Consider the following 288,358-nt stretch of genomic DNA (forward strand, 5'->3'; position numbering starts at 1 on the left):
TGAAGCTCAAGGCTGTCACAAAATGTCATTTTCTGCTGTGGCAGCATGCACTTTACAGCAAAGCTTAGCCTTTTCCCATTAACCCGACTGATCTGGGAGCGGATTTGTCTGCCCTTTAAAATCGCTGTCTCCAGGGTAACTAAAGCAGTTACTCTTGCACCTGTTAAGAACTGAAAAGGAAGAGCAGATGATTCACCTGAAGCCAGACTGCAATCACCTCTATTCATAGATTAATAACCTCCTATGGTTCTAGACCGGCAGCATTTCAGTGGGTGTTCTGCATTGTTGACGGGGAATGCTCAAACAGCATTGCACTTGCTCAGCAATTAGCTGAAAATGATTTGCTAATTTTGATGGGGAATTTGATGTTTTGCTGTTTTCAAATTTGTGTTTGGTTATATCTTTGTTGTATCAATGCTAAAAATCTTATACCATTGGAAAACCTGTTTATTTCCCATTAAATGAGGTCACATTTATAAGATCTCTGGGTTGATCAGCAGAATTGAGCATGTGGGTAACAAGCATAAAAAACATGCCAAATCTTCTCTGCCAATGCCAAACAGCTTATTACGCTATTGACTCTTGTTTTCAGGTTCTGGGACCCCAGGTGCTGACAACTAGGTGCCTGACTGGCACCTGATTATCAACACCAGTAAGAAATGGACCGCACTACAGTGGTCAGTTGAAATCTGCTGCCATGTTTGACTAATCTGGATGGGGCCCATGCCATAGAGGTACTTCTACTTGGTGTCCTGCAAAACCACATTACAGAATTATTTGAAGTGAGCCCTTGTACCATCACCAACTCAAAGGTCAAGTTCCTTCCAGCAGGGGATGTCAGAGACAGGCTGTAAAGTCCCAAGAAGACGACACAACAAGAAGACAATTTCTCCACCCTGTGAGTTCTCAGGAACTGTAGGCAGTCCTCTACAGATTTGTAGTCAAGGTTTGCAAAATATTATGGCAGGTCCAGCAGACCTGTCATGTGTCCTCTACCATCAGGCCTTTTTGAGCTGATGTCAGCAACATGTGCACTGAAAACTGAACATTTGGAGGAATGTTATGATCAAATTCTGCCTACAGTTGGATTGTAGTGTCAAAGTGAGGAGTGAAGACATGGAGAAGGCTCTGCTGATTGTTGCACTGATAGGGTAACAGCTTTTTGGTGGGGGTAATGTGATTGTGTGGGGCAGAATCTCCCTGACTGCAAATACAAGGCTTGTCATCACTGGGGGCAATCTACGTATAGAGAGTATCAAGATGAGATTCTGCAACCAGTGACAATCCCATATGAGTCTGGGACTGAACTCGCCCCCACAGAGCAGGGAGTTCTTCCAGAATTTGGGAGTAGGGATCAACTTGGGCATGCTCTTCATGCCAAAGTAACCAACACAACCACATTGGCTGACTTACAACAAATGGGATGCAATCCCACAGCAGTGTGCAAACAAACTGATGACCAGCATGTAGAGGGCGTGCAATGCTGTTTGATTGTTGATGACTGTTTCCGGCCTGCAGCTGCATAGGGCCCCATTTATTTTGGACTATCTCCCAAGTTTAAACTATTAAATAGCAAGTCCATAGAATTTGAGTTTTGCCTAATTAGTATGTTTTTGATATGACTTTTCAGGAATGTATTGACAGGTGTCCTGCTTCTGTAGTTGAAACAGAAAGCGTACTGACATCTCATTATATAAAACATCAGCTACATGTTTAGTTATCTGTCTCCTTGTACTCCTCTGAAACATCCTTTTTTTTCTTTTTTTTAGGGGTGTGACCACCAGACCTCTTTGAAGATTTCAGTTAGCTAGTAATATTGTTTTCTGTCTGAGAGAGCAAAACTTACGTCACTGAAACACAAGAAAACAAAACAGACAAGGACGAACAAAAATTGTATATTGTATTTATTGATTTTTTTCGGATAGGACTTTTTTGAGGTTGTTCCTGCAACTTTATATTAATGTTGCACAATACTGTAATTGCAACTGACCAATAACCTTTGATTTCACAGCTCTGTGATTCAGAGAAAAAGAGCATAAAAATACAATATGGTAGTAGTAAAAGTACGAACAAAATTGGAGACCGGGTGGAAAAACTTTCACCCAGAAAATTGGGGTCAAAAGTTATAGAAAAGTTGATTTACTGTTTTTGGATGTTGTTGACTTGGTGTTTTCACTGATTTTCAGATTTCAGGAGTAATTTTAGACCCTGTTACAATGTTTCACAACTATATGTTGGAAAACCATTTATCCAGAAAGCCCTAAAAAACACACTTTTCCCATGTTTGTTGTTTTTCCCCTCAAGTCACAATATTAGTCAGCTGATCAATTGATTGTACTAATGGATCTGAATTAACTGTGATGTTGCAGAAACACCAACAGGGTGATATCAGGTCACGCCGTTCAATATTCAGTGAATTTGTCATGAGAAGAAGACAGTTGTTGGGCGTTACAGTAATGCCAGTGGGGTTGCTGAGGGTCACTGATCTGCAGCCCCGCAGTCCCAGAGATGGTGGCTGTTGTGTGACTGGAGCAAGACAACGCTACCCAACTCTGCAGGGTCAAGGCACAAGGGACTACGGGGTGCTCTCCCTTCAAATGTGACAAATACGATGTGACATGTCAGTGCATGCTCAAGAACATCGCCCTCTTTCACTCATATTGGTGTATTATTTTTTTTGCTTCTGTTCCTTTCCTTGGTACACAAACACTCCCACACACTGGAACAGACACATACATCCCCAAAAAAAAGGAGTTCACTCTGTCTTCCTCACAAAAGCAGACACAGAAACACAAATACACTCAAACAGGGAAATATAGTTACTCACTCTTGCATGAATACACATACACACACATGGAGGTACACACACTCTACTCCCCCTGTCGCTGTCATCAAAAGCAGCCACTCTGCCCTACACTGTGTAAAAGTAACAGCTTGCTTTTATTTTTCCTTTCCACTGTCTTCTCTTTTCCTGATGTTCACTCCTCCTCTCCACTGCGGTGCCTTCCAGTCATTCCATGTCATCCCATCTCTCCGACACCTCTCCTACCAGCCGAACGTTAAGTGCATTTGCAGACCCTCTCAGATAGGCTGTCATATATATTTCAAAACCATTTCCAAAACCGATTTAGATGGACAGAATGCACATTCACCAAGAGGCTGTGCGTGGCTTATATTCGCACAGTGGCTATTCGGAGTCGTTTTTCTCTCCTTTAATAAGACATTTTTGAATGTCATGCTCTCATTGTCAGCGTAGCGTGTAAGTGTACTCATGATTTTGTGACTTTCAAAGTGGGCAAATAAAATATTTCACTTTTTTTCCCCCATTAGCTCTAAGAAGACATATTCACTTATCCAAAAGGTAACTTTTTTATTCCTTTAATTAAAGGGATCTCTTCAGTGTCCTCGGCAATATTTGCTGCCTTCTCTAGATAACAAATTACTCTTAACATAAATAATGATGCACAGATTAAACATGTGAAAATAGGAACGCTGGTGGTTGTGAAAGAAAAAGCATCAAAGCAAGTGGTGACACTTGGAAAATAACCCCAATTTGTATTTTCTCCTTTGATGCTGGTAGATTAATTGTGCTCATTTCACCTGCATGTTTGCTTGTCCTCATAACCCCCACACCCAGTGCCGTGAATTCTGGGAAGTGTTAATAATATTTAAAGTTAAACGCCATCTGTTCCCAGGGTCTAACCTGAATACCAATACGGCTGCAAATGTTGCAATTAACAGAGCCAAGATGTCAGAAACACCAGAGAGGAAGGCTTTAAGCCTCCTGCTCCAGGAAAAGAGAGGCAGATGCGATGTGAGCAGAGACGACTTTTCCAGTTCTCTCGGGGGGGACACACACTCCTCTTGTCCCCTTTTCACTACCTCCATCTGCCCTTATTTGATGAGATTCTCAGTATCATCTTTACTTAGGGGAATCTGCTTTTTAAAAATACAGGCCTTATAAAATGCTTGTCTCTCTCCATTTGAATGTTTTAAACAGCGAGCACAGGCAGATCAGTCAGGTGAACGAGAAGGCTGCTGTTATTTTTTTCCGGAATTAAACCAAATTGCATTTGCTCCGCCGTACGCAGTTCGTCGCCACGGGGATGTTCTGTATGCACATGTGCTGTTGTGAATGACGAAGAGCAGGATCCATATGAATAGTTTGATTAAAACAAAATGTAGACTATCAAACTGTGTGCAATGTGTTAGACTTACGCTAACGCGGATAAATCTGAAAATGTAATTTATGGGCGGAAAAGTTTTATCAACCTCAATCCTGTTTTTAGATCATTATCGAACTGTTTGCTGTCAATATTTACATTTCCTCTTCTTCTTTCACAAACAAAATGGTGCATTAAAGTCAGGATCTGCTAAAGCTGATTTGGCCATGTCACATCACACTTTCACTGTGATTATGTTGTTTTTCAGTTGGCAGACTGCATAATGAGTGACATATCGTTCTGTTTGCTACCAGCACTTGCACACACATGCAGGCTGAGACTGCGAGAGCCTCAGACCCACAGGAAGAGCAGGTGATTGAACATTTAGTTGACTTACGATGATCTACAGAAATAGCCGTCTTCTAAGTAAGCTTTGACCACTGATTTTTCCTTTTTACCCAAATTTGGGTTGAACATCTTTACATTTTTAACTTAATGTAGAGCTTAACACACTTATAAGACCATCTAACATAAAAAAATAAAATAAAACACAAATATTTTAGAACTTCTAGAAATCTTACCATTAAAAATATCTTTTTAGTTAAAGAGCTTGCACATACTCATTACAAAAACACTAGAAATAATTTTTATATTATTTCGTGGTGGTCTAATGTAAAATAACCCCAAATTCGTATGTATAGATGGTAGAAAAAAATAAATAAATGCAATGAAATAAATAATAACAATCAATGACAGAAACAAGCTTTCATACACTTCTGAAAGAGATTAAAAAAAAGCTTTCAGTAACAAGACGACACAATTTCCACTTCCCAAACATGTTTTTATGCTACAAATTAGACTAAACTCAACATATTTTCTAAAAACACAACGCCTGCCTGCATTCGACTACATTCAATTACATCTGATTACATTCAACATCCAGTAGTTAACCAAAACAAAGCGGAAGAAAAATAGAAAACTGCAATGCATGTCAGGCATGATCCTTGAAATTTCATCATCTGACAGTTAGTGGCAAGGCTTTTAGTATTGACAAAAAAAAAAGCTCCCCTTTCCTCACCCACACATTCACACGCCAGCATAAAGCAAGAATTTCAAAAGTGAAAATACATTTGAAATCACTCACCCTGGCCTTCTATTCACATTAAGCTGGTGGTTTTGACCCTTAAAGATGAGCTCTCAAAAGCAGATTCTGTCAATATCAAACTTCCTTTATCCCTTTTCCTCGCTCTCTTTCACTCCCCGCACTTCACTGAGTCCACAGTGGAGTGGTGGGGAGAAGAAGCCGGCTGTCCCGGTGGGATCATTGGTGTCACTGTTCACACATTCAGGTTCGTGTGACATTGACCTGTGGGCGACAGTGAAGCTGCTTTCTCTGGAGATTTAGGTGTTGCCGAGGCTGCTGAAAGCGCCACCAGCGAGGTCACACTGTGAGGCATGTGTCATTCGATGCATTTACTTTAATGATTCAGGCAGAAAAAGTCTAACAGTCCCGCTGCGACCCAGTGACCCGGAATCTGTTTAGATTAAAGTCTGTCGATGTTTGACAGTATCAAAGAGAAACATGCCACATGTGAATCAAAAATCTGTATTACCAACGAGAAAAATAATCAGGAGAACACTTATCAACCAGAGTGCTTTGATACTATAAAGAATTTATTACCCATATGTTTATAATCTGGGCATGTGTACGATTATTGCTGGGATGGTCCAGTGGGCATGTTAGATTGTATGCTCTTTGGGGGTGCAAGCCATGACTTCCAATATCAGCTGGCCTCAAAGCTGCTTCTATAATGCATGAAGATCAATACACTGTGGCTTTGTCACTGAGGCCTTGCAACTCTGTGCCCATATCAAGTATTCTCGGCAACTGCCCCGCCGTTTGAAGAGATCTATGCCTTTGGATTTATCAGGGCTCTGGGGATAACAGACTACAGGCTGGATACCCAAACTGCTATTGTTTGGTACAAAAACAAAGCTGGCAGTGCTGTGTTTAGGGTATTTCTGACATTTGCAGTTTTACGACAGTATTTGATGATGGCTTTCAGAGAGGCATTTTCAAGAGATCAGAACAAAAGGGGCATTACACCAGTAATCCATTGCTTCTCCAAACTTTGTGCTCTAAAGCTTCCCCATTAAAGAATATGGTTGGTGTTTTTATTGGATTATTTATCTATTTTTTTTATAAATTGTTTTTGCGTCACGGTCATAATGGAAGCTTGGGCAGTATCAGCACATCACTGGAGGGATATCTGAAGCTACAGTTTCAAGAAAAAGACTAGTAAAAAAGTGTGGTCTGATCTTCATAGTTCACAGTAATAGTCAAACACGACCCGACTACAATGATGACACACAAACTCGCTTGTGTGCTTTTAATGTCTTTACTGAATAAAGTGACCAAACAGTCCCGGTGCCGGCTGAAAAATTTGTCCACATAAATGGAAAAAAAAATGTTTGTTTTGGAGAGCACTCATTTTATTTGGCATGTCCTTCCATTAACATCATTTTTATTCTGTGTTTTTCTTATACTGGGCACATGAACACAGATTTTAGCATCTCTGTGCAAGAAGAATAATTTCTTTGCTGTTTTTGTTTTTTTCTTTTGCCAATGGGGTTATTTTTTACTTCTTTCATGGTCTTTGCAGGACACCAGCTCCTAGGGAGAGTCATAAGATCCTGAAGTTTCCCACTCATTGCTCTTTTGTCTTATTCTGGATTGATGAACAAAAATGGCTTTAAACATGCTTTTTAGGGTCATTTCCATCTTTCTGTTTCGGTATAACACTTTTTCTAAGATCATATAAAAGACTGGTTGTTCACCCCAAAGAATCTTTTTTAAAAGCAGACTTCAATAACCATTCTTTGTAAGCCATTAGTCATAGGGAGGGACACTTTGACGACCCACACCCCTAATTCCTAATCGCAACACATGACTCTAAGCAGACATTGGAAGAGACATTAGCATAGAGGTTACTTTTTCCAGCCTGCACTGTGTGATTACTCTGTGTGTTCAATAAAAACAGGAAAAGTACAGCTAATTCAGTGTTATTTGTTTTGTCCGATTGTGTTTGTAATCGCGACTTAGTTCAAGACTCCGTTTTACAGGCAATGAAAATGATCAGGATTTTTGTGCATGCAAAACTGAAGAAAAATATTCATCAGCAAGCACTGGGAACAGTCAAAGCTGGTCAAATCTGCTTCTCTCACATTCTCCAAAAGCAGTTCACCCCCCCCCCCCCCCCCCCCCCCGGTGTGGTGACAGTTTTGTATTACACTGAAGACACTCCACGCTCAGCATAGATTAGTTAAAGATTCCCTGAAGATTTTTATTTTTTATTTTCAAGAAATGAAACCCATTTATGTTCAGCTATTTTCAGTGGAATACATTTTGTTCATCTCCTACCTCTCAAAATTGGTGTAATGCATAAGTACATTTATTGTGAAGCCTTATGTCCAGAAGAACACATTACATTATGCAAGTGATTTTTCTTACACATATACATGTCGTTAAAAACTCCTCTGGAGTGAGAGAATGGATGTTTATTAAGTCAGTCAGTCGTCCTATTTCATTTCATATCTAAACTTTTCAAGGTCAGGGTCATGGGCTGGAGCCTATTCCAGGATACACTGGGCACCTGGCGAGTAAACACAGTGGCCCTCCATATTGAGAGAAACCAGGTAATGGACTTGCCCATTTGGCATCATGCAAACTCCAAACAGAAGCACCTGGCTTCAGACTGGGGTTTCAGTGGCCATTAGGACACTGTTCTGCCAAAGAAGTTATCAGTGTTTGTTTTCACATACAGCTCATAACACTATTAAAGCAGAGGAATATAAAAGCAGGACTTCTGGTGCTTAAAACTGTACCCCAGTCCACCTAAACTATATCTACTGATGTTTACTTTTCAGTGCACTTGTTCTGAACCTTCTGGGCTTGTGATTCTTAGACTTATTAAAAGCTGAAAATCTCTACTTGTGATCAATTTCAATAGGACTGCACTATTTTAATAGCACTCTTAAGTCCAATAGATAATTTAGTCCTCCCAGCAGGAATGTTATTAAAATATTGCAGTGATTTGTGTCCTGCTCTCTGCCATGTCCTTACTACACAGACTCACACAGACACACACAGTTTGTGGGAGAGATACACACATGGCCATGCTGGAAACAAAGGTAAAAACACCAGGAACATGAGGGGGAAGAAGTAAGGATGTGGCAGAGATCAGGACACAAATCACTGCAATATTTTAATGATGTTCCTACTGGGAGGACTAAATTATCTATTGGACTTAACCGAGCTATTAAAATAGTGCAGTTCTATTGAACTTCGCTTTTTTTTTTTTAGGTCTTAATATCTAATATATCTCTTCTATAGTATTTCCAAGTATAGCTTGGGTTGTATTTTTCATGTCTAGTTAATAGTCATAAAAATGTAACACAGTGGGAAATAGAACATGCAACTATCCAGATTCACTCCTACAGTGGAAGGCATTTATCTCAGCCACATACCTTGTATGCTTTGTGTGACTTTCACAACCTGATGAAGTGCTATACCCAACAAGGCCCTGGGCGCTCTCCCCTACTGCCTAATGGCCTACTCTAATGGCTGTTTGTCTTGTTTCATTGTAATTGGGGGGCAACTGACAATGCAGCAAAGTCTCTGCTGTCGCTTTTTACTACTAAGATTCGTCTGCTGGCCCCCTCTGGGTCCTGTGCTTTGTAGGTACCAGTTTCTTCTCTAATGATATCATAATTGCTGTTTTCCCACACAGTGGACAATGGTTGCCAAGCCTGAAGGTGGCCTAGAAAATGAGCTGGAGATCAAACCGGGGACACCACGATGATGAAGATAGTGCAGATGCATAAAAAATAAAGACATACTCATCAAAGGAGAATGTATTGCGGTCCCTTTTTAATACTGATGTGTCTCCCTCATTCTTTCCCTACCAGCCAAACCATATGGTTATCCACAATGCATCATTAGTGTAAAAAAGAAATGCAAATGTGTTTTCTCTGTGTCAGTCAATGTCACTGCAGTCAGTGTGTGTGTCCTTGAACAGGGTGTAAGAAGCTGAGATATTAACTTGACCCGTGTATTGATCCACACTGTTAGCCTGACATCCAGATGCACATTTACATACATGTACCAAGATGAACTAGCAATATTTTTCTTTTTCTTTTTTATGCTCCTTTCTTGAAAGGTCTGTTTCTACAATTTAAAAAAAAGACCCGCTCCAGTCCTCTCAGCACACTCAGAAAAGTGAGATAGCGCAACTAGCGCTGTTTGAACAATCATTTCTCAGTCCAGCTGAATTCATGCTGACGCTCCAGTTTGCTCAGTTTGCTTTCTGAAAACTCCCTTCTTCCTCTTTTTAATCCTCTGGGTGGTGAGGTAGTGAGATGGTGAGGGGGGTGTGGAGAAAGAAGGAGAGACCAGCATTGAATGCTGACAGGGACATAACTTGCCTACCCTGCATACCTTGTTTACAGTCTCCCTCCCTGCTGCTATACCCTCCTCTCTCAATGGAGCCATAAAAAACAAATAGGGGCTTTTAGAGAAATTGCCTGTGCACTGAAGATTAATAACAGTTGCACAAGTTCACCCAAGAAAGTCTCCAGAAGCAAAAACGATATTGGAAGATTAAAAGTGCCACATCCCTAAATTGGAATGATTCAGTGCTCAGGCCGCTCTCTAACCAGCTTATTGGGAGTCAGGGCTTTGGTCTACCTGCCAGACAAAGAGCATCATTAAGTATTTACTTCTGGATGAGCGTCTACTGCATGATGAGCTGAGGGTGTTATCGATCCCGCGTGTCTGAGATTGAAGTGGCCTGGGAGTTGTGGCAGGAGCACAGAAAAGACAGGTCATCCTGTTTGAGTGCAGGTCAGCTTTTTGACATTTGCAGCAGAGTAGTTTAAAAAGAAGTGATGAGAACACCAATTTGACTTACTGACATCAACAACATTGTAGATCTTTTGGCGGGTTGTTTGACCCATTCAATGCACATTTACTATGCATTATCCCTTTATATTGAAGACTGTGGATTAACCCACCAACCAGAAAGAGCGGTAAGAGTTTGTCAAATCAGTAACTTTTGATGAACTTACTGCTTGTCATCAGCAAAACTGAGAGGCTGGTTGATGAACTAAGAAGAAAGGAGGACAAGATACACACCCCTGCTTGCATCAGTATGGCTGAGATGGAACAGGTGAGGCTCAGAATAGTAAAGAACCAGTCATGCTGCCATCCCATCTACACACTGGTGAAGAAAGCTCAGACATGACCCCACCTCTTAAGGAAAGCAAGGCTGATTATTTTAGTTGTTTTTAACATAGATGAGGAATAAAAGTCATGGCAATTGTAGACATCACAAGCCCATACAACCGAAGGCTCTGCAACAGGTCCAGAACATCACAGATAAAAGCATTAATGAGGATGAGAGATGTCTGAGCCTGAAGGACTTTAAAATTATCGAGCAGTATCTTTTATAAGAATGTTTCAAAAGGACTGAATTCATCCTCAACACTTCACCATGAAAAACTCTGTTTTATTAAAAAAAAAAAAGCATGTTTTCTAATCATGGAAGAAATATATCTGCATGCTCTTGAAATGAGCCATCTAATGTCCATCATGAAAAAAAAAACCCACACTAAAAATAAGTAATTTAAGAATAGCTCATTTTTATTTTATTTTTGAGTTTCCAGTAAGGTCAAGTAGCCTCGTTTCCTTTGTCGCTGTAACAGTATTATCTTAATAACATCATATATTACTAAGGGAAAAAAACCTAAAGCTATTATTGTGAATATTCAGCCCCTGGTTAACCACGACACTTTGATCTGCATATTTTCAGCGGCGCCCCATAGTTTCTATGGTAACAAGGAGGCGCACACGTCTCCGGGGCAACCGGGTCTAAGCGTCTCAGAAGTTGATAGCAACCACTACAGAACGCAACAGGCGTCAAGTTTTTAGAGCCGCGTAGAATAATTAGTAATTGAAGCAACATTACCCTTCGTTAATTTGGACTTCCGCCAATAAAAGCTGTGGGAATGTCGATGAGGAGGAAGACGGAGCTAAACGCAGAGGGCTTCACCGTAAAGGCCACTTTGAAGAACGCAGTGGTGAGTGTAGTTGTTTCAGTTAACACTAGCTATATTAGCAGTGGGGAGCGTTCGTATACACTTTCTTTTCCTGAAAGAAATGACTGACATCTTGCGTGCATCCTGGAAGCCCAGGGCTGGAGAATTTACGGTTTGGATTTTATAAGCAATTTTGTGAGAGAAGTGCTAAGCCCATTACGGAAGAATTTATAGAGCTGGTTACATACAGTTAGTCACATTGAATGTCATTATCATTGTAACTTTACCTGCTACAGCTGGAGAGAACTGGCATATAGTCTTATATTCAGGAAGTAACTGAATCTAATTCACCTCATTGGCTAGTTGAATCTCCTCTCTTCGTGATTGGCTTGTAACTGTCATGTTTCTTTACATTAAATGGTAAATGGACTTGTACTTAAATAACACTTTTCTGCTATAACTGAGCACCCAGAGCACTTCTTTGACACGCTGCTTTTATTCTATCCTTTTAAGCGCTATGCCTAACATTAAACATAACACACACACACACACACACACACACACACACACACACACTCTCTCTCTCTCTCTCTCTCTCTCTCTCTCTCTCTCTCTCTCTCTCTCTCTCTGATGGCTGCATCCAGAGCAACTTGGGGTTCAGTATCTTGTCCGGGGATACTTCAAAATGCCGAATGGAGGAGCCAGGGTAAAACCACCAACTTTCTGATTAGTGGACAATCTGCACTACCTCCTGACAAATGTTTGTCTGTCTGGGACAAATGCTTAAATATGACTATAGGGATCTGCTAGAAATGGTGTTAGACACATTTTAACCAATTTAAAGTTATTTATAAACGCTATGGGAAAAGAAAACAAATGTTTTCAAGCTATTGATCTAATTCCAGCTGAGATCATACTGCAGTTTTAGACTATTTAAGCTGTCATTCACAATTCAAAGAGCCTCCTGTCTGCTTCTTTCCCACACACATACTGATGGACAACTAGCAGTAAGGAACCTGGCAGTGACTAACAGCAGGGAACAGGTGGCTGTCAAATTTTCAGAATAAAAGAACACAGTTGATCAAAAGAAGACCATTTTATCCATCCATGTTCTTCCACTTAGCCATTTAAGTGTTGCGGAGGGACTGGAGCCTATCTCATCTGTCATAGGGTGAGAGGTAGGGGTACCCTCTAAACAGGTCGCCAACCTATTGCAGCCCTTAATGAATAGCCAATATGCTTTAAAATTTTGTAATCTACTAAAAAAACACAGTTTCACACAGGAAGCGTTGCTGTTGATTACAGCCAGGATAAGTATAAGAGTTGAACAGGAGTCTCACCTTTTCTAAATAAATGTCTTCAGTTATTTAGTGGATGTTATCATGATGCGTTCTTGCTGTAAAATTTAAAAAAATAAAATAAAGCAGCCACAGTTAACTTCAGACAATGAACACAATACTCAGATAATTTTGAAAACAGCAGACCTCAGTTATACACATTTATCCGCTTTAGGGGGTACAGATTTTCAAAATAAACACCCCCTATTGATTTATGTTTTTAATATCAAGTGCTATCTCTCTTCAGCTTTTCAGTCTACCAACTTTTTTGCAGCAAGCCACAGAGTCAAGCCTGGCGGTAGCAGCAATCCTACCGCCATTTTTCCAGAAATTGCATGGTCTGTTATTTTTTGCTCTGTGGCAAAATCTCCAACCCAGAGAGTTGAGGTAGCAATAGGAAAAATCAGAATGCCTGAACAAACTCTTCAACCATTATTCTACTGTATCTGTCTTCTATGTATGTGTGTGTGTGTGTGTGTGCCTAACCCTTTTGGTCAGACAAGCCTGAGTGGGTTTCACACAAACATGGACATTTGGGAACTCTAAAATTATCCAATAACATTTATGGACTAAAATGACACTTATAAAGCCCATTCAGAAGCTATATGGCAATGATTAGATGCTATGAAACGCAGAAACCGTGTGCTAAGAAAAATGCAAATGCTGTTTTTTTATAACAGCATTTTCCTTTTATAGACTAACGGGCTTGTGGGGTGGTGGAGTTGTGTGTAGCACGTGGTTTGAGCTTAAAAGCTTATAGTTTTGTTTTTGATTGCCTTGCTACAAATAGAAAAGGAACTGCATTTATTTTTGTACTGCCTCTTGTCTTACACTGAGAAAAACAAGAAACCTCCTGAATCTTGATTTCCTTGTCGAGAAGTCCCTATTTGACCTCAAGTGTAGTTAAACTGTTGAAGGGCTTGACTAATTTCCAAAGAAAGACTTTCTTCTTCTTATTTACTGCAAATGAAGATGGATCAGGAACATGTAATAGGTTGTATGGCAGTGGACATTAGTCTCTATTGACTTCATGGACTTTATTGATTGGTCAGTAAAACTAGTTTTTGTCTGGCCAGAAATAGATTATTATTTAAAATCCACACTAATTGTATTTGGGCTTGACTGCTGTCTTGTGCAGAACTCCATATCATTTTACTTAAATAGCTTATAGTTTACTGGAGTCTTTTTAATGAGTTTTTCAAAAACTACTGTGTCTGAGGAGTAAAGTTATGCTGTGCTTTGCTATTCTGGGATGTCTCACATTGAACATTTAAATGTCTTTCCTTTTATTTCAGGGACATATACAGGGGTTTTACTGAATCACAAACAATTTCAGTGCCCGGCAAAGGAAAAAAACAGTGTATTAAAATATTTTTAAATATTTTTAAATGACTTTTCTTTATCAGTTCCCTGAAATAACAGTGAAATGCATAGACTTCTGTTAAGCAGATAAAGCAGATAGACTCATTGCTTTAACTATATGCAGAACAGTGTGCCTAATCAGATGAATAATAATGACCCAAATGTATGTGGTATACATATAGCCATGCATATGCACTTATGCTTGTTTAATTAAAACATGGTCAAACTTTCAAAGAATGAGGCCAGAATTATCACTTTACAGTTTTTTTTTACTCTTGGGTCCATATTATGTCAAAAAAAGAAGAAATCCCAAAAAGAATGATCTTATTGGCCTTCTGTTTACAAATGGAAGCAAATCTAAAGGAAGTTGATAAAAGGCTGAATGTGTGTTTCACACAAAGGATAAACTGCACCAACGACCAGCACAACATAAGTAATGATTTATTTTGAATGCTGAGTGCAAAGCTACTCTAGTCCAACAATAAAAATTCAGAGCTAAAATGAGCATAATAGGTCTTCTTTAAACACAAGCAGTGGTGTCATAGTCACACATTGTCAGATTACTTAAATGTAGCTTTAATAAAAGTTGCTCCAGTTCACCCACGAAAAGTCTCCAGAGTCAAGCAAGGCTGGAAGATTAACAGGAATGATTCAGTGCTCAGGCAGCACTTTAACCAGCTTGTTAAAAGTCAGGGTCTTGGCCTACCTGCCAGACAAAAAGGATCATTAAAGGTAGGGTGTACGTTTGTAGAAGCCAACAAGAGTAAACTATATTTTTTGAAAGCAAACAGCCAAATGATCCCACAACCTTCCCCTGCCTCCTGACCTCCTGACTTCAGGAGCTTCTGCTCTGTCACTGTAAATACAGGGTGTACCAAAAAAAAAAAAAAAAAAACCTGTCCCTTTTCAAAGGGCTATTGTTGCCTTTACAGTCGTTCTCGGTTGGCACAAAGGCAGTGGCAGCTGGTTAGAGGCAAAGCATGTCAGAGGCAACCACAATGTTTATATTTTGCTTAAATCTGACTGTTTTTTCCCCCAAACGCTCTGACAATTAGCCCTATTTCCTAGAGAACACAAAGCTCTTCTTTAGAGCTTATATCTTAAAGGGTGCATACTAAAAAAACATGACAATATGCTGAATGACATGCTGAATTAGTAAAAAAATTAAAACTTTTCTTTCATCTGTAAGTTCAAAGAAGTCCTTACATTTAGATTTATTGTTGTAAAGCTGTTACGTTGACAGCTTTGAGTTGATTCATGGCCGTTTATGGTACTGTATTGGAAAGTGTGGCATTCTTGAATGAATATGAGCATCAGTTTAAAAAAATTTGTCAGAAGGTTTTTGGTTCTCAGGTCTGAGACATCTTGCCTATATGTGATGAATATTTGCAGAAGGGCCGCACGGTTCTGATGACAACGACAAATACTTGAACCTGAAGCCACAACTGCCTTTTATTTTTTGTAGCCGCGGCCGCCTTGAGATGCAAAAGAGGTTGTGTAGAGCTATCATTGACTTGCTCTTCCTTTCTTGAAGGTCATAAACAAATCTGTTGTCAAGAGCTTTCATGAGGAAGGCTCCTGCAAAGCCCTTTAATATTCACCATCTCCCCAGAGGATCTGCTGTGTCTGGAACATGAATGATACGCGCACACCGGCATACCACTGGCTAAATCTTCAACAAAAACCATTACATTTTTCAGGGGCTTGCTTGTGTCTCTTGCTCCCTGTTTTTTTTTTTTTGTCCCCCGTGGTCATGGACATTTCACTCCAGAGAGGGCAGCTTTGCGGAGAGCTGTGATTTGTAGGTAACGACAAGGCCATTTCAAGCCTTGAAAGGGTATGGGGACTTGAAGCATAGGCTTATTATGCTTTAAAGTATTTGTGGTTATAGAAATTGAATCAATAGCACAGGCCCCTGAAACCCTTCCACCTTTTTTTTTCTTTTTTCCAGTGATTCATCCTCAAGCATTTAAAGAGAAACAAGATGCACTTTACATTCTGGTGGGAGGTCGTCACTGTACGCTTCATACAGAGAGGGCAACAAAGCTGTTATTTTCTGTGTCAGAGGCTTATTCTGGCTTGATGACAAAAAGAAAAACCCAAAACAAACAAAAAAAAAAAAACAAGAAAAAAATAACAGGTTGGAGAGAGACTGCAAACAGCTGCGCAGTGCAGAAAAATGAATGGATATGACTACACACACTTTACATGGAAAGAAATGCCCCCAAAAATGGTGTGAGTGAATGATAAACATCACAAATTATTTTATATGGAAATATTTTTGTCATAATATTGTCATAAAAGATAAATAAAGCATGAAAACAATAATTAATATACTCTTCCACCACAATATTTACATATATCTTTATATATATCTGGCACAGGTGTAATCAGTCCTTAACAGTTAGATCTTAGTTTTTCGTTCAACCGTTTCAAAACACAGTTAGCATCTGGCTCGTTAGCGCTAATGCTTTGCACAGTGGAGCTGTGAACTGTATTTGGGATTATGATTCCAAACTTTGTGGCACATGTAGTTCTGAGTGGCAGAGTGTCCCGTTATCTTTGCCTCACCTTCTTCCCTGTCATAAGGAGAAGCTGCTTGAGCCCGGAGGACAGTCAATTCCTCCTCTCAGGTGTTTTTGGTTCAACTTTGAGCTCCTGTTCATCACCTATGCTGTGGCTGAAGGGAATGACAGAGCAAGTATTGCAGTGAAATTTTGGAGATTCACAAAACTAAGTATCTATGTATATGCTTGGTAGAAGCAGATTTCTGTAGTCAACCTTGTTTGAATTGTCAGAGTCAGAGATGTGGGCAACCAGTCAAAGGTGTTTAATCAGGGCATGTTATTACATCTCGCTGCATGAATATCATTCTGAAAATAAAAACATTGGTCAATAACTATTGAGCTCACAGATCTGTCTTCTGGGTTGGGTATTGATTTATCGAATACTGAAGATTAAATTAGAGTAGAATATATGACCTCTGATGATTGTCATGCCCTGAGATTGATTTATGTAGTCTGTAATTTGTTGGATTTTTGCCATCACACATCCTGCAATGTTTCCTCTCTGTGTGTGCTGCTTTTATGCTTAAACAACCTCAGCTCTGAGGTCTTTCAAGGTCTTAGATGTCACAAAGTCCTTTATCTAGAGAAATCCTCCTTTTTTCATACACTCTACATATAATAGTCTGCAATAGTCTTAGTAAAAATAATATGCTATACCTTTAAAGTAATGATTCTTTTATGAGCAATAAAGTTTTTTAAAAAGCACCAGGCAACTTTTGGAGGTACTTTTTTTTATTTTTTTCCACATTTGCACAAAATCAAGATCTAAATCTGGAGATTCGTGTGCCAAGGGACATGCCCAAGGATGTGCAACTAGGGCAGGACAATATGGCCAAAAATATTTATCATGATATATATTTGAAAATTTGCGATAATGATATAATTGAACGATATAATTGATGTGAGACAAAATACCGTACTCCACAACTTTATTAGTGCAACCCCCCGGGCCATATCATACCATGAACGGTATGATTTGGCCCAGCCCTAGGTGCAACCACTCTTTCTCAGATTAACTAATACTTAATACTTCATAAACTTAAAGAAATAACAGCGCAATAACCAGCTGCATCTTCAGTGAGTCCCTACAGTTCCGCCTAGTTTTAAAAAGTTTTAATTTTGGGCTAACATATGAAACACAAAATGATGGCATGTCTTTTGGAAACAATGTGTTGCATCCTTGCAAGTAGAAGAAGAATCAAGGGGCTCAAATCCATGTGGTCATCCAACACCTTACAGCGACAGTTAATGTTGGTTTTTCCTGTAATATGTCACCTGTCTGAATCTCTGCAACGTAATACATGCTCAAGTACATGAACACGACCCTCTCATGCTCTGCTGCACAGTTCACCTTAGAGGGCAAATTGATACAATCTACACTAGAGCCCAACCTCAACTTTTGTGTAACAAGGCTCTGCAGATTGCTGAGATGATAGATTTTGGAAAATCACAACTCATTTACTGTTTACTTGGTCTCTGTGGTAAAACCAAGGCCAGCAAACAGTGTCCCCAAGACTCATACAAGGCTCCCCACTATCCGCTAACTCCAATCCCCAAGTCCTGCCGTCATCCTGCCTTTTTACCCCACTAACCTCAGGGGGCAGATGCGATACTCCATGCCAGCGAACGTGACCTCCATATCTTATCCTTCCCCCGCAGCATAATCATTATATACCTGAGCAGATGTCTCAGCCCCTTATACAGTCTCCCCTGCTATTCTCTTGCTCTCCCTTGTTCTCTCTTTCTTTCATTTCAGAACCTTTATTCAACCAGCCAGCACTCTGGAGATGAAAACATTTATGCAGAGAAACAATGGGCTATCAGACTATTACTTCATATGCACTCTAAATCGTAAACTAAATCAATTAAATAATAATGACAGTAAATTAAAAAGCAACAGAGCATAGATGCATTTTGATTTAATTGTATTGTATCATAGTAATTTGCTTTAGTGGATCGTTTGGAAGGATGCTTTGTAGAGAGTGTGTCAGAGATGTGTATATGCACATCTTAGCTATTTGTTTTCGATGCTCTAGCCCCAGAGTGTCATCGTAATAAATGAATCCATCTGAACAAATTAAACAAGTGACAGCTTCGAATTGATCCTTGATTAGGGCTTTAAATGAATGTAGAATTTCAGTACAACTCGATTAAATGTAATCTCACTTTGTAATGTAAACTTGGTTAAAATGCTGTCTCAAATTTGATTTGTTTAGAAGATTTCAAAGTTTTTCTAATAGCTTTATGTGCATTAGTTAAAGCTTGATTTAAAATGATTAAACCCGATTCACTGAAAAACACCATAGGGTGGAATAATCATAGCAAACACAATAAGACAACAATAAGAGTCTGAAATAAAAATGAGGCTATTTCAGATAAACGATAGCAGCAGTTTTTTTTTCCTTTTTGACCAAGATTGAATCCTTGAAATTTTTTATGAAGATGAATCTGCCTATTTACTACTCTCACTTGCCATCAAAATCATTCTTCCCCATCACTCTGAACACGTTTACTGACACAGAGACTCATAACGTGCCCAGCATGAGCCATAAATTGCCCATGAAGCACACTCAGGTATTTTGTGTCTGTGTTGTGTCTTGCCTATGCAAGGCAAGGCATACTGAGCAAAGTTGGATGTGCTCACCCATCTGCTTGGCCGCCACACTTGAACTGCCTCCCGGAAATGTTTTCTAAACCAGCAGTACTTGTAGGGACACACGCACTATTTTTCCGTATCCGTCTTTCCCTTCCCTCGCTCCCGTGTGTTCATCTTATCAGCACCACAAGCCTGCAGTCCATCCCAGCAAACAGCTGGGTTATTTGAGGAAGAATTGAGTCATGGTACAAAAAAGGTTAAATTGGCAACGGACTCTGGAGGCCTGCTGGCATTTCCATTACTATCGATCAACCACGGAGCCTAAAGGTCTTAAGCGCATAAAACATTGGCTGACTTGAACATCTTACAGTCCTCATAACTTCGTATGTTGTTCTTTGCATGAAATACTGCATAGAAATGACAATACATTTTAAGCATTATATAAAGATATGGGTTTTTTTTTTTAAATCCATGAAATGCCGCTAATTTAAAGTCACCTTAAAAGAGAAAATAAGTTTGCTTCTGCAATGCCATTTTGAAACTTTGCTTTGATCCTGGATTTTAGATCACATTGAAGATCTACATTTCTGCTCAGGGTAAATTTGGCAGAACTTACAAAAAGCAGTTTCTCTGATTCATGTTCTGTCGCCAGGTATCAACAAATAGATTAGGTTATAATTGATAGCATGGCGTCTGAAGTGCACGTCTGCTGAAATATCTGTGACCTTTTCCGCGATTGAGGAAAAACACCGTCAGTAAACTTCAGTCAGATATGTGGAAGTATTTCCACAACATTCTATCATGACCTTACAGGAAGTGCTCAGCTGATTATATCTATTATGTTTGCCTTCCTCTGAGCTTGGTTGACAATTATACTGGCCTCTGTGTTTGTTATGTTCTCCTTCATGCCCTTGTAGCTTGAATTCTAATTAGATAGCGTTTAATAGCGAATGTTTATTGCTCCTTGCAGGGCCTCTATTTTCGAGTTAATTAGCCCTATGTCATGTGATAACCATCACTGAGGGCATCTAGACCTACGCCATTTCTATGAGCAGTGTCCTTGTATAAAAACAGCCATTTTTTTTCTTTTTGTTTGTTAGGTACAAAATTGCTAGAAATGATCAGGAATTACCATAAAATGTGTTTTCTTAACATATCTTGCTTAATATGTTGCCAGTGAAGTCTGTTCTAAGCTGTAAAACAGGGTATTTTACAGCTTTCACATTGATTTTCTACCAAATGATTGTGAGTGGAAGTTGCTGGAAATCACTGTAAAACTGATTAATAAAACCCCAATCAAACAGGCCTAGAAATCAGTCAGTGACCCAGTGATAACCACTGGTCGCTAGGGCGAAGAACCAGTTCTGTTTACATGGTACATGCTCAGCTTAGGTAGCATTATTAGATGACATAGGCATGGCACGGGTGTGGTCTCTGGCTCTGCGGCAGTGGAGGGGTGGTACAGTAGGCTCATGAGGCTGTGCCGGGAAGACGGTGGGGACAGGTGAGAGGGATTACAACTAATGAACTCTGCCCCTTTTTAGTGCCTGGACTCAGGAAGGAGCAGTGTGTGGTGTTTAAAGGAACTGGAAAGGTGGTTACTTGTGCTTCCTAGGATAAACTAAAGTGTTTTTAGAAGTCCTTGTCACTTAACAATCATCTTTAAGACCTTGCTCACACTTAATTGTGGAAAACTGTTTTAGCCATCCCCAAAACGTATATATAAAATCTGATAAAAACAATTTTGCAGACTTTACCATAAAATAAAATCCCTTTTCCTTATAGTTATAACACAGTCTTTGTTGTTTGCATAGTACCATGTCCCTGGCCCATTTTGGCAGGTTTTCGCTGAGTCTACCACATGTTCGTTGTGCTTCAGGAACAATAAACAATAACAGTTTTCACTCCAGATATCCGTCCTGAGCCAGCCTTCCCATTTATCAAGGCCTGGGACCAGCACTAGGGTTTTTTTTCCAAGTATCAAACCAAGGATCTTCCACATGTGAAGCAAATGGATAAACCGCACTAAGTAGCCACTTCCAGAACCTTTCATGCTACTGCCTAAAGTTGCAAGGTTGCTTGATTACATAAGCAAGTCAGATTTACAGGTTTGTCTGAGGGAAAATCAGTGATTTGAATTCTATTTTGCAATGAGTAGGCTTGCGTGTGGTGGTTCAGAGTGAAGGTGGCTGACTGTGAAACTTTAACATATCGTGTAATGCTAGCTTTTGCTCACGTAATGTGTTTTTCTGTTTGAGTTGCTGTTTGGTTTATGCAATAAACCTTCTTGATTGGGCTTATACTGTGCTTTGAGCAGCTTTCAAAATGTTTACCTCATGATAGACATCTGAAAATGACTGACAGTAAGGAAGCAAGAAATAAATCCCTTTAAATAAACTTTTTAAATCGCAGTGCTCTGTTCACTTTCTTTTTTTTGCTACATTCCTTTGCACAAAGCCATCCAAAATGTTATACTGACAGTATTTCAGAAGCTGCACGCTCTCTTCGGCATTAGTGTGTTATCTTTAAGTCCGGTGTCCTCTTTTGGACAAGGTTGTATTGTCGCACCACAGTCCCTGCTCACTCCTTTAAGTCCTTCATCTTTGGTGTCATGAGGAATGGCATGGTCAGAGCATTTCCAGGCATATACCGGTGCTATTCATAAACCATAATAATCTATTTCATGTGACTTATATGACCTAAATACCAGTCCTTAAAATCAATTAGAAATGCTCCAAATAGTTAATTTCCATTCAGCATGATTTGAGTGGTGTACATTGTGTGCCCATTAAACTACTATTAGTTTCAGTCTGTGACCACTTTTTTTTAATCCAGCTTGTCTGCATTTTTCCATATTTTTCCAAGCGTGTGCTTTGGCTCATTACCAGTTAAGAACTCTTTCATAGCTGAAAACAGTATTCATAATTTTACCTCAACATTAAGTCATACTGTTATGTGTGTGTGCATTTAGAATATACCTGCTAGTGACAGGGACAAACTTTAATATAAATGAGGATGCGATCAAGTGTGGTACACTGATGAGATATTAGATGACATACACACATCCTCCATCATTATCACCCGTCGCACTGACTTGTCCTTGCCAGAGGAGAATGGCCTCTTCTGAGTCTTCTAATTGTCCGATGTTAAGTGTGCGTTATGAACTTGACTACAGGGTCAGATGTGACAGCTCGCATACTGCCTACATCAACATAATGGGGACCAGTGGCAAAAAAAATCAATGTATCTGACAAACGCAGTTGTTCCAATCCAATAATACCAAGTGGTGGCCTTTGTTTCGCCACCCCCTACTTTGAAAATCTTTTAAAATCGCCATCACGCTAAAACATTGGCCTGACATTTTGAATTTTGCTGACCAGCACAGAGACCAAAAAGGCCTTTTTTATCTGTAACCCCTCAAGGACAATAACAAAATTTGCTATCCATTAGTGGAACACAGCAATTGAAACCGTTTTATGATTTTTAGAAAACAAATGTGTTTAAATGTAAAAGAATGTGTCTGTCACAATGCTTAATAACTAGATGCTTTCTGTAAAGAGAAAAGGGATGGTAGGGCAGAGCAAAGCACCACCAGCAGCGCAATGGATGCAGTTTAAAAAGCACAGCAGCCAACATCATAGATGGTGCTCCAGGGCTGTGGTGTTCTTCACCCGGTGCCAAGAAAGTAAACCTGCAAACCCTTTGAGATTAGAAGCAGTGTGTATGTTCCCTTCGAAATTCCACTGAGGATTACTCTGCTATTTAGCTCATGCCTTACATCCAGCTGAGCTGAAGTGCTCCCAGTTGAAGGTGTGCTGGAGGCAACAGCTCTGCTGCAGCAAGCTGGAGAAGGCAGGGAAAGGGAAGAGCTGGAAGGGAAAAGTACTCTGATACTGTCAGAAGTGATCCACATCACGGCCCAGCAACCCCCCTCTGCTCCAGCCACTTCTGCTCATTACGATCGTCGTCCGGAAACACCAAGCAAATTCCACTAACGAGTGTTTGATCAACACGCCAAGCTGTAGCAGAAGAAGACAGGCAACCTGTTCATGACTCATTCCCCCCCCCCCCCCCCTCTCTCTCTCTCCTTCTCTGTCTTTCTCTACCTTTCTCTCTCTTCTACTTCTGTCTGTATTTTTCCCTCTATCCCTCCCACTCCCTTAAGACAGAGGAGAACAAAGGGAGAGGCAGAAGAAAAGCAATATAACCTCTTGGCCCTTATCTTCGGAGCACACCAGAGCATGTCTGGCCTCAGACAAGGCTTTGCCTGTCCTTTGAAGGAGCTCATCTCCCTTTGATTTCAGCCAAATGGTTCAGCACAGTGACAGATGCTCAACTTTCCATCTGCCACTCTGACACCCATCTCTTTAGTGTTGTTGAATCTAACTGACTTTGTTTGGACTGTCTGTCTGGCTGTCTGAATAAGGTTGTGACATGGATGCTGATGTGGGTGTTAATGTAAAATATTGTGGCTAAGACCTTCGGTTATAAAAGATAAAAGAAATTCCCTGCCGCCTTTTTTCTTTTTGAGGTCGTCTGGACTGTCTTGGTTGTACTTTTATGATAACACTTTAGACTTTTAGTTGATGCTCTGATACTGAGTGATTTAATGAGGAGTCTTAAGGGTCATCATCATATTACCTTGACAATATTCCTCTGAGATGGGCCAGAGAAAAACATAAAAATTCAAGCCAAGGAGAGTCAGGCAGCCTTTTTATGAGAGGAAACTCAAGGCAGTTGAGGGGAAAGATATAGAAGAGTGATAAAATTCAAGAGGGAGAGGATGACGTAGCACATCCCGTAATGGGTAAGCGTTTTATGAGTGAAGGAGAATGTGCTGCTCAGATTGAACTTCTGTTGCTAAATGAACAGGAAAATAATCTCTTCAATGATTGCGCTGGTGTGGTCTGTTTCTGACATCTTTTACGCTGACTGTAAGCTAAATCACTGGTGTTTGAGAACAAGACTGGAGGCACACAGTTTGCTATTGTAGCAAACCCGTTATTTACTATTCCTCATTCACACAGCCTTGATTTATGCCTGTCATCAAAGGTGTGAGATAGAGGAGGTGGCGCAGCAAGACTCATACTAATAGCCTAGACACCTGTTTCACTGTCAGAGCATCAGCAACCTGCAATGCAGAGCAAGAGGTGGAGAAGTAGGAGGAGTGATTGAATAGAAGGTGGGTAGCTAGATGAATGGATCGCACTGTAAGAGAATGATACTGAAGTAAATCTCTATGACTTTAGTAGAAATCGTGTTTTTTGAATAAATCAGCTCAAAAGCCAGGTGTTGCTGGCACAGCAGGCTTTGAGGTATGGCTTTGCTTTAGTTTCTTTTTATTTGTTTGTTTGTTTGACTGTCTGCATGTGTTATTGCCTCCCTGTAGCTCAGCTAAAAGTGCCGCCTCTCTCTCTGAGAGAGCTGCTGAAGCAACAAGCTCAGTGTGTGATTTGAGAAGATGGAGAAGTGCCTGTTTTTAAGGCACTTGGGCACAGCAAAATGTTTTTTTTTTTTCTTTTTTATTGGAGGGACTGTCATTCAAAGAAGTATCTTTGCAGGAGGTCACAATAGTAGCCCTCTGGTTTTTTATTTTTCACTGTCTATAACCCAAACAAAACTTTTTTTACCTAACATGCATTTGTGTGACTTGATGAGTTCAGCTGATTTTGGCTAGCTGTCCGTGTAGGGTGTTTGGTCGCAGTGATGTAGCCTTCAGTGTGCTTTCCTCCCTTTAATTTGTATAAAGGTCAAATTTCAGACCTCTGGTCTCTGTGAGCAAACTTCCAGCTTCGTTTCTAACAGACGGCCTTACAGGCAGCAAGACTGATTTCCAGGAATAGAAAGTCACACTGGGCTTGCGATAAGACCAAGGGCCTGGGGTTCGTTTTGCAATACATACTAATCACCTAGATAATGTTCTTCAGTGTTAAACAATATTCCCATATCAGAGGTAGAACCTGTATCGCTTACCATGTGCAGCCTGCTTATCTCCTCACGCCTCCCAATGCTCCTCAGGGATCTGTCAGTGCTGGGCTACCTGTGACACCTGGGAATGTGTGTGTATGTGGCTGTGGTGTGTTGTGGATGAAGCTGCAGACTGACCTGCGCTCTCCCGTCTCATCTTTATGGCTGTCTGTCTGCAGCTCTGTGGTGAAATCGATGGCCTCCTGTTGCTCTGGGTCTGTTCTTTTCCTGTCCCTGCTCCCGGAGGCTTGTTGATAACCCTTCCACAGCTCCCATGTTGCTCCCTTTCTAAAGTATGTGGTCATACCTGTGTTTACCTGTTGGCTGGTCTCACCATTAATCGCCTCATCTCCTAGCTTAGACTTCTTCTAGCCTTCTTGCACATCTCAGCATTTCCCTGGTTGGCTATTTAATTTCCACTAATGCGTCCTTATCTGCTGAAGTGGCTGTCTTCTTTCTGCCTGCAAATAAGACACGCGGTTAGGTTTAAACTTCTGGATGAGTCATGCAGATGTTTCTGAGCTTTGGCCACAACTAACAAAGTGTGTTGTTATGCTGAGTTCATGAACATTAAGTTTCTGTGAGGTGGTTTTCAGTTAGTCCTCTTTTAAATGCAGTTATGAGGATGGTTATTGACAAGAAGCTATTATTCAGTGAGTAAAACTGGGAGGAGAGTCAAATTCCTGATTCCCGGCAGCAGAAGTGGCAATGGAAGGGATCTATAGGTCCTCTTGTGTGTGTCATTAATTTCACGGCCTTGAGCTGTGTTTTAATACCTTCAGGTGTCGTTACTGATTGGAGCTGTAAACTCACAGCATTGGATCAGCGCATGTCCTGCTCTTTTAACAGTCAGAAATAAAAAAAAAAAAAGTCAGCTTGTCTTACAGAGATGTTTATATGCTTGTTTCCATGTATGTGTGTGTAATGATGTGGTCACAGTGACTCAGTTACGTAAAAGTCGATGCAGTCATGTGAATTACGGTAAACTGTTTGTGAGGGAATGGCTGATTTCCAACTGCATGATCCAGCCTGATGACCGGCTGGGATGCCTCATATATTTCTGTTTATGAGTTTCATACATTTAAAACACATACACAACTCAGAGCCAGCCACAAGCCAGCAGCCTTGGTATGAGCAAAGGATCTAAACATTTATAAAGTGGCACACAGGCATAAATAAATAGCTAGAAAATGTCAGGATTAAGCTGGAGTGGACCTACATGCAGGAGACGGATGCAAACAAAGTGAACAAAACGTAAGCCCTTCATTTTGATGTTGCAAAAATCAAAACTTTAACAAAGTCCACAACTGAACGTGAAACAGGAGTTCAAAACATACAAAAGGAGCTTAAGATTCACCGAGGGGATGCACAAACAGAAGCAGAAACAAAGGAGCTCAGCAGACTGCAAACAAAGAACAAACGGGAAGACATTTCTATATATACACACACAGGAGTGACAGATCATTAGACACAGGTGGGAAATGGGAAGTAGTCAAAAGGGCATTAATACTGAAACATGAACACATGAAACATGAAAAGGAATACTAAACATTAAGACCCTGAATTGGATAAGTGGATAGGAAAATAGACGAAAGGATGATACAGATATTGGCCAATTTTGTTTGTTTGCATTCCATTTTAAAACACTTGTATTATTAAATGTTCAGAAAATCATCTGCATCAGTCTGATCAGCATTGCACCCCTGATCTTTATCATTCTGTATTTTGCTAAACAAAGGAAACAAACACTAAAGTACAAAAATGAGAACTAGCACTAAAAGATCTATTTAAATAAAAGTTGTTTGAGTCCATCTGCATGACGGTTTATGTGGGTTCAACACCTCTTGTGCATATGTGTTGCACCATAAGTATTCGCGTGGTCTTTCCTTTCTAAAGTTTAACCTCCCAGGCTCAGTGCATTTGGTTTTCCATTCACTTAACAAGGAGCAGGAGCTAACATTTTCTGCCTTTTCCATGCAGGCTTATTCACTGTGTGCCATCATCTCAACTGTGGTTTGGTGATACGAATCATCCAATAGGGCTCTGTAAGCACAAGGCTGCCCTGCTGCCTGGCTGATAAGTGGGCCACACAGAGAAGATGGAAAATACTCAGGGCATTCTCCCTCCCTCTCTCTCTCTCCCTTGCTCTGTCTCGCTCGCTCTCTTTTCTCTCCCTCGCAGAGCTCCTCTTTCATTTACACTCCTCCTCTCGCACTCCTACCTCAAACTCTTTCTTTCACATCCCCTTAACGTCTCCCCGTGTCTGTGCTGTTCTTTTAAGTGATGGGGTTAAACTAGAGGAGACAGAAAACAGTGGGGCGCTCTTCAATGCTTGACGATGCTTTTTGAAGTTCTTCTTTAAAGTGGTCCCTCTCGAGCACAGTTCAATAGTAGGTGGCTGTCACCTGTTTCATCCTCGTGTCTTTGTAGTGACATGCGGCGTGTAGTGCCGTCTTTACCTTGCCGTGTCGTCATTTTTCATTACTAACATCCCTGCCCTTGTGCCTGTGTGCACGATATCGTTGACGCAAACACCTGTGACACAATGACAATAAAGCAGCACCTCTATGTACCTGTGACTCAGAACAAAAGAGTCTGTTACCTTTCATCAGTCTGTGGTTTTCCCGTCCAGTGAGACCGCTTTACCCATTTGTTCTCATCCGACCTTGTCTCTCGCAACGCGGCTAATTTCTGCACATAATGAAACTCACTGCACTTGCTGTTTGGTCATGAGAAATTAATGAAGTGTTGCACAAATATTGTGCATTTATTCTTCTGAAAGGAATCTGCCTCCCACCAGTCTGTGCTTTGCCCTGCAGAGTGAATGAGTTAGCAGAAATATTGTGTTGAATGATTGCTTGGACATGGCTGTGTAACACTGGCTCCCTAACAGCCTAAATACCTCCATTATTTTGTCTTCTTGCTCATTTAAATTTTCAGACTAAAGTATGCATGTGTAACCCAGCTTTGCATCCCTTGTGACCAGCGGGCAGGCAGTCGGCTGGGCTATATGGCGGCGAAAAATGCTCTGTAAAAAAAACAAGCTAATTTTGTTGCCAGTGGCAGCGATGTGCAAGCTGACCTTATCAGGAGAGCCTCTGCCTTTCTGTTCCATCCTCCGTGACTCACTTACCCCGCAACCTCCATCGGGAATAGCGGCCTTGTGCATGGAAGTAGGTTTCAATAACTTCTCACTCAGGAAATTCAGAGAGAGAGAAAGAGCAAGTGAGAAAGCTAGCAACTACCTAACTCCCTTCAGTGAACAGGTGATGCAAGTTGCAGTAGCACCTTTTTTCCCGTACAAATGCAAGGCAGCAAAATGCCTTTCTCCCCCCAGCAAATTGCAGAAAGGTGATGGGAGATGAGCCACATTTCAGGAATTCCAAGAAGTGCAATAGCAAAGGCAATCTTGAGCTGTCAATAATTGACAGGCCTTCACCAGACATCTATCAGAAGAATTCAAGGGAGTTTTAAGGTGGTGCTGGAGATGGAGAGATGTGAGAGAGCGATGGAGCTGAAGGCCCAGGCAAAATGATGGATCACCTACACGCTGCGGCAGCCCCGCCATGCTGAACTCACCCTCAGAATTGATGAGCCACACCTATTGTCTCCCTGTCTCCCTCTTCCTATCATATCCACAAGTCTTCCATCTCCTTCCCCTGCTTCCTGCTTCTATCCCTTATATTCTTCTCTGTCTTTCTGGTTTTTCTTATTCCAGTTCTTTCCAGCATTTTCAGTAGCTGTCTCATGCGTCACCTTTATCTCTCATTTTTGCGATTTTTCTCGGCTCAGAACGGCCCTTTGAGAGGCGATGCAACAGTAAGCACGATTGCTTCGCGTACAATAAAGCCCATGAGTGCGTCAGCTTATTTGACAGGCATCCATGCATTTTCCTGTTTTTTCTGATTATTTGATAAGGAAAAATGCTAATACCCCTGAACCAAAATAACCTCCATTTGAGAAATGTCTTGGGAAATAATTTTTATACGATATACAATATCGCATATATTGCTATATTGCCTGTTTTTGGGTGCTCGACTTCACTCTGTATGTCAACATTATGAGAACCATACTAATAAGGTTAGAGGGAGCATCTCTGTTTCTCATGATGACACCTTTATAAATGACAGGAGCACAAGGCCCTGCTGCTGTTCAATCACACCTCTGCTCGGCTTGCCCGTGGGGAACTCAGCATGTGTGGTGTGCGAGCGTGTGTTTGTGCTTTACTGCCTCGGTGGTTCTAACGGCAGCCAGGTTTACGGTGAATGTAGTTGGAGCGGACAACAGCATTAGGGAGGAAACAGATCTGGAGGCAGAGTGAAGACGAAGGAGAGAAATGACAGCCTGGAGCTCATCTGACCAGCACTGCCTTGTTATGACTCTCTGATATGTGCTCCAGGGGCACACAAAACAGACACTTATTGCCTTACACCACCTCTCTCTGTTCTGTAGTCTGTTGTCTTGCAGACTCTCTTTATGGCCTCTACAGAGGGGCGGGAGGTTATCTTTTTGTGCAGGTCTGTGTATAGGCTCCTGTTGTGTGCCTTTTCTTTTTCTTTTTCTCTGTTTATGCCAGTGTTTTAGAACAGGGATGATTTTAGGTTTGCAAAGAAGGTTTCTCACATTTTTTATAACATCAAATCCTGTTCTTATATGACAATTTTTACTTTGATTGCAGGATAAACCTAAATCACAGAATGAAGAAAAGACCAGGCTAATATTTACAATTTATCAACACATTTTCGCAGATATACAGAGTTTCTCACACATAGACGTCGCTTAAGTGAGGATTGTATAGCTTTCCTCATAGAGTATATGTCAGGAGTCAAATTGAGATAAACAAAGTTAGTGGCTAGTTATTTGTTGTGGGTTTCCTCACAGCATACAAAAGCTTTAGAAACACTTCTGAAAAATGGCAGAAAAGCAGCAGGCAAATAACAGGAATGACATCTGGAAGACAGCAGGTGGTAATCTCCCCACAACACTATTCCTCTTATAGTTCTCTGTAAGCTGCTGGGAATGGTGGCCTATATCAGTAACAAAGGGGAAGGGGCTTCTGTGTTTGGCAACATTCATATGCACACATGCATATGAATGTTGACGTGAACTGTCTGCCGGTGATGATAATTGAAGAGAAAACAGGGAGGTGACTGTGAAGCTTGCAACGCAGGCCACTGAATTGACTGCAGCGTCATCATTCCTGACCATAAAAGCTGCTCAGCCAGTCAATGCAGTCTGGCTTCATTCTCTCCTCGCTGGACAGTCTGAGCTATTTTTAGCCTCCCCGTGCAGCGTGGCTCAACCACCGCCGTAGCTACCTGGATATGAGGGCTTTGTCACTCCTGCAGGCTGGAGCAGCAGTGATCTTGCAAGCCTTACAGCTTCCTATTTCCTCAGTTATTTCCTCAGCTGGAAAAAAGGGAAAAAAAACTCCAACAGTGAAGAGAATGAGAAAACACACAAAAAAGAGAGAGAGAAGGCAAACAGATAATAGTGGTGTGGGCTTCAGAGTCTAAATGAAACAACAATTCCAGTGTTGTATTAACTTATATGATGTGACAAGGCAGAAATAAAATTCTAATGAGGCAAGCTGACACTTTCTATTCATGAAAATGCTAAGTTAAAGCAATCCAAGCAATTATAGACTAATTGGTTTTGAGTCTAATAAAAAGGAAAAGTCTCTTTATAAGGGCACTGTTGATGGGATTATTCGAAACAATAGGTAACATTTATGGTAATGTAACTGAGTTTAAACTCAAAATAACAGCCTGATAATAGGTATACGTGTTTGCTGGGATTCCTTAAGACTAGTAGAGCAGCGGTACTGCAGAGTGCCTTTTCTTGTGTTTTACATGCATTGTTAGTCACAGACATTTTGTTTGGGTTGTCTTTTTCCTGCAGTTATACAAACCTGTGCCTATTAATCAGCATAATATTATTCAGTATTCCCTGGCATGGTAAACAAATGCTCCAAACGGATTCATTTGAAATGACTGTGCTGCAATCCCACGGTGCATTAGGGCTGTTTAAATGCACTGAGCGCTCGACGACACTCACCTGGGGTCCCTCACGGTAGTTTCTCTTTTTTGTTTCTCCATAGTCTATTGATCCTGGCACCCACTACACCGTATTGCACGCGCAGCTTAAAGTTGATCCACGTTGCATCATTCCTTGGTGGCAGTTTTACTGAGATACATTTGGAGTTGTAATTTTTTATACAACTACATACCTCTGCCTGCTCCGAAGTGAGAGCCTGGCAGAGGTATGTTTTCAGTGCAGTTTGGTAAATGGTCTGTATTTGTATAGCGCTTTTCTAGTCCCTAAGGACTCCAAAGCGCTTTGCACAACCTGTCATCCACCCATTCACACACACATTCACACACTGGTGATGGCAAGCTACATTGTAGCCACAGCTGCCCTGGGGCGCACTGACAGAGGCGAGGCTGCCGGACACTGGCGCCATCGGGCCCTCTGACCACCACCAGTAGGCAACAGGTGAAGTGTCTTGCCCAAGGACACAACTCGAGGAGGAGCTCGAACCGGCAACCTTCCGATTACAAGGCAAACTCCCAACTCTTGAGCCACGATCGCGATGATTGTCTGTCAGCAAGATTATGCAAAACCTACCAGGCTGAAATTCACGAAGCTTGGTGAACTCATTGGCCTTGGTGAAGGATACGCTCTCCTAGTGCCCTTCTAGTATTTAAATTGAACTCAAGTCACCAACAGGCAACACTAGTGAGTGATGTAACATGAAAACTTTGAGTAGCATGTAATAACTCAGATCCTCTTTAAAATCTGTCAAATTGGACAGCCATCTGAGGATGTCCTGCCAAAGATAACGCATCCCAGACCCACTTTTCTGTGTGTGGGTCTCTGTGGCATAATTCAGCTCCTCCAAGAGTGGTAATCTGAGGATTAATGACATCCACACATCTGACAGTCATGTGGCAGTGTGACACAGATGGCAAGGAATGCACACAAGGGACACAGATGGGGAAAATAGTGACTCTGGCTTTCTGCCATTCATCCACTACACTGTGTCGTTGCAAAGGTGTACTATTTTAGTCTTAATTATAAACAAACAAATGCAATCAAAAAATGAACCATTCACAGGGGAGGTAATGAGATTAACATAATATATATGAAAATCAAAAAATCTGGAATCGTAACACATTTTTTAGAACCCTACAGATGTTGTTTAACAGTGTTTGTGCAAAGTTTTGTTCAGATTTGCCCATCCAATAAAAGAAAGACAGGATACATACAAACACATACATATACGGCGATCATTATTGTACGATTTAACAAATCCAGCTGCTTCAGCTTAAATAGTCTCTCCACTCATATCACTGAGAGGATATTTTGAAGTCCCCAAAATATGTGTCACCTATGAAAACAATAATAGGCTATAAAAAAGTTCAATTTCTTGTGTCCCAGTAGTACTGTAACATGGGACTAGGGCTGGGGCGATCTCCTTCATAGCCTTATCGCCCCCCTGTGTGATCACCAGTACCCAGTGCTAGTGTTGCCAGGAAGGGGGATGTTTTTAATCTCTACCCATTATGGTAGCACTACCCACCCTCTATAATACACACTGTGTAGCCCAAACACAAGAAAACCCACACACAGCCTGTGTTTGTGTGTGCGTGTGTGTGTGTGTGCGTGTGTGTGTGTGAGAGAGAGAGAGACAGAGAGAGAGAAATAGAGAAAGAAAGAGAGAGACCGTGGGGAGATTATTTGCCACTTTCCGCGTGATGAGAAACACGTGAGGATATACCAGCAGGAGAGCCCCATTCACATAAATTATTCAGCAATTCAGTCTATTGTAATTAGTGACCATAAACAGATGAATATCGAAAGACCATGTAAAGTCATAATATTAAACATGGCTTTTTTATGCTTATTTGTCTTTAGGACTATAGTACCGCTAAGTCATTCAGCCTGTTTTTATATAGGTGTGATAAAACTCTTTACTATTCTTTCCCCACACAGCGTGTCACAGACAAACACACACATTCGGTGGAACAAACTTTAGTAGTTGGGCTAAACTAGCATCTCTGTAAAGACACAGGACAGAAAGGCTGTTGTCTCTCATTTTTTGAGATGAGGGGAACACATCAAAGATCGCAGAGGTGTGAGCGTGTTACCGTGTGTGTCCACGCCGTTGTCACAAATGACTACAGTCAGGCATATTAAATTTCATATTAATCTGATGATCTTAACTGAATGGATTAATGGAAAAGTTGCTGTGATTGGCCAGCTATCTGCAATCACACCAAGCATGGTCAGTCCCCAGAGATCATCATCCACCGGCACAGCTCCACATGGAAATTGTTAAAAAATAATTTTCTCTACTTGCTCTATTTTGTAGGGGTGTTGCATTTACTTACATATCTTATGTGGCGCCACCATCAATGGATCCCATAGCAATAGTGGCAGACACTGTGGCTGATGTGTTAGGAGTCCCATTGGCTTTCAGTGGCACAGTAATAGCACATATCCAATATGGAGGCAGAGAAAAGATGATCCTAACAATGCCTCTGGCAGTGCCTCTGGCTACATGGCCAGTGCAGACACACACAAACGCACACACTCGCTCAGTGTTTTGCCTTCCTTGGAGGAGCAGAAGAGCAGGCACATGTGTCTCCCCGAATTACTTTAAAGAAAATGCAGTGGGAGTGATTCTATTCTTGTAGGAGAAAACACAGTCAATTCTGATTTCATAAAACAACACTCTTACTCACTGTGCATGTCTCCTTCTGTTTAAATCTTTATTTTGCTCCTTTCTCTTAATTACCATTTTCTCTTTTCTGCCTGACCAGGTGGTGGGTCCCAGAGCTTCCAGGGTTTTTCATGAGTGCCCTGCCAAACCAAGCACATTCCGCAAATACTACGAGCGTGGAGAGCTTCCGATTGCAGTGAAACATGAAAACCGAGGGAACAGTATTGCATGGAAGGTAGGGACGCTACACTCTGATAAGAGATGACTTATCCTTGTGGTTTTCACAATCTAATGTATTGAAGCAAAGGCTGTAACACTGTATGTCAGGAAAAAAAAGATACTTTAAATAACCTTTGGGAGCAATACAAAGCTAATAGCAGCAAATTAAAGTCTTGACAACCTCAGCAAGGCCATCCTTTGATAATAACCCCAACAATCTCAATTCTGGAATGAAATACAACTAAAGTCTTTTTTCTTTTTTTTTTTGCACTATCTAATGTTTCAAACCATCTTTGCTGTCAAATACATGTGACGGTTGAATCTGAAGACTTGATAAGTGCTGTGCAAACACCATTTATTGTCATCATTATCGACTCGGCTGAGGTGAAGATGACAGTTTCTCACATATTCACGGGCCCAGTGTGGGCTGTTATCCTGTAGGAGGCAGTGTAGATTAGCTCACTCGAAAGGCTTCACCTGTCCCACAGCACCAGTCAGAGAATCCATCAATCACAAACTCCATAGGAACTCAGGGCAGTCGCAGCGAAAACTCAGGGAGTGACTGCGTATGCATTTGCAAGTTTATTGTATATGTGTGTTTCAACACTCCGCTCTGAACCGTTGCAGCGTGGGTAGGATTGATGCGTTTTGGGTTTTTTTTTCTAATCACCATGTTGCTTTATTTCTGCTCCCACTATGCTGCCAGCTATTCCATAACTTCACAACTGCATGCAGCCGCTATGCTTAATGGCATTTATTCATAGTAAGCAATGATAAATGAATCAAGCAAATTATGCCCCCTTTCTCTTTCTTTTTTTCCTACTTCAAAGGGAGAAGGAGAGGTGGGTGGGTGAGTGAGTGAGCTTTCTTGCTAGTTAGCTGTCTTCAGGTGAAAACACTGTAAAAGCATCTCCCTTTGAATGAATTATTTATGTAAAGTGTTCAAATGAATCTATGTGTTTGGAAAAAAGGTAATGGATTTCTTTTGTGTTTTGCCGATGAAAAAAACACTCAGTAAATGGGATGTGGTGTATGTAATTGTTGCTGTCATACTCAGTGCTGCTGTTATGCTTATTGATCCTCCCTCCCAGCACTTACACACAGCCTCATCATTTTTTAAATCCTCAGTAAGAGAAGGGTTTTCCTGGGTGCTCGTTCACACTTAGGGCTTGCACTTTGAAGCATCTTTGGCGGTTATGTTCGTTTTGGCTTTCCTGAAGTGATCTTTTAGTCCAGGACTAGCTTTAATCCATGTCTGGGAAACCTGCTGAATATGACTCATTTTAGCCAGCCTCTTGTTTACTGGAGGCAGCCCATGTTGCACTGTATGTGTGGGTATACTATAACAAAAAGTGTAGCTATGATCGGAGTAAGTGGAGAGGGGTTGCTGCGTGTTTGCACTGAGCTGCCCTCGGGGCACGGGTTCAAGACGGCAGCTCAGGATCAATCCCAGTCTGAAAACACAGCCCCCTAGCAAATAAAAAGTCTGGGGAAGGTAAGAAACAGAGAGAGCCTTTCGCAAAGAAAAATGACTGCTATGTTTATTTAGCTTGTGTGCCCATGTATACAGACTGTGAGCATATATGTGTATGCTGTACATATCAGCTTCTACTATCAGCTGATTAGTCTGTGCATTCAGGTCAGCAGTTCAAGCCCCCTACAAAGATTTTTTATGCTTATTTACCTCTGCAAAGCAGCAAACATCAACGCCACACACTTCTCAAATTGACCACAAAATAGACAAACAGGCTTCATGCACAGCCAAACAAATCTTTGCCATCAATATCAGCATTTCGCTTGTAAAGGTGCAGACAGGTAGTTCCTTTTTTCCCTATTTCCACTTACAGTACATAGTCATAGTCTTTCTGAGCAGCAGGGTGAGCAGCATGTGTTACTGGCCTCTCAATGAATCACCAGCTACACGTTATTAACATTTCTCCTCTTACAGTGTAGTAGCCCGGCGCTGGGGCTGTAGGCAGTTGCACGAGTTAATATTCTGGTGGAAAATCAGATATGTCATAACTTACTGGCAACACATTTTGTTTCCCAAACATTGCTACGTGGCAGCGAAGAAGGCGCTATTCCCACTACTGGTTTTCCTACATGTATAAATCCAGAATAAAACAATAACTACTCCCAGTTGCTCCTGTGATCAGACATTTTTGTGCGATTGTTCATCATGAACATGAAGCTTATTTGAAAAAAATATTTTAGATTTTGCCTTTAACCTCTTCTTCTTTGTTGTTGTTTTTACATTTTTATTAGTACTTGGATTTTCCCTATTTAACCAGCTAATTAGAGTACTTTTATGCTACAACATTGCATGTGACTCCTTTGACAGTTAGAAATCAGAGAGGAGACTCTAACTTACTTTTTACACACTGTTGTGAAATAAAGCAGGTTGGTGTTTTTGACTTTTGGAAACTTCTTTACTGTTAACTGTGAAATGTCAGACCAGAATTCACTCGTGCTTTCCTTTTAGTCGGTTCAAGTACCGCTAAAAGAATGTCTCTTTCACTCACTAAATGCTTTCTTCAAGAGTGACTCAATAGATAAAACTCTCCTCCACATCTCGCTGGGCGGGCAGTGTGGAATTGTGAGCACCGCTGTGCATAACTGCAGATTATAGCATTCACTCACAGGGGAATGGGCTCCAAACCAACCAAATAATTTAACAGGTCTTCATATAAATTAATGTTCATATTTTAAAAAGTGTGTAGTTGGGTTTTTAAGGAGTAGTTGGTTAACTGAAGAACAAAACTTCTTATAAATGCGTGGGAATTATTAGGCGCGGGTGATCCATTATGATCACAGAGACGTGCGGCTTTGTGACTGTATGTGTAGCTTGCCGGTGTATGTGTGGCTTTATAATGTGTGGTTGAGTCTATATGTTCAGGGGGAAAGCAAGTGAACCAAATGTCAAGGGCAAGTTGAAAAAGGGAAGGTTGTATCTGAAAGGTAATTTGGCTCTCCAGAGGTAAAAGCCTCAGCTGTAATGGGGCGCTCAGGTAAAAGCTTTACACGTATGGGGAACATGTGCGGCAGGTAGATAAGAGAGTGTCGAGCGAGTTCCTATCCCTGTCTATGTGTTTTTGTGTGCCTGTGTGTTTGTGTGCCGTGTTGTGTGTGTGTGTGTGTGCATGAGTGCTTGTATGGTTTGTGCTTGTATTTGGCCACTGCCATAACGTAGCAGCCAAAGGCCTGGAACAGCAGTGTAATCTACAGCGATCCCTGGTGCCAAAAAGAGAGCGACAGAGAAAGAGAGGGAACAGAGAGAGGGAGACAAAGAGAGAGAGAGAGAGCTCCACAGGGACTCAGCAATCAGGAGACATGGCAGCCGTTTGGCTCTCAGTTATAATGGATGAGTTGAGGTCTTCCTGCGTTCCCTGCGGGGCTTGGTTTGACTCCCCATCTCTACCCTCCGCTGTGCTCTGCAGGCTTACAGCCAGACATCGTGGCACTCAGATACATGCACACACATTCACCTCACATGTACTATAAACCCCCTAAACAGTCTTGTATATTTCATTTCATTGATCGCTTATCTGTTTTATCTTGTCCCTTGATCTTATGTTCAGCTCTGTGTTTCTCTTGTATGCTTCCGGGTTGTTGTTTTATTCTCCTTTTTTTTTTTTTAATCATGCTTGTCTGCCCCCTCCCCTCTCCCAGCCCATCTACTTTATCTATTCCCTTTTGTCCAAGGCCTGCTTAGGGGCAGCAGGAAAAAGCCATTTTATAAAAATATCAATGCAAACCTGATTTCTGGTCGTCCTCCGCCACCACACTGACTTCGGCCAGTATAAGGGGTGCGCAGAGATGCTGGTGGTGGGTATGGGAAGGGGACAATCAATTAATCTGATCAAGCGCTTTAGGAAATGGAGAGCGTAAGCGCTCCTAGGGGACGGATATCCATCTCCTTGGGATGATTGAATTACGCACAGAGTGAGAGTTGGAGAAGAGGGAGGGCTGGAGAAATGAGGTGGTTAGGGTGACCGAGGATGAGGGTGCATGTGCTTGAGAGATGCAGTGGGAGTGCACGCTTGATACAAATGAAAGATAGACAGAGAATGAAAAAAGAGCACGGGAAAAAGAGTGGGGTGCACGAGAGATGAGGTCATTGCAGATACAGCAGTGGAAAGGAGCCTTCCTCCCTGCATATCCTCTTTTTATACCATCTAACTATTTGCATTTTTATGTGTCATATCTTATAGTTGATGACCCCCTCTTTTTGACAGCTGTATTACATATTATTGGTGTATTCTTATTCTTGGGAGTCAATTTAGTAAACTGCTACTTTCGAGTGATTTTTCACTTATTTAATAGCAAAGTGAAACACAGTCTGCGTGTGCACCAGCAGTATATAAGGCTATGGCATTTGTTCCACTGTCTCGCACCTAAATTAGCTATTACATGATTCATAGTTTTCATGTCTCAGATTATCATTGACAGAAGGTTAACGTAGCATGATGCTAAAATTATCCACTGAAGTTTTATTCAGACATTAGAAACCTTAAAGTAACCCATCTAAGAGCAAATACTTTTCTCAGCCAGAAGTACGGCAGCAAAGGACTTCCCCAACAGCTGTTTCATAAATAAGCTTCAGCAAGTGGGCTTTTCCATTGTTTTTTAAGATGCACATTATGGTGCAACATCTTGCTTGGAAATACTGCTCCTGTTGCAGAAAATGACCTTCTCTTTAATTTTGGTGAATGCATACCATACCTCCCTTTCTGCTCCTTGGCAATGATGTCTTATCTGCTGTGGGCACTAGAGCTTTGTCAGGGAACCTTTGAATAGACAGAATAAAATGGGGTTAACCATGCGTTTTCTACAGCTCCCTGGCTGAAAGCTGGATACTCTGGGGGGATAGTTCTGTGTCATAAGGAAAGAGATGAAACACAATAAGAGGAGAGAATATGAACAAGCCCCCCTGGGCTTTCACTGAGAGGAGAGAGAAGAGAGAAAGAGGGAGTTTAGATTAGAGAAGTGGAAAAAGCAGCATGCATTCTCGCTGATAAATGAGAGACGAGAAGAGAAAGGAGGAGTAGATGAAGGAGGTGGAAGGAAAAGGCCTCCAACCAACAACACTGGCTAACCATCAAGATGTGCATGGGCTGCCTCCCTGGAGGGAAAGAATTGCCGAATGACTGCTGGGAAGAAGCCCGACGAGCTGCACCACTTCCATGCTGCTGGTGTGACTGCAGGAATGAGGGGGACTGTTGGAATGGAGGCATCCAGTAGAGAGAGAGCTTGTCTGTGGATCTTGAACTGCTACACCGCCTGCCGCCCTGAGCCATTACTCATAGCAGACGAACGCCGCGTGAAGCTGATGATGGTTGTTTAGCCTGTGGGCCTTCCACTCTTGCTGTGATACGAGACAATAGGAAAAATGGATTTTGGGAGAAAATGGTGGATCATTGGAGATACTTTTATTTCAGAAGATGACTTACAATATGACTCAGTATAAAGCTGTTTAGCTCTTTGGTCCTTCCTCTGGGTCCTATACAGGACTCAGAGTTATGGCCATGCAATTGTAAGCCAAAATATTAAGGAGAAAAACATTGTTTTTAGATGCACTGTTTAATTTTGGGCTATAAAATGAAAGAAATCCAAAATTCACACGTGTATTATATTTTACTGGGCTTTGTCTGTTGAGCTTTTTCAGTTCACAAATGTCAGTGCATAATTTGCCTACAGTTGACTGGTGACCTGTTAGCTGGGAAGAGCTCCAGGTCTCCTGAGACCCTAAATTAAGTAGTTAAGAAAATTGCTGGATTGTACATATTTAATAAGTTACTATTTGCATAGTTAGACATAAATATTTAGAAATCATGCAATGCAAGAAATTATCTGGAGATGTTTCATAGTGATGTCAGTTATTCATTTTTTTTAGTTTTCAGTGAAATGATGCATTTTAACAATGCATATCTCTAAAGGATCTCATCTCAAAATGTATTTTTTCTCAGACTCTGAGCCACAAATGTCCACTTCAGCACCACTTACTCTAAACTCTCCAGTTTTATACCCATTTATATTCCCACAGTTTTTACAGAGAGGCTTGTTGCATACTGTTCATCACCTTATTTATAACACGTTTGATTCCTAAGTGATAAACGTTATTTCCAAAATCCCCTCTGTAAAAGCATTCAGCTTAATGTGTCAACAAAACTGAACAGTGTTTTTTAACCTGGTTTTATGTAATTTTCTGGTTTCTATTCCTGAGATGTATGCACTTTTGGACAAATTTATGTGGATAATGTCACAATTGCAAATACTGCAAACACTTTGCAAATATTTTTACAAATACTTTCAAAAATCCTTTCTGAAAGTTTTTCTTTTTTGACATGTGCAATAAGCTGGTGAAGTTACATGATGATCGGTATTGTCTCGCCTTACCTTCCTGATCCAGCAATGATCTTTATCTTGGAAAACTTCCAAACATGCTGTGGCAGGCAACCGACCAATCAGAGCATCTCTTCTCATCCCACATGCCACAGCCTAAATTAAGTCTTAGAGTGGCTCAATCAACTTCTAATTCATTTTTGTGATCTTTGGAGTCACTGAGAATCTCTTCCCCTTTGGCCCTCTGCTCGTTTCCTCGTCTCCAAGCTAACATCATCCCTGTGGACACCCTGTTGATCCAGGCCCTGCTACTGTCTTCCCCCCTAGCCTCCCATGCCTCCAGCACCAGATGCAACCCCACACAGCTGGCTTCCCTGTGCAGATGGTGACTAAAACAAATGCCCACGCACTCTCTTAGGGAAACATAGGATTGTGGTTCCTTCTAGACAGATGGGAAGAGCCATGGATAGCTTGGGGTAAAGACGGGAGAGGGAGGTGATAGATGACATCACAGTGAAGTGAGGGAAGGAGATTGTGGAACGGGCAGGGTGGCTACCAAATTAGACAGAGACAGAGGACAAGACAGAGAGGGACATGGTGTGTCTGCCAAGGCTACAAATCATGTCCCCGAATGCAGCACCGGCACCGTTACCCCTCCCTCCCACAAAATAAGCCAGAGATCTATTGATTGGCACTCGTATTTGCTAGCGGGCTCCAGCTCAAAATGGAGCCTTTAATTAACTTAATGGACCGGCTGCAGCTGTGTGCGAGCCAGTAAGGGAGGAATAGAAATAGATAGATTGGGGTAGAGAGGGAGTGTGAGCCAGCATAAAGAATAAGTGGGGTTAACTGCAGACCCCTTCTATAATCAGTCAGGCGGGCCAGGACAGAGAAGAAGGTAAGACTGAAGGGACCAATGTCCTCCCCGTTCCTCAGTGTCCACCTTTCCTTTTTGGTGCTGATTTTCTTCGCCATTCTTCCAGTAGCGATGTCTACGACAATATGACATTTCCCCATTCAGACTGACCGCCAACAGTACTGGCATGTCTGTGTTAGTCAGATATAGCCTTTACACTCAGACCCTTCACAGCCTGCTTGAAGTCAGGAGTGACCTCGAAATGTTAGCCCCCTTTCCTGCCAAGCCCATATTTCTGCACACACGCTGCCCACTCTGTTCAACCCACCCCTCTCTTCCTCCCGCTCTCCGCTGCACCATTCTTATTCCTGTCCACTCATCCATTCTGTCAAAGGTTAATTGGTTTGGAAATGATTCGATTCATTCTCAACGTTAATGCTGTTATCATGCTTTTGTTTGAAAAAAAAAGAAAAGAGAAAGAAAAACTACCCCCCACATGCACTTAAGCCTAATTTAAAATAAAGGGGGAAAAGGAAAAAAAAAAATCCAATTTAATTTTTTTTCTTACTCTAGCTCTGGCTTGTCCCCACAAGTCTTTTCCTTTAAATTATGGCAGAATTTCATTACCTTGAAAGCTTTTCTGCCTCCTCCCTCTCCTCCCCTCCCTGTCTCCAATACTTTGAATGGATCAGGACTAATGTCTTTCTTGTAACCTCAAGGTCGGAATATTTGGATCCATGGAAGCGCTCAAGGGTCTCTGTGATTAATGCACTGTACAAAGTACCTTGGAATAATGCGGTGGCTGATGACTGCGCAGAGTGATCCGTATACACACACGCCTACATCTGCTGGAGGTAGTTGTAGATAGAGGTGCCCCTGTCAGTGCCCTTGATGTGGATCACAGGAGGCATTGATATTCAAATAGGGTTACCTAGAGGCCTTCTCTCAGTTCCCCTGAACAGTGCCATATAGTACTTGCTCCCCCAAAGAGCGTCCTGCTTTTCTCTCTGTATTGTTGGAGCTTTTCTTACATGGGCTTTGTTGGGCATAACCAGGATCTCTTCCCTCAGAGCTGCTTATAAGAATGACAGATTTTTACTGGGGCCACCTCATTCTCAGTGTAGTCCCTGTATACGAAAGTCACTTTGGGGCCTCCACAGCAGTGATTTCAAAATTCATTTAACTATTACCTATCAGAAAATTAATTAGACATCTAAATGTCAAGAAGATAATGTTTTTCATACACTTGTATTTACAATAAAACAGCCAGGGCCTGATTACTGCTTTGGTGTTGATGGGTTTTTTCTTCATTTTTTTTTTTGCTGACGCAGCTCTGATGTCTGATAAAAATGTGATTTTCTCTGTTTCCATGGCCACCTTGCAGAGGTCTTCACGGTGGCTGCTGTGCATGCTGTCCACGCCCTATTGATCAGAGAAACAGAGGCCTGTGTATTGAAGTTGTTTACAGGGCTGCAGATGCTATCTCCACTTCTGTTAATTATTTACATTCGGTTCCACAAATCTGATCAATAGTTAATTGAGCCAGCGGGAGCTGTCTGGGAGAAAAACAGAAACTTTGCGGAACCGAGGGACACAATCGCCAGTGCTGTAATGTAAAGGCCCTTTGTTTTCCCTTATAGTTTTAAGGACAGTATTACACAAGATTTGGATTTATTATATGCTTCTGTATGCTCTGATCTAGCCTTCACCGCCTTAAAGCAGAAATAATTCTAAATGGCTGCGTTTTAAGGGAGTAGTTAAATCTCTTGATTTAACTGCCATTTAAATTGGCAAGTGCAAGAAGATGGCTTTACCCTTTCTCTTTTGTGGACTTTTTTCTGGAAGTGACACCTGAAACCCACAAGCACACTTTAGTAAAGTGTGCATAAAACATAGTATATCCTACAAGTCTTCATACCTTAAAAAGCTTCTTTGCAAATACAATATATGGAGAAAAAAAAGCACTGGGCCACCTGCACATGACACCTACAGAAGCTGCTCCCCATGAAACTTTATGCACCATGCACCTCAGGACTCAGCGACCCTGCTCTGTTACTTTATGCAGTCTTCATGGCTGAGTTGCTGTGGTTCCAAGCCTCCTTCCACTTTGCATTAATGCCAGTTACAGTTGATTGTGGAATATATAGGAGGGCAAAGATTTCACAAATGGATTTATTCAAATGGTGGCCTCCTATTACAATACCGAGCTTGAATTAATTGAGCTCTTTAGAATGACCCATTCTGTCACACATGTGTGGAGACATAGGCTTAATTTTATACCCCTGTGCCAGTGGGACTGAAAGCAGGTTGCATAACACCCTGCATTTGGAACACATTTTGCGCTTTTATATGAAAAAAATATTATTTGTTGACTTCAACAGCGGTAAAGTCAATAACATGTTCATCAACTATTAATCAGAGACCAGAGCTTTTAATTCCTTAGATATTTCAGAGTTTGATAAATTTAAACTCTAGTCAGAATGCTCATTAGACAAAATTCATGTTCTTGCAATTTGTAGATCATGATTTGGAGATTCATATTCATACTCAAGTTCAACCAATATTGTGGGGATCACAAAATGGAAATTAGAGCATCTTGAGCTCTGACATGGTAAAAGACATACATTTGAAAACAGCATTATATGATTAGTTATGGTGAACTTCAACAAATGTTAGGCTTTTTATGTCAAACAGGAGCAATTTTCCTGTGAGCTTTGGGCAGTAATTTTATCTATGAAGATACCGCTTAGCAGCCAAAATGTAGGATTACTGTAGAAAAGTGGGGAAAGGCAGTGAATGTAAGCTAAATGGGGTTCAACAAGCCGTTGCACGCATTTCTGCAGAGGTGGTGCAGAACATTCCGGCTTTAATTGTAGAAGACAAAGTAGCAGCAGTTATTTGTATTTAAAACACGTGAGAATACATCTCTGTCAGTCTCAGAGGAGACTTAATTTAGGAATTTAGCACACAGCTTATCCAACATTATCCATCTGTCATGAAACTGTGGTGCCAAATCATAACAATTTTAAAATATTGTTTGCAGAATCATTAAAGTTGTGCTCCACACACATGTTCAAAAATTCAGAAATTCTCTAATGGGTATCTCACATGGTTTACGCAAACAATTAAAAGAAAGTCTAATTAGTATTTTTATATTTTCTAATTAGCAGATTTATTTTTATATTTGCTAATCTGAAAAACTTAATGCCCTACAATAATATAGGATACGTTTTTCATTTTATAAAGGCAGAAGGGGAGAAATGCCTTAGGTCTTTCGGAAGTTGTTATTGTCCACAAACATTGTTCGCACTCTTTTCTCCTTTTCTTTGTTGACAGGAAAGCTCTGAAGCCTAATATCACTTCTCTTGATTCCTGTGGACTGAAAATTGCAATCAAAGGCAGCATAGTGTGGCGTTCGTGGACTGTGGACTGAAATAATAGCTCTGGGGTGCTACCATTTCACATCATTGACCTGGAGTGCACGGTGCATGCAAAGACATTGCAAAATTCAAGGGTCAAAATATTTATTCAGTCTTGAGAATTTTTAATGCTACAATTTTTTTTACAATGTTCCCTAGTAGGAGAAAACATTTATAGTGTATTAAGACACAAAGCAAAAATAGTTTCTTTTAAAATCTTGATTTTTTTAAATGACCACAGAGAAATTTCACTTTTTATTCATGAAAAAGGCTCTGTACCTTAATCATACAGTAATACAAATAGAAGAAGACTTCTTTCAACAGGAGGATGAGGTGGGAGTGGGGGGAGGGGGGGGGGGGGGGGGGGTTAAAACTTAATGTCTTCTCCACGCTATTCGAACTATTGCCTCAAATTGGCATGCGATATTCCCAGCTGCATGTGCATTAACTTTCAAAGAGGCAGTCTGCATGAAATCATCATTCCTTGAAAATACCACTTACCTTTTTTCTCCGAAAATATTTTGGGCATGATGTTTAACTTGTGCTATATCCGTACAGCGTCGAGCACCGCAGCAGACAATCAGTAATACTGACATATTCAAAGGAAATAAGTGCACAAAGAACTGTTGGTTCACTTGACTGTTAAGGGCTCTGTTATTTAGATCAGAAGCAGATGCAGCTGAATTCATGTATGCGTGTAAATGTAACTTGTGTGTCTGTCTGAGTGAGTGACAGGAACTGATTAAGGTATGCAGTGGCAGCTCCGTTTTAGTAATCTGTCCCGCCATACCTCAGGGAACGAACAGTATGCGCCAGGATCTGGCTGTTAAAGCTGCGAGGCATATAATGCATTATGAGGAGAAATTCATCTCATTGTTTCTGTGTCCGTTTACCAGTTTGAGCTGCACGTATGCCATTGTTAACTGAGAAACATGTCAATGACTAATCTCCCCGGGTGTTCGACCACCGCACCTTGTATTGGCTTTGGCGTCTCCTTATCTCGCTTCTGTTTCCAGCCTGTCACTGATAAGAGGGAATGGAGGGAGCAGAAGCTGGGTAAAGAAGAAAAATGAGAAGAAAAAGAGAGGTGTAGTAAAAAAGGTAACCGAGAAAGGCAGAAATAGAGGAAGAAATAGGGCATGATTAAGGAGAAGGGTCTCTGTGGTGACACCCTCCCCACCCCCTCCTCTGTTTTGTGCTATATAGGTTGTTGTCATTGTCATTTTTTTCCTGGGAGCAGATAAACACCATTTCTGTTTTGTCCTCATCTACCTGGGCTACAATATTGTAAGCAAGAGTGAAAATACACACTGAGCATTCAGCCGTCCTCGGGCGTCTTTCGGGTAGTCAATTTTATTCTGATTATGTGTGTGTGTGTAACTAAAGTGCAACCGCACACCCTCACAAAACACACTCCAGTCTATATTTCTTAGCGAAAGTGGGAAGGTTCGGTAATTTGTGTTCAGATGGATGAGCAACAGAAGAGGACAGCAGCGCGGTGGCAGCCGTGACTCTTACTTCAGTCTGAGTCTGACCTGACCCAGCAGTATTGCTAAATCTGACTTGTTACATGACGAGTGCTCTGGCACACCTCACCTCGCTGAGACAACCTCTGGCCACAATCTGGGTGTCTTTGTCAGCTCGTAGCAGCTCGGCCCCCAGAATTGCTGAGGTGGTGGATTTTCCTCTCCTTCCTCACTCATTGTCAACCCCCCCCGCTCCCTCCCTTATTCCTTCACAGCATCCACAGGTCAGCATTTTTTTTCCTTTGCTGTCACCCATTCACACTTCCACGGACCAGATGCTTTCTCAGTATCAAGGGACTGCATAGTAGTAGAGAAGGAAACTCCCTAGATCATTTCCTTGCTGGCAATTAGCAGCACACAGACGTCTCACTGTTTGAGAGACCTGACAGAAACGAGGAAAGAAAAAAGGGAATGAACGAAAAGTATGACAAGAAAAAGAAGGGGAGTGCTGGGAAAGAAAGAGAATAAAACCATACACAGAAGGTCTTGATTAAGTGGTCTTTTAAATGCGCGAGTGGGTAGCAATTCAGCAGCTCTTTAGTCCCGGGAGGACCTGTCTCAATTACCCTAATGAGGCAGAGTGACTCTGGCTTTCCTGGAAGGGTATGGGAGGCAGGGAACCCAGCAAAGCCATGCAGGAGAGGCAGGGGGAGCAAGAGCCTCGACGCGTGTGTGTTTGTGTGAGGGGGAGCACGCACTATATGGATGCCCTGTGAAGTTAAATGGAGCGTGCCGGGTTCCCAATGAGCCAGTGTTAGCTGGCAGACTGACACACAGTAACCTCCCACTGTGCGCATCGCTTTTTCATCTGTGCTGTCGGGGAAGGGCAGTTAACCCCAGTCTGCCCTGAACTTTAGCCTTCACTAAACCAATACATATTTTCAATAAAGGCCAAGCACTAAGAATGCAGACATCCCAATGAGTAAGCTTACATCTGTTTCTACCCTGCCTCGTGAAGTAAGAATGCAATAATTTGCCTTTAAGACCAGGAAAGCCTCGCTGTTGTTATGAGCTGCAGGTAAAAATGTGTGTGTGTGTGTGTGTGGGGGTGGGGGGGGTGGGGGGGGGGGGGCGCAACTGTTCTTATATTCTTAAAGTATATTCTTTCCCCCTCAAGTTGTGCTCCTACTATTCTGGTTTCTGAAATGATTTTAAACTTCCTCTGCGTGCATGTCAGTGCAACAATATGATTGATGCATTTTATTGGATATTCTAAAGACAACTGAACACTGTTGTCACAGGAGTCTATGTAGGTGTGAAGGTGCTTTTGTAATTACCTGCTTAGGTATTATCGTGCCCTTTTCTCAGTGTTGGCCTATATGTTTTTCAGCCTGGCTCTCTGTCCTTCTGTCAGTTTGTTTGTATTGCATTTTTATTGCAGAGCAAGATATCTTGGCAACCACTGGCCATTTACAGTCATATGAACGTTTTGATAGGACCCTCTGCAGTCTGGTGAAAAACTGAATACTCCCCATGAATCAGTAGTCTAGAGAATCGCTTTTACCAGAAATAACATAAAGTAATTGTTTTCTTTATGACTTTATCGTGATTTCACATTGTGGAAGAATTGTGGCCCAATCTTCTTTAGAGCTTCGTTTCACTTCATTGAAGTTTGCAGACATTCATTTATGCACAGGTCTCTTAGGGTCCCAGATTGAGGTCTAGGCTTTGAAAAAGGGGCCATTGCAACAACTTGGTTCTTTTTTTCAGCCATTCTGCAGTAGATTTGCTGCTCGAGATCTTTGACCTGTATACAGAGGAGTTCATGGTCAACTCCATGACTACAAGGTGCCCAAGTTCTTTGGCTACAAAAGAGCTCCGGACAATCGCCCCTCCACCCACCTTTTTGACAGCTGGTGTGAGGTGTTTGTATGGAAATACTGTGTTTAGTTTCAAACATGGGAAGGGATGGGATGGGGTGTCCACTCCTGGGAAGATTGTGCAATTGTGTCAAGACACACATGAATGCTTCAGATGAGCAAGCTGCCAGAATTTCTGCTTTTACAGGAGCACTCACACTTGCTGATCTGTTAATTAAGTGCATTTAATTATCAGCACCTGGCTGCTACTTACCCTCTGAATTCCAATGGAAGCAGTAGTCTAAAGTGTATTTAGTTTTTTGTTTTGCAATTTGCTTTTGTGGGCCCTAAGGAACGTCGATCTAGCATCATTAACAAGTCAAGAATTTTGAATTATATTTTGGATTGTGAAAAAAATGTTACAAAGAATATGCTATATTTCTTTAAAGTTTTCAGTGGTTATATATGATTGTTACTGTAAAAGAGAACCTTGCACATTGTATTTAAGGATGCATGCTCTGGTCAGCAGTTAATTTTAAAATCTCCATGAAAAACTTTCCCCATCAGCTAATGCATGCAATAAATATTTGTAAAGTTAATATAACGTAAAGCCCCCAAAGTCTTTGAGGATAAACAGTACTGAGGAAATTGAAACTTTTAGGGTTTTTTTTTTCCTTTTGTTTTAAAGCACTTCTTTTCCTTTACCGAACATGGTGTTATTGTGAGGCTGGAGCCCACACTGATAGCCCTGTCACCTTTCACATTCAATCGGTGCAAAACAACTGGAATCATTTGTCATTCTTTCTGGGCCACTGAGTGAAATATGACTCATAGGTCTCAGAAATGTTGAATTTGAACAAGCACATTGCCTTGGTCTCAAATCTCCTCCTTCTTTCCTTTCTTTCCTCCGCACTCTCAGTCATACAGAAGAAATGGCTTCAATTTAGACACTCCTAACGGTCTCTCTTAATGGCTCCTTGTAATAGAAGTTATTTATGGGAAGATTCATTTTAATCTGTCAGTCTGGGGAGTAAAAAATCTGCCCGTGAAATGTTTGTCCCTACAGGCTGCACCCTGTTGCTGACCGGAACACTCCTCCTCTAATAAAAGAAGTAAGGAAAAGTTGTATGCCAAGGCCAGGGATGATTTAGCTCATTAAGTTGGGGTTTGAATTGCAGCAGAGCTCGCAGGGCTTGGCTTTAGGTGTGAAAATGTCAATAGCAAAGAGTGCCACGTCTCCCTTGTCAGCCCTGACGGAAGACCAACAACCGGCCAGCCTGCCATTTGTCTTCCTGAGTGAGTTTTCTAATAACCGTAATGGCTGTGGCAGTAAATTACCAACAGCCTGTCACAGAGAACATAGTGCAGCATTTAAATCTAACAAAGAGCACCCACCCTCCATCTCTGCTTTGCCCCGATTTTATTTTTAAAACTTAGGAACTCATTCCCTTAAGGAGCACTTCAAGCTAATAGAGAATAGCCAAACCCACTGCAGAGCTCAAGTATATCACATCCTAACCTGACAGAAAATCCTTGAGTCTCCTCTTTTTAAAAGCCTAGAATAAGATATTAAGCACTGCCATGACATGCTTCTTCTTTTATGTTAAGCAGACAGCACTATAATACCAGTTAACGATTTGAATTATGCAGCACTGTCCTAACTGCATACCTCACCTGTCTGATGGAGTCCCACTTTAGTGAAATAACACATTAATGCTGATGGCTGATTGGAATTATATGTCATCTTACCCTTGACCCCCATCATTGTGTGCCCTCACACAAGCCAGTGTTTTTCCATCCTCCTCCTATGGAGTTGACTGCAGTCCCTCTGTGAGATGAGCATGCTCGGTAATTGGAGCAGCGGGAGCCGATTTGTTCACGTCCTCTCCTTCAGTAGCAGCAGTTTGCCAGTGGGCAGCCTGTGGAGCGATGCCATCCTGCCATTTGTCAGACAGGGTGCAATTTCCCGGTCATCTGTTTCCATCCATAACTGAAGGTGAGGGCAAAAAAATGGTGAAGGATGGCGACTTTAATATGGATCCTGATGCTGTAGGAGCTTACTCCTAGTAAGCGGTGGCAAGCAAGACTCGCGCACTCTCAACTTTGTGGCAAATTCCTCAGCACAGTGTTCAGTTCTCAAATACTCACCATTTAAAAATGACGCATTTGTCAGTGATGTGGTGCTCGGCTGATTATTTTTGTTTGCAGAACTGTGGTATTCTACCAGCTGGAGGGAGGGTGCGTCATATTTCAGTCATTTTTGTCTTATGCATTAACCTCTTGTTATACCTCCCTGTAGACAATTGCTTTGATTCCCTGAAAGAAAGGCACAGAATGATTCGGTCCAAAGGTTAGATAACAGTATTAACTTTTGAAACAGACCTTCTTTGGTGTCAGTAATTCACAATATTGGATTTAGTCTATGTATTTGGAGCTGTTTTCCGCTGCCGCCGCCGGTTTAACACAAAATAATCTGTCTCACTAGCAATCAAGGCTCTTCTTTGCAAAGCGCCGTAAAACAAAGAAAGCATGCAGTGTGCAGCTGTGCAGCACGATAAGCGTGTAAACTCTGCTTCCAAAACTGAGCTGACACACACTTCTATCTATCCATTTACCAAAGCCAATTATTTTTTCAATCCAAAGGTGCCCATGATACCTCTCCTCATCTGACTGATGCAGCAGGGGCAGAAAACTTCTAAAGACGACCAACGGGTGGTATGGGACAGTGCCCTTCTGATTCCGGGGACAAGCTCTGTTGTTTGTAATTACAAATTGATGTCCTTTGTAGCTATGGGTTGGTGTGATCTGTGTGTTGGGGGAGGCAGGCATCTTGTGAGGCAAGGCAGCTGCTCTTCCTTTCTTCTCTCCCTGCAGTAAAGGGTTTTCTTTCAAAGGAGCCAAATGTATCCCCTTTCAGCTAGGCAAAATGGAGTCACTGTAGTTCATTTGAGCCTTCAGATAAGATTGAACAGGTGTTAGGATGACTTTCCCACAAATATCTTTTCTTCTCCTTTTCTCGGGAATTTGGAGCTGCATGAATATGTTTTTGTGTGTTTTCTGTGCCGTTTTGTGATTCATTTATGTGTCTCAGCTGAATCCAGGATTTTGCTGTTTGTTACTTTTTATGCAGTTATTTTTATCTTTATTTTACTAGGAAAATATGGCTCTGAGTAGAAATATGTGTATCCCGGTGCATTTTCCTGAAACTGTTTTTATTTTTTCTTAAACCAGCAGATCTGGAGACCTGAGTATAGCTGAAAAACACAATTACCGGTAAAGGAAACAGTACTTTAGATGTGTATCGCTTTTAACTGCCGTCATCAACAGAATTAGACTTACTTTGAGTTTTTACTTTGAGTTTTGGTGTTTTCTTGTTACCATGACATCTTAAAAAATAGGAAGTGGATTTGCACAGAACATGAAGTAACAGTTGCAGTGGTTTTTACTCTGTTTATTGAATGACCAATAACAGCAAGAAGTGCTTATTACTCTTTTGTAATGCTTCATCCGAAACATAGACAAATAAATGTACCCATTAAAAGCGCTTCCAGCAGGTGAACTTGTTTTTTGCTTATAGACATAAAACATGCAATGCAAATAGAATTAAACTGTCAATCCACAAAGAGAGCTGCTGCCTTGTTTATATACAGTGCTGTGAAAAAGTATTTGAAAAAAAATACTTTTCTTAGGGTTTTTTTTTCTGCATATTTCTTATAAGACAAACATAATCCAAGATGCAATCTTTAAATGAAGATTTCCTTTGTTAGGTGAATGCTATCCAAACCTTCCAAGCCCCTTTGTGAAAAAGTAATTACCCCCTAAACCTAATAACTGGTTGTGCCACCAGCTAGCTATATTCTTGGCAGCAAGAGCTGCAATCAAGCGATGGCAGTAGCTTGCAATGAATTGTTTGTGGAGGACTTTTGGCCCAGTCTTGTTTGCAGAATTGTTTTAAATTAGCCATGCTGGAGGGTTTTCAAGTATAAATAGTATGCTTAAGGTCATGCCAAAGAATCTCAGTGTGATTTAAGCATTACTTTGACTCCAAAATGTTCATTTTGTTCTTTGAGCCATTCAAAGGTGGACTTGCTCATGGGTTTAATTTTTTTGGTGGGGTAGGATATATAAAAAATACTCAAACCAATAAGAAATCAAGAAGGGGGCAAATACTTTTTCATGGCACTATAGTTTCATGCTGCTGTTGAATAGTATGAAATGGAATGAATGAATAAATAGTATGAATAGTGATGTTGCTACAAGGCCAAGGATCCTGGAGTCCTGAAGTAGACCGCCATTAAGAGTGAGCGCCTGTTCAAGAAAGGCAGTCTGTGCTACTACCAATGCAATAAGGATGCACTGTGTGCGACCCCCAGAAGAGATTGATCAATAAGTCACTGCAATGAAGTGGCACATCGATTACACCAATGACAGGGCATTTACAGGTTTAATCTGTATAATGAGCGTAACCTTTTTCTTTCAGCCACCTGCTTTCTGCCTGGCACGGACCTGTCCAAGGCCAGCAGGGAGCAAAGATGGGGTGAGAGCAAGATAAGATGAATGCCTCTGTGCAGGCGTGCTGTGTGGGGGCTGTTGTGGACAGGAGTAAGGGTGAGAAGAGGGAGATAACATGAGATAATGCAAGAAAAAAATATAGGAAAAAACAGGAAAGGGAGAGAGGAAAAGAAAGACGTTCATGTGACTCCTGGATCTGTGATTGTGTCACAGCTGTAGGTAAGATTGTGGTGCAGAGGGGAGGATCATCATCACCACCCATTCGTATGCAGCGTAGAGGCCACCAGTGATTAATGTGTGCCATGGGTAACTCCAGGCTCTGCAGTCTCTCTAGCATTTACAGTGTGAGGCTCTCTCCTCCTCTTGCCTTCACAAGCCTGAACAGCTTCTTTTGCTCTTTCCTTGTGTCTCGACACAGTAGATAACATCTGCTGGTCTACTTTTGTTTCTTAGACCCACAATGATAGATGTTACCAGTGTTAACAAATTTGTACGGGACCTGTCTCTTCTTGTTATAAAGCAACTAAAATACTCTGTCAATTCCTTCTTTATTTAACCATAGTATATGTTGTGGTTTTGGGGGTTTTTTGGTTTTGGAAATGACTTGTTCGCGTATGGACTGCATAGATGTTAAACCATCTAAAACAGCTGTCTTGGCAAAAAGATTCCACAACGAGCAAACCACAGAGAAATGATCGGGTTTCAAAAGCATTAACCAAACCGTTCTTGTAACCTTTTTTAGGTGTCTTTTCAGTGAAACATCTTTATTTTAAAAGTTTCTTACTCTGCGCTGTAAAAAAAAAAAAAAGGTGGTTGTTCACCACTGTGTTGTAATTTTTGTATTCGTACTGTAATCTTAGTTAGAGATTTAACTAAGAAGCAAGGTGGCGACCAAATCTGAAACATGAAAGACAGTGAAAGTGAACGCAACTTAATGCCGCTTTGGGTGAAATATCCATCGGCAACAGGAAGTGGGCGGGACCTGAAATAAAGTTTTCTTAACTTACAGTGAGAGTGAAAAATACTGTTAAATGACTTATGGTTACCTAAGCAACTGGAGCCTGGAGAGTCAAGCTGTAAAGCGATGTGCAACAAGTGACTCACTTCCATTGTGTGCACAGCTGAAGTTGTAGTTTATACTGAACATTTTTAACAACCAACTTGATGCAGATGGTTAATGGCTATATGAATTCCAGGCTGTACAGTGCTAGTTAAACCTTAATGCTATTCAGCTACACAGACAGTGGAAACCACGTCACACATCTGCAGCAGTCAGACTGTAAATGTCAAATAACTCAAAAAAACACAGCAAAAATACAAAATTGAGCACTTCGATAATTTACACACAACTTTTAATTTCGGTGTTTTGCTTTGTTTGCTATACATATACAAGTCAAGTAAAATCTGGCATCGCTGAAAAAGATGATGACTCTTCTATACTGAGATTGTACAGTAGCTGTCTGTTAGTGCGCTGAGATTTAAGCTATTCAGATGTACCTCACTGTACATCATTTCCTGTGTTTTTAAAGCTCATTGCAGTGGGCCATTGACTTTTTCTTCCAGTCTAATGGTGTGCATAAGCCTGACAAGATTTAATGACTCTACATATGAATTAAACCTATTAAACAGAACTATCAAATAATGCAAGAAATTTAAAAAAAAAAAGGTAAAATCAGAAATCATGGTGGCGTTATCATTTAAAAGATTAGGGCTCTAAAAGACTGTCTGCTAAAGAAATCACAGCATGGTAGACGTTCTTCCCTATGGATGATGGAAAAAATGTCTCCGGGGCACAAAGTGCTCTGAGCATGTTGTCAAGGGAATATTACTGCAGTGTTATGATGTGTTTTTATTCTGTCAGTCTCATCCCCAAGGGCAGGAACCCCACTCACAACTGTGCTGCCTGCTGGTTCACTTAGACAGAAATGCTTCGACATATGCAGCACACAGACATGCAGACACAAATGAGCACAGCCACAGACAGACGGTACACACAAGCACTGTACACGTCCCACACACCGAAAGTTGATTGCACGCAGCTGAAGCCAAGTTAAATGCTGCTTTGCCAGTCCATCTTCGCTTCTGCTCCCTCCCCTGCCCTCATCCCCTCCCCACTCCTCATCTTTTTGACTCCCAAGGACAAGGAGACCTGCCGTACAATGGGACACCATTTATCACTGCAGGAACAATTACTGGAGACATTTCATTGTCAGAAAATTTCAAACCATTCTTCCCCATCCCTCTCTCTTTATCTTACTCCTCCTTTGCTTTCTCACTGTCTTTCTTTCTTCTTTTGCCCTCCTGCCACCCCCTCTTTTTTCTCTTCTTCCTCTCCTCTGCCTCTTTGCATGGCTCCCAATGAGCTCCATTGCAGGTCAGACTCCCATTAGCCCAAGCACATCACTGTAGATTATAACACAGAGGCGGTGGTGCTCTGTATTATATCTCATCTAAAGGCCCTGACAGACTTTTCTCCCTCTGTTTCTAACAATGTGATCCTCTTTTTTTCTCAAGGAAAAGGCATGGAAAATTGCCTCTGATACTGTATCTTCAGCCCTGTGCTTTAATGAAGCCTTTCAGCATGGCACAGTGTGAAGGAGAAGGAAGAGAGTCAGTTGTCCAAATCTTTCTTTTTGATCATACATGCAGGCCTAGTCCCAGTAAAGCACAGCAGAGCAAAGCAGGGAAGGATTTTAAATGCCAGATACGAATCAGATATGTCATGTGCCGCTTGTGCTCGAGTGTTTTCCCCCCCTTTGTTTTGCTTTATTTTTCTGCTGTGTGCTGCACAGATCCACAGCATTTTAAAAGTGGGTTAAAGTAAGTTTTCTATATTGATGACTCACTTGATGCTCAAAGCCTTTGCAATGATAGTAAAGGGTGAATGAACCACACAGCCTTGGTGCGTCACCAACTAAAAGGTTAGCATGAGTCTCTGCCCCCTCTGTCTTAGCAATTTGAACAATCTGATAATTCAACTCTGAAATGACTACTTTGTGCTTTGCCTTTATTCCAATTAAACCTTTTAACAAATATTTCATAACCGTACCAGGCTTTAGGCCTGGAAACAATCTTGGGTTCAGGTCTTTCTCATGCTTTCTTTATTATTTTTCATCTGCATGATCTTTTTATTTCTATCAGTCAGTGTTTGGATTTTACGCAGGAGTGAAATACATTTTAGCAGATGAGCAAGTTCAGCCAAGCGTGGAAACGGCACCTCAGGTTGCCTGCGTAGCATCCTTGACTTCCATCGGTGCAGAATGGAAATGGGCCCTGAGTGTCAAATGTGCTGTGATTTATCTGCAAGTGCTGATATGATCACTAATAGATCGTTTTTAATGACTAATGACATTTGAAAAGTGCTTGGGTCTGTGCTGAGGCATAGAGGGCAAATTACCTTTTTACAGCACAGAGCATTGTTCTCCCTGTGGTGAAAGCAGCACTTCTAAGTCAGAGTGGATTCATGCTGAGTGTATGTATGTCCATTTGTGTCACTGAGCTGCTGGGAGACCCCAAGGCACTGCCCGAGGGCTGCTCAGTGGGTTCTAACATGTCCTTGACAGCCTCCAAATGTGTCTCAGTACTGGCCTTACAGCCACAGGTAAGCCCACAGGTTAAGCTTACAGCATAATGCATACATGCATGTGTCCAAGCACACAGGCAGACCAGTCCAGTGTGTGGCTTAATGATCCCTGCATGATCTCTACAAGGCTTCTCCTTTTTTCTTCAGTTTGCTTATTTTTTCTCTCTATATATTTCCTACTCAAGACAAAGACACAAAACAATTGTGAGATGTTTGTCTTTTTTCATTATCTTTTCTTTGCAGATAAGTTGAAATTAGCAATGCTGGTACTAATGTGCAGTTCATATATCAAGGAATGGCTAATGGGGACTGTCCAGCCTTTGTAAGCAGCTAGTTCTACTTGTGTCTGAAGTTAAACAGCTACAATTAAAGTTTAATTTAAGTATAATTGAGTCCATTGTTAGCTTTAATGTCGTGACACTTTGCGTTGGCCAGAGAAAATCTGGACACAGTCTGGCCAGAGAAAGTCTCTGTGGAGGTGTTGGTGCATTGATCTTCCAAAACTCACAGTTTCTAGTGCTATGTGCCAGTTTAATATTTATTTATTTTACAATTTAACATTTTAAGCCAGATCAGGATTGCTATTGGCATGCTTTACTCTTAATGAACAATATCATATTCAATAAAGTTTGCAGTGGATCTAAATGAAGTTTTTAAATTACAGGCAAGTAATTTAATCTGGCTTTTTTTTTTAAGTCATTGGTGTAATTCCTAAGACGCCTGTTGCTCTCTGTTTGGGGGACCAGATTTCACCTTTAGACTGGCCAACAAATTGTAAACTGTACCAGTATTTAGAAGAAGGCTGAAGTCTACTGTGCCTGAGCCACGTGACTTTTTGGTACTGTATGTGTGAGAGTGTGCCACGGAAGGAAGAGAAGAGGGAAAATGGGAGACGGAGACAGAAATATTGAGGTGGGGTGAGACTGAATGAAATGTGTGAAGCAGTTGGTGGAGAGTCAGTGAAACATTATTGCGTCTACAGCTATGAAGTGTCTGTTTTGTTTTGGGGGGTTTTGTAGAGGGCATTTTAGCTCTCAGAGCAGCAGCTGGTTTCAGCTGCGGCTCGACACCCCACGAAACTCGCAGACGTTCCTACAGGTCTGTTTTTACAATAATTTTGTGCTGACAGGGGTTAAAAAGTGTCAGATAGATAGAGCAACATAGATCCGGCTTGCCTAAACAAGCGAGAGGACAAAGAACTCGCCGTCTGCCTACGATCTTCACTGAATACTGAAATAAGACACCAAAAGATCAAAAATAAAATTGGGCACAGGCTGTTCAACACAGCCTGTTCTTTTGTTAGCATACGGCCCACAGTGTTTTAACCAAAGTAGAAATTTCCAGTAATATTCAGTAAAACTACTTTGACCTTTATGGAGCTTTAATACTGAAGTTGCCAGACAGTAAAGTATATGGACAGTGCTGCAGTACTGGTATTTTAATTTCCATCCCATCCTCTAAATCCAAGAATAGACACAAACCACAGACGATCTATACAGAGTTTAATATCACTGAGAGGTCTAGAACAATGATTTAGAGCAACTAAATAGATGCTCCACATAATCAACTTTGCATATTTGATGTGAGGCACTCTCCAAAGTGGGCAGGCTTTCAAATGTAAATTTTGCCTGCAAACTTAAATCACTTAGTGCATTTTACTTGAAGCATATCTTTGACAACAATAAATCACAAGGTTGCTGCATCCATTAGCAAATTGGCTCTGCGGTAGACGGAAGAATAAAGGGAGAGGGAGTCAGAGTGAGAGTGTGCGGCAGCGGTCTTTTATAATCAGCTGTAACAGTTTTAGAGCTAGCCAGACACTGCAGCACATGGACACCCATAAACCTATGGCCGCATACATCACAACAATAGGATCATTGATTGGCTAGCCTGGACAGTGGGTGGGATGCACTAGCTCTAAGTGATGCATGCCACAGTCAGCTCTGAAGAGTCCTCTGTTTTGTCTTGGACCCTGTCACGCTCACAGTCCTCTCTGTGAGATGCTCGCATCAGATCCCTCAATGGGCGTCCTTCATGGCTCACAGTTTGTAGCCAGCGCACATTCTCCCTGTGTCTCTGTCCGCCGTCTCATCCCCATTCTGTCAGACTCTCTCTCACAGATACATTTCAGGACACTGGCCTTGTCTTTTCTCTTTACTTTAATTCGCGCAGTTTTATTGTATTTGGATAAGAGCAGGGTACACTGTGTCTGTCCTTTCAGAAACATGCATCAGACAGAGTAGCTGGTGCATTCGCGAGCACAAAGGGAGAGAAAAGAGGAGGAGAAATGGGGCCAATTAGAAGCCTGGAGCTAGCACAGTCTTCTGATACTACTGGTCTAGGCCAGACCTCCGTGTGTGTGTGTGTGTGTGTGTTTGTTTCTCTTTGTGTAGGTGGATTGTTTGCAGGTACTGTATGAGAAGGGATAACTGAAAAAACAAAACAAAAGAAAGACCAGGAAATCCATTATTTCTATTTTGGTGTCCAACATTACTACATTCTGGCTGACATATGATTTATGGAAATGACTGTTGGGGGCTTTGAGCCCAGAAGCTTTGTGTAAAAAAAAAAAAATCCCTTGTTTTCTCTGGGGATCAGATATGATACCAAACAGTGGTTGCCAGGTTTTTGATATTATTTTTACTATATTTCAATGAGTATTTGTCTCCATGCTGCCGTGCCAAACAAAGTAGCATAAAATGAGTCCAGTGCCGTGGGAGCTGGGTGGATATTGTCTGCTTAGACCAGCTATGTAGTTAGAGCACAAATGCACCGGGAGCAGTATGGAAGCAGTATGGATCCATGGCATGGATTTAAAAGAAGTAAATGTAAAAATGCACAGGAGAAGGAGATGGAAGGAGAGAAGAAAACTATTAAAAAATCATACTGTGAGCATTTCCACACTCTGGTATGCAGTCAAATCAGACTGCCCAACTCTACATTCTGTATGATCAAAGTTAGCAGATCAAACAACCCAACTGGCAGACAACTCAGTTACCTATCCCAAGGCTTCAGGAAATATTGCTCACACCCAGCAATTACTCAGCTGTGATGCAGGGAAAATTTCCAGCCATTCACTGGAGGGTTGTTAAAGGGGCTGACCAACAATATTTGTCTTTATTATTTGAGGAGAGAAGCTTGTGTTTACATGCTATCATTGCTCACTGTTGATTTGTTCCTGCATCCTCCCTGACTTCATATACTATGTATCTTTACAGCCCTAACTGCATCCTTGTTAATTAACGGGACCACAAACAGACTTGTTCCTGTTAGCTGTGGCGATTGCTGCATATTTCCCCAGACGCCATCTGACTGGTAGATAGAGGCACTTTCTCCTTCACAATATGTTAATCAGCCTCCTTCATCTCAAGCTCTCCATCTTCTCTGTGTGTCTTCAAAGTCAAGAGGAGACCCTGTTCCCTCCTGTCCCCTGGCCCTGCTCAATCTCCATCTGCAGGTAGCTTAATCCGTCTTAACTTGAGAGCTTTGCTACTTTACTTGGGTACTCACCAACCAATTACTATCCATTTCAAGTGTAGGTCTCATCAGGGCGATCTCACTAAGGAAAAAAATGGACACGTTCTCTTGACCTTCTGATTGTCGTGATGCATCAAGTGCCAAGGCAAACAAGAGAAGCGGCGAGTGCTGACTAACTCATCGTCAGCCGAAAAAGTGCAACAGTGTAGTCATCCCTTAAATCTGTGCTGAAAGTGCAAAGGACTGTGTAACACTTTGGGCTTTATGTGGCATGGAACCTCTTTATTTTGGAGTGGAGCGTATGGCAGTAATCCGACCTACAGATAATAAGACGGCATGTCATAAATCCCCTTAGAAAACTAAGGCAGTTAGGCTCATATTTGCTCATTCCATCAGGGCACGCACTGTTTGCTGCTCAGAGGGGATTGTCTCCATCCGCCATCCTTTTCTTTTTTCCTTTTTTTTTGTTCTAAGACTGAAAACTCATGAAATAGTCAGACTCTCTAAATATCAGCTGGCCTCATATACGCAGAGCAGACACCCACCCAGTTTTCAACGTAGCTGAAGTGTGAACTCTGTAAACAGAGATTGTCCCTTAGAGAGTGAGAAGAAGGAACATTATCATAAGCAACTGTCAGATTTTGTCTTTGCATTGTTAAGTAGAGAGAGAAAAAATGCAGACCATGATTTAATTAAAGCTAGACAGAGGGCACAGGAGGAATGAAAATATGATGGGGAGGGGGGGCATATAAGTTAATAAAGAAGTGCGAGTGAGTGGGTGTGGGTGCAGTTATTGTCAGGCTCTTTTGTGGATTCTATATTTTTACCTTTGGGTAGGTAGAACAGCTGTGGGGTTATGTGTGTTCCCTGCAGCAGGTTGAATGCGAGCAGGAGTCGGTATGCCAATCTGGTGGCCTCTTTCGATCCTGCCAGTCCGCCCAGATCTTCAGGGCCCCCTCTGCTTTGCTTCTCTCTGGCACAAGGGCTAATTAAAACATGGCTAAATTAACAACACATTCACTGGCTGGCCTGCCTCGCTTATTTGAAACCCTCCTCCCCTGCTTTCTTTTCCCCCCTCTGCCTACTGCACACGCACAAACACACTCCCCCTCGCCTTTCCTCGTCCCGCTATCTCATTGAGGCTGCCGACTGCGGGAACATGTGTTTACCTTAAGGGGTTTTATACCAATTACACTCCTGTGCTCTCTTTGCCTGTTTTGTTTTCCATTTATGTGCTTATTTAATTGGCATTCAGTGTGCTGTAATTCTATTAGTTCCTGAAAAGGTCAGGGTCATACGAGAGCGGCTTCTGGCAGGCTTGCTCGTGAAATACCTAACACTGAGAATGCTGCGTACATACACAGAGATAATTTTTTAAAAAAGGAGGCTACGCTTGAAGTAACTGCAAATCCTCATGCAGTATTAAAAAGGAGCTCTGGATTGTTATCATATCTGTAAAGTGTAGTTCCTACTGATCTGAGGTAATTTTTTATATACTTGAATTAAAGATTATTAAACATTATTGTATGAGAGAGTGCTTGGGTTCTTTCCAAGTGTTTTGTTTTTCTCTATGAACACCTACCAGCCCTATTTATGGTTACACTTCTCTCCCTTTCCTTTTTTGGTAACAGTATTATGCTCAAATAACACTACATGTAATTCTTCAATGGTAATAACTGCTGAATGCATGCAGAGTGTGAGTCACTGATAAAAGCCTTAATACCGTCACTTCAATATTAGCTGCAAGTCCCTCTGAGATTGTACGCAGTAAGGCACATTTCTGCTGTCAGGTCATCATCCAAATTACCCAGGAATTTTGAAGTATTTAAATTTTAAACTCCCATAAAGTGGCCTACATGGCCCCGGCTGCATTTGGCTGTTAATATTGAATGAAGACGAACAGATCAGCATGTGTAATGGGAACTTGGCTGCAGACGTGGCGTGAGCTGACGGGGCATTTCAGATGATTCGTCAGAATGTCGGCTGACCCCGGCGACCAGTTATTACAATTATGCAAGATGAGCTGCAGACATTTGATGGAAACAAAACCTGACAACCTGCAGTGTGTGTGTGTGTCCGGGGGGGGGGGGGGGGGGGGGGGGGGGGGTTGTTCAGCTTTTAAATGCATTATAAACACATAGTAGATGATATCATTATAAGTGGTTGACTCTGAGGATGGATTAGACATTTTATTTTTCAGTTAGAAAAAAATCACAACATATAAATTGTTTTGTGAAGAGGATATTTTGTAATAGCAAGACCGTGATTGTCCCGCCCCAGCCCTCTCAAAAAGCCGTTCAGCAGCCTGAATGCAACACACTGATCAGGCACAACGTTATGACCACCTGTCTTATATTGTGTTGGTCCCCCTTTTGCTGACAAAATACCCCTGAACCATCAAGACATGGACTCCAATAGACCCCTGAAAGTATGCTGTGTTATTGGGAAATAAGATTTTAGCAACAGTTAGCAAGCTGCTAACTTGCGAGTTAGCAATTCCTGTAAGTTGCGAGATCCCTTCTTTCCTTCAATAGTTCTGGCGCCTGGTGTTCCCCATTTTAGTGGCACACACACACACCATCCACATGATGTAAAAGGAAACATGAGTCATCAGACCAGCCCACCTTCTTTTATTGCTCCGTGGTCCAGTTCTGATGCTCACGTGCCCGTTGTTGCGCCCATTGTTGCCGACTGACTGGGTTGTGGATATGCAACCGCATATACAACAAGCTGCAATGCTATGTGTATTCTGACACTTTTCTATTTGAACCTGCGTTAACTTTTTCAGCAATTTGAGCTACAGCAGTCTATCTGTTGGATTGGACTACACGGTCCAGCCTTTGCTCCCCACATGCATCAGTGAGCCTTGGCCTCCAAAAATCCTATTCCTGGTCCCTCTGTTCCTTTCTTGGACCACTGGTTCTTACGTAGTGCTTTTCTACTCTACCTGAGCAGTCAAAGCACTTTGTACAATATACCTCATTCATACATTCACACCCATTCATACAAGCCCTTTTTTTTCTATGTTTAAATGCTTTCTATCTAACAATCACAGACATTCACGTTCCAATCGTCAATGCGTCAGAGAGAAACTTGGTGTTAGTATCTTGCCCAAGGCCACGCCACACGAGCCGCAGTTTTGGAGATGCTCTGACCCAGTCAACTTTCCATCAACAATGGCCCTTGTCAAACTTTGAGGACATGGTGTTACCTGCTAATATCGGTGCTTTTCACTTTACCTGACAGTAGTTATAATGTTATCTCTGATCATTTGTTTTGCCCTTTTTCCCCCAGAGGGTGAAGAAAGATAGATAGATAGATAGATAGATAGATAGATAGATAGATAGATAGATAGATAGATAGATAGATAGATAGATAGATGGATGCAAGGACTTTGATGTAACAAGGAGTCAAATGGAGATCTTTAACACAGGTGAGTAATAAAAAGTTATGCATCAGTAATGGCTGGCCAGGTGTACTCTGATGGTATTTCACTCGCTCACACCCCATTACACTGATATTCAGCAGAAAAAAAGAGACACAATCAACCATAATCATTCCATGTACTTTTTTATGTGAAAGTATTTTTGTCTTGCTGCTCTGCCATGTTAAATACATTTTTACTAACAGCCTTCTCCCCCCCTCCATCATCCACCTCTCTCTGTCTCTCTCTCTCTCCCTCTCTGAGGATGGCGCTGATTATGGTTAATTATGTTGATAAATGGTAGTGCTGAGGGTACTCCATCAGCATTTCATAATCTGTCTTCACTCTCTTCTTTTATCATGGCTAAGCTGTGCCAGTGTGCAGGTTGATGCAAATGGTAATGGTGCTTAAATACTCATACACATCGTGCTTGAACTCTGACTTGTATAGGCTCTTAGAACTCAAGTCTCTCCACAGGCCACTAAAAGAATAAGAGGAGTCTTTGCCTACGTTAAATGATGTGGGCAGTTAAATTAAAATGTAAAAAAAAAAAAAAAGGTTGTGCAACTCAACATGTTTTTAGCCACAGTTATGCAAAAAATACTTTTTAGTGAGAAGGCTGTTTGACCAGTGTCAATGTGTCCACCTTTATTTGCCTAAAGCAGCAGGAACGGGGGCTAATTTTAGTCATGGCAAAAAATTTGCCTTCGTCATAATTCTGCTTTTTGTAGCGAAAAGTCTCCTTTTGTAAAGAGTAGTAAAGTGTTGGTTCAAAACAAGCCTGTTTGGAATGAGCTACATGTAATTATACATTGTCTTTACACGACTGCTGTAGTGGTAAAATAGATTGTAGGACTGCTGCATATTTTCTGCATGCAAGAAATGTTTTTCCTGCATATAAAAATGTCAGTGCCCAACAACAGGTTTTGTTTTTTCATCAAACAGAATTAATAAATCAATCAAACTGAATTTAATCTCAAAATTCTCACTTTGTTTATCAGATTTCAGATTTTTTTCTTACTTTTCCGAGATTTTGTTTTTCTGTTGAGAATTCAAGCATTTTCTGGAATTTTTCTAAGATTGCTGACATTTTCTATAAATTCATTTTTTTCCCTAAGGATTAAAGTAAAACAGACACTTTGCTTCGAATCAAGTCGTACTGGTTGTACTACTATGTAACTACTAGCTGCAAAGGCGAGAGCGTTACTCAAGTAATTGTTTTAACAGAATTTACAGAAATAAAAAAGAATGCAGCAGCTCCTGCAATCTGTAGGAACTACACTTCACTGATCATTCTGCAGTACCTTAAATGCAGGCTATTAGTAGACTATACAATTTATAGATGTTCCCTGAATGCCTGACATTGAGCTGTTATGAAAGGACACACGTAATGTTACTATTCTGAGGAAGACACACGCACACGCAGTGTGTGCTAATGCTAATTAACACTGCTGCTAATGAAGATAAAAAGCCTGAAGAAATCCTGAGGAACAGAATAAGCTAACTGAGGCAGACATTGGTAAATAGCTACTGTGGACTGTATGCGGTGAGATCTGTTCTTGGATCACTGTGCCGAGCAGTGTTTACCACAGAATGAAACTCTGCTTGTAGTGGTGCTGTGTGTGTGTGTGTGTGTAACCTCAATTTACTGAGGTTTCCTAAATGGATCATATGCAGGCACTTGGTGGTTATGAAAAGACTAAGAGAAAAGTTTCAATAGCAGTGTCTGCTTTTTGTTAGCAGTAGAGGCATTTTTCATGTTTTGTATTGTTAATGCAGAGGAAAAACATGGCACAAAGTACACATACATGCTGTAAACTGAGACTGACAGTCCTTTGTGAATGTAGATAAACAGAATAGCATATAACTTTAACTATTAATTCTTAATAATCCATTTCTCTTTCTGTGGTTTGTTAAAAAGTCTCTTGCAGAAAGTGTTTTTCTGTGGAGTGAAAATTTTTCCGGCAATCATGCACTTATTTTAGAGTTGGCTGGGTCTTCCTCTGACATTGCTCTTAAATGTGCACTCTTAACATTCGAACAAGGATTATGCCCCATCCCCAACCTGCCTCTCACTTAATTGGCTTAGATGAATATCTAAAGAGCTAAAGCTGGGTTTAAGCCATGCAATTAGCAGACCGCTGTTATTGAATTTGCATGAATGCCACAGATGCTGTTTGTGTGTCATAAACAATGTTTAAATCATAATGCATATGATGGATACTCTGCATACTGTAAAATGTTTATTTATAGAAAAGAAGGGGCAAGAAAGGGAGAGGTGGTGTGAGAAAATTGCCTAAAATTCAATATGCTGTGCAATTATCATGTGTAATAGCCTGTAAAATCCTAATATCTATTCAGCCACTTGGAAAGGCATGAAGAAATGGCCTGGCCACTTAGCCCACTTTCTCTGGCCCCTTCCCGGCCATGACAGACGGTCCTGTCTGGAGAGCAGAAAGAAATAATATAAGCCATATTTCATTCAAAGGCCCTACCATGTATTCTCATTCTTTCTGTTTAACAGACCCCCCCACTCCCCTTTTCCTTATCCTTCCGATTTCTCCAGTGCTATATTGGTGATTACCTCCGGTGAATCAGCAGAGGTAATGGGGACTGTATTCTGGAGGCAAAATGCACTGTGAGGAGGTTGTTCTTCAATTTTCTCACTGCTCCGTGCTATTTATTCCAGGGGTCCGGGACATGCTGAAAGTCAATTTTGGACCTGTTAATACTTCTGTGACATCGCCTGTTGTAAATGTATCTATGCATGTATCTCTAGTAGTGCACAATGCGTAGCATATATATTCTCCAAAAGACTATTTCTGAATATCTTAACCAAACATGAAAAAAACATCCTTGCTATTTGTGCTTTATTAAAGTTTAGGGCAGCATATGCAGGTTATTTGAGTTTAATTTCTAGCAAGAAAATAATGTGCCAAGAGTGACAACCAAATCGCAGTAAGAACAAGGATTGATGAGCAGAATTTAAACCAAAATTGATTGAATCTCTGCAAAATTGTTCTCATTATCTTCCCCTCTGCTGCATACCGAAGATTAGGATAAAGGTAGAAAGTAGCTGTGGGAGACCAAGTGTATGGATGGCATCTGCTTTTTGCATACAATTGGGAGCGTGTGCTTGTAGCTGCAGGGCACCATCCAGACCTAGCAGGTTGCACCTATGTGTTTTGGAGTTTTTTTGTTATTGTTTTGTTTTGTTTTTAACAATAAACCTGTCAGAAGCATACCAATCTTCATCTCCTACCTGTTTGTTTTGTCATCTGACAACTCCTGCAGAAATGATGCTCTGCAACACACACACAGATGTACCTCACACCACGAACAGCAGAACACAAGCAAGCACTAATCTTTTTTGCAGTACTATTAAAACTCAAAACTTGTCTAAACCTGTCTGTGCCTGATGTGATAGTTTGACCGGTGTTGTTTATCAGCTTTATATCACTTTTCTCAGAGCGAAATTGGCAAAAAATAGAGATTGTCTCCTATCAGGAATGAAAGGAGGGACCATTTCCTTATTTGCTATCCTCTCCACCACCACCACTACCATCATCTTCCCAATGTGTCACTTCTGAAAAGAGCAGAGAGCACTCACCCGCCCCTGCTAGGAGATTTCCTCATTCTGTGGCAAACTGATAAGCTCTGACTTACTTCCTCCATGTGGGTCAGAGAGACTTGGGGACGCACCGCTTGTATTGCCTTTTGTAATTACATCAGCTTCACTGCACTGTTTCTGCTCCCCACACTCTGTTCTTCTTCCAAATAACAAATACATTTGTGGTTGTATGTGCATGCATGCATGTAGGAGTGAGATGGGTGTGTGCGTGTGTGTGCCGGGGATGTTTGAACAAGCGTATTCCCTGTACACCATCTCCGGGCAACAGCTATTTTTCTTACATCCAAGCAAACATTAAATTGTAAAAAGGCTTTTGGCTTTTCAAGTACATATATCTTTATTCTATCCATCCGTTGTAGTGCCACCCTCCACTGGCTATAATGGTTCCCCTACTGTGACTCTTCACTGTCTTCTACAGACTGTAGAATATATTTGTCCACTGTTTCCTTCCGAGAAACAGACAATCTTCGCATTCTCCAGCTGTGCGTGTGCATGCCTGTATTTTTGAGCTTGCAGTGATGAAAAGAGATTTTATGACATTGCAAGTAGTTTATTTGTATTTTATTTTTTGGACAAGTGAGTGTGTTACGAAATAGCATGAAGAAGATCCACATGTTATGTCAGTCTACTTAGTTTTGTCTCCCAGGCCAGGAGTTGGAGTGTGAAATGAGAACCAGTACTTGTAGAGAACAGTTTCCCATTAGTTCAGTTCCTGGTTGCTTATCGATTCCGCATATCGGTTTGACTTGCACTTGTGCTACAATCAGCTAATTTCAGTTAGAGTGCCGGTCTGCAGTGTAGATGTGAACATTACTTCATTACTTTTATTTTTATTGCACCAAAGGACGAGAGTGCGTTGGTTAAGACCAAAACACATCCAGGACAGAAACAACCGTATTTTGCTGTTAACACAGCTTCAACTCTTTGTAAGCATCTCCACATGATAACGCTAAGGTAGCCAAGAACGCAGAGTGATGTTAAATCTGAGTGAATGCTGACCACAGCCCATTAGCCAGACCCTGAACTTCAACTGGTAGCAAATGGATGAGTAGTCTGGATGGGTGGTGCAGCTTCTGTTTCTACCTGTTCATGTTTCTAAAGTAGAATCACTGTGCCTGTTTGTGCTTTCATCGTTCCTTTGTGTTGTGTGGTGCTTTGTGTTTATACCTAAACAATAAGAGAAGGATCTTTGTGTTCTTGTTAGGTTAGGGATTTGTGTTGGTCTGTGGGACTGTAGCCTATAAGTTTAGAATGTTCTATGTAATATGTGTAATACATTACTTTTTATAGTAATGACTCTAATGTTGATCACAACAAAGAGGGGAAATACCTCCAACATGCACAACCATTTACCACACAGCATGCAATTAATTTGCACAAATGTAATGTCTCTGATATGCTGCTTAATGATGGTGGTGACTGTCAAAGCAAAGCCAACGAGAACCCACTGAGATAAGGAATTGAATCGATAAGTAATAATGATAAGGAATCGGAATTGCTAAATTTTCAGTCCCCATCTCTAGGTGTACTATAATGCTATAGTAATCCTTTGCTTTAAATTAAGAGGAATTTCGAGAGATCAGTGAAACTATTAGCAATTAGCCACATCAGTCGTCTGTTATCATCAAGGTAGCAGCTAGCAGCTGTAGTTAATAATAAAACAATAATGTTAATGTGGGAATCAAGGAAGCAAATAATATCAGTTCTGCCCATCTGTAATATTAATAGATGGTGTTAACGTCACAGGATAACAAAGTTATTTGTGTTTAAAAAGTTTTACATTAACTGGATGGAAACAGTAAAAGCCTCTCTTAGCAACTTGATTTGATTAGCAACAAAAATATAGATAAATGTAAGCAGAAGCACAGCACTACCTCAGACATCCTAAAAATATGTATTCATTGCATTACATCAGACAACTTAAAAAATGTTATTAATTAATGTTTTTGTTTATATTGTTTTAGTCTTTATATTATTTTATACGGATTTTTGTTGTTGTTGTTGTTCTTTTTTCCACCCTGTGGTATCATAAATGGTGCTGAGTATAAATTGTTTCCTTGGTATCAGTATCATCTTTGAAATACTCATAGTGTACAGAGTATTTTTGCCTGGCCTTGCTGAAATGAGCAAAGCTCTCCCTGAAAATAATGATTCTGCTAACAAGATTTAATCTTGTTTGAGATTTCCTCAATAAATAGATCTTAACTAAAATGTAACAGGTTAATGCTCTTTTATGTATTCTTGTAGTTGTGTCTCTGTGTGGGGATTTGGGTTGCTGTTCTTGATCAGAGTATCTTTTGCAGGTGTTATAGTTTCTTTGTCCTTTGTTATGAAAGGGTTTGCTTAGGTCTGAGTGGCCTGAATTTCATCATCAGATGGTACCTGGGTGTCTGAGGCTTTTTTGTGACCTCTGTGACATGTTTGCAGAGAAAGTTCATTTTGCATGTGAACCCTACAAGCAGACTTTAGGCATAAGTCTGATTGAAATAATTCATTCCATCTATACTTTAAATATTATAACAGCAATGGCTACTCATCAGCTATAATCTCTCGCTTAAACTGGGTGGGCAATATAGTTCTTTTTTCAGTGTATTTAGCTTCCAACTTCTTTGTCTTTGATATTTTCTTTTCTTATGAAAGCTTGCAAGAGTGGAAGAAAATTCTGTCCTTTCAGTAGTGCTGGGAATTGCTTTCCATTTATTGATATGATTATCAAAAGATAATGGTCCGGCTGTCCCAAAATATGAATCTTGCAGCAGTAGCAGCAGCAGCAATTCCATGTGTACTGGTGCATTGCTCTATTTCAAAAGCTTCCTTTCATCCCACTCGTAAAGCCCTGCATGTAGAGAGCATTAATCTCTCTGAAACAATCCTTTTCTTTGAATTCAGTCCTTCTGTCAAAGGTCTTGAGTGACTGTGTTGAACTGCAGGGCGCAAGATGCTATCATCAGCACAGGGGAAAGACATCTTTCTCCCCGCAGGTGGATGACGAACTGTGTGTTTGTGTCTGTGTGTGTGTTTCTTTCTGTGTGTAACGCTGTAAGTAGGGCTTTTTTCTCTTTTGCTGGCCGCCCATCACGGTGCCTTTTTTCCCCCGCTCTTGATTGTCACCGCACGCGACCATGTTCTGATTTCTGGACCATCACCTCTGCAGCTGGCTGCCACTCATAACTCAAAAGGCTGATTCTATGTCATCTGACAAAGAGCTTTGCGCTGACATCACCACTAACCCTTGACAAAAAGGGCAGTCATGTGCTCACATGGTAAAACCCTGGTCAGCTTTGAATGTGACGATGCCTCACTTCTCCATGTTAACGTTAACTGACCCAGCAAGTATGCCACATTTGTGGAGTCATGACTCTGTTTTGCAGGGCTGACTCTCGAAAAGAACCTCCAACCACACACACCCATATTTTGTTTTCAAACTCCATTGCGGTTTATTTCACACCTCAAACATTTAGTAAACAATTAAGCAAATACAAGTAAACTGCAATAAATTACAGGTAGTAATAAAATATACTACTAATTCTTTTACACTACGTCCGCACCTACTCAGGTATTTTTGAAAACGCAGCTGTTTCTATGCGTTTGGTCCTTTCGTCCACACGTAAACAGCGTTTTGAATCACTAGAAACAAAGATTTTTAAAAACTCTTTTTTTGCGTTTACGTGTGGACGAGGAATACAGAGTTTGTCACGCATTGTCAAAGGTATGTGCCTTTTATCATGTCACGCTGTGCGCCACGTTATTGTTTACTTGAGATGAATTGCAGAATGGCAGATAGAGACAAAATACTGTTACTGTTAATCTTCAGGTTTTATACACACACGCAGTTACTGTCCCTCTGTTTAGAAAGGCAGAGGCATCCCAGTGTCATTATTTTACGTGTAGTTGTTTTTTTCCTGTGTAATATTCAACATTGCTATCAATGCATTTTTCAAAAAATGCCTCTCTGTGCAAAAACATAAACAACTGTGGGATACTGTTTGTCTGTGATTTGAACCGGGGGAACAAATTGTGGCAGGATGAGCCTGATATTATTTGTATTCCGCTGTAACTTTACTGTATAAAGAGCTAACATCTCCAAAATGTCAGGAGTAGTTAGTCATTACAAGAAGTGTTTGTGAACTAAAAATCAAGAATGTGGGATACTGTTTGTCCGTGATTTGGAGAGCCCAGCGAGTGCTCCGGACGCAGGGAAAACCAATTCTGCAAGGGAGACCTACCTTGGCACTTGTGGAGGTGAAGCCAAAGGGTAGATATGCCTCACCATATTTTCTAGTCTTTGGCTTGGAAGGAATTTGGTTTGGAAACATATTTGGCGATGCTTCATCTCCTGCTTTGCGTTTGTGTGGAAGCCCCGTCAAAAACCTGTCCGTTATGCTAGCAGTGTCTTCTTTTTTTTTTCTTTTCATACTGCACCCCCGCTGCAATGGCTCTGCACCCCTCAGGGGGCGGGCCCCACACTTTGGGAACCTCTGCTCTAAGTGATGCTTTCTTGTGCAGTCCCAACATTGGGCTACTGCCCACAGCCTTATCAATCTCCCAGCTTTCCTGGATTAGGTTTAAATAAAACAACACAGTCCCACTTGACTTTTATAGCTGCCTTTCATCTTTTTTTCTTCCTCGTCTCTTTCCCCTCACCTTGATAGAAGCAAAAATATATATAAAAGAATGGGCTATAATCTGCCTGTGAGGGTGAACAAAGGGACACGATTTTCTTTTTTTTCTCTCTTTTTATTCATCGATTCTTTCTTCCTTGCTTTGGTCCTTACCTGTTTTTGTGCTTCGTTCCTTTCATTGTTTCTTGTTTTTTACCCTTTACTTACCCTTTTTACTCTGTCGTCTGTTCCTGTCTTCTCCATCCTTGCAGCCTCAAGAGCTCTGCAGAGTCCAGGCCCTCTTTGATCTCTAGTCCAGAACACAGGATGAGAGTTATCCGCTGGCAACAACAAGAACATCCCATTAGGAGCCGGACAGAGCCTTGACAGACACTCTCTGTCACTGCTGCTGTGACTGCTGCTGCTGCAGCAGCTCAGCTCGAAAAGCACACTGCCTGCTGCTACCGATGCTCCTTAGTAGCTCAGGGTGGGCATTACTGGCTCAGTACACTTGACGCACAAGCTCAGAGTGAGGTTCACTTGTTGAATCGAAAATTTTAAAATGCAGTCTTTTAATTATTTTTTGGGTTAGTCATGGATGTGACAGCCATTGGTGTTTGTGGCTTTGAAACTTTGACAGGTTCCCTGGTTCAAGGTGTCTTAGCAGAATTTAGAACTTTAAATTAGGCAAGCACTCCCCAGGATAATCTCTTGATCACGCAATTTCTCCCCAAGGTCCATTTAGATGACCTATTTTGCACTTTGGTGACTGTTTCAAAGATATTATTTAACATCCTTTAGCCAACAGTTCCATTTTACACGTGACACAGACAGAAATCGACCTCTGTGCCGATCTCTCTTTTGCCTGATTTAAGGCATTACACGTCATAATGTGCAGATCAGTCAGACAAGTCAAGTTTGAAATGATTTAAAGTCTATATATGTCTACACCCCAAGGCCATCACCCTCCACTGATATGATACATCTGAAAATGAAGAGTGATAAGTAATGGATGTTGTATTGGTAGAGGGCAGCTTCCTTCTGATTGGATGTGAGATGTTTTGCAGCTTAAATATGATGCATAATTGGGAAGATGTGTTCGGTACAGGTCATAAGGATAGTGAGGCATGTTAGATGTGTATCATGCCGTGCAGCTGAAGCTGCCAGCTGAAACTTGCTCACAGACTTTACTCCATGTAGTGCAGTCTAATGAACAGCTCAGGCCAATACTGAACACGAATCTATTCTCTCTGTAGAAAGACATTTATTCAACACCAAAATGTAAATGTGGTGGAAGTGAAAGCTGGGTTTTAAAAGGGATTGGTGGGCCTAGTTAGCCCTATATCGACCAAGCTATTTGGGTCATTTATAACTTCATGATTTTTTGTGCAGAAATATTTTTTTTCAAGGTTACTTTGTGTCTGTTATAACTGTACTGCTTCCTTTATCTATGAAAGATATTTTAAAGTGTTCTAATGCAGCTAATTATTATTTCAAATTAGTTTTATGGAAAAATACACAAAATAATCTATTCAGATAAAGGTGTTGGTATTATATTGGTATACTGGAACGGTGTATATATTGACTCTCTGTTAAGTCTATAACTGGATTTAAAATTCTTCTCTTCCCATACAAGCCTTGAATAATCAGGTCCCATTATATTTTATTATGATGGGTCCCATCGTAACATATTATTCTGTAGTGCACTTTGCTCTCAGACTGCAGGCTTAATTGTGGTTCATACAGTTTCCAAATTTTGAGTTTCCTATCTGCCACCTCACTTGTGGAACCAATTTCCAGTTTGGATTCAGAGTACAGACACTCTTCTCTTAAGATTAGACTTAAAATGTTAGGACTGTGGCTGCTATGGGCACTGAGCATGCACCTCTTTTTACTCCCCAGCTGTTCATACGGTATACCACTGCTGCATGTCATTAAATTGTTTTTTTTTTTTCATAGTGGCCAGTCTCCTTATGCTCTCTCTTTTCTTTTCTCCTACCACCAACCTCCCAAAAGGTTAGTGCAGATAGCTGTGTCTCTCTGAGCCTCGTCCTAATGGAGGTTTCTTCCTGTTAAAAGGGAGTTTTTCCTCCCACTGTCACCTAGTAGTGCTCGTAGGAGATCATCTCATTGTTGGTGTTTTCGCTTTAAACTGTAATAGATTTATTCCATTTCAAATCATCACACTTTTAAAACCATCCATTAGTCCTAACCCCAACCCAACCAAACCCTAAAGCCACACCTGCCACAGGCAAGCAGGGGCCAGGCGACTGGGATGATAGCCGCCAGAATGAAAGCTCCAAGAAATGTAACATATACAACCATAAAAGGAACCATAAAATCGCATGTGGTGATTTTCCACGATGATTTGAGATGGAATGACCCACGACTGTCTTTACTGTCTAGTAGTGATTTGATGCTATACAAATAAGCTTGAAACTTAAACATGAACAAAAGTTGTATGTTTCTTCTTGCTAAGCATGAGGTATTCTTGAGTAAATTATGTATTACATTATGCAAGCGCCATTTTAACACCAACTGGTGATCAGTAATATTTTGATCAACAACAAATTACACTGAATGCATCACAGTGTTTTTTCCGCCTTTGTTACTTCTCTAATTCTATTTAAAACTAAATCTAAACAAACATCTTGTAGATGTGTGATATTTTAAATACTTTTTACAGAATCACTAAAAAAAAAAAAAAACAGAAAAATGCAACAGGCAAAACTTTTTTCTTTCAGTGTTTCCCATTAGGGGTCTCCACAGTGGCTCATCTGCCTCCATCTCACCCTGTCCCTGACCCTAGCAGCCTCCTCTGTCACACTAACTCTCTACCTACCCTCCTTCACTACATCCACAAATCTTTGTGCCCATCCTGATGCAAACCTCCCCCATTTTTCTGTTTTTCCATCTGGCACTATTGCAACAGTTAAAAATATCACAACGGGACATTTAAATATACGGCTGAGGTCACAAATGACCCCTCTTGCTCACTTGAAGGTTAATAAAATGAAAGCCAAATCCATTATAAACCAGTATAAACATACAAATGATTATTTTTTTGATTATTTTTTCCTACTTCACTGTATGAGACAACTGACCATCTTGGCAACAGAGAGTCAAGGTCACATTCACATATGTAAACTACCCGTTTAGCTGTTTTTATCCAGTCTTTGTTGACTGTTTTTCTTGAAACGCGCTGAAAGACTGTCGCTCAACCTGGTAAAGCTCCCTTGTTATCTTAAACAGGCCAAGCATTCGTCTTGGTCTCTATTGTTTTGGCTTTGTGCACAAAATCAATGGAGCTCATTCATCACATGCTCATTGAAAATGAGCATATTTGTTTGAACATTTGTGAGGATTCGTCTGTGTAGTTTGAGGCAGAGGAGCGAGATTTATCAAAACTGCAGACAGTAGATGCTGCAGTCACGGTATTTGCTTGCAGAAAAAGTATGGTTCTGTCCTCATATCTTTCCAAGGCGTCTGACACGTACAAATCACAGACGCATACACTTATGCGTGAGCAATTAATGCATGCATACCCCACATGCACTTGCAAAGTCATACGCGCAGACGCGCACACAAGGAGAAATACTCGCTGTGGTTTCTGTTTCCGTCACAAACAGCCGGTGATGGATAGGCCTTTTCCATTTTAAACAGGGAGAAAACACATGCCCCCGGGGACCCTTGTGTGTGGAAGTACTTTGAAGTGTCCACATTTAATTCTTCTGTATGATAAATGAGAGGAGAACTGCAGTTGTAGCCTGTGAGGAAAAGCTCTGCTTGCTCAACAAGGGGAGCGGTAACAAATGTAGCGATAGCTGATAAGCTGACTGTGTCTCTTGCTTGTTGTTCTGCTCCCTGCAGACCCCCACAGCCAGATAACAAATCCATCCTATCAATCAAACCCATCAATGGCTGGCTGCAGATTAGAGACAGTGATTTTGGGGCTGATTGGAGGCGAAATGCTGATTGCACCTCGCTCTCTCCGACTTGATTACACTCTGCCCGTGTGTTGTCAAGCTCGGCTGCTGAGCTGTAATCACTGGAAGCTAAAAGCAGACGCTGTGGCTCTGGTAGACACGATGCAGGAACGGTCACACCGCTAGATTGTTTTAAATATCTGTACCTCACATGCAAGCGTACGTGTAGGTCTGGACTTTTATAACTCGAATGAAACCTTTGATCACATTTATTTTGTTCCATGACTCCTGTCACGGCCTCCTGAATCCCTCCAGCTTTTCTCCACTTTTCTGGCCTACTTCCATCACAGTGGCAGAGGGTCCCGCACACCGAGCGGAGTCCTAATCCGAGCTTTATTTAGCTGCCTCACCTTTAAAACTGGAGCAGCTTCCGCACCGTTTTCTCAGCTTCTTCTAACATTACCGCTCTCAATCCCCTCCACTCCTCCATCAGCGTCACTCTGTTTACATTTTGTCATCCGCTGCAGTCGTACAGTGCCTGATATATTTTGGCAGCTCGAGTGCAGCTAGCAGAGGCAGCAGTGTATGTTTTGTTCAACACAAACGGCGTGAGCTGATTGAAATTGGTAAACACATCCACCGGAGGATATTACCAGCTTTCTGCTGGCAAGTTTGAAATGTATGTGGCAAATTAATTGGTTTACTTCCTTTCTCGTTTGGAGAGGAATAATTGTGATGGGCTCTCAGTGGGAGAGCGAGAACAAGCCAAATTTATTCTTTGTTTCTTATGTAAACACACAAAAAAAACTGTTTTAGCACAAACTTTGTAATGATTTTCACAATGACAGTTTGTGCAAATATGCCTGTTTTAGAAAAGCCTGCAGCATTTCTTTCCTCCCTTTTTTTGCTACATATTCAAATGACACGTTGTGGAGATATCATCTGAATTTCAGGAGCGGGCCACTCCTCCTTCACGCCCCCTCCGGCCTGCAATACCTGCTGTTCTCATTTTCATGCCCCACCCTGCCCCCCCTTTTTCTTTCCTCTCTTCTCCTGTCCTCTCCTCTCTTCCTTTCCTCCCTCTATTTCTCGTTAGTACATGGGGTTCTGCCCGGCCCGAGAGCCGTCGCCAGTCCCCTTCAAGGCCTTCCCCAAACCGCAGCACTATTCACACTCCTCAACCCTCATCGCCCATCGTTACCAAGGATGTGGTCCCTGCTAGTGAAATGTGAGCTAAAACATTAATTTGAGTTTTCTCTCACCGTGCGATGAAGACTTTATCGGGAAAAATGGAAGCGCTCCAACAGTTTGCAGCTTGTAACATCTACCGTGAATATTCGTCACCTTTAACAACAGTGTTAATAGAAACAGATTCTCAATGGAAACACTGTCTTACAGGGTCGCTCCTTCGGCTCGCCTGGCTAATGTTTGTTACACTACTAACAACCTCCTGCTTTTAATCCTCAACACCCCATTTAAGACTGCCGGCAAGACTGCGTACCTAAATAAAGTTCTTTTCATCTCAGCATGTATTTGTATGCATGTTTTTATATGTGTATGTGTGTGTGTGTGTGTGTGTTTGTGTGTGTGTGTGAGAGAGAGAGAGAGAGAGAGCGGTTGGTTCACATAAAATTCAAAACTCACTATGTCCCGGTTTTGAACTATCTTTGAAGCCACGAAATTGTCTCATCCAGCCTGTGTTAGGTATCATTTCAATTGACACCATGCACTCGGCTACTAGTGCTATGAATTGAGCATACTTGCATGCTTGTTAGATGGAAACAGCTGTCAGGGGAGATAGCGAGAGTGACTCACTCCTCTTTCCCTTGCTTATCGTTTGCCTATTCCAGTCTTGCTCCTCTTATTGTGACCTCCAAGGAAGTCAAAATATTCTCATCCTTTTCCCTTTAATTTTTTCCCTCCTGTCTCGTATTCGCAGTGAGCTCACGCAGCATGCCGACTGATTTTTGGAAACATTGTGGCCACAGGTGTGCTGTGCACCTGTGGCACAGTTGGAAACAAGCTTGGATTAGTATGAATAAATTATTACCTGTCTGTGCTGTGCGCTCACGACAGTTTCTGAAATGTTGGAGAGGTGCTGCTATAACAGCTTATTTAAAAAAAAAAAAAAAAAAAAAAGCTGTGTGTAAGAGGTGCAGCATCCATCCAAACACAGTTTCGTTCAAAATAAAAGACAATATTTATGTCAAAGCCAGAACTTATGTTGCTGCTACTGTGTTAATTTAGTTAATGAGGAGACGTCAACATGTGTTAACACTTTCACAGAGAACAGGAAGCTGGATGTACAAAAGTGCTTCAGTGGTATTTTAAGAGACAAAGTTAGCAGCAACCTACAGTCAGGTGGGCACCAGCTGTTATTTCTCAGGATTTGGCTAACTCAGCAACCTCTACAGAAAAAAACGTTTGCACACATCTGTTCAGGCACGATTTTCCTATGTGCATTGTTATCTTTGTTCTCTGTGTGTGGAAAAAAATTGAAAGCTGAATTCATGTTTTTTTATATATATAAGATGAATCTCGAACTAAACATGCTGAGCATCTCTGGCCAACTATTGACGTTAGTATCGACTTTACAGTTTATGCATTTATAGCAGTAAGAGTGATTTTGCTATCCACACAGTATGTGTCATGTTGATGGTGAACTGACCTTTCCTACTTATTGACTTGTGTCATGGCGGATTCATCTGATCTTCATAAAAAAAACCTCGGCCTCCACACTCGGGGGGGGGGATTTAAACAATGACTGGGATTTCTGGGAAATGCTCCCCCTGAATAACAATTTAATGCAACGCTTTATGTACCTATTATTTGATCATCTAGGAAGCCAAACCCCTATGATGAGATAAAGGTCAAGGAATACCAGCTCTGTACCACTCTGGAGTTACAGAGAGATTAGCCTTAGTGACAATCCTAATTGTTGGAGAGCAGCAGACCTTCTTAGGTAGAGCAAGATGCTTTGAGTTGATTTCCATTGATAAAATAAACAAAATCATACAAAGATCATATTCTGTAATTAATAGATATTTAGTGGATGGACATGTTGAATGAATCGGTAAAACAGTGCTAAGTCACAAGATTTGTCTGGTTCTTTATTCCTTTTCTAAACTTCTTTATATTTTTATGAGCTGGTTTGATGCGTTAAAGCAGTGGCTGAAATTTTGGTCTAATAAAATGTACTCAGTGCCTCCGCTCAGCACGGCATCTGCTTGCTTACTAGAGAAAGCTCTGAATATATGTACTCTATTTTATGTATAATAATTACTATTATTTTGTTGGGTAAAAAAGGTGATTTTTTTTATTGTTATGTTATTAGTGTTAAATCGTGTTTTAAAAGGAAAAAGTAAGTGGTGGAGAATTTCTAGGGCTTCTGGTTAAAGAAATATCAGTGACAGGAAGCACTGATGTATTACTACAATCACATCGCATTAATGCCCGGAGTTAGTGTAACATTGTCATTATCCTGAGTTTTTTTACCCAAATATGCAGGAGACAGCAAAGACAGCACTGCAATCAATCTAAAAAAAAGTTCTAGTGATTATTAATCGTTTGCACTTTGATTCTTAGTTTGCCTATTGTGTTCTCAGTGCTTCTGTTCCACTTACTGTATTTCTTCTGTTGGTTTATAATGCTTCTCCTATGTTCCCCCTGTACAGTTAATCACCCTGTTAGTGTTTGCTGTTTATCAGAATGAGAAGCAGAATACTTTATTAATCCCTAAGGAAATTATATGGTTACAGTTGGTCCAAGACAATAAGATTAGTAACAGAGTTACAAAATATAAGAAATGGCTCTAACATATACAAATAGCTCAATAATAAATATCCCAAATATTACAGAGATTAAATATTTATGACTGACATTTTACTTTAATCTGTAAACTGTAAAACTTTGTTATTTGTTATTTTCACTGTAGAGGATGTGCAAACGGATGGAACTATTGCATTGTGTACTGTTCTGAATGTGCCATTCAGTGGTGCATTATGGGTAGTCTCAGTATCTCACTGAACCTGCTCCTGTGTTTGGCCAGCACGTCATAGAGTGGGTGGGAGGTGTCCTTATTTAGACAACATCCACCTCTCCGACACCACTTTAAGGGAGTCCATGTCATGGTTCTGGGTCGGTGACCCAGTGTATTTTAATGTTTTGGACTTTTTGTTTTTGGTTTCATTCTCACGCTGTATAGCTCCTTAGTCTTTTAGTATTTCTTGAGTTCTAGTTCTAGGTTTTGTTATGTGTTCCCCTGTGGTCTGTGTTTCCTGTTTTACTTTGTCAAATAGAATCAGCTGTGCCTCCCTCCTCTTTTGCATTCCTCGTTCCCCTCTGTATGTATATATAGTGTGTGTTTACCTATGCTCATTGTCGGTCCGTCTGTGTCACCTCCCTGTGTCACTCCGTGTCTCACCCTGGCGTCATCCTGTGTTTCGTCCCGTGAGCTTAGGTTTCATTTTCGTCTGCTAGTTTTTTCCCAGTCTAGGTTTGTCTTAGTTTTTGTCCTCGTCACCTTCGTTGCTGTCTGTATTTCCACCACATGCCAATAAAGCTCCCTCATCGCATCTCAGCCTGTGCCAGGGTTTGGGTCAGTTATTCTTCACTCCACACAGCTTGCCCCAGCAAACCATGACAGTCCATCTCCATCTCCACAACATTGCTAGTCTTGTGGATCAGTTTACTGACTCTGTTGTCATCTGCAACCCTCAACCTGCTGCTCCAGCGTGCAATGGCATAGAGCAGGGGCGTCCAGCTCCAGGCCTCAAGGGCCGGTGTCCTGCAGGTTTTAGAGGTGTCCTTGATCCAACACAGCTGATTTAAATGGCTAAATTACCTCCTCAACATGTCTTGAAGTTCTCCAGAGGCCTGGCAATAAACTAATCATTTGATTCAGGTGTGTTGACCCAGGGTGATATCTAAAAGCTGCAGGACACTGGCCCCCTGGCATAGAGGATGACACTGGCCATTAGTTACGTCCTGTGTTATTTTGATAGACATGTGTCTGTGCTTTTGCTTCCTGTGTCTCATTATTCAGATTTAGTTCAGCTGTATGTAGTTCCCAGGTGTCTCCCCTTTGTTCTAATTACCTCTTGTGCATTTATTTCCTCAGCTCGCCTTAATTTCATGTTGTGTACTGAGTTCTGTTTCTGCGTTTCTTGTGTTTTCCTGGCAGTCCTGCACTACATGACGTGTGCATGGATTTTGCTTTGCTTTCAATAAAAGGTTGTTTTCATCTGCCCAAGAGTTTGCATTTGGGATTGTTCACCACAAAAACTGACAAAACCTGACAAACAGCACGGTATCCTGAGCCGTCCTCAGTATGCTTAGCAAGGTTTGTAAATATGTGATATGTGTTATATTGCTGCAAAAAGACACGGAGGATATCAAATTTATTCACAGCTTACTATGATCATAGCAACAAGACTTCTTAACAAAATATCAATCAGTAGATAAATGTTTCTGCACCCACTCAGATACACTGAACTCTGCAACTAATTTAATTTCCTTTTTTAAATCTCATGTAAGAAAATTTCAGAAAATTTGCTCAGTCATGATGATGTGGCTGCAGACTGACTGTGCTGTAATCTGACATCTACCAAAGAAGAATGCATGCATATAAAAATGAAACAGAATCTGACTTTATTTGTGCTTTTTCTCTTATTTATTTTTTATCTTTTCTATCTTTTCCCCAGTTTGTCATCTCTTTCATCATCATCATCTTTTTCTTTTCTCTTGCTAATCTGACCCTCCCCGTCTGTCAACTTTGGCATTGGTACACTATCTGTTTATTAAAATGAATAAAAAAAAGAAATTGACTAAGAAGAGGCATCTATAGAGAGTTCATAGAGCAAGGCAAGAGTGTTTGGCTCAACAGATCATGATCCTGTTTGCTGAAGCTGCCGAACAACACAGGTTATAGAAAAAAAAACCTGACCAACACACAATGTACAGTCAGTGTTTGGTTAGTTAATTACATGGTGGAGCCCAGACTACACTGTTGTGCTGTGTGTGGTTATTTTTAGTGCCGGTTGGTTCACACCTGCCTCCTGTATCCCTCATAACTTATAGCTCTTCTAGGGTGTATTTCTCTCCTGGGCCTATCCTTTAGATGCACGCACAATGTTTTTTTTTCTGTCATGTGTGAGCTCTGTATTCTTTTTTGGTCTTGTGTAATACATTTACAGCAGAACTAATGGATGCTTGTTTGGCTACTCTGACTGTGCGGTGAATGACTCACAGTGTTAGCGGCTCCAATAGGAAACCTGTTCTCCTCTTAAAGCTGAAATAATTGACAGCAGCTCATCTGCCAGCTCATCTAAATACAGCAACCTGTACTTGTGTTAACAGGAGGCAGAATCCAGGTCAAGTCATTATGGCATCATCAATTAAAATAGCATCACTGTCAAACAGCTGCAGTGCAGCCTGTTTCGTGACTGTTCTATGAGGCAGGCTTCACTAAGACAGCAAGATAAGATGACAGTGTTTTTTTTGTTTCCGCGCAAACGTTCAGTTGAAAGTGCAGGTACAACACCAGTGCGTCACCAGGCCAGGATTTGATCAGCTACTTTAGTTTGATTAGATGTCTGCTGCTGCTCTTTTGGAAATGTAAGTTTACACACAGCGACTCCCGCCCCCTCCCACAAAACCTTGGACCCACAACCTAACAGTCGATATAATGGGAAGTGTCAGCGTGTTGTTTGTTACATCAGATCACATGTGACATAGTCCACGGCACTTACCTCAGGTTCAAACCCCCCAAAACAACCCCCCGCCATTTTCTGTGTCACTTTCACACTCCCTCTATAGCCTCCCCAGAGTGTGTACCAGAAATAATACACACTGCCACTGAAAAACTGCAGCTTATCACGTCTGTGCACACTCCCGGGCTTCATATGGAGTCGCACGTACATGTATTCACACACCTCACACCAAATGGCATCCAGGTATTATGTATTTAAAGTGGCAACCTGCTGTTTTCTGTTCCTCCTGGTCTCCTGTGGCTGTCAGGGGCCTCTGATACCGCTGTTTAATGAGCAGAGGCTGGCCTGCTTCTGTTGTTGTCTGTCTGCCGTTGCAGCGCTGACCAGAGGAGACACGCAGGTCTGAGTCCCAGGGCTAATTGCTGCTGCTGGGCTGATAGTCTTTCTGTGCTCCACTCTCATTGACTCCCCAGACTCCGGAGGGATTCCCTCAGGCACCGAAAGACAAACAAACCTGGGCGGACAATCAATAGCGGATGCAAGAGTTAGCGCTCAGCACAGTGTCTGATTAAGATTCCCCAGGAATGTATGTGTTTATGTGAAACAGTGCGAGCTTGCAGGAGTGTTTGGTGATTGTCCTCACTCTGCCGGTGCTAACTGGAATCTTCAGTCAGTCCCTAAGTGCTTGTTTATGTGATTTTGATTATGAGCATCAGAGTTCACAACAGCAGCAAATTAATGCTTCAGGTAATTATTCACGCAACATCGCAGGTTCACAACGTAGTCGTGTGAGAGGAGATAATGTGCTAACAGTGAAAAGTAAAACTGCGTGTGCCACTTTCTGTTAGCCCCAGGTATTACTTTGACTTTTTCCTCTCCTGTGTGTCATTTTTTTGTTTCTGCAAGTAAGAATTCATTTTAAAAAGTCGCATATTACGTTAAAGCATAATTTGAAGCTAGGGGGGAAAGATATCACATAGGTTTTCACATTTTGGTGTAGAGTTCACATCTTTTTACATTTAAACTAATTGCATTTTGTGGGTATTTTTTCTATAGGCTGTAGTTTTGTATTATTCTTTTCCATTTACTCAAATTAGGGTGTTTTTCCTCCCTTTTTATGTTATTTAATTCCATAATAATGATTCAATTTATCTCATTTACAGCTGAATGAAATATCCTACTTATGTGGTGCATTGTTTCTAATGTAGCAGTATTTAAATAATACATTGGGAAATTCACTGCCTGCTATGTCCAGTGTTAATAGTTAAGGATTTTAAAGTTGCTTCTACAAGGCCAAGTGTACTGGTTAAAAAGGGGTTTTGTGATAGTGTTTTATTGTGTCTGCTGTTTGTGTTATTTCTGTAGCCTCATCCAGAAAAGCTGCTTATGGCATGACGTGTCCCTGTGTACCACTGACTGCCACTGGCTAGTGAGCAGCACGGTGATGTAGTGTCATCTCGCCTCTCCTCACCCTCTCATCCCCTGTCCACCCCTGCTCTCTGGGCTCGTGTTTGCTTTTGTTCTTGTCTCCAGTCAGCCTGACTCACGGTGATCATCTTGACCAAGCGCGGGGAAAGGTCAAGGTTGCAAATTGCCTCAAAGCAATCAGCCTTGTCTCTCTCTGCGCTAACAGCGCAAGCTCTCCCTCTCTGTCGCCATCTTTGCCCTGTCTCCATCTTTAGTCTGTCCTCCTCCATCTCTGTGTTTACCCGGGGTGGGGGGGCAGTTAGCTGGGAGGATTGGCAGCTTGAGCGAGGTAAAGGCGGTCAGCCCTGCTTTGAAGTCTCGACTCTGACCGGCAGTGGGGTGAGGGACTTAAAAGCACATAGTGTCACTGCCTGGGTGACATTTCAGCACAGAGCAGCGTGACCCAGTAGGGTGCGCCTGTACACACCAATCATCAACAACATTAAAGCCACTGACAGGTAAAGTGAATAACATAGAGCACATTGTCACAAGAATTCATGTGAACATGCACGTGGTCACTTAAAAATTATTTCAGTACTTTGGAGTTGGGAGGGATATGTCATTTTAGGAAGGTGACTTTATTGTAATTCTTATAGCCTTTTTTGCCTGTGCACTAAAGCATATATTGATACACACTCGGTACCTCGGTATACATGCACATGCTGTGTGAGCCACGGCTAGATGTAAGATTTGCGTGCATTTCGTAACTCAAGGACAGCTTCCTTTGGATCACCTGTGCATTCGAGTTCATTGTGCCTGAGTGGCTCTAGCCCAATAGCTTCTCACACATGAAAGACACTTTCACGTGTCACGCAATAGACACGAACACATCTGAACAACATCAAAGTCTGCCAGCAGCCTGTAGCCGGACAAATATCTTCATCTACCACCTGATTGTTTCTGCACGTCTCTCTGTCTGTCCTGTAAATGGTGTAAACAGGTGTTAACATGTCAGCCCCCACAGGACGCCACATGCTGTGGTGTCATGATCTTCTGAACAGCTGTCCCCTAGCAGTGTGTGTGTGTGTGTGTGAGAGTGTGTAGGTGAGTGTATGTGTTCACTGCGAGGGTTATAAATGAGGGCAAGAGGAGATTTAGCCCTAGTTTTGTGCAGAGCCAAGGACAAACAAAGAGAAAGGGCAAAGAATGATAGGGGGCCTCATGGCTGTAAGCAACACATTCACCAGCTCACCGAATCCTGAAACTTAATCAGGACCTCTTTCACATTTAACACACACTACTCTTTTTTACGTTTAGGGGGGTAATCCAGAATATAACAATGCTGTGAGAAAGTATTTGTCCCCTTCCCGATTTTGTTTTTTTCCCATATTGATCACATTTAGCCCTGACAAGGATAAGCGGTTTTGGTCACACTTACATGTTTCAGATCATCAAACAATATCAAAGATTAGACGAAGATAAGACAAATAAATAAAAATACGTGTTAAATTCTGATTTGTTTATTAAGTGAAAAAAATGTAAATCTTCCTGATCTTATGTGAAAATAATTTCACTAGCCACATGCAGGCCTGACTACTGTGAGACCTGTTGAACTGCTTAAATATAACCTATCTGACAAAGTGAAGAAGACTAAAAGATCTCAAGAAGAAGCATCTAACCACCATCTAATGAAAGAACTGAGAAACAAAATCATTGGCATGATGAGTCTGGAAAGGGTTTCAAAGCCATTTCTAAGGCTTTGGGATTCCAGTAAATAATGGTGACAGCCATTGTCCCCAAATAGAGAAAACTTGGACAGTGCTGAACCTTCCCAGGAGTGGCCAGCCTACCAAAATTATTCCAAGAGTGTATCAGCAACACATCCAGGAGGTGACAAAAGAACCCAGAACAACATCTAAAGACATGCAAGGCTCACTCGCCTCAATTAGGTCAGAGTTTACAATTCAGCAATAAGAAAGACACTAGGAATAAATGGCATTGAGGCAGTTCCATCGCAAGCAGGATGCAGCAATTCAACATTTGTCTCATCAGTCCAAAGAACATTGGTGTGATAGTGTGGGTCCATGACAACCTGCTATAACTGATGGATCCCTGAATTCTGCTCTGTACCAGAAAATCCTGAAGGACAATGTCCATCCGTCAGTTTGTGCCCTGAAGTTCAGGCACACTTATGCAGCAGCACAATGATTAAAAACACATTAGCAAGTCCATCTCTGACTGGCTAAAAAACAAAACAAAATGAAGGTTTTGGAGTGGCTTAGTTTTTTTTATTTTTATTTTTATTTTTATTTTTTTTTTTTTTGCCTGTCCCATTTGGTTCTTTAGCCGTCAGAATTGTTGTCTGAAGACCAACAAGGATACCCAATGGATTTATTTTGCCAAATGGATCATCATGGCATTGCCGTATTGGTCCATTTAATCGACCTTTGTTTTTATTATTCATTTTATTTTATTTTCAGTTGTTACAGACGGGACAGACATGAGTGAGGGATAGGAAAGGGAGAAAGAAAGAGGAAGGAAAAGAAAAACAGAAGTCGAGAGGGACAGTGAGAAAGGGGGAAAAAAATATCTCCTGGATCACCTGTTGAGAGAAAAAGAATAGAAAACAAGCAAAAAAAACCAAAGCAACATACTAAACACAACACCATCGCATTAATCTAGCTAAGTGTAAACAGCAGTAAATACTAAATATTGAATGTTGTTGTGCAGCACGCAGGACAGACAGCGCACAATGTGCTTTGAAGTAGCAGCCAAGAAAGGTGTGATTTAAGTCTACGGACAGTGAACACCTGTGTGCACACCTGTGTGGATCTGCGCGCTTGTATTCAACTGGTTTCCCCATGTAATGGTCTACAAGAGGATGTAGAGAGCCATAGCCCTGTCCCCCAGGGCATGAAGCAGGCATGGAGTGGCTTATTTAAAGTCTTGACTTAAAATTGACTTAAATTTCAAAATCTGAGCTTTTACATTTATAACCTTCTGTTACACACCCAAAGCTTTAACGAGACAAGCTTAAGATTAAGTATTTTTAGTAAGATTAATAGTAAGATTAATAGGGAGCTAATGTTACCTGTGATATAAATGTGTGTTTCTGTCCTCAGGTGGACGTCGAGACACTGGACTACCACCACTACCTGCCACTGTTCTTTGATGGTTTAACTGAGACTGCTTTTCCGTATGAGCTCTTCGCCCGCCAGGGAATCCATGACATGCTGGACCGCGGAGGCCCCAAGATCCTGCCTGTCATCCCCCAGCTCATCATGCCCATCAGGAGTAAGTCTGGGAGGGTGTCCGCACTCACGGTTTACCAACCACACAAAACAGAGCTCCTCTCTCACATGACCCAGTTTGTCATGTCATTTTACCTTTGCTTCGCTCTCTCGTTTTCTCAGGGAAATGTATAGTCACCTGGAGACAAATCCAAGTCAGTTACAGTGTTAGTAGAAGCGAGGAGCTGGATTTAACATGAAAATCACATCTTTAAAGCTAATTAGGAGAGAGAAACCACAGATGAAGTTTCAAATATGTGTAACTTGACGGTTTTAATGATTACTTTTCAGGGCTAAAGTCTGCTTTGCAATCACACAGAGTTATTATCATGGCAATTTTCTGTGATGTTAAAATATAGCAGGCTTTCAATTAGCTTTGGCAGCAAACTGTCCTCATCATCATCATCATCATTTACATTACTTTTCCAAATCTTTGTATATGTAAATATTATTATTATTTTATCACTGATAGACAGCAGAGTAATCATCTCAGTCTTGAACTGCAGTCTTAATAAATATTTTTCCATGTCATTATTTCATTATTCACTATTTGGTGGCAGCCTCATTAGCTTATGATCTCTGACACTAAAAGGCATTCCTTTTAGTGGAATTACTGAACCCATAAACTGGCTAGGAAATTGTTCACTGAGGTCTCAGGAGGAGAGAGTCATTGTACTGCAGGCCTCTGCTTCTACGTGAGCAGAGGTCTTTTTGCAATCAAAGCCAATGTTGGCTTCACTATACGGGCATGGAGGCTATATCTGCCGTTACGCTGTGGGAAGCAGGCAGGAAAGGACCCAAAATGCAGGACTCTCGGAGACGGAACTGAACTCAAAACACAGCTTTATTGCTGGAATTACAGATTACAAAACTAAAACTGGGAATATACTACAAATCCAGACAACAAACAGAGGGAGATGCAGACATTATTTACACACACAAGGGCAAACGTGTGAGCGGACCACAGGTGGGAACACAGCTGAACATAATCTAACTGATGAGCTGAGATGGGCAGTAACGCGTTACAAGTAAGCGTTACGCATTACTTACTGTAATCCGATTACTTTTTTCAAGTAACAAGTAAAGTAAGGAATTACAATTGCGGAAAAGGTAATTAGATTACTTTTACTTTCCTGTAAGCACGCTGCGTTACTGAGTGTCTCATGACAATGACGTAAGCAAGTGCGACGTTTGTGGCAAAAGCTGTGTGCAGATCAAAAATGGATAATATAACGAGTGCGGGAGAGAGTATGAGCGTGCAGCGTTTAAAGCGTGGAAGTACTGACCTTACTTTGAGTTTGATTCTGTAAAAAGTGACAAAAACATTAGCGTCCGCTGTCACTGCGTGGGAAGAAAACTTCTTTTTACAGTGAAAAAAACCCTAAACCCTAAACCCGAGCAAGCACCGAGTGCGCTGCCACTGGAATGTGAAATTCACAGAGAAACTGCCGTATCCTTCCACTGACCGCTGCAACACACCTGCACCAGGGCAAACCTCCGCCTGCCCCACTCCTGCTATAAAGGTGAAAATAGAGCAACAGGACCGCTGAGTCTTTGATTTTATTTATTTTCTGCTGTGTTTCACTTGCATCTATTTGAAAGACTGAGTGTAAACACAAAAAACAATTTTATTTTATGTGCTTGAATGTGCAGAAAATAGGTTTAAATGTTAAACAAATTTCTTCCAGTCAGAGAATGTTGCATATAATTTAATTTTGCTTGATGCATAAAGTTAAAAGATTAAAACTAATAAAACAAGTTTTAAAAAGAGACTTTTTCATTTGGTTGCATTTTATATGATGGATTATGCAGAAAAAGTAGAATTGGGCTGAAAGATCTATGCTTTATCACCTATTTAGGGTGTAAATCATGTTTTAAAAAGCAACTAAGTAACTAAGTCACTAATTACTTTTGAAAATAAGTAATCAGTAAAGTAACAGGATTACTTTTTTCGGGAAGTAATCAGTAATCAGTTACTGATTACTTTTTTCAAGTAACTCGACCAACACTGCTGATGAGATAGGCAAAGCAAAACTGAACATTTTGCACACAAGACAAGTGACTATCAGAATAAAACAGGAAGTGACAAGAGCACTGAGACTTGGACAAGGACATTTGAGCTTTACACTACAGGGGATAAAAAGACATGGAAGCAAGCAACAGCCAAACTAGAACATAAGAATCACATGACAGACATGACCTAAAGACAGAGAGTGAGAGAGCAAGGGAAAAGAAAGAGAGAGAGACAAACATCACAGGGCGCTACAACAACACAGGAAACTAGACACAAGAGGACGGGGAACACAGAGAGGAATGATAACAGAAAACCTAAAGCCTAGATAACAAACTAAGACCTCAGGCTACAAGCAGAGATCACAACTATAATAATGAAATACTAGGAACAGAATATTAAATAAACCTGAATCAAAAGTCAAAACACGAAAGCTGGGTCATAGACTGGGACCATGAAAATGAATTTCCAACCGTGAATATCTAACTTTCATATCAAAAACACTCAAATAAAGGGCCTGGTAACGTTATAGTTAGGAGTAAGGGGCAAGAGTTAGAGGGTTAAGGAATCTGACCTTAATAAAAATGGATTTCTCACTTTGGTTTTATAGATAATATATATTTATTATATTTACATACATATCTTTCTTAGACCTTTCTCAGACTTTGCTTTGGAGATTCGATGCAACAAAAATAGAACAACATGCTTTACCAGGAAAAGAATCACCTGTCTTGCAGTCTGCTGCTACAGCCGCTTCTAATATTATACAACCAGTCCTGATGTGGCGTCCTAATTTGGTTTCGCTGTCATACAGTTCCTATTATTGCATTAACCCTCAGGGTGAAGCGTCCTTGTTTTTTTTCCTGTTTTTCTATTTTGCATTTGCCGGAAGACGCTGGCTCTAAAAGTATGCCTGATAATCTGCCATGAATGTGGTGACATGCTACATTTAACTGTGTCATCATGCTGTGCCTCCTTACCTTTCCAGGCTGACACGTTTACACGCGTGCGCACAGTCTCTCACACACACACACACACACAAATACACACACATGTTTAAGGAGGCCCGAAAGGTCGTGCCTGAGGGCGAAGTGGTTTACGACTTCAAAAATAGACTTCGGAATTCATAGGGACACGAACGGGAAAGGTTTCATGCGCGGCAAGAACAAGGAAGAACAAGGAAAGAAGAAGTTGGAGGAATGCAAAGTGTGGCTTTGTTGAAAAAATTTCAGCACATGCACAGGCACAAAGTCTCAAACACACACACACACACACACACACACACACACACACAGAAACTCTTTTGTTTGGCGCCACTGCCAAGTGGAGTGTCAGTTTCAAAGTGGGAGCCTTTAAGTGGCGCCCAGTGAGCCTGCGGTAGTGTTCATGTCATGGGCAGTTGGCTGGGGGTGTGTACGTGTGTGTGCTTCTTGTTTATGTGTGGGTGTTGGATGTCTGTGGAGGCAGAGGGGCATGACGGCCAACACCAGGCAGGGCTGTTGGAGACACAGAGACACGGTGACAGACTGACCCTGGCAGAAAGTCGCACTGAGCACAAGCTGCTCGGTCTTAACTGTTTCACATCATACAGTGTAACAACTCCGAAGTGTCGTGTGTGCGTACGCTTTACTGCTTTATAACAACCCAGATTCCCAAAAGTTGGGATGCTCTGTGGAATGTAAATAAAAGCAGAATGCAGTGATTTGCAAATTTCATAAAACAATATTTTATCAAATGATTATGTGAAAATCTACCATTTTAAGAAAATGTGTAGCATCTCCTTCTCATTTAACAACAATAAATGAACTCAGGAGACCAGACTTTTAGGAGAGCAGTGTTGTCCCAAATTTGGTCTGATGTAAGATTCTAGCTGGTCCGCTGGCCTTGATCTCTGTTGTCATAGTTTTCTTTTTATAATGTGACAAACATTTCACTTGTGCGAAGGTCTGGACTATAGGCTGGCCAGTTCAGCAACTTGTACTCTTCTACTACAAAGCCATGCTGTTATGATTAATGTGGTTTAGCATTGTCTTGCTGAAATACGCAAGCTCATTCCGGAAAAAGCCACCTGGGTATGAGCATGTTGCTGCTTTAAAACCTGTATTTACAGCTCAGGATTGACGGTAGCTTTCAGATGTACAGGCTTGTTTTTCCATCTGAGATGCAGCTTTCGTGGCTTCTTCTTTGCATGATAGAACTTCAACTTACATTTTTGGGTGGCACAGAAAACTGTGATTTCAGGCAGTGATTTCCATGTTTCTAATGCAGTGCCACCTAAGGGCCTAAAGATCACAGGCATCTGGTGTTGAATGTCAAGCTTGCCCTTTGTGCACAGAGTTTTCTCCAGATTCTCTGAATCTTTTGATTGATTTTTTTTTTCTCTTGTTCAAATCCACCTTCTCGTGTTGAAGCTGGTGAAGAGGGCCCTTCCTTTCCTATGCTGTGAGCTTGAGGGTTACTCCAACCAAAACCTGCAGAATTGGTTCATGAGCTGCCACTACACTAAGCAGAGCAAGGACTACCAGCTGCAGTTCAACCCCACTCAGCTGGAGTTTGTTGATAAATGAGATAACCAGTCAGTGCTTCAAAGTTTTTTGTCAATAAGTATTTATATTAATAATTAATTTAAGCACTGGTTTACCTTCTTTTGCTTGCACACGTGTGTTTGCAACCTCCTCTACCACCACAGATAGATTGTAAATCTCTATACAGGCACGTGAAAGCAAAATGTCTATTCTGCCCTCTGTAATGAAGCACTCACTTTACACACAACTAATCATTATACACAGTGGTACTTGGCTACTCAGTAACCCAGACAGCATTTTATAAGTTCAAACCGCTCAGCAGTTTTGGCCATTTGCCTTCTGGAGGCCAGACCAAAGGTGATGGTTATGCCCCTAATGAAAACACACACTTCGCCCTGATAATGGAATTTTAAATGGCTTGCTCCTTATTAACTTTTTCGTTTATTAAAAATCAGTCCCGTTTTGCCATCCACAAGGCAAAGCCGCCAGTCCGTGTCTCTGTTGCAGATTAATTACTTTTCTATGGCGTTGGAAAGAAGGAGGGATGGCAGAAAGAGGAAGAAAGCAAAAAGCCATCCACAGTTTAAAATGGCAAGATATATATTTTTCTCCTCTGACGTTAATACATCTTCAATGTGGCTGGCAGACTCTTATCTGCAGAGCGACTGAGCCACATCAGGCCCTGGTGAATTTTGATGATGACTGCAGGTCACCCAATGAGAATACACAATGAGGAAGGCTCTGGCTGACATTATACTCTGAGGCCCCGTCCTCAGTGACTTAAAGACTGAACTCTTTCCTACTGTACACCATGCTCCCTTTTTGCTTGCTTTAGAAAGAATACCTTACTGTGGGAAAAGAGGCGAGAGCAGATTTTCTAGCATTTAATATATTTTTGTGGCGTTGACGCATTTCAGAAGGCTTTTGTTTTTCCCGGTGTGTGTTTGAAATGACAAATGGTTTGCTATGAAACATCAATTTGTGTAAGTAAAGTCGTAAAAAATGGTTTTGTTCAGCCAAACAGATCCAAGGTGACTCAGGAGACAAGGCGGAATGTTTTTGAAACGCCGTTGTTTTGGGCTTTCTCTGGCGTCCTTAAACAAGGAGGAAGATTCTGAGCCATGCCTGCGTGCAGTTGATTGGCAGAGCATTTGTTCGGCTTTGAACTAAAATGAGACTTTCATTACAAGGAGATCCTCAGTTACGCCTCTGCACGAGAACATCTTCGTCTGATCTCAGAAGTGTATTTATACCCCGAGCGAGAACAATTCACTGCTAAACTCTCCGAGGTGTCGCCCCTTGCCTCTGACATTTCACAGGAAGCAGAATACAGGGTCAGTGTTGTTTTATTTCCACGCTGAATACGAAACAGGCCTTAGCATGAATAGATGATTATTCAGATTTGTCCCAACACAGGTTTTAAACCAGCATTAATATATCAGGCCCTCGGCTGCCTTCCACTCTGGCTCTTTTAATTTTTTTTCCTTTCTCTTTTTCTTTTTTTTTTCTTTTTTGCAGTGAGGCAAGAGTGCTGATGAATAATTGAACAGTCCCGCGGTCCAAATGTCACAGCAGGGAAAATTGTTTGCGCTGGCTGGTAATTAGAATTTCATTGTTTGTTATGTAGGTTTGAAATTCCTGTCATTCCACATTCCACCTTATCTCGGTGATGGCAGATATCACTGCGCTTGTCTGTCCGGGGGAGACACTAAGGCAACGATGGAGAGATGGCGTGAAGCACAATACATTTGCTCGTTCAGCACACACTCATTCACTCACTCGCTCACTCACACACTCGCACATTGTCGCCGACACAGACAAAGTCACGCTCCTTCTCATTCTCCTGCTCTCAGATGGACACAAAGCAGTGGCCCTGGTTCACATAGTCTTTTCTGAATGCAGTATGCAATATTCCTTGAACCTTTGAGCCTCATGTTGTTTATGTGACTCTTCTAACATTGCGTAACTTGGTTCGTGTTTTGTTACTGCCACATTCAGCACGGCCTGTGCTCGTGACTGAGGCTGACATTTTTGTCTCATTGCTTGTAAAATGCTTGCACTGGAATGTGCACTCGTGTACGCGCACACGTACGGGTGCGCTTGTGTGTGTGATGTGTGAGTGGTGTATGAGAGTGTGGCTCCGTGTGCTCGGGACTGCTCTATGTTTGCATATTAGCTGTTTTAACACTTGCACTGAGTGATGCAGTACGCTGTTCTCTTTGCTGCTCATACACAATCTTTTAGGGCTGGTGCTATTTTCCTCTCTCTCGGTTAGTCTTATGTGAGTTCGAATAAGGTGCTGCAGCTAGGTATGGGTAAATTACTATTTCTACTAATGACTTGAAATATATATTGATTCTAATGTACAAAAGACTTAAGTAGCAGTCAGAAAAACAGAGATCCATGAATGAATGAATAGAGATTCATGGAAGAATTCTGTCATGGCAGAGATCGCAAATGTCCCTCCAATTCCTCTGAAAGACAAAGGGTTTAACTCGGCTGCACACAAACATGTAATCCCACTGGTTGGGTTAGTTACTGTTACAGGTTAGTTAGAGGCAGGTAGAACCACTTTCAGGCTCCATTCATTTAGACAGGGGCTCACAGTAGCAGTTTCTGGAAGTTAATTAGTCATTATTCTCGCTTCTGGAAGCCTTTGATCTACATGCAGGGCTATTCATATAGTGTTGCTATCAATTTTGTACTCATCTTGAAGCATACACTGTAAAAAAAAATATTGTAATATAAAAGTATTTTACAGTGTATTTTACAGTTTTGTACTGTTTTTCTAGAATATCATTAAATTTACATAAATAGACTGTGATTTTACATTTCAAATGTAAAATAACATAAAATCACTGTAAATGTAATAAAACATAATTTTCTTGTTTTTTAAATATATTTGTCTGTACATATGCATATTCAGATTGTTAAAATACATTCACAAATGTATCATAATTTCACAAATATCTGTCCGTTATTTGAAAGATTGAACTGTTAAATTCAAATGTAATGCTATGGAAAAGTATATAAAATGATTCTTATAAACTTTTTTTTACATCAAGTAATGTTATTTAGGGCGATCGTGGCTCAAGAGTTGGCAGTTCGTCTTGTAATCAGAAGGTTGCCGGTTCGAGCCCCGGCTCGGACAGTCTCGGTCGTTGTGTCCTTGGGCAAGTCACTTCACCTACCACCTACTGGTGATGGCCAGACGGTCGCTTCTGTCAGTCTGCCCCAGGGCAGCTGTGGCGCTATTTTGGCGCCCCAGCTGCCGGAATATTACAGGTTTTTTTACAGTGTACAGTATATACACACGTGCTGCCGGTAGAAATTGTGTTCATGAGTTTGTGCTAAAAATACAAAACTCAGAGCTGCTTATGTTTATGATAATCTGCAGACTTTATCACGAAGGACAGCCTAAATAACTCCTCCACAAATATGCAATGCTGTTTCAACACTGTCCAATCAGTGTGTGTGTACATATATATATATGTGTGTGTGTGTGTGTGTGTGTGTGTGTGTGTGTGTGTGTGTGTGTGTGTGTGTGTGTACAAACCACTGATATGGGGGTAATAATCCAGAAACCTTTTTTATTTCGTTAGGTTTTGTGACTCGAGGGCAGTGAAAAGAAATTTCACCTTTATTTTTTATTTAAAACTTATTTTTAGCAAACTTTTTCCTTTGGTATGAAGCACTGTGCCAATCATTTTGTCATTTAGCCATGTTTCTGATGATCTTTATAAACAGGTTCAACATTTCAATAGAATTTTTGGAACCCCCAGCTTTCATGTTGTCTAAGTGCTAAGGACCATTCACATGTGGGTTTGCAGGTAAGCGGTCCATGTTGACAGGAAGAGAGGGATGCCATTTATTGCAGTAGTTTTGTAAGGATTGTCTATTACCTAGTTTTTAAATGTTTTTTTTAAATAGCATTTTTTCACTAAAAATCAGCACTTGATGGACTCCCAGAACGGCTTTCTGGCTTCTGGTGAATGTCAAGTATTTCCTGCCTTTTAGTTCTGTTTTTAGCCTCTACCACCCACGACAGGGAATGGTAGAGACCTGCTGTTAATAGAAAACTGCTACAACCAGTCCATGCTGAACAGATAATCAAGCTGAAATTCTAAAAAGATCTCCAAAGCAAAGTAGATTCAGAGTCAGTCATTAAGATGTGGCCTTTGTTCCCTGTAACAGAAACAAAAATCTCTTTAGTTGCAACATCAGCAGTTTATGAGGAGGAGGAACCAGATACCTCCAGTTGGCCAAGATGACGAAAGAGTGTTCCTGTGAATTTGTGTCACCTCACGTTAAACAAACAATTTATTGTGTTTGAATGTTGTCATCATCAACATGACTGAAAGGCAAACCTGTTTGTTTCCTATCTTGACTGACTTGCCTGTCCACTGACATTTGTTCTGTGGCATTTAATATTACGACAGCTTTACTAACCAAAGTCAGTAGCATAACCACGAAGCAAAACCTGTGGCTACAGTTTCTCTAAATTGGCGTGGAGCAGTTGATATCTTCATTCATTGCATCTTTAAAGTCAAATGGCTGGCTTTAATACTGCCGTGTCCTAGTATCTTTTACCAGATTGAAACTGTATAATAGCGGCATTTCTCTGCTATTCCTATTTTCCTCACCATCAACCACAGGCTCTCAGTGTTTTTGCACTCCGTAGCTGATTTCTTTGTTTTTGACTATTTCTTTTAAAAGGTTTTTCTTTCTCTATTTGTTTTTCTAAGTGCTTACAGGCAGAATAGTCAGTGTGATGGTATTGCAAACCCCTTTTTTGTGAAAGTAGGCATCAAATGACAGTTTAAGGTTTCATAAAGAGACCTGACTTTTTTTGGTGGGGATATACTGTTTTAGACTGCACACAGGGAATTACCAGTGCTCATTCAAAGGGCCACATAAAATCCAAAGCAGCTGAAATAAAACAACAAGTATAAATATGCCAGTCTTAGAGGCTAATAACAAGTTATTTTCTAGCCCTTTCCTTTTCTGCCTTTCTGTCCTTTCATCTATCTTAATCTCTGATTTGACATTTGTCCTATGTTGTTTTCTCCCCCTTTTTTTCCTCTCCATATTTGTCTCTCTGGATCACGAGCTCTCCAGTTCTCCCACCATCATTCTCTTTTGTTCTCTCTATCGGTGGGAGATGGAGTTAAGTGCAGCTGTAGGCCAAATAGCCTAGTGATTGGCTCTCACTTACTCCTGCCTCCCCAGTGCATTTGAAATCACTGATTGCAGACAAGCTAGTCTAAATCAAAGCTCTGCTTTAAGGAAAATTCTTTCAAGGAAAAGGGAGTCTGCTAAACCCATTCCCAAGGCAGATCATCGCCTTCACTTACATGAAGAAACAATGTGTAAATTGACTGTATTTAACTGATATTGCTAACTGATATCAAATTATGTTGCTGCCCTCCAGATGCCCTGAACACAAGGAACCATCAGGTGATGTGCACCACCATGAAAGTCCTGCAGCACCTGGTGATGTCTGCAGACAAGGTGGGAGAAGCTCTGGTGCCCTACTTCAGGCAGATCCTCACCGTTTTTAACCTCTTCAAGAACAAGAGAAGTGAGTTTCAGGCACCAAGCTCTGGAGTGTTTCAAGGACAGATGATGTGGGAGGTGTTTGTCTTTTGGAGCAGATATTGTGTAAGCTTGTTCTAATATTGGCATGACTGCAGAGCAGCAGTCACGGGGGGAGGGGCGTGAACCAGGTGATTCGATAGCCCTGAGAAATGCCACGTAGAGGTTAAGTGTCTCTTTTTATTTGAGTCCAACTAAAAAGGGATTCTGTTTTCTTCATTTTCTTTGCTGTAGACTCAAAGCTTCTGCCCTCGAGTCCTTTTTACTTTTCCTCCTTCCACTTAAGCATCCACTTGACAGAGAAGCTCAATTTTGTCTTTTCTGCTGTCAGTCAGGCGGCATTGTGCAGCGCTGTTGAGGAGGAGACTTTGTCCTTGCTCTCTCTGAAAGGCTGCACCTGGGTGACACCAGGACCTGGGGAGATTGGCATCAGATAGGCAGGGCTCTTTGTATGGCTGTGTCAAAGCACTTAGCATGGTGTGACATGATGTGGACCCATTGAAGGCTTAAAGGCACAACCAGCCCCAAACACCACAGCAGGGTGTGGAGACTGACATTGTGAATCAATCATCTAAACACAAGCTTTAACGGGAGAAAACACAAGGCTTTAGTCTCTTAATCAATATCCAATTTGAATCTGTTGTCTCTTTAATTCGCTTACATTTATCTGTTTGTTGAGATAGTGAGAAAAGACAAAGGACGGAACAGGAAAGCCCGCCTTATTAGCGCACGGCCTTATGCAAATCTCCTCCGTAAATTAGCTGTCAAATCAATCCCCTAAACCGCTTTGAAGCGCGAGTTTCTCCGCCACACCAAAAGCTCCGGAGTCAGCTGGTGAACCTCACCATAAATATATCTGCCTGGTAGTTACCGTGGCGTCCTGTCCACCTGCCTCGACTGCTCCTCTGTCCTCCTCTGGCAGGCATCGATTAAATCCAAGCCAACCTCTCACCTGGCAAGCGTCTCTGCTATCCACCTCTTGAGACCAGCCTCTGCCAGAGAGAGGTCCATACAGTTGCCAAAGCACAGGGCCCAATCTGCTAAACAAGGACAGATCTTCCTCTTCAGTAGTTTATAGGCATCCGGCAGAGTTTCTCTCCTGTAAAGTTTGACGAGAGTTGAGGCTGAAAATGTTACCAAAGTAAAGTATGTCGGTGCAAGCGAGCGTCTATATACTTTAAGTTCATAGATAGCTGGATAATTTCCTTGTGTTTTCCCCCCCGATCACCGTCTGAGGCCTTAGATGAGCTGTCACAATTCATGTTCTGTTCTACCCACTCCCCTCTAACAGAGAAATATATAACTTCAAATACAGAGAATAGATGCTTCCCTTTTGGGGAGGGGGGAACAAACACTGTGTGAACTAGAACTAGAGTTCTTTCTGCCTAATCCACAAATATTTCAGGGTTGTTGTTCTCTCACGGTCTTTCTCTGTGTGCCTTTGTCTTTGTTTCTCTCTTCTGTTTCATGGCTTGTTTATATCAATATCAAAGCTTTCATTCAAGTCCATCTATTATCTAATATTACTTATATACACCTCCAGGTCCATCCCACACTCAGTCGGCTGTCTCAGCACCTCAGACCGAGCCTCTAGCAGACAGGCACGATCATTGTGTTAATACAGTAGAAGACACAGAAGGCCGGCTAGTTGTGTGTGGTAACTCCCACACTGTAACTCACAAAGCTTGCATGGCATCCCTCTTATCTCCTGCGCCACAACGGGACCACTGTCCGTTTCATGCCAAATGTGTGTGTCTGTGTCCACATTTGTGTACGTCTGTCATGAATAGATCTGTTGTATCCCATATGCAGCTGTTGCCTTCAGTGCTTTCTGTCTCTCCCTGCTCACTGTCGTCTGTCTGCCAGCCTTGGGCACACAATGCTTTACTACACATCTATGACATGCCCCACATATACTTGCGCATATACCATTGCACGCCGGTCCAGATGAGGCTACACAACCTGACTCTGTTTCTGTCTGCCCAGTTGTTCGAGCTCCGAATCAATAGGCTGACAGCCACTGCTGCAGGGTCAGGGCCACAGTTAGATATCACCGACATCTCATCGCGGGACAGATCCCTTAGGCTGTGTTCCCACGCTTCCGCTGTGTCGCTCCCACTCCAAGACAGGGTTGTGACCTGTTAAATTGGTCTGTATACAGCCCTTATCTGAGCCATTTTTCCAAGGTCAGAGACGGAACTTAACAGCCATCTCCAAAATGGACCCTCGGGTGCCCTTTCACTCAGACAGAGCGCTGGCCCTCTGACCAGAAGAACAGCGTTACAACCCACCAACCCACATGTTCAGTCTTTTTGGGATCCAGGCCTCTGTCATTGTTCAAAGAGAGAAAAATATGCCTGTTTAACTCTGGGCTGCTGGCTGCCATTCTTCCCACTGTCACAGTAATGCGTCATTTTGAAGTGCACAATAATGAGCAATCACATAGTATCACCATCCTTGATGTACCCTTTTGTCTCCTGAATCAACGCTTTCAGCTTTTGTTTGCTTTGTGTCTTTTGTTTATCAACTGTTCTTTGTGTATTTGTCTACGTGTGCATGTGTGTGTTGTAGAGACAATGTTGAGGACAGTGTAGGAATTTCTCCAATACGATTTGCATGGCTCTCTTGTTTTCTTGATGTGATGAATCTTATCCCTAATGAAATGCAACAATGTTCCTTAAGAAGGAGAGATGTGCTCCGTCATCCAGCAAATTCCTCTTCTGAGCTCAAAGAATGGAAACTCATCTGCCGTACTGTACATCATATCAGGAAGGGACTCTGCAGCGGAGTAAACAACATCGAAAATATATTGTGGGGTTGTGAATGAAGATGAAATGTATGCCAGTACTGATTTTATTTAGTAGATTAGATGTTGGCTAGATCAGTGAATACAGATTCTTTATTACTAAATTCCACTTTTTCACACTCGGACACTCGGTTATGTTACCTTATGATAAATAGGACCTGGTGAGCTGAGCAGATGTAAAGAAAACTATGAACACTAACTGAAGTTTAAATTAAAAAAAAATCCTGCATACATGGTGTCTTTTCGACACAAATCACTTCCAGTGGGACTCAAAAATGGTCACTTCAGTGGCTCGAAGCATAGCTGGGATGTTAAAACAATTCAACAGACTGGTTATATAAATAATCACCCCACAGTATACTCCCTAAACATTTCTGCTGTTAAGTTGTGCATTTATAATTTAATTAAAATTAACATCGGTTTTCAGTTTACAGTAGCAGCCATCTCAAAGCACTTCTGATGATCCCCTATTAGCGAGCACTGGGGAGCGGTGGGAAGGAAGAACTCTGTTTTGGCAGGAAGACAAAGCCAGGTGCAGGGAGGGGCAGCCCTCTGTTATAACCGGTTGGTTATTAAGGGAAAAGATACAACTTAAAATAAGGACAAACTAAGAAGGACAGGCGAGAGCGAAGGATTTCAAACTGTGAGTTTATTGGGGATGGCTTATTTTCACAGCCAGCCTCAAGTGGCTATTTAAGTTGCTTTTTTTGGACTTTCATATTGGCTTCATTTTTCAGCCCCAGATGTTGGTGCTTGGCTTCAGATGAAGTCTTCAAGTTCAGTTTTTTGTTCTTCTTTATCCATCCAGCTCCTTTAATAGAGACAAAAGTGGATTTAACAGGGTGCTCCACATCAGTGGCAAGCATCTTGGTTGTGTGTTTATCGAAATTGCTCAATCATATAGCTTTTATATGCAGCTGTCGTATTAAAGCTGTTGTGTTTGGTGTAGCGGAGACTAAGCATTTAGAAATCTGTATGACCAGGAGGAGGGCCTGGCGTGCTCTGCCACAGCGAATGAAACATGAGCTCGCAGATTCGTCTGGTTCCCAGGGTAGCATTGTTGTTGTTGCCCTGATAATTTTCTTCGCTTATCTGTAAGGTGTAGGTCCTTAAACACCTATTCATCACTGACAAGCATGCTCTCGCTGTCTCTCTCTCTCTCTCACACACACACACACACACACACACACACACACACACACAGAGAGAAACACAGTTATTCACACTTATTGCTCACACACCAGTGATCTGGTTCATTTAGCCTCTTTTATCTTTCTGCTAGGAATGTGGCCAGCTATGATAGGGTCTCGCCCACATGCATTGCTGAGCCTACACACACAGACACACACACACACACTCTACAAGTTGTGATAGTGGCTCTCTGTCTTCTGTGTCTGGACAACTGGTGAGGTTTTTGTGTTGGTGACAGATGCAGCACTGTGGCTGTATCTTATCTCATGACCGCGCTCTATCTGAGTATCACATGACGTGGTCACAGGCACACTCACAGGTCACGTTGGGCCTTTTTTATTTATACGGCGGCTCAGTTACAGCCGATGTTTGGAATTGAATGGAAATAAACACGGGTAGGTGGTTCACCAGACAACCGCCACCCCCACCCCCTCCATCACACCCTGATACAAGGACATGGAGAGTCATGAGGAAGGAGACCTATTCCACTGTGTTCAACTATGATACTAAGAGAAAAGGCCATCTTGAGCAGAAACACAAGAAACACAAGAAAAAATTTTTTCCTCTGCTCATTTTAATAAGACAGAAGGCCAAGCGTATGCCTGTGTACTCAACCACCTGTGCTCCTGTCCACAATACAACATAATACTCCCATTTACTGCCACACCACTGCACTGTGGCGTGTATGATGTTGAAGCTAATTCCTGGGGATTCCCATTCACAAACATTTGCTTTATTTAATGACCTTTTCCAGCTGCTGTTGTGAAAAATTAATTCACTGCCACGCTTTTGTTGTGTACATAGCAACGCTGTGGAGGAGCCACGCTCGCACAAACACACAAAAACACACACATAAGCCCATGCCCCCACTATAATCCATCATCTTCCACAGGCACGGAGAGCTCCTTTTCCCCCAGTGGACATCAGAACACACACCTCATCTTCAGCCCCGGGCTCCTCTTTCCACATAGCCCCCCTCCAACTGGAGATATCTATCAAACCATCACATCCTGCCGAAACCCCTCCGCCATTACAATACGAGATGAATGGGAGAAACAGAGAGCCAAAAGAGAAATGGAAGAAGATGTAGCATGAGTGAGCAAGAGATGAAATCCAGGTATACCGAGTTGCCTGTCCTTACTTGCTGCACTGTTAGCATGCTTCACAGCACATAATGACTTTTTTTTCTTTCTCTGCTGAAGCTTAAGAAAAGACACAAAGTTGAGGAAAATAGTAGAAATATAGTTTTATATTAATGCCGCCCACTCCCCCCATTCCCCTCCCGCCTACCTCTTTCCATCTCCCTCCACTCCAATACTCCTTGCGCCTGCGGATATGCCCACCTGGCTCTGTTAATTTCTATTGTCAGCAGGTCTTAGGCGGAGCAGCCAATCAGTTGCGAGCGTCAGCCCTTGGGCCTGCAGTCACTCCGCGGCTCCAATTTAAAGGTCAGCTGATAAGCAGCCAGATTCATGCATAATCTGGGCTGCTCCGCAGTCAGACAGGCAGACTGCTCAATGAGCATGCACACACACACATATCCACACCCAGCATACACAACTCATTCTCTTGGTCTGATCGACCCTCAGAAAACAAAGAAGAAGACGTATTTCACGTGCCCTTTTCTCGCCGGAACAAATGCCTGCCTCTATTGTTCCATCAAGCCACATAATGTACTTTTACTAATTGTTTGAGAGGAGCGTCTCAGAAAGAGGCCGGCTTTATGTTTGTTGATTTGTTCATCATTTTGTACATAGTGCCTTTTTTGCGATGTGAAGCACTTAGGGGAATTACGGGATCTTTAACAAAGCACCAGAGCTGGCAGTGTGCTTAAAATGAAATAGAATTTGGTTATTTAGACCAAAATACTCAATTTTGCTCTATAAGGGCCTGATATCCACTTACGAGGACATTATACTGCTACTGTTCTATCAAAATTTTAAACGAATATTCTCATATGTGACTCTTATTTTTCTTCATCGGGCCCCAATATGCCCAAATATCAAAGAGAAATTAAAAATGCATGCCGTGGAAGTGTTCGGGTCTTAGGAGGTTAAGACTAATGTGTGACCCACCTGCCACTAGGACACAAACTTCAAATTTAGTCAGAGCAATGAGTAATGAATAATATTACAAACTACCACCAGGGGAACCTGGCCTACACTCTGGGAATCACTGCAACAGAAGATGCAGAAAATGTTTTTAAGCTGATGGATGAAGTAGAATGGGTGTTTTTCATTATAAAAATACATCCACAGTAATTCCCTTCCCTGTGGTTCCTTGGAGTAGCTAGTTCAGCAATCTTCACTAAAATTTAAATCTTGGATATTTTTTGGACAAGAATTTAGGCTCTAGATCAGTCTTCTAAAAGCTGAATGTTTAGCTTTTAGACAGCTAAGATCGGGTTACTGAACACAGTAACTTCTGCTTTGTAGATGAATATGTAGGTACCGTATCCTTAGTGATGAAACATAAGTCTTCACTTTCAGTGGAGCTGCTCCTTTCATTCCCTCTAAATCCAAGAAGCACCCAATTACTTAATTGGATGAGTTATGAGGGTCCTTTCCTCACCCGATTCCCTCCCATCTCAATGAGATTAACACACTCTGTAATTAATGAATTTGGGGCACTTTGAAACGATTTGCAGGATTGTCCTGGCTCCGGGGGCCTGACATGTGTAACACAATTATCGAGTTGTCGAAACCAGACAAAAGAGTGAGATGAATAGGCCAGCATTAGCTGTGTTTGCTAAAAACAGGTGATCGTTCCAGTCACAGCCTGGATTAGATTCGTGGGCCGCTTTGTTGTCATTCAGATTAGAGTGCATGTGTGACGATGGCTCCCGTGTATTCATACGTATGAATCCGCGTCCTCGCATGAGAATTTTTTGGGCTTCCTGACTTGGTAGTGGCAAGCAGAGAGCTTTCCTCCAGCTTCTTCCCACATCATCGTGTTTGACATCTCCGCGGGCAGGCAGCGACAGAGTGCTGGTGTGTGTGCAGACATTTGTCTGGCCCGCTTTGGATCAGCGTTCGCACCCTGCGTCAGGTTGGCTGTCGGCTTTCATAAGTGCACCTCCACGAATGGGTCCGCCGCTTGAACACGGAGAGAGAGAAAAAAGCACAGTTTTGCAAAATAAATTACAAATGGCATTTCTACAGGCTTCTGATTTTGTTGTCTCCGGCAAGGACACTCATAATAAACAATGAATAAAATGGATTTTATCACCTCTGTCTGGATTCGTGTGATACACCCGCATTTCAAACAGGTCACTGTTTGCAAAGCACTTGAGATTTTCAAGAGTCCCCGCTGTGGCAGTCTTATTACATCTGCGACTGTCATTTTTTGTCACCTCTGTCTTCTTTCAGTTCCACTTTAATGCTGCCAGGAAAACCACTCGGTCACCCATAGTCATTCTCACTGAACCAAACAAAGCCAGCGTAATGCTGCCACAGTGTGCCCCCCCAACCCTACCCCTTTAGAGACCCACACCCCATTACTGACCCTTCTGGGCACATTTCACTGACAGATATACCCCATTATCTCGTCATATGCCAGTCAGTCTCTGCACTGTCTCTAACTGATGTGTGAACAATAGGCAAGCAACCACACCCCACATATTTTGCTCATACAGTCAATAACACAGCTTTTTTTTGTCATGTTTCTATCATACAAGAGTGGTATGAACACTGGAATTTTATTTTCTTATACCATGTAGGTTCTATTTTATTCTGTTGTTTTTTAGTTTGTTTTTTCCTATTGTCAGTCTGTCTGATCTGTCTGTCCATCTTATCCTCATTTACAGCTCAAGGGAACTTTTTTCCATTATTTTTTTTCATCAGCTGATTGGATTTTGAGGGTGAAATTCTTGTAAATGGACGGTCTCAGAAAGAACTGGACTGTTACATGTAGACTGATCGCTGTCCTAGACTGAATCAATGAAATGGTGAATTTGATGTTCAGTCAAGATCACTCCAGAATTCATATTCCAATAATGCCATAATAATTGTCAAAAATCAGAATCAGCCTGATACAGACTCCAATAGATGGCTTTGGAAAATGTGAACAACAGCACGTTACTGACTTTTAACTGTTTAAATTTCATATATTTTCAAGTTTTACAGCTTTTCATCCTGATAAAAGCATCCCTGCATGGCCATTCATACTGCACCAAAGTAATAAAATAATACAATTTAACAATTAATTGACAGAAAAAGCCCTGTATGTTCCACTGTTTCTTTTAAAAGGCTGTTTTCTGTGAATTAACAGAAACCTTTTGATTTATAATTACAGTCCGAGCAATGTGCTATCAAAACCTTTTATGTTGTTTTACACAATAATTTCTCACAATTTAAACTCAAAGAGTCATGCTGACAGATGTTTTTTTTTAATACAGGAACATTTCTTTATCAGGTAGAAAAACCTGATTAAGAAATGCTGCTTTTTCTTGCAATCATATATTGCAGGGATCAAATTAGTAGCTAAACTTTGTTTTGTCTACAGAAAGGAGAGTTTCACTGGTTCTGCCCACTTAGAATCAAAGTGGGCTCTGTGTGGCCTGTCATGTAAAATAAGTTCCCTGACATAAACTGTCATCTGTAAGCTGATGAAGACGTACATGAAACAAATCTCTCAAATGTAGCACATGACTTCAGTATTCAGCTACGAGCTAACGGTGTGCTCAGAAATCAGTAGCGTCACTTGAAATGTTTATCTCCATGGAATACACTTCAAGCGCGTTGCCTTTTCAGTGCTGCAACATTGCTAATGGTTAAATTTCATTTAATAAAGGAAAGATTAATATTTAAATAGGCTGCTGGCGATGTACAGTATTATCATTTAGAATGCACATTGCACATTGTTTGCATAATTAATTCAGTGCAGCTTCATCTGTAAATAATATTGTTACCACACCAGTTGCACAGACACAGAAGACCATTATCAGGATATGTGTGTGTGCTTGCGTGCGAGTGCAATAGGGCACACTGTCACTGCTGCGCAAACACTGAGAAAATTCCCACTTTAGTGCCTTATTTACTTTCAGGATCTGTTCTGTCACACAAGCGTGAGTGCAGGATACACACACACACACACTTTCTGTGCCCTTCAAAGTCAATAGAGGGGATATAAACATCAACGTCTACGTCACACCGTCACGTGGAATGTAGAGTATGCCTGCTGCAGTCTGCTTGGGATCATATTTTATAGGCAGATTCTTGACCTCTGCGGTGAAAGCTTTGCACATGCTGTGCACTTTCTAACATCTTCGCTTTGGAAACGCAGGATCAAAAGATGTTGGGAGCATAAACAAAACACTGCTGTGGTGATTTATACAAATCCGGTACTCCTAGTTTTCTTTTCTATGTATGTGTTGGTGATAAGGATGCAAGGTGGACCCTTCATCTAACGCCTTGCAACAGTGGCCACATAATTAACTTTATCTGACTTTCAGTACCAGCCAAGGCTTTAACATTATCTTTTATGCTCCGTGTTTGCTCCCAGTCCTCCTTTTCATAACCGAGCTGATGCATAGTTTTCGCTTTTTCCTTCAGTGTAGCCCAAGTGCTAAAAGCCTTAGCTTCTTTGTTCTGCTCTACTGTTGACCCAAGATAGATGAATTATTCACCTTGAGGTTTGTGGCAGCTCTTGTAACGTGCTGACCCGCCAACCCCTCTGCATGCCTGGGACACTTTACATTACTCCCAAAGGAGATGCACCCATGGTTCTCCTCCTCTCCCCTCAGCTTCTGTCTTCTCCACCACCTCCTCCCATCAAATATTTAGTCTGCGTGGATGGAGAAGCAAATCCCCAGCCTCTCTCGCCTCATTTCTCTACAAGCCTCGATGTTCTCCGTTACTGTGAACCACATCTATACTACACAGATGTGGTTCACGGTGCTTTGATAGCAAACTGTTTCAGTATCTTCCTCTCACATTTTTCTTCAAAAAATTATTTTTTCTTTCATGGTTGTTGTTTTTTTTTAAAAAAACAACGAATATATGGAAATATGCTGCTACACCAGGGACATTTTATCTTAAAGTTCCAGGGAAACTTACTATTTCCTCATTCAAGGTAACCCAATGACCAATGACAAGTTAATAAGTTTCCATTTCAGCTAGTACTCTAAAGGTTTCACTTCAACAGAAGTGTACAAGGTTACTAAAAACACAGTATCTTTTAAGTAGTAGTACAATTCATCCCAAGGAGAATCTGTTTTTCTCAACAAAAAAAGTTCACAAAACAACAGTGACTCTGATGCAAGTGTAATATGTGGTGGAGCTGCTGCTTCTACACACACAGCTCACTGGAAAGAGGCAGCAGTAAAGAGGTGCAGACACAGGGTTGAATACATAAATCTACCCATAATCTTATGAATCATATGGAGTTAAATTTGAATTGTTTTTATTTTTTAAGCTAGGCTAAAATATGTATGTAATATGATATCTGCTGGCCTGGGGGCAGAAGGGGGCTTTATGTGAGAGGTGACTCTAAAATAACACAATTCTCTCTTAAAGTTTTGAACACTTTTTCTTTTCTTTCGTTGTTTTCTGTAGTCTGAACTGGGTAGGGCTCATGGTCATTTGTGAGCTCACTCATCTTGGAGTTGCCTGGCAACCGCACCATGACAACGAGAGTCCCGGACGTCACTATAGGCGGTCAAGAAGTAGACAGCCACGTGAACTTCAAAAGCAATGAAATACAGAAAAATGCTGCTACTGTTCTTTGATTTTTAGTCTTTCTGTTAAGTTTGGCTACCCGTGAGACGGTTGTGGCTTATTTACCAACGTATGTGTGTGGTGTTTTACTTCTTATGTGACTCATCTAACTCTTCTCACCTAATGCCAAAACTATTATAGCATAACATGGTCCACAAAGATATTCCTTCAACTATTTCAGCTCTGATTGTTATTCATTTTACCATTGAAATCCAATTTTGAAGAAATCACTGATTAGAAACAAAAGTTTTAAGGCTATAGCTTACACATATATATATATATATATATATATATATATATATATATATATATATATATATATATATATATATATATATATATATATATATATATATATATATTATATGTGTGTGTGTTGCACACAGGTGAGCAAGCTCTGGAGTTGAGCTTGTGTTCAGAGCATGTGTGTTGGCCCCTGCGGGGTCACAGTCACTCTCTTGTGTTTGTCACCATAGTCTTTGTTTCCCACAGGCCTGCTATTCTGGGAAGAGAAAGGTCATCTTCCCCTCGGATACTGGCATCTTAAGGATGCTCATAACTGCACACTGTCTACAGAAGAAGTCAGCAGGTTCTCTGCTGATGATTTTTAGCCTCTTTGGTTTGTATTGTTTTATATTTGTATTTAGAGTAGAGAGTAGTGGAGGCAAATTTCTTATTACAGTAGGTTTCCCTAATTATATATTGTTGTGTTTTCATTTAGGATGCTGTGTATTTGCATCCATATATATGTGTGTGGGTGGCCGATGGCAAGCTGAAACAGATGCTGTAGGGTAATTTAAGGTAGACTGAGAACATCTGTGCTTATTGAGTACTGACGTATGCAGTAGTAGAAGCAGGGTCACTTACTTCCTTCTCTATTTATGTCTCCCTGTGTTTCCTGGACATATGAAGGCAAAGTAATGGGAAACTGATCCATGCGGGACCCCTTCCCCTGACCCTCTATATATAACAAAGTGACCCAACTATAGATTAACATGAGGCCTCCCCTCATTAGAAAGTACAGAGATTTAAAAAAAACAACAACTTTGGTGTAGTATGAATTTCATCACCTGGCTCCATATGTGCGGAGAGATGGGACAGCTGCTTTTCAGCCATTGGAAAATAGCTACTAGGATACACACCTCCAGCTTTAGGGGCGAATAAGAGAGGAAACCATATGTTGCTGAAGGTTATGTGAGGCCATGCAAATTGAAGCTCAGCTCTCTTGGTCACAAGAACGATGCTTTCATCTTAAGAATTGTAGTCTGGCAGTTTAGTCGCTGATAAATGCAGGCAGCAGTGCATTGATTGGAGCATTAAAGCGGGTGCGCCACCTTTTTCTCGAGAGTCTCCTGGAAACTCTCATGACACAGCGCCCTATCAATTGGGTGATGTGCATATTGATTAAGTCAGAGATACTTTAGAAGTCCTCACCAACAGGATACGTAAGAATGGGCTAGATTTCTTAATGAGTAATGCTGTCGGAGCAGCTATAGATGATTTACATTAAACTGCCTGCTAGCAAGTATGATGTGCTCAATATTTGTTTGTGAGTTTTAGTCTTCCCTGTGCGTAAACAGAGACTTGGTTTCCCATGTGGCAGTATTCATACTGCTCAATGCAGCAGTCACCGCAGGGTGGGCTTTTATTAAAGAGTTGTAATGAGTGAGAGCCATCATAAGCCAGTTGCCTATTGATTACCTATAAAGAGCACTCAGTGGAGACGTGCTGTGATCCATAGATAATGCTTTGCACAGGGAGGCTCAACTTACTCTGGTTCCAAACCTCTGCATCGCCACCCACATCTCAAATTTTGTTGAGCAATTCAAATGGATCTGGCAAACAGGTGGAGAATGAGCCTTTGCAGGCAGGAGCACACAGCAGAGTGAGTGGTAGTGAGTCAGTTCAAGAGATTAAACGTACTTACAACCAGCTGTTAAATATTTTTAAAACACAATTGCTAATTATTTGGCAGTTTGTAGCTCATTTAACAGCCACATAGTCATAGACCGGATATGGACTTGCTTACCCTAAAAACAGCAGTATACCTGCTAATGCTGCCTCAGTACTGGAAAAAAAATGACGTCAAAGCAGCCAGACATGTTTTTCAGGGCAAAATCAAAACCTCCCACAGAAAGCAGCTAACAAGAAGGCAATCAGGCAGAATAATGGAGTGGTAACGAAATGGGCTTTCAATTTGAACATCAGTGCGGGCTCAGCTACCGTACCAATAAGACCTGAGCTTTGAAGTCACAACAATAAGACACACAGAGACTCGTGGGCATCCACATACACACAGAGCCGGGAACAACACACAGAATAAATACATTTATTCTTGTGTCGATAAAAAAATAAAAGCAATATTACATGTGAATGTTGCTATGCTAATGTATTCTGAGGCCTACTGCTAACAAACAGATGATTGATTGGTGAGTCTGTGACATTGTGCTTGTCTGTTTGTAAGACCACTGCAAGCTTTGCCTTTGTGACAAAATAGAACCGAGCAAAGGACGACATCAGTCTGGGAATGAATCTAAACAAAGTTTCCGTCTTGAATTTTTATTAGAGCCTAAATTTAATTCATCTTAGACAACGCACATAATGTCTTCCATATAATGTTGAGCAGAGAGGCAATTTCATTAATGACTTTTTATATTACCCTAGAAAATGTTTGCATAGGCCTAATGGTAAAAATGCTCCTCGGTTATTGGAATTGTCTATAATTGATTTGACTGTCTGTGATTTCCACATTATTTCTCCCCCTTTTTTATTTTCTTTTTTGTGTTTGTTTATCGCATTTGATAAATATTAGTTCTGTTAAAGGGTTTAATTAATGTATTACTAGCAATTACTACCAAAATATGCTTCTGAGTATTTTTTATAATTGTAGTCCACCAGAATTTAGAGGCAAATGTTGGAATATATTGTTTTTAGTGCTGTAGATCTTAATTGCTTTACATATTTTTGCTATCACACAATGACTAATAAAAATACAGTGCTGAAGATCATAGCTAAACTAACTTTTTTTAATGTTTTTGCTAGTTTACTCTTTTCTTTTCTTGTCTGCCTAACTACAGTATGGGTCAGACCGCTGTGTCACTGAGAAATTTCTCATTGTTTATCTGTTTCACAAGGTTAATGAACCATTTTTACAGAACAATCAGTGGAGTGAGAAATAAGTGGCAGTTTAATCAATTGATAATATTTTAAGTGGCTATATGCTGATTAAATCCTTTTTCCAAATGTGTCAGACCTAAGGTGAAGGGATGTGGCTTTCCCCAAACAATTTAGTTTTTGGGCCTCATTTACAATATAACTGTGTGGCAGATTGTGAAGCATATAAGTATACTGCATAATGCCCAGTTATGAGAGTTATAACCATCGCTATAATATCTTAACCACCCTCTTAAACATATAGCCCTCTAACTAAGAGCAGGGTCTCTGTGGGTTTGTGTGTGTGTGATTGCTGCATGATGCTGAAGCCTGTAAGAAAGACAGCTGCGGTCGTCCCTTGTACACAGACTCCAAGAAAGGGTTCTCTTTGCTGGAGAGGGAACAGTAAAAATGCATCATAATTTCTCAGTAATGACAGCGGAGCTGATAATGTCAGAGCTTATCAATATGAGCCTTAGTGTTTTAGCCCCAGTGCTTGTTTAATGCTGGGTTTCGGTACCCATCTCTAATCTGAGCTGATTGCTCTCAGTGGAGAAAAATATGGAGTATTCATTTTGTAGGGGGGGGGGGGGGGGGGGGGGGGAGCAAATGAGGAAAGAGGAGAGCGATGTTGTATTGAGACCAAGTGTAAACTGGCAAGATTCAATAGAAATTTTCTTAGAATAACAGCACTGTCAGTTGAAATCATAACACAATCTCTCTTGTTGTGAGTATTAAGTAAAACCATGCCCCGTAGCAGATTTGCTGCCAGACTCAATCAACTATTGTTTGATGTTCTCCAAACTAATGTTGTGGCAAACCCGGGGCTTAAAAGATTTAGGCTGGCTTGTGCAAAACTACATGTAAGGTACAGAAGGCTTACACTGCAGCATCCACGGTTTTGTCTCTTAGCTATAAGAGAGCCGGAGGTGAAATATGTGCTCTACATCCCCATGACCTCTCACATAAAATAGATCCCCAATCAAAAAAATAAATCGTCCAAACTTGCAAATGGTGTGTTAACTGTTTGGTAACCATGGTAATTAAGGTTAGGATCTGATTTAGAACAATTACAGATGAGTGAAGAATTAGCTATGATACCGTCATTTCAATGGCATTGACACTGCTATGTCTGCCAGTACTATAGGGGATTAATGGCAGTGGAGCTGGAATGGACAGAAAACACAGACTATGTGTAAGTACAGCTACATGCACACGTCCCCCTGGGGCTGGAGGCCGGGTGGTGAGATTGCAGAGTCACCCCCATCACTAGTGATCCATGCACACAAGCCAGCACCCTCTTGACAAAACACACAGAGAAAGTATTGTTGCCACACGCAGAGACATACACACACATGCCTCAGACAGTTCATTTCAATGCAAATAAGTGTTCACCCCTCTTCTGGGAGGAGTTCTTGGCAGACTGCATTTTCTCTTCTCTATCATATGGCAGATCTAGATTGTATAGTGAGCTCTCGGGCAGAACCAAACAGCTATGAGTACATATAGTGCATCGCCTGCTTGAACTGATTTGCTGAGTTTTATGTTAAGTAGAAAGGACTTTTTTATCCTACACTTTGTTCCTGGAGAAAGATGCAGCCATGCTCACGCAGTGAAGGATGTGTATTTACAATGTCTTAAATGCGCAGTGTAGCTTTTAATTGTTTGGCATCGCAGAGTTTCTGTATTGTTATGCTGATGTATGGTCCACTCTGCACTGTATGCCTGCAGCATTAAAGATGAAGCTACATTCTTCCGCCCTCCCAACGGGCCTTTGTCCTCAAAAGAATGGAAGCTCCTCGCTTCATCGGATAGATTACAGCCAATTAAATGTGTCCGTTATCACCCATTAATTACCGCCACCACTTCTGCTAGAAATAGGCCTGACCAAGCAACGGCTGCGGACGTGAAATTGACCCAAATACATCAAGATGAGTTTCCATTTTTTACCTCTTTAATCAGCTCTCATCAACAGAGACCTATCATTGAACCAAGTCATCTTTCACATTGATTTGCAGTTAAATGAGTTTTGCTGGGTTAGCATGCCTACAGTACATGTATGCGCTTATGTTAGCAAACAAACATGGACGTATGCATGTGTTTGGGCATATATGTGCATTTGTGTTTGCTCGCTACTACGTGTGCTTGTGTGTTTTTTGCATACACAGCACGTGCATGTGCTGCGTGTTGGGTATTTGAGGTCAAAGCTGATGGACTGGGCTTCCTGAGAGACATGCAGCGGCCCTGAAGGATTGACACTCTGTGACACCTCTCTCCGTCTGCCTGATTAGTCACCTCTTTGATGTAGCAGCCTATATTAAGGCTCTTAAGTAGAAGACAGCCCGACACTTGCTAGCTGAATAGGGCTCATAATACATAATACTGAAACACCATCTTCCATCATATGCCAAGCTTCAACACTTTTTTTTACTTCCGTATTGCTATTTTTGGGATGTGTTGCAGCTTGTTGGACTGTTGTCAGTCCTGCATGTGGATTCTTAGAAAATCTGTAAAATTTCAGGGAATCAAAGCAAAATGATTCCCTGTCCATCTACTTTTTTCATGTCTCCTCCTCCTCTCTCTCTCTCTCTCTCTCTCTCTCTCTCTCTCCCCCTGGTACTATCTTCTTTACAAGCTCAGGGGAGCCAACAGCTGCCCTCTAACCCTGAAATCAGGCATTAGAGGAACAGCCTGACAATTAGTCTGCTATTGCCTCACTGGGATGGGATCAGAATAACAAGACAAAGAGCAAAAGAGAGGAAGATAGACAGGTTTAAGATAAATTCCTGCCTTGGGAACATTTGAAGACACCTATTAAGGGTTTTCCTTTTTTCCCAAAGTGGTGCATTATCATGACCTTAGCAGTATGTGACATTTTATTTCACATGCTTCATTTTAACCTTCTGGCAAAATATGCAATGCTATACCATCCCTACAGCAAGCTAATGCAATTATTTCAGTTGTTTATGGAGCCATACATATTCCAGAAAAGCAGGGTAAGATAAAACAAGTTGATGGGAGACAGCTAGTGACAGCTTCTTCTCCAAGCTGGCATCAAATTGGTTTTCTTTTTGGCTAATGTTAGTTAATTATTGCTAGCTTTTCTGCTAACAGTACACAGTTTCAAGACATGTCTTGTAGCAAAACACCCTGTATAAGATCCAGTGCTGATGTGGCTAATAATCTAGCTTACCATTTCCAAATTACGTCATCAGTAACAAACGAATCCACATAAAACTATGTAGTAGTTAGCAATAATGCTGGCATGTAGATAACTCGAAAATATAAATTGAACGGCTTTACATCATGAGGTAAAGCCTAGAGATCTGTTGAGGACCACCTAGCAACCACCAGTCACTACAGAAAAGGAGTATTACCTGACCACAATTCTGATACATTGCTGAAAGCTGTTATCTAACGCAAGCTATCTAAGAGACGTATACGGTGCTACACCGAAAACATCCTTGCGACTGCTTTGTTCGTAAGCAGATTGCCACAGTCCCATGGTGTTTATACTCAAGATGGCAAGTATAAACAAATACTTGTTTACGTTTGCAAACACTTGCTAAGCGGTTATGAATAAAAACACAAGGTATAGAAAATACAAAATAAATACAAACTTAACTGTCCATTTCTTTAAAAAAAACATTAAATATGTATGCTGTACAATCATTCACCCCGGAGAAAGAGCGGTTCAAAGAATTCATTAAAAGCTCAAAATTACCATGACAGTCCTACCCTTGATGATGGGTATGGTGTGTGTAAACCTCGGACCACAAATGTATCTACGTTTGTTGAAACTGTGTGCAGTTTCAGTAGTATAATTCAGCTAAACGATTAAATGCTTTCTTCTTCTTCATAAACGCATACACTTTACTCTGAAAGTAACGTTTTTCAACATATGGACTGTTAAAAGAGCAACGTGAGAGATGAGATAAGTGATGGAGTGAAAAATGGCAGAAAGTTTCGACCCCCTGCTACACATGTGAAAAAAGTTACTTTATATGAATGTGTGTGTGTGTGTGTGTGTGTGTGCATGTGTTTAAGCGATCTTCCTTGCAGCTCCGTCAGCTCCACGGTTGTAGAAAACATTTTACAAGATCAAAGCATTTAACACTCCCGAGCCCTGGGCACCAGCCAGCTTCCTCCCAACCCATTTCTTCACACACACACACTTACATACACAAACACACACACAGACATACTAGGACATGTACTAGTTCATCCAGCCTTTACCCCTGCACGTCTCGGGGGATTTTAGAACACTGAAGTCACCCAAACATTCCACCTGGAAACGACCGCCACCAGGTTCTGAGATAAGCTGAACATAGTCGAAGCCCCTCAGCTCTCATCTCCTGAGCGGCAGCCACACCAGCAGCAGAGTGGTATCAGCTCGACCGCAGCAGTCACGCTCCCTCCCTCTCTCCCGTCTTCCCTATCTCCCCCCCCCCCCCCCCCCCTCCCCTCCAGGTGCTCTTTGACAGAAATAATTGAGGTGGGGAGGTGGTGGGAGGTTAATGAAGCACTCCCAACACACAGCTGACCTTTCCCCAGCCCCTGCGCAAATCATCGCAGCACAGTTTTTTGGACATTTTTAAATGAAAGCCTTTAAATAATTTATCTAACTATAGTTCCCGCAAGGCCCTTCATTAGAGGTTGGCCGTGACATTTTCCTCCTCCTCCTTCCTCCCTCCCTCCCCCCCAACCTCTCATACTTACCGCCTCACATCCAGTCCAAGAATATCACTGTTGATTTCTCTCGCCTTTGTCTCTCTTCTTCCGCTGTCATCTCTTTCTTGGTCTCGGTGTCTTTTCCTCCTTCCCTCTCTTCCCTTCCCTCTCCGTTTCTCCCTGTTTGACATTAGCCGCATTAAAGATTGAGATCTCTGGTATGCTCCACGCATGGCTGTGAAATGACAGCGTCAAGACATGAGATGTGATTTTTGCCATGGTGGAATGGAAATGGAGCACATTTAATCCTTAAATGTGTCGCGGGCCAACTGACAGTCAAATAGATTGCGAGGAGGAAACAACGGAAAACCTGAAAACTGATGAATCATTCGATCAAGTACTAAACTAAAAGTGCACATTAACAAGTTTGCTCCTGTTTTGTTACCTGTGTGAGTTTTCTTGTGTAATTGAGTAGCTGGCGTTACTTAAAGAGGACCGACTCTGCCATTAAGACAGACAGACGGGCAGACTTAACCTTTATGGCTTTACTTTACTTTGTCTCCACAAGAAACAGGATGGATGGCATTGATTTCTGCTTTATACTTGACTGTGCTGAAGTGTGAGAATACAGGTGCAGCTACCAGGGAGGGAACCAAAGATATTAATTAACAAACTCTCCTGGAAACAGATGGATGTATAAGTGCGCCTGAATCGAACACAACATAGGCATGAATCAAACACAACAATAACAAAGTCACCCTCTCTGTCTGGTGCATTGGTGTGAAAGACAAATATCCAGATCAAATATATATTAAGTGAAGAGCGCTGTCGTATTACAAGAAATACAATTCGTCAGGTCTGTTTTGCTGATGAAACTGAGAAAAATGAAATGTGACAAGCATTTGAGTTATACAATATTGATATTAGTGGAAATGTTATCAGATACAATGTGTGAGGCAGTGCAGAAACCCAGGCTTCCCAGGGGACGAGCAGTAGTAAGGCAATATCCTCAGACACTCACACAGCTTGAAAGGCTTCTGTATAGCTGTAGGCAGTTTTCAAAAAAAAAAAAAAAAAAAAAAGGAAAAGATCCCAGCAAGTCATTTAAGCAGACCTCAAAGAGTAAGTGTTATTTAACCTTTTTGGTAGCCAACACAACTATAACCAAAGCAGAACCCCAAGCAAATCAACAAAGCATTTGGCAACAGAGCATCAGGGTTTTCCTATTAAGAAAACATGTAAAATGTAATCATTTTCTTAAGTAGTGTTTATTTATTCAGAGTTAAGTAAGGTTGCACAGCTCCCACCCCCACCATGAAAAAAAACCTGAGCACATTCAGCAGTTTGACAGTCTTAAGGCTGCCTCTGCTCTGCACACAGAGAAAAATATTCCGATTAAAAACACATTTGTTAGTTTGACAAAATGCACATTGCGTCTTGAAATGCAAATACAGAAACGCTATCCTTCTTGGTTCAAGAGATGTGTTAGTCTGGCAGGAATAGACAAGTCCGGTGACTAATTTGTGCGTTCCTCCATCTGGCGCACCGGCATTACTGAGGTGGCAAGTCATAGCGACAGTGTCGACTGCTGCCGGTGACGGGCAGTCAGAATAATGATGTTAGCCAGTGGCCCGGTTACTGCTTGTGGTGCTGCCTCTGGGTTGCCTTGGTTAGAGCAGGTAATGTTTTAACTGAAAATAACACCACAGTAGGTTGATTGAGTTACTCTGTAGCACTTAAGAGCATCTTAGGTAAGGTAAGATGCTGGTAAAGGGTGGGCGACATGGCCTCAAAGTTATATAACGATATTTATTTACGATTATGATATTTGTGACAATATAGAAAGTAAAATACAGAGAGATACACAGTGATTGTAACTTGCAGGCAGCAGCGATTGTCGCTGATGGCAGACTGTCTAATTCAAAATGTGAATCAATTGAAACAAGGTGCCAGCAGCAGCTTTATAAGACAATAGCAGTGACTCACTATTATACACAGTGACAGTGACACAGCACATGACATGTTAGGCCTAGATAGTGTTTTCCATGGAAATTTAAAGTACAAGTATAAAATAACTGCCTAACACTTGAGTTTAATGATAACTAAAGTAATTTAACCTTGAAACTCTTCAGAAGCTGAACAGTATTTGCCACATAATAAGGATATTTTCTACCTGGGATACTTTATCTTGGGTCAAGCTTTTTAACCATCTTCTTCAAGCCCTGCTTAACCACAATGTAACTGCTCAGGTCTTTCCATTTCCTTATTGTGCTTTGAGTGCACTAATTGAGCACTCAAAGCTCTTTATAAAACATGTTTAAATTCACAGACACATTCATACAAGCACTTTTTTTCTATCTGTAATTGCTGTCTTTCTGACATTTGCACACATTCACTCTCTGATGAATGCATCACGAGCAACTCAGGGTTTAGTATCTTTCCCAAGGATGCTTTGAAGCACCACCCTGCTGATCATTAGATGATTTGCTCTACTTCCTAAGACACAATCATTTATATATCATGATACGACATTGTTATTACTATTGGTATTATCACGGGTTGGTATGATAGAGTTAGAGGTTACTTGTGGTACTCAGGTAAAAGAAAAAGAGAGTTTCCACTCCACTCCTACTATATAAATCCAGACTGATGCAGTGATGCTATCTTAAAATAAACGTGTGATTAGATTTGTGCTGTCAGTTTACCCGACAGAACAAACAGAGCACAGAGATCTGTTTTAACTGGTTCCTGATCAAAGACGGTTCTTTCAGCTTTGTTTTAACAGTTAAAAGCTAATCAGTGGAGTAACGTATCTGTCTTGCTGGTATCAGTCTTGAAACAAAAATCAGCCACACTTGAAAATGTTTGCATCTTTTCCATTGCTGTGTTTCATGGATGCAACTGGCTGTGAAGGAACATAGTATTTCAAACATATAAAACTTTGATTGTTTCATTTCTTACTGTTGTTGTGTTTATGCACTTAATATAAAACTATTGGCAATAAAAACGATTTCAGTTTCGCTTCAACTTAATGGCAAAATAACTTTCTGCTTATTTTCTGAACAACATTCCCCTAGAAAAACATTAGATTTTTGGTATTCGGTATTTTGTCCGACTATGCGATTGCATTAGACTCCCTAATTGTAATTCTCTCTCACCATGCTCATTAGATCATTTGACAACAACACCATGAATCTTTTACTCACGTCATTAGTCAGGATGCGTTTTCACTCCTATAATAAATCTGTTTCTTTGCCACTGCAGTTCCCTCTTTCTCACTCTTGCTCTCTTGCTATATCAGAAGTTCTTTATTACCTGGAAACAAGAGCAGATTTATGCCTTTGTCTGAGACAGAGGTAGGTATGGTTTACAGGGTGAGTGGTGAGGGATGAGTTGTGTGCAGGATTAGTTTTCAGGCCAGAGGAGAGGGTTATCTGCCAGTCTCTTACCTTGTGCTGTAGTGGATGCAGGCTGAGATATTAGGGAAGGACTTCTTCATTAACTCTCAGAGACTACGGCCATGTGGTCTCGCTGTGGCTAACTGTGTTGCTCACCTTGGAAGACTGCTGCTCTTGCTCTTTTTTTCCTCTTGCTCTCAGTTGTGTCTGGCCCTTTTTGGTCCCCCTTTAAGGCCAGGATTTGCATTAATAACAGGGGGCGCTAGGCGAGGTGTATTGGATAGATGTGTAAATTTCACTTACATAAAGATGGATGGCTTAATCTACCAACAGGAAGACATTTATAAGTAATAACTCGGGCAACTTTCCACATGACATTGTGGTTTTAAATGACACGATGACGTTTGGATGTGTGTATTACAGAGTAAAGGCAAGTGAGACGGTCCATTTCCTCTAATGCGCTTTAAATCCAGACTATAGCACCCAAGACTAAAGCATGAAAAGAAAGTTATTTGTATTTTACAAAAATAACAATGTCTCAGTGTTTTTATTGTTTTAACAGAGGTAGGTTAATGTTTTCACCTTGCAGACTTTAATATTTTCCCGTGGCTGCGTGATTGCATTTTGATGATCTCCTGTGTCGTGTGCCTTGCGATACGCTTTGCTTGTTTCAGCGGGTCGTGCTGTATTTCAGAGAGAGCAAAGGGTGAAATGCAGCGTTCGTTTCCGCCTCAAACGCATTGCTTCACCGATCTGCTTTCAAGATCTAAGCATTTTGAGTGTAGGAGTTTTTGCATCCCATTTTTCTCCTGGTACGGAAATGCAGGCACACAGACAGATACACACACCCAGGACTATCACAGTAAGTGATTGGATGTTAACCAGTCTGGAATAAAACAGATGGAAGGGCTGCGCTACACCACCAAACACAGGAAATGGATTTATTCATCCCACCCTCCTCCTTTTTCCCATAATCCTTTACTGTCTTCTGGCCTCCCACCATTACACACTGACATACAATGATACACTGATCATCCACAACATTAAAAGCGCTGACAGGTAAAGGGGATAACATTAATCATCTCATTACAATGCAACATTTGCTGTGAAACCTTTAGTCCCATCATTAAGGTGACACACACCACCCACGTAAATATTTTTGCTGACACCAGCAGAGGTCCCGTGTCTGTGCCCTGCTGGGTTGGAGCTGTTTTGGCGACATGAGCTGGATCTACACAATATCAAGCAAACGTTTTAGTAGTGTAGCTGATCTTTGTGCATTTAACCACTTCACCACTGTATCAAATGTACATTCATTATACTTTTTTTTACAGATTTCCCCACTATGAAGACATTGATACTGAAAGAGATTTGAAAGGGATTTGAAATAATCCTTTAATTCATGGGCCAACATCACTGTTTATGCAAGAATAATGTTTAATTAGCGCCATAACAATGTTTTCTGTCCCGCCTTTTCAATTTGAAACTGGGTGTAATGTAAATTAGGGGAAATACATTATAAGACATTACTCCGATTCTACATCACAGGAAGCCAGGCGATGATCAGTGAGTAGCAGTACGACTTCATGCCGAAAAAGAGCACTGCAGATGTGATGTTTGCTTTGAGAGTGTTGATGGAGAAGTATAGAGGAGGTCAGAACGAGTTGCACTGTGTCTTTGTAGCTCTAAAGAAAGCAAATAATAGAGTGCCAAGAGCTGTGGTACTGCATGAGGAGTATATGAGGATGGTTAAGGACATTTTAAAGCATATAGTTAGGGCTGGACCAGGTGACCCTGAATCCTCCCTTAGTTATGCTGCAATAGATGTAGGCTGCCGGGGGATTCCCATGATGCATTGAGTTTTTCCTTTCCAGTCACCTTTCTCACTCACTATGTGTTAACAGACTTCTCTGTATTGAATCATATCTGTTATTAATCTCTGTCTCTCTTCCACAGCATGTCTTTTACCCTGTCTTCCTTCTCTCACCCCAACCGGTCGCAGCAGATGGCCGCCCCTCCCTGAGCCTGGTTCTGCCGGAGGTTTCTTCCTGTTAAAAGGGAGTTTTTCCTTCCCACTGTCGCCAAAGTGCTTGCTCATAGGGGGTCATATGATTGTTGGGCTTTTCTCTGTATCTATGAAGCGCCTTGAGGCGACATTTGTTGTGATTTGGCGCTATATAAATAAAATTGAATTGAATTGAATTGAATGTATGAGGAAAGTAAGACAGTGGTAGGTGTGTTGGGTCCCTGGTCTCAAGGTGGGGGATCTGACCTGACCCCCTTCTTGTTTGCCGTGGTGATGCATAGTCTGACAGATGAGGTCAGAGGTCAGGCAGGATGTTGATATTTGCAGAGGACATTATGATCTGTAGTGAGACTACGTAGCAGGTTGAAGAGAGCGTGGAGAGGTGCAGGTATGCTCTGGAGAGTAGAGGACTGAAAGTCAGCATGTCAGTCAGTATGTATGTGGGCAAATCAGAGGGAGACAGGTGGAAAGGAAAACATGCAAGAAGAAGAAGGTAGATGAGTTTAAGTACCTGGGGTCAACCATCCAAAGCGATGGAAAGTGCACAAGAGAGGTGAAGAAGAGAGTGCAAGCAAGGTGGAGTGGGTGGAGATGAGCGTCAGGGGTGATTTGTGACTGAAGGACAGCAGCAAGAGTGAAACGGAAGGCTTTCAAGAGGGTAGTCAGACCTGCTATGATGTATGGTTTGGATGCAGTGGAACTGACCAAGAGATAGAAGACAGAGCTAAAGTTGTTAACGTTTTATTTATAGTGAGCAGAATGGACAGGATTAGAAAAGACGAGCTGAGTGGTTTGGAGACAAAGTTAAAGAGGCAGGCCTGAGATGGTTGGTTTGGAGATGTGCGGAGCAGGAATAGTGGATATTTTGTACAATGGATGTTGAAGAGCTGCCAGGCAGGAGGAAAAGAGGAAAACCTCAGAGAAAGTTCATGGATGTAGTGAAGGAGGACATGGAGGAAAATGAGCTGCTGTGAAAAGAAGAATACATCTTAGTCGTTGCTTATAGCCAGCAGCATTTATGACTTCTTTTAGTTCAATAAAATGCGAGAGAGAAGCACCAAAAACACAGCCATGTTTCTTTTTCTGAAGTTGTCTTTATCTGCAAATACTTTCTGGCTGTGAAGCCCACTTTGCTCACTAAAAACAAAAAGAAAAAAATGTTAATACTTCTTACCTCAGTCCACCAGAAATAACACCTATATCCTTAACCCAAAATGCATTTGGCATAGTTATGGCTGACTTTGTGGGTCAAACATTTGGGATTTATAAAACAATTCATCTGTTTTACAGAGTAATTTAGCAAGAGAACACATTTTAGGCTTATTAAGGCCCCCAAGTTGAAATAGAAATCTGAGGATGGCTGAAATGCGCAACTGAAATTCTTGAGTGTAATTCAGTTGGTGCAGCTGTTGCAGTGCTTAATCAACGTACCTCGCCTTTCCCCCTCTGCTTTCTGCATATCAGCGCAACTTCCACAGAACTAATTGTGGAGATACTTAATGGAGATGTCTGGCTGCAGCAGCAGACTGCTGACCATAAGAACGTGAGCTTTTATGTTAAAAGCCGCTGCTCCTTTCCACACCCTCACAAAGAAGTAAAGAAAAGGTTGCACTGCTTTTGTGTACATGCTGGCAATTACTGCGTGCATGCGCCTGTTTGAGCATCTGCTTGTTTATTTATCTGTGCCTACAATCCTGTCTTCAGATAACTTATTCACCCCTCCAGCTACTTGTTCCTTTTGCACAGTGACAGCCTTACACATCAGTGCTGTTGCCTTCTTTATTGTTGTTGCCACTCGCATTAATAATTCGCTTTTTTGTTAACCGGCTGATGTAAAGTGGGCTAATCCCTTTATGAGGGGAGAGAGTGAGGCTGAATTTGTCAGCGAGTGTTTGTTAATGAATCGAGCTTGTATCATCGGTATGCACAATGTGTTTTTGTGTAATGTGCAGGCGGGTGTGTGCGTTTTGTCTGGGAGGGGAGCAGGGCTAATTTCCACCCTGCTAGGGTCCTGGAGGACTAAGCTGCTTTTGACCTGATAAGCTCATTAGAATTCCACACTAATTACAACAGACCCTGTTTGGCTGTCACCAGATGAGAACAACAGGTCCCGACCATATCAGCCTACCTTAGAGTGAGAATAAAGTAGGGGAATAGAGGAAAGTGAGTACAGAGGCTTGTGAAGAGGAAGAGGAAGAAATGAGAGGTGCTAGAAAGACTAAGAGAAAGGGAAATTAATCGTTCAGTGGTCCAGGTAAAACCGATTAAGAAAATTTGTCAAGACTAGTACAAAGACCAGTAAGCATTCTTAGCAGAGAATCATATAACCTTGATGCAAACAAAGGAAGACAGCGGCAGGAGGAAGAGGGAGAGACAGGTGGGAAAGAACAAGAGAGAAAGATTGTAAATTAGCCGGGCCGCCGCAGAGTGTTTTCTCCGACTTGTCGAGGCTAAACTGAGGGCAGCAGGGAGTGGGGCCCGATATGTCAGAATCTCCCTGGCAACCAATCCTTCAGCCGCCCCCACCCCTACATGCATAAACACACATACACACTCTCTGTGCACGCAGCACTCTGTAGAGGCTGGGGTTTGGGTGTTGTTTGCATCCAGGCCCAGATTAAATCTGAAGCAGGGTTTCTTCTCTCGCTGCCTTTTACACATGCTGAAATGCAGACATGGCTTTCTTTTCACACTTTTACACTTTCTATTCCTCCTTCGTCACCTCCCTCCTGCCATTCAGTCTGCATCGCTCAGCCTTTCATACGCCCCCCACCACCACCATCACCACCAAAAAATCGTATTTCTCGCGCTGTCTTTCTCTTGTAACTCAGGACTCAGTGCCTGCAGTCAAAAGGATCACTTGTCTCTATTCAATGTGTGTCTCTTGTGTCTGTGTGCGCACTTGCATGTGTTCAGATGTGTGCATTAACGTATCTGTCTGTTTGAGCGTGGGATGTGCTGAGGAGGGGGAGCGGGGTGAAAGCACTCACAGGGGACCGTCAGCCTCGACCTCTATTATTCCTATCCATTTGCTGTTTCCTCTCACACCGCCGCAGAATGTGAAAGGGAATTATTAGAGTATGTCGATTTGTTCTCTGTGTCAATATGAAGCATCCCTCTAATCCCACTGTAGTGCCATAGTCAGTCATTCAGACACTCTGTCTGCTATAGTCCAAAGCCTGTAGAGCCGGAGGCCTCACTCATTAACTTGGCCTTTCTAAGAGACAGGAAGCCACCCCCGAGGCCATCGCCTGTTTATGTGTGAGACATGAGTTAGATTATTTGTATGAATCTGTGTGTGTGCGTCTGTGTGTGTGCTCACGTTCCCTTGTGTGTATGCGAGTGTATTCTTAACTTGTGTGTTTGTAATCGATTTGGCTTACTCTGGGGCAGCGTGTTTGCTACCCCTCAGCAGCAGCTGGTGGGTGGGCAGAGGAGAGATGAGTGGGTTAGCCCCTGGCACACATCTGCACCCTGGGAGCAGTAGCTGCTGGCGCCAGCCATCTTTGGCTCCTCTTCTTCCCCAGGTCTTCCAAAGGCTGTGTCCCTCAGGAGATGTGCACGATTGCACATTGGTGTGCGTGCGTGTGTGTAAATGTCTTTTCTGTGTGAACAATCCGTTAAGATATGTGTTTTCCAGCTGTGAGAAAATTGTGCAGCCGTGTACGTGTTAATAGTTGTAGTGGATGTGTCATGAGGTTTGTGTGCTGAGCCACGTGACCAGCAGTGTGTCCCTGGAAGCTGCTGTCGTGTAGCCCGGATGGAGGCGGATGGTGACACTCTTCCCCACTGGGATGATACTTAATTGGACTCAGCGTTTGGCTCTTTCTCTTTATTCACTTCCTTCAATCACTGCAACAGTACCTGCATCTACTGCTCTTCCTTTCTTTATGCTTTTTTGCACACGTGCTTCCCTTCTGCTCGTACGTTTTCAAATTAAAATGCTTTCTGCCACTGTCTACTTCAGTTCCCCTTCCCCTAGTCTTTCTGTTACTGTCTGACTTTTTCTTCTTCCTGTCTTCCTCTTCCTCCTGTCTCTCGCGCTCATCCCTCCTTCCTAATTTGAGAAACAGTGGTGGGATCGATTGGTGGTCCCAGCCTCTCTTCTCCTCGCCCTGCACAAATTTATTATTCTCTGAAAGACTCACACACTGATGGTCCCCTGGAGGGCCAGGTTGTACAGCTACCAACACACACGCGCGCACACACGCACACACACATACTCTTACACATACGCAACCAATGTCAGATGCTGATGCATTATCACATCACTGTAGAGAAACACACACAAACAATGGCATACATGCTCACGATAACATGCACAGAGTTGCCTCATACATTATAGATGCAGAGACTAAAAGCAAGACTCACACATGCGCATTAATTTAAGCAAACACAGACACCCTCTGACACAGAAACCAGAATAAGTTGGGGGATCCTGGTCTGAGTCAGCATTTCACGTCTACTGGTAACAGTGTAGCTTTATGCGGATCAGTGATGGCATAGTTTTGTCAGCCTTGTGGAGATGTAGGAGATTATATAATGACCATGATGAGAGATGTAACATTAATCTTAAGTGAAAATATTGTATTTTGATAGAAAAGGCAGTCCTTCAGGACATGTTGGTTATAGCAATAGAGAATTTTCAAAGGTGGCGTTCTTACACACAGACAAGCGAAAAGATGTGGGTGATTGCCATAGTACCAAATATTGTAAACATACGTGTGTGATGAAATTGAGTAAAATCTTCAGTTTGTTCCAATCTGTGGCTCTTCAGTGTCTGAAAGGCAGAAAGAAAAGCATGTGTGTAGGAGAGTTTTTGAACAGCGATGCAACATTCTTAACCACTGGTGTCATTTCCACTGTGAAACAAGAGAGCAGGACTTCTTCACTAATGTACTTTCAGTTAGATGTCCTCTCTAAAGTCTCTCTAACCTGCATAAGTTTACAGTCCTGACACCATGTATGCTGATACATAAACATAACCCACTTTCACCCAATTATGACCTGATTATCAATATGCTAATTAACTTAATAAAGAGCACGTGTTGTGTGAAGTTTATCACTTTTCAGGCAGGGTGTTAGACACTAATAGTCTCTTTCACTGGGCATGAATTCAGCCCAAAAGGAGCAGGAATGATATTGATGATATCTGTGTGTGTTGAGGCTCTTGGGTTGTCCCTGACTGGACTTCGTGAGGTCAATGAGAAAACAGAATTGCCAACTCATCATACAACTTTGTTGCTTTCATTTTGAAAGCATTGTGAAAATGTGTTGGAACAGCTCACACCACATCTTGCATTTGCTGTTGATGTGACTGCACTAATGAATGAGCTAGATACCAAACTGCAAGGCAAGGTGGAAGCTTTCACAAGAAGGTTGCAGTTTCTTTCAAGACAAAGTTTAACAAATCCAGATTCAGATCCTCTCTCAGTGGAGATCACCTGTCTGCTGTCCTTCATATTTTAACGTCAGACATTAAACCTGACTCTAATGCGCTTGTTTAAGCCCAAAACAGACCAGATTTCTCTCACTTAGCACATAGAATTAGCACCGATTTTGTAAAAACAGGCGCATTTTGTTCATAATTGATTTTAGGAATGTTCATTAAACAGTGATAATAAATGCTGGTGTTTTTACTAGGTTCATTTCACATTTCCAGTGCCTAATTGTGGCGTGTGCTCTTACCAGCTTATTGGTGGTCCATTGGGAAAATTAATTGCCCTCCCCGGGTCTAGAGCATTAGCCATACACAGTTTATATAAAAATGTAGATTGGTTTAAATCCTTGTGTTTATTGCTAGCTTGCAGTGTTTTCCGTTTAGACGCAGACGTTTGAAATCCTTCAGCCCTAAAAAAAAAAACAAAAAAAACAATAAGAGAAAATAACAAAAGTGAAGAAAAATTAATTAACTCTGCACTCGGTCTGAATACACTTCACAACCTCTGAAGCAGTGACCTTTCATACTCGTCACTTCACTGCACACCACATCAACCTGGATGAATAAGCTAAAAGCTGGGCTTCAAAAATAATTGAAGAACAATAGTTTTACCCTCCTTTTTTATGAATTCCCCACATCGCAGAGCCACACAGGTGAACTTGAGTAAAACAAACTGTAAGTGTAAAAGATTTTGAGAGAATTTGAGCAGAATTTGAATTGTGGGGTTTACTCTCAGCAGAGGGACAGAAATGCAGTTTGTAAGTCAGTCCTCCCTGTAGACACTCTGATTTGTTATTTTGTACACTTTGACCCGGGGTGTGAGCAGAGGGTTGTGTTTTGACGAGATGGTTATTAAGAATGCGCTTCTGATCTACAGGAGGCTGATGGCCTTCATCAGTTCCCTCTCTGAATCTGAGTGCTGTCGTCTTCTTCTCCCTCCCGTTTACGACTCATCTTTGACTCAGGCTGCGACTTCCAATTTCCACAGAGCTACAAATCACCCACACTAACTTAGGGATGCTGACTTGTCCACGTTCAAAGAAGGTTTGATGGTGTAAGCTAGGCTAATAGGCTGGAAGTAAGAGATGCAGGCGGAGTGCAGGTGGGTTTTTCAGATAATGAGGAACTTGTTTTCAAAGTTTTGGATGATGATACCACAAGCTAAAGCCAGATGGGTAGTAGGAGGGGGTTATATGACTTTCATCTACTTGAAGGCGAAAGCAGATCATTCTTTTTTTCATATTATGCCACAGTGTCTGCTCTATACTTTTATCCATCTATAGTGGAAAGCAAAGCTCAAATCATCCAAGGCCCTGAATGAGATCTGATCTAAAATTGCTGCTTTATGGCATACTCGACATGTTTCATTTCATTAGCCGTTTAAATTGCTCTAGCTGAGTAATTTACCTTGCATTTACCGCTGACCATCTTGACTTTGCTTTAAATACGACTCCCAATAGCTGCCTTTCATCAGCTTAAGTCTCCCTTAGATGTCATCTTCTCAGATGTTCAGTCTGATTGAGAAACAGAGAGAAAATGGAGATTACAGGGAAAAGTGTCACCTGCGTTGTTTGAGCTCACCGTGCGGTAATATCTCCCCTGCCTGATAATTTAAGGAAACTAGTTTGAATGAAACCCTGGCCACGTGAGTTCAACTAGCCCAGCGCGCTGCATGCAGAGCAGAGAGGCAGGATTAGTAGCTACAGTGGGTGAATGTATCAAAGCCTGTGTTTTTCAGAAAGCCCTGCAGTTATTGCTTACTGTTGGGCTTATAAAGTGGTTTGTAGTGTATAAAATAATCATAAACATTATAATCTCAGTCTTGCACAAACATCTTATCATAAAACAACAGCGAGCATAAAACTTCATTAAAGGACAGAACATAAAAGCAACATAAAAGGAGTCCAATAAAATAATGATTAGGAGAATTTTAAACTCATGCATAAAAAATTGGATTTCCGAAGATTACGCTTATTTTTGCCAAATTGCACCAGCTGAAACGCTTGGTTGCACATGAAAAAGACAGATATACACATATGTGTGTGTAAAATATCTCTGTCCATCTAGTTTTTTCCGATATTAGTTCTCAGACCGTGAGGATGTGCCTTTGTTTTTTCAAAGCTGCCTTTGAAAAGTGGCATAAGAAGGACTGATGAGTTTGATAACAGCACACGCACACACACACCTTGCAAAGCACTTGCACATGCACTCTGCACGACACAAGCCCGTATCACACAGTGCCCAAGGATGGCAGACTTTCACTTTTAAAAGACTGTTATGGAAAGACCCATTACAGTGCAGAAGGTTTCAACCTCAATTATATGGAGAATATATAGTAGTCAGGTCGCTAATGAAAATGGAGGAGAGTGTCTACTCTTGCAAACAGCTTTCTGTGAAAGATGGGGAAGTAATCTATTCTCTTTACGAGGAGCAGTACCCCCCCCCCCCCTCGCCCCCCCTCTCTGATTGCCACAGCTTTAATGAAGAGCTTACATACCTGAGGGGAATGATTCAGGAGCAAAGCATCAGGCAACATATTGGACGTGGCTCTATAATGGAAGTCAAGAAAAGCATGGTTTTACATTATTTGTGTGCGCGCGCATGTGCGTGTATGTGTTGTTGATGCCTTCTTAGTTTAGTTAGTTTTAAGAAGCAAAAGAAACATAAATGTAGTGTTTATACTGAATATGTAAGCAGGTCAGTGAACACAGGAAGGTGAGAACAGAAACACTTCTCTGACAATGTGAAGGATGCATTCAAACAAGAGTAAGGGTGCGTCCTAGATCCTTTTCCTACCCACCTTTCTTTGATCTAGATGGATACCTCATCGAGATCAAGGAAAGGTAGTTAGGAGACTCGATTAGGAGTTAGGAAAAGAGAAGAGCGGTGCACTGAGAATTTGAACGACCTTATCTGACGTGTGACCCTGGACATCCATCCAGTGTCGAAACTACAGCGAGAAGAAGATAGCAAACAAAATGTGCATCTTACTTCACCAGTGTCTTCTTACCTTGCTGTTTAATGCAGGTCATGTAAACAAGAACAATGTTATGACAAATATTCCGTTATTATAAAGGTTGGAATTTTAAAGAAACAGGAACATTTTGGGACAGATTTGCTAACGTCTGCAGAAGCACAAAACTTCTTTTGACATACAAAATGTGCTGAATTTACTAAAGAGGCACAGTGTCGGTTCTGTGACTGAAAGGTATGGAGAGGAGCATTTTTGTGGCACTATGGCATATGTATTTGTAGGAGTTTCACTTTCAGGGGGTTGCTTGTGCGTCTTTATGGGGTTTTTTTTTTTCTTGAACTTTTGCTCTTTTCTCTCCATTTGTTTCACCTGTGTTTCATTCCCACATGTGCCTAATCACCAATCACCCCTCTGTATCTGTTCTCATTTCCCAAATTGCACACCGTGAATTCCTCCAATGAAGCCAAGTTTGATTACCTAAGTGAAACAGCGTATGAATAAAAAGGAGCTGTTTAGAGTTCCCCTCTTGCTACACTTCATTTGTCTGTCTGATGTAAAAAAAAAAAAAAAAAAAAGACAAACCCATACACACACACTTCTGCAAAGGATGCACCTGTGCGTCCTCAATTATAGCTCTGCCAGCAAGCCTCCTCTGTCCTTCACATGCATTTCAGGAAGAGATATCCTTCAGCATGGCGTACTAAGATTGATTTCCTGGTCGCAGGTAGGAGGCCTGAGGACAGAGGAGACAAAGAGGGTCAAATTAGTGAAATTGAAAAGCCCGCTATCCCGACTTTCCCTTTGTCTTTGTCATTTTGGTCTGTTTATCCTCGTCATTCTCCTCTTTTTAGATTCATGTTTTGTTTCATTTTGGGGCTTTGTGTTTCTTGCTTCTTTTAATTGGCCAGTAAAGGCTCATTTTTCATACAGTCTGCCTCCAAGCCCTGCATTTGTGTCCTCTCTCTAGCACCACAACCCCTGACAGCATTTTAGACCTGTGCCATTATGATAGGGATGACTAGGTCTGGCTGAGTGAGCTTGTTGGTGGGACCGCTTTTACTATGGTCCTCATTTAGACATGCAGATGTCACATGCAGATGCCCCATTAAGACATCAGATTAATGTCTAAAAGCAGCTTTGCTGTATATTCACACAACACTGATACTGACACTTTGAGTACACATGATGTAACATCTTCTCATCCTGTGTCTGGAAAATTACTCTGACCAATGAAAGTCAGAGTTATTAAAGCTAAATGCAACATAACTTATTCCAGTTAAGTAGTTGTTTTGGTGTCCTTAACTTTCTGGCTGCAAATCGTCTGGGTAACAAATTTACATTAAAAGCAGCCAGTGAAACTTTTCTTGGCAGCTGGTGGGTTTATTTATTTTATTTTCAGTCATTGTTTACCAGTCCTTGGAGGGTGAACAAACCCTAATCTTGGACACTAAGTAAGAGTTTCTGCAGACAATGTGCAATCAGTGTTGTTTACACTACAGCTGTCCTGCAATCGAATCCAATCAAGAAAGCTATGCCTCTGCATGCCTGCTCTACCTGTGGTTAAAAGAACAGCTTGTCTTGTTAATCATTTGTCATAAATATTGGTCGTGGTAATATCGACTGACGCACTCAAAACCAAAAATAAATAAATAAATAAACAAACATTCTATCCAGATTAACACGAGTTATTACGCAAAACTCAGAATAAAGAAAAAAGAAAAAAACTCAAGTCTGAGCTGCAAAAGATCAGGCCTGGGTTAATACACCAAGCCAGAGGGAGATAAAGACAAAGAGGCGGAAAGAGAGAGAAATAAGATTTTATTTAAGAGAACGCGCCGCTGCTTCGCAGACGCAGAGCGCAGCGATGTGAGGCTGACCTCTGGAAGGAAAGCAGCAGCAGGGGTCACAGAGGTTGATCCAATTCTGGGCAGCCAGTGCCAACACTCTGATTAAGAGGTGATGAAGAGGGCAGGCCGACCATCATCTCCACAGGTGGATTCACTTTGGGATGCGTGTGGGCCTGGGAGGGGGGGGGGGCACTGAAAGTTCAAGCACCGTAGCCAGAGGGATAATCAGCAAAGGCGCTAAAATTACTTTTGAGCTGTTGTCTGTTTTTGCCTTATCCAAATATTGCCAGATAACAAAGACGCACGTCTGCTCCACTTGTATCGCTCCCAAGCTTAAGCATTGTTTGATTTGCTGTGGTCAGGAGCTTAAGTTAGCTGGTAAATATTAACACCACAAGGAACGTGTTGTGCAGGTTTAAGAAGTACAGTGTTTAGACAGGTTTGCACCATTTAATGTTAATCTTTATAAATGTTCATCTCACAAGAACTATTACAGGCTTGGCCTTCTGTTTAAAGTGCACGTCACGTCATGGGGTGGCTGTAGCTCAGGTGGCAGAGCAGGTCAGCCACTAATCAGAAGGTCGGTGGTTCGATCCCAGGCTGCCTCCTGGCTGGATGCCAAATATCCTTGGGTAAGATACTAACCCCATGTTTGCCTACTGGTGGTGGTCAGAGGGCCCGGTGGCGCCTGTGTCCGGCAGCCTCGCCTCTGTCAGTGCGCCCCAGGGCAGCTGTGGCTACAATGTAGCTTGCCATCGCCAGTGTGTGAATATGTGTGTGAATGACTGAATGTAGTTTAAAGCGCTTTGGGGTCCTTAAGGACTAGAAAAGCGCTATACAAATGTAGGCCATGTGATAGGAAAACTGTTTTCTCTTGTCATTGTCGTGGGAGAATGGCCCACCCATCAGAGTATCAACAAGCAAACAAGTGTGTGTGTTGGTGATTAGGGTGTGAGGGTTAAATGTCAGTGATATGGTGCTGGGGAGTTCCTCTGCTGGGTAAAAACCTGAGTGACTGCTCATCTCTAATTGGACCTATCTTAGTAACCTTTCGGCAGCCGGGGGTTCCCATTCATCACCCTCTGTCTGTCTGTCAGCCAACCAGAGCTGAGGCAGGTCCTCATGCACACTGTACCTCTGAACTAATGTTTTCATCTTTAATATTTTACATTTTATTATCTTTATACCTTTGTATTTATGTTTTGTTGGGGGGTAGGATTTTAAATTTAGGGGATTCCCTTAGCATCCTTCTCACTGACCTCACGCTTCAGTACGCGTTATTGTTGCCAGCTTAGTGCCTGTGTTGCAATGCAACACTTGTAATGCAATGACTTTTCTGAGGACTTTAGGGACTTGCTCCCCTGCTACAGGCCCAATGAGCAGCAGAGCAGCAATGCCCATACATAATGCCCATTTATCTCAGTAAAACGTGTCAAAGACAAAGTAATAGTCTCTCTGTTGGTTTAACTTTCTTTTCTTATAATTTTATTTGATGTTGAATTAGTTGTTTTAGTGTGGACTGTCAGAAACAATAGACTGTTTATAAAAGAAGGACATAGCGACCACGAGGTCAACCATCTGTTAGTCGGGCCCTGTGAAGCGTCGATCTGAGGATTTTGGCTGTTGCTATCTTAAGCTGCGTCCACACTGGGGGCAGCCCACACGTCCCACATTGCTTTGCAGCTGACAGCTGATTGCTTGTGGACATTCCAGGCTCCGGTTGCTTAAGGAACCTTATTATGCATTTACTGCTAGGTCATATGTCAATCAATGTATTCTTCAGTGTCATTGGTAGTCACTTCTGTTGCTCACCTGGAAATTGATAAAACTTTATCTCGCACCCTACATATTTCTCATCTCCATTGTATATCTTTTATCTACACTCTATGGAAAAAAGGGACTTTTGTTATTTCTTCCCAACTTCCTGACAATGAAACTGAGCCAAAACATTAAAGCTAGGCTCAGAAACCCTTTGTAAATTAATCCTTCTTGTGTGGGAGCTCCTTTCCCATTGTCCTGGAAATGGATAATACTCCCGGTACAGCTTTGGTATGTCACCAAATTTGTTTTGCAAAGACTCCTAATCTATTTTCTCCACCATGTCACTTGTGTGTTACTTTCAGTGACAGTTCCATTGTCAGTCCAAGCAAAAAAAAAAAAAATACCATTGCTGTTTTGCTTCTGTGGTGTTTTCTGCAGACATCCAACCCATAGCTACCTGTTTACACCAGCACACACATGCCCCCGTGTTCATTCAGCGTGATGCATTTACAGACAGAGATTATTTCGAAGAAATGTGCTAAAAGCTGGTTAAAGGTTGCATTAGAGAGAATATAGACACACATACAAGCTTGCAGCACATCGTCGCACATACGGAAAGTTTTGCTACGTTTTTGAATCAGAGGGGGAATTGGTCCTGTGCTGTCAAAAATGCAGAAACGGGCAAGAGACAGACGTGAAACCAGACAGATGCGCAAACAGACAGACTGACAGCAGCAGCACAAAGACGGAGGGGAGGCCTGCAGAGAGATGTGAGAGAGTGTGTTAATCCACATGGCGTAGCATTTCCTCTGTGGATCAGTGTGCGTTTGAACTTTTCAAGGGTAGGATGGCAAGGAGCGATCGGCCACTCTGTAAATGTCAGTGGATCTGAACAGCCGGAGCCCAGACAGCCTTGTGCCGTCGCCTGCCACTCACACTCTTCTTTATCCATCCTTCTCTTTTTTGTCTCTGTCTGGGAGCTGTTTATTTTCTCCTCTCCTTCCCCATCCTCTGTTATCCCACCCACCCTCTCCCTCTCACTTTCATTATTGTCTTTTACCTTTGCCTTGCCATTGCCTGCAGGAATATAGCAGATCCTGTAATAGACATCGCTGGTTTTTGTTTCTTTGTTTTTCTCTTTTCTCACCCTTTTTTGGATTTCTGCTCAGCCTAACTCCACCTGACTAGTACCCGCTCTGTTTCACATAACTTGGTTTCAGAGACCATATTGTATTCTGGCTTCTTGCCTTTATATTTCCCCTAATTTATTAGCCTACCTTTATTTTTCTCTGCTAGTAATTAGATTTTTTTGTGTGTGTGTCTTGTAGAAGATGCTGTTTTATTACATTCTTCCAAACCATCTTCAATTTCCTAGGGAATTATCAAGGGAGAGTCCCTTCATTTAATTTGTACGGAAATTAATTTGTCAGTGTAAGAAATAGGATACTTGCTAATCTGGTTAGGCCAGCATTTGTCCCACCCCCTCCCACCACCACTTTAGGCCGCCTCTCTGCCAGTGTTCAGGAGCGAGGAGGCAGAGACAGTAGACAGGCACGCCGTTCTTGGAGACGAGGCAGGAATTCAAATAGAAGTGAAGGAAAATACAGATCTTTTGGCGACAAAAGAAACAGTGAAAGGGGAAGTGAGAAAGACACAAGGAAAAGAGGAAGAGTATTAAAATCAAAATGCCAAGAGGCGGGGTCATAAAACGACTGCCTTTATTGAGCGGGGCACAGTGGGCCAGTTGCTGCCTGCGGGCCTTTTCTACTCTTGTACTGCACTACAACTCCACAAGTCGTACTCATACTTCAGTTCGGTCCAATGAAGCTTCCCTGTTAGGACATTTTGAGTAAAAGTGGGAGGGTAAGGCAATAAATTAAAGAAATGCATATATTTTTGTGCTGTTGTTGCAGGAATATTTTGATTTCTATTTGTGAAAATGATGTTTAGGTCTTTAGCTACCAAAGCAGAGGCAGGGTGGGGGTGGACCGGCAGGTGACGTTCTTTGGCGTTAGTCTGGCAGACTGGGCCTGTGATGTGACGGCTGGCACAAAAGAAGGATCTAGAGTACAAGGAGAAAGAGCCAAGGATAATTCAAACTTAACAAACAAGTAAAACTCTAGGAATTAGCCTAAGCGTTACACCCTAGCAGGAGAATAGTCTGGCAAGAGTGAATGGAAGGACCAGGGATATATGTGCACTGCAACTTGCTGCGCCCAGGCAGACACACAGAGAGAGGTGAGGGAAACAAAACTGCCGACCAGCAGTGAAGGCACGGGGAACATGGTATTATATTTAACTGAGACCCAGGACATGTTGGAGAGATTACATCTCTCAGCTGGCCCGGGAACACTTCAGGATTAGCTGGAAGAGGTGGCTGGAGAGACCGAGGTCTGGACGTCCTTACTTTGGCCGTTCTCCTCTCTACTTGAATAAGGAGAAGAAAATGGATGGATAGAGATATGCAAGTTGTATCGGTCTTCTTAGCGCAAACTTAATGAGTGAAATGTTCCAGCGTCAGTGTCCACATAGTTTTGGCCAAATAGCAAGTATTGTTAAAAATGTATGAATATAGAAGTGCTCGCTAATCCAAGAAATATGGAAATTTATGTGCATTGCAGTATCTATCAAAAACTGGAGAAAGAATGAGAGGAAGAAGAAGAGAGTGTAAGTGTAAGTGTGTGTGTGTGTGTGTGTGTGTGTGTGTGTGTCCCTCTCAGCTCGGTCCCATCCCTCCTGGCCATCTCTCTCTACACTCAGGCAGTCTCTCTGGCTGTTGTGTGTTTGTCTGAGATATGGACTTGGATGCACCGAGCGACCGCCCACTCCACGCATTCCTCTGTAGTCCATCCGCTTCCCTTGGACGTTGAACAAATTGATTTGGGCGTTGATTATTCAAGGGGCACGTTTCATAACTTTTGACTGGCTTTTCTCCACCTCCCACTCCTGTGTTTTTCTCGCCGTGCATCTGGCTCTTTCTATCTCCCGCCCATGTCCAGCTGCGGCTGTGCAGGATACCGCAGAAGGAGGCCCGTGGGTCGTGTAGTAACTTCAGATTGCAGTTTGAAGGAAGTTCATACAGCGAGGTTTTGACTTTGTTCACTTTGGGCGCAGTTTGTTAACGACATATTACCTTGATTTGTGCAACTGCACATGAATGTGTTAACTTTTCTCAGTGTTTAATTATTTTATAACACTCCTGGTGATTAAAAGGAATCACTGTACCCGCGGCTGCATAAAAATCTATATGTGTACACTAATAATGAATATTCAAGAAAGATCGGACACCAACTAATAAACCATTCATCACAGGAACATGAGCTGAGGCAGAGCTGCAGACACACTCCTGCTTGTTATTAATATAAATGATCACCAAAAATGACTAATCGACTCAACTCTGTCCCTCTCTCTTGAGCCAGGAAGTCAAATGAGTTTCTCTGAACATGTAGCATAATTTAAAAAAAAAGAAAAGAAAATCCCAATTATGATCAAATTTACAAGGGATTATTTTCCCATTGTCTTCAGTTCTAGGCGAAGCTTTTAAAAAGCTGCAACAGCTGTAAGCAGACTAGGAAGTAATTACTTCCATAATTGATCGTTTTCTTAATTAAGCAATCAACTTTTCAGTTCAGTGTAAAAAGGCAGTGTCCTGAAATTGTTGTTTTTGTCTGCCAAACAGCCTCTAAGACCTCTAGATAATTAATTTAAAAAAATCAGAAAATGTGTTATCAGTTATCAAAATAGTTGCTGATTAATTTCCTGTTGATAAACTAATTTCATCTCTACTTAAAAGAACCGCCTGCGTAGAGAGAAAACCGACTTCTTTGACACGAAATATCACACGCAGCTAATGAGCTAATTGTTCAGCTTTATGCTGCTTGCATAAAGTTGGGTCCATCCATTAATAAAGAGTAAAGCTGGCATTAGAGCTAACCAAAAAAATAAAATAAAACTATCAGTTATTTCTTTAGCCACTGCTACCCTCATCAAACACCTTACACAGATCAGCAGTGGGAGAAGACAGTGAGCGAAGAGTGACACACAGAAATGAGCCACAGACTAAATGAGAGTGTTATAAAGAGAAAATGAGGCACTAGTGATTAATTAACTCCGCTCGCTTCCTCGTCCTGTAAGGCCAGGATAATTTTGTGACTTTATACGACTGCCGCAGTGCTGTGCGCTCCGGCTCGGTCTCGTACACCATGAAACATAGATCAAGAGGAAAGTTTGAGCACGGAGAGACTGTATTATATGAGCCTCTGCTTGATTGCTCTGCAACCAGAGAAGAGTGAGGGGGAGGAATAGCTTTGGCGAACTCGCTAATACATCTGATGTATTTCTTCCTCTTGAATGTAATGCACTCGCACACCTTATGCAATACAGAAGTACTTGAAGATATAAACAGTCCACTCTGATGTACGAATCTATCCAGAATTTTGCAGCTACTGCTTCCTGTTGAGCCCTTTGGCTCTGTGTGTGTGTGTGTGTCCGTGTGTGTGTTTGCAGTGTTTGTGTATGAGCATGACGCGCCATGTGCATACGTCTTTTTATTGTCCTCCAGCACACTGCTGTAATCAGGTAAGCCTACCGGCAGTGTTATCTCTGTCAGGTACTGTTAACCACTAGCTAACTCCTCCACAGCGCTCCTTCTGTGTTTCATCCCTTTTCTAGCTTTTCTTTCCTTTTTTTCCCCTCTTCAGCAGCCTCCAGGCTCTCTAATCTGCCTCCCCGATGGCTTCCCTTCCTCTCCTACCTCATCTGGTTCCCCTCTGGCACACTTCATCTCAGCGTCACCAGAACTATACATAAGCCTTCTTCTGTCTTCCTTTGGCTTCCTGGGTAGAAAAAGATCCGTGCTGTGTCATCTGGGATGTTGATATGCGTCAGTGGATTTGAGTGCACCCTGTGATTATGCTGTATAAAATGATCCTTTGCACAGTGGACTCACACAGTACATGTGTCACCTGTTTGCACCAGACCAGATCAGGTTAATGTAGTGCAGACTACATTGCTACTGTGACTTCAGAGCCTCAGCATAAGCATTTTTGCTAATCCCATGCTGCCTGTTTTTTATTTTTTGTTTTGGTTTTTGTTTTTTTCAGCAAGCAAGATTAAGTTTGAACGAGACAGAGAAGTTTTAGCAAATCCCATTCATAACCATCAACAGAGAAAGTCATACTATGATTGTAGATCAAACCCATTCTTGTACCAAGAAGTTTGTTTCATGGCTGAAACTGGGGATTTGTGGGGATCGACTTGCCTGTGGAGTCAGCCTCAAGTGGCCAAGAGAGCAAATGTCTTAGGCGCTTCAATATGCAGCTCTGAAGACTGTCACTTGGTTAAAACAGGTTCCACATACACAAACTCATTCATTTTCATAGCTAACAGAGGCTGCTGATGAAGCTAAAACAACTGTGAAACATATGTAGAGAAAACCCGAGTTGTCCCTAAACACAACACTGGCACACAGGGAGGGCCTGTGAAAAAGGAGAGGCAAAGTTCAGAGTGGGTCAGCATACAGGAGCTGTATGGTAAAAAAAAAAAAAAAAAAAAAAGGGGGGGGGGGGGGGGGGGAGTTGTGGAAATTTTATTTGTGATCCAGAGGGCAAGTTTCTTAAGAGGGTTGATCAGGTGACTGGGCACTGGAGGAAACACAGGAGACAGGAGTTACTAAACATTGATGAATAAGCACAGGAACCAACTCAGAAATCTAATTTACTACCACAGTGATGAGGACAGTCTGGTGCAGAGCCCGTCACAGGCAGCTTTAAACAAACAGCCTTCAATGAGCAGATTGCTTGCAGGTGTGTGACAGCAAACCTGCTCTACCCGAGGGCGGAAACCAGGCGAGATCAAACCACCTGCAACCAAACACAGAGAAATACGAAAACAGTCTTCCCCAAACCTGAACCACACACATTCATCACCATGATACATTTGTGGTCAGAAGTACATAAATACACTCATCATGGGAGTGAATATCATGGTAATTTGGGGCTTTTTCCAGGCTGGAAAATTGTACAACATTCATCTTTGATGACTAACCACTAATCCACACAGGTTCAAAAATATATATACACTCACCTAAATCTTAGCCATGGCCTATTAACTTATCCTAGTGGTCATGCTTGACTACAAGTGTTAGTTTCACTTTGCAAAATAAAAAATATTTTTTTGACAGCACTCATTGGATTGACCAATACTCGGAACAAAGGGAAAGTTCAAGGAACTCAGTGAAGATCTAAGGAGGAGAACTATAAATTCCAAGATCATGAGTTCAAATAATTGTACACAAGGAGAGGAAATTTGGTTAGGATGTTCAGGAGAAATCGAGGAACTACAAAAGCTCAAGCCTGACATTAATTTCAAGGGGCAACTTGCTAAGGTACATAGTAGGAGTGTGAGTTTATATTTGAGCCTGTGTATAGAACAGTTACAAAAAAATCAATAAAACTCCAAATTACCCTGAGATTTACTCACATGATGCACATGTAGTAAACCCCCGAAGGCCCATTCTGAGCCACCAAAGAGCCTGATTGCTAACAGCAGTTACTGATAACTTCCTGTAATTGATACATTTGGGGTCCATATATAAAGTAAAACATGAAAGTAGCTCTTCCACGTATCTTCCCCCCAAATTCAAACCCACCCACTGTCTATTCTGTGTGTGTTTGGATTGAAAATGAAAGCTGGCAGTAAGAGTGTTTGCCAAGGTGTCTCTTTGGTGGATAGATGATTTAGTGGATGATTCTATGAGGAGATTCCTCTGTGGTCTCAGCTGGGATGGAGTGAAAAAGATAGCGAGGAGAGAGTGGGGCGGGGGCCAGACTGCCCTAGTCATTTGATGGAGAGGTGGAGTAGGACTGGGTAATAAGACTGCACAGGTGTCCGTGGGCACACACACACACACACACACACAGAAGCCTGAGCACATGCACAAAATGGTCCAGCAGATTAAATGCGCTGCAGGTTGTGTGAGACCAGAGAGCCAAGCAGAGAGAATGGGAGAAGGTGTTGAGTCTGTGTGTAAGCTTCAGGGCAGCAAAGTCTTCCTCTACCACTAAGTCAGCTACTGATCTCATTTCTCCCCAGATGGACTCCTAACACACTCCCATCAGGGGACAAATATATATTCTCTCTGTCTCTTTTGCTCACACATTCCTGCACCAGCGACCTTTTCTCTTTATTTGTCTCCCACTCTCTTGCTATGACTTCATCTGGGGCCCTTGGTCTTTGTGTGTGGGGGGTTTTTTTTGTAGTTTTTCTTTTGTTTGTTTCATTCCCTCTCTGTCTTTACTTTCCTCCTCCACACCTATACTCTCGAACTCTGTATTCTTCTGTATGTCTGTCACATCATTTCATCCTATATCATGCAGTATCTCAAACACCACTGCCCTCTCTCCTCCTCTTTTGATCAATCATTGCATACAGGTGCTGTTAAACTGTGTCCTCTGGTGAACCGGCCACCACAGAGTGTCCCTTACGCCTGCCTCCATCCTTGCTCTTTGTCATCATTCTCATCGCCTCAGCCCTCCAGCTCTTGCCCCAGTTTGTCAGCGAAGCAAAACTGGCTGAGTCTCGGAGCCATCATTCATCTACCCCCTCCCCCCCCCCCCAACTCCTGACGCATTGGCGGCTTGGCTGGTCTCAGACAAATAGCATCACGGCAGATAATACAGCCACAGCCAGAAAAAGAGCCAAATAAATGGTCCCTTCTCTGTCGACCTAATGGTCCTGCTTTCCACTTGGCCAGAGGACAGTGCTTAGCCTGGGTAGTACATGGATACAAACGTCCGCTTGGAAAGAGAAAAACTCACAAGCCTCACAGGCACCTTATGAATAAAGCCTGTCAGCTGTCAACATATCCCTAGACAAATACAGTGCTTATCGGGGGGATGTTTATTGTGCTATTTGCATGGTGATGTATGAATGTGACATGAAGGTGTCTGTTGCAGGAGTACATAACGGGGAGATAATTCAAATCTCAAAGCCCTAATCACATCTAAAGCGCTATCACATATACGCTAATATTCATACGCATGCAGCACTCGATAACCTTTGGAGATCGGCGATAGATGCCAACATATTTCAAATTGTGCGTCTTATTCTGAAGTTCAGGGGGGAAAAACCCCAACAAGATGTCAAAAGAAAATGCATTTTACGTTGTACAGTATAGCGCAGCTGCGTGTTAAATATTGTCAACGAGAACGAGGTGTAAGAAGACTGCATAATTAAACAAGTCCAGAAAATCCATTGTATTATGACATTTCATTTGTGGTTCTCACTGGAGATAGTTATGCCATATGTTATGAATTTGTCTCCTCTGTCAACGCACCAGGTGGTGGGATTATTAAGCAGTTGTAATTATTGAGCTATCAGGGTGTATCACAACATGGCATCAATATATTATTACTACTATACTGTTTATCTATCAAAAACATAAAACGAGTTTTTCCTTCTTTCTTTTGTCATTTTGCAAGTCTGCGTTTATGGAGAAAAATGTAGAATATTGTCATTTTAGGCATCGTCATGGAAAAGCAAAAGCTTTCTACAGAAAAACTAAGTACACCATTGCTGTTTTCATAAGAATTATGAGGGTGTGTAGCAGTGAGATCATGCTAATTAAATGTGTTTGGTTAAAGGATGATCAGGGAGTGTGAGCACCTCTATAAAAGGCAACGTTTTGGAAGTTTGTTCTGTTCTGGAGCATTCAAAAGAACAATCCTCCCAGGAGTTCATGTCCTATTGCCTCAAGGTCAGACTGTGCAATGTTCAGAGAAACTGCAAAAAATGTTAGAGCTTCATCTCAGACTGTTTGAAAAATTATAACTGAACAAACCACAAGACTTCTGGGACAATCGCCTTTGGACATACGAGACCAAAATGGATATGTTTATGAGCACAAACACCTCAAACCAACTATGAATCGCAGTAGACTACAGGTTGTTTTGCAGGTACAGGACCTTGACACCACGTAGTCATTGTGTTGAACATTAACTTCTCTGTATATCAAAGTATTCTAGAGTCAAACAGCGTCTGTCCAACAGCTAAAACTTGGCCTAAACTGGGTCACGCAACAGGACGATGATCCCAAGCACAAAAGCAAATCTACAACAGAATGGCTGAAAAAGAAAAGAATCAAGATGTTGCAATGGCCCAGTCAAAGTTCAGACTTCAACCTGATCGATATGTTGTGGCAGGACCTTAAGAGCGCTCTGCAAATATCTGTAGACCTCAATGAACTGAAACAACGTTGCAAAGACGAGAGGGAAAACCCTTCCAAAATGGTGATATTCAGAAACCAATGATAACAATTACATAAAGTTTTAGCTTCTACATGCTACTGAATCATGCGGCATACTTAGTATTTCATAAGACTTTTTTCACACAAGTGTATCAGCTTAGCTTCATTTTAACCCAAATTTGGTTGTAATGTATCCATGTTTTGTCTGTGAAGGTTCTCAGTCATCCAGGTCATCGTAGTCAAAGGAGCTTGCAAAGAAAAGCGTCTGGACTTCTTTAAGTTACTTGAAGATGTTTCACCTCTCATCCGAGAAGCTTCTTCAGTTCTAAGGTCAAATGATGGAGAGTCCCAGATATAAACCTAGTGGGAGTGTCCCCCCACAGAGGGACAAAAGGACCCCCTGATGATCCTCTAATCGCCTGAGCCAAGGTGTGGAACTGGGTGTGGTTCCCAATCAGCCAGAGTTTCGGATGAGTTCATTGTGAAACCTGGCCCCACCTTATCATGCGAATTCCTGAGGTCAGATGGCCCAGGATGTGAGTGGGCGTTAAGGCGTCTGGGAAGGGATCTCAAAACTGGATTATAGATGGCAGAGAGTTGGTGTCGTAAACCACCGCCTCTGTTCAAAGATGGTCACTCACAGTGGACATAGATGGCTTCTTTCACTCCTCTTTCAAACCATCTGTCCTCTCTGTCCAAAATGTGAACATTGACATCCTCGAAAGAGTGACCTCTGTCCTTAAGATGCAGATGGACTGCTGAGTCTTGTCCTGTGGAGGTGGCTCTTCTGTGTTGTGCCATGCGATTGTGAAGTGGCTGTTTGGTCTCTCCAATGTAGAGGTCTGGGCATTCCTCGCTGCACTGTACAGCATACACCACATTGTTAAGTCTGTGTTTTGGCGTTTTCCTCTTTCGAGGATGCCAATGTTCACATTTTGGACAGAGAGGACAGATGGTTTGAAAGAGGAGTGAAAGAAGCCATCTATGTCCACTGTGAGCGACCATCTTTGAACAGAGGCGGTGGTTTACGACACCAACTCTCTGCCATCTATAATCCAGTTTTGAGATCCCTTCCCAGACGCCTTAACGCCCACTCACATCCTGGGCCATCTGACCTCAGGAATTCGCATGATAAGGTGGGGCCAGGTTTCACAATGAACTCATCCGAAACTCTGGCTGATTGGGACCCACACCCAGTTCCACACCTTGGCTCAGGCGATTAGAGGATCATCAGGGGGTCCTTTTGTCCCTCTGTGGGGGGACACTCCCACTAGGTTTATATCTGGGACTCTCCACCATTTGACCTTAGAACTGAAGAAGCTTCTCGGATGAGAGGTGAAACGTCTTCAAGTAACTTAAAGAAGTCCAGACGCTTTTCTTTGCAAGCTCCTTTGACTATCCAAGTTTTGCTTGCATGCTAGTAAGAATATCCTACATTTGGCTCTTCTGAAATTGCATTTATAGTCCCTCCAACTATAAATATAGTACGTAATACATGTAGCAAAGATTCATTTTTTCCACTGTTGTTTAAAAAAAGCAAAAGTCAGATTGCTTGACTTTTTTTCCCTTTTAATTGAATATCCCAGTTAATTGTTTATTGTCCTCATCACTTTTTTAAGTCCTTAAGAAAGTTTTTTTTATGACCTTATTGGAAGGACTAAAAAGGACATTGCAAATCACAGATGGGGAAAATGCAATCATTGCCGGTTTCTCATCTTGCTGTGATTAAGACTTGATTATGATTTCTTTAGGGTCACGGAAAAAATCTGGCTTAGATTAAAAGAAACAAAGTTGAGTGGCAGTAAGAAATTAAAAGTGAGAGTGTGCTCTGTGAAAGCCCATATCCACCTCCTTTACCCTGAAGGTGTTTTTTTAAAAAAAAAACAAAAAAAAAAACATTTGCTTCTTGGAAAGGCAGTCGCCAAATAAAAAAAATTAAATATGTCTAAATGAGATAAAGCCTAATCTGATCACCTAAAATGGAGAAGAAATGGAGTTCAGAGCATCAATAATTTACCATGTTGTCGTTGCACTTGTAAACATTTGAAAGTGTTCGCACCATCATCATCATCATAATCACTGACGATGACAGAATGGCCGCCACCATTACTGCTGATGCTGACTATTTCCTCTCTTTCCATCTATCACTGATGGGCCTTTTTCCATTCTCCTTGATCATGGCTACTGTTGTCGCCTTCTCTCCTGTAGCGTAATGACTCAGTGTGTGATGCTGGATGGTTGCTGACAGTGTGTCCTATGACTCACATCAGGGTGGTACTGCTGTCCCAGCACATCTCTACACCCCCTCATTCCGCCACCCTATGTGCATCCTCCTATGCCTCCTATATTCTCCCCTTCTGCTTCGGTTTGGGATGCACCTTCCTCACTAGGTAGGGGACATTCGCTAATAATAAGTAAACATACGCAGTCCTGTTGGATAGATATATAGAGTTTACTGTGTTTTAATCAGTCATCTCCTATTTTCCCTCCCATGTGGAGTGTGATAATAAATAAGTAAATAAATAAAGCTGGAGAAAAAAGGGGAAAGCTGACAGGAGGCAAAGATGCCATTGGAAAAAAAGGTGATGAGGCCACATTAATGCTGGAGATAAGTTTGACTGTGTACTGAATGTGCTGGTGCTACAAAGGTATAAAATATTGCAAGTTACACTTTATTACACACAGCTGCTCAGGTGTAAAACATACTCTTTAAACAAGACAAATTTTAGTTTAGATCCACAAATAGAGGAAAAATATAAATATAGAGTAATATTCTTACTCGTGATTGTCACGCTCAGATTATCAATCTGTAAGAAATGCAAAGCATGTCCCATGCTGCGGTGAGGTCTGCTTCACACAGACACCTTGGCTTCTTTTATGTAAATACCACACTTAAACTCTCCTGCTTTAAAGAGTTTGGGGAGTCATAAACCGTGACAGAACCCCAGGCCTTACCACTCCCTATAAAACACTGAATGTTTATGGATGCCTGTACCTGCAGCTTTCCACCCATAAACGCTTTCCTTTGTCCTTCTGGGAAGTGGATGGAGGAAAAGGAGCAAAAGGGGACTAGATTGTGTGACTTCAACCAGGAAGTGTTCCCTGTCTGTAGTTTTGGTAGATAGTTTGCCATCTGCAATAAAACTCTAAATGAGTGGAGAGGCATGTAAGTTTCTGCAAGTAAATGACATTTGAACCGTGACACTGATAGCATCTGTTTTTTGTTTTGTTCTTTTCTAACCAATTAACGCAGAGCATCTTAAGAGCTGTTAAAGATTTCATCCCATTCCAAAAGATAAGGAAACACTTGATATTGAACATTGATATTTTGAAATATGGAGCTAACCTCCAGGTCTGAAGCGGAGAGTCATAGAAATGCAAGAAATACGCATTTTTGGTTGTATAGACATATATGGGAAAACAGCTTCCTCACACTGAGACCTCAGCGAGCACCTTCTTCATTACTTCATGGACTCACTCCCTAGTGTCGGGTCATATCAAATAGATAATGAAGTCCATTTTGTAAATTATTCATTCTGAGTCAGGAGGATTTGATTGCTTTTGTGCTTACCGCTTACTCCCGATTCTTTTTTTTAGCGTGGTCTCAGCTGAGTTGAAGACACAAGTGTAGATGTACACTTCTGTCATGTAGATTTTTGCCATGATTTTAATATTTCAGTTTGGAAACACGAGACTTTGTGGAAAAAACTTTGAAACAAACTCTCAGAAATGTCTTTGTTTTGGGTTTTGACTTCTTCTCTTCCTGTATCAGCACTGGTGTGGCGGTATTGTGTGACTTGCGACACCTGTTGTCCAGGAGAATGCTGCAGTGGCTTACTGCGCTTTAATGGTGAGCATAAATAGAGACCATTGGACCAATGCGGCAGGTATACTGACATCTTTATTCAGGATATGCTCATTGGCTGCTCACTGGACAGCATAGGGTTTGCCAGGATGGCAACTCAAAGCTTCATAACAGGACTACATCCAAAAGTACTGCTTATAATATCACACAACAGATATCAGTATATGCGGCTCCCATTTATCTGATTAGGAGAAAGCATCCTCATTTTTCACTGGCTAAAAAACTTGATTTTCTGTCTGCATGGAGAAAAAAACAATAATGCACTTTTGTATTTATGTGCGTTGTCATTTCTTGTAAATGTCATCAGTGAACAGCTTCCCCTCCCCTGAGCTTCTTTCTGCTTAGAATGTAAGTGGACTCAGCGCCGTCCACTTGGTGCCATTGTCATTGTTGAGCCAAAGTTCTTTTAATCACACCGCTGCCCTCAACCCGCCGTGATTTACTAGCTCTCCCCATCCATGGGGCCTCTGCTCCAGCCAATTGCATTAAAGAGATAAATAACCAGACCAATAAAAGTGTTGTGAGCGGGCCGAATGGGTCCTGGAAAGCTCGCCGTCCATTTGGTGCTGTAAGCAACGGTGTGGGGGGGGGTGCGGTATCAGAGGAGGGGTGGGGCTTTTAGTGGAAGGTTTTTTAGGGGTGATATTGTGATTGGTGGTGGAGGTGATGTCATGTCATCCATCTCAGGGAGCCACTTCATTAGGCTAATGGAAGGGCTGGACCGCTCACTGTTCGTTCCTGTGCGTGAATGTGTGTGTGTGTGTGTGTTTGTCCTTCCACTGATGGCAGCTTCCAAGGCTAAAGTGGTTATGAAGGCTAAAGTGATTTTATTAGCCAGGCACATAGCCCATCACTGTGTATGGGCATAAGTATGTGTGTGTGTGTCCATGTGTGTGTCTGTGCAGTCATAAGGCTGTACAGGTACTATTTTAGGTGTGAGGAGAAAATACAGAAATAAACACACCTTATTTTTTTAATGTTTCGACTGCAGTCACATTCCTTCAGTGACTTGCAAAAAGCGTGAAGTGCAGGGAGAATACTCAGCAAACTTTAGAGTAACATCAATGAAGGACTTTGATTTGTCACTGACTTAAATTTACACGTCACTTCAAATGTTCCTCTTGTGACAAGCGAAGAGGACAAAGGAAAATGCTCTTGGAATCTGCTGCACCGCCCGACCTCCTCCCTCTGCGTCTCGCTCTTCCTCTCCTCCTCTCTCTTTCCATCGCTTTCTGTTTGTCAGTTTTTCCGCCTGAAACCCACACGGGCTGCCGTCTGGACTTCTGCTGCGTTTACGAGACGCGATTCCTCTGATTCGAGTCCGTTTTAGCGATTTTTTTGATTTTTCACATGCCAGGACCCGTCTTTGAATTGTTTTGTAACAACCAGGGGCTTGCTCCATCATCTGAACTGTCCTTTCCCACTGATATATCTCTCATCTTCTTTTTTCTGTTAAATAGTTAAATAGATGTTTAATGGTTGGCCTTGATGTGGGTCTGGCGAGTCTGTTCTTTTCATGCCTTTAAAGTTGAGATGAATTCAGTTTGTTACAGAACAAATTCGGTTTAAATTGATCAAAAGCAGCACCACCTTAGAAAACTCTTTCAGCTTCCCTTCCCTTTTGTGTCTGTGTGTGTGTGTGGCTCTTATTCTTAGACATAAACCATGAGACATAAACATAGGATTGTATTAATCTGTTTATTCACAGTGTTTATAGACTATAATATGAGGTTAAATGTAATACTCGTGCATCCAGATTTTCACCATGGAGGTGTTAACGGAAAGGAGTAGCCACACTGTTCCCAAGCTGTGCAGTATGTTTTATTCAATAGCTTAGTAGTTCTCAAAGAAAGTAAATCTTTAAAAAAAAAAGATCGGTAAAGCATATGCTCTCTGCACCCATTAAGATGTGTAAATGAGAGGAAGGGAAGGCAGGTAGCCCTAGCAAGGCGCCTGTATCCACCACATATAGACACCTGCTACCAGAGCAAAAGTGCACGAGCCAAGCTGTTTGCTATTAATATTAATTACTCCAGTATTCTGAAAGTCATCAGCCACCCTGAATAGGAATTAAACTATTCCCTTTTGTTTGTATATTTTTTGTCACCATGATTAATTTAACTTCTCTGCATGCTGAGATGTAAGGAATGCGTGGTGTTGTGACCTCCACAGATGTGTAAATGCGCGGGGACATGTTTTTAAATTGTGGGCAAACACTCCTTAAAAAGGGTGAATCCATCCATATTCTACTGTATTTTTTTTTTTAAATTTAATTTATTCAATTGTAGTCTGTTTTTAATTGTTATCAGGCAATTAAACTGTTATTATTTATCTTTGTTAATTATTAATGATTTCTTTAATGTCAGTTTTTCAGTAGTTTGTGTAATATTAAATATTTATAAATGTATCATAGCTGATTAGAAACAGCTATTTTATTCTGAAAATATTTATTCTTTATCCTGAAAATGATTTCTTACCAGTTTATTATTGCATCTATTATTTTAGTATTTGAGCATGAAATGATTTGTAAAGAGATTGTTAGTATTATTTAGATTCATCTATATTTAGTCATTATGGGGTTGCTGATAACCATGTAAAATAGCCATAAACTACATATATTCTTTGCATTAAAATTAAAATTTTAAATCAAATAAATACTTTTTTATTTTATTTATTTAGTACGTCATTTTTAAACACTGTTTATATAGCTATTGTCAAGATGCTGCAGAGATTTAGATTTGTTTTTTAAATCTGCTAATATGTATCACACAGTACCTAATTTAAAAAGAAATTATTTGACATTAATAATTACAATTGCAACCATTATTGCACTAATCTAATGGCAAAAGCAACATAAAATGTAACATTAATAAAAAAAATTAGCAACATTGTTATCATTTAATTTTCATAGTAAAATCATTATTAACTAAACTTTAAATATGAATAATTGATTATTTATTAACAGTGGCCATTATAAAGTCTTTCTCTTATCTATATATAAGCTACGCCAAATTCCTGTGGGCTCAGACTCTATAGTACACATTCAGTTTCTCTGTGTACGTATGTTATGTGCTTACTCCTGTTTAAGTGGCCTTTGCATTTCAAAGCGCAGTGCGTGTTTGGCTTGTGTCCGGGTGTGCGCACTGCACACTGCGGTGGCCTTTAACGCCTGTCCCTGGTGCAGATCGATTTTGTGCCTAGCCAGCAGCCCGCTGCTAACCTTGAGGTAAGTTGGCGTAATGAGATCGCATCTGACGGCATTGACTCACACCTGACAGCACTGACACTCAGCTCCCAGCCAGGGAGCGACACAGACGGGCAGAGTGGGAAAGGGTAGGTCCTTTGTGGTCGGCTGTACTGTTAAAAGCTTTGTTTTGTTCTGCTTCCACTGTAATATACGTTTTTTTATAAAACTTACAAAACTTATGAAATCTTTCACTGGAGACGGAAGCTGGGTGAACATGTCCGTGGTCCACAATCATCTAATATAAAATCTCTGTGGAAGATGTTGAAAAGAACGGCAGGTACGTTTGGCATTCTTCTTCCACGAGAAAGCCAAATTTTCAGGATCGACCTCTGTATTATTGAAGCCTGAGCCGCCACAGCCTCTTAGAGTTCAGTACAGTTGAATTCAGAGTGTAGCTTTGCTGCTGCTCTGTGGGATTTGTCTGTAGGCGGTGCTGGGTTATGCATGACCCACTGTCTAACCAGACTCGTGGTAAAAAGCATATTTTCTGGCCCAGATTAAAACCTCAGCAGGCCAACAGGGATCACTTTTGCGCCTAAAACAATGTGAAATTTGATCTAAAAAGAATTCAAACATATACTGCCCATCTAAGCCGTCAGTGTAATGTACCTGCACACATATTATGGGATGGCTCTTTCCTTTAAACCTGTGATAAGCATGCTGGGGCTGATTTCGAGATGCATGTATCAAGCTAAAATTGGATACGATGAGCCTGGGATAACCATTATCTGAGTGGTGGTAATTGAAACAATAATGGACATGATAACAGCTTGGCAAATAGCATTGATCCATCATCTAAGATGAGCCCTCTTTGTGCATTAAAAGCATGACTAAATGGTGCAAACTGATATTGCTCTCGGTCATGGCTAGGTCGTGTGGGCTAATTGAAAAAGAAATGAGTAAAATGAGGGTTTTGTGATGTGTGGAAGTGCGATGAGCCTCTCACCTTGCCTCGCTCGGGTTTTCAATCCCTCGCACAACCTGGGATTAGCCGAAGACACGGCATGATTTTGGCGGAAGTGTGGAATTGGAATTCAGTTTCTGTATATCCACGCACAGATGTAGTCTACTAAGCCAGTGGGACCCAGATCGATAGGAATCTAACAGTTTTAGCACCTGAGCATCTCAGGAGCATCCTCGGCTGGTTACGTCTTAGTCTCAGCCTTGTCTACACACTCCTACGGCCTTACTTTCCGGGCTGCAACCTGACCTTGACACGTTTTCTCATCTGCCTGCTTTGCTGCTTTGCTGATGTCCAACTTTCACAGGGTTGAAGTGGTACTCTGCTTCACCTAGCCTATAGATTGAGCACTGCTGGGCTGGGTGAACACATGGAAAATGAGATCGCTGACCTACAGCAAAGGTTAGACTTCAGTAAGCACGAGCACTCAGATGAGGGCCGGTGCAGGAGCCGGGGCTTTAATAAACTACTGCTGACCATAAGCCTATTGTTTTACGTCTCTCCTCTGGATATCTGTGCATGTGTGTGTTTGCGTGTGTGTATGTGTTTAATGTAATGCCACTGGAGCTGCAGCCCTCATTGGGGCTAGCTGTGTTAAGCTGAAATGTTATTATTGATTACACACAGAGGTTGTGATGGAAAAGCAACAGCCAGGGAATGAGCCCAGCTCCAGGTGCGTGCATGTTTATGTATATGTATGCGTGCGTGTGTGCGTGTAGGTGTGAATGCGGATGTATATGTGAGCCACAGCTATGCTGTCCGTCAGCCTCTTGCTAATCCATTATGGTGGTGGTGGTGGTGGGGGGCAATGGCACAGGGAAATAACCAGTGAGAGGGGAAGAACAGTATTTGAGGGTGAGGTGATGTTTGTTGTGTTTTTGAACATCCTGTGAGCCTTTCTTAGATTTTGCAAGTATATATTTTTAAGAAAGGTCCCTTTTCCTAGTTGCTCTCTAGCTCTTTCTGTCCTTGTCACATGTAATCAATTAAAAATGCTTATGTCATCTACACGCATATGCAGTAAATTCATAAAACTACATACAGTACTTAGAATTACACATGTAAGAGCATATACAAGCCCCTTTTCACTCTGTCTTTCTGCCTTTCCTTCACAGACACCTGTGGTTACACACACACCAGCATACGTTCCCTCTCTCTCTCTCACACACACACACACTCTCCACCACAGTCCCTTTATGCGAGGCCTGCCTGGCACCCAACTGTGAGGCACTTTTAATTAGAGCCCTGCTGTTAAGCACAGACCTCCTCCAATGGTCCCATCCACTTCCCATCACCTCCTTCCTCCAACCCACACACCCTCCATTGCACACAGACCGCCGCTGTGCTCTCTTCACTCCTTGTCCTTTGAGACCTGAAGGCGTTAAACACTGTACCCAGAAGGCGAAGAAAATGCACGACTCCTTTCTCTAGCCCCTTTTAAGCTCGAATTCTTTAAACAGTCACATTAAACTGCGCCTATATAACTATGAAAGAACACTTACAAACATTGATGGTTTTTAAAAAAAATTGAATTTCATGGAATTTACTCTGTTCTGTTCGGTTTTGTTTCTGAATGAAAACGCTCTTTAGTCTGCCTGAAAAATGGACTTAGAGTGCTATCGGGTTTGTGAGCAGGGAAGATATGCAACACATGCACTCTTGTAACACAGTCAGCTGTGCAGCAATGCTCAAAATATTCCTGGAACTCAAGCTGCTCCATCACACTCATAACCTGCATTCTTCCATTTCCCTTTTTCAGCAAGGCCAAAGCCCTTCAGAGGAAATAAAAAAAAAAAAGAAGGAAAGAAAAACAAGTCTCTCACATTCATTGATTCTCTTCAGCATCTGGCTGCTATGATCAAAGGGCTATTGTGTTGGGGGGTCTGTTCTCTAAGCTGCTTTCATTAGGAACCTCCATAATCAGGCGTAAGTTGATTAGAAACAAAGCAGGTGGGATGATGCTACGTTGAGCCAGCACTGGAATTTCGAGCTAAACTTCGCAAAGCCTTTGCATTGTGTGTGTCACTCAGTCCCTGGCAGCAGAGGGGAGAAGGGGATTATAACCTCACAGCATACACATAATGCACGCTAACCTCAGTCAGAAATCTTTGGGCTGGGTAAGAGCGCAGCTCTGTTACAGCTTCAGAGGGAAAAATGAAGCAATAAGGAGGTCTGCTTATGACCTATTAAACCCAGTTTGCCAGCAGTAAATATGCCTCGAAAGGCCGCTGTCTGTACATTTGGAGGTAATTCGGGGGGAAAAGCGAGCGCTGCCTCCATCTGTGACAGCTCGTCTTCAGCTTGATGTGGGAAGACAGGTTGTTTAGGACCGTGGGGATTGAGGGATGGAGAAAGACCAGGGTGTGAGTGGTGGAGGAGGTGGAGGAGAAAGGCTGCAGCTGTTGTTGTGTGTAGTTTAGATTTGGTCTGCTGTGGGTTGGCAGAAATCACAGCAGAGCCAGAGAGGCAGCGACCGATATATAGATAGATAATTTCACCTCTTCCTTCCAGCTTCCTCACCTCGCTTTATGTGCTAAAGGCCCCCTTTAAGCCCGGGGATTTAGCATAAAAGGCAGAAACAAAGCGGCGTCTCCAAGCCACCTTGTGTTTCCTCCACCTTCTGTGTAGCAAATGTCGCTGCACTGAGAATCCTCCGCTGTCTGCCTCTGTATCGACCTTTCGTCTTCCTCAGAGGAACATAGAGCCGGCTCCTGCTAGGGCTCTTTTCCTTCTGTTCATGGGGTGGGAGTTTTTTTTTTTATTATGATTGTTTTTAAAGATTTTTTTCCCCTCGCTCTCCCTCTGTCTCACTCTTTGCCCAGGGTTGCGGATATTGCCAAAAGGAGAGAGGAAAGAAGAAGAAAAAAAGGCAGGGAGGGGAGAGAAGGAAAAAAAAGCAGGGTAGAAAGAGAAGTTATTTTGCTGAAGGACATTTGCAGAGGCTGCTTTTAACACCCTCACCCCTCCTCTCCCTCCTCACTCCTTTTCCTCCATCCCTGCTTAAACACACTTCTCCCCTTTCTGCTCTTTAAATATTGAGAATCGTTGAAAATTCTTCTGGTCTCTGCCTTTAGACGCTACTGGCCTCCCAACAGCTCACCGGGCGAGATGTGTTTGGACGGGCTGAAAGGCCCCAGATTGCACAACCTCTCTGCCCCAACTCCAGGCCCCAGGAAACTGGTCGGAGCTCCGCTGGTTCCCAAGCTGCACCTCTTCCCCGACTCCCTGTGTTCTCTGTCTGAAGGCCAAGCTCCCCCTCTGGGCTGGCTTTGGCTGCTCATTTCCACAGTAACAGGGGGCAACTCTCCACAGACTTGGCTTTGTAACCTACACCAACATGCTTTTGTGCAAACACACACACACGCAGCTGAAGCAGACTGCAAGTTTGTAAGAGTCACTGTACTCATTACCTCTCACTGCCCAGCTCACACACATCTCTGATTTTCTTTCTCTGGCTGCATTATAGATGCTATTTAAGATTTTGCTAACTAGTAGGGTGCGGACGCCTGTGTTGTGGGCCGCTCCAAAATGAACCACTGCCTGAGTTTTGATGTGAATAAGAGCTTTTCTCGAATGCTGCATTCCTCAGCGTATGCGACTATTGTGGTTGTTGTATCTCTAAAAGGAAAACAGTTAATAGCTGCTAAGTAAAGCCAAAGCTGTAAAAATCTTAAGTGTATCTGGGCTAACTGTTGGTCAAAGCACAGCTGGAAACCAACCCCCCACATATCAAAAAGCGAGAGCTGCAGACTGAGATCATAGACATGTTACTGCTTAACAGTCCACTTTATGGGACTGACTGTCTTTGTGTTTTAATGAGGAGGCCATGGACAAGTGGAAAGGAGAGGAGAAAGATGGAGGGGTGGTGAGGGTTGTAAGGGAAGATGAGTGATTAGAAAAGACTGAGAAAGAATAAAGGATGGAGTGTTTGGAAGAGGTTATTGTGAGGTTTAGTGTCCCCTTTCTCTCTCCACGTCTAATTAGGAGTGAAAGAAGGGGTTGCCGGGTCCTCCTTTAAGTGCTGCTTTTAATTTTTCACATCACATCCTGATGATTTTCTTCTCTTCTCTTCTCTTCTCTTCTCTTCTCTTCTCTTCTCTTCTCAAATCTCTCTTAAGTCAAATGACCGGTTTGTTTTTCTTTGTTTTATTTTATAGCCTCCAGAAATAAAATCGACACTCTTTCTTCAGGATATGTTAGTTGAGCAGGGCCTTAAATTGGCAACAAACTTGGACGTGTGTGTGTGTGTGTGTGTGTGTGTGTGTGTGTGTGTGTGTGTGTGTGTGTGTGTGTGTGTGTGTGTGTGTGTGTGTGTCTCATTCCTCTGAAAAGTGTTTTGAGCCTCCGGTGCACTGGCATGAGATTGGCAGTTTGCTGTGTGCTGATAAAGTCAACGTCTGTGTGCGTGTGTGTGTGTGTGTGTGTGTGTGCGTGTGTGTGTGTGTGTGTGTGTGTGTGTGTGCATTTAAGTGTGCCTGCTGGTGAAAAGGAAGGAGGAAGGAGGAGTGCAGCCTGGACACCTCAGGAATGTTTTCCTGATAACAAGTTCTTCCTGCGCTGTGTGCTCGGCTGTTGTTATTTTATGTGTTTTACTGCACTGTGACTGTGTGTGTGACTGTGTGTGTGTGTGTGTGATAGTGGAGGACAGGTTTCACTGCTTTTCAGTTAGCCACAAGTTTATTTTTAATCACAGTGGAGTATGCAAACATGCAGCCAAAGCACAGCATTAAAGGAATCCACATGGGTCAAAGAGATGTAGATTTTTTTCATCGTGCAGTGAACGAGTTTTGGTTACGTACAGATGAAGGTCCACAGCTGTGGAATTTATTTAAATTCAGTAAACCAAAGAGTCCAGGTCAGTTACAATCCCAGTTCAGCTAATGCAATTTTGAGCATTACCTGCAAGCCTCTTTGCAACCCACTGTGTCCAAGATCCCCGAATAAAGCCGTGATCCACGACTATAAACTGCAGGGGTCCTAACTGAAATGCAGAGGATCAGCTCCTTTGTGTGTTTTTGAGGATTTTAACTGTCTCAGATTTTACTCCAAATCAAAATCACACAATCACATCAGTGAAAGAAGATAACAGCACAAACACACACACACACCAAGCACATTCCTACCTTTGGAGCATGACTCCAGCTCACTGCTCATGCCTCATGTGCACCGGCGCGTGCTCTGTGCAGCAGCAGAGCGCACACTACCTCGCGCGTCCTCTCCGCCACTCTCCCCTCCGCAGGCCGCCTCATTAAACTTTCAGCTGAAAACTCTTTTTGCCGTTCGGTCCCAACTGGCCTCGGCATAAGAGGAGTAAATTAAATTCAGTCTGTCCACTGGGTTTGAAGTCAGATGGAAGGATGGCATTTGCCGACTCGGTCTGCAGTCTCAAAGCAATGCGCTGTGGCCACAGGTGGTGCTTTGTGAGCCCTGACATCAGCCTCACAGTCTGAAATGACCCGGCGCTCCTAGAATATACGCCTTCTTTGTTTTGTTTTTCCTCATTTTGTCTGGTTTATGTCTTTGCTCGTCCCCTAGAAAATCTCGGAGATGGCATCGACTACGACCAGCTGAAGAAAGAGGACATTGGCAAACTGATCAACGAAACTCTCCAGATCTTTGAGCGCTACGGAGGACCGGACGCCTATATAAACATCAAATACATGATCCCCACCTATCAGTCCTGCCTGACGAACTAAGGAGAGAGGAGGGGGCTGTCAGCCATGTCCACGTCTTTAAGATTTAATTTACAGCGGCATGTTTAAAGTGCTATCAGTTTGTTGTTCTGTTCCCGTTTCTTTAGTGATTTATTTAGACAGCTGATGGAAAGTCCTCGGTGCATACTGACGTTTGTTTCAAAGCCTCTTTTAAAATGTATGAAAACATTAAAAATTCTGTTGCATCTAAGTAAATCTTCCCGCAGAATCTATTTTTTTGCCTTTCAAACACTTATGTTGCTGTTGAAGCGTTGGCCATCTTGGATTTATGTCGGCTAAAGAAGATGCCAAAGTACAGCGACAAGACTTACGCTGGCGTCCACAGCTCCAGCAGCAGCTGTCTCTGAAGCACGTGTGTATTTATGATATTTCGAAATATAAATATAAAGTATTTTATATCTGCAGATCTGAAAGCCGTGATCGCTTCACCACAAAGGTTTCCTTTGAAAAGCTGATAATACTGTTTGAGATATAGAAAAGATTGGTTTCAGTAACGCAGAAACTGCGGAGGGGTTTGGGTTTGTAATTTCTTTTTTGTATCGTATTGTACTACTGCACTCATTCTGTCACTAACCCAGCTGGAGACGCAGCCTGTCTGAACGTGCATTTATGTTGGATATTTGAACTCAAATACCCCACAGTGATCTTAGGGAACACTTGGTGTGTATGCGGGCTTATTTGTTGGTGTTTGTGCATGACAACACGCCTGCCTCGTTGTTTATCTGGACCAGCCAGTAACTCAGTAACCAGCTCTCTGTTCTCACACTGAGTGAAGCTCCCCTCTCTCGCTCTCTATCCTCTGCTGTAAACTTCTTCACAGATGCAGCAGAAGTTTTAGCAGCCATATTTCCCGCACGCACATGCACATACACTCACTGACACATATACATATACAACACTGCGACCCATGGGGGAAAACACAGCGTAATTGATTTCTGAAACTCGCAAGGACACTTGCGCCATCTCTTATTGTAAGTCATGTCTCCAGCGAAAGCAGCTTTACAGGCCTGCGGAGGAATCTATTCTCAAGCAGAAGACAGGTTCATAATGCTCATATTTCAACCTCAGCACATCCTGAAAGGAACGTTACTGAATAGGTGTTCCACGCTGCTGAACTCAAGTCGAGCTGCTCCTGCCTCGTGCTTGATCTGTGTAGTGAAAGACGTAAGGTAGTGCGGAGAGGTCCCCTTTCGAGACAAAGCACATATTTCACCTTAATAACTGCAGCTGCATAGCAAAACAACGATAGCAACGGTATAGCCACTTGTCTACTTTTTAAAGGGGTGCGTTGTGGAGGGGGTGGGGGGGCGTACAATTTCACCCGTGTTCTCACTTAATGAGCATATCGAACTCTGAATAGCCTGCAGTTCTGTCGAACTGTATCAGTGACGCCCCGCTGTCCCGCTTCACCTGTCCAATTTTACTGAGCCACAGGCTAGCAGCTGGCCAGCAAAGAGCTTAGAGATAAAGAGGAGAACTAGAAGAAAAGGACAAAGTGAAACAGGGCGAACAATTTTGTTAAGCTTTTTTTCAAATATTGGTTTTAGAAATGGGACTTCTCTCCCTTGTTCACCACCGCCCCCTCCCATCTTTGAACACCGTGTCATGCAAGCCATATTATACGGATCACTTTGCTTTGTCACACTTAAAGGGCCAGGCAACGTGATTTTTTTTTCCAATTAGGTCACATCACAGGCGCTAATCGGCACTGAGAACTCATCGGGAAGAAAGGGGACAGTGTGGAAAGGAATGCTTGAGGATATGGTTTCAAAAAGAAGATCAAATCAGAGTGAGCCTAACCATAACTTCTACTTTCCTAAACCCCTTTCACCCCCAACCGATAGCTGCAGGAGGTTTCTTCCTGTTAAAAGGGTGTTTTTCTTTCCCACTTTTGCCAAGTGCTTGCTCATAGGGGGTCGTCTAATTGTTGGGATTTTCTCTCTATTCTTGAAGAGTTTTACCTTGCATATAAAGCACCTCGAGGTGACTGCTGGTATGATTTTAATTTTTGCAAAAATGACCTTCAAAACAAATAATTTCAGCAGATAATGTCAGTATGCAGATTCATGGATTTCTTGAGTTTTTGGTCTACAGCAACATATTTTTAAAGGTGTTAGATGATATGAAATATGAAGAAAATCATATATATTTTTTATGTTCCACCTTCAGTAACTTTGATACAGTGGCATCTGCTGTGATCCTTACACCTATGAGGAGATCTCACAAGTGTTACCTTTATTTTGATACCAGGATGGTTAACACAGAGTTTGCAATTGCACAGAAACACTCAATTTATCTTCATAGGTTAAATCTAACCCCAAACTAACCTTAAATCATACTTCCACCTTAAAAATCGAATCATCTCCTTGCTTTTCCCCACAATGTGAATGTGTAAACATATTTACACCCCCACAATCTGAGTAACACAACCAAACGCACACACGCAGTAATGGCAACCCAACGCCAAGCAGCTCCACTGCTGTAATTGCTCATGCAAGTAATAGAGTGAAGTGCGAAATGAACAGGAATGAAGGCAGCCATTGAGGTTATTTGCTCTATCAAAAGCATCGCCGCATGGCTAGTTCAGACCTACAGGCCAGAAAGACATGCATGACATTACCCGAATTTTTCCCCCCCACCTTATCTCTTGTCCTGTTCTCAGACACGGAAAAACAAAACAAAACACAGCGGCAACAAATTTAACACGGAGCTGAAATGATCCTGATCATAATATGCTGACCCTTCTCCCCTCAGTCATAATGAGCAATTGATCATCTTATGACTGCAGGTGCACCAACATTCACAAAGAAATAAATTGCCACCCATTCGGTGCATTTCCTCCAGTCATAGAGCGCAGGTTACAACAATCTGCTCCTCTTCCTTACAGCAGATACTATCTGCCGCAGATAGAGCCACATTATTATTTTCAGTTGAGCGGATTTCCGAGTTGTTTTTTTGCTCTCCTTTGGTATTCCTTGTCTATTTTTGAAAGATTTTGCTGATAACTCGTGGAGTCAGTGGTATTAATCTAACGTGTTACTTAACGACCTCACACCAACCATCCTGTTGTTGTTAACAGAGATAGCTGCAGAGATAGAGGGGGAAATCTGCTGATTCTGTTTGAATCATGGTTAGATGTGTTTATCCCAGTTTCTGCATAAGTCTAACACCCTTCTGACTGCATTTTGGAAAAACACCATACTGCTCACTGGCATGTTTTTTATAGGTTTGTGCTGTTTTAAGGTGTCACAAACCATTCCTGCACACTTACCTTTGTCCTTAGTGGGGATGAAAACCACAAATTCCTCTGAACCACTGTTAATTTTGACAGTAAATTTTGATTTAGCTTTAATCACACTCTTTTGAACAAAACACCATTTACTTTAGTCTAATTTTAGTTGACAAAATCATAAGATTATAGTAGGCGAAGTATGTTGTGTTTTTCCCAGTGAAAGTTGCTTCACATGTTTTAAAAAGTGTCTTATTTTTCTTGACATCAAATACAAAATGTGTCCATATATCTGCTTGTCTCTTCTTCCCAAGTGTTGTCGCGTTTTCATGAGAAATTAATTCATGAGAGTTAATTGTATCGGTCCGACATCAATCAAACATCCCTTACAAACTTACCCCGACTTTCTACACTGGGACAGAACCATATAGTGTCAAAGCAACAATGTCGTCCAGCTACGTTGTTACGTTGCAGGCTCTAGGTTGACTCCAGTAAGTCACATGTTACTGAGGTGGCTTTCTCTAATCCAGGATCTCTCCTGATGGCCACTCTCTGTTACAGCTCAACTTCACGGGTCAACCATAGATGGTGTGGGGCCCACAGCCACTCGCTCCGCTCCAAGGTTTATTATTAGCTTAGCAAGCTCAGCCACTCACAACAGCTGCCGCCGCCGTGCAGCTACTCCCACCGAGGAGCACGCGCGAGCTATTTCACTGTCGGAAACACTTCGGTACACCGACATGGGACCATACATACAGAGACGTCATCCAGCCACACAGATCAACACAGTTGACTACTCAGTCAAGTGAGTAGGTGCGTGTCTAGCTCGCACCCCAGCAGCAGCAGGATGAGACGCTTCTCTCAGAATGAACAGTGACGTCGTGAGAGCTGGCTCCACAGAGCTCAAGTTTGTCCTTGTGCATCTCCGTCTCGCCACATCATAGTGGTGGCAGGCCAACAAAGGCTTTTATACTGCAGTGAGCTGCGCAACAAAAGCTACACAAACACGCTGATAGCGTTTTGTTGACGGAGAGGAAAAAAAGGAGACTGAGAAAAGGCTGAGGAAGGAAGAGGAAGGGAACAATTATGAAGAGGAAAAGGCACCATGACAATGCCTGTGCTGTCTGTTTGAGAGAGAGAGCACGCTGAATAAAGAGGAGGACAGGGAGATTGGTTGCACCTGAGCTCGGAGACAGACGGGCAGCCTGAGATGAATCCAGCGCGCAGAGAAATGAAGGGAAAGAGAGGCTGTGTGGGCCACGTCGAGATGGATGAATGGAGGGAAGGGGGATGTTGTGTCACCTGGTAGAGAGAGCTGTCTAGCTCCAGCCAGACCTGAGATTTAGGAGCAGTCAGCTGCAGAAAAGAGAAATAAGAGACCGAAGAAGAAACCACTTGTTTGTCTGTTTTTTTCCCCCCTTCGCAAGTGAAAAACAGAGGAGAATTGAGGCGACAACTGCCACTTAACAACATCACCACGCTCCCTTATCTGAACAAACAAGCTGAATGCGAATGTCCCACTTTGTGTGCAACATCTCCGCGTGTTGGAAATCAAATAATTCAGCCATGTGGGTCACACTTAATATGATAAAAAGCTGTGTTGTGGCGATGCATGCAGTAATGTAGCCCTGTGCGCACTGAAGGATTGATTAAGCACTCGGGAAGTCTTCATCTGTCTTCCTCTTTATCACTTCCTTCCTCTTTTCATCTGGTCCCTTTTTTTTCTGATGTCCTGTCTCTCTTACTGCAGTGTTATAGTCTCAAAAGGCAGATTGTTAGAACTGGCAATGAAGGGATTGTGCTGTGCAACAGAAATAAATGCCCCCCGGGGAATGATTCGTCTTGTTCTCGTCTGCCTGGCGGACTCCGTTGCTCATCCGGGCAGCTACTGAGCATGTGCGAGACAGGACAGCACAATGGAGATTTATCTATCTGCCTCTCCATGTGCCAGGTATCTAATTCACAGGCTTAATTCAAGAGTGGAGAAATAATGTAAACACTTTAAAGCTCAAATTCTGATTCCCTCTCGCAGCCCTCCACAAAACTCCCCTTAAATATGAATAAAAATATGCTAAAAACTCACATCCTGATTGAAGTGATTCTCTTACCAGTGCTCATGATTGCCAGTGTGATTCTGTGTGTTTATATCCCAGACCACACCACGGGATCGATCCTTCTCTTTGCAGATGTGATCAATGAGGATTCTCTGCCTGTCTCCCCTCCGTTACTATCCGTCTCCCACTTTCTCTGTTCATCTTTCTCCTCTTCCTCACCTACAGGTCTTATCACTCACAAACACTCATTTCTTTTCCCTGCTACGGTTTGGCAGGAGCAAACAAACAGGCAAAAAAGCAAGTAAACAAATACAGGCATCTTCGGGAGGAGCGGCAACGAGTCCACACTGTTAACAATTGGTATGGACAGATGTAGCATCAGCTGGACTTCTTTAAATTGCGCTGACACCGGTGTGATCTCAACGAGGAATGAAACGAGGAGCGGGCGGCCTGCGAAACATATCCTCCGGCCTGTACAAGTGCCTCATCCTGCAAAATGGTAAAGAGTGGTTTTTGTGTGTCTGATTGATGATCAGCAGGTTCAAGGTGGGAGTTTGGAGGCGATGTTTTCCCATCCACAGCCCACTATCACGAGTAGTTCCAGCTGTCCTACACCCCTCTCCCTCCCTTTCCCTGTCTGAGTGACAACAGGCAAGCCAACAGGCATTTCCATCACCAGATTGCCAAACCACTGGACCATCTACGCTACAACACCCAAGGTGACCTTTAACAAAATAGAAAATAGTGTATAGCTGAAGGGGGGTGGTGGGGGTAAGAAGGGGCTGTGGAAACACACAAGAGCTTGAATGTTGCAGTGTCAGATTGAATTGTGATAGATTTTTTTCCCCTCATGCTGCCCCATACTTTAGCACTTCAGCAGCTGGCTTTTCTTTCTTTTCCTTTAAAGTATAACCTGCACTATTTGAATTTTTAGCACATGGATATTTTCCTGGTCTGGTTTCCTGTCCATGAATTCTGCAACCACTTAGAGAGCACAAATCTAAGTCAGCTGAGTTTCAAAACATGCATTTTGCCCTTTACTAACCCTATGACGTGTTGAGTAGGCAGGCGTCAAATATAACGTGATGTATAGAGGTCTCTGAACCCATAGCTCGCATCTGTAATAGATCACAGGGCGACATGCAGTCGAGGTATTTCGAGCTAGAAATTCACACAAATGAGGCCGCACTCACACCAGTCTAGCTAAGCATATATATATAGAAACCACTCCAAAGCACCAGGGTTTATAATTGTAGATTAGAGGAATCATTGTAAACTGTTCTGAAAGTTTATACGAGTTTCCTCTTTAGATATACTCCGAAAGCTGCTGAGAGCAACTATTAGTAAAGAATAAACAAGAATGAAACAAGCAAAGTGAAAGGCCCTTCAAGCATGAATGACATTATACTTTGTGAATTCATTTCCTACTCCGAAGTGACTGACTGACAGGCCACTGTTATGTGTCATCGGCTGTAGATAGAAGATGAATGCAGCCACCACGTCGTTACACATTGATTTGGCATTTGGTCAGCACCATTTCAGTTGAAATCGGACGTGACCATGTTTGGAAAAGAAGACTGAGCCAAAGCTAATGCTAGCTAGCTAGCTAGCTTGGCTATGAGTGATTCCCTGTGATATTAATTAAATGATAGTTTTGGATAGGGAAAGGCACTTAAAATGTACTTATCAGAGAAAAACAGCAGCTGATTCCTTAAAATGTCCTTCTTTATCTGGTCTGTCATCTATTTTAATGCAAAATAATTCCCAAAATTAGCATCTTTCACAATAGTCAAAGTTGGGGTCTTCGTTTTTTAATGTCTTCTTATTTGCAGCCACAGACAGTATAAAAAATGGATGTAACCTTGATGTCGTCGGCCACTGGTCTCTCAAGTTGAAGCCTCAAGTTGAACGTTTCAAAATGTGACAGGGAAGAGCGGGTCTGTCTGTGAAACTCATTGGCTAACAACTTGTGATTGGCAACTTTCATTTTATTCAGTTTGACCCAAAATAAGCAGCTGAGTCCATAAACTGAGCGGGAAAGCTTTTACAGAGTCACGACAGAAAGAAAACTGGTGCTCCAAAGCCTTCTACTGCGGGTTTACATTCACGTGACCATGTGACGTTAACTTGTCGGCCATTTTGGATCTAAAAATCATATAGGTTCAAGTGACTAAGGCCCCCAGTCACGCAGGCCAAGACACTGGTCCACAACCATCTGGGAAATTGCAATTAATTTCACGAGGCAGAAACCTCTGCCAATATAATTTTTCCCTAGCAACCACTGGCTCCATCACATCGAATATGGCGGACAACCCTTGAGCAATGTGCACATGATGTCACATAGGAACAGAGGTCTTTTTGCAACCACATCTGCTGGGCTTTAGATAGACTGCAGCTTCAAGCCCGCATGTTATGTCCATATTTTGTACCATCTATGACTCCAACATGCAGGGTCACCCCCTGTTGGTCATTAGAAGGATATCAGGCTTATTCATTACTTTCACAATGGCTTCACTTTTTCAGAGCTAAGAGGGCTTCTTGTTTTTTAACTACAGTGTATGCTGTGTGCTTCAGTGAATGAATTTTTAATATTACACGAAACTAAAAAGATGATGTAAATTAACAAAACAGTTTTAATGCAACCGGTGCTGCTGTTCACTTATTATACTGTCAGGAAAAATTGAGTCTGATGAGCATTAAGAATTCTGACAGATGGCAGAGATGTTTAGCAGCACTGGAAACACATTTTCGTAGCAAAATGGCTGTTCAAACCAGTATTTTCAGTGATGCTGCCCCAATTTAATCATTAATGTAACTCTCCACCATCGAAATATTTTTTCATAATAAATTACGGCTGTATTTTTGGAAGAATTGTCCAGAAAAAGGCAAATTACCTCTCAGCTTCTCGAAGTTAAGAACTACTTTTACTGCTAAAGTGCAGTTTTTAATTACTCTGTCCAGAAATGTTTGGAGCTTCTCCTAACAGTAGGCGATAGGAGCTACTGAGAGGTAAACACAGATACAGTTAAATATCAACATATGTGGCAATACTGACATTTAAAATAAATGCCTACAAAGCAGTTTAGAGGTTGTAAATTGATTGACCTTTGCAAATCTTTACAGACCACTAAAGTATACCTAGAGGGGAAGTTCATTATTAGCCTGTCATCTGAACATGCCCCACCTTTGCTTCACTTACACTTGCTTACTCTTTGTCCATTGTATATCCAATGCTTACATCAGGTGATTATTTGAAGACATAAAAAATACTGCATGGACACTGTTTAGTACCACCAAGCACAAACAAGTGTGAGGGAAACAATGCACAAGGAAGAATAGTGCATTTGTCATGTCACGCCTATGATACAAGTTAAAATGAATAATAGGGGCATTATGCGTTTCTCTGTATGTGCTGTGGTTGCTAGAAGGACATTTATTTCTTTCTCGTTGTGCTCACACCTTCCTCAAAATGTAAATGACCCAGATTCTGCCGACAGTTTCTCCCCACAGTCCCCAAACTAGCAAGTCGGTAGAAAAAGAGAGAGATGTTGTACTTGTTTGTATGTATGCGTGTTATCAGAGCCCGTGGGTCTCTCTCTGTTCGCCTCCTCCAGAGCTGCAGTCTTTATCGCAGACAGCCTTGCCTCGACAGAGTCACCAGCTCTGACTCGCGTTCCCGCGGCTGTGAACCCCGAGGCATGCCGTGAAAAGCTGCAGGGGCCCTACCGAGGGCCCGATTGTTTCCAGCAGCATACTTTCATTCGAGAACCCAAGGCGCTCTCAGAGCTCATTGTGAGTGAGCTAACAGCCTCTCTTCAAAAGGGCCTAAACGCATGTTCATTAATTATCTGGATCCTTGTTAATTGGATTAATTGTTGAATAGAAACCGTGTTATTAAAAATGACGAAAACACAAGGGCAGGGGGAGCAAAAGGGGGGGATTAATATCGTTTCTGTTTACTCTCGGGCTGTCAGAAGACACAAGCATGCATGGGCACACACACACACACACTTACGTATGCTATTGCTGCGTCTCGCTCAGTTCTTCTAACTCTCTGTTGCTGTTTCACACACGTATAAACTTACACACACACACAGGGCGTATGTGACCCATCTCAGAAGAATGAGCGCTAGGCAAGGTGCAAATTACCATGCACACCGTTGGTGATAAGAACTAAGCCCATTTTCAAAGCTCAGAATAAATGCCAGATTCTTTTTGATGCTAGAAGACTATGACTTTTTCCATCGCTTATATTCACAGAATAAGGCAGGAGGGGAGGAAAAGAGAAACATAAAGTCAACACCGTGGACAATTTAGCTATCTCCAAGTCACATGAAAATTGGGTTTCTCGTTCCTCTGCCTATCTGCTTAGTCTTATCCGCTGAAATCACTTATCAGCGTTTGACTTCAAGGGATGTTTTATCATCTGGGGTTTAAGATAGCCCTGTGATAATGCAGACCATTTGGACGATGGGACTAATATTACATATCCAGTGTAATTGGTGGCAGTGTAAGTGATGAGCCTTTATGCAAAAGCGTTACTATCTGAGTTTCCCTGGTCACTGGTTGAAATTATGATCAAATAGTTAATTCCAGACACTTCAAGTATAGAGTTTTAGATCGTAAAGTCCTTTTGATGTATAATAGGTAGTTCAAAAACAATCTGAAGCAGGATTTTGTCTCTTCTGAGCTCAGTTTGTCTGACCTGAAGCTCAATAATTATAGCAGTAATGTATGTAGCTATATCCAAGAATGTGTTGCACCGGTTGTTAAGGCAACCATATCTGTCCTCCTGCTTTGACAGGAAGCCTTCTGTGGCATGCTCTTCTCCTAACTGCCCTCATCTAGGGCTGAACGGCCGGTTGCACGTGTGTTTTTTTATTTCTTTTGGTTTTGAGCAGGCATTTTGGATGTAGCCCTGATGTCATGCTCAACGGCCTCATATTGTATAGGTTCCCTCTTTGTTACACCAGAACAGGCGAAGAAATTTAAAACGTTCCTTTTTGATGAAACGTATAGTTAGGCTGGATCAGGTGACGGTGAACCCTCCCTTAGTTACACTGCAATAGGCCTAGGCTGCTGGGAACTTCACATGAAGCACTGATTGATTCTTTTTCGCTCTCTGTGTTTTATTTACCTCTCTGCATTTAATTATTAGGTATTATTAATCTCTGAGTCTTGTCCACGGTGTGTCTTTTGTCTTGTGTCCTTCCCCTCACGCTCAACAGGTCGCAGTAGATGGCTGCCCCTCCCTGAGCCTGGTTCTACCAGAGGTGTCTTCCTGTTAAAAGGCAGTTTTTCCTTCCCACTGTCGCCAAGTGCTCGCTCATGGAGTGTTATCTTATTTCTGGGAGTTTCTCTGGATTGTTGCTAGGTCTGTAACCTGAAATGTAAAGGGCCTTAAGGGAACTGTTGTTGTGATTTGGCGCTATTAGAAATAAAATTGAAAAACACATTGGGGCATGGACACCAGTCCTTTGGGGTCCTGACACTGGCAGACAGGCAGATTCTGTGGAACCTATGAGTTTTACAGTTGAGCCTCTGTGGATCCTGAATTGGATTTGAATGTGTGTGCACACTGTCCTGCTAAGGGAGCCCACCGTTAGCAGATGGAATTGCAGTGGGACCGGTGGGTGCACCGGTGGGTGGATCTATCAAAGAAAGATCGAAGATTGCAACCAAGGTTTCCCAAGAGAACGTTGCACTACAGTGAGAAGATCAATGCTATCTGCTTCACATCTCAGTGGCTTTAATGATTTGGCTGATTGGTATGTTATGAGTGGCATATGTTTTTCGAGCTAATAATACTGCGGGACAATGTTAGTCCAAGCACATCACCACGTATAGTTAGTGTTGTTTGATCAGTTTATTGGACATGCTGCACTGACTCTAAAACCTTGGACCAGATTGTTTGTATTTCATTGCAACACAGTGGCGACAAAGTAAAGCCAGGAGGTTATGATGCAGCTGTTTAAGCACCCACTGTAGGGACTTTCTTCCTTTTTTTTGTTATACAAAAACACAAGTGGGTGAGCAACAAGCGAACAAATCGAATGGCTGCCAAGGTCATGGCTCAGACATAGTTGGGTGCCTCTTAACCAACAGCTGTTAAAATTGCACCAGTTGTGGTTTATTTTCACACAAAGTCAGATCTAAGTTGAGGTAGCTGGTTGCATGCGTGCATTTCATCGATCAAGTATTTTAATCTTCAAAGGACATGTTGAAAGGTTCTCCCAAGGACAGGACAATAAAAAGTCTCTATTGATTACCAGAGCATTGATCAATCAGTCCCAGACGGATAACAAGATGTACAAGTCTTGAGTAACAATAGGCATGTTGTAGGATATGGACTGCAAGTTTGATCTTTATTTCATATTTTAGCATCCCAGAGTGGAGCCCACACATGAAATCCACAATCATCCTGATTCGTAGGTTGGTTTTGGCAAGTGTACTGCCTCTGCTGCACACAAACCCTGTGCATGAAGCACTCAACCCACGTATGACTTTTCAAATCAGCTGACTACTCCATAGATTAGGAGACCCATACACGTCATTACCGAGACCTGGAATCACACCAGGCCTCATACAGTCTGAATGACAAGCGGGGCTGAAGTTTTGACACAACATGTATGTCCTTGTGCAATATAAAGGATTTCTTTGTTCTTTCTCCGATGAAAAAGTTAATGCAATCACAGCGATGAGAACAGCTGAGCGACTTAATGGCTTAAAGTGCTCCACATCTAAAGACTCTGGAGACAGTCATTCTGTTGTTCTATGCTTACAACTTATGTTGCTAGGGGGTAAAAATTTAATTATGAAAGCATTTCTTTACTGGAGGTTGTATGGGTCTCCTAATAATGACATATCTTATTTGGAAGATGAAAAAATATGTTATTGATATCCCTTTGTAGGAATTATAATGGTCTCCAGGCTTCTGATAGCTTCCCTCCAAGCCTCAGCCACTATAGGCTGTATAGGCACCTGTATTCTTATTTCCATCAGGATACTACATATCCATGCATACACAAAAATTTGATTGTAAACAATATCTTAGGTGAAATTATTGCTGTGTCTGATGTTTGTTCTTTGGGCTTAAAATGAAGCCATTCCACTGCATGAACCTTTGACACACATGAATGGTGTGGTATGACAGTTATGAACTCACTTATGGCAGTGTAGGCTATTAAGGAACAAAGACTGAGAGACTAAGATTAAATCTGGAAAATGTTGCTGTTAGTTTGGGGGGAAGGAGGAGGTAAATGTGTTCTATTCTGTTGACAACATATTAGAGGCATTATGTGCATTCCTGCGCACTGCGTCTCATTGGCTACAATACCCGTCCGTCATTCCGCTAACGACTCGACTCCGCCCCTGTAGCTCGGATCTGAGGAATGATTGGTTACTCTGTAAAGCAAGATGTCCAATGAGCGTTAAGGAGGGCGGACCCTTTCCGGTGGAACAGGCTCTCGCGCCTACAGTGGTGGAATCGAACGTCCCCGAGCGCACACGGCGTAGAGGAGAGTACAGCGCACGAGTCTGTGGAAGGGAGATAACGGTTTCTTTTTTTTGTCCCCCCTCTCCACTCAAACAACAAGAACAAACCAAACCTGATTTTAGGGGGGTCTCACAGAGTCTTCTGATTATCAGGAGGAGGGAAGCGAGGAGCCGCAAGTTTTTTTTTCTTTTTTCGTTTTTTTCTCTTTTCCTTAAAAGAGGATTCTGTGCTTCGCGGTGGTTTGTTCTCCGCTCTCGCCGCAAAGATGATGGTCGGAGAGGTCGAAGTGAAGGAGCGACCGAGGCCGAGTCCCGACTATTTAATGCAATTATTGAACGAGAAGAAGCTCATGACCAGTTTGCCAAATCTCTGCGGCATCTTCACACACCTAGAGAGGCTTCTGGATGAAGGTAAGTGGCCTTCTGGAGAGACACCCTCCTCGTTGGAGAGGTGGGGGAGTGGGTTAAAGCATGACCACGGTGCAGTCCGGTGTCGGCACGGCTTCGCTGGGCATCCCTCCCGCAAATCGTTAGCGAAACCCGGGGATACACTAGCAGAGGGCACCCCGATATTCCAGGCGGTGGCAGGCGTAGTAGTACCAACTTCCAGTGAAAATTGCCCCACAATACAACCCAAGAAACGCACTAGTATCCTACCGGAGCGAGTTTGTTTCTCCCTGAGCTCTGAGTCCACCGGAGTTTTCTGCTGCTCTCTTGACTTTGTGACGACGAGATGAAAACTTTCTCTTACTTACCTAAGAAATAAAAACCGCATATCACTGTCATGTTGTCAGACGTGTTAACAGGCAAGTTTTAAAAAAAAAAAGATATAAAAATAAAAGCACACTTCAGGTTATACAAATGTTGTTCTCAGTTAAAAAAAAAAAAAAGAACAATCTTTGGGGCCCTGGTTCCACATGTTCCACACAGCAGTTTAGCCGCTCGGGTTAGCAACATTTTCAGCTAGCCTGTCTGGGTGTCTGCTGAACTCTTCAAGAACCAGGCAGTGGCGTTAACTTGGCCACGTATGTAATAAACAGACTGCAATTGCTGTGCTTAACACTGCTATAAACATGCGTTGGGGGGTGTTTGGGTTTGCTTGTGTTCCTCTCTTTTTGCCTTGCTCCGAGGGTCGTGTTAGTTGCCCAGCGGCCGAGTCTAACAGCACGGCGGAATGTCTCTGCTTGTTGCCCAAACAATGGCCACTGAGTTGCTGCTGTGAGGGAGGAGGAGGGGGGTACTCGGAAGATTATTTCAGCCGTCTAACTTTTTTATTAAACGCGGCACCGCTGTCTTTCTCCCTCTTCTTTTGGCTACTACAACATTTGCCTTAAAACCTAGAAGGGGGCTTGTCTGTATTTCCTCCCCCTGCTGCAGCTGCCGTCGTGTTTTCTCTTTTCCCCTCTTTTTTTTTTTAACCAGTCAAGCTTGCCCTACCAAAACTGCGTCGCCCTCTTTTTTTGTCAGCGGCGCCGTCCAGGCTGGATTTGGCAGCCGGCATTTGTTTCCTGCGCCCTGTCACTGATTTTGGCACCCCCTGTGACTTTGATAACCCAGGATTGTTTGCCGTTTATGTTGATAGTATCATTATCATAAGCTGGTCTAAGCGGAAGGTTGGACCTGTGGTTTATGTAACTGAGCTGGGGACACTAGAGAGCGCCACAGCCCCCTGGCAGACTGTCCCCATGCATTTTGTGTGTAGCTTTGGCTCGGACATCACGATGAATTTAAAAATAAGACTACCGCGTAAGTTACAGCATGAACGAGCTATTTCTTAAGAGGAAAGAGGACCTGAAAGTAGCGCATGCCTATGAGTTTCGGTAACATGTCTGGATGAGTAGGCTCTGTAGTATGTAGTTGCTAAACCGGTCTGCAAAGATTTTCTGGCCGTCTTGATGGGCGATAAACAAGACACTAGAGGCAAATGCGGAGCTGTTTACTTATTACCACTATGAAACTAAAGCTTGCATAACGCTAAACGGATGCACATTGAGTTTAAGCCTGGGTGCTGCTTTGGTGCAGTAAATAGTGAAGTCTTCTCATTTGCCTATAGGACATTTTTATAGTGCTTTTTTATTAGTAGAAAATTGCACTTCTTCCTCTTCATCTTTTTTATTTAGTTTGAGGCTTGCTAAAGTCTCTTATGTACGATGTTCTTAGAAAATCTGCAGCTCTGCAATGCACACGTATTTTTTGTTTTTAATGATTTCGGCCTCTAATTTGATCGTCTCCACACCCCATAAATACTTCCCAAAACTGATGAAATATCTTGCACTTTTATTGTAGTCATGTGGGACTGCTGGGTGTGTTGGTGTTTTCATTTGAGGGAGAGTTAGGAAGCAGATGTGTTCTCCTATTTTTTTTTTTTCTCTCATCCACACTGTTAACAGGTCAACACTGCTGCTTTTGGTAAACTTTTGAGTTTGCCCTCCTCAAAAAGAAAGGACTCCATGCAAATAATGCATTTCCGTCGTATTGACTTTTTATACATGGGGCCAACTAAAATGTATCTGTTTGCATCTCAGGAATACTAAAAAGGCTGAGCTGATAAAGGTTCCCAGTTGTGTTCATTAAACGGACTCTTAAGTCAAGGAGGAGTTGGATAAAAATTGCATTTGCTTTCTGCAAGCGACTCGGTGCTCTGGTCTGATGCTTCGTTGCAGCGCCCGTTGTTAAAGAACTTGCAAAAACATCCAGTCCTCTGGTGTTTAAGAAATCACTTGTAACTTCCCAGTCTCGCTCCTCTAAAACGGCACATCTGATGTTTTTGAGGGTTTCCACGGCACCAGCCCAAACTTTACCCTGCTGCTAAAAGTTGCATGTGTGTATCAGATGAAGGTAGTGAAGGCCTGTCTAACTGACTGTCTGGTTTCTTCTGTTGTTTGGTTTCATCTCCATGTGGAGGGGGCCAAAACTCTGATGTGGTATTTGGAGCAGACCTCCTCTCGGTCCCCTCGTCCCCTTGTATATGTTGTGAGCAGGCCCCACCACATCTAGTAGAATCAGGCTTGTTTATGTTACGTTTCATGTGATGGTGGATGTCTGCTCCTCTCGAAGTTCAGAAAAGTAGTGTAGAGTTGTGATTTAAAAAAAAAAGTTTTTAATGGCGGTTGGTAGTTGACATTTGAGTAGTAAAGATAGCATCTCTCTTTCCTTTCTAGTCAGATTGGATAGACTGAGGTCTGACTTGTATTTGACCTAACAAGTTACGTTGTTTTCCCCACGGAGTATGCTACGTGCCTTCAATATCTCAGCCAATTCTTGCACATTGAAGGTGTCCCATGAAGGCCAGTATACTGTGCCAAACAACAAAAAGTTAATGACTGTGCTAATTTGTTGATAAAGCTTTACATTAGTGTTGGACGTTTTTGTGTATTGTTTAAAACAAATTCCCAGAGGATGGGGTTTGCTTTCTGAGTCTGTTTTGTGGGCTTAAATGTGACTGAACGGCTTAAACGCCTTCCTTTGTCAGATTTAAGTGCTGCTAATGAGAGCAAAAATATAACCAGTTGCAGTTGAATATTTTAAACTCTCCCAATTCCTCCCATCTCTCAGTGCACCCTTCCGACAGCTGCTCGTCTCCCCCAACCCACCCCACCCTCCCGCCCAGCATTTTGTGCATGTCTACACAGCTGTTTCCATGTGCGCAAGAAAGCCGACACCACCCTCCTGTGCGACCACCGCTCCCGCCCTGTTTTAGCAAGCCTGCGTGCACGGACGACCCCGTTACTTTCCCAGCATGCATGTTGTCCCTCAAGGTCACTCTGGCCGATTGACGTGCCCCCCTTTTTGAATTCCCCTTCCGTTGCAGTTGTTCATCTCCCTGAGGTGACACCTGCTGTGGAGTTTTTTATTTCTCTTTACGATCTGCCTGCCAACAAGCTGCTTCAAATTGCTATATTTTCTCTTGGTAGAAGGAGACAGACTGTATAACATCTAGAAATGCAGTCCTAGTAGTGAAGTACGGGAAATGTTGAAGGCAAGATTTTTTTTAGTTGTTGCCATGAAGTTTGATGAGTGTCTGTGGGTGGGCAAAATAATCAGATTTCTCAGCAATATATTTATTCTGAGCTCCTGTTGTGATGAAATGAAGATGAAGAAATGTAGTCAGATTACTCCACAGATATAAAAATTGGTCAGTTTTGCAAAGACATGTAAAGTTTTTGAAAGCTAACAGCAGCTGCACAGCAGAGCTGCTCAGTGCTTTAGACAAAGGCATGTTGTAAAATGGGAGCAATGCGATTCACATGTTAGCTTCTGTTTCAATTCCAAAACCACAGTTTAAAAATGGCTAACATTAGTGGTCTTACTTTCATTTTGTGTAACAAGATCGGGCATCAGCAAAGAGAAATTACACAAGCATTAGCTTGGTGGGAATAACATTGTACTCCCTCTCGCTATTTTGTTATTGTTGCCCAGCTGCTCTTAGTGTTTTTCTTTATAATTGCAATATGTAAACATTAGCAGTTGCTAGTGGTGCTGTTTTCTTTGTTTGTTTTGTGCAGGCCTTCAGTTTTATTTAATAAGCTGTTTTTGAGTCACGATTTGTCTTGAGTGGCGAGTAAACTAATACATTGACATAGTAAATCATCCATTATCCTCCAAAATGGAAAATCAACATTTTGGGCCACAATACCCAGCCTTAGCAATGTGCCTATTTTTGTGGATTGTTGCTATAATAGATTAAATGTGCAATTGTGCGGTGAAGTCATGTGGTGCAATGTGCCACTTGTTCCTAGCTACATCATTTCCCTTTGCATACAATTTTAGCGTCTGCTTGTTTATTTCTGTGTGTCACGTTTTAACAGGACATTCCTGTGAGAGCTGTCAGCATTCTGGAGGACAAACAGTCTGCTGTCCACTGTGGTGCGTTTGTGGGGAATTGGTCTTCAGGGAACAGCTGTTTTAGTGAACAGATTGTGATAAATGGGTGACTGCTGGAAGTCTGAATTCTGTTCTCTACCTGACGTCCCACATTTCTGTCAGTCTTTCGTGTATAGCAGTCCCCCCTCGCCTCCCCCTGTATTCCTGTGTCTGCCATTGCTGCACTGCCCTCCCACTGTAGCTTGACCCTTGGCGTTCCTCGGCACAGGGCTGGACCTGCAGTAACCTCTGACATGCAATCAATTTAGCAGCTAACAAGATTGAGCACAGCTCACAAAGTGAGATAGTGCTCAGAGCTGTAAGGGAACACAGATAAAGTTGGGGGGTGTTAGGCCAAGGCTGTTGTTGCAAGCAGAAACCTGTTAAATCCCCTAGAGCGGAATCCAATAACTATTTTGATTGCTGAATAAGTATATTATGATTATTGGTTATTCTGCATATGACTCACACGGTGCTTCTTATATAGCTGTCGGCAGGTAAATTACTCTGAAGGTTTTTTTTCTGCATATGTTATTTAACAATAAAGAACAATGGTAAACTGATCATTACTTTGCCTTTCTCGGCCTTGACTGTTTATAGCAGGGATGTTCCTGGTTGTCCCAGCTCCAGACGCTCAGCTAGTCTAAAAGTATTTAACAGTTCTCTAAAACGTTTAATTATATTCTTATAGAATAAAATTGTGTTTTAAATGTTGCTGAATTGTGTGGCTCTTTGATCCATGCATCACATTGCATGCACACAATATTAGATAAGAGCGTCAAGCGTTAGCAGCTGCAGTTTTTCTTTCTTCCAAGCTTGCACCCAGACACCTGTACAGTAGCTATATTGCTCCTTTTGCGTAGTTATATACTAGTTTACTGCAGTTGTCATACATCTGGTCATTTTTCTACAGGTACAACAACAGGACCACAATGGTTTCTGTCAGAGAGAGAGGGTGAGAAAGAAGCGCCAGCGTCCATTGGGGCCACAGCTATGGCTAGCAACAGGCAGTGTCGTAACATGATAGTTCCACTAGTTCCCTTGTGTCGTATGTTAACAAAACACGAAATAATCTCAAGCAAGCTCTATTTCAGATACCAGCTAATAAGGGCAGCAATGTTTAACCTTTTAACTTCTTTGTTTTAACTTCTCATATCTACAGATAATCTAGAAATGCTAGAAGTGTACCACTACAGCGTTTCATTGAACCAGTGTTGCTCCAGTTCTCATGTGCTGAGATCAGCACTAAACTTGGTTCACTTCCAGCATACGTCCCGTGACTTTGAAAACGTGCTCTTGCTGTTATATGTGGGTTTTTTCAGGATATGAATATTGGTTTATTTTTTAAAATTTTTTAAAAAACACTTTCTACCAAGGAAAAAACTCTTTAAACAGCATTTTTACCAGAAATATCAGGGAAATAAACAGATCTTTGTTTAGTAAAGTAACACAGACTCATTCCCTTAACTACATTTGGCCCAGTTGTGCTTGCTGTACATGTGTTTTCATCCACCCCTTCCCCCTAAAGTCAGATTTTGAGACAAGAGAAACTCTGTATATAATCCAGTAGAGAATCATACCCGATGTACCACAAACAGTTGCATATATACGATTGCGCATGCACATCAGGTAGACACACTAGTGGGCCTTACTCTGGCCCTAATGTGGTTCCTTTACGCGGTCTCTCCTCCCTGGTAATAAATTAGGTGGTGGCACAAGTCTGACAGGGTGATGTGGAGGGTTTGTAGAAGGAAACAGAGTCACAGCGTTTGCTTGACACTCTTTCTTCTGTTGTACCTCTGCCTATCCCCACCGCAGCTTCTGGCCCTGTTCTAACTCTGGCCCTGGAGCCATCTTGCTCCCCTGGTGCTGCTCTCGCCCCGACAAAACCACTCCCACCCTGTGGATGCTGTATGATAAAGTCATCCACTGACAGTTCCAGGGTCTTATCTCAGGCCTCAATCCCGTGAGTGCTGGGGACTCCTTATCAGCGATTTCTCTGCCTGGCCTCCTGTCTTCGTGCCCTGCCCCAACTGCCTGGCTGACTATCAGGCTTGTGTCGCCAAGACTAAGTGTCTTTCCTTATGATGCTGCTGGCTGTTAGGCCACACATGGCTGCAGGCAGTTTTATCTCTTTTTATTTTTCCCTAAAAGCAGAGCCATTGCATCAGAATGAGCAATAAGAGAGTACGGTAACCAGATGGACAGGAAATCTTCCTGGAAAATCGTGGTTCTTGTTAAAGTGGGAGTCATACTTGTTTCTGTGTTTCATTAGATAATGACAAGCAGGATTAAAGAGGAAAGATGAACTGAGGGATGTCGTAATCTTACAACAGCTTTCTGACACAGACTTGTTCAGTAAATTGGGTTACTTGTTCCCGTCTCTAAAACTAGAACTCCACCATTGCATTTGACCCAAGTTTTGTCAGCTTTTACAATCTGTCTTAAATTTTTGTGTCTGATGGAATAACATATCCAGGAAGTCATGCCTGCTTCAGACAGGAAAGCGCTATAAAGAGGGGGAGTCAGTGGTTTGTTTTCCTTCAGACAGGCACGGGGAGGGAGGGGGAGCTGTTTTCTTGCTGTGGTGACAAGCTCTGTTTTTGTTTTGTTTTTGTTTCCAGACCCACAGAGGTGAGTCTGTCTCTCAGTTTATTTTATTTTTTTGACTTATTTTAGATTACATAATGAATCCCCTCTTATCTGGTTCCTCCGTTGCACATTTATATAAATACACAACTTGCGATATATTTCTCAGTTACAGAAGTATGGGCCCCACCCTGCTACATTCTTTGCATGCCTCAAACAGCTCTCCCACTGGCCTCACTCACAGAAGTCCACCTCATTTTCTCTCTTTTTCCCCTTTCCACTCTGTTTTTAAAGTCTGAACTGTCCCAACACATACACTGGTTATAATTGACCAGCACCATTTCCTGTTTTCGTCCCCTATTTTTATCATAAAAGGAGATGAGGGAAAAAAAAAAGAAGAGCTGAATGCTCACTCTGTTCCTGTCTCACTCGCCCACCGATCTGCATTCATTTTCTTTCTCCTTTCAGAGGAGGAATGGCAAAGCGAACGTTGGCAGCCAGCTCAGGAATTTCACCGGAGCACAGTCAGAACACTTAACCTCCAGCCTGGTGTTTGTTTTCCCCACACTTGCTCTCATAGAGTGTTTTAGCTCGGCTTAATGCGAATGCCACCGTGACACGTAGGAATTACTCCTTTGCTTTAAATGCCTGGAAATGTTCGATGAATAATTTTGTCTTTGACTCTGTGATTTTTTTTCCCTAACAGCCAGCAACAGGAAACTTGATTCAACTCCTGTGGAAATATCAAAGTGTAGAAACGTTCTTTCTTCCCCCCCCCCCCCCCCCCCCCCTTTTTTTTTTTTTTTTTTTTTTTAGCTTGGTAACGTTTCTATACTCTCATATAACCCCTGTTTGCCCAAAGCGTCTCTGGCCCTGTCCTATTCATAACACCCAGCGTTAAATCAGTCTGCCTGTGGTTTTCAGCCTTTGCAGGGGTTTCTAACTAGTTGCAGGCTGATGAATCTGAGAAGAATAATTTAACTGTTCCTCAGCAGCCCTTGTTGTTTCTGTGAAGCTTGGCAAGAGCAGGCAGTGCTGCCATAACCTCCTGTAGGGGCCAAAGAAAGTGAAGTGGGAGGAGGCAGTGAGATCACTACTGAGCATTTTGCCACCGTGCTTTCAACACGTTTTCCGTCCTTGCATTTCAAAAGCCATACTCTACTATTCACAGTACTGTTGCTTGTTAGTTGTGTCATTGTGCAACGTGCTGTAAAAATTTCATTGTAAATTGCATAATTTTGCAAAATGATGCCTTTAGCCTGTATACTGCGCCATTTGCTTCAATGCCAATTTTTAATCTGGCATCTGCACTGCTGCCTTAAAGCTGCAGTTTTTATATATTGTTATTATGAGTTATTATGTTTTCTGTATTTTTCACCTGTTTCTTATATTTTAATTTCAAACGTGTCATAGTCTTAAAGACATTTCTAAACAAGCTTTCTGGCGTCCAGTTTGATAAGGCGGAGATTGAGATGTCGTTTGATGTGTCCTTCACAGACTTTTTCTGGTTTGGGAGCTCTAATTACACAATGATGCAGAATTTTGCGAGTCGTGTTTTGTTTGTATTTTTACCCAGGGCAGTCGGCTTTTCATCTTGAATGCAGTCGATCTCTTGTAAAGACGCTTGCTGCATTGTTCTTTAGATGTTGTTGTCCCTTTAGATTTCTCCGGTCCTGCTTTGAACAGAATTGACAGTTCTGAGAAAAAAAACAAACCGGTGCCAGAAATAATGTCAGCATTGTTCCAAACAATTGTAAATATAATAAATATTTTCAGGATGTTGTTTGAAGTCCCTAACCCCCACAAAAAAGTTGAGTTCATCTTGTAGAAATCTTCTCAATGTTAAGGATTTCACATGCATGCAGACTTCTCTTAAATGCTTATATACTGGGTAAAAGCTTCGATATTATGTTATATGAGTACTAAATTACTTTCGTTTTTAAACAGGAGAGGCCTTTGACATATTTACCTTTTACCAGTTATAAAGATAGTTTTAAAGACTGTGAAACTGGTTTTGTCACACATGCGGTGTGTGAACTGTAAAATAGAAACATGTCAGCAGAGTGAAGAAGGATGTTCTCTATCAAATCATGCAGGAAGGTTGTTTTTTTTTAAATGTATTTATTTTAGGCGTAGATCAGCGGTCCCCAACCTTTTTTGCACCACGGACTGGTTTATGCCCGACAATATTTTCACAGACCGGCCTTTAAGGTGTCGCGGATAAATACAACGAAATAAAACTAGTACCGGTACCAAAAAAAAGAAGATTTATTCATAACACACGACCCAGGAGCACGATTGAAAAGACCCAGGAAAACCGAGTAAACGATAACAAAATAACGCTAAAAACCTATAAAACCCCTGAAAACCATACATTTCACACCTGAGCCTCAACTCTCGCGGCCCGGTACCAAACGACTCACGGACCGGTACCGGGCCGAGGCCCGGGGGTTGGGGGACCGCTGGCGTAGATGACATAGGCATATGAACTCTCTTAGTTTACAAGCTAAAATGCTGGTAAAGGAGCATCATTTATTTAGCAGGCATTCAAGTTTAAAGTGTTTCTATTACTAATGCCAGGCAACATTTGTCCCTCTTATCTAATAAAAGAGCACGTTACCAGTAGCAGACCTGTAACATGTGGTGGGGAAAAGATTTTTATGTGGCATGAGATGGTCTTAATTTTTTAGACAGGTTAGAGATTTGGGATCAGGCGCATAAACAGATGTTGTTTATTGTATTTAAATGCACATTTTACAACTTCCTACAAGGATAAATAAAAGCTAAAAATTGCTTTAATGCCACTGAGTGATAGTCTTACAGTTTTAATGTCATCACAGTGTTACAGTGGTTTAAAAGTGTTACTTCAGCTTCTGTTCTTTCTGCTAATTATCTCTGAGTTTTTCTATTTATTCATCCATAAACGGCTCATGTCTTTGGCAGCCATGTTTCTTGTGAGACTCGCGTGTTGAATTTTGTTAGCTTGAACCAATCCAAGTGTGGTATGTTGTCTCAATATGTGGGTTGGGGAGACGAGGGATAAAAATGCTGTGCAGCCATACATTACGTGGGACACCTGGTCACACTAATTGCAGGTAGCAAACCCTGTACTGTCCTTGTTGTTGATGTTCTCATTTGTGTTTGTAGTGATGGAGTTATGTTGTCTTGGATAGAGGTGCACACATTTCTTTTACAAACAGCAGTCTTTTTTTTGTCCTCTGTAGATTTTTATGTCATTGTTCCTTCAACCTGTACAGCAGTGGTTCAGTTGATTGAACAGGGTTTACTCTGACTCAGTGACACAGTCACACATAGTAACTGTCTGGCCCAACTCCAATTACATGTGTTGCACAGTTGTATTTTACAGTGGCTGTCTGCCCTGCAGTCTTCTGCTGTAATACAAAACATGGTTTGCTTAGCATAATTTATGCCCATGTGCAGCACATGCAGCCCACGGTGACAGGAGCAGCTCATGAACTAAGTTCTGTGACAGAAAGTGAACCAGTTTTGAGCCTGTTGTGTTTGTTTAGTGTTTGTTGCTGCTTGTCTGTTTGTAGCGAGGCTTAAGTCTGCCTATCCTTATCAGTGCATGGGTTGGGAGGAGATTACACAGCAGAAACAATAGGTGTTTTCATATGATTAGGCTTTAATTGGCGAAACAAAGAGTCCCTGTCACACTTTGTGCAACATGGGAAAGACTGGCATAAAAAACATGGATAACTGGCAGGAAAGAATGTGTCGTCTATATGAAAGGGTTAGGGCATGAGCTTGTCCCCACTCTGTTGATTTATTGTGTTCGCTGAAAGCAAAAAAGGCGAGTTAGGCTTCCGAGAGCAATGGGAGGATGGTGAGTGTGATAAAGAACAGTGGGGGGAGACAGAGGATTCCTATGTGCTGTGAATGAGGTCATCTGGTTGGTTATGAAGAAGGTCACCGACCCCTCCCTCAGCTCCACACGCCACCCCTCTGTCTCCCCATTCCTCCTCTCAGCAAATGATGCACAATGGCTTTTTGTGCTTTAATGGGCCAGACTCACACACTGGGTCATTCCTACCGGTTCACATAGCAGCATGCATACAAGTGCTATCTGTCAAAAAGCCCAGAGGATTGCAGTTAATTTTTACACTCTGTATTTACCACTTGGTTAATAATCTGACCTGGATGTACCACTTTATAAAGCTGCTGCATACTGCTGGTGGTATTCCTGACACAATATCATACATTATATAGGTGAGCAGAAAAAAAGACCACCGTGGCAGATCAAAGAGTTTATAGTCTATTAATGTCAATTTGTATGTATAAGGCAATTGATATTATGTAACCAATTCTACTGAACTATGAGTTCTGTAATTTGTAACACAAACTATTTGTACCACCAAAAACTGCACATTTGCTAAATTTCACCACCTACATAATGCTAGCTAGCCAAGTGGCAGTCTGAGACTCTGTTGCTACATTCAGAAGCGATAAAGACAGATGGAAGATGAAAAATATAACAGGAAGGAGCTGGGTCAGCTCTTTGTAAGGTTTTCAGTCTCAAAATGAGACTCGTCATGTCTCATTCCTGGACAGGCTCCCTCCATGCTTAAAGTTCACTGCAGGCGGGGTAAAGACAGCTCCAGGTGAGGTCAGCATAATGAACATGTTACTCTAGGTTAACAAATGCGCTTTCTGCATTGAAAAACGAACTTGGTACCCACCCTTCCACCAAAGGAAAATCACCAGAACTGTGATTTTTATTTTTTTATTATTTATTTAATAAAGAATAAGTAGACAGCTGTTTTGATTTAAGTGTAGTTTAATTTGGATAAGATTAAAATGCTTTTTAATTTTTTTAATTTTTATTTTGTCAAATGGCCAGAAATAACAGGAAACAATACAGGCTTCTGCTAAGTAAGTTAACACACGCTTGTTCCCTTAACTATAAGCGGACCAATCGTGCTTATGAGCGTAACCCCCAAAGGCTCATTTTGCCAGGAGAAACCCAGCTAGAGGCTAACAGGTGCCTTTTCCTGGCGATACAATCATTTGTGCTGCAAAGTTTGGAAGAATAAGTCCAAACAGAGTTTGTTTGAAAGCTGCTCTCGGCTGTGGACACATTAATGCTAACGAGCCAGATGTTGACTTTGTTTAAAAACAGTGGCAAACAAAAAGTGCCATTACATCTAACAGAAACCATAACAGGTACTCTGTTATGGCCCGACTCTAGTATTTATTTTGTGTTCAAATCTTAGAGGTTAGAAGAGCAGATTTATTAGTTTGGCCACATGCTTTTATTTTTATCTCTGTTTAATTAATGTTTTATATTCCATACATGCCTGTCAGAAGAATGAGCCTATTAATTAAATAGTATCAATAAATAATAAACTGTGACATACAGTAAAACTGCAACAATAAAACCAAAAAATATAATTTGGTCACTGTTTAATGATTAATGTGGTTTATTGAAGGAGCTTCAAATCTATAAGCATGTTCTCTGTCAAAGTAGTGGTTGAAAAAGGCTTTTAAGTCCTTTTTTCCTGTATTTGTGGCACTTGTGGTTGCTGGACGAGAAAAACGTGTTGTTTAAATAAAAATAAACAACACTGTTTGACAGTATGCTAAAGTACTGCCCGCCCCTTTGCGCCAGTACATCCTGGGTACGAATACAGCTGCTTCTCTCCAGCTGGTGTGTATAGATTTTATTACAGAAGGTGCCAGCATAAGCTTGCTGACATTGAAAATGGTGATTTAAGAGATTTGTTTTGTTGTGTTTTGTTTGTGATTGCCAGCATTGTGTTGGTAAATTAAATATATATATATATTTCTCTTTAGTTGCCTTCCTTCCAAGGGAAGAAAAGATTTATTGCAGCTGGGGATGGAAGGTGCTTAGACCCAGCAGGAGAGACAGGTGTGGGCATGAGCAGGGTGCCAAGGTGCCAGCTGCTGTTGACACCTTAAGGTGAGGAATAGTCTGCTAGGAGATGGACTTGTCTCTCTCTCTGTCCCCTTTAATCCCCCCTCTTCAGCTCCCTGCTCTCCTCTCCTCTGCTTTCCTGGAGAGTATTTGTCTGACACTACTTTAGGCTGTTTGTGATGGGAGTTCTTCCTGCAACCTTATTTTTATTGAGCGTCTGACACTCTGAATGAACCAGACCTTGGTTCCGTCTCCTCCTCCCTCATCACCATGTGAAATCTTGCTCCGTCTGCATCTCTAAAATGCACATACACATAGTTTTTTTTCCTTATTTCCCCCTCCTATTTCTTCCTTTCTGCCTTAAACATGTACATGCATCCGTCTCATCTATTTGTGTTACGTTGCCTTCCATTTTGATAACGTGGTGCTTGGCAAAAGCAACGTTTTCATTGTTGGGGAAAAATTGGTATCTGTTCTCCCCAGGGAGTGACTCATTTTTCCTAGTTTTGTCTTTTCACCTATTTATTTTATCAGGCTGACTCTACAGCATCCCATCATTGTTTTTTTCCCCTCTGCCTTTTGTTCTCCCCTCTCATCTCCTGTTTCTCCAGATTTTTTTTTTATTTTCTTCTCCCACTCTCTGCTTCCATTTGTTTTCACTTCTCCAGCCTCCCTCTGTACTCGCATGTGTGGCAAAAATCCAGCCTTGGGGCTACATTGCCTCTTTCATGTGAGGACCAGTGGTGACATTAAAGGCCTGTAACGTTGTCTGTCGGTTTGCATCAGCCCAGCTCTAACTGTCTGCGCCCAGGACCCAAGCGTGCACTCAGCTTTCCACTCACTCACTGCCAAGCTCAATCGTCGTTTGGTAGGAAACAACATGCCTGCGCCCGCTGGCTGTAATTGTGCACATGTACATTGCACTTGCAGATTTGTTAAGCCCACCCCACACCCAAGCACTTTGAGGCAGATCAATGTTTAAAGGCTTAAACATTGTAGAAGCTTGGTTAATGACAGTTGAGTCAGCGACAGCGCTTCCCACTTTTTTTTTCTTCGTCTTCATATTCCTCTCCTCCCCTTTTGACACTCTGACCTAGTTGTTGTAGCTCTTCAAAATCTTAAAATCCTTCTGTTTAAATACTCTGAAAGGTACATGACTTGGCAGACAAAACAGATCAAATGGCAGATCTGTGGGGCGGCCAGACCAAACAGATGCATAGCTAAAGTGCAGTTTTTCTTATGATCTACAGATAGAAGAGAGGGTAGGTGAGGGGGAGCCCTTTCCTTTTTTGAAATGTATTTTTTGTTGTTGTGCGTCCTTCAAGATAAGCAATCTGGAAGTACATCCCATAGCAGGAGAGTTTTTAAGTGTGTCTACATTGTGCCAGGCCTGTTTAGTACATACAGCTACTCTATAAAGAACAGTCCGAGTTATGACTATCTAACACTTACACAATGCGTCCTTGGATACTTAGTCCAGAATAATTCCTGTTCTGGCAGAGGACCATGCATATCTATACAGATATTTAACACATTTGTTTTTGTATGCCTAATTTGTTTTGAACAAGAGTAGGCGTTTAAAGTGGTAAGATTTAAATACTGGAGGAAAAAAAGGGCCCATCAGACTGCAAAGCTGATGAAGAGCCGGCACAAAGACACAATAGCAGCTGGGATGTCTGTGTGTTGTCACACCCAGGGACAGCGACTGAGTGGCTGTTGGACTGGAACTTAAGATGGTAGCTACAAGCCCCAGCAGGCCCAGCGCCTGGGGATAAAAGAAGCTGACATACAGACACACACACATGCATATAATCTGTGATGTAACCTGTTTGTCTTCCTGTATGTATAACTCATATCCTTCTCAAGCTTTTTCTGCACACAGACTATAGGCACACACCTTACTTAATTTCAGCGTTAGATTGAAATGCTTCATTGAAGCTTGTATTGCTATAATGGCAGGTGAATATAGCTGTCATAGCAGGGTGACTACTAATGTGCATTGGCACAAATTTGAGTTTCCTATTAGTAAAAAATGTGGAGCGCAGGAAAGAGCAGGGCCAAGCGCCAGCCTTACAGATCATTTGTTAACTTATGGATTGACTAAATGTTTCAGTGGTTTCTTGTAGTTGTGGTACACAATACATGCTTAGTCTTCCTGTCTTGTTGTATACTGTCTGACACTCTTTAGAGAGGAGGTGAGGGAAGTTAATTGTCATTTTTTAAAGCTTAACGTTCTCATTTGGTGGAACTGTTTTGGATTAAAAGGCATTTAAAATACGTGCTCAAACGTCTGTATTGCTTATATGAAAGAGCAGACTGGTTTGTTATGGTTGCACTTACCTATTAAACCAGTAACCAGTTATGACAAGATCCATAAAGCCAGGAGTTATTGCACTGCTTTTTAATTTAATTGCATCATATTTTATTTTGTATTTTCCTCTGAATATTTATTGTAAATATTTTATGTCGGCTTCATCTTTTGAGCCAGATCAAAAGATAAAGCTGACTTGCTTACCTTGCTTTAAGAAAGTGTTGAGCTTGAGTTTGCTCTGTGGACACCTGAAGAGATTATGGATGGATCTGTCTTTTTGTTTTCCTCCCTTAACTCCCCCCCCCCCCTCCCATATTGTTCCATGGAAATGGATATGAATAAAAAATACTTAGTCTTCCATCTTTTATTCAAAATTATAAGGAAAATTTCTGTACTTATTTCAATAAGGGTCCTATAACACTGGATATTTGGAGACATCTGGTTTCTGAAATCATGACCAGGTTACTCAGAAATTCACCAGCTAACCCTCTCACCCCACAGAGGGAAGCACACACCTACATGCATTGACAAGGGTCATCATCGTCGATAATGGCATCCATTTTGCCGACTCTGTAATATAAGCTCGGTGCATACCACTTTTGCCGTGGGATGCAGTTTGCTACAAATAAAATCATTTCCACATAAAAGTGCAGATAATAATGTTTAAATGTTTTTTGAATAACCAGGTTGTGATTTTAGGAAACAGACTTTATTTTTATTTTAATGAAAGAAAACTGTTCCTACACTAAGTTCCTATATGAAACCACTTACTAGGCGAATTTAGTATTTTTGAGTTATGATTTCTTAAAATAGAGACTTCTGCTCATTTTTTTTCGTCTATATTCTTCTGGTATTTTGAGATAAAAATCACTACAGGCAAATGGAAAATGTGCCAATGTGATTTAGAAGTGAAATTCCCCTTTTTAAATAAACATTTTTGTTTCTGTTTGACATTCTCAGTGCCGCACTTCTTGCAGGCTTCTGCTCCCATCTGTTCTTTGCCAAAAATCAGAAGTCTCAGTTGATGTTAGGCTTTGCCCAAGGTTTACAGTTAAAATGTGCATCTGTCTGAGTCTCTCTCTGTGCCGTCACTTGGCAGCATTTACGTGATGGAATGATCTTTGAATATGCCAATCTTCAACTGCACGACCTTCAGGTAAACCAGCTTTTTGTCAGCTTCTTGTGGGTTCTGATCGGTTTGTAGGAAAGAGTTGAAGCATGGGTAAATTGTATAGTCAGGGGACAAACATCTGAGGAAGAGATCGGTTCACAAAGACGACGTAGGGGGTATTACAAATTATCCAAATAATCCTCCCTTCCATCCTCGCCATTGGTTGTGTGCACTGTGGTCTCCTTAGTTACAGGGGTGGGGACAGGAAGCACAGCGCGTGTTATCTCCTCCAGTCACATTGACAGTCGGAGCCTTTCCTTCCCCTCACTTCCTCTTCTGACAGCTGGACCTTTCCTTGAATTGTTGCGTGACAAAAGGGGGCAGCTGTGTGCACACACAGCAAAAATATATTATGAAATGAACGGCGGCTCACCATCTAAGTGGTTGTGTATTTTTAAGCTCAAAGTTATTCTGCCAGACACTGGGTTGCGTCTTTGAGGCATAGCGTTGTATCTGGCCACTGACAGGAAATGATACTTTTCTTGAACTCCCTCCCGCCCCTTCCAGGTTGTGGAAAGAGGAAAAGGATACCTCCTTTTTTCACTGTCCAGAAGGCGAGCGTCAACACAAAACGGGCCAAGACACACACACACACACACACACACACACACACACACACACACACACACACACACATCAGCAAGCTTCCTGACTCTTCATCCTGTTATTCTTCCTATTCCTTATCTCATACTCTCACATCTTGTGGAGCTCAAAGAATGCATCCTGTGCTTCACTTTACATAGCATCCTCCGCATTGTTGTGAGGTGTGTGTATTTGCGTGTGTGTGTGTCTGTCTCAAATGTGAGTCCTGATTTGTAAGCATAATGCCTGGGGCGTTGGCGGATGAAATGCCCGTTTGCGTCTACATTGACTGAAACATTAAAAGTTGAGTTAAATGGGCAACAAGCAAAGTAAGAGAAGGGTTCTTGTGTGTCACCGCACAGCACAGTTAATCTTTTGTCTGCCAGGTGGAGAAATGAGTTCCCGCAGGATGCAGAACAACAATCTAGTTTTTCTGTGTGCTTGGGTTAATACTAATTAACCCACAAGTTTTAACAGTTCCCATCATAACTAAGCATAGTTTGTAGTATGTGTGGAGCCACACAGATGGAGGTTCTATGTAAGGGAAGCAGATGCGCTTTCTCCTTGTGCCGCTGCTTTTTTGGGGACAAAGTATTTCCTCTCAAATTTGTGAAACCATTTTCAGCTCATGAGGCTTCTCTCTTAAAGCCAGCCTGTTAAATGACTATTGCTTTGGCTTCCAATTTAACGCTACATATCGTTCCCTCTTTAGATGGCAAAAGCGGCAGTAAAATAGCCTTTGCCTGGTATTTTAGAAGCAGTCTGAGTCTGCATTTGTGTGCATTAGGTTGTCTTTTTTTTTTTTCTAGCTGAGCTAGCATGTTGGGCTACTTTTAAAGGTTAACTGAGGAGAGTATTAGTATTTTCCAAAACTGCTGAATAATTAGCAATGAGAAAGAGGTTTAAGCTTTCTGTTAAGTACCGCGCTCTCCAGTGCTTCCTGTAAGGGAATTGTATCTGTGTGAGTGTGTGAAGGAAAGTAAACAGTTTCCACAGCTTTCCACCTTGCTCACTCCCCTTGGGGTGCCTCCCTGAAGTGTAAATGTGTGAGTGCGATTGCACTTATAAGTTTCGACCGATCAGAAGTCCCGCCACGCAGGGAGTAATGAACTTTGGCCCCTTGCGGGCAGCTATTAAGAGTAAACCATTATGGTTCGGTATTGAGCTGCCCTCCCCTGCCTCACTCTGTATGGTAGACCCCACTGAGTGCACGAAACTGGCACACCTCTGGCTCATTGAGCTGCCAGCTTGCCCCCCACCAACAGACAGCCCCATAAAGCAGTTCCACATCATCAAATGTGATGATCCCCTTTTCTAATTTTAGACTGAAGTCCTAATAGCTCTGCAGATACTGTCTGAAACAGTAATTTCAGCCTTGAGCTGAGGGAAGTGAGGAGGATAGGGTTTTGCAGTGTCTCATCTGGGAAACATGTAAATTATTCACCTTGTTATTTTGGCCACATATGATTGATTGGATATCAGAATCTTTTCTTTTTTTTTTTTTTCTTCAAATTTGTCATTAAATAATGATTTTATTTCCTTATTAGGCTATGGTATGCAATCATTTCTGTTTGCGTGTTTCCCCCCCAAAAAACGACCACATATGGTGCCTGTTTGGGCTATTTTGTTTAGAATTGGGTTTTAAATGTGCTCACTATTTATTTGATTTACACTGAATCATTACTGTAGGTTAATCAAACCTTTAAATTATCTGAATACTGCTACAAAAAAATGTCCATCACGCCACTATTGTATTAATCTATGCGCTGACTGAAGCATGTTTGTGGGAATGTATGTGAATGTTTGCTAATACTATTCTTATTAGCACTTTTAAGTATTTTATTTATTGATTTTATTGTTTTATTTATATTTTGATATTGTTAGGGATGATGCACTGATCGGGGATCATTTTTAATTTCGTTGTACCTGTGACAATGACAGTAAAGACATTCTGATTCTGATTCTATCCCAGTTGTTGTTATATTTGTCATATGACTTTGTTCTTTGGACACTTTGTTTGCATGTAACACAACTGAAAATGTCATTTTGGTGCCGATGAAAGGCGGTCCTGATGTGAGGACAGGAGTTTTGGAGACATATTCCTCTTTTTACCATAAAATTGGTACTTTGTTTTAAAATGTAGTGCCATATGTAAACAAATATGGCAGGTTTTAAAAAGAAAATGTTGTGGAATGGCAAAAGATAGCAAATAAATTTTCTGCTTGTCTTATTTATTTTATTTTTTTTTACATTTTTTTTCTTCCAGACCATCCCAAAGGCATGTTGCATTAACCTTGAATGTCTTTGCAGCTTAATAGCTTTAGTAATCACCTTTTAGTAATAATCCTGTTCTTTTTTTTATTTGAGATATGTACTAAAACAAAAGGCGCCAGCTGTGAGATCACAAAAGGATATTTGTCTTAACTTTTTCAGGGGTATCTGCACCTGTTCAGCTTTCACTGCTGATGGGAGTTATCAAGTGACAGCAGTCACTCTAATCAAATGGCCTCTTTTGTTTTACAAGGGCTGTTTGCTGCTGCGAGACGGTAAAGACATTTTGTTGATTTGTTAGACAACCCCGAGTCTTTCAAAGTTCACGCACAGGACTATGTGCACGGTGCTAATGTGGTGCTTTTTTTTTTGACTGTTCACAGCACTTTGCAAGAAAAGAAAATGTCACTGAAATTAAAGTGGTGATGCTTTTTAAAAATGAGATGGATAATTTTTTTATTCGTCTTCGAAATGCTGTAAACAGGAAAAAAATCTAAATCTGATTATTATTGGGTCTGCCCAGTGTTTGTTTGTTTTTAAAATAACAGCAAGCATCTAGGGCTGCCAGAAACTATTATTTTGATAGTCGACTAGTCACAGATTATTTTTGCGATTAGTCGACTAATCAGATCATACATCCATTGGACGTAAAACATACAGCTTATTGCACCAGCATGCATCTGCTCTTATATAGCTATCATTAGCTTACAGCTTTAAGTGTTTAAGGTATGTGCTAACTCAAAATAAAGACAAGATGATAGTTTATTAAATTTTAATGAAATTTGCAGATTGTTTCGGTGAAGTTTAATAAACTCCTTGCTATCTAAAATATAACGGGACACCGGAGTATATTCTCGAGCATCTTACACTTCTGATAATCAGTTGTCTGCTTGATGTTTATTCATCTGTGTAAAAACCATAACTTTAATCTCAGCCAAACCGATTTACTCAGGAACAAATAAAATACTAAAAAAAAGCCAAGCAATAACATTTTTAAGTTATCTAAGTGACTTATATGTTTAACCTGAGTAGCGAAAGACTACGGTGGGTTTGAAAACGATTTGCTCTAGTGAGCCTTGCCCCCGGCTAGCTATCGAGCTAGTGGGTAACAGACGTCTGAAAACGTCAGAGCGCTTTTGAAAATATGTGGTGTCTTGATAAACTGAGCAGATATTTGAGGTTTACACAGTTACATTCTCACCTGAAAATATGTTAAACGTTTATTTTGTGACCCAGAAAGAATAATAAGAGTAATATTAAAACTAACTAGCTGCCGCCATTGTTGGAAACTGAGCTGGGCTGCGCTATGAATTCTGGGACAGAGATACTTCTTCTTCTTCGGGGTTTAACGGCAGCTGGCATCCTTGTACATGCAGTGCTGCCATCTTCTGTTTCAGTCCGTTATTACACTCTTAAATCCTACTACTTATTCCTGCGTCTTTTGTGATCTTACAAAGCTTCAAACGACGCGTCGACTATTAAATCAGTCGTCGACGATTTTGATAGTCGACGTAATCGTGACTAGTCGACTCATCGTAGCAGCCCTACAAGCATCCTAGGTATACTTGTGCAGTTTTAAACCCCTTGTAGAGTTTTTTTTGTTTTGTTTTTTTACTGTTCTCTGGATTTTAGGCTCTCTTTATTTTCTCTCATTATTATACCATCTGTTGTAGAGCTTGTTGTTTATGTATGTGACGATTTTTTTCTTCTTCAAACATTACAGTCATTATCAATCTGTAGAAGGAATTTGTGGCCAGTCAAATGCAGATCTGCAGGCTGTTCCTGCTTCTCTATCGCCTCACCCTTGGCCACACCTTTCCTGTGGATCCTCTCTCCTCTTCTTCACTGTCTGTTTACGCAGTTTAATCACCAAACTAATGTGCAATGACACACATTTTTTTACAGCACACCGTCACTGTTGGTGTCAGCAGCCGCAGAAAGCCATACTCAGCCTGGCACTTCTTCCCCCTTCCTGCATGCAGTCACTCTGACAGCCTCAGCAAACCTAGCATTTGCTACAGGTTATGATTAATGGCTTTACTGATTGCTGTTTTTTTTTGCCACGAAGACACCTACACACTCCGCTTTGAGCATATATATTTTCTTAGGTGACTAGAGAAGGCGGTAAACCATGACACCCGACTTCACAGTGTTCTGACGTATTTGTGTGCAGTTTAGTTTGACTTGATGACTTCTGAGTTTAGTTTCGCCACCAACTGGGTTTTCTGTGCACATAAATCTTTTGCTTTCTGTTTCAAGCATGCACACATTTGTTGTAATAATCCTAATGCTCAGCTATTAAAAGTAGATGACGTTATATTAACAGGCTCACCTTTGTTACAAACTACAACTTTGCAGCTCAGTTTTCCCCCTGCTGTCAGTCATCATGATAAAATAAATTCACCAGTCAAGAGTGGTGAGACTGTGGAGAACAGCGTAATGTAGAGCAGCTGTGTGTTTCTCTAATCTCTGTTTTTAATCCGTCTTTTTGTCACCAGACTAAATATAAAACAGTGGCTATTAAGGCAAGCTAGAGGAGAGATGTAGCACCATTTCCTTCTTGTTTCCTGCTGTATTTGTTCAGCAGATATTCTCCGAGGCAGTTTTCCTCCTCCTTCCGTGTGTAGTGTTATTTCTGTGGGTTCACTGTCTCAGGGGAGCCTTGCCTATAAACACACACAGGCTCATTAGCTTGTGTGTGTGTGGGCGTTTTAATGTTCGGCTGGATGTTTGTTTTTATATGTATCATATGTGCTTATGTGTGCATTTGTGCGCATGATATCAGAGCATTGGTGAGCCCATATCTTAAATGTTGTGTGAGTTATTATCTACGTGTGTGTGTGTTTTCGGGCAGCTTCTGCTCATTATTGATAATCAGAGAGCAGAACGTGCTGCTTTCAGGGAGTGAGTTGGCTGAGATATAGACATGTGTGTACAATCGCACAGCATTTATGTTTGCTGCTGTTTCCCAGCTATAGTTTATGTCGCAGACAGAAATGGTTACCGTTGCTGTATGTAAGGTTTTTTTACCCATTGTTTGTCCATCCCTAATTTGGCTGAAAGTGTAGCTCCACTCTCTCGTGGCTTGCACTTTAACCAAGTGATGGGTAAAAGTGTGTGTATGTGAATGTGTTTTCTGTGTTTCTTTTCTCTCTCTCTCTCTCTCTCTCTCTCTCTCTCTCTCTCTCTCTCTCTCTCTCTCTCTCTCTCTCTCTCTCTCTCTCTCTCTCTCTCTCTCTCTCTCTCTCTCTCTCTCTCTCTCTCTCTCTCTCTCTCTCTCTCTCTCTCTCTCTCTCTCTCTCTCTCTCTCTCTCTCTCTCTCTCTCTCTTTTTTTTTTTTTTTTTTTTAAACCAGGCACAGGCAGGAAAGAATCCAGAAACCTTGTTATGCCAGTCGTTTATTTAGTGGCCTATCTACTTAAAGACCTGACGCTGGAGCTTTCTACCCAGCCTGCCTCAGGAAAATCCCTGACACACAACATAAATCTCTCCCTCTGGCTGCAAACCGCACCGTCATTTCTGTCTAGAGCCTTTTAGTCCCCCCTCAGCCTGTGGGGGTCAGCGCTTATATCCACATGTCAGGGTTAAGCAACTGTGTAGATAAGTCGCTGTAAAGTAAAATTGAGATATACTGTATTTTTTTTAGTGCTACTTAGAATTTGACAGTTGAGATGCATTAGCATTCACAGAGACCTCTTGGCACAAATTTTAAATTTAATGAGTACTCTTCCGAGCTTTTCTCAGTACTCTCGTACAATAAAAAGTTGTTAGTCGCTGCAGTTGCATATCATTTCTCCTGTCCTTGTAGAATGTTGAGCAGCCCCCTATTATTGGAGCAACCCATATGTAAGGGATGGGTGACAAAATCCTTTGGCCTCATTCTGTCCCGAAATGTTCTGTGCCAAAGTTTATATTGTGCATCAGCTGTCTGGGTTGCTCAGACTAAGTGTATATCTTCCAGCAATAAAATTGTATTGTGCAAAATTGCCTCTCTGTATTGCTGTTGCTGCAGGTCAGCAAAGAGACAAACTGTGAATTTTGTCTTAAAAGACAAATCTTTGTGCGGTCTGCCGGGGACAAATAACACTGTGCTTTGCTCAATATAGCCACATAACCATTGCAAGAAACACGGCTACGCTGCTAATAGACACACTCGGGTGAAGCTTTCGCAAATGATTGGTGTGTTTGATGTAGCCATTTCCAAAGGCACAATACTGGCTTAATTGGCTTGAATAATGTTGATCCACAGTTATCTAAATCCTCTTTGTTCAGTGTTGCTGCTGTTTACTTGGAAACCATAAAGTCACATGACCCGTGATTACCTTATTCACGGGGACTATCAATGCGCAACAAATGATATATCAGTCATAACATTCGGCACTGATTAATAAAGATTAATACACTAATTAATAATGATTAAATTACATTTGTTCCCCAGTGTAAAGAATTTTATATTTCAAAATGTAACCTTATTTTGGTTACTATGTATATAAGACAGCACTCATTAACAGCGCAGGAATAGATTGTGCATGAACATCAAAGGATTTAGCAGTGTAGGCCTACTGTTAAATCAAAGATATGCAAGTAAAAATAAGACAGAAGCATAGGGAAACTTTTTTTTCTCCCCTCCACAAACAGGGAGGGGTAGCGAGAGACAGCTGTGAGTTGACGATAAGACCCAGAAATGCATACGTTTTCATGGCTCAGTCACCCCCACCAGTGCGCGCTATACTTCTGCTCTCTGCTTTAAAAGAAACCCCCGTCTTTCATATGCTTGGCCTGCCAAACCCCTAAACTGTTGAAGTGGAGTGTCGTCTTGGATAAAGTCGTCTGTGCCGTGAATAAAGGGCAGGAATGCATTAAATGCCCAAATCCTTTCGCTTGCAACGGGTACCCAGGCTTTGTGATTGCTGAAGTGCACAGCTTTTAAGTGAAAAGGCTTGTTCCTCGCCCGAGTCTTGTTTCACTCAGCACCGCCACATTTAGGTGTATCTTTGATTGCTGTAGTTTTTTGGATGCGACTGCATTCAGTCTATATTTACCTGAGATCCCAGTCACTCCCCCCTCCTCTGTTTAAAACATGAATTGAGCATTCATGCACGTGCACGCATGAAGAGGATTATTATTTTTTTTAACACTACAGGTTTTTGATCTTAAACCATCCTAAACTGGAAGGACTGGCTCTGTCTCTCTGCAGGGTTGAACATTTGATCATTTTGGCTTGAAGATTAATTGGTGTTGGACTCGATCTGCTTCAGGTGCCAGATAATATCAGGCTAATGCCAGGCATCACAAGGCATCTAAAGCAGCTTTCCTTAGGCAAAGCTGATCACACTGATTGCTCAACTATTATATTTCTTTTGCTTTCACTCCCACTCTTGACAGTCTCTCACACATGCAGAGTACTTATCGGGACAGATGTGCTCTGCATGGTCAGAGGACGGTTTGCTGTGAGCTACAGGGTGAGGACAAAGCATTTATGGAACGTGTCTATTTTTGGGCTCTTAATGGACTTGCTCCCATTCTCTTATGGAGCAGGTCTAGTTGAGTGATGTTCACCTGTCTTAAACCTGATTACAGGATCTCCTGCTGGACCTCTCCATTGTTTTTAATTTTACTCTCGCTCTTCTATTTCCTCTCTCTTTGCTCCAATTTTGATCTCCCTTCCTCTGTTTCACTCACTGTGTTTTTCCTCATGCTGTGGTTGAATACATTACCTCAGATTCCAAACTTGACCTACCTCACTTGGCTATTCTTTCTCGTCGTGTGCCTTTTCTCATCACAAGCTCATGAATTGTTTGCCCTAGTTCAGCATGGGCTGCCCCTGTGTGATCATGTTTTTAAACATCTGGCTGGGTAAATACAAGAAAAGCTTCTCTGTCCATGTCTGTGAGTTTGCAGTGGCCAATTGTGATTGGCTGACAGTGTCACAGACACTTAAATAACTCTATACACATAATGGATTTGCTCTCGATCTTTTGCTTCAGTGTGCACATAATTCCCAAGTCTATCCCCCCCTCCTTTTTTTTTTGGTGCTGTGCCCTGACAGGGATATGGCTTCTGTTTGGGAGTGCTAGTCTGACTTCCTGCTAAAGAACCAATTATGATGCTGCCTTTTCTCTTCAAGGCTTGTTGTTTTGTTATATGAGAATGAGATTTTTTGTCATGCTGTGATGTAGCTTCACCTAATTCATCTACATTTTCATTAAATGTAGTGGCCTGAGACGATCAAAATCACAAGGCATTATCTTGAGGATCAATTGGCTTTAAAAATCACCACATGTATGGTTTTTGTTTTGTTACACGATGTCACCATATTTTATTTTGCCGTAACTTTAGATTCGAATTAAATCTATAGGTAAATAAAACCAAGAGTCATCAAGTGGCTTATATCTTAAGGGTAAATTAGGATTAAAAACACCATATGTATGGTCCTTATGGTCTCTACAGATTACTTAGTCACATCAGGGTTCCCAAGAGGTTTTCTGCCAAACAAAAATGTCCTGTGCAATATCAGAATTTTTTTAAAGGGTTTTATTTATTTCCTCATTACATACATGTTTAATTTATAAAATTCTCCAACATAGCAGGAAATCCACTGACCTCTACATTTACCACATGTTACCCAGTGTCAGGGGCAAAAAACACCCCCTGAATTATGTAAGTTCTAGTAATATGACCCCTTGAAATGGACACTGAAAATGAGTGTCCATGAAAATCTTCTTAAAACAAAATCAAATGTGGTTTCTTTAACTTCTCACAAACTTTGTCAAAGAGTTTGATGTTATCACATGATGAGGCCTTGTACAAAAAAGTGCATTTAAGCCAAATGGAGACAGCCACACACTGATGGTAGGCTAAAATAATTGAGCAGATGTTGATTTAAGAATTTTCTTTTTTTCCCGATCAGTTTTTTCTTCCAAGGTCAAGAATGAACATTTCAGTTAATATGCACTCCCCAAACCTCACTGAATTTGGGCTCCCATCTTACAGACACGTCCTCTCCCATATTTTTCAGTCCACTGCCTTTTAAAAGCGGTTCACCTGCCCTTCCTCACTCCCACACCCTTCCCTTTAGTTACACGTCTCTAACCATTGCTAAGATCACGGCAAAGATGAGGAGAAATTGTCTCTTTTGCTTGACAAAGGGCAGACAGATATGCAGCCTCAGTCTGTGACATTTTCTTTTTTCACCGCAAAATTGAGAAGAAAGGGCAGAAGCTGAGAGAAACAAAAGAAAGAGAATGATAAAGTGAAATGCTTCTTAAAAAACAACTTAAATTGAGGCAGAAAAGAGCAGCGTGAGTCTAGAAGAATTCAGCTGCACTCTGCTTGCTCAGCACTGTGGTTATAATTCTCTGTCTTTGTATCATCAAACCCTCCGCTGTGCCCTCACCCTGCTTTCAAGGTCGATACTTGTTTCTTCTTGACAGATGTCTGAGTAAAAAAACTAAACAGATATATTATGCTTTCTTCCTGTGTCTATGTGGAGCCACCCCCACAGGTAAATAAACACACAACTCTTTCTGTCAGTTGTCTGTGTGAAGAGCTGAGTCAGGTTGGAGATGACACACTGAGCTGGGTGATGTGTGACCATAGTTGCAGGGTTTACTGTGGCATTAGTAGGGTTTTCCATTTAATACCACTTATCAAGAAAAAGTCTCATTCAGCGGCTAACGTCTTTTCTCACTCCACTTGATTGTCTCGTCTTTTTACCCCTGTCTCTTTTCTTTTCCAAGAGGGTGACACCCTCCCAACCCCCGTCCAAGATAGTGATCCCCACATGCACGCTTTGTTACAAAATCAGCCTTTTCTGCCGGGGTGGACAGCTAGACAAATGATTTTGTCGGCCGTGCGAGGCAGGGGGTAATTTTTAGGTGAGCGCAGCGCTTCAGAAAAGAGTTGGCGCACAGAAATTAGAGGTTGTCAAATGCCGCACGTCTCCATTGATGGCCCAGCGCGGCCTCCTTATGTTAATGTGACATTTCAGCAAGAGGAACTAGAATTAGAAGAAGGGGGTGGGGAGGCCACTGGTGGTTGTTGGATTGCATTGTCACATATGAATACCACCTTTTGTTTTCTTTTGTTATCTTGAAGAAAGAAATAGTTCCCGGATGCAGACCTAGTGTAATAAAAAATGTAGATATAGGTGTAATGGTACGTGTATTTTTCTTGAATTACCCCATAACAAGAGTGGTTACGATACAGTTACAATAAGGATAATAATACAAAGGATTCTGCTGATACAGTATCGGTACAGTATCTGTCAAATAGAAGCAACAAGCAGGAGATGTTTATTTATTCACTTCAGTTGTGTTGTTATGTTATGTTGCATTCTTCTTTACTGTGTTTTTTGTTTGATTTGTTTTATGCTTGACACTAAACCGAGTTTCTCTTCATTGACTGTTCACAGCATTTGAGTGCCTTTATTGTTGCAGTTGAATTTTTGCCAGTCGAGCACGTGTGAATGCATTTGTAAAGTTTTAAAAACTTAATGGATTTTTTTTGTGGATGATTTCTCTGCTGTAGAGAAAACATACCGAACCGTGACTCCAAATATGAAACTCATATCAAGCACAGTTACGCCCTCGTATACAGAGAAGTGATCTCTTAATTTAAGTTACAGAGCTCTTCTTTAGTTGTCATTGACTTGCTTTTACTGGTGTTGAATAACTCTTCTTTTTTTCACTCATTGTCTTGAGAAGGCTTATAGAACTTGGTTTTAGTTGCACTTTAGTGGTGATTACTTATTTTTAAGATGAAGGAACGAAATTAAACCTGCTTGTGTTCAGGTTTTTCTGATTCAAGGGTTCTTTAAAACACAATACATGTTGATTTGTCGTCTACTATGTTGCTTTTCCTGTATGTTGTTTTTTTGTCCTTCTGTCGTGGTCTACTCCCTGTATAATGTGTCAAACCAAAGCTAAGACGTTGCCTGGCTGCTGTTTTGGTTAGGAGTGATGTAATCTGTTTTCTGTGCAAGATACCATGAGGATGAATTCATCTTTGGGAAGGGCTGGGAGTATCTGTGGTCCTCACAGTACTGAGGTCATGTGGTTTGGAAAGGAGTTGGGCCGAGTCTCCTGGCTGCCTGTTTGTACTCTTCCAATGTCTTCTGCAGGTGCTGTCCACACAGCTGCAGACCAGATGTTTTTTAGCTGTGTGCTGGTCAGTGTCTGTGACCTCACTGGTGACAAATTTTTAGTCTCATTGCCATGTCCGGAGATAACACTCTTTTTCAGTTTAGCAGTAAAAATGTTGTATTTAGGTGTCTTGTAGGACATAAAGTCAATATATGAGGAAATATTTTCTCCACTGTCCAAAAATTAAAACATTTTGTTGGCACTTTTAAACCACAGCACCGGTTGCTGTTCATAATACGAAATTAGATAAAAATGCAGGAAATTTCTTTTTTTCCTGCACTAAGTTTGGAAATGTGTCACAATTATGTGATCCGACAGGAACATTGACGGGTAAGCTAAGGATGACTTTATTTTTGACCACTCATTACGTTACTGTGAGTGTAGTAAAAGCTTTCCAACAAGTATTAATCTGCTTAAGATGACAGGAAGAGAAAGACTTGCCTGTGAATGTAATTGAGACATCGTCAGGGAAAACTGCTTTGCTGAGATTTGTCGGGACGTTTTTGCCCTTTCTAATGCTGCTATTTTGTCTTTTGTTATAATTGCAAATTTTAATAAGCAGCTGATGATGCAAGTTTCACCCCACCTATCCAGTTTTGCATAGGTGCAGGGTTATGCTTCGCCTGTCATGCATGCCTTACTGAGGGCATCTATAGTTGAGTGTCAGGTTCCCCTGCTGCAGTTTAATATAGAGCTCCCTACTGCCAGAAGGTCTCATGGGTGATGGAAAAAGTGCCTAGCAGCCGCCCCCACTCCACCCTGCACACACGATTCCTCGAGGCCTCGCCAGCTCTACCATTTAGTTCATGCTGTTTCATACTAGGAGTGGGTGACATAGCCACAAAATGATATCACAGTATTTCAGGAAAACTTGCAATAGTGATATTTATGAAAATATAGAAAACAAAACTACTGAACAATGTTTTATTGCTTGCAGCTTGCAGGCAGCAGCATTTAGAAGTGCAAGTACATGAAGGGTATTTGTCATTAATGACAAACTGCCTAATTCAAAGTGTGACTCTATTGGAAAAAAGGTGTCAGTGTCTTGGGTTGAGCTTTTTAACATTGCTTAAAGGCCTCCTTTACAACCATGTACCTGCTACAGTAACATCCATTCACTGTTTGCTCTTCTTGTCATATGGAGTGCAACCACTGAGTTCTCTAGCAATGCTTGGTTGACTCATTTGTTTACTTTGGGGTCACATATCACCATCTGCTAGAATGTGCTCCTCACGTGCCTTCTTAGCCTGGTTGTACTCGATGGCGTGTTTTCCTGTGCGTGCTATGGTGGAGATGTTGAAGTAGCTTAGTTTTTAGGTGCTAAATCATCATCAGAGGTTTGCTGTCAAACATGTAAGAGCTTGTCTTGTTGTGCACGCTGGGGGAAGGTAAACACTGTCTTACTATGTCAGTGATATTGTTATATGACAATTAATTTTTTAACATTTTGTCACATTAACTTGTATACCAGTGTTATCGCAGATCATACGATTATGGCACAAAAATCAAAGTGTGTCGTCTTTGCACTTTTGGATTCACTATGACCGTACTCTGAGGCTAACCTGGAAAGCAGAAATATGCCCTGCAGCAGCTGACACTTGTTTCACTGTCACATACCAGGACTTGCAGACACACTGGTTTGATTGTATGCATCAGGCTACACATGGAGTAAAAATGGGGTGTGCTTGAACATGTGTATGACTGAGTCGGCAGCATGTGCGTGTGGAAGAGAGAGAGGTCCATTAGTTTTATCTGATAGGGGGATCAGATCTAAAGGCGGCATATACTTAAGCCTTAGTGATTCCCCTGTATCTGGTCTCCTGCTCAGGCTCTTGCACAGGCTGCTCTGTTAGAGAACAACCTCTGAGGGGAAAGAACAGAAAGTCGGTGGCCTTAACCTGTAAATAGTGCAGTGTTTAACTTTTGTCTCCAGCTCATAGACTAACTTGCACACAATCACAGATTTGTTGTTTCTACTCAGAGCAGTTTGTAGTAGGAAAAAAATGCCATTTTCTGTAGAAAGCAGGAAGCATTAATGCTCACACGTTTTTATACTCAAAGGCTATGTTAATATTACCCAAGTTACACAGTTGTTTATCTGTAAAAGACAAACATTACGCAAGGCAAAGATTTGTATGCTACATTAGGCTTTTCCCCATAAGTCAAAATCAATATGACAGTGATATATCTCGCACCGTTCTTTTTACGTGTCACTGCTCTGTTTTTATGCAGTTGCTTACCACACTTTACATATTTTTGTCTTTCAGAGATCAACAGAGTGCGTAAAGACATGTACAGCGACACAGTGAATGGCCTTGTGGACAAACACCCACTGGAGCTGCCCGAACCAGTCGGACCCATCGTTCACCTGCAGGAAAAACTGTTTGTGCCTGTCAAAGAGTACCCAGATGTGAGTATCAGGGTTACACGTCTCTCACTTTTGCTGTTGCATCACATTGCCAATAATATCAGAGCATTTGCCTGAATGGTTGCTGGATTAATATTTAGACTGGAGCCAGAGGAAAGTGTATTAAAGAAGAAATCTTAATCTTATCGAGAAACTAGATTTTATTTTTCATATAAGTTCATGTTAACAGATAAAGACATTCTTTCACACACTGGTCCTTGTGCAGAAATACCTCTACACACACTGTTGGTCCTCTTCCCTTAGGCCATGTGTCTTTGTGATGTGTCATCATGGGAACGACAGCTGCTGATAGTTCTGCAGTCTGTCAGCACTGAGGACATATCTCATGACTGTTGTAAGCACTTGCTCACTGCTCATGCACTCTGCTCTCAGTTCTGTTCTTTTGCCTTTCAGTTTTTTGCTCTTTTTTTAAAAAATATTTTAGTTGATAAACATGCAGTCCTCGACTTGTTCTTTTTACTTTATTAGCTGCCCGATTTACACTGTGTGCACCAAGTTGTTAATGTACTACTGATACAACTTTATCAGACTGCACACTAATTTGGTCCCGGTCTGTGGAAAACGCAGCATGCTGGGGTGTTTATGAGCCAACTCAGCAGCAGATTAGTGCTGAGAGAGAAAGCGGGGGATTGAAAAAAGAAGCATCAAGAAAAGTAAACTGCAATTTCATAAATATTCAGTAAAAGGGAATGAAAATCTTTTGGAGTAACCACTTGGTTTTTACTCTGATGGAGAGATGGATACACACAGTTGGGGCAGGGGGGGAAGCAGCACACGGTGGAGGTACCATGGTGTTTCTAGAGATGAGGAGGATGGTGGCAGCACAGAGCAGAGTGATATGTGTGTCTGTGTGTAAAGCTTTGGGACGTGTGTGTAAGGCGTTTACCACAGTCGGCCACATTTATGTGCTCATGGTAATCTTTGGCGCACACATGAATGATTGTGTCACGTCCTGAGAAGCAGCGTTTCTCTTCATAATCCCAGCAGCTGGCAGCAAGGAAATGAATGGAGGGAGGTGACGAGGATAAGACACACCGTAGAGCAGGCCAAGGCTCAGTCGGGCATGGATTGCATTTTCCCCCTGACAGAATTGATAAAAGGCACCAGGGACTGGCTAGGATCAGCTTAGCTTCATCTCACCCTGAGACCAGGCCCAGTGTCTGCGCTCAGGCTCTTAAGTGACTTCCAGCCAGTTTAAGTGACCCTTAAGTGTTTGCCTTGTTTTGCATTCATGTAATTGTGACATGTGTGGTCATAGCTGATGTGCAGTTGCCTTTTAGAGCATGGTGGTCGTCTTAGTGAGATCATCAACTGTGACATGCTGTTTAGAGATGATGCCTGCTTTCAGTTACTGTTTCTGTGTTCTTTGTGTGTGGGTTTTGTGCTGCACAGGAATACAAGCGAAGAAGTTCAATAAAAATGTGTGAAGGAGTGGGTGCCACCTGTGACTGTAGAGATGCTAATGAAATAACACACACACAATCTATTAAAAGTGCAGCATCCTCAGATGACCCTTTGTGTACCCTTCACTCGCTTTGCTACACCGCTTTGAGCAGAGCGGGGCTGTAACTCTTGTATTCTGTTTATAAGCTGTTTGGAAAGCTACTAAATTAATTAGGCTTCCCCCTGGTGGTCAAGATGACTCACTGATGACCTTAGCAGACACAAATTAGCACACCCACTGACATGCACATAAAGAAGTGCGAGCACAGACGAACACTGAAACTCAGTGACACAAAAATATGACATTTTTCAAATGATTTTTTTTCTGCTGTCATTTGGTGAACACATTCAAGCATGGCCATTCAGTCTGTCAGCAGGGAAAGAGGACAATGGCAGACTTACTGTTAAATTTAGATGTGATGACTGCAGTTGGGAGAAATCAGCAGCAAGTCCAGATTAAATGCTTATTATTTTATTTATTTATTTATTTATTTTAGCTCTCCTGTTTGGAACACGGTTCATGTGCAAAACTTCCTCTACATGATTGCCAAATCATATTTGTGTAGGTGCCAACAGTAATCTTGTGCCAGATATGTAATTTTTTTTAAGGCTACCAGTTGAAGTTGAGGAGTAGTCATCCCTTTGCGCTGCTGTTCTCGCTGCTGTTTAGGATTTTTAAGTTAGTGGACAGAGAGGAAATGAAATCTAGCATTGACTATTTGAGCAGCAGACAATAGGAGATAAAGTGTTGCTGCGCGTTAAACTGATTTCCCAATAAAACAGTTAAAATGGTTGTCTTAACACGGAGAGACAGCGGTTCTACAGTTTGTGCTTTTAGAGATGATAAAAAGAAGAACACTTTAGTCTTTTAAGAAAAAGGGGGAGGAAGCACGAGAGGATAGAAAAGAAGCAAAGGGAAAATGTCCCTTTTATCCCCATCTGCCCACTTCTAACGGATAGGAAAGTGTAATGAAAGATTATTAGACTGGGGAATTTCACCATCCTTTTTACATTTCTGTCTGATTTCCCAGAGTCCTCCCACTGAAAATCCATGTATGTGTGGCTTGCTGATACAAGTCTAGGCTCTCCCAAGAAAACGGAGAATGATGTTCCAAGTCTCCTGTTTTGTGTTGTTGGCATCTACTCACCTGCCGTGGAACATTTGTCATCATTCATACCGTTTCCCCATCTGTGGAACTCTTGGCATCTACTTTTTCTCCTCTCAGTTTTCACTTCCATTTAAAAACTCCCTTTATTCATACTATATCCTTAGGCTGAGGTTACACGCTCTCTTTGGGGCTTTCTCTGTCAGATCACCTATGTTTACCCCGCTCAGGTTTCACCAGTAGATAATTAGATTGTCCTGGTGCCTGGATGCAGTGCGGCATGTCAATTCTACCAAAATAACTTGCCTTGCCAGCACACTCCTACTCTAATTCCCTTAAGTGTGTCCCTCTTCTGGCCTGTGTGCCCCACATCTGTCTGTAAATGTGTTTGTGTATGCGTGCGCCTCCATCACTCAGTCTGCCTGCGCGTCTGTCTCCCCCACCCCCTCGCCATTCTTCAAAGTCAGCCATTTCCCGATGTCGTCAGCGGTGCAGAACACTGCGAAGCGTCACTGTGGTGACTGCATCTTGACTGACAGCTGAGTCGCAGGCTATCTGATAACTTCAACCTTCAATTAAATGCTATCTGTGGCTCCGCTTCTCTTCCAAGCACACGCTCGCATACACATTGATAGGCAGCTGACTGACAGCTCAGCATGTCATTTCCGTTGACCTTGAGGCGTCTGATAGGATGTGTGACATATCTTTTTAAGATGGTGTCTGTCTCCACTTTATTCCCAGTGTATTTGTATGTGCCAACTCTTAAATGCCCAGGTGGGTTGTGGGCAGGTCACCTGGTGTTGAGAAATGCTTAGGACTGAAAACACACGCGAGAGGTGGGGGGAGACACCTCTGCGGTGCTGACTCTGTGAAATGAGACCCTCAGTTGGATGTAAGCTGTTGAGCAAGTGGTAAACAGGACCGTCTGAACTTGTCACAAGCTCGGGGGCATCCACAAGACGAAAATGATCACTTGTACAGCCAAAATTGTTTATTTTTTAAAAAAGGGGGAAAAAACTAGCAAGGGACACCCTAGCTAAGTCTCTGCTGTTGGTCTTTTCTGTTTGTCTAGTGTTCTGGGTGTTGTCATGGCACTTAAGGTTGTTTACCTCAGTAATGAAATCCTTTTAAGCCCCTGTCCCATTTCCGCTCTCTCACCACACCAGCTGTCTCCAAACTAAAGAACCTCACAGGAGCAGATGTTTGAAGTCCATGCGAGTTTCTATTTTTTCTTATTTTTTAAAGTTTCTAAAAGCAAATTAGTTGATCCGTAAACTGCAAATAACTTGTCTCCTTAATAGAAGCAAATATTTTCTCTCCTTATATTTGGAGAAAGCACCGGGGGGATCACCAGCCTTTCATTGTTCCAAAGAATTTAAGCTTCAAATGAGGTTTTTAACTGTAAATCTTTTTGCAAATAAGAAAAAAAAAAACACTACAAAGATACTATATTTTCTATACATTAATGAGTTGGTTAAAAAAAAAAAAAGGGAGAGAGGGAGAAAAAGTCCATTAACTATTTGAGTTCTGAGTGTGTTTGTGTGTGTGTTCGTGTGTTCTGTTGGATCATGGTGCTTCACTGCAAGGCACCTAGATTTGCGAACAGCAAAGAAAGAGGCTCTGGTGGTTTGAGCAGACAGAATGTCCTGGCCCTCTCTCTTTCACTGCGGAAAAATTGCCCGGCCAAACCAGCCAGGTCCCTGCACAGGGAAAGTCATTAAGCTTGCTCCCATGAGGGTGTCATCACTTATCATGCCAGCTCCTGATATCCTTCTGACCCCCTTAAGTCATTACGAGTCCTGGAAATGTACCGCCCCGCACCTCACCTCGACACACTGGTAGAGCGGCAGAGAGGAGGATTTTGATAACTATAGCTAGCCAGCCATGCATGATGCTGATAATTTGATGAACGGATGGTTTTCCAGTTAGCCGTTTGATAAGGAGGTAATTACAATAATAATTTAAGCAGCGAGAACTCTATTTGTTGTTGTCAGTTAAAACGACGAAGAGCAAAAGTATAAGCTATTAGACGTGCTTCCGTTACCGCACTAATGCCAGCTTGTGTAGCAGCAGCTTGTGCTTGCACACTTTGGGTGGATGGTGCCACGTGCTGCTTTGGCCCATCCGTCTGTGAATCATTAAGCTGACAGATATGGAGGGTGAAAAGTGAGAATCAAGGACAAAATGAAGCAGGTCGCCCACACCGGAATCAAAGACTGCACTGGGGATGTCGTGTCAGCTTGTATCAATAGTGCTACACTATCTGCATACATATACTAGATCACACTGATACAGGATTTTTGAGCAAATACTAATATCTATGCCTTTGACTTAAAAAAAAACAAAAAAACAGAGACAGCTGGCAAGACCTGTCCTGTTTGGACTCTGGCTCAGGTAATAGAGCGTTTCGTCTAACAATCGTAAGGTCAGTGGTTTGATCCCAGAGTGTCCAAGTCACCCCTGATGGTCCATCAGTTTGCATGTGTGCGATAACTGGAAAGCACTTGAAGGCACTGAAAAAAGCACTGTATCAATGTGTGGGAGAAAATCACTTTTAATGCTTGAAGAGTGCTGTGTAAGTACCAGGATTTTACTGCTGAGCAAAAATCTTGGATGTAAATATCGACTATACTAATTTGATATCTGTGTCAGTACCAACATTATTTGTTTTATTAATTTTTTTTGAAAGATAATCTCCTGAAGGAATCAACAATTTATTGGAAATAGCTCATAATGAGAGACACTGCTGGGAGATCTAATACGCCAGGATAAATGCTGGATATCAACATCAACATTACCGAAAACTTAACAGGAAGTTGTTGCATCCCAGGGTGTTGCTAGAAGCAGATCAGGCTATGAATGTGTATGACTAGCTGTTATCAGTTACATGGTTGGCTGTCATATTATGAATCAGTACAAGTGAGTAAAGAAGCTGATGGCTAATCAGCTGATGCAAGTGTGATTTCACAGCTTTACCTGAATTTGCATAATTCTGTTAAACTGAATGGATATTGGTGAGATGTAACTAACCGGCATCAAGTTTTCCTGAGAAAGCTAGCATCACACGAATAACAGTAATCCACATCTTTCTCAGTCTTCTATTGATTCACTGTGATTATGCAACGTTTAACCATAGGGGTGAGGCTGAATGTAACTGAGCATGTTTCTACTTGTTTATTTTTTATCCCAGCTTCTTGTTTATCTAAAGGGTTACAAACTTTGCTCCCTGCTTTCTTTACTCACATCTTCCAAACTTTGAGCCAATATCAGTCTTTATGCTTTCCATCTCTCCGTCCTCACTCGTCTGTATTTCCACCCTGCCTGCAACCCCGAAATAAACCCAAACAGAATTATCAAAGGAGCTATGGATTAGGCACTAAATGCTGGGTGTGCTGAATAGAGAGCTTTGAAGTCTGTAGGGCTTTGAGGCGTAAATGTCACCACTGGAATCTAAGTCTAATTTTCACTCCTTCATCAGCCTATGGCCTTGTGTCCCCTGTCCCTCCCGAACATCAGGTATGCAGGTTTCAGTAGTTTATACACCCGTCTGCTCCATTTCATATTCCTTCTATAGTGTTTATTGGCAGGGGTAGGGATCAGGCACTAGTGTGAAGGTAAATATGATGGATTATTTCAGTGACGCAACACTAGAGATAAAGATAAATGAGTGACTAAAAGCAGGGAGGTTGTCTGTGATTAAATGAAAGACCTGTCCACTACACGGGTGGGGGTCACAGATAAGCAAAGGAAACGCCAAGGTCCTGTTTACTTGGACAAAGAGGAAAAGGAAGCCCGCAGAGTTTCCAGAAGCTATGAATGGATACAGAAGGGAGGATATGGAAACAAAAGGGATGCATTTTACCAACTAAGCAGGCTGGTAACCTCTGTAAAGCCTCCATAAACTGTTACGTTGGAGAAATGAGACAAAATGTATCTTGGGTTGGAGGAAATGGGACTTTTGCAATAAATGGTGGGTATCATTGTTTCGCAATAATGCTTTCAGACTTTGAGGGAGGTTTAGAATAAAGTAAGTGAAAAGATGGGGAGAGATGATGGTGCCTGGTGTAACCAGGTTCCTCCTTTCCATGATGCATTGCACTGAATGAACTATTCCTCATTTCCATAAGCCCAGCAAGGCTGGTTAATAAGTGATTGGTATTCTGCTCCTAGCCTGGCCCGGCTCTTCGATAAGCCTTCCACGCACACAGTCAGAACCCTCAGCATGATCTCATTTCCTGTCTCCCCACCACCACAAACAAACGCCGTCAAAGGCACAATTGTTCTGCTTCTGTGAGCATTGTTGGTGGAACTGCTGTTTTTTCTCAGTAGTTCACACAAAACCAGAATGCCCGTGCACATAAACCCGTGCAGCTCTGTATGCCGAGGGTGTCTGCAAGAGTTCACCCCATACATTGTGTCACACACGCTCACAAACACACAGTGACAGAGACGTAGATGCACACACCATAACCCGCCTGTGGAGTAGCGATAACTGGGACTAAACAAAGGCCCTTTAATGTCAGTGTAAGCTTTTGTCCTGGAGGGGGCTTTGTGAGTATGAATGTGTGCGCATCTGTATGTCTTTGTGTTTACACATGAGCTATGTGTGAATACTGTATATGTTTGTATTTGTATTTTGTTGTTTGGGGTTTTTTTTGGGGGGGGGGGGGGGGGGGGGGGAACTTTGAGAAAACTCAGATAACGTGACACTGAACTCAAGAACTGAAGAGAAGACTTTGTCCTCTAAGGGTTCCATTGCAATTTTCTACTACTGTAAATAATCGAGCCCAAACCCCCCTCCTTTTTCTTTTTAGTGAGGAAAATCATAGATCTGTTGACAATAATCAATAATAAAGCTCTGGAAGTCCAGACAAGAAAAATGATGGCTCCCAGATGTTTTTTAAGTCTGCAGAAGCACAGAGTTGATTTAACAGCAGGAAGACAGAAAATGAAAGCTAGCTTGATAGTTTAGCAGGCCCGGGTGAAGACTGGATAGTGCATTTGGCAGTCAGGGCACGGTATCCGTCCTTCTCCCCTGTCTGGCTGTACTGAGTGTAGTTCCTGGCAGAGTCGATGGCCCTGTACCCTTCTGATAACTCACCCGCTTGGCTGTTCATTGTCTCTACATTCCAGTGGCTGAAAATGGAGGTCGCTTTTTTGTAAAAGCATATCAACATCCATGAAAAGAGTGTCAAACCCTCACTGCAGACCAGGGAGCAAAGCGAGCCATCCACTACAATTAAAATGCTGAGCTTTATTCTATTACTGAGTAAATGTGGCTTCACTCTTTACAGCAGTGTTACATTTCAAATCAAATTTCAAGTTTAACTATGATGAGTGGCTGCTTTGTTGAAATGATCGCGTAGTCACGCAAAAAACTGAGGTGTACTGCCAGCTTAACAAATATATATATTTTTGAAACTTGCAGGAAGAAATGTGAAGTGTGCAAGCAATATATGGACATGTGAGACAAAGCCAGACGAGGCACGTGGCGTTTAAATAGCTGTGCAGAGTGCTCGCTGGGTTTTCTGCTTTTCCACCAGTCTTACTCAGCTGTACACAGGAACCCCTGCAACACAATAGAGACAGCACCATCGCAAGAGGGCCTGGGGCCATAACAGTCCGCACACTTCTTTTATCTGCAAGGACCCGTCAGATGGAGTTGAGTAGTTAGCTTGTCTACCTGCACAGTGTGAAAAATGCGAGAATGTGCCGGTGCTGGCCTTTCTTACTCATAATCATTTCCCAAGTAGTGGTAAAACAAGATGTGGCATCATCTCTAACTTTTTCCTTTCTTTATTTCTTCCTGCTTTCCTCCTTCGTATCACTGCTCTCCGACAAACACAGCATAATCATGTTCACATTGTACACCTCTGCTGTAAAAAGGCGAGTGGTTCGACTAGTTGCCACCTCAGAGTTTTAATCAGATATTCTCCTACCCCCTTCTATAATCCGATGATTCAAGCTTGCTGTGTAATTCATCTACTATATGTATTTAATATATTCACAATGACTAAATCTGTCAGTTTTGGGACTGATGGGTTATATTGTAGGTTTTAAGGCCAATGGGAGCTGTCACATGTCATATCTGTACAGAAATCTACGTATACCTTTAGATTTTTTTCTTTCTCTTTAACCTTGTATTTGCTAATTTGATAGCAAGCATTTTTCAAATATGTCACCACTGTTGTTAGCAGAGTGTAACACACATCACTGTAGCTTGAGTTTAGTGGGTTAGAAACGGTGTGTTTGTGTGGTATGTGTAGGAGTACCACAGTATTCAGGGTTCACCCTCGTCTGCAGCGGGAGCTGTGATGCAGACAGACAGCTCTCTCTTCTGTGCTTCTCGAGGCTGTGCATGCATGTGTGTGTTTACGTACAAGTCAGAAGCAGGCCACCATACCTCGTTGGTGGCTGACCTCCGAGGACAGGTGTCCTTACATCCTTCAGCTGGCACACGCACACACACAAATGTAGCCCCTGTGCCAGTTTCCTGCATTCGAGTTAACCAAACAGACAGTTGCCTTGTGACAGAGAAAAGCACGCTTGCAGCCTGTGTAGCAGCACGCCAGGATCGTCTGTGGGAGACTCCAGTCACAGGGTGTATCTTTCCTGTTAGAGACAGGCCAGGGATGCAGGCAAAACCCACCGACAGGGACTAGAAAAACAAAAGGCCCGGAGTTTTCGATTGTCCTCAGTAGCATTTATGTTGTTTAGGGGAAATACTGGCAACATCACATTAAATTTGTAATCCCTCTGTAATTAAATGTGACTCCTCTGATAGCCTTTTGGATTTTGCAGAGGCACTGGTGCGGTGGCGTGCGTAAGCAGATGTGACTGCGTTTTAAGAATTTAATGCTGTGGTGTCACAGCTCATTGCGACAGCCCAAGAGACGAATAGTTGTGCTTCTGATTGTCAAGGAAAGCTTTCCGCTATGGCAGTGAGCATTTTCAGGTAGAAAAAGAAGGGGGGAGGGGGCATCTCTTACCTGGCATGCTCTCCACCAGCCGTTGCATACGTTATTGAAACCTGGGTGGTTTGTTTACCTTTTTATACATCACTGTGCTCCTCCTTACCCTCTGTTTTTGTTCTGGCTGAAAATTGATTTGGATTATTCCAACATGTTTTCTCTTTATCCTGTTGGAAACCAGTTTCGTGTCAAGAGGATTATGTTGGCAAATTTGTTTCCTTGTGGTACAAAGCTCCACAGCCACTCACCAGTGAAAGGGGGGCCATGATAATAAAATTGTGTCAAAACACACTGCCATACTTCACAAACCCTAGCACACTTTCCACCTCAATTTCCCTTGTTCCTTTTCCACCATGCCCACCCAGACTACACCCTGTGTAGTTAATATTTTATTTTTTGTTTGAGATCATTTTGACATCTATTGGGGCAAGCCAACCTTACTGTCGTCTGTGATTGTGCTCTCATTGTGGTGAAGGGACAAAAAATACAACCAGCAGCTATTTTAGCACAGTTTCCAGTCAAATAGGTGGGGAAAAAAAAACTACAAAGAGGAACTGTGTCTGCTGGTTACCAACTTTTCCTTTCCTACATTTAGCAGACAGCAGATTGTTTGTGTCAGACAAGGGGAAAAAATCTATTTTGGGGTTAAGCATGGCCTGGTAGATCACAGAAAACACATGATGGACGGCACCTGCACGCGTACTCGCTTACGTGAAGTGGACATTACACTGCATAGGGAACTGGCAGGGTGGGGTCAATTTAATATCCTGTCAGACTGATATGGATATTTGTGTTCTCAGACACAAATCCTCCAGTGTTGTTGTCGAGAAAAGTTCAGTGCTGTAGTGCAGGTGTGAAAATGGCTCCTGAAAGGCTGAAAGAGGGTAGTTTTGGCTGTGCGTGTAGTCTTTGTAGCAGAGGCGTGATATCCAACAAAGCTGAGGTCATGCTTTTTGAAAGCTCATGGAAACTGCTTATTGCTTATGAAGGGTTTTTCTGAGGTAAATAAAATGTAAATTTTTTCTGTCTTTTATGTGTCTGTATATAGACTCACAAGGTTTTCTCTCTCTCTATCTGCAGTATAACTTTGTGGGGAGAATCCTTGGCCCGCGGGGACTCACAGCCAAACAGTTGGAAGCAGAAACAGGATGCAAAATCATGGTGCGAGGAAAAAGCTCCATGAGAGACAAAAAGAAGGTAAGATCATCAGTGGCAGTGTGCCTGGTATATACAAGAGGAAAACTCATATTTTTTAATTTTCACACAATATTGCGAAAGTTTCTGGGCCAGTGGTCACACAAAAAGCTTCCCACTGGTCTTGAAGAAACATGAAGCAGACACGCGCTTAGCTAATGCCCAGTGGCTGCATCCTGATATCTGATAGTGCTGTTTGCAAAACGCTGCGCAGTGGAAAGTATTGAAGCCAGTAGTAAACCAGTCGGCCAAGGCCAGGAGCAGCCACTATTTCTGGATATACCGAGCTGACTTTGGAGACATATAAGGTCTCTGCATATCCACAAAGGAATGAAGTTATGCAAAACAATGACACCTTTTGCATTATTTTATTTACAAACTGTGCTCTTTAGGTAAATAAAATGAAATGATGTGAAACATCACAGTCATAAAAGGCCTGGAGTATTGATTTTGTCTCTCTGTGCGAGTGACATGGACACGATTACTCCAACGAGTCGACGTAGGATTTTCAAATTGATATACCATAGGTGTGTGTCCTAAAAATCTCAGACCCGGTCAAAGTCAGACGCCAAGTTTGCTATCATATCCTATCATAACACAATCCCAAAGTATGGCTGACAACAAGACAACAGCAACAAAAATGCACCCTGAAGGAAGATTTCAAGTCTGTCAGATCAGGTTTAGTGATGCACTTAAAATAAGAATAGTTTATTAATCCCTGAGGGAATTGTGTGGAAGTTAATATAAGGACAAATTGACAGTTTTAAGATGTGTTGTTTCAATTAACTGTGCAAATTTTGCCCAGCTGCCTCAAAGCCTCCTATAAAGGCTGCTTTTGACTGTATTTAATTAACTAAATTAATTAAATTTTTAAATGTTCCTTTTCTTTGTGTTCCCAATTGCTCATCATCATATCGGTGACTCTTTAGGTACACCTTGCTAGTACCAGATCAAGCCCGCTTTTGCTTCAGTAACAAGGCACTTTTACCCAGAGAACTGCCTCTCACTTTGTATTTTGTCTTTTTCTGAGCAATTTCTGTAAACACTAGAGATTGCTATGTGGGGAAATCCCACAGATCAACAGTAGATCAACAGTTTCTGAAATACTCACACCAGCCTGTCTTGACAACAACAAACATTCCAGTTTCAAAGTCACTTAAATCACCTTTCTTCCCCATTCTGGTGTTCACTTTGAACTTCACCATGTTGTCTTGACCCAACTAAATATTTTGAGCTGCTGCCATGTGATTGGCTGGTTAGATATTTGGCTTAACAAGCAGTTATACAGGTGTACTTAAAAAAGTGACTAGTGCATTGACACAGTGTGATGAAAGCAGCTGTAATTTAACAGTTACAGAAATGTCTTTTGTCCATGTCCAAATACTTACCTTTCTCCTACATAAAAACAAAAAAGTCCAACAGTTACAAAATAGTCCAATAGATCATACAGATTCCAGCTGAGTCATATGTTAGAGGATCCAGTTTGCTGCTGGCCCAGTGTTTTTGCTCCACTTTCTTTCTTTTTTTCTCTTTTTTATGGCTTCTTTCATTTGTATTTTAATTTCTATCTTTCCTTCTCATTTCCATTTGAGTAAGTTCATTATCACAGAACAAGATGGAGATGCTCAGCTGCGGCGTCTTCTTTGGAATTAGATCCCGAAGTTGTTTAATGGGACCGACCATGCTCACACATGTACCAGCCCACACATCCTTTTGTTTTAGCTCATTACGTGAATCCATGATTGCCTCCCTTATTTCTTACTGTGTTAAAAGTTAATGACGTGTGCCAGTTTGTTTTGTGTGTGTGTGATGCTGTGATGGGACCTGTCAAGGCAAATATTACACACTTAAGCAAGCAAGATCATTTCTCCACTTGATATTTAGAAATTAAATGATCTCATGTTCAAAATGCTTCATAAATGGTCCTGAATACTGTGTATATATGGAAAATCTGAGTAAATGAGGAAAAGGTTTTGTTTCCTCCCCCAAATCCATTATAATAATTTTTTTTTTTTTAATTTCTTTTCTCTCTTTTTTCCCTAGTATTGTGCTTTGATTTTAACATACACCCATGTAGGACTACAAAAAAATCATTATTTAAGAGGAGTACTTATCGAGACTAAAAACATTATACATTTGTGGAATTTAAAAATGTTTAACTGTGGATTTCCTTGAACTTTAAATTTAATTAAACTGAACAACAAATAAGTGAATGGAAAAGAAATTAAATGGTAGGGTTACAGGATTGTTTTAATGGAAGTTGAGCTCGCTAGTCTCCACTTCTGGAGTTTGCTGATATAGTCTCACCTTTGTTGAGGAAAAAGCATTTGCTGGACTCATAAAAAGAGACAAAACCAGAACACCAAAATTGATTGCAGCACAATAAATCCCTATCTCGAATGTCTTTTTTTAAACAAAATTATAACTGAAGATTTAATTACATTAATCACTCAACACTCCACTAATGTTGTTTTTTTTCACCATTAATGTTGCGTTACAGTGCGTAATGAGGAAAACGCCTAATAATGTGACTGTTTCTGGATCCATAAATCATAATAGATACTATGAGATTTGTTTACAGGACCCCAAAAGCTTTGAAGCGTCTCATGGCTGTGGCTCAGCTGCAAATAAAGCTGCGTGAGGAGCTCCCAGTCACTGCATTCTCAACCTCAGTATTTTCAGCTTGATGCCCCGTGGCAGAAGAGGATGCCACGGCAGCAGCTTAGCCAGTGTGTTTATTCAGGATCCATTAGCAGCAGCATTTTTATGCTCTCAATAATTCAGCTGGTTACTCCCTCTTGGGTCGCACTGCCTGACAGGGAGTCAGTTCACTGGAGCTATGGAATGGGAAAGAAAAGTAAAGAACAATAGTGAGAGAAGAAAAGCAGAAAATAAAATAAGAGGGAAAGAAGCAGGTGAAGAGAAAAATAGGGTAGACGGATGGATGACGAGTGATGGAGATTTTTGTAATCCTGAACATCTAATCACACCAGATTATAATTATTTGTTGTATATTTATGTAACAACACATATCATGTTTTGTTTTAGGCTGCCTGACATAAATTTACTTTGCATTGCAGTCTTCTTTTGTTTGCTGTAGTATTTGCTTTCCAAGCACAGTATTTAAGCATAGTTAACAAATGTCTTTTGTCTAATGGTGCAGTATTGGGTTATTTAGACTAGAATATCTGAAGTAGAAATTGAAACATGTTGGACAAGATGGAAAAATCAAGTGATTTTTATGAATTTTCCCTAGAACAGCTGAATTTCTTGCCCCTGAGTAAATAATCGAGTGCAAACCGTTCTTTCTTAAATGTTAATTTTTTTTTTTAACGAAAAAAAAAAAAAGACACTAGAGAAAAATCTGTTTTGTGCCTCTGACCGAGTCACCATCGACATTTCCTCAGGACTGAGGCACAATATTTCTGTAATGACACACTCTTTGTCAAATGAGTTGCAGCACGGCCTGTGATGTAACGATTGCAGGCCTGCACACCGTAGTGTTGACGCTAAAATGATGTTGGCAGCCATAATGGACAGAGCCCAGCAGAAGTATATTTATCATTTATGGTTTGGCATGGTAGGCAAATACAGAATATGAAAATAGTGAACTTACTACAAATGTCTGTGTGTATGTGCAGGCATCTGAAATCCAGCGTAGGGTGAGACAGGGGAGTCTAACACATGAAAATAACTTGTGAGGTCTCTATAAGAGTGACTGGTACACGTAGATTTTTGCAACATCTCTGAATAGAGAAGTATGGTTGGAAAGATGAAAGATTTTCTGACACATTTGAGTAATTATTTTTCTGACAGCTAAAAAGGACTCTCTTTGCAGCCATATTCCAATCAGATTTTCACCTGACGTGGCAGCTTTGGTCTCTGTTTTCCACTCCCGCAGTCGCGCTTAATGCAAAACAGCAGCAAGAACAACTGCAATTAAATTACAGGTACACTGTATCGACCGCTGCACAGGCAGAAAAGGGATTTTCCTTCCCTTTTGCAAAACCTATTCCCTAATTCTATTTTGGCTGCTACATGGTGAAATTACGTAGATGGCTGTTTTATTTAGAGTCGCACTAAATGTCCTTTCAGACTTGCACTTGAAAAATGTTCTCTATCAAGTGAATTTGCTTTGATTTGTTTTTTTTGCTGATTGTCCCAAAACATAATGGCTAAAACTGTGCTATCAGCACGGTCACTGATGGAATAGAATCGGACTCCAATTTGAGCCATCAGCTTGTGCCAGCCCATAGACAGAGTCACACTACAGCTCCTGCATTTATTGCTTAAGAGTTAATATGTGACATTGGCAGTCAATACACTGAATTCCATTAGCCTGCTGGCTCTGCAGCAGACCTACTTGTTTTGTTTACATTTTAATTTATTTTTTTAGCTCCTCATCTTTGGATGCACTTCGATAGAGCCACAATAGCTTCTTTGTACTTAAGTCTTTAGAGTCCAGGTGTTACTTTAGTTGCCTTGGAGTTTTTCCTCTGCAAATGGCTTTAGGAGGTTAAAAGGTGACTGTCGTAGAAAAGGACTAAGGCAGTTATTTAGTGTTGTACATTTCTAAATTATATATAAAATCCAATTTCATTTGTGAACATTAATATTTGATTGTGGAAGAAGCACAGGCTGCCAGGCTGATTACACACCAGAAAAGCTGGTAGACATCGGGGCTGTGCCTCGGTTAACTTGGCACCATCCAACCGCAAAAGGGCACACTGTGAGAATAGCAGAGTATACATGCAGGTATTACGGATTCATGCTTTCAGTGCACAGATGCTGGTGCATGGAGAGAGAAAGCAGTGAATAATTTAGTCTACCTTAATTAGTTAATATTAATGGCTGGTTATTAGCAATGTTTACCTTAAGCTGAACAACTTAAGGGAAACAATGTCGAGTCAAAATATCTGCCTGCTTCTTTTCTCTCATTTTATATTTATAGCTCTAACTCTTTCAAGCTGTTTTTATGTTTTTGAATTTATACTTAATCACTGTAATGACCAACTGTTAACAATAGTTTAGTAACATTAGTTTAGTTGTTGTAGCTAATGGATAAAATACACCCTAAAAACAATATGTCCCATTGCTTAGAGCCTGTAGGGTCACTTGAGGCCTGGTTTGCAATACACTGACTGAAACCGAATACCTAATGGACATAAAGTGTTGCACAAAGTCACTTTGACTTTAAAATGAAATCAACATCCATATGGTATTGATGGCTGAGAGAATGATTTGTACTCACTGCAATCTGAAAAGCCTTATTTGTAACAGAGTTGTGTTGCGGGCTGTTTTTGGTCTGTTTTGAGCACCCTTAATGTGATTGGCATTGAGCAGAGGGTGCAGCTACACTTGCCGTATTACCCAGTAATTCATGTCTTTGTTTCTCTGTGATAGCTGGCTATGTCCTTTATCCACAAAGATTTAAAGGTGACCTGTTTAGTAATGTCATGTTCAGTCTGTCATTTTTGATTTTGTTTATTGATAAGTTGAGTTTTTTTAACCACTGTCATCTACATTTTGGGGGTGGATATGTTGGTTTTCTGTGTTTATTCTGTAATCTGCTTCATTTTCATTTAATATGTAGTTATATCTTTTCCCCTCAGTGCTTACTGTTCTTCTCCAGCGTTGCTTATCTTCTCTTGTCCTTCCATGTCCTTGCAGCTCTCTGCTGCACCTGTTTGGCCTGCTTGCATTCAGCCTCAGTTGTTCTGACCTTAGTTGGGAAATCCTTTAGGATCAAAGGCAAATGGGCCGTTCAGAGTAGCAAAGGCAGAGTTGAAACAGTAGCTAGACTGTCAAATACCAACAAAATAACAATAAAATCGTGGCGCCGCATGGCCAAAGATTCTTTTGAGTGTACCTGACTGTAAAAAGTGACTACTCGGATCATGAAATAAGTTTAAAAAGCCTACGCTGAATCACGATTTTTAGGACAACCAAAAAAGGGATTGTCAAAAATATCAGTGCTGTATTTTTGTAACCTTTTAATATGTGGTGAGAATTGAGGCCTTAAGTTTTCTGAGAGGTGTGAAATGCAATGGGCTAACAGGTGCTGCACAGACGTTGGATGTTGGGCAACATAACTGACTAGCAGCCTTTCGCCTTGATCCTGTTCTTAGATGGTGTTTATAGATGCAATCCCCATGCTATTTTTTCATGCTACGTGCATTGCCAAAATCCATTGCCCTCCGGTACGTGGCTATTGCTGTGGCATTTGATGTTGGCCAGCGTGGACATTGTCTTCAAAGGCCTTCCCAATATTCCTGGTAGGTCTCCTCTTACCTCCCCCTCCAGCCTTCCTCCTGTTTGTCATGCTGTCACATTCTCTCAGAGGCACACAGTGACCTTGTTCTCAGGCAGTCATGCTGGTGTGAGATGTGTGGGTGTACGCATCCCCCCCCCCTCCCCCCTCCAGATATATTTGAATAAAATTCTTACCAAATCTGAATCTGTCCGAGCTTTGGTGGTCACACTTTGCACACATATGCGCACAAGCATGTGACCGACAAATCTTTTTTTGGTTCCAACTTGAGCAGGAGTCTGTCAGTGTAAATACTTTTATGTGTCAGCGATGTGTTTTCATACTGTGTACTGCATACAGTGGCAGCCCTTGTGGCCTTTCTGTCTTGTCCCCTCCAGAAAGTGCTGAGTCACGTTCCAGTCCCCATGTCCCCTAATAGGCCATAAGCAAACAGCCATGGAGAAATAATGGCCTGACTGCTGAAATCTAGCCCCCCAACAACCCTCCCACCCACACCCATGTGTGGAAAAGGGGAAAACGAGAGTGGAATATTGAACTTTCTTGTGTGTGTGCACGTGTGTGTGTCTGTGTGTTGTAAAGAGCAGTGCCATGGCAACAGCTCTCTGTGGAGTAGAAAGCAGGTGGGTGGCACTCAGCTCAAGCTCTTAGTACTGTGCGTGCGTGCGTGTGTGCGTGTGTGCGTGCGTGCTCCACCTCACTTTGAGGTGCTCGTTGAGTATATTGAAATCATGTCAGGTGGACCCCATGCAGAGCACTGCAATGCATTGTTTGTAATTAGACATCCTTGCAGCAGTTCGCTCACTACTCAGAAATGAGCCGTGATCTGGAGTTGAGGTGGTTTGTATGGGCGGGAGTAAACGATACAGTATTTATGAACAACAGCAGGAGAGTATGCAGCTGACTGCTCGAGACTCTGACCTCCTTTGGAAAAACATTTCTGATTTTACAATGCAGTCAGATTCATTTTCACTTTACACGTTTTGTCTTCACGAACTGAAACATTTGAGCATTATTATCCCTTTTTTCCCTTTTTGGTGCTATAATGTGGTGTCACACATCAAAATCTGAGGTTGTATCTTTTTCAGACAACCTAGACCTCAACTCCTCACCTCAAGGGGAAGTAGTCTGCTTTCAAACCACTGGCTTTCATGGTTGTACGCTGACATGCGATCCAACCTCAAAAGCTTTTTAGAGCGCTCTCAGTGTCTGCTCGCTAGATTTACTGTCAGCCGGGCAACAAGAAGAGGGAGGAAAGTAGCTATGCTAAATTGAAAATTGATCCCATTTTTTTTTTTTTTTTTTTTTTTTGCTGCAAATGTAGGATTTTTTTGTCTGTACATATATCCCATTTTACCTTTTTCACACGACTTGGGTATGACTGGGCTTTTCATGGAGGCAACTGAAAACATAAAGCTTCTCCAAACGTCAGTCTGCCAAATTTCAATTTTGAGCCTGCTTCCTATTAAACTGTGTTGAAAGGCTATCTAGCAGTGATGGCTGGTTTTGAATACAACCCATTTTTTCCTTTTAGGTGCTGCTATTGCTACAGTTTGGAACCCTGAGAGTGCTGTGCTGCTGCCTTTGTAGGAAGGAAAACGACTCCTTCATCGAACCTTTGTTGCCCTTACAGTGTATGTCAAAAAGTGTCAGAGGCAGATGCACACTCATGTACTTTCACATACTCTGAGCCCTAGCTATGTGTTATAATTTTATTCCAACAAGTGAAGTTGCTGCGGTTTAAAAAAAAAAAAAAAAATCCCCATCCATCTCTCTCTGATCCATCCATCCTTCACTGATATTAATTGCTGCAGGGCTAGCTGTCATCTTTGTCTCTGCGAAGCGAGGGATCTATTAAAGAAGGGTGTCCTTTCAAAGTTAAAGCTAAATAGCTGACTAAAGGGCCGGCCCTGTCATCCCGCCTCTCTTCACAGGGCCCCGTCGTCCTCTGTGTATGCCTGCCTCTCGCCTCCACTTTCTCTGATATGCCGTGTTACTGCACTGGTACTCTAACACACCCACACTGTCACATTCACTCACCGTCTCTCTCGCTCTTCCTATTTCTCTGTCCAGGAGGAGCAGAACAGAGGGAAGCCAAACTGGGAACACCTAAATGAAGACCTTCATGTCCTCATCACAGTGGAAGACACACAGGCTAGAGCAGAGATCAAGATGAGGAGAGCAGTGGAGGAGGTCAAGAAGCTCCTTGTACCTGCAGTAAGTACATACTGTCCACAAGCTTATACGTACACATTTTGTACTCAGCCTCTTGCCGGTCGGATGGATGTATGGATGGATGCAATGGTAGCAGCTTGTGGTTTAATGAGAGATTTAATGTTCTCCATTTGAGTTTCCCAGAAGATGAATGACTTATATTGACTCTAAATTTATGGTCCTATGAGAAGCTTTTGGTCAAAACAACAAGATTACCGACCTACATATGGCATACTACCTCTATCCCGCTGTTAGCATCCTGTTTACTTCCATATATAGTTGAGGAGAACAGGTTGGCTGTACCTCCAGCGGAGTGGAAAAACATAGCTAGCTGTACACACCTCCTGTGACTGCCACATTTCATCTCCGCTTCCCCTCTGCCAAGACTTCCTCTTACATGGTGCCACTGGTGATAGCTGCTGGTAGTGCTTTTGGCATGCAATGCATATTTTTGCTTTTAGCTGTGGTGACCAGGTGGGCAGGGCAGCTGAAGGCACAGGTTTACCACCAGGTGGCAATGCACAGGGTTGGAGGTCTGTGGAAATGGGGCCAACCAATATCAGCCCTACAAGGTTAAACAAAGTGTTACTTGCATTTGTAACCTTGTTAAGCCGCTGTCCTTCATGCATTCTATCGTGCTAATGCATAATTATTCCTACATGTGTGCTTCACATTTAGATTCTTTCGCCCGGGGAGGAACATACGCAACAAGGACAGCGTTTGTCCCAGTTGTAACTGTGTTACAATTACAAGCATGTAATGTTTGAGTGTCAGAGTTATGATGCATTCGATACCCCAAGAAAGTCAACATTTGTGGAAATGAGTTCAATAGTGGGAAAAAATTTGATCTGAACACATCAAAATAGGGGTTATAGGATTACGGGGATATTCAGATGCACACCAGTATGTTAATAAATTTATCAAAAAATAGCTGAACAAACTTCACTTCAGACTTATAAAATGAAAACCTGAATCCCAAGAGTTAAGTTGAAGTCACCTATTTAGCTCTAAGACCAACGTGTTTGAAACTTTATACAGAAATTCTCATGGGAAAGGCTCTCTGAATCCTGGTGTTGTATTAGGAAAAACAAGCGTAGACTATAAATTGCTATATTTTAATTCAAATGTTTACATGTGTCAGCTCAGGGTTATTAGTTATTTTATTGGGTCTGCCACATCAGGAAAGTAATTGTTAAAACAAATGGGGTTTACCTCTTTACCCCTTGAAGCTCCTTTCTGAGTGCGTTCTCTCATATTTCTGGTCTGCTTATAGAACAAAATGACTGGGTGTGCATCAGAAGTTAGTGAGGGTAATCTCCGCCTATGCAGCTATGCTTGAAAAGACCTGGAAACCATCCTAATGGTCGTCAAACCACATTTTTATTGATATATACTGAGGTGTCAAAACTCATCACGGGGGAGGGTGTAAAATGTTGTTTTATAGTGTAAAGAGTTAAAACAAATCCTTGTCATTGCATCATTCAAGGGCCGTGAACGGCATCTTTTCGTTTAGACCAGTTTAGAGCTTCACGTCTGCCACAGGAAGCGGCATCATGCATCTCCTGTCTTCTGTGATGTTTCTAACCTGTCTGTCAAAGCGGTATAAGGCCTTTTTGAGACAGTGTGGAAGGCGCTTTAATTCGTGCCATCTTGCCGGAATATTTCTTGTCTGTATTCGGCTTACTTGTCATTTGTTTAGGCGCCGACTGTTTTGAATACTGAAGTGTTTCACAGCTCCTCGGGGAACTGATATGACTTCACTGATACCACACTTAATTGATTTTTTTTTACCCTTATTGGTTGAATTCCCTTATTTTATTGTAGCAACAGTCAGTCAAAACTTAAAATGGATGCAGCGAGGGAAAAAAAAATGTTGTTTGAAGTCAAAGAGGAAAAAAAACGCTAAGCTCGCCTGTGTTGCACGGATATACCATGCAGTATTTACCCTTTTAACATGTGTGCTGCCTAGCTGAGAAGCAATAGTGTCTAATGGATTCCTGTTTTAAGCCCAAGTTGTGTAGACAGATGTTTCGGCATATTGCTGGTGTTTCCACCCGTACTTGAAATGATAATTTTAAAGCCATTAAAACTAGCACTGCTATCCTTTTTTCTCTCAAATGAAGCCATGCTTTGCACCGTTTCCTCCTTTTCATCTTGACTCCTTTTTGTTAGAAGTTTCCAACAAAGTAGATTCATGAGTTTCACAACATTGTTTTTGCAAGACTCAACAGTCAGAAAAACACGTTGGCATCAATAAAAAGAAAAAAGTAACCCAGGGAACATCCTACTCTGATGGATTGGACAATTTGGAACCGGTTCTCATTTCCTGACTTTAGTTTGGGGACTTGTAATTATGTACAGAGGATATTGAAAGACTTTTATATGCACAGTTGAAGATGAAGGCCATATCTGGAAGCTGCATTATTATAAGTAGAATGAGTCACTGGCACACGTGTCAACACGACACAGCAACACCTTTTAAGATAATGGCAGCTGCTCAATGTTAAAACTAATCCAAATCAAGTGCCATGAAAGAAAACTTTATCACTTTCCTAGAAATCTCTGTGCATTTTGCACCCTTACAAGTACATTAAACACAGTCTGTTAATTTGGTACCTGAACCACTGAGTGGGGTAAAGAGGTGTTCTTTTATTTCTCAAACACAAGAAAGCTTCTTGCTCTTTTGAGACACTAATGAAATCTCTTTGCTCATAAAGTTTCTCTCTTAATTTGAATAAGAGTTTTATGGATCTAATTAATGACCAGATGCAGTTCGCCAAAGGCTATTTTTCCTTCAGGCAAAGCATCTCTGTTCATTTAACCATAATGAAAAGTTATTTCCATTAGTTAGACATTAGATAGATAGTGTTTTTTCTGAACCTATCAAATTTGCATATAAATGTTCTGATTTCTCAGGATCCATGTGTCCTGTTTTTGCTTTGGAATATAATGAAATAAGGGAAGCACATTTTCCTCACATTCATATCTATTGAAAAATGCTAAAGCTTGTTCGGCTAAGACATATTTTTAGTTAATACTCTACTTTATATTGACGCAAGAAATAAACCAAGTTTGACTTTGTTATAGATTTTACTTACCACAGAGGACTCTGACTGGCCCCTGGGTTCAATATAATTGTCTGATGTTCCTAAATACTGGGGTAGTGCATTATCTACCCAATAATTCTTAAGGGCTCTGCATTTCTTTCTTTTCTTTTCTTCTGTTATTTCCTGCATCTGAATGCATACGTGTCGTGAGTATGTGTGGGACTGGGTGGCTGTAATGCCCTTTATCATGCTAAACTAAATTGGATTAAAGTATGGACACGCTGAGTATGCACAGTTCTAATGAAGGGCATCTCCTCTACGTTTGGAAGCGTAAAATCGCCTTTATTACATCGCACAGGACACAAAATGAGGTCATGCTTTTTATTCCCTTCCAAGGAAAGGGCTTTACTTGTCATTGACGAGGTCCCTGCTGCAGAAAGGAAGCAAAGAGGGGAGGATGCGGGATAACCAAAGGTTCTTCAAATCTGGCCTTAAATTGAAGTTAAAGGCTTTATAAAAATAATAATAATTTTGCTCCTAAATAATTTCACAATTGACTGAATTGGGATTAAAAGCCAGGATGTCTGGCAGTGAAAATCCTCTCCTCCCACTTGCTTAGCCAACTAAACTCAGTCACGCTCATACTATTTATTTTTTTAGTAAGAAAATAGTTTGTAGAAGCTTGTTTAACAGTAATGATTTAGTTTAATTATTCAAAATGAAACTTTTTTCCCTAGGCTAAATAAGTGCATTTAACAGAAACAATATGAGCTTATTTCTCATGTAATTTTCTTTTTTTTAAGGGCTTAAAAAGCATGCCTTGTAAAATCATTTGGCTCATTTGTGGGTTTGTATGATGTATTTACATTTTATCTGTCATTTAGCCAGTGGCTGCTGCATTGCTCATGGTAGTTCTTCATCTTTGCCCCGTGTGTTGCTCTTTCACTCCTTAGTCCTGTGAACTCTTCAACTCTAAATGAACTGGGAGCAGGGGAACGAAGGCAAGTTGAGAGGCAGAAGGAAGGGAGGCGGGGGGAGATTGGTGGAAGAGCTTGATTGAGCTACTCTTTCAAGTGTGGATTTACTTCACTGATCCTACGCTAGTGCGCACACACACATGCGCTTGCACAGAAAAATGTGTCCACGTGCATGCGTTCGCATACACACCGACAAAAATGCTGCTCTCATCTCTTGAGTCCTTCGTTAAGGCCTCAAACAGAGCAAGCAGCAGAACCCCAATGCACTTTCGGTAACCTCAGCTTGCACAGTTGTATGCATAAACCCTGACTGGCTCATTGCACTTCTCCCCACTATCCTTAGAAGGGCAGGAGAGCAAAGATTATCAGCCTATAGGAAGGCATTATCCTGTGATTGACAGAATATCATGGCCAATTAAGAGAGAGGCAACCCCCCCCCCCCCCCCCAAAAAAAAACCCCCCTGATTTTGTGTATGCCAAGATTATGTAGAATGATGTTGTCATCACAAATAAGAATTGGCTTGCAGCTGACTTGTGTAAACAGACATACGCTTAGGTCCAAATCCATCTGAATTACTTCCACATGTTATTAATGATCTACTGCTTACTTGTACTCACAACCTCAAACAAAGCATCGATGGAAAACGTTTTTTCTGGTGTGTAATGAAGTCTTGGCTTGGCAGCTGCACACACAGTGGGTGCCACAAGCAATTTCTTTATAATCCTCATTAAACGCAATAACATGACCTCTGTATGAAACATTTAGGCACGCCGCACCTTTGGCCACACCCCTTCTTAATCAGGCCGGTGTAGGTACTTTATCTTTCTTAGGAGCAAGTGCCTGCTGTGATATCACTGATTGACATGTGGCCTGACTGTTTCACTGCAAGCTGTGTGGCAGACGTTGTCTCCAAATTATTTAGTAGAGATTTACTTTTTAAGAGCCCCGAAAGGCACTATATAAATGCAATCCATTATTATTATTAATTGGCAATAACTATGTTAGCCAAGAGATGCATTGTGTAACATTCTGTGTATGAGAGTGTGCAGGAGGAAGGAAAAGGGAGCAGCAGTGTTGCCTTTTTTAAAACTCTGCATAGACTCTGCTGTCTTAATGTTTTTGTTCCAGACATAAATGTGGGGTAGCTGTAATTCAGGAGGTAAAGCAGGTCGCCTATGAATTGGCCGTTTGATCGCTTTGCAGTATCACAGCTTCATTTATGGCAACGTGATCTGTGTTTATGGCTCATCTCACCAGATATGCTAATTCATATTATAGATATAGCAAAGCAAGAAAAACAAAAATTGGGCTTACCTTCATTTTTAGTAGAGGAGGGAGTTGATATGTCCTGCAATGCACAGTGAATCCTTTTGTGAACCTCCAGTCTACACACGATTGGCTAATATGTTTCCTCGTTCGACTTCTGATTGGCTCTTTGGAGACCGGATGAGACAGCCTGCATCTGTGCTGTTATGGATTTCTCTAATAATCTACTATTTCAGATTCTTTGAGAGCTATATTTCTGCCTTATAGTGTGTCTGCTCAATCCCCAAAAAAACACTTGGCACTTCACTCTTTCTAACAAAGCAAAATGTTCTGCTGTGTAGTGATAATTGAGCTGCTTACAAAGTTTATACTATTTAGAAAAAGTGAGTCAATTCTGTTTTAAATTTCAGGCATTTTTATGACCGTATCTGGTCTACAGGCTCTCATGTCAGCAGTGTCTACATCTGATTCAGTGCAGTGACAGTAAAGCACTTACTGTAAGGTACCCATAGTATATTAATAGAGGTAGCCGGCTAGCTTTGATTCCTTTGACATTCTTACACACATACACATTGAACATCCAAAAAGCAGGCAGGGTTGTGTTTGAAAGGAGAACAGCAAACAGAGAAAGAAAGAGCTGGTTGGTGCAGGGGCACGTTGGCCCTTGGAAGCCGAGTGCATGCCTCTCTGAATGAAACTGTCATCGCAGAGAACAAAGTGAGCATGGTAGCTGCCTGAGCAGCCCATGGCCTTGAGCACTACTCTCCATTTGCGGGATGGTGGAAACCCAGTCCTGACTCAGACTTACTGCTCCCTCTTGTGCTACATCTCTCTTACTTTCCACTCCATCCTACTGTTGTTGTTGTTTTGGTTTTTTTTACTTTAGAAGTTCTAGTACACATAATGCAAAATAAGACATTGTTTTCAGTCCACTTTTCTCTCTTCAATTTTATAAATGCCTGAACAGCAAGCAGCAAAGTGAGAGCCCAGCTGGTTGTCATTTGGAGTCCCTTCATGCCAACACTAGGGTTCTTTCCCCCCCCAAATCCACTCCACCCCTTTTTTCTTGTTCCTGTCTCTTGCTCTCCTGAGTCTCCTGTCACTCTTCTCTCTTTTCTGTTCTCTCCTGTGGGCCACCTTTGAGAAAGAACATACAGTAGAGGGTGTTTTTGTGAAAGGCAGACAGATGGACCTTAATGGATGCCAAGCTTGGCTATCTGTGGGGTGTTGGGTCTGTACTCACCAGTATGCATCCGGCTTGGCAGAGTGTACAATGGCAGCACCATCAGAACCACTCAGTCTGGAAAGGCACAGAGAGAAGACGGTGCAGAACAAGCGGAGGTAGATTTGCACAGTAAAAGTGTGTTCTAGGCAGCAGTGTGCTGATTTTTGCAATCAATAAACACCTTTTTCTTCCTTTTTCTCTTTCTGGTTCTCACTCTTTCCTCTTTCTCTGTCAGCAGTGTATGACAAATGAGCACAAAACACCATCTGGCTGTGTCCATCCATGTGTGCCTCCCCAATTAATGATGTTTATTCTTTGTTGGGGCTACCTATCACAACCATCCTCTTTTTATTTACTCTTAATCTGCTCCCCTGCCTCACATTCTCAGCCATGCATGATATCGGCTATACCCATGAATAGAAGCTCACATTTCTTCATAATGTGTTTTGGTGATGCATGCACTTAACTGTGCTCAATGAACATGACTTCTAAAGAAAATACTCTGCAACAGGTGCTGTGTAGTTGTGTAAAAGTATAACTTCATGGTAGAGTTGGGCAGATTGATCCAAATATTGATGGTATTGATACCAATGTTGGTGTTGGTATTGATCAGATAGGATGGATATGTTTTTTAAGTTTAATATTTAGCCAACTAAATTTGCATTGCATAAATTTGCACCTTAATGTGTTGTTATTGGTGTTTGCTATACTGGCTCTGTATTTATGTGCAGTATCGCAAATCACTGGTTCATCATTTCTTCATATACTTTTACCTTTGTCTTCTTTAAGCTAGCTGAAAGGTCTGCAGTACAGCTATGGAATGAAAGGGCATCAGACTCACACATCGCATGACGTCATGTCAGTTCTCGTTCCATCTTCGGTTTGTCTGCATTTAAATGCGGTGAATGACAAAAGTAACTATTATCTCACTATGCCAGGTAGCTCAAGTAGGCTTGCAGACGTTGCTTTCAGGTTGTGGGTATATGGTTTTAGTCAATCTGGCAGCCCTTCCTTCCCTGTAGGCTGTTATTACCTTCATCAGTTTAATGAAAGAGCTGGCTAGGATCATATTAACCTCATGATCCCCACCTCCCAGGACACCACAGCTACAACTGGCTGGACTGCAATATTCCATGCACCCATTATATAGATATATGTGTGTGGGTGTGGGTGGGTGAGTGAATGGTGTGCAGGTCCCACCTGCACGTCAATGACGCTTCTCCCACATGAATGTTAATCATCTTTTTAATTGGCTTGCTTGACATGGTGACCTCTGCTAGAGACTGCAAGGCTGCATCACTGTGCTCCTGCTTCAGTGCAATTATGCTTTTGTCTTGGTTTGGCTGTGTGTATGCATGTGTGTGTCTGCGTGTGTGTGAAGTGGTAGAGAATGTGGCCTGGAGGCACTGTGACCTCTGCCTTCTAACCATCCTCTTGTCTTCCACTTTCATCATCATCCATCTTCAGCGCTCACACTCTTTACTCATTTATCCAACCTTTTCTGTGCCCTTGCTAATACATTTGAGACAAGTACCGCACAGACTCGTATTGAAACCTTGTAACCAGGAGAACAGTGAAGAGCAAACACTAAAATAGTGATGTATAAAGCAGCTCTGATTAATGGTCTAGATGTGATAAGTGGGTAATTGAAATGGACCACTTGAACTGTTACCACAGGAAACAGATGTGGATTTTCTGACACTTATGCCAATAATGATTACTAGTGCATGTCATTTAATGGGCTACTTTTTAAGAAGTGACCGTGATCGGCCATGTCAGGTTGAAGCGCTCTTTAATCAAGCATGCAGACTGACATTTATACATCCCCTCCTCAAAGACTTTCCTTTTAACTTTTTGGATTGGCTGTATAAATCGCAAACTTATCCCCAACACCCATTCTTCAGTAATACTTTACACACCAAATCAACAATAAAACACAGCCATCCTCCGGTTGGTGTTAACTTACAACATTTGAAAGCGGGCTCAGACAAGACCTTCGCTAACATTCCAGTACAGCAGGGAAAGCTGGGTATAAAATAAATGACCACACATCTGGAATCTCTGAGCCATTTGTTTTACCCAAACCTTCCTTCTGTGCCTTTCTAAGAGAGAAGAGAAGGAAATATTTCTGTGTTTATTACTTCTGAAATGTGCAGAAAGGGAAGCCATCAATCACCATGAAAGGCCAGCATTGTTGGCATATAAATCTGTTTGCGTACATTTTAATTTCATTTCTTCTTCTTCTTCTCGTTTTTTTCTGAGAAAAAGGTTTCTACTTCTCACCTGTAATTGTGCTGGTCTTGCTGCGCGTACGCTTGATTTTGTAACACTGCTATTTATCGTATGTGTTCACAGTTGCACAGTTACATCAATTCATGATTTATAGCGAAAGACATTTCTTTCATTGTCGTTCTCATATTTTACTCCATAAAGTATGAGAACAGAAGGTCTCTTCTGTAGAAGTGATTGAACGCACAAAGGCTATTCACTACTTTCCTTTATCTGCTACTTGTTTGGACCCAATTTTGATCATCTAGTTACACACATTCCTCCATTTTCTATCGCTCTACTATATGTGGTAATCGGTGAGCTTCTGTGTTGTGTGCCAGGTCCCTCCTCTCAGCTCAAATGCTGACCGGAGGGACTCGGTCTGGTCTTTCCCCTTAGGGATCCTCCCCTGCCATCTCTCCCCTCCACATCTCCATCTGCCCATCCCTCGTCATCTCCAGCTCTACCACTCTCCTGGGTGGCAGACAGGTGGTTCTGACCCTAAAGAAACTGTAATCCCGTAGGGAGCAACCTGTCTAATCTTGGCTACCTTCCCTGGCCTTGTCCTTTTCTTCTTTAATTTACTGGCCGTAAAGCTCAAAGGCAGGCAGACTTCTTCAACCGATTTGAGTTGAACTAAAATTGGCCATTTTTCCCCTATATGTAGATTAAAATACAGGGAAAAACAGGGAACACTTCAAATAAGATGTGATGAAATAAAGCTGCAGGGCATTTAACTAAAAGGTAATTAATAACACATATAAAAACGAGTGAAAATATAGAATAGTATAACATCACATCATATAGCCAGGCAGCTCACTCATATTGCGTTTTGGTGATCTCGTCTTACATAACAAAGCACATAGACAAGTACAGATAAGGTTGAGAACATGTTAGAGTAACCTTACATAGTCTTGGACTAGTTAATGGTTACATAAATCTGCTGAACAGCTCTGTTCTCATGCTGTGCTCCAACTTTATCCTCACCGATGTACTGAGACTTACTGCTGATAGAAAAGACGAGGGCCTGGAAGGCTTCAGCCTCAAAGCCTAGTTTCATGTTGGACACGAATATTCAGTAGAACTGTGGTTGTACACATAGATATTTGGTTTACAATTTTTTTTCCATTAGAATATTATTTGATTGTTGAACTTTAACTTTATCTCAAGATTTAGCAATTTGGCCTACTCCTCGCTTCTCCACCCACATAAGCTTTTCTTATACATTAAATTTTAATGGCACCTTACAGATAGTTTATGCTATGAATTTACTGTTGAAAAATACTATAGTTAGTCTGTCATTGTATTGACCACAAACAGAACATTTTTGCAAAGTAGTAGCCTGGAATTAAACTGGGACCATATTTTTAAACAGTCTTAGTCTAGTTTGACTGTCAGCTGTCCCCACATCCGGAAAGAAGTTGTCAAACGGTTTTGATAAAATTCCTTGCATGTGTGCACCTACCTAGATGTGCACCTGTAATAAGCTGCTTGCACGCACTTAGTGACATATGAACAAGGAATAATGGTTTTGTTGCTTTGTATTCCACTTTCCCCGCTGTTCCTTCATCATCAGTCTGCTCACAGAGCCAACCACAGGAAATGGTGAAAACCCAAAGCAAGGAGAAGTTTCAGATTACAATAATGTTCATGCTGAATGGTGTGTTTCATCTCCTTCCCCACCTCCTGCTTGTTTTATCCCTCTGGCGTTCACCTACTCACGGCTGGGAAGAGTTGTGGAAAGAAGAAAGAGGCGCAGTGCCATGAATGTGCGCTGCCATGCAAATTACAAATGAGAGCCAAGTAAATTGGATGTAAAATGAGGATAACTATATTCTTAGACCATCAAATTTCACAGTGGGTAATTGGTCAGTAATTAATTGTCGATATAAACTAGCTGAACAACCGAAGAGGTCTCATTTGTGATGGCTTGTCCTTTGTTGTTGAACCAAACTCGCCACACTTAGCAGCTTCTCTCTCACGCGCTCTCTTGACTTCTTCATTTCTCCTTGAAACCTCATCCTGTTGCTAATCCATCTAGTTCATTTTTTCTGTCTAAGGAGAATTAGGCCTGTTTCTTCTCCTGTCTCATTCATTTAGATTTCAGTCACCCATGATCCCCTGTGAGGGTGCATTCTGTGTACACAGGCACCACTTATGAAATTGCCTGGCCCACTTGTACTGTCCTTTTAATTTCAGTTCACACACATACACGTGCTCTTCGGTCCCCATCCAGGTCCCTCACATCATTGTAAAATAACCTCCTTCCTAATCCACCTGGTTGTGCTCGGCTCCTCCGGGGGGGAGTTTCAAGTGTCCTAATACACTGCGCAGAAAGCAAAGGCGGGTAACAAGGCAGGCTGAGCAGCCCGGGCACTTTTAATCTGCCCTGGTCCTCCAGTGGTGAGGAAAGGGACCCTGCAGGCCCCTGGCCAATCTCTCTGCCGCTCTTTGAAGGTCCCTTTAATCCTTTTACAGAGAGGCAAGGAAATGCAGAAGTGTGCACATGGCTGCGAGTCAATTTCAGGGGAGTTGCAGTTAGAACTCTGTCTCCGACGGCTCAGTGCTGATCAAGACTTGTGCACATTGTCTCTCTGCCACTTCGTCTTTTTGTCTCTTGCACATGCCACTTTATACTGTCCACCCACAGTATGTTCTGAACTTCCTCAGGGCCCATACCAGGGCCAAGCTGCAACATCTGTGAAGAGGAAGCACATACACAAACACGCACACACTCGGTGCTTTCATCTCTGCCTCTCCAGCGACAGTGTGTCCCAGTGTTTAGGCAGGAAAATAGGATTGTGTAGAGCTCAGCGCTTTGAAAGCCCAAAGGCTGCCCATCAAATTCAGCTCCTACAGGCTGTGATGCCTCGCTTTGCCAGCCATCGTTCAAGTCATTTCAAACTCCATTCTCTCAGTCCCACCAGCCTGCACTGATGGCTTTCTTGCCTCCTCCATGGTCTCTTGAGAATAAATGCTTTCCCTCAGATTTTTGTTTTTTTAAATCTCACTTGGGTTGGTTTGATTTGTTTATCGCAGTGCCCTTCTTTTGTCTTTCTCTTCTACGCTGCTTTTGTTTGTTAGGGGTGATGTTAACTTGTTGGCGATTGCTGACTGGTCGTCCCGTGGTAGAAGCTGAGTTCCGTTGCCTGTTTGGTGTTTTTCTTCCAAACAGCTGTGTTGAATGTGCTTTTGTATGAGCAGAGGATGCAGTCAACATCTGCAATACTGGCATACTAAATAAAGCTAAATACACTTTTCAACAGTGCATTGTAGGAACTGCTAGGATGCCTCATAGCTCTGTGCTACTTAGTGAATAAAATCATCAGAATCATGGTAAACCCTTTGCTTTCTTGTTGATGTTGGTAATTAAGAGTTATAGCACAATGAGTGAACTGAGACTTGTTCCTTTATTGAGAGTCACAGTTCTAGCTTTCCCAGGTTGCACTGAGCCAGATAACCCAAGGACACCCAAGGAAGTTGTCTTTTGCTGGCCTGCACATGTGCACATCCATCCAAAAAGTTCCAGGGTTGAATCCACATCTTGCAGCAGGTACTTGGATCCCTGTTTCGGGAGAAAGCTCCAGTGATCAGCTCTGAGTCAGGATCTCTGAATCTGATGCAAATCCCCTAGCAGTATTTAAAGCTCCCAAATCATCCCTGGCCAAATCCCTTCAAGATATTCCCTGCTCGATTGGATGGCATTAAGGGATCGCAGCGACAGAACAATACACCGTCTGGCAGTATGCTGGAATGAGGGATAAAGATAGGGGCAGGAACAGAGTGCAGAGCAGAAGGGGGAAAAATGAAATGGAAATGGATGAATAAGGTAGAGCTTGTGAGTGAAAATTGGGAATGTGGGAGTAGGCACAGGGAATTTTATTGTCAGGCAAGCAAAACGATGATGAGAGTGAGTTCAGGAGAATCCGACAGCTGTTAGTTAGGTTGCACAGCACGGTGGGACTGCATGATCCTTTATTCTCTTAGCTTGCAACGTCATTGGTTTGTCAAAGCTAGAGCAGGCCAACAAGCTTTAATTATATCTGAATCATTCTGTTAAATCTGTGTACATTTTTTTCTCTGGGTTATTCATATGAAATTTAATCCGCTTTTAATGCTGTTATGTTACATGAAATACCAGCCCAGTTTCTAAGGATAAACATGATCACTCAGAATTTCTGCGTGGCTATTTCCCTATTAGTGGAAATGCTTTTCATGGAAAGAAATAAAAGATTTTTTTAAGTTCTAGTTAGTTCAGTAAAAAAAATAAAATAAAAAATTCTGTTTCCCTTCTTATTTTCTTGTCCTTTTTTCCTGTCCGTGGCAGAGTCTGTGTATGGGTCTGTCAGTTGATATTGATGGGGCTATCGGCAAGCACCAAGGCTGCCCACTTCGCTATTCTCCAGTACAATAAAAGGCTGTAATAAGCCCCATAGATCCAGTAACCATTTCCAGTTCCATGGCTCAGGCTGTTTCTACCACCCATACCTACACCACATGCTATGAACAACCCCAAAGAAGCTGTAGGACTAAAGTATGCAATTAAATTAATACCCTTTTGCAACATATGTCTTACATACTGAGCTACAACCGATGCTTCTCTAGACGGAGCAGAGTTGGCACTTCTGAGCCTGAGCTTTTGGCACTTGAGCTTTGTTATGAAGTAGAAAGAGAAGTATTAACAGAAGAGTTAGCGCCTCACTATATGCGCCACTTTCAACCGTACCTCGATAAGCTGTCTGATTGACAGCGATGGGGCGGAGCAGCCGTGATGTGTTTGTAATAATCTGACTGGAGTCAGGTTCACTTCTATGCTAATGAGCAAGTGTGTTGGTGGTTTAGCATGACTAATGGCGCACATCGCTAACAGAGCTGTCTGGGTGTGAGGACGGGAGCAAAGAAGTGCAGCAGAAATAAAGAGGCTTTACGGGAATGTTGTGAAGGCATGAGGCTGCGAGAAAGCAAAGTTGCAGGAGATTGCATTGTTAGTCTTTGGGAAAAGGGAAAATACAGTTGAGGCTTGATTCTCTTGGCAGATATGTTCACAAAAGCTGAGGAGCAAGGCAGAGGCAAGAAAATTGCCTTTGAAAGTGCAGCAGTGAATTTGAAAAAGGACAAACAGCACTTACTCTACTAGACCTTACTCTACTTAAAGGGCCTTTTTTAATGAAAGAGAATAGATAAAAATGTGAGGCCCATTTATAAGACTTTTTTTCCCGCTGTAGTTGATTGATACTTGGTCTTGCTGCTGAAAAGTGATAAAGGTCTAATATGTTTTTGCTCTGTGCGTGCATGTTTGTGTCTTTCCCTGGTGGAAAGACACACTTGTATATATGAGTGGCATGTTGGATTTTTATTTTTTTTTTCATTTCCAGAGCATCTCTTTGATTTACAGTCTTGTCTATGAAAACACTGGAATGAGGTTTGCTGCACAAGTGTTTTCATTTCTTCCCCCCCCCCGTCCAGGTTCCAAGTTTGCTTTAACTATCTTGCATTGATTAAACTTCTTGTCACTATTTAGTGTGGAGATGTTTTGAAGCTTGCTACAAGTACTCATTCCATCCTCTTCTCTCACACCCTCCACTTCTGGAGAGTGTGGAATTGTTGATAAGTCGTCTTGGCAGCATAGCAAGAGTAATCATTTCCCTCCAGATGTTAGAGTTTGGGAAGGAACCAAAAGGGAGTGAAAAGAGGGAGGGATACGGGGGGAGAAACCAGCTGCCGCCACTGCCAGTTCCACCCATATACATGAAGTCACCTACTCCTCCCTCCCCGAGACTCCCAATATCATCTCCTTCACTCCCCTCTGCTGAAAAATTTACCCTCCCTTCTCATTCTCAGTTCTACACATACTGCCTTCCTATACCCCAGGAGGCAGCTAGGGCAGGCTGTGTTTACTGCTGAGGTAATTGGAGTAGTTTGGAGAGAGCCTGACCCTAGCCCTGCTAAGGCCTAAGATGTGTGTGTGTGTGTGTATGTGTGTGCTCGTATACTCACATGTGTGCGTACGGCTGTTTGTGATGACTGGCAGAGAGGCCAGGGAAGGAAAGCAGGCCTTAGCCAGTGTCATCCCACTAGGGAGCAGACAAATTGGCTTTCACTACTCTGTCTGTCTTTTCTCGTTTCATATTCTTCAGCTATTCCTTTCTTCTTACTACCTATCTTTCCATCTCTCCACCAACTCAAGGACAATCTTTCACGCTTTCTCTTGTACTTGCTCCGCAGCGCTTTTTCTCTTCCTGTTACCCTTTTGTTCCACTTCTCTTTCTGTATCTCTCACTGCTCATCATTTCATCTCTCTGAGCTGAGCTGCATAGACTGTGACTCTTGCCAGATATGAGCAAAAACTCCCCCTCAGTTGCCGTCATAGACACGAGGAAACTCATCCAACCTAATCCAGGCGCCTGTTGCATTTTTCTGTGGGTGAGAGGGGAAAGGAAAGGGCCTTCAATCGGGGTGTCAGGGCGAGAGTGAGTGTACACAATCATTCATGGCATGCACATGCAGTAAATGCCATTAAACACTATTGTCTAATAAAAACTAGCATTAGCTACAGTTTGTTTTCATATAAAACGCTGACACGAGCTGTGATCAGAAGAGGCACGGGAGAGTGAAGCGTGACAGTAATTTAGCATGCATCTAGTGACCTCATCGCCGGGTTGTCAGGTAGGCATTGGGACATGGCTCACCTGCTTTAGCTCATCACACTGCCTGCTCCTCCTCCGCCACCTTCCCTCATCCCTCCGTCTTGCTTGTCCCTGATAGCTTTTACCGCTCTGCTGATTTCACAAATAGGCCTCATTGATTGAATCTGATTCTTGTGGATAGAGCAGCTTTATTGAGTGGCTTTTTCACTGATGGACAGGAGCGTGTGTGTCTGTGTGTGTCTGCGTGTTTGTTACACACATTCATGTGTGCATGTAAGAGATGATAAGAGAAAACTTCCTTTCCCCATCCCTCTCATTCTGTAATCCAGGAGCTATTCATCTCCAGGGAATTCCAGCAGCCAGATCATTACAGACACACACAAAGAAGCTCTCACACACACACTTAGTGCAGCATCAGAGTGAAGATTTTATTATTTATTGTGCATGCCGACTGAGGAGTCTGTTAATTGTGACGACACCTTGAGCAAGACAACATTTAAGTGTTAACTGCTCTCCCAGGTACCGTTCATCATTTATCTAATCTGTGCTTCTGCGGGGGGAAGCAACATGATTTCTGCAGTGCCGTCTTTTGTTTCCTGCCCGTGTAAATGGCTGTCTTTAGCCATTTTGAGCCTGTCATTTTTCAGTTGTTGTTTTGCTCAAGCTGTAGCAGTAATACAACCAGCACTTCCCAAAACCTACCATTACTACAGAGAAAAGTGGTGGCAATGCTGCAAGAGGGATTTTGTGTTTTGATGCAGAAAATGAGCTTGTTTCAGATGTAAAACAGAAATGATCTGTCTTGCGTTTGGGGGGTTTAGTGAGCAAACTGTTAGAGGCTGGAGCTATATCGGCAGCCCTCCACTGAGGATGTACACATTTCACACACAGCAATGCACACCTCATCCTTGCAGCAGCAGCAGCATCTGTGCTTTTCCCCTCTCGCTGCCCTCTATTTTGTCTCTCTCCTCTCAACAGGCAGTGTGCCACCTATGCAGAGTTGGATGGATGGTGGCACCCCCTTCCCCTTGCACCCATTTAACCCCCACAGCCCTGCAGATCCATCATTGCTCAACACACACAACACATGTAACACCCTCATCCCTGAATGCATATGTCCTGATCTGCAGCTTCCTACTAAGTAACCCCTAATCGTTTTGTCATATACTAATTATTATGTCTTTTTCTTTTTTAACTCTTAGTCTGTTGCAACCAAACTGATGCTGTGTTCTTTGCACTAAGCTTGCTGGGATGCTATGTGCTCATTAAGGGCTAGATCTTAATATAAGAGACAAGCCTGCCAGTTCATTTAAATTACAGTTGGAGGTTTTTCTGCTTGTGTGTAAAATAAAACTTGAATGCAAGTGTGGTTTTAGCAGAATTGGTATTCTTTATCCAACTCTCCACGTAGGGACACGGGCAAGATTGTGTGATTTATTATTGTCAGAATAAACATATTAAGCTTTGAAAGCATTACACATGCAGCCCCTCGTCATGATTTTCCTCTGCTGTAGTTATGTTATTCATTTTGTATTTTCTCTTTACTTTTCATCCCTCAATTTGACTGCCTTGATTATACTCTGTTACGGATACAGACCCGGCAGCCGAGTAGTCATTCTTCTAATATTTTATTTCAAGTCTTCTTGAAGTCCTCCACCCGGGGCGCTTGCGTAGTTGGTGCATTGCAATGTAAATTCTCTCCACGGTTCTGGAAAACAGGCAGGTATGTAGACATTTGCACGAACCCTCACGCTCTGGGTCTGATGATGAAATTTACATCACTTGTACCCGAGCATACTTGTGGACGTGGGAAGCTTACGTTTGCTTAAGCCAGCTCCAGAGAAAGGATTATGGACTTTTAGGGAGACCCAGACACACACGTAGAGGGAAGCAGGAGAATAAATGGTTGTTTTGACTTATGAGAGTCATTAGCAAATAACGGCAGGCTTGTCCCACTTTCTGGACTGTGCAAGGTTGTAGACATCATGATTATATTGACTTTGTAACGTAAGTAACTAAAGGTGATCCCAGAAATGGAAGAAACAGAGATGATATTGGATTTAATGTCTATTGGCAGGGCTTGTTCATTCACGTGTTCGGTTGTTTACGTAGAGATTGCAGCATCTAATTAGTACTGATTTTGGCTCTCTATTGAAGATGGTTTATTGGTCCATGTTAGCGACTGACCTGTGCCGTGTTCAGTTAGTGTTGAAGCTGCATGTCAAGCTGCCCTTTGCTCACCTCCAAAGCTAATGGCGAGGGAGTAAAATAGTGCTTGGCTGCTATTTTAACACCTTGTCTTGACTTGTCTGTCATACAGTACTGTTCAAGCCTGTAGCTTGATTTTTTTTTAATTTATTTTAACCAATTTCTGAATGTGCTAGTTAGCATAAGTTGTCATTTGATTAGATGTAAAATATTTGATTCAGAGGTGAATATTAGGACGCCATTTTGAATGAAATGAATGATAATTAGATGTTAATTATTGGTAATGTAAAGCTGTTTGTCTAATCAATCAATTTCTAATTACCTGGAAAATAAAAACATGTCTGTTGAATCACTAGTTATTGTTTGATCAGCCTTTGCAGCTTGGAATAATTCGGTGTCGTTTTCATGCTTTAAGACCTCCCTATTAAAAGAAAAGAGAGACAGATCACAGTGGAGGTAGCGAAGGAAAAGAAATTTCCTTGCTTCATTAATTGGCAGCTCTGTGGTACACTAAACATGCCGTGTGCACACAGACGCAGACACACTGTTGAATGCTGTGACTGCTCTGAAGCCACAGCTTTATATTTAGTCAAGGGAGACCAGCCTCTGTCACTTTTTCTCTTGCTTAACCTCGCTCTTTCTCTTCCTCTCTCGGTGGCTGTGTTGAAGAGGAGTCTCATGGGAGGGCTTAACTCTGAGCCCTCGTTCTTTTTCCGTTTCTTTCTCTCTCTCCTTCCACGTCTTTTCTTCCCTTATCGTCCTGTGAATGGAGCTGCAGGCTGTTGTTGAACTGTGAATTAGTCCAGGAGACACACTCTGTACCTAGACAAAATAGAGAAATGGAGGAGGTTCTGTATCTGCCTTTCTGCTTTCATTCCTGCCACCCTGACAGGCAGGTTTGCCTTACTCTGTGCACACATGAGGCGTTTAAATGCTGGTGCAGAGTGTATGTGCCTACGAGTTGAACTAGTGAGGGAACAAGTGTCACAATTTTACCTTGAACCAGCAAAAGGTATAAAATCAATAACTGACTTGAGGTTAACCTGAGGTCAGCAAGGCTTCACGTGCACCCTCGGTTTTGTGAATAAGCCACGTAAGATCGTGCCTATATTGTGACGTACAACCTGGAAAATCACAGGGAGGGGTTTGTGTTGTCATGGTTATTGAATGTTCAGTAGCTTCAGAGGAAATTAAGTTTGGGTGGGGTGGGGCGAGGTGCAGAAAAGAAACTGGGAGGAATGGATGGGTGAGTGGGAGGAGGAAGGAGGGGTGCTATCTTAATTGCTTTCCGTGAATAATTTCAGTCCCCTAATTTGGCGATAATGACAGTGGCTGCTGCTTTTGTATTTATTTATCCAAACATTAATTGACAGGACTGACATTAGCCAGTGCGGTTATTGCGCATTTGATTGCGCACAAGGGAGCAAAGAAAATTACAGTAATTATCATTCTGATATGGATTATGAATATGCATTCCCACACTTAATGTCTCTGTCAGCATTTTAGTAACAACAAGGCACTCTGCCATGACAACAGCACTTTAGCTTATCTCATATCTGCTTCCCTAAACCCAGTCCAACCAGTGCTTCTGGAGAGCAGATGACATGTCGTGTCCAAATGATTTAACGGCAACACCCAGACATGCGGTTAGGTGAAATGGTCTGCATGTGGATTGTTTTAGTTGTCCGATAGTTGTCGGCTCATGTTAATTAATGTAAGGTGTGTTAATGTGAGTATTAAAATGTTTTGTTTTTTAACAGGCGGAGGGAGAGGACAATTTGAAGAAGATGCAGCTGATGGAGCTAGCTATTCTCAATGGGACATACAGAGATAACAACGTCAAAACACGTAAGTGAGCTGCAGTGAAAAGCAACCACATCCCCAATTTCCATAATCCATCAGTTTTCTTCCATACATAATAAAAACCTTTAATATTTTAATGATATTTTTCCAATATTTCCCATTAACTCGTACTTTTGGTTTTCATTAAATAAATGTGCAGTCAGATCCACTGTGTACATACATCATACATCTCTGACTATGAGCAGACCTCTTTTTCAAAACTGTTTTCCAACCATAAGTAGGAATACCTCTGTTCCATTTTTCTCCATATTTCTTGTCCTCCCTACCATCCTTTCATCCACCCATCCTTTCCCCTGCAATCCACATGCATTCACCCTGTTTTACTCGCTCCTGGCAGACTTTAAATATTAAGCACATTGCTATATTTCACCTGCTCAGTTCTGCATGTCAGTTGCTGATTCACGTGTGTTTTGTAATCACCGAATTATGTTTGAAAATGTAAATCATATACAGCCCCAATGTTTGACTTAATGGCAAGTTAATCTGAACTTGTGCATGTGATTATTTTCTTAATAATTAATCAAAATTTAATTAAAAATGTCACTAAAAATTGGTTATTCTGTACACTTTTTTTTTTAATGAAAGTTTAAGCGATTCATTTCTTTGTTGAATTTTTCTCGTTTAACATCTGCTTAAATGGGAGCCATGATGAAGTAGCCCACCACCCAACTGCAGTTACAAAAGCACTTTATTTAATGGGCTTCCCTTTGGGGAAGCTTGTGTGGCACAGCTTATAGAACATGCTAATGCTTAGCCTCTATAAGAATTATATTTGTATGTCCATTTGTCATCCAACACAAACTGAGTGCTGACTTTGCAGAGGATGGGCATTTCTTTAAGTTTAAATGCTCCCACTCTGACCTTCATATCAAGTTCAAAATTCTCCTCATTTTGCTTATTTATTTATTTATTTATGCCATAAAAACTGCTTCCTCCTCTGTATGAAGTCAACAGCTCTGTTTCTGTTGGCATGCGTGTCGTTTAACTCACCCATATCATTTCCAGTAGGTGAATGTGTAGCTGCTGTGGTGATCGGTCTGCTTCAGATGCACTGGGATGATGGCGTTATTTCAGTATTTTTGTGCTTCTTGTGTTTTGGTGTGTGGGGTGATTTTATTTTTTTTTATTTTGTTTGGCAATGTTGGCAAAAGATTGTCGCTTTTGTGGTTCACCACCATGATCATTGCATGGACTAATTTTCCCTTTTGCTCCTCTCCCCTTTCTCTCTATCTCTCTCTGCCACTTCCTGTTCACCCTTCCTTTCCCCCTTTCGTATTTTCACACTTCACTTTTCATCTGTGATATTGTTCAACCACGCTACACTTTATCTCTTGTCCTCTTTCTTTCTTTCTGTTTCTGTCCTTCACTCTCTTGCTTATGGCAGCCACCCTTGCGTTCTCTCTTGCAGCGGCGGCAGCAGCCGCTCAGGGCCCTCGCCTCATAGCGACCTCCACAGGTCAGGTGTTGCCTCCCCCGGCACTGCGGCCTCCGACGCCAGCCGGGGCCCCCATCATGAACCTCATCCGGCCCACTCAGATGGCTGCCATGCTGCCCAATGGCACCCCCACCCTGGTGCCTCCCACACCGGATGGCGGGCTTATCTACACCACCCCCTACGAGTACCCTTATGCCTTGGCACCCACCTCCCTGCTGGAGTACCCCATCGAGCACAGTGGGGTTCTAGGTAAGAGAGCCTGGGGAAGCATGGGTGCAGCAGGTACAGCGACCAGCTTTAGCCAGCCTGGACAAGAGGCCAGCTTGTTTTACCCCGGAGCTGGGGTGCTGGACGCGGCTTCCATGAGCCACAGTCAGGACTTGTTGAAAGGTAAATATGTCGTGTCCACCTGAGGATCAAAACAGACAAACTCACAGGGTGGATGTACTGATGAAGCTCTTGGTGATGGGATGACCAGCTATGTTGCTCATGGACACTTTGTTAAATGGCAATGGGGGGCAATAATTACCTTGTGTGAGGGCCAGGCTAATGGGAAGTTCTCTATAGACTAAGGATATTCACTGTTTAGTTACGTTCTTGCCAAACAGTTGCGCTCTCAGGTTTATATTGCCTCTTGTCTGCAAGGTTTATTATAGGTGGACTTGCAGTTGCCTCAGCGTGAAACGAGGCACACTGACAGTAACACACTCGCATACATGCAGGTCTGCTCCCTAACCCTTTCATGCACTGGCCTAGAGGTATATTCAGTCTGGCGGCAGATCCCCTCGGATTTCTGCAGCTTTTGAAATTATTTTTCTGCGCTGTTGTCTGCAGGCAGGCCTCGATGCCTGCAGATAGTCCCTCTCACTCCCACTGGGGATGTTCATTAAATTCCCCCACTCACTCCCTTTTTTCCTTCTCTCCATTGTCTTAGCTCTAGCCCTGTTGAACCGGAGCACTTTGCTAACACCTGACGCTCCACTTACTTTTTGTGTCAGGAAAAAAGTCCAATATGATTGGGGGGGGGGTCTAATATATGTTGTGTTTATCCCCGACGGTGCTTTAAGCTCAGCTCATCTGCGACCAAAGAAGAAAGAACTAGGTTTAGGCCTGGTACCGTCCCCATATGTTATACTAAGGCTCTAGTTAACACAAAAGAAAAGCCGTTTCCCGCGTTAGGCAGGAGAAACCTTTGTTAGCCGCTTTCCAGATTTAATTTGACACTGCACTTCACTAATGTTCACAGATTCATTTGGCAGCAGCAGACACAAGTGTGGTTTTAGCTGACCTGTGTATTTGAGGTGCCTCTGGGAGTCATGTGTAGAACAGACAGGGGCAGCTGACTGGCTTTTCTCTCTTTAACTTGCAGGGTTACACCAGCTTAGTGCATTTTATTTACTCACACTATCGATTGGTGCCTTCAGCAACACAGGGCCCTGTGGAACACGCTCCCTCTCATACTCGCGCGCACACACACATACTCACAGACTTGGCTCAGTTTCCTGCGCTACTGTATCTAGCCACCAACGGCTTCTCTGAGAATAAAGAAATGTCAGGCCATCTGCTACTTCAGAGTAGTGTAGTTAGCTGTGTAGTCATGGGCCAAAAAAATCCGCTCTTGACAATGCCAGAAGAAAATCTTTTTTTATAACTTATTTCGCATGTCCTCGCTTCCTCTGGGAAATGTTTTTCTATTTCATTTTTTTTTTTGTTTTAAATCCATACACACATCTGAAATTTGTAACACTTGAACATAGTGTGGCACACAAACAGTTTTTGTGATGCATACGAGGTGGTGTCAACCACTGCAGTAGAAAGAAATCAGTTGTGACAAATATAGGAGGGAAATGACAGCCTGTGCCGCTAGTGAGCAGATTGACCTGGAGAGAAATGTTGAAAAGGGAAAGAGAAAATGAAGGAGAGAGGGAGAGGCAGGTGGTGTCTGGCACTATTCAATTACCATCAGAGCTGTATTGGATTTTCCCACCTTTCAAAATGAAGAGACAAATTTCTCTCTGTTCCCCTTTTGGATCCCACAGGAAGAATCACATTATTTTTCTAGACAGCCCTGGAGCCTGTACCCTTTACCTGCCCCCCCACCCACCCACATATAACTCTGAGCACTGTGGAATTTTAGTACTTAAGTTATGCATCTTTAAATACCAAGTAAATCTCCAAAAAGATGTATAATTTTTTTTTCTACTGCATTTTTTCTACATGTAAAAGGAAAAAAAAGAAGAAGACGTGTTTGTGTGTATATGTACTATAATCTGTATTATGTTATTCTGTGTATTGTTGTGTAATCCGAGCATCATAATGGTTAAAAATGTGAATGTTATCACTGTACAAATGACTGTTTTTGCCCTCCTCAAAGTGAACGGTTTCTAACCCTGTGGACCTGTTACAATCTAGGTGCAATGGCTACTAAAGTGAGACGGCATGACACGCGGGTCCATCCTTACCAAAGGATTGTGACCGCTGACAGAGGTCAGTTTAGTCTCCTAGCTACACTTTGATGTTGACTTATGCATTTCAGTGATTATTATATTATGCCTCGATGCCTTAGTTGGGAATTTCTACATTGTCTGTTTTGCATTTTGTTTTGTTTTCCTGTCCCCCTGCCACCTTTCTTACCCCGTATCGCCACACGCCAGCTAAATGGTTGATTGTGGTATGCACATTTTGTTTACATTTAGTACTTAACATATGCAGTATGTGCAGACTGTGTATATGTCAAAGCTCAGGCAAAAGTGATGTTGAAAGGTTTGGGTTTTTGCAGCTGTGAAGCCAGGACAGGTAGTACTTTGCAGGCAGTGTTGAAAGTGTATAATGACATTCCTCTGATGTGAGATTAGAGCCTAAAATGGGGCAGGCTTGTTCCCATACATGATTTATCTCCTCGACTCATAAGGAGCAGAGAAAAAGGAGATTCATTTCTATACTGTATCGTAAAGACATAGCAGGCATAAGGCAAGTGGCCGTGCTGCTACCAGGCCCCGTTTCACCTTGAAATTTACATTTATTTTTGATTTTTCTATGGAAGATAGGCACGCACAGACATAAGCTGAGGTAGCTTGCATTCTCTCCAGTGTATTGCAAATATATTGAAATAAAGCTAAAGTACATTTTTAATATTTCAGTTGTACATGAGGTACTGTCATTTTATATTTGAGCATTTTATATCAAATGTATTTATGGTTTTGTGTATATTTATATTCTATAAAAATATACTGCTAAATAAAGAGAACGAATCGGAAAACAGCGATTCATCTATTCATTGCACATATAACACTAGTCTTAGTTATGCTTCACATAACTCTAGTTATTAAGTCTCCTTAACACTAATCACACTGTTTGGAGCTTGCATTCCAACTCGAACGACACTAAAACACTAGATTTTTGTTACTTTGTTTGTCTGTTCGACCTCTCTTTGCTTCTATTTTTGGTTTTGGGGGCAATGTGCGCTTTATTTAAACCACCAAGCTACCTGATTCAGGGTGGGGCTTAGTAGTTTGGATCATGCCGCTGTGGCGCCATGATCGCAGTGAGATTAGCTGGGTTCACCTCATATTGGCAGGGGACTAAGAGCAGGGGGCCACGTAAGAGATTGCATTCATTTTATTGTTAAAATGATGTCATTCCAGTCTCTTCTTGCTGACACTAATATCCTTTCTATCTTTTTTTTTCTGTTTGTTTTGTTTTTGTTTCTAACCACCTAGCCGCCACCGGCAACTAACACATGACCTTCTGACCTCTGAACTCTTCACCCAATGACGAGCCGCCCCAAGCCTGCCTGCTGATCAGTTAACTGGTAATTGCCTTTTGCTAGCCTCTCGGACGCAAGTGTGTGAGAGAGAGAGAGAGAGGCGCCTGCCCGTACAGTTACCCTAACACATTCTGACAATAAAAAAAAAAAGAGAGAAAAAAAGTAGAAACCAACGCAGAATCTTCACAGAAACACAACGAAAACCCAACAAAGTTGTGTGATATTCATAAATATTTTTTTCCCTTTGTTCATTGAGTTCGATTCCCATTCTTTCTCTTTCTTTTTCTTCATGAATCACACACTGGGTGGACGTGTTTGTGGTATGACTCATAAATCTGCACTGAATTACATAGCAATAAAGACCCCCACCCCACACACCCCACCCCCTTCCTCTAATTACTCTGATGTGGTGACCTCACTTGTACGAGTCAAAGTTGAGTATTTATTTGACGCAAACCATTTGGTTTCAGCGTAATGGCCCTCCGATTGACAGCCCCTCCTCCCCTCCCCTCCCTCAAAATATAGATATAAGAGCGTCTACCTGCTCCCACCCTGTTCCAAAACCCACCCACGGGGAGAGAAAAAGAAACAGAAGGAAAGAGAACATACACTCACATTAACTTGTTTAATTTCTGTCATTTTCACGTGTAGTTCAGTTGTTGAGCTCTAAGATGTAATTTTGAGCTGACACATTCTGGGTGTGCCCCTCTAAACAGCTTTCTGTCTTTGTTTTTATTTTATTTTTTAAAAAGCATGGCTGAAATGATTGCTAAAGGAGCTTTTTATGATTTATGTGTTTTGTTTTTCTCTTGTCTGTTTTTAATGCTTTTTTTTTTTTTAAGTCATTTTCTCCACTTGATTTTGTCCTTTTTTTTCCCCTGTTGTTCATATTTGACTAATTAGCTTTTGCTTAAACCTGACCAGCCAAAACCAAGGCGAGGTGGTTAGCTCTAAAGCAGTACGCAAACTGATGTTCAAAGCAGGCCGCAGAAGCTTAAGAAATGATGAAGGGCAAGATGGGAAGGTCACTACTTGGGCTGATGGTTCTTTGTGTGTTTTTGTGTGTGCGTTTTTAATTAATACTACAATGAAAGTAGGGTGTGTTGAGGCTTCGGGGGGAGGGAGAGGGAAATTGCCCCCCATCCACACTACATCCACTATACAGTGCCTGATGTATTTTGACAAAAAAAAATCTCAATGAGTTAGCCGAGCTGTGATCACAAAGACAAAAAAAAAAGTATTAAGTGTGCATATTTAGCCAAAGGGTTTGCCAGTGAATTATATATCTGCAGTTATGCATCTGTCTCACAGAGGGCTCTCTTTGTGATTTTTAAGAGTTTAAAAGGGTGTGAATTTTTAGTGCCTGCCTTCAGCTGTAACAGCCAGCCAGCCAGTCAGTTTAGATGATTTCTCACCCATTACTGCTCTGTTTTCTTTTAAGGTGAAGAGATGCTAATCAACACTAAATCAACATGTTACACAGTGACAGCAAAGGGGGGAGGGGGGCACTTTGAAGTTCTGTACATAAATGCTTTTGCCATGTTACCTGGATTCTATAATAAGTTGTTTCATCAGCCACGTTGCCAAACAGATGTTTTATTTTGCCATTTTTTCCATCTCCACGTTTGACTAATTCTTTTAAATGTATTTTAAGTTTTAACCCCAGTTTAAAGACTTTACATAAGTTGAATCGTGCAGTTGGCATAATCTGAGCCTACTTGCATTTTTGTGTTTTGTTTTTTTTACTGATGCAATTTCTTTTTTTCTTTTTCTTTCTTTTTTTTTTTTTTTAAACTCGAGGTAAACGATCCAAAAGCGCATCCACAATGTGTCACACCTCCCTGTGATCATAGTCTAGCTTCTGAGCCCACAATCTTTTGTTTAACTCTCTCAAGAAAAAAATAGGATGTGAAAGCCATGCCTGCCTGTTCAAATTGCTTTATACATACGTCTTATATATATAAATATATATATAAATATATAAAAATGTAGATATGTCATTGCATATACAAATACAGAAGAGAACAAAAAAAAGATAATTTTACAGGGTGCTGGAGATGAGAAAAAATAAGATCTATTTTTGGCAATTTTAGCTTTTGATACTTTACTTGCAGTTACAAAATCAGAAAAAAATAAAGAAAAAAAGTTTAAAACCGTATGGGGGGGGCAAGTGGGGGAGGGGAGGGGAGGGGGAGAAGTGCTGTTGACCTTGAATATGATTGGAAAAGGAAGACCAAAATAGTCACGACCCTTCGGAAAGTTAGCGAGCATCAGAGTGAGACGGACGCCTAGAGAGCTTAAAAAGATCAAATCAAAGTGCCTTATCAACAGCGGTTTCTGTTTTCTAGTATTCCAGTTGTGTTCAATAATATCCAGCACCCACCAAGATGGCGCAGAGAGGAATGGCTGGTGTTACACGCTCTGAAAGGTCGAGCAGGGTAGCCGCTACCGTACCGTGGCGTTACCGAAGTTATTCTATGCAAAAGAATAGCAGTCGTTTTGACCAGCTACAAACATGTGCCATGGTTTTGTCTTCCTGAAATGATTTTTTTCTCTTTTCCTTTTACCTGATGGCCCTTTACTCTGCTGTATGAGCAGATTTTGTTCTCTGTTTTTTTAATTATTATTATTGTTATTTCGATTCTAACGATCAAACGAGATATTGTCTTGATTTTTGGTGACTTTGACTAACTTCCTAGAACAAATTGAACTGCCAGTCGTGACCCAGTAGTCTGCCGGAACATGTTTTTTTTCTTTTTTATAGTTTGTTCGTTTGTTTGTTTATTTTTATTATGAGCTAAGAAAAATACATGACGTTCAAGGGAGTGGATGGAAGAGCGAACAGCGGGTGGGGAGGGTCGTCCCCACTACGCCTGTTTGTTTTTGTTTCAACAGCTGCAAACTGAAAGCATCCAGTCCACGTCTCTCAGCGTCAGCTTGACAACAAACTATCAATACAATCATGAGGTTTAAATTGGACAGCTGAAATGTTGGAATAATGAAACAAGCGAGGCCCGCTTCACCGCCAAACAGTTCTCAGCTGTTGAAACAACTGACAGTTTATTGCTGGAAGGTGAAATAATATTAAAATCGAGGAATTCTTAAATCCAATATAACACTTGGCGGTTTTGTTTTTTTTGTTGTTGTTTTTTTCTTCCCTCTATTCATAGCTCTTTCATCATGCTGTTACAGTGAAAGGTCAATGAAATATTCTTTTTCAGTGTTATTATTTTTATTAAATTGAAATGCAATATTAAAGTGGAGCAAGAGATAGTTATTCGGCATTTGACAGTATTAAGAAAATTCCCTCTGCAATGTTACAACTTGCTGTGTCATTGTGAAAGGCTGGATAAGACCATCAGGGGAAAGGTTGACTCTTATACCTACCGTATTCTCTCTGGCCTGCCTACTACATGTATGATAATGTAATTAACAGCCATTGTTACAGGTTTATAATGTATTTTTCTAATCTCATTTTATATGTATATTAATCATGTTTCTGAGTGCTTTTTTTTTTCTTCTTCTTCTTTTTTTTTTTTTAATGAAACCCACTGCAACCCCCCTCGCCCTTAAACGACCCTCTCTCCTCCTTCTCCCCTGCCCCCTCCCCTCATCTCTTTTACATCTCGAAAACTGTCTCTTGTGGGGAGTGTTGCCTTTTTCCCTGTTACATTTTGTTTTGTTTTCTTGCTGATTCCCAGCTTGTTTAACTCATTAGCTACTTTATTAGTTAATTTTTTTTCCTTGTCACGAGTATTTTTACATGCTTGCATTTAGTTTTCATGGTGTATGCTGTTATTTTTTTCTTATTAACCTCTTGGCATTTATTTTAATAAAACATTCTTAGTAAGAATTTTACTAACTTGCTGATATTTTGTCTTGTGTTTATAACCAGTTTCATGAATGTATTACCTCTGGTCTGGTTCACGGACTAACACGATTAAAACCAGTTGTCCTGCCACCACTTCCACTGACTGACAACGCACATTACATGAACGCGTGCGCTCTACATAAAACCACACTACACACACGCACAGATCTAACTGGAAACTGCACGAGTTGATAAATGTCCCTCACTGCCGCTCACGCGCTCTCACCTCTGTGCTGAAAGCAAAGAAACCAACAAAAAAAAGTCTTCTGACACTCTTCATACTTGCACCCAACACTGCTGCTGTGTCTTGTCGTCTCTCTCCGAAGCAACTTTTTGTTAGTTGTCCTGTCCGCCTGTGTCACTGACCCTCCGCCGCCCCCTCCGTGAGACGGCAGGAAGTGTCGCCCTGTCTGAAACAACAAGCCCCGCGTTGCTCGAGGTCACGGGTTAACCTCTGGGTCGGCTGTTCTCTCTCCAACGAGGCGCGCACTGATTAAAAAAAACAAATACATCTCCACACGCAAAGTCAAAACGCCCTAATCCCCAGAAGATAAAACTCCCATTTCCTCCCTACACACACACACAGACACACAACACTATCTCTAACCATTAGTTAGTGCAGGACTAATCGCAAGCTGTGCAAAAATACTCATATTAGTCATCTCAAAGGGATTAATTTTACTGTGAATGTGAAGAGCAGAACATCTCATCACTGCACATTATAGATGTAGTGAGTTATTTACAACAGACACTCGGCCGGGGGGGCAAATTTATAGATGGCGGTCGTGTGAACGTCTAAAGCTGTATTTTATTTAATTTTTCCATCACTTTCCCTCTATTGCATCCCTGGCTTGTTATGCCTGGACTGGAGCATTACTGTTATCACCAGCTGTTGCCTGTTTGGTGAACACTTCTCCCCATTCAGCTTATTGATATAACGGCTAATACTAGGCCATTTGGGAGCATCTATAACGCTTAGACACACACCAGTACACCACGCCAATATGAAGTGCTCTGGGATCAAAACAACCGTACTATTTCTTCCAGTGTAAGAATGCTGATATGGCTTTCAGCTTGCTAGTATTTATCACCTTTTTTTTCTGTCCAGGGTGGATTTTCCTCGTCTGAAACACTGCCAGTGTGTGTGTGTGGTTTCTTTTTTGTTTCGTGTTTTTTCATCCTCCTGCTGACATTAAACTCGTCCTGGGGTTCATTGAGCTTTCTTCTCCTTTTTCTTTATTCAGCTCTCTTCTTCCTCCACTCTTTACTCGAGGTATTGACACTGACACACAAGCAAAAGATTAACTTCATTAATCCCGATTATTACTTTAACCCGCTGAGTTGTTGCCTCCAGATCATTATTTTGGGTTTTTTTTCCTCCTTTTTAATATCTGCAGCAACCAAAACAACTTGGCCTTAACTTGTTGCAATTCTCTTCGTGTCTCAGCGAGCGGAGAGCAAGAATTAAAGTGTCTAACATCAAAACTAACATTTCTCGACTTGGAAAATTAACATTAACATGTTTTTATTTTATTTTAACCTTTAACACCTGCTTATACACCAGCAAATAAAGGCAGAGATTACATTACAGGCAAGCCAAAAAATTTTAATTTTGTTTTTTCGATGTGCGTTTTTGATTGTTAGACATAAGCTTTTTATTTATTAATCTAGTATTGGCCTTTAATGTGTGGTGGTTTTTTTTGTTTGTTTTTTTTTTTTTTTTTTTGATTGACTCGTCTGTGTCGTAATGAGCAATTTGAGCTAAAAATCCGTCCACTAGCTGTCACAAGCCTTGCCTTTTTATATGTCGGAGAGGTTTTCAGTGGCTCCCGTCAACAAACGAGCTGATGAAAAAGACAGTGAGCCGGTGGGAGTTCTTTTCTGAAGCACAGTAAACTACAAACGCTGCCTAAAATACCGCAGCTCTGTTTAAAAAGTGCCTTTTCTTTCTCAGATTGGAAAATTATATATTTTTGTACTTTATCATTCAAGTGCCAATTTTCTGCCTCCCTTTATCTCACCAAAAGCTGTTGTTTTTATTCTTGCCTTGTTGAGCACACAAAACTAAATACCCAAGCACAATGCACATTTTTTTTCCTTTTTTTCCCTTTAAACTGGGAAATTTGACCAAAAAAAAAAAATAAATAAGAGGGGGAATTTGGTCACAGATGTTTCCCACCATTAAACTTTGGCTTAATGGGTCCTGTTTTCGATTTGATCCACTGAGAACTTTCTAATCGGACCACAGTATGCAGTGAACTGCTGCTGGTTGCATACTGCTGCCATCTCTGGCAGAGTTCTCAGTGTCTTTTCCCAAATCTGTCACAGGACATTTTCTTCTTCACCTCTGTTTAACAAACATTCCTCCAATGAGTTAAACGGCAGGTTTAACAATCAGTACTGGTCTCAGCGATGTAGCACTCAGGTGGTTGAAAGAAAAATGCTACCAAAATACAGAAATAAATTCGCCCCACTGGATTTTTCTTCCTTTAAAAAAAAAAAAAAAAAAAAGATATATATGCATTTAATAGTATAAAACAATTTTTTTCCTAAAAAAATACTAGTATGATATATTGTAAGTTTCTCATCCATTTAGTGATGCAATATCTGTGAGATTTCCTTTTTTGTGGAGTTGTAAGTTTTTATGTGAAGTAGTCTTTATTTTGTTTTGTGTTATCTTGTTTTTTATTATACAGGGTTAGACTGAGAATTTTTCAATAGGGTGTAAAACATGTAATGCCAGTTTTTGTTGCTCACACCAAAAAAAGAGGAAAAATAAATAAATATGAGGAGAACAAATGTCATGTGTGCAATAAAGAACGATATTTACAAGCTTCCCTCTGACTGCTCTACCTGGACTCGTCCTTTTCACACTTTTTATCGGTAACATCATTTCTTTGGATTTGCTGTGACTTTGGGGAGCTGAAAAGGTAGGTAGGTGTGCTATACTTACAGGAAGTTTTTTAAAAAAAAAGTGAGAGTTCAGATCCTGGAAAAATAACTCACCTAAGCCTTTAAAGTGAGATCAAGCCCTCTGCTGGATTTGAGTGTGATGTTGGTAAAATGTAAAATGCTGACCTTCAGAGAGGGTCACACAGTTAAAGCTTTCTCTCTGGAGACAGTGTCCACACTGACTTTTAAAATCTGTGCTGACTACTGCTGCACCAAATCCTCGCGCTTCACTCCTGTCTGGTCCAGTCAATTGTTCTCGACCGCTAGTAATCACGCGTGACAGGTGACACCAAGTGTACTGACGTCAGGTTAAAAAGTTGACACTTCTACAGCAAACTGAGCAGTGATACTATTTGGAGGCGGATCTGTTTTAATAAAGGCTGACGATGCGGAGTGATGTGTCATCTTGTCATTGCTGCACACGGCGAACTCATCACGAGGTCGACCGCTCGCTAGAAGGCTGCGTGTCACACTGAATGAGCAGCATGCAGTGTTTACATACTCGCTTCCTATAAATAGCTGTGTTTCACTCATTAAATGTCACGCGTGCGTCTGCCAATGAATTCAAGACTGCGAGGGGTTAGATTCTCTTACCGGTGTGTTTAAAATTTAATACGTCACGCCTCTGCTGCCATACACGAATTGATCTTTGAGTTTCATGTTTTCCATTTTAAACGTAATGTTTTATTTGGAGTCCTGGAGGCCACTTAACCTGCTTAACAGCTATAAAAGGAAAGGGGAGGAGGTTGTAATCAGTAGGGTATTTTCTGACCTGTTACTTCTGGGGTTTTTACTGTTTTAATTGTGCAAGACGTTTATCTGGTTTTCACTCAGTAGCACTTTAATCCGAGGAAGATGGTTAATATTTCTGTCTGCAGTCATTTATATTTGATGGGATGGCTCTGTGGTGGGGAGAGCAGCAACAAGGACCTCCTGCACAAAAAGCACCAGGCGTCAACACTGACAGCAGGTATCTCATTAAATCAGATACAGCATGAGGAGTTGCCACATGTATGCAGAACTGCAGGCACTGAAATGCCGCATGCTAAATGAGATTTAGCCAACCTGCAGCTGAGCCCGACTCTGTGAACAATATGCCTGTTTTAGTGCTCATGCACTAGGTACACCTAACCAGCCAATCACATGGGAGCGACTGCATTTAGACACATTTGGTCAACACAACTGGTGAAGGTCAAATCAAGTGTCCACATGATGAAGAACTGTGATTTAAGTGAGTTTACGTGGCAGTTGGTGTTTGACACACACAATCATTTCTAGGGTTTACAGAGAAAAATAAAATGTGAGCCACAAACATATCTTGAACATCTCTGAACGCGCAACAGCCTTAAATAAGCCTTAAAGCAGCACAGAAGGCCACACCGGGTGCCACCTATCAGGTAAGAACAGGAAAGTGAGGCTACAGTTTGGTCAGGCTCACCAAACTTTGGTAATCAAAGACTAGAAAAATGTTGTCTGGACTTGATCGTAGGGCCCGAATTTGTGGATCCATCCTGCCTCGGTTCAGGCTGCTAATGGTGTGGGAGATATTTTCTTAGTGCACTTTAGGCCTCTTTGTACCCACTGAGCATCATTTAAACATGACAGCACACCTCAATATTGTTGTTGACCATGTTGACCCTTTACCACAGTGTACCCACCTTCTAATGGCTGCTTCCAGCAGGATAACACAACATGTTACAAACTGGTTCACTGTACTTAAATGTCCTCCATAGTCAGCAGATCTCAATCCAATAGAGCACATTCGGGATGAGGTGGAACTGGAGATCAAACGAGCAGCTGGAAAATCTGCGAGAACTGAGTGATGCCCTCATGTCAACAGGAACAAAATCTCTGAGGAGTGTTTCCAGCAGTTTTTTGAATTCAGGCAACATATTGTAAAACGTCTCATTTGGAGTCATTAAAATGCCTGATGGTAATTTCTGTGTTTTGTCACATTTATGCATTGTGCAAGTTCAGTTTGTGGCAAACAAAATAAGATATCACTTACATCTTTTCTTTGTTTGACTTTAAAAAGAAAAAGGAAAAAAAAAAGTCCTAATTTTTTTTTTTTTAAATATATGGTTATTTTCAGAGTAACACAAGTTAGGTCCGTGGTCCTTAAACAGTGAGCGAGTGAAATCATCAAAACCCCCTAATTTACATCCATAATGATATCAAAGCTCCATGAGTTATTATCTAAATAGTACCCTGTCAGGTGCAGATGACGGCCTTCAAAATTAAGGTAGGAGCTTAAAATCTCGGCTCTTCCTGGAGTCGTATAAATAAAAATCTTTGTCGGGCCTGGAGGCTGAAAAGAGAAGCATAATCCCGTCAAGAGAATGACTAAAGGTATGTATGCTTACACATTAATCTGCATTTTCATTCTGTACACACGCCAACTCGATGTGAAGTGGTGTTTCTGTACACAATCAGCTCACGGCGAGCCCAGGTGGAAAATTAAATTCATCAAAACAAACAAGAGTCCCTCTCCTTTTCCTATTTCATGGAGCCAATATAAGATGTTTTCTGTTGGCTGCTGGGCATTCTCCCAGGCATTTACCCTGATTATCAAACATATCATGTCTACTGTAGGTTACTGAGGAAGGCCCATCTGCTAAAACCAGAGAAATTTTACAACCTGCAATGAAAATGACCCATCTTCACTGGGTAATTGGACCAATCTACAACTTCTGGGTGCTTCCCGATGACTTATTGTCACCCGTAAGAAATAAAAACAAATGGGTTTGAAGTGGGCGTCTCATTCCGGCTCAAACTGGCATCTCTGCAGGAAAAATCTAGATCACACGGCATCTTTTCCTTTTCTTTGTCTTCTTCTGTCGTCCTTGCGCTGGAGCACAGAGCTGCCGCAGAATGGGACGGCGAGTTCACGACTTTCAATGTCACGCAGGAAGCTGCTGGTGGGGAGACAGAAAGAGAGCAGAGAAGTGGAAGGGAGGAGAAGGAGGAGGAGAATGCCGATGGTGGCTTTGGCCTCCGGGAAGACGCATCAAAGGAGCATTTGTCGCAGAGACCAGCTGGGAGTATAATCAGAGAAAGAGAACTGGAGTTCAGTATATGTGTGTGTGTGTGTGTGTGTGTGTGTGCCTGTGTGTGTTTTTGAATGAGGAGAGTGGAAGGGCTGCATCAGTGGTGACATATGAACCAGCTTCCTGTGGAATGAATGTAGGGCATTCATCAGGGTGCAGCTGTTTCTCCCTCTCTTGCTGTGCATGTGTGTGTAGTGAGTTGTTTTAGAGGGTGCAGTTGTTGTAGGCTTCAAGCTCAGACTGATGAATGAAACTCTATAGTTTTTTGGGCACCTGTGCAGAGTGACACAGTCCAGCAGCTGGATTGTGGTCATCCCGAGACAGCGAGATAGGGGAGCGCACAAGATTGGAGAAGAATTACTTACTTGGTGACAGACGTGGGTATTTCTCCCCATCTCTGAAATCAGTTGCTTGGTTTCGTTGCACAGGTGACAAAAAACACAGTAGGTGGCACACGTGTCACCAGATCCCCTGCTTTGAATGTCTTCATAATAACTTATTTTGAATTATGCATCCAAATGACTAAAGGCCCGCTGACATTTTCCTCGTCAGCCACATACGCACTGATGCAAAGATGTCGCTACGAGACATCAAATTGCAGAACCATCTGTCACGGCGCTCTAGTCTGGGCAAAATGATGAATCTTCGTCGCCAATCCAACAGGCCTTCCCACTGCTTTTTGTGCTGTTTCTGTGTTGAGCGATCTAGACAGGTGTGAATACTGCAGGCCTGCTGTGTCACCTAATGCTGACAGAGGATGTCTAACTGGTGTGCGTGTATGTGCGATTTCTTCTGTCAGATCTGTCGCTTTTCTGTCCCCGCTGACTACATGTCCCCCACCTCAAAACAGTTTAGGAATGGGGGGGAAAAATACAGTGACACGGGGCATTGCTGCATTCACGTCAAGTTGAGTTTACTGTAAATATAAGTTGTGGCGGTGGAGCACAAAATAACAGGGTATGTCAGCCAGACTGCGATAAAGAGATGTGCAGGAATTTTGGGAGGAGGATGGAAACATTTCTACTATTGAGGAAATGTGTCAACACAGCGAATCAGAAGACATCGGCAGCCTAAGTGGATAATAATATGTGTCATTCCAAGTTTTAGCAGGTGAGACAGCTTTTAGAAAAATCGTCTCCCCTTTTATCGAGCTGAACTTGGCCCCTCTGGAGCTTTTTGCAGGTGACAATCCCCTCAGCTTATTTTCTACTTGCGACTCCAAAAACATCTCCAAACCACGGTAAAAGAAACAAACCTTAGTTATCTTGAATAATTTTGAATGACAAATTGATATTTTCACTTGCTACTAATATTTAGTTTAGTTCAATTCAATTTCATTTATATAACCAAATCACGGCAACGGCAAAGTAATTACTATTATATTAGGCATAATACTGAGAACCTTAGACAACATTTGGGTGGCAGCGTTTCTGGTTCCATCCTCATAGTGTTTACTGTGATACGTCCAGTGATGCCAGTGAGTCCAGACAAATGGCACTTACAATCTACGATGTTAAATCTGTCCTATAATTATTTTCTTCATGCCTGTATCATCAAGTTACAGACCCCTGAGCCCCTTTGTCATTGCTGTATATCCTGGTGGTGTGGATCAGTGAATCGAAATCCCCTCATTCTTACTTGCTAGAGCGCTCTTTGTGTTGAGCTTTATTAACAGCAGTGCTGGAATGCTTACACTGGAAGCAGGAAACAGGAAGTACTCGGTCACGTATCTCTTGTGCATACTGTGCACAAGAGATACGTTTTTCTTTGCACCTAAAATCACTCCTGCAGTACATGCACAGACGACGTCTGGTTGGTGTTCTGGATATGGCGAGTCACAAATAGACAAGAGAGGTAGTACAGATTGCAATGTTTGATAGCTGGTGACATTAACCAACTAAATGCAGTCTTGAAATCCTTTTAAATGCGCTTCACATAATAGGGAAGGGGAAGGTCTCATAGCGGTTTCACCTTTAACCCCCTGGGGAATGGTGATGACCCACACCTTTTTTCACACCTTGGTTCATGTGATGACACACACGATCAGTGGGAGGTCAACGACCACCTCCAAAGAGGACAACCCCCAATAAGGATCAAATGCCTAGGACTCTTCACTTTTTGTTTTTACAACTGTAGAAGCCTCTTGAATAAAAGAAGGGAAGTTGCTCTCTTTTTTCCAACCTCTAAAGATTAGAATGATGGACGATTGAGAACCTTCACAGACATACAAGTTTACAAATTGCACAGCGCAATCTTGGAGTGCAACATTAGTGTTGATGGGGCTGCTCCGACTTTCAGAGTGGAAAGTCTGACCTGAGTTGGTGAGCTGTTTTTTTATATTCCTGCTATTGATTTAAAATCCATCTCCTCACATACAAAGTTTTAAATAATCAGGTAAGAGGATCTCTAAAATGAGATAGTACCATATTGTTCCAATGGAGCACTTTAAGCTCTGACTGCTGGCAGTTGGTTCTAAAAGCAGAATGGGAGGCAGAGGCTTCAGCTTTTTTCTTCTGTGGAACCATCTCCCATCACCAATTTGAAAGACAGACATTCTTTCTTCTTTTCTGTACTGTACTACTGTAAATACAGGCTTCAATTACCCAGTTTATCATGCTACACAGACCAAACCTTGTTTTCACAAAACACGTATTACTCTTCACATCTGGTGTGCGTGACGGGCCGTCACTGACGGTTGTGACTGGACACAAGCAGTCGTCTGATACCATTGCGGTCAAATCAGAGTTGGTATTTGTAAAAGTGCCATCTGTTGGTCAGATCAGATGGTTAATATGCAGGACATTGTAGGGAATCTCCAGGCTAAAATGGGATACTTGGCAAGCTAGTTACACATCTATAGGCATAGGTATCCAATGATGCACTGAGTGTTTGTTCTTCACTCTCTCTGTGTTTATAATCCACTCTGCATTGCATTATTAGTTTTGATTGATCTTTGACTCTCTTTCATAGTGTGTCTTTTGTCCTGTCTTCCTCCCCACACCCCCACCTAGCTGCCCCTCACTGAGCCTGGTGATGCTGGAGGTTTCTTCCTGTTAAAAGGGAGTTTTTCCTTGGCACCGTCACAAAGTTTTTGCAAATTGGGGATTGCTTGATTTTTCTTTTTTTCTCTGGGTTATTGTAGAGTCAGCCATGGCAGGAGTCTGGATGCTGGTGGTGGTGGAGATGCGGAAGGTGTAGACTTGCATAAGGTTCTCTGTCTCCTCAGAATTAGGTGGAGATGGGAAGACTGAAAGGCTGAATGACAGAAGTGCATTGAGATTTCAAGCACATGGAAGAGAGGCTAAATGGCTCACAGAGGGCAGGCAAGAAAGTGACTAGACCATGGAGAGTGGGAAAAGGTGAAGTGATGTAAAGAGTAGGTTAGCAAAAATTGCACTATGTAGATTTAACCTGATTCTTTTCTGGTTGGCACTTCCTGTGCATAACGTCCACCTTGCAGTAAATGTAATGGGATGCACACTCTTCTTCTTTTCAAAACTAGTGGCTTCCATACTGGACTGGCCCTGTTTTTAATGCAAGCTCTGAAAAAAATCAAGAACAACACAATAATGGAAGACTACAGCACAGGGCAGACAACAGATATAAATCTTTAGGAAGTTGATCAAACATGTGGCAAAGAGATAAAGTAGCTGTGAGGAAGATCATGATCTCCTTTGTGCATCCGTATCGCAAAGTTTCTAATTAAATGCATCAGTGCCAGATCATATTGACAGTCTGACTGCTGCAGCTCTTCCAGTAGACCATAATAAAACCATAACCCAAGCAATCAGTTGACCCTGAAATCTTCAATCTGAACCATTTTAATGAGAGTTTGTGCTTGAAACTGCAGTCATTGTGTGCTGGCTAAATAAATATCAGCAGAAAAGTGATGAATTTGCAGCTAATATGAACCTATCTAGTAAAATATGCACAATGTAATGAGTGGGAAAGTTATTCACCTGCTTCCTGAACACAGTAACTAATCTAAGCAGCTCCGAGCAGTTCCTCAGATTTCTCCCTATAAAAAGCGACAGTGTTAGCATGTTTATCTTATTTGAATTATTTATATTATGTATTTAAACAAATATTCCAAAGGACTTTTTCACAGGAGTATGTGCCAGTTTTTTTTTTTTTTGCTTTTTGTATTTATTTTAAAAAATGCTACTTTTCAAGTGTGCAGTGTATTAGTACAGCCACAGAGATTATGATTATGAATGAAAATAATTAGTCTACATTTATAGTTTTCCGGTAGCCTCATTTTGCCTGTATTGTATGCACGTCAGCAGCTCCAGCAGTATATTAGCCGTCCATTCACACTTTCTGGCTCGTCATAAAAAAAGAGAAAGGTTTCCTAAAGCCTTTAAAAGGCAGATCTCCAGGCTTTTGCTAGCTCGTGAAGAGCAGGTTGGAGTCCCGCCTGTGCAGCAGCACAGGAGCGAGCCTGCGCCGCTTCTCTTCAGGGTGTTAATCTTTCGCTGTCTGTCCTTGCTATTGTTGCTGTTTGAGAAGGGCTCTCATGACTTCAGCCATGGGAGGCTGAATATCAGGAAAAGCAATCACCATGAAAACAGACACACCAACACTCACAGTTTTAACTTTGCCTGTTTTGTTTTTCTTTTCTTTTGTTTTTTACAGAAGCAGTGAAGGGAGTTAACCTTCCTCCGATTCTGCTCCCCTGTGGCTAGACCACTGGACATGCCGGCCCTGTAAACACTACCTCCACACATTCATACATAAACACACACATAATCAGACACTGGGGGGGAAATAAAACCACCTCCCTTCCTCTTCTTCCTCTTTTTGTGTCTGATTCATGCTGAAAGTCTTTGTCTCAATATAAAAATAGCTCCTAATCCTGCTTATCTGGAAAGTGTGTGAGTTAATGTTTGTGCACATACTGTACAGGGTGTGTGTGTGTTTGTGTGTTGCTTATGCATATCATGTGCAGGTGTGTTTGCATCAAGGTTCACTTTGAAACAGCTCAGTTCTGTTAGTGTGTGTGTGTGTGTGTGTGTGTGTGTGTGTGTGAGCGTTCACCCTGGGAAATGAAAACGCTGACCCAATTTAATACACCTGTGTCTCGCTGCACTCTGGCCCAGCACTCAATCTCACACACACAAACACACACACGCCTCCACCTCAGCTTCAGTGGAGTACAGCTCTCCAGCACAACATAATCCTGGGTTCTCCGGCTCAGCTATACAGATAACTTTAGCCAATTCAAACATAGATGTGTTTTTCTTATTTTCTTCTTCTTCTTTTTTGTTTTTACTTAAAAATCTGAAAATATTTAATTTGAAGCAGGGGAGGCGAGAATTTTCTTTGGGCTGATGCTTCCAAATCAGATTACAGTTTGCATAATTGTGCACAAAACTTGTTTACATTTCATAATGTCAAGTCATTTAAACAAAACGATTCATCTCCAAGCGTGCCCGGGCACAGTAAAGATATTTAATAATGCAGCGCGTATTAACAGTGTACATAAATATATAGCAGAATTAGCAGGTTTAAATGATTGTGGGAACATTTGTTTTCAGATTTATGCTGTTTTATGTGTCTGCTGTTGGGGACGCGCCACCGTACTGGGTGTGTTTCCCCTCAGGCTGAGCTCCCAGCATGCCGAGGAGGTCCCGATGAGATGCTCCTTGCCGGGTGGCCTCACGCTGAGTGGTAAAGCGATAATGAACTTCCTTCCACACCGCTTTCACTCATCCACGTACGCAGGCATAATCTCATCCACATCCCCGAGGCACAGAGAGATGCCACATTAGCATGGTGCTATCTTTTCTTGAGAGTGTGCGTGCGCGATCGTGCGTGCGTGTGAGAGGAGAGACAAATGACTGCATTGTCCCTGGATTTGTACTTCCTGAGTGTGTCTGTAATTAATATGGGCACGCAGCGGGTGTAAACATTAGAAAGGGCAATTCCCCCCCTTCCTTTTTTTTTTTCCCTGGGATTAATCTGTCTTGTCAGATCTGCGTCTGCATTAAATCTCAAAACTCTGGCCTGGCAGCAGTCCCATCAGCACACACTTACACACAATAAAGAAGAGATTTAGTGTTTTGCTTTACATCACTTGGTGTCTATGTTTGCCATGTTCTTAGTCATAGTGTCAGACCTCATGGCTTTGTGATAAAGCTACACCTTTTTCAGTCATTTCTGTAATTTTTGTTAAGAAAATATTTGCCCTTTTTTTTTTAGCTGCCTTTAACTGAATGCACCAAAACAGGATGTGCGAGTACTCCTTTATTACTCAAGCACGAGTCATATTGGCACTGTGTAAAATGTAAATGGAGGGCCAGTTCAGCACCCGGACTCTTCTTGTCTTTTTGAAATACGCAAGACCTTTCCTGAAAGTAACGTCTGAACAGGGAGCGTATGTTGCTCTGAAACCTGTACATACTTTTCAGCATTGATGGTCGTTTCCAGATGTGCAATTTGCCAATACCCATCAGTTGCACTCCCACACCATGAGAAATGCAGGCTTTTGAAGTGTTACAAAGGGCTGAGTCCCATTCCTCTTTAGGTCAGTGGATGTGGGATCCATGTTTTCCTAAAATAATTTCAAATTTCCATTCATAGAGTCAAAGTGGAAAACTGTTCTGTCACTGAGCACTTAACAGTTGTCCACTTTGCCTCTGGTTTTAATGCAGCGAGGGTCCAAAGATCACAAGCTGATTGTTGGCCTTGTACTTGCGTACAGAAATTTCTCTAAAATTACTGAATCTTTTGATCTTCATCCAGCAGTTTCTTTTTAGTGCCACTTACTTTTCCAGGCTTTTGTTGCCACATTCCCAACTTTTAAACACATGTTGCTGCCATCAAAGTCAAATTGAGCTATATTATTTTACTACATTATCTTTCATGAAATTGTAAAATGTCTCAGTTTAAAGTTTTACATTAATGGGTCTGTACTACGATTGCATTTCATTGGCTCTTTTCACCTAACATGGTATCTTTCCGGTACATACATAACTGCTCTTTTCACTCCCAGTATTTTAGCAAAACCAATGGAGGGAAACAGGGATGCAGCCACAGAGAGGCTGTAGACACTTTTCTGTCTGCAGTCATGTGTACTTTTAACTCTTCCCCTAACCCTTTAGTCCCTGTTTTGCCTAATTCTACCTCTAACTAAGCTCTTCTCTCTAAACGTTCACCTGTCCACAGCTACTCTCTTAACCTCCACACACCAGCCATCACACTCTGGCCTTTCCTTCCCCCTAAGCTGCTGCCCTTCAGCCCGAGCCACAACATTTCCTCCCCGTGACCCTCTTCCTCTCCTTTGCCCTTTCTCCAGGCCAGTCTCACTCCTCTGTTCCCAGACATTATGTCTCTTAATTGAAGCTGACAACCACATCAGTTTCACAGGCTGGTGTAATGTAGCAACAGGCTGCCACTAAACAGGTGAAGCCTCCTAGTGAGTGCATGGAAATGTGTAATATTACCCAGTTAATTATTAGGATCTGGGGTCTAAATCAATACAGCTGTAATTAGCGCAGGAGGGACAAATAATTGTGGCGTAATTAGTGAAATGAGGGAATTTGGAGCTTCATACCTCTTGCTGCGACGGTATTAGGAGGTACTCTGTGATCAGCTTTGATGTCATGGTAACTAATGAAGCATCCATGCTGCATTACCTAAATGTAACATCTGGACGAACTGCTCGGATATTACCTGGCAGAGACAGAAGCAATGAGACATATTTGAACAAATGGGACAGGAGTTTAGAGAACTGCTGGATAGTGCTGACGGTCATGCATCAATACATCAACATTATAGGAACTATAATTTACTGATTAGCAAATATAACGTGATTTCAGAGGTTTACTCACATCTGCACAACGTCTCCAGGAATAACAGATTAGTAAAAAAGCAAAAGAAAGAAATTTCCATTAAAACTAATATGTGTTGTCTTTAAACAATCCTAAGTGCATTAAATCAGTTCTCACATTACACAAAGACATTATTTGCTTTATGTGCCGGTAAGAAAGGCCAAACCCCGTCCCCTAACTTCACTATCAGGTCCTGTAGTGGTATTAAAGTACACATGGAAAGCTGAAACCATGTAGACATAACATGCTGAGTCTGTGTCCATCGATACACATTTCCATGACACCATATAGCGTCAGATGTATTGATTTGTTCGTCAGTTTGAATCTAAATGTGTTGCTTTTTTAATAATTACCATAGTAACAGTTGGAAGTAATTTACTTAACCATTAAGACATGAAAGACCTCATTTTATGTCCTTTGGAGAGACACTTTTATTGCCTGGGAATAAACAAAAACATTACATTTCTTTAAAAAACACACACACAGAGTACTCCGCTGAGCAAAACAGGATATTTGCACCTATTTCCTTTCTCTCGTGATTGTTGGAAGTAAGTCTGGGTTTTCGGCACCTGGGAGACTGAGGCCACAGTGAGCCTTGTACATGTCTGCTCTTATCACAGTCTGCATCTCTGTCTGTCTCCCATTTTGCCCATATCTGCCAATCCAGCTCTTTTTATATCTGCTACAGTACAGCCTGTACAGCAGCTCTGTCTCCCCTCGCTCCTCGGCTCCTTTCATATTTTCTACTTCTACACTGTATCACTTTGTCTAATGGAAAGAAGAGGGGAAGACAGACACCACTCCTCCATAAGTAGTGTTTGCTGTCTGTCTGGTTATTCATTTTAAGGCCAAGGATGAAAAAATTGCTTTGATTAATTGGCACTGCTCTGCTTAAAAGAGTGCCAGAGAGTGCATGCACATGTAAACTGGTATTTAGTGCCCAAGGTTAGCTGATTTTATATTATGAAGGCGAGCTCGAGAAATAAAAGGATGAGTCAACCTTGTTCGCACTTTTCAAATCCTTTACAACACCTGTTCTTGATATATAAACCTCCTGACAGTGTAAGAGAAATTCTTTGGATAAGGCGTATATGGTGTACAGTCTCTTTGGTTTAGCAAAAAAACCCAAAACCCCCCAACAAAACATAAAAATAGGACTCGTCTGAGGCGTGTTCTTGCTGTTCTGCATTATAATAGCCACTCCATCCTATGTATATATATGGATGAATAAATTAGCTACACCCCTCAGGAATTCCCTCTGTTGCTTTATCTGGCATTGCAATAAGGCTACGCTTTAATAATAAAAATCTACAGATGAGACGAGCAGTGGAAGTGGAAAAAAATCTCTGCGTGAGCATCTCAACAACAGATATTTTTAAGTAGTCTGGAGAAATATTGGCACTTAGTAGCTGAGCAGCATCAAAAAGCGTCGTCAAGGTCACGAGAAACCACGTGCGGACGACTGTTTTGCACCAGAAGACATAAAAGAGTTTAATTAATTCTATATTCCTGCTTTGTCTTTGAACAAACTGGAGGAGAAAATGTAAATGAAAGATTAATCACATACACAAGATAAGCAGACTTGAGCAACGCCGTGCGTCAGTCTGGATACGGCCTCTGCATCCACGTTGATGTGTAGCTCATAAAAGACACACACGTTATGACGAATAACTGCAGAAAATAATCAGAACTGACAAAAAGGTAAACAAAAACAAGCAAAGAGGATAGCATCCAGCTCAGAGAGCTTTGTTAAACACAATATATCGGCCGCCGCCCCCCCACAGCCACGTAGGCTCAGGGCAACTTTTTATTATTGTCTGGGTATTACTTCAAACCCATTAAAATAGGCCTCTCCTAATCTAAATCCAATAATTTGTGCACTTCTCCCTCCCTACACTGGCATCATGCTTTCCTCTGTCTAACCCAACACTAAAAGAAAGGATTCATTATCTCTTGTTTGGACAGGGATTATGCTGATCGGAGCGGCTTAAGGCAGAAGATATAAAGACTCTTAATAAAATTCTTCAGCCGTTGCAGCAATGTGCCATCTAATTTAAAGACGTCAGACCCCTTAACACTCTCTCACACACGATCACACATACACACACGCCCCTTTCCATCACCTTCCCCTTGTTTCCTAAATCTCAACATCTCTTCTCATCACCGTTTCCATCCCGCTCAGATCATCCTCATCATTTGTTACTAAAACCTGCATCGCAATATTAGTCACGAGCAGATTTTGTAATCATGCTGACTTTCTGCTGTCTGCTTCTGCTGCTGCGCAATACCACAAATTTTGGTATCAATCTGATACCAAGTAAATGCAGAGCCAATATTGCAGAGCCGAGGTGCTTTAGGCTATCAATAAAACAACCGTGTCAACACCAAAAGGTCCCACCGCACAAATAAAACAGAACACAATTCAGTGGGCTACTCACCGATCCTATTGCGCTACTGTTGATCCGATACCAATATCGGATATTTCGATATAGGGATATCGATAGGTATGGATATTTAGATCGAACAGCCCACCTCTACCGTTAATCTGCACTTCCCTGTTTTGAAATTAATAAAGACAAAGATGACCATAAAGGCTGTTTGGTGTTTGCTTAAAGCTTCACAGCGCTAATAAACTGATGTTTGAGCTGAAAACAAGCATATTTATCTTAGCATAGAAACTCAGGGTCAAGGTGCACATGTGATGTTGAACGTTTTTTAAAGAAAACAAGCTAAAATGAAGATGAGTGCGAGACTGGTTCCTTTTTTCGTCGTGTAGTTACTGTAGTTCAGGAGCAGCTGGAGTGCCTTTTATTGGTTTCTTTCACTGAGGAGCTGGCGTTAAGGCATGTGGAATTCAAATGAAGAGTTCATTTCTAAAGCCCTTCAGCACCTGAACTTCATCAGTCAGCGCACAAGTGTTGAACACTCGAAACTGTAGCTTTCTGTTTCGAAAAAACTCTTTTCACTTAGTTAGCAAGAGCCTCGTGTTTAAAGAGTGCCACAGTTTTATTCCACGCAGTCAGTCATTTCTAAAGGTTAGCAGGCACTCTTTTTCAAACGTGCCTATAGGAAAAGAAAAAAAGAAAAGAAAAATAAAAAGCAATTTTTTTGTATTATTTTCAAATTGTTGCCAGCAGAGCTCTGAAAGACACCTTTTAGATGTGGCCCATTAAGTCCCGAGAGTTGGTATGGATCAACCTATAGAGCGGCACAGCCAGGCAATGGGGCTGGCGGCTCTGCAGATGTTTTCACTGTCATGTAATATAGAAGCAGAGATGAGTCCAGAGAAATGCAAAGTACTTGCATGAAGTATGAGGACAGCTCAGAACGGAGGCTCCGGGGGACGTAGTGCATCCACCCATCCATCAGTGGTCCTCCTCCTCCTCCTCCTCAGAGGGGTAACGATCACAGGCCTCAGCACATCGCAGTCCTTCGCAATTCAAACTCCGGTTAATTTCCTGCTGCTGTTTATGTGGCAGCGAAGTTTTTTATGAAGGTATCTGTCTTCTTGATGTCCTCACCCTTTGACAATTCATTGTCACTTGAATTGGTTGCTGAGTGACTGTTATCCACGGTGCTTTACAGAAATAATATCGGAGGATATAATTTTTTTTCTGCCTGGCTTTCCCCCTCCCTCACCTTTATTCACTTGTTATTTACTTGTATGCCATTATGGAAAATAATCTGCTTCATAAATATCTGAGAGTAACAGAGGTGATGCATATATTTGGATTTCCTGCGTATTTAAAGTTTAAGTACAGGAGTAAAATGCAGATGGGGATAAACAAAAGTTATTACTGGAAAACATCATACGGCAGTTTGCAGGCAGCAAATCAGACACACACGCACGCACACACAAACCTGTCCAATTAAGATTTATTAAGTGAGCAGGTTTCTGAGGTGAGCAGGCAGCAGGTGCGCTGTATATCTACTTCAGTCATCATTAATGTTCATTTAGGGGCAGTCCTCGCTCGAAAACCTGACGAGCGCTGCAGCACAATATCGAAATCTTTAAAACAAATACATAAAATATGACCTGTTCAGAAAGGGAATCAATATTGCATGTTTGTCTGGAGGAAAAGCTGCTGATGCATTTGCTGTGCTGACTTTTCCAATTTCTACATCTGAGATTACCATCGCTTTCGAGTATGCTGCTCATTTTGAAAAACAGAATTTCATTCAGTCGCTGCTGTAGCTCTATGCCCCGAGGCGCTGTGAGAGAGGGAAAGTGTATTAATGAAATGAGAGACAGACAGTGTTATTTAAATCACCTCAACAGCATAACCTGAGGCCTAACACAGGCTCTCTGCTGCTTTCCAGACCTGTTTTCATACCTCAGCCAACTGAACTAAGCTTAATCATACCTAAATAAACTCTGACAAAGACAAAAGAACGAAAAGACGGTCACAGTCTTAGCCACACTGAATCCAACCAGAAATCATGTCACTCCTGCAAACAGTGAAGGCTTGGTCAGGAACCCCTTCTTGTGATATAACGGGTAACGCTTTAGGATCATTTTTCAATGGATCCAATAAGATTACAGTTCAGGTCCTTTGGTACTCAAACTGTTGGGTAGGTTTAGGAAAAAACAACAACAACTTACTGGACTGTCTTGGTGAAGAGAGAGCCGATCCTGACCTTATGGTCATTAACTTTAGTTAATCGTGACTAATGGGGTTGCAAATGTATGTTGAGGAATTTGATGTCCTCTATACGGTTAGGTGTTCGGAGACCTGAGAGTCCTTCCTGATGAGAGGAGCCATTTGAGATAGTTTTTTAAATCGGCCTCTGAAACAAGATTTTTGTTTCCACCTATTTGGGTGGAGACCAAATCAGGGGCATCCTGATTAGATACCCAGTGTTTGTAATTTTGCCTCTGTACGCCAACACACCGGTTTAAATCAAGCAATCAAGATGCGTTCACAGTGCAAACTTTCAGCTTTAACAAAAGTGCTACATTAACCGTTTAGGACAGTTTTATAGCAATTTTTTTATACACAGGCCATGATTGTTGGATTAAAATTCCATTCTGAAAATTACAAAAAAATGTGTCATTGTCCAAATACTTAGAGCTAATAGTATATATGGTAAAATGGTCTATATATATCATATATCATTTATATATATATATATATATATATATATATCACATCTGAGAGCTGCACTATGACGTTGCTGGGGAGAAAAACAACTGGAATATCCTGCATAGCCTGCTGCCATGACGACCCAACTTCAGATAATGGAAGAAGATGGATGGATGGGGTGGATGTGTATCTATTTCAAACCTCGAGCGACTGCTATTGAACTTTCTTGGACTGCTCTGCATTAAAAAAAAAAAAAAAACGAAATTAAAAATATGTTTAGAATAATTTCCTTTAAGCCAATTTATGCTGTTATAACAATATGTTGTCCTTCAGATTTTAAAATATTGTGCCACTACTTTTTAAGGTTTTTTGGTTTTAAGGTGGAAAGCAAAGCAGAAATTTCTATTTGATAATATAGATTTAAGGACTATTTTATTTCTGCTTCTCACATTTCTTTGGACTGTGAGACAAAAATGTGGAAGAACACGCAAAAACCACAGAGCAATGGTGGATTTTAAACCCAGGACATTCTAGCTGTGGGATGACAGTGCTAACCATTGCAAGCAGTGAGCCACCCATGACTAGTTTTAAAATAAACCCCCCCAAAACACACAGATGAGAAGATCTACAGCATTGTATTCTCTGCTCTTTAGCTGTGAGTCACTATTTGGTGACTACAGCCATAAGATTTTTAACTACATATAGATTTAAATTTGCTTTGTCGCCTCATCGGAATGCATTCATGCACCATTCCTAGCAATCCTGCTAAATTTAGATGCTCTGGATCTCGTGTATGACACTTCACAGTAATCTCAAACTTGTGCAGAGAGAACAGCCATAAACTTCTGTCTCGAACTGGTAAAAACTTTGTGTTATTGCCAAAAGGCTGTGTGACACAGAAGATGTAAATTTGGTCTACAACTCAGAGATCAATCATCAGATTTCAACGGAGGATAACAGCAGATTTTGACACATACTTGTAAATGCATTTAATATAATATGACTCACTGTGTGGATGGCACATGTCTGCAAACTGTGTCGCCTGGATGGTCAGACTTTACAGAGTGACTCAGCTGTGGATCGAGAATCTCTTTGTGCAATTAACAGGAAATCTCAAAGATCTCATCTGGTAAAAGCACATTTAAAAAAGGCACAATATTTGTGTGTGTGTCTTTGTTTGTGTGTGTCTGTGCACGCCTTATGCCAAGGCTTCAGAAGCTACCTGTTCTCCCAGAACAATTAAGCCAAGCCTCTTTACAGTATCTCCATTCCAATTAATTTTAATATTTAAACAGCCATGCAGAGACTTCTGAACCCACTAACGCAAGATTAGAGTAAACTCAATTAAATATTGATGGCCATAAATAAACATTCTAATTTGGAGAGCCGCCATGGTGTGCAGTAAATCAAGAGAAAAAATGGTTTCGGCTGAACCGCTATGCTTATTAGCTGAGCAAATGTTGAACTGGTGGGGGTCACGAAATCCGGTGAAAGGAAGGACAAAGGATTAATGTCGGAGGACGTCGTAGGGAACGAGTGGGAAGGGAAACAGAAGGAGAAGTGCAGGTGTTTTTTTGTCTTTATTGAAAATTCACATCAGCTGAATTTGTGTGTATAAACATGATGACTGACTTTCTATAAAAGATTAGCTAATGCTACAGTCTACTGCTTTGCACTGGCAGTAATTTGTAATAACAGCAAACTACAGGAAGCATCGGTCAAATAAAGAATTCTTCTGGAGTTTTCAATATTTGCAGTGACCTTCAAAATCAGCTGAGGGACTCTCTGAAGGGTGGTTTACACTCTTCTGCAGCCCCTACTGGCCTTGAGGTGACAGTACAATTCAAAGTCCATTAAAAAGTTCAATTTTGCTGCACATAAATTACATAGCTGCAGCAGCCAGTTGTGTATTTTTGATCTGGATGGGCCTATAACATGTTGCTGTTGAGGCAAAGTACAAGAATGTGTTCACTATCAAAGCTAATATAGGAGCTAATGAGCTAACTAATCAAATGTAGTCAAGATTAGGTTATTATAATATCTTATTAGATTAATATAACCAGAAGTTATTTTCATTGTCAGTTTAAATGATATCCTGTGCTGCTGCAGAGACGGAAGGATGGTGCAATCTGGACGCTGTGTGTACGCAACTTGTTCATATGCACCTCTTGGAGTTATGAACTGAGTTGCCTGCCATTAATGCATCCAATTGAACAATTATCCAGCATTTAGCTTAGCAAACCTGGTAAAAATAAACATCAGAAAGCAGAAAAAAGCCTTGTTTTCCCTTTCGAGTGGATCCACTTATAATGATGTGATGTCATGTGAACACTAGAGTGTCCACTACTGAGATGGTGTGGATAAAAAGCATGCATGGAAGTGGTTTGTGATTTCCCCCACACTTTCCGAGTTGTGCTTTTTTGTTTTCCAACTAGATTAAAAGAAATTGATATGAACTCAAATGCTGTTTTTGCAAACTCTGGCGCTGATCTTCATTTTATTTTAAGGCCCACGAGTCAGGCTGTAACAACAACTCATCCATGCCGATGATGTAGGGGATACGTTTGCAAGGTGAAATCTCTTTGCAGACTGCCCAACATCCATGCCTGAAAAATGTTTGGGGCTTCTTTTTTTGAAAAAGTTTTGTTAGTGTGAGCAGAAACAGCGTTTGATTTGGAATAAATGGATAGAAAATTGTATGTTTTTCTTCTGTTGATGATCATAAAGCTTACTTGAATCTTTAGAAGGTTTAACTGCAGAGCAGCACCATGGTGAAGGTTTATCAGAGAGAAGTCTTCTGTGATATTATAATATGCCCCCTTCATCTCTCGAGCTCCCGGAATAATTTTGTTTCATCTTAAAAGGCTGGAAGACGTTACAGAACTTCTAGACAGAAAACAAGTCCTTGAGAGGCTGTCCACGTGCTCAGATCTGACTGACAGTGAATCATTCATGGAGCGCAGGAAACATGATGAGAGCCTGATTAAGGACAGGGAGAGATGGGCTCCGATGTTAAATCAGCACAGACTGAGGGCTGATTAGACCAAAACCTTTACATGAAAAAGCGGAGAAACTTAAGAATCTTCTCTGGCTGGTGAATTGGGGTCTTTTTATGTGGTTAAAGTCACATCATGCACATGAATCCATGCTTGCTGCATGTTTATATATCAACTAAAAATTGCACAGACTTGTAAAGATCATTTCTCATCAGTGCCTATTTTCATTTTTGCAGTGTTGTGTTTAACATTTTAACTTGAGGGGGTGGGGACAAATAAGTAAATACGTCTGCCTACTCCTTTTCAAACAAATAATGGAATGATATTTTGTAATGATTGTGAAGGCACATGTTTGAAATGTTTGAAATAAAAATGAACTGAACTGAACTGAACATGTCATCAAAGCTGTACCACCTACATGCAAATGTATAATCAAAGGTAAACGTGTGTACACACAGACAGCTACACGCACAGTTTTACAGAGATTTTTCTACTTCAAGCTCATGAATTCATAAGACAGTGTGTATGCCAGGCAGAGCAGACTAACATGACAGCCTCCTGACAGCTCCCGTACACAGGCAGCCTGCTTTGTGTTTTAGATATACAGTATATTTTGAAAGTTATTCAAGAGCAAGGGGGCGGAGGGAGCAGAAACACCACATGAATAAATAGAAATCAAACACTCACCGGCTGAGGTTTTGGCACTTTGAGCAGAGATATGGGGGAAGGTGTCAAGGGGTATGGCAACAGGGTTTGACAAGGGGGCCACGACGGGCAGCAGACGCTGTCAGAGAGCCAGGTGGTGATGCGTGAACTGGGGGAAAGGAGATTTTACGCTGTGGATTCCTCTGCCGATTGGTGGGGAGGACCGCAGGCTGCGAGATGCGCTTTTAACACACGTCCACCTGTCAGAGCTCTGGCTGGATTCTCATACGCTCATGCATGTGTGATAGTGGGCATGAAAACTTTGATTGTTGTGGAGACATAACCGTGCAAGTCATTTGGTAAGCTGTGGTCCCAAGATGTCGTTATGCATACTGGGGCATTGTGCAGCCTGTGATATACAGTACACACGTTCAGCCAACAGGTGTCTCTATATGTAGTGAGGCAAAAATTAGGGGTGTGGCTGTAAGTTAGACCTCCTCCCTGTCTGATGTGCTTCCGAAAGGCCAGATTTTATGTCCAGTTAGAAACCTTAAACTTGTATTTTTGCATAAGTGTCAAATACATTTTAGTTGCCCAATCATTTCCTTTGAATTAAAGGACCTGAATTAGATTAAACCTACTGTAGTTACAGTTCTGTGGAAAAGTTTCAAGCAACCACTCATTTCTTTATATTTTGTTTCAGTGAGCTAGACTTTCTTTTACTTTGTAAAACGTCTTTGTCCAATCATGTTCAGTCCAGCCTTTGTTACTGACCTGTGAATCAGTCAAGCATGGAAAAAAGGCACCTAACTCAAAGGATAGACCAGTGTTGTGTCTACACAGAACAGAAAACCTAGCAAAGAAACACACTTAAATTGTATCTTTAAGCACATTTTAACCTCTTTCTTTGTGAAAAATGTCAACAATAACAAGTTGATAGTATTTTTGCAACAACAAGGTGATTCCCAACAGGCTATTCGACAAAAACTAGAGAAATATACAGTAGGCAAAACATATGTCTAAGTCATGTCATTAAGAAATAGGAAAAACAATCCAGCAAAGCTCTGACATGGGACCTGAGAGATATATCTGGACCTTCAGCTGATCCACCTACTGTTTGCTAAAGCCTCATCAGAAATTATCTCAGCCGATAGGTGGCTGTCAAGAAGCCATTCGTAATGAAGGGAAACAGTGAGAAAAGGCTGAGGTATGCCAAATTACACAAGAGTACTGAGAATCAGTGACAACAGGTCTGACAGAGTGATTAATCCAAATTTTTAAGAGTTGGCTGAATACGTACAGAGGAGGTCAGCAGACAGATCGAACAGTGAGCGTCTACAGCCATCTGTGAAACAGGATAGAAGCTCTGTCATGGTTCAGGGCAGCATTTCAGTCTGTGGTGTTGGTGATGTTGTTAAAATTGATTCAGTTATGAACACAGAAAGGTCCCACAAGATTTTGATCCATCAAGCAAAACCTTTTGAAAACCACCTGATTGGCAGTGGCTTCATTTCTCAGCACGATAATGATCCCGAACACTCTGCCAACTCAGTAAAACCATACCTGGATAAAAAACACGCAGTGGAACACAAACACACATCAGTCATGGATTGGCCTGAACCTGAACATTATTTTAATGGATGAAAAGGCAGCCAACAACCGAAGAAGAGTTTTGGATGTCCTTCAAGAAGCCTGGAGAACTATTCCTGGAGAACACTTAACCTTTACTTCTATCTGTGTTTGCACACGTTTGAATAAACCGCTGCACCTATTTCCCACCTTTGTCGCAAAATATAAAGAAATGAGGGGTGACTCACAACTTTTGAACAGTGCTGTGCATTTGCATGTGAACTAATTCTTTCTTGGGCCCATTGCTGAAACACTGGATTACTATTAACAATAAGGCTTCCTTGTTGAGGCAATAAGAAGACTGACAGATGGTTTTTAAAGTAGTACAATTTCTTAAATTGAGAAATATTAAGAAATGAGGGATGACTTCTTAGTGGAAAAATATTTGGTTTTTACACATAATTACATTAGTTTCATTTCATATTTAGGCAACATTTCACCAAAGGACACTTTGCTGTATCTATAGAGTAGCAGAGGAATCTGACAGAATGACAGTATTCATAATAGGGACAATAGCACATTGGTGTAGTATAGTGCTGCTTTCTTACGTCTTTGGTTTGGTAACCCACATAGCAAGGAGGTCTGGCCCGGATCTGGTATCAAGCCGGCACTGCTGGCTGACTTCTGGCATGATAAGATGTATGTCATCCAGATATGAGCCAGGTCTGGCAATGATGCCACTGTTTATGCAATGGCATGCCATATCTGGCCCCATTATGGTTTGGTGTATGTGGCCCAGGCCATAGAAAACAGGTCTTCCTTGGATCCGGCATCAAGCTGGCACTTTTGACTGACCGGTGTCATGGCAGGGTGTATGTCAACCAGATGTGGGCCAGGTCTGGCAATGATGGCACTATTTATGTTCCTATTTTCCTATTTTAGTTAGAAGACCCAAATGCCATGTTGCAATACTATACAGCTATGGTAGCCAACGTTTCAAATGCAGGTTTGACAGTTTTGTGAGCGTACACTTTATCCAAAACCTAGTAACGGTTTACTCATCTTTGCTGTAACTCAGGAGGTAGAGTGGGTCACCTACTGATCGGAAGGTTAGTGGTTCGATCCCTGGCTCCTCCAGTCTGCATGTCAAGAGTGTGAATGTGTTTGAATGTAGTTAGGAAGCACTCAGTTTAGAGAAAACGTATGATTGGGTGAATGTGGCATGTTGTATAGAGCACATCAGTTTTGTCAGAGTTAATCCACACATGAGCCAGCACAGGACCACCAGTGTGTCTGCAACTGCCCTTGTGCTGGCCCATGTGTGGGCCAGGTCTGGCAAACCAAATCTGGGCCACCAAAGGGCCGTCATTCTTTGCAGTATGTGGGCCATGTGTAAGCACACTGTGTGGGCCAGATCCGGGCCATACCAATTTTGCTATGTGAAAAGGAGCAGATTTGACCAAAAATAACCAGATCGGCTCAGATTAAGGTATAAAAAAAGCAGTAGTGAGATTTTTGTACTTGTATATAACTAATTTCTATAAACATTTTTATTTTTTCAGCACTAAGTTTGTGAAACACGTATAAATTAAAGGAAAAATTCATTTATGTGGTGGGGGTCCTATCACTCCCCCCCTCTCTGTCTCTCTCCATCTGTCTCTCTTTGCATTTCCCGAGGGAAAAGCCGGACAGTGGGCAGAGTGTTTTCTCGGATCCGGCACTGGGAAGCAAAGGCAAAAAGGCAGAGAGTGGAGAGAAAAGCTCCCATTCACATCCCCATAATACTCTATTCATGAAACCCCATGTGCTTTTATTATTTAAGTCTTTCTCCCAGCACAGAGAGCTCCATCCTGTCTTATTGTGAAGCCATCATCTGAGGAGCTATTTCCACAGAAGCAAAAAATAGTCCTATTTGTGAAATACTGATTATCTAAAATGGGACCCCAGGGCCTCGATGGAAGGGAATACCGGATTCCACAGGCTTCCTCATCCCGCTGGTGGATTATGTTTTTTTTCTTAGCTCTTCTTTCCCTCATTCTAACTCGGCTTGATATCATTACACAGGCGTTGGATACCAACTGTCACAGGGTGCAGACTGTAATGCATCACTTGTCTGCATGAAAATATATAATTATGCTCATCTAACAAGTTTTCAAGGCCAAATGGAGGTAATATCTCTTGTGTGAAACAATAATCTTGCAATGCATCAGTATAATTGAAAAGAAAAAAACTTGCTCCATTTGCTTATTTGTCACCTTGCAGGAAATGCGCTGCGTGTTGACAGCTGAAAAAAATAGAAAGGATACCAGTAATTAGCTTTGTGTGGGTGGACTTGTGTAGATGCTGCGCATGAGCACGAGTTTGTGCTTGTGTGTCTTATGTGTATTTGTCCAGCTCACTTGGATTACAGTGTTCTGTCGTACCTGCCTGTATTTGTTTAGTGAACACTCCAATCATCACCCACGCCTATTGTTTCCATAATCAAATCACATGAAAGCCATACTAATTGAACAGGTATTGATGGAAATACTTTGATTCTCCCTTTCTGTAGCCCTGGAGATGACAGCTTCATCATCATGCAGGGCACAGCAGGATGACGAGACACTAAATACACACTGAAAGACAAATTTGGAGATGAAGACAGACAGAAATCTTTGCAAAAAAGGAAAGAAAGAAGAAGATTGATGAACATTAAGTTAGGGCTTTACAAGGAAACAAAGAGAGATATATGCTATGAGAGAAAGACCTGAACTGTCACATGTACAGTATGTGTGCAATCAGGACGATGGTGCTAAATACTGGCAATCAAGGCAGATTCATCAGAGCCTTCTTTTTCTGCCAAGGAAAGCAGCACACTATAATTATGTAGACATCAGCCTTTGCGACAGCCACCCGCGCTAGTTGTAATTTTGCCCAATTTACGTTCGAAAGCTTCAAACGGCCTATAATTTGAATCCCTTCAGCTTTATGGTAATGTGTTAGCATTGACTGTCGCACCTTTGTGCTCTTTTAAAATGAGCATATGTGTTAAAAGATGCGCTGGAGGGAATTTTGTGAGGACAAGATTGTTGACTTAAGAGAAGCCGCACTGACAGAGGGACTGAGGGGTTTTATGGACCTGTATCTCATTTTATGTGTTCATGCCAAAAAAAGAACAAAAAACAAAAAGAACCAAATTTTATCTGGGGATTTTCTGGCACCTTTTGAGAATTTAACAAATTTCTGTCTCCACATCATTTTAATCTGTTTTTAGAGTTATTTGAAGCACATTAGAACATTAAAAAGTTCTATAACTCATAAAAAAAGAAATGTTTTTATGAAAATGTGAAAATGAGTTCTATTGCAGTGTCCTCATGTATCTAAAGGAGAACATTTCCTACATGATGTACGTGCTACCACACAGCACACTAAAAAATGTGTTTCTTATCATCCTATTTCCTAAAATGAAGGCAAAGTAGGAGATTCACGGTGTTGTCAGAACGTTGACTCATTCAAATAAATATAAGAGAAGATATGAAAATGGTCCAGAGGTGCATGAAGAGACGGCCTTGAATGGGATCACAAAGGTGGCGAAGGTGCTGATTTGAATTTTTTTTATTGCATTTATTCTAATAGTCTACAGACCTTTCATTCATTTGTTATTTGGAATTTTGAAAATAGTGAGCGGATTTTTTCGTCATAAAGCCTAAAATTATGAAGAAGAATGATTCATCCTAGAGGTGTTTTCAGAGTCTTTATCACCAGAGACAAAACCAAAACAACCCTACTGGAAGGGCAAAAGGTTAAGTGTGAAAGCACCCTGGCAAATTTTTAGTTTGTCCACACACACACACACACACACACACACACACAAATTATGTCATGAACCCTGTATGACCTGTGCCCTCTATATTTCCGTCCATATGGTCAGTAAGAAGGCGTTAATGATGCAATCAGAATACAATAATGTCTTTAGAGTCAGAGGTCAACACTGACAAAGTGACATTTATAAGTGAAATGTGCTCATTGTGGATCAAACCTGAAACAGCCACCAGTAGATGAGCGGGGAGAAAACAGGATGTTGGGGTCAAAGGTTCCTCTGCTTCACATTGCATGTGACCTCATAACAAGCCTGCATTGCTTGTTATGAGCAATGCTGCTCCGTCTCTCTCCTACCCCGCCCACCCGCCGCCTGCTCAGTGTCTTCTTTCTCTCTGAGGGCTTCGTAATGACTAACCTGTCAGGATTAGCATCTCTCCCTATTTCACACTATGGTATCCAGCTTCCTCCTCATCCTCTAATGAACAGCTCCAGCTCCAAGGACAGAGCAGACAGGGGTGAAGACAGATGAAAAGCTCAAAAGCTCACATCACAGCCCAGCGTCACATTTCAGGGCTCCACACCACCCGCGTCGAGCCAAGCTGGCTTTTTTCTTCTCTTTCGCCCCCTTTTAACATCCTCTGTCATTCCCTGCTTCCGATGGTTAAGACAACTTAATTAATCACTGTACAGCTCTAATGAATTGACCAGCCGGGGTGTATTGATCCCTGGGGTATCAACGGCTCGCCTTTGTGAAGTCTAATACCCTCTTCTGAGCTCAGAGATCAAACGTCTTGAGAAAAAGTGGGAAGGAATATCACGCTGAAACCTTTTTTTTTTAAGGAGTGATAGGAGGTCGGTTCCAAAGACACTGGCTAAAGCCACTTCAGCAAATATGTGCATTAGACCGAAAGCAAATCCTCATCTTCATCTCCCACACGATCCTCTTCTCTCCTCCTCTCGCCTCAGCTTGTGTTACATGTGTCACATTTATAGAAATAACATTCCTTTCATCAAGGGAATTAGTGTTATTTCAGGTTGTCTCAAATCAGAAGAAGAGCTTACAGCTTATTAAAGTGCACCACCACTGAGGATGCTGGGGGATTTGGCAGTTGTCTTCGAGGCTGGATCGCTTAGATCTTTTTCTGGGCCGAGGTTAGATTAGGCATTGATCTGAAAGGCTAATTTGATGCCACATTACAGCTGTGAAATTACAGCACTGTACGCCTCTCATTTAGGTCTGTGAGCTGGACAACTCCCTCTCCACTTCTCAGAAATCAGTTATGTAAATGCATGCTGAGTAGCAAGTAATAGCTCGACCAATTATGGCAGCAAAATGGAGGAGCAACTGGAGAATTCAATCGTTAGACGTCAATTGATAATCGAAAACACGTTCCACATCTTTATCCATATCACAGGTCTGTTTTACACTCCTTTAGATCACACCACAGGCCATGCAGGCCATAGTGTGCCATAATGCCAAACCACAACCTCCAGACAATATCTTAATCAGTGTGTTCAGTAGGTTTGATAAGACTGTAATTACCTGCAGCTACAGCAGTTGTTTTTGTTGTGAACAAGAACAAATGCCAAATTAGAGGAAAGTAAATGCCAAATGCAAAACCCCCCAAATGAGACCATCTACATACAGCTGTAAAACAACTGACTTCAAATACCACATTTGTCCTTGGAGCGGGCCTTCATTTTGATTTTTTTGACTATATCCTGCAGAATTGTGATGCTCTTGTGATGACAGATCCCAGCCCTGACTTCAGTAGCTACTAAACCCCCTGACTTCAGTAGATACAATTACTGTAAATGGCCTGTATTTATATAGCGCTCTACTAGTCCCTAAGGACCCCAAAGCGCTTTACATATCCAGTCATCCACCCATTCACGCACACATTCACACACTGGTGATGGTAAGCTACAATGTAACCACAGCCACCCTGGGGCGCACTGACAGTACTGTAAGTGTCACACGGATGCACAAAGCCACATGATGATGGAGAATATTAACCACGCTGCTGCACCTGGTAACACTCATGAAACCAGTTTTAAGAAGTTCCTCTTACCACTTCCCAAGTGAGGATGAAGATCATTTCTCTAGGGAACTTTTAAGACCTCTGAGGAAGCAGATACTGTATCACTAAGTGTATGTTTTAACATATGCACAGTGTAACACGAGAAGGAAAATACTAACCACACTGTTGCAGCTGGTAACAACCATGACACTAATTTTAAGAAGTTCCTCTTACCACTTTCGAAGTGAGGATGAAGCGCATACCTCTAGGGAACTTTCAAAGTCTTCTGCTTACTTAATGTTTTTGATGATGATTTTGCGATCTCTCCTGTAGAAATCGCGGTAGCACTTTATAATTCAGCCTGTGACAAAGAGTGTAATTCCCCTAGAATTAAATGGAATTTCTATGTATGTACTAAAATTATGACTGAAATACATTTACCTAGACATACATAGCAGAAGATACAATAGAGTAAAGGCTACTAATTCAAGATTTTACATTAAAGAAGAAATAATTATACTGTTAGCTATTGTAAGTAGTGCGTCAGTAATTTTAAGTAGTGTGTCAGTAATTTTAAGTAGTGTGTAAGTAGTTTTAAGCAGAGCACAATTTCCAAGTATGTTAGTGGAGACCCAAACTACATTTCTCCAGAAACGTCCATATCACATTTTTTTATATGTAATAAAAGAGCATAACTGAGTAGTGAAACATTGATTATGTGCACCAGTATAATACATAATATAAATGTAAAAAGCCCATGCTCCTGAAAGTACAGTGTATTTACAGTGTAAGATGGGGAAAGTTTGTTATATCATGGAAAAACAACAAAATTAAAGTTATATACTGCTTAAAATTACTTATGTGCTAATTACTATTACTTGCAGTATAAATGTTTTTTTTTATCTAAGAACTTGAATTATTATGCCCTTATTCTAGTTTATCTACCACTAAGTATTTGTAGATAAATATAATGACAACATATTTTCAGGTGAAATAGATAAAAATTTATTGAAGTCTATGGGAATTACACACTTAGTACTATGCTATATTTTGCCTTCATAATACAGACGTACAGAGGAAGAAAAATGAAGGGATCCAGAGCAAAGCTGAAATGCTGCCACCCTCAAAGTCATTGCTGACCTACAGCTAGCAGCTCACATGGCAATATGTGCTGTGGAGACGCTCGAGACCACACGGGATGTACTGAGGTAACAACATTTGATAGTATGAAAATGTACATGTTTAACTGACTCAAAAACGGAAGCCCCACCTTCAATGAAAGTTATGGCCCGACCCTTTCATATGTAGTAAAACCTTGTGGAATAGTTCCTTTACACCAATTTGTATAATTTCTTTAAAAAAATATGTAATATTGCAGTTATATAGGTGCGTACGTCTGTAGGTTGTACTTGTCTCTTTCAGGATTTTCAAGGACTATTTTCCTGCACAGCTGTGTTGCATGGTGACTGAGTGAGTGACTGCCTGGTTGGAGATGCCAGCAGATTTAAGCGGAAAGGACACTCTCTCCGTCTCTGATCCACACGCCACAGAGCACTCGCACAATGGAGTTAGTCACTGAAGTCTATCTGCCATAAACTAAATCCCTCTCACTCTCTGCAACTCCCTCCATCCCCCCTCAACTGTCCTGTCCCCATCTCTCTCTTTCTTTGCTTTCAGTCTCTGCCACGCACACACACACACACACACACACACACACACACACACACACACACACACACACACACACACACACACACACACACACACACACACACACACAAACAATAAAATGCTCTTTAACTTTTGCTGAATACCCAAGCGTAATAACCACTCTCTCCTCCTCACCCCCTCCCCCATGCTGATGCATTGGGTGGGATTATGTGCGAAGGCTGTGTGCCATGCCGTCCCCCTACCGCACAGGGCCGTGTGCCGCCGGCCCATGTCTGCATGGCTGACTGTATTAAACATAAGCAGCTTTACTTGATAGGGCTCTATCCAGCTTTAATTACCACAAACTCACAAAGTCTGCGGACAGCACTCCTCGCTCTCGCCACTTTGCAGAACAAACAGGGCAAAAGCCAGTCATCTGTAATTCTGCAAAGAGAGAGATGATGTCAGCGCAGGAACAAAGGCAGTTCTCATGGTAAAACAAGATATGCGATTTGCATTTGCCATCTTTAGAAGCATCAGCTGTAATACCGACTGTGATGGTGTGACGATGTTGAAAGGATGCAGTCATTGTTATGGCACTGCTGGAAGGAACGAGTGACCTGGATTTGCTCAGTGCCTCTGCAGTGTAAATACTGAAACTCGTGTCTTGAGCTGGTTTTACACATGTAGTGCAGAACTTAAGATTTTTTTCAGACGTGACCCAGTGTGATGTCCATTTGCAGTGATATGCAAACATGTAAACACAGCATAGTAACAGAACCCGCAGCTAGACAGCGGACCCTCGTCCTGCAGTCTGTCTCCTGTATGTCCTGCAGCCCAGTCACCTAAACAATAATGAAATGGAGTATTTCTAGTAACATAGCTAACAATTATTATTTATCCTGGCCTTTAGATAAAAACAGAACAACTTGGAACAACTTTCTCAGCACGTGTGAAGACAACTGTACTGTAGTAGGTCCCAAACATATATATTTTTGTAATCTAGATTATTTCCCCCCCTTTGGACTCGTGTTATATCAACAAATGGTGATGGGGTGGGATGAGATGGCCTGATTATGAGTCTGCCCCGGGGGTGTGGACCATAACTGGCTTATTTCACACAAGTCCAGATTCAGTCAATTTAATTTAAAGGTTATTAGTCAGGAAATTTGTAGTGACACAAGAATAAACTGTGGAACACATCTGCTCAACAGGAATGTCAAAAGAGATTTGCTTTGGCTTTACAGTTAATAAAGAGGAGTAGCTCAAGTTTATAAACCAGCCTGTTAGAAGTTAGATAATCCAGTCTGTCAAAACAAAGGAGAATAACTACTTACTTTACAGGATCACAACAGGATCAAAGTGGCACACCATTAAAATATATCCTGCCATTTTTTGGATTAATTTAAGCTCATGGATCAATTGATTGCTCTTTGATAAATGTTTAGTGATGTTTGGGGACAAGCGCTCCACATGACTCTAAATGGATGTGATATGTGTTTGTTGTGGGCGCCAGCAGATGTGTTTTGACATCGTGAGTGGCACTTTGACCTTAAACACAGAAGGGCCAGTGGAGGTCTTAATCCAGCATGCTGACAGCCTGTCAGCACCAATATGTACATCCCAGTAAACCCACTGTTCTGAAAGAATTAAGGGCATTTAAGTTGTGCTGCTGACAAGACGAATAAGTTGACCACACTGTAATTGCTCAAAGAGGACTTTAGGATGTCACAGTGCCGTGCCATAAATTAATTATCCTAAAGGGCTTAGTGAAAGTCAGTGTGATGGCTTACACTGAACCAAAGAGGTTGAATGGAGGAGAGCGTGCAGCCGTGAGTGCAAAGTTGAGCAACCGTAAATCCAACACAGTAGTTATGAGTCTCATCAAGGCAGCTTGACTGAGTTATGACCTGCTGTGGAAATGCTGTTTGTGTCCTGACTGACGGGTGCATCATCATCTCACTGAACGCCTCAAGACAGAGGACAGAGAATCGGAAACACGTTGTGCCATTATAATGAAAAAAATGCTCACATTTAAGAAAGCTGGTAGAAAGAAAAAAGGAAAAATAGACTCAGTTTGAAGTCTGGTGGTAGGTAACTATCTGTGGTTGTGTGTGTGTTGGTCTGCATGTGTGTGTGTTTATGTCTGTGAAGTTGTCACAGTACCCTTGCAGCCCCCCGGGAACCACCCGGCTGCCTGCTGTCAGTGGAAATCATCCATCTTTCCTCTTATATTCCCTGCCTCTCTTTTATTCATTCTTCTCTTTCTCTTTTCCTCTCCACGTTAAATCTCTCAGTATTTATTACTTACTAAATTGATCGTTTTAGGCCACTTAGCACGCATTTGAAGACAGAATTAGATAAACCCAGAATGTTTGGTGCATTAGCTGAACTGTGCTCGGCATTTTTACTCAAGAATTCTCAAGTTTGAAATCTGTGACTCTAACCAGCACCGGGCTCACTTGACCACGCTCTCCAGCTATGAATCGTGCGTGTCCCCACATCATGTGTAACTCTAAGACAGCTCTGCTTTTCAAGGCTGCTGCTTTAATTTGGCTTCATGCAGAGGACTGTTGGGCCTTGAGAGCATTTGTGCTGTTTGATGTAACAAGCTGACCTAATTACCCACTAACAAGTTACGCCGAGACACAGCTGAGTACCAATCCAGCATCATCGCTTGTGCTGTAATAGACCGTTGCTAGGTTACCGTTAACGGCAACTAAATTCATTGCAATTTAATGTAAAATGTTGTAGTTAGAACAAGGAAATATCAAAAAGGCCAAACTTCTTGCAAGCATTCATAATAATGTTAGATGCTGCTTATCAATTATTTAATTTGTTGTTTACACACAGCAAAGTAAATAAAAAAATAAATAAACATGGGTGGTGATCCTGGCAATCACTGACAGGGTACTGTCAGTAAACCTCTTTTTTCTGGTGCATTTTGTGGAGTACACACAAAACCACAAATTTTATTTAAAAACTGTGTTTTACTAATGAACAAAAACATTGTCCTGAAAACTGTTTAAAATATATAATTAATTTTAGCCACAAACTCGCTTTCACTTTGAAAAAAGATGGTACAGTGAATAAAATGTAAATAAATATAATTTATAGCTCACAAAAACCCATATTGTATTCACAGCAGACAATAGACATCTTGCTATTTTATATAAGATGTCATGTAAAATGTCTCAAAAAACTTGGGGCATCAAAAGTTTGGAAAACTAAGTGGTACCACAAAGAGGAGAAGGATAATGACTGGGTGTAAAAACAGGGAGAGTTTTTCAAAAAGGTAAAGCCAGGCAGAGGGTTTTCACCCCCAAATTGTGTTATCATTTTAGATTAATTTCATAAAGTCCATACAGTAAAACCCAGAAGACTTTGAATTTCTCATCATCTACAGCACATAATGTCATCACGAGATTTAGAATTATGGTAAAATCCCTGTGCGCAAGGGACAAGACCAAAACTCAGTCAATCGATCTTAGATTAAATTAGATTAAACTTTATTTATTTACTCTGGGAAATTCAGTAATATTTTAGTACTAGTAGTAGTATTTTTTTTTTACAACAGCATGGCTTCACTGTAGAAAAGTCCAGGGGATGGACTGGTCTGCCTGCAGTCCAGAAACATTTTGCCCACTATGAAATAGAAAAGTATGACAAAGAAGATCCAGAAGAGTGCTGAGCAGCTAGAATCAAATATCACACAAGTACGGGACAACGCTTCCAAATGTCCAGCAGCTGGTTCCCTCAGTTCCCAGAAATTTACAGACTGTAAAAGTAGCTGGGATGCCACACAGTGTAAACACAGTGTAAACATGTCCCAACTCTTTTATGTGTTCCTGCCATCAAATTCAAAATGACCTTTTTTTCTTAACATGGTATAACTTCCCAGTTTAAACATTTGATATGCTTTCTGCATTCTAATGCCAATAAACTATGGATTGAAGAGATTAGCAAACCTTTGTATTCTGTTTTCTGGGTTGTAAATGCACCTGTGTCTTTGTGTCTTTAAACAATGGTCTTCTTTTGGACTACCTCCCAGTGTTTTAAACATAGCTATGAATAAGAAAACATAAAAGAGGAGTCTCTCCAGCAGCGATTTAAGTGTGGAAGGAGGTTCAAGGGTGTGACCACATGTTCAAAAAGAAAACTCTACTCATTGTAGAGCTGTTGTTGCTCAGGTAAAATGTCCAGACATTTTCTTCTGCTTAAGCATCTATTTGCATCTATGGTCCCGCCCCTTGCCTCCTATGCTATTTGCTGCTGACAGTTTTGTCTTTATTCTCAGAGGTTTTGCACACTGCTTATTTTTGCAAGACGATGTTGACGTCTTCTTGCAATTCAAAGGGAAAAAGAAAAAAAAACAAACGAACTACTTCTTTACTATCAAATACTGCAAGTTACAATATAAATCAATTAAAAATGTCTGTGTTATATAGCAGTCTGTGCTATGAGGATATTCGGGTACTACTTTCACACAGGGCTCTGGGGACTGAAGGGTAGTGCACTGAGGCTCATCCCAGTTTTTCCTGTGTGCGCTCTCATTGTCCTTTTTGAATTCCTAACCCCATCATTCCTTCAATTACTCTCTCCATCTTATAGTGAGGATGCTTCATTTCATGATTGGCATCCTACCTCATCTTTCACACTCAATCCCAGAAATGCATCTGTCCTGCTCTGTGTTTTTTTCTCCTCAATTCTCCAGCAGAGCCTATCACTCCCACCTCTACTTTCCCCAGTGGGTTCTTTTTTTTCTTGATGAACTGCCACCTCCCAATTGTTTGCCTTCCAGTGCCTCATCTTCATCACTTTCAGGGAATAGAGAAATTCAATATGAATTGCTGTCATTATTGCAAGGACAGAGTGAGAGAGAAGGAAGGGGAGAGCAAGAGAGACAGAAAGAGATAAATAGACCAGAGCGTGAAGAAAAAATAAAAAAGATGGGAGGTGGAAAGGATAAAATCTATATTCACTCCCTTTAATGTGCCAGCGATAACCACAGAGGCCAGGCTTCTCTTTTCAAAACCATCTAAACAAGGGCACAACTAAAAGCCCCGAGAGCCTATCAGCCAAGCCTTGCCACTGCTAGCCTGTCAATAGAGCAAAGCCATGAGCTCTGAGAGAATAAAAACACATCTATGCCCTGAGGCCAAGTACATATGTACCACATAGTTTCATTTTCTTCACTATAACAGCATGTGCATATATGCAAGTGTTGGTCCATCACTGATTACTTAATTACTGGGATATAAAGAAGAAGCGATACAGGAGTGTGTAGAGGGCTTTTTATTTCTAAAATTACTGATACAGCTTCAAGAAGGAACACAACAGTTTATTTTTTAATTAATGTAATTTTTAACATAATCATTGCAACCAATAAGGCGTCCAGTGTGAAAGCAGCAAGGGAGGCCAAAAACAGCAAGAGACACAGTGTTTTCAGGAGGAAGCCACTTAAATAGGCACAACCCAGTCATCAAGGGAGAACCCCAATATATGAATATCAAAAATAAAATAAATGAATTGCACAATACTTTTAAAAACAATACATTGGGGAAAAAAAACAAAGGAAAAATATCAAACAAAAAAAATGCAGACTGCAGGAAATATGACAAAGTACGACCCAAATTAAAACTCTTATATTGAAACAAATATTCAGTTAATTACATTTTTATTTGTGAAAAGGTTTAATAAAAACTCCATTATTTTATGGTTCAGATTTTAAGGGGTTAAGCCACAGATCATGCTGACAAACACAAGCAGACAACAGCTGTGATAGTGATCTGTAACATTATACAAAGCAAAAAAAAAAAGCTGAAGGAAGCAATTAAATTATCACATTGCATAGATTTAACAAGGTGCTTGAAAGTCTAAAATCTCCGAGGAATGCTCAGAGATTTTAGACGTCTTGACATGATGACACAGAGCTGCTGCAGATTTGTTGGCTGTACATCCATGATGTGAATCTCCTGATCCATCACATCCCAAAGGTTCTCTATTGAACTGAGACATGATGACTGTGGGGTCGAGTGAACTCGCCGTCATGTTTAAGAACCCAGTTTGAGATGATTTGTGAAATGTTATTTCTGGAAGCAGACATTAGACCAACGGGTACGCTGTGTGATTGACATATATTGTATATATATTGTGGTATTTAAACACTGCTTTCTTGTAACAATGTTCTTCTATTGTTCTATTTTGGTGATTCTGTGTCTGCTCTCAGCTGACAGGAGTGGCTCCCGATGTGGTCTTGTGCTGCTGTAGCCCATCTGCTTCAAGGTTCAATGTGCTTCACATTCAGAGATAGTCCTCTGCATACTTTGGTTGCAATGAGTGGTTATTTGAGTTATTGTTCCCTTCCCATCAGCTCCTCTGACTTCTGGCATTTTCACTCAGAGGACTGCTGCTCACTGGTTATTTTCCCTTTTTCAGAGGGTTCTCTGTAAGTCCTAGAGATGGTCCCAAAGATCCCAGTCGATCAACAGTTTCTGAAATACTCAGACCAGCCTGTCTGGCACCAACAGCCATGCAAAGTCACATTTTGTTTCTATTCTGATGCTCACTTTGTGTCATGTCTATGCCTAAATGTTTCGAGTTGCTGCCATGTGATTGGCTCATAAAATATTTAGCTAATGAAATGACTGCTGAGTGTATATACAATGAAATGTATAATCATGTGTAAGAAATAGTGCTTTATTAGATCATCTTCAAAACAATGATCTCCTCAATGATGTCCTCTCTGTTCCTCATGAATCAAAATGCTTCTTAGCGATTTAAAGAGGGACTTGAAACACATAATCTTCTCATTAAGAAATCCTGTTTTCACCGATCCAAAGGTGAAAATTGAGTGAGAAATTAAAAAACTGCTTCTGTGGCAGATGTTTTGGATTATATATATATATATATATAAAGCTCTTTTTACTCCAACTAATCAATAATGCAAGGGGGAAAGAGCTTTCCAAGCAGTCCAGCTTCATCACATACACAAGAAAAATCTTAGTGGGAGAAATCTCTCCTCTTTGCACTTGTTTAAATTGGTGCGATTCGTTCGGATGTTCATTACCTCTAAGAGCAGCTTGCCAGCGAGGAAAGAATTATGATCACTATTGTAATAATAGCACTCTTCATATAATTGAGCAAATTAGTTAGACCGTTAAAACAACGGGAAACATCAAGGCTAAGTCCACAAATGAAGGGAATATGACTTATACTGAGTCTGATAATATATATTTGTGTGATGTTAGGCTTAAAAAGTAAATTAAAATAAAAACAGCAAGAATAACAGAAATTACAATTTTAATTTGAGTTTTTTTTTTTGATGGGTTAGAGTTAACCTTAGATTAAAGGACTAAAATCTGTCTCTTCTAAAGCCACTAAATTATTCATTATTTATTACTTATTTATTACTACAGAGCCTTTTAAACTGACAGCCCAGCCAGAAAGTTCTACCTGCAGCACCACTAAAAAGACATAAAAATGTGATCCACACAGGAGATCCACACAAATTGTATTTACAGTAATAAAAATGACTTTTCTGCATCTGTTTTAAAACAAAACAAACTAAAATAAAAAAAAAAATCTAAAAAGATAGGCCAGTAACTATACACGGTTAAACTGTGACCGTTCTCTCCCTTCAGGTCATCACTTTGAGGGCTGCTGCGACTTTTATATTGCTCCCTGAAGGCCCTGTATGTGGATTTAAGCATGCGCCCTAACATTACAGAGAGAGCAAACATCAACTTCTGCTTCAAAAAGACAGCCCATGACACTATGAATGCCCTAAGATGTCTAACCACCTGCTCCTCTCACTAGATTTGACTTCCAGCAACTTCATCATTCCCCCAAATGAAGTTCAAGTTTGAGGTTCATGTTTCTGACACTTCTTTAGAGGTAAGAACACGACCTCCATGGAGTGATGGCAAAAAAACGAAAGAAAAAACAGCTAAGCTGGAAGTGGTGCAGCACTACCTCAGGTACAACCAGGTATGGTGTTAAATTTTTATGGGCAAAGGCACAAAACTTTATGATCCCACCTTATAGATATGCCAGTTTGTATGTTTTGTACAGATAGATACTGTAAAGGGTTTATGTCGAGCACACGTATTGATAAAAGCTTTACGTAATCATTTAAAAGAAGGCCGTATACATCCCGGTTGAGCTCGTGTGCTTGTAGATTAAATAGTCAAACCAGGAGCATGTGTGTCTTTGTTGTCTATTAAAATGCACAAAATTATTACAAGTTTTCCAGCAACAGCAACAAAACAAATTAGTCACTATCTCAATTAGGTGCATTTTGAAAAATGTTAATATTATTGCTAATGATAATACTGACTGAGTGAAGACAGCTGAAACACAGTCATAGATGACTGTGCTTGAAGCACTATTGTACAGCCCACACACATAAACATGAGCCAACACTGCAGCGATCACTTGGGAGCCGCGCCGATCAATAAGTAAATGATGAACTGCAAACCTGCTTGAGGATTATGGTATATTTACCGCTGACATTACCCGAAGAATATCTTGTTCAAGTGCCACTGGCAATAAGGTACAGATGGCTGCTGTGGTATACCTTTAAAAACAATATTGTGACAGGGCAGCTGCAGTACGGGTCACTGGTTCTGTGATTCTGCTTCGATCTACAACAGATGGGCCCTGCAGCAGTGTTGGAAATCCCCTGGTATCCCCACAAAAAACAACGCTGAACTCTCTGCCTCCATTTTACATCCAGGAACTGTGTTTATTTGAATAACTCCTCCAAACCCATTATCTAATGACATGACTCAATGAGTCACTATCCCCCAGACACTGCTGAGGGAGAAACATTGGATTTTTGGCAGGGAGCGGCTTGAAAGCGGTGCAAAAAGCAGTTTAAAAATGAATTCCAGTGGCACAGAATATTGGAATGCTTACAGCACATCAGTCTATAGGGAGCATATATGACTCCGTGAGAATTACCTTGACATACTTATTAACTGCCAAGGCTTGTTTCAACAGCAAAGTCAACAGATTTTCATAAAGCTAAACTAGTGCATTACAGCACAAATGTGTCATGCTCATCAGACCCTGACCACGCCCGGCTGGAATTTACCTTGAACTCGCCAGAGAGCGTAGCTGTTCGGCACAACCCTCCGGGGACCCATAAACAAGCAGATGTGTCTGAGGGAGAGCCTGATGACGAAAGAAGATTAGGAAAATGGGGGTTTAGCATGTGTGTTTACATTTGGGTGAAAGTGAGTTTTTTTTTTAACTCCAAGGAAATACAACCTTTTAAA

The 288,358-nt window shown here is 41.6% G+C and overlaps 2 protein-coding genes across 6 annotated transcripts; both read left to right on the forward strand.

Annotated features, from left to right (window-relative positions):
- Window positions 1-11,097: 11,097 nt before the first annotated feature.
- pacrg (PARK2 co-regulated) lies at window positions 11,098-155,867 on the forward strand. The gene is made up of 5 exons (XM_006798488.2): window positions 11,098-11,300; window positions 33,913-34,047; window positions 86,367-86,538; window positions 96,502-96,651; window positions 155,501-155,867. Exons 1-5 carry the CDS (start codon window positions 11,229-11,231, stop codon window positions 155,659-155,661), a joined length of 690 nt encoding a protein of 229 aa, XP_006798551.1. The 5' UTR covers window positions 11,098-11,228; the 3' UTR covers window positions 155,662-155,867.
- Window positions 155,868-168,453: 12,586 nt separating this feature from the next.
- qkia (QKI, KH domain containing, RNA binding a) lies at window positions 168,454-247,467 on the forward strand. 5 transcript variants are annotated; one of them, XM_035910966.2, is made up of 8 exons: window positions 168,454-168,867; window positions 199,550-199,692; window positions 210,311-210,427; window positions 218,766-218,909; window positions 238,306-238,393; window positions 239,793-240,233; window positions 242,256-242,330; window positions 243,563-247,467. In XM_035910966.2, the coding sequence occupies exons 1-8, from the start codon at window positions 168,723-168,725 to the stop codon at window positions 243,577-243,579; spliced, it is 1,170 nt and encodes a 389-aa protein (XP_035766859.1). In that variant the 5' UTR covers window positions 168,454-168,722; the 3' UTR covers window positions 243,580-247,467. The 5 variants fall into 5 exon arrangements, with proteins under 5 accessions (XP_035766859.1, XP_006798554.1, XP_035766858.1 ...); XM_006798491.3 differs by having other exon boundaries at window positions 239,793-240,092; XM_035910965.2 differs by lacking the exon at window positions 243,563-247,467 and having other exon boundaries at window positions 242,256-243,102.
- Window positions 247,468-288,358: the final 40,891 nt, after the last annotated feature.

The sequence above is a fragment of the Neolamprologus brichardi genome, chromosome 19 (assembly GCF_056152115.1).
Source record: "Neolamprologus brichardi isolate AB-2024 chromosome 19, ASM5615211v1, whole genome shotgun sequence".
NCBI lineage: Eukaryota > Metazoa > Chordata > Actinopteri > Cichliformes > Cichlidae > Neolamprologus > Neolamprologus brichardi.

Excerpts from the sequence above, each read along its gene's own strand:
- pacrg (XM_006798488.2), top strand. The coding sequence starts at position 11,229 with ATGTCGATGAGGAGGAAGACGGAGCTAAACGCAGAGGGCTTCACCGTA. Across the intron at positions 11,301-33,912 it reads CCACTTTGAAGAACGCAGTG|GTGGTGGGTCCCAGAGCTTC; the intron begins GTGAGTGTAGTT and ends CTGCCTGACCAG. Across the intron at positions 86,539-96,501 it reads GCTCATCATGCCCATCAGGA|ATGCCCTGAACACAAGGAAC; the intron begins GTAAGTCTGGGA and ends GCTGCCCTCCAG.
- qkia (XM_035910965.2), top strand. The coding sequence starts at position 168,723 with ATGATGGTCGGAGAGGTCGAAGTGAAGGAGCGACCGAGGCCGAGTCCC. Across the intron at positions 218,910-238,305 it reads AGAAGCTCCTTGTACCTGCA|GCGGAGGGAGAGGACAATTT; the intron begins GTAAGTACATAC and ends GTTTTTTAACAG. Across the intron at positions 240,234-242,255 it reads CAGTCAGGACTTGTTGAAAG|GTGCAATGGCTACTAAAGTG; the intron begins GTAAATATGTCG and ends GTTACAATCTAG.